Source organism: Pteronotus mesoamericanus, unplaced genomic scaffold (genome assembly GCF_021234165.1).
Source record: "Pteronotus mesoamericanus isolate MK-2021 breed Mesoamerican mustached bat unplaced genomic scaffold, CSHL_Meso_final contig_27, whole genome shotgun sequence".
NCBI classification, from domain to species: domain Eukaryota; kingdom Metazoa; phylum Chordata; class Mammalia; order Chiroptera; family Mormoopidae; genus Pteronotus; species Pteronotus mesoamericanus.
In genome coordinates this window covers 18885044-19169526 of record NW_026555115.1, presented here as the reverse complement: position 1 = coordinate 19169526, position 284483 = coordinate 18885044, and the positions used below count along the sequence as shown (strand labels likewise).

The 284483-nt window shown below is 44.5% G+C and overlaps 2 protein-coding genes and 2 pseudogenes across 2 annotated transcripts; 2 read left to right on the top strand and 2 right to left on the bottom strand.

The window, feature by feature from the left end:
- Positions 1 to 39212: 39212 nt before the first annotated feature.
- On the bottom strand, positions 39213 to 60811 carry HDAC11 (histone deacetylase 11). Its single transcript, XM_054575086.1, has 10 exons — positions 60698 to 60811; positions 60129 to 60277; positions 57508 to 57608; positions 47323 to 47439; positions 46316 to 46358; positions 44468 to 44544; positions 43349 to 43411; positions 42291 to 42387; positions 41198 to 41376; positions 39213 to 41017 (listed from the first exon to the last, which is right to left on the bottom strand). The coding sequence occupies exons 1-10, from the start codon at positions 60721 to 60723 to the stop codon at positions 40802 to 40804; spliced, it is 1068 nt and encodes a 355-aa protein (XP_054431061.1). The 5' UTR covers positions 60724 to 60811; the 3' UTR covers positions 39213 to 40801.
- A 75143-nt stretch (positions 60812 to 135954) lies between these two features.
- On the bottom strand, positions 135955 to 137994 carry LOC129071685 (calpastatin-like; annotated as a pseudogene).
- A 22606-nt stretch (positions 137995 to 160600) lies between these two features.
- On the top strand, positions 160601 to 283341 carry NUP210 (nucleoporin 210). Its single transcript, XM_054575085.1, has 40 exons — positions 160601 to 160799; positions 171795 to 171931; positions 173118 to 173249; positions 181476 to 181572; positions 187562 to 187712; positions 189497 to 189629; positions 194783 to 194941; positions 195498 to 195566; positions 197982 to 198088; positions 198761 to 198901; positions 199763 to 199900; positions 200898 to 201053; positions 202955 to 203153; positions 208003 to 208148; positions 220741 to 220962; positions 222675 to 222848; positions 229008 to 229200; positions 229705 to 229811; positions 231733 to 231837; positions 231924 to 232025; positions 239025 to 239153; positions 240241 to 240368; positions 240462 to 240597; positions 242033 to 242095; positions 242320 to 242499; positions 245050 to 245130; positions 246199 to 246330; positions 247621 to 247779; positions 250543 to 250634; positions 259480 to 259654; positions 261039 to 261214; positions 263490 to 263710; positions 264953 to 265089; positions 273401 to 273524; positions 274517 to 274663; positions 277481 to 277731; positions 278624 to 278840; positions 280545 to 280640; positions 280722 to 280805; positions 282053 to 283341. The coding sequence occupies exons 1-40, from the start codon at positions 160624 to 160626 to the stop codon at positions 282151 to 282153; spliced, it is 5673 nt and encodes a 1890-aa protein (XP_054431060.1). The 5' UTR covers positions 160601 to 160623; the 3' UTR covers positions 282154 to 283341.
- LOC129071770 (ubiquitin-conjugating enzyme E2 L3-like) lies at positions 275714 to 276204 on the top strand (annotated as a pseudogene).
- Positions 283342 to 284483: the final 1142 nt, after the last annotated feature.

The window sequence follows — 284483 nt, the reverse complement described above, 5'->3', positions numbered from 1 at the left end:
ACCCCCTTTGGCAGACTAGGAGCCTGTGCCTGATTAAGAGGACCTGTGGGGAGCAGAAAGTTGGCAAGGTACTACCTCCCAGGCACTTTCCCCTGACTAGGGACTCAAAACCCCACCCCCAAGCCCACACAAGCAAAATCAAGCACTGCCAGACCAGGGCAACATATTCTGTCACCATGGCTGCCCAGGTGAAAGGGGGACTGGCCCAAACCCACTGGGCCCTGCAGGACTGGACTCCGGCATGGGAACCCCAAGTCCCTTCCCCATCATCAGCTTAAAAGAATCCCAGAGGCCAGTCAGGTCCAAAGAGAGTCAGGATCCTGGAATTCTGCACTTCCATCTGTCTTTCTCTGTTTGCCATCTTCTGTCATTGTCTCTTTTTATTGTAGTGAAATTCACATAGCATAAAATTCAACATTTTCACCATCTTAATTACAATTCAGTGGCATATAGAATATTCATAATGTCTCTCTCCCTCCCCCTCTCCCTCAGTCCCTCTCTCTCTCTCTCTCTCTCTCTCTCTCTCTCTCTCGCTGTGTTTCTTAATGTTCCCCTACCCTATTTCTTTCTCTCTCTCTTTTTCAGTTTTTATGTTGACCTGTCTCTCCAACTTACCCTGTCCTTCTTGGTCTCTGCATCTGCTTGACTCTGTCTCTTGGTCTCTCAGTCCTGGGTCTACATTCTCTAAGACCGAAGGCCTAGAGTAGATCCTCAAGGAAATCAGGACCTCCAGAACCACCTCCAGGACCACCTGCCATCCCTGCAAGAAAACACATGGCCCAGTGGTTGCCACCTCATATCTGGGTAGCAGCCAGAAGCCTAGAGTGTATCTCACCCCAAGGACCTCACTGTAGCCCTAGACAGGGATGAGGCATCCAACAAAGGCAGAGAGAAGGGAAGCCACTTGCCCAGGATCACATGGCTAGGAAGAGGTGAAGCCAGGAAACGCCGAGGGGCTCAGACAGGGCTGGCCACGGAAGAGCCAGGAGGGGATGAGGAGCCAAAGTCTGGACTGGGAAACTGGGTCCAGCCAGCTCTGGCTTTCTGTCTAACCCTGGCCCTTTGCTCTCTGGGCCCTTTTCCCCACTGGAGCTTGTTTTCCCTCAAGACCTATGCACTTGCTGTGCCCTCTGCCTGGAATGCCCTTCCCCTAGAACCTCATGGATGGCTCATCCTTGCATTGAGGTACAGCTGGAAAGCAGCCACCCCAGAGAGCCCTCTCTGAGACCTCAGCAAAGGTAGCAACTGCTCTGCTCTCTCTACTCGTCACAGTATTTGTCACTGGCTGACTTTTTTATTCACTTGTAAATGACTCTGCCAGGCACCAGCTGTGTGACCTTGGGCAAGTTCCTTCTGGACCTTGATTTTCTCAGCTGTAAAATGAATATAATGACATCAGGGCCTATCTAATGGGCTTGTTGGGAAGATTAAATAAATTCAAATATATAAGTAATTTGAAGATGGATTGACCCAAGGGGAGTCAATATCTGATGAGTAAGTGACAGAGCAACTCCTTTCTCTTGTCATAAGGCAGGCAGGCTGCCACAATAGAAAGACACGTGCCTCACTCACCTGGACAACTCACTGGCCCTCTAATATGGCTCCCTTCCCTACTGCAGGTTCCTTGAGGCAGAAGGAGAGGCAGTAGGCGGAGATTTGGCCTCAGCTAACAGCCTGCTGAGCCCAAAGCCAAGTCAGCTTTCCAGGAGATAAAGTGGAGACACTTCGCCAGACTTCTGTTATCTGAGCAGAGATACAGCCAAGGAAGCCCTGCCAGGGCTGTTATCACAGACAGAGTGCATATCACCCCCAGGAATTGGGGGCCCAGATCTGGCTGAAACACAGTTGGAGGAAGTTCGAGACCAATAAGTCTCAGTCAGAATGCTCAGAGTGGGCAGCAAAGTCATTCACATCAGTGACAATCTCACCGGCTCCCTGGGCATTGTGGCGCCAGGCCTGGCAGGTATGAGGCTCACCTGCACCACCTGGCAGCCTGGGTGGGGAAGAGAAGGCTTCTTGGGTCTGCATCCTTGCTGGATAGCCTCGGGAGGTCACTGCACCACCCCTGGCATCTGAGAAATGACAGTAACAATGATAATAACCCCATACAACAATAACATGGGGTTTTGAAGCAGGAACTCTGTAGGCAGATGGCCTTGGCTTAAAGCTACATCCCTCCTGGGTGACAGTCAACAGGTGGCTTCAGTCCTTTGGCCTCAGTGGCCTTCTCTATAAAAAATAGTTTCTGCCTCATAGGATTGTTCTGAAGATGTTTAGAGCAGAGTCTGGCACATGATAAGACCTTGATTAAATATATGCTGTTGCTTATGTTAATTGCACACAGACTAAACCTAGGTGAACCAGCAAAAGGACCCAAAATCTCCCTGCACAGCTCGGTGCAGACAGCATGGGGGCTGTCCCGTTCTTGAATGGTGGTCCTGGACTCCCCACCAGAACTTCTCCTGCTGCTTTCTCTGAGGGCTGACGGGACATCCTTTCCTTCAAGAGTGGGCTCTGTGCTGGGGCCTGCTTCCTCATAGCCCTTGCCTCCCATTAAGCATCTGTTGCTGGTACAATGACTGGGCAGCATAGGGCAGCTGTCTGTGGAATCTAGAAAAGGAAGCCAGAAAAGTGAGCGTCTGAAACCAGCAAGACCGAGAATATTCCACAAATATGGAAAAGACATTCCAAGATGATGGACAGTGATTTTCAGGCAGAGACATGGCTCTACTTGCCATCCTGCTACTCAGCAAAGACCCAGGCCCAAACTTCAGAATGTGGCAGTCCTTTAGAGTCATCTAGGGCATTTTTCTGAAACACCAGCATCCACACTGTACTTCATAACAATTAAAGCTGAGTCTCCAGAGGGTGCATGTAGACATTAATATTTTTTTAAAGCCCCAGTTGACCGTAAGGTACTGCCAAGTTTGGAAAACACTTCAAGGTCTTCCCTCTGTCCTTCCAGCTGTGTCCCTCCCCAAGGAGTGAGGAATCTGTGAGACCAAGACCATGTGCCCACCTGGAGCTCAGGATATCTCATACAAGTCCCTGGAATTCCCTACTATGAAAGAAAAAAGACTTATAATAAATTTGGCAAGTTCTGTGAGGTTGAAAGCAACCTCACAAGGTAATCAGATCATAAATTCCCAGTTTTGCATGTCATGGTGGGTAGTCACACCCCAGGCACATAACTTCATTAGTAAAAGGCTTATCTTTGCCTTAAGTGAGTCTTGTCCATTGTTTCTATGGATCTATGGTAACACACACTTGAAAAGCCTCTTTTTCAGATCCCTCACAAAAATAACCACCCTCAAAAGAGCACACAGTCTCATTAACTGTCCTGTAATCCAGTCTCCACCTTGCTTTCTCTTACCTCCATGTAGTCTTAGTTACTTCCTAAATTCCGAATGCATAAAAGAAACTTCAAACTGTCCTTGTGAGAAGCATTTGAGATCTTGTTGCCCCGCATATGTCATCAGTTTAGCTCAAATAAACTCATAAAAATTTACAGGTTTGGACATTTCTTACATTTCTCACATTGACACCGTTCAAATTACCCTGAGCCCCAGGGTCTATGCAGACCTCTTCCTTCCTTTCTTTCTTTCATCCATCCCTTCAGGAGTGGGCTGTATCACCAGTGGACAAACCCCAGGCCTGAGGGATGGCCAAGGACAACTGCTTGCTAGTAGTGTGAATGGAGCTCAGCCATGCAGGCAGTGGGCACACAGTCCTTGGAACCCAGTTCCTCGGTCCTCCCTGGTCTGAACCCCACCCGCCTCTCCAGCCTCTTTATCCACACACATTCCTGTCCTTACCCCCCAGCATCCTACTCTCCAACCCAATGAGAAGCTGATTTTACAGCAGGAACTTCCCATCTCCCTGCTTTTGCACCCACCTTGAATGCAGTTCACCTAGGGCAGAAACTACTAGTCACCCCCACTCTTCATGTCAGAGGCATGACTAAAGAAACTTTACACAGGCCCGTAACTGCCTGGCTAAAGACTTCATCTCCAGTCTCCCTGGTAGCCAGGTAGGGCCGTGAAAGTTTAAGGCCATTGAATGGGAGCAGAAGTGATATACTCTGCCTTTCCCTTTACCCTTCCCCCTGGCTAAAGCAAGGACCTGGTGGTGGACACAGAGCTGGAGTAGCCAGCCACCTTGTATACACTTGGGTGGCATCATACCTCACCTGGACCTGCACATGAAAGAGAAATAAGCTTTCAAATATGCTAAGCCATCATCTTTTAGGGTTTCTTTGTTATAGCAGCTTAAACTACACCTAACTACTAACCACTATCTCACTTCAATAGCTAGCTCAAATGTTCTAAGAACCCATAGTACACTGTGTGCATCCCTCTGCACAGAAACTCATGGCTTGGAGCCCTTGAGAAGACTGGTGCAGTCTACACCTGTGGTTTCTATCTATCCCTGTCCCCTGCCACAGCTACCAGCCCCTGAGTCACCTCTGTTGAACCCTCTTCTCTCCATTCTGGGCCCATGTGGTTCCTTTGATGGAGCTTATCCTCCCTTCCTCCTGGGTAGGCACTTAGCCCAGTTGTGGCCTGCTAGAGTATTCCATCCAGGGAAGGGCTTATGACTTAAGGAAGGGGACATCGTTATTTAAGGACCACTCTTCCTACTGCGTTGCCCAGCTGTGGGTATGAGCCTGTGTCACGTAGGCCACCTCTTATGAAAACCTCCTGAGAATGAAGCCAACTCAAAACACACCTGGGTTGAGGAGAATGAGGAGGAGGAGAGATCAAGAGAGAGCTTTCTGATGACACAATATTTAAGCACCTGATTACAGCTTGGCTAGAAGCCACCCAACCCCTGTATTTTTCAGTTACAAGGGTCAATAAATTCCCTCTGGGGCTACAGCCAATTTGAGCTGATTTTTTAATTCACACCCAAGAGTCTTTGCTAATTTGTTTCATTGATGCAGCATTACCTACCAAGTCTGGAGCCTGCACTTTCCAGGTCCTCTTTGGACACTAAGGTTAGCTATCAGGGATTAGTATTTCATGATGCCCAGACTCTCCCCAAAAGCACATTGTCTTAGATAAATGGGACAATGATGGGGATGAAGAATAAACTCCTGTTTGTTAGCCATACACTGTGTGCCAAGCATTTTAATAGGCACCCTACATTGATTAATCCATTTAATTTTAAAAATAATCCTAGAAGGTGCTAGATATTATTACCCTATTTTACAGCCAAAGAAACTGAGGTTCAGTGGCATATATGTCTCCAGCCTAGAGCAGTGTGACTTTAGAGTCTGCACGCTTTTCCCTGCCCTTGCAGCCGGAGTGGAGCATACCATAGGAGGCAGTGGGTTCTCCATCCCCAGGGTTTGTAACAGAGACTGGAAGACCCCTTGACAGATGGTTGGAGGGGCTGAAGTACATTGAAAGGGGTGTATGGAAGAGAGGAGGTAGGGGAAAGCATTACAATTTTTTTTCACACTGGAGCTTTCTCAAGTTGTCTGCTTATTCTGGGAGAGCTTCCCAGCCTGATGCCTCCCATGTGGGAATGATTAGCTCCTACCTTCTATGGCCCAGCACATTCGTGACTCACCCCCAGCCCATCCCTTGCCTTGGTGTGATGAAATTTCTGGCAGTTCAGAAAAGTTCTGGTCACCCTGGATAAGACTTGGCCCAGCCTTGTTGCTCAATCCAGCTTTCCTGGCAGGGGGTAAAGCAAGGGGGCCAGGGGTGCTAAGCTGAGGGGCTGGAACCTCCCTAGTGGGCTGGAAAATTAGGCTGAAGTGTCTCAGAGCCCCTTCCCTACTGAACATCCCAGTGAGGGAAAGGATCTGCTTATGGCCACACACTGAAGTCCTAATGAGCTAAAAGAGGTTGCCAGGACAGCATAGGCAGCCCAGAAACAGGAGGCCTGGTCCCAGCAAACCTCTTGCCTACTCTGAGCCTTGGTTTTCCCATCTGTTGAATGGGAGAGTCAATCACTGCTTTTAATAAATAAGTTAGGAAATACAATAATAAAACACTCAACATCAGCAAATCTACCTTCACAACAGAATCTCTTACAACTTCTGTCCTATATGTATTTATGTATGCTCACAATCAAATTCTCATGAACATTTTTCTGCTACATTTTTATGAGATATATATTGGCCATTTTCTATATCAAAGCTTATATCTACATAATAACAGTCAATAGTTGTCCAGTATGTGACTGTCTGCTATAATAGCAGCTTATTTATCTGATCTTCCATTGATCATTTTCTAATTTCTTTGTTATAAAAAATGATTTGAAGAATATTTTTGAATCTATATTTTCAGGTACCTGTCTACTTTTAAGAAATTGCAAGGGCAAAGGTCAAGTACATTTTTAAATGATTTTTAGCAGGGCCCAAGAAAGTTGTACAAGTCACCTCCCATCAAGAATGAGTGAGAGGGCATGTTTCTCACACAGGGACCACACCACCAGGTACCATCAGCCTTCTTACTTTTAGTCAATCTGTTAGATGAAGATAGTGTCCATTATTTGAAGTTGGTTATCTTTTTAAGTGTCTCTTAGCCACATGGGTTTCTCCTGAGAACTCGCTGTATGTGGTCTTCATTCATTTTTACTATTTAGGTGTTCATCTTTCTTCTAATAATTTTAAAGAATTCTTTGTTTAGTAGGACTGTTGGCCTTTTGTCTAAGTACATGCTGCAGGTAACCCAAGGTAAAACAGATGCTTCCATTTTATGTATTGGTTACATATTCTTTTTCATAAAACTTACAAACTTTGATGTAGAAAAATTTACCAGTGTTTTTTCTTTGAGCTTAGACTTTCTCCATTCTAAGATAAACATAGTAAGCTACACACACATTTTCTTCCAGCTCTTTTTTCATTCATTCATTCATCCATCCTTCATTTATTTTTGCCCTTGAATTCAACCTCAAGACTTCTGGCTACCTCATCCCACACAGTTGGTGGCTGGGTCTTCAGCACATTGCCTTGTTATGGGACAGAAATTTACAGTAATTTCTAGAAGCTTCCTCTTCTAGGAATGTGGGAAGAGAAAACACATTCCTGTTTAAATAACAAGCTTTGGCCTCTGAGGCTCCAAATAACCTCTGGATACCTAGAAAGGCTACACCCAACCGGTCCTTGAGAATTGAGGATCTGAGGATAAGGATGATTATGGTGGCCTGAGAATATCACATCACTCAGATCTGCTCTGAGCAGCATGGGTGACTGTCCTCCCCTCTAGATCTGCCATCTTAGGCTCAGTCTCCTCCCCTCCACCCCCCACCCACCCAGAATCGAGTACAATGGCAGCTGTCGCCATAAGAAACCTTTTATGCAGAAAAATTTTATGAGTTTATTTGAGCCAAACGACATGCTGGGAAGCAAGACCTCAAATTCTCTGGAGAATAACAGTTTTGCAGCTTATTTTATGCATTTGGAATTAAGGAGGGACCATAAGAAAGATTGCATGAGGGCGGGAGAAAACAAGATAGGATTATAGGATAGTTAAGGTTATGTATTAAATATTTGTCTTACACACTTTAAAGGGTGTTATTAGAAGGAGGGGTCTGAAAGGGAGCATTTCAAAGATGTGTTAACCTAGATGCATAGGAACAATGGACAGGGCTTAGCTTAAGACAAAGATAAGCTTTTTGGTAAAAAAGTTATATGCTTGGGTCATGGCTACCCACCATGACCTGCCAAGTTAGGAATTTATGATCAGATCACCCTGTGAGGTTACTTTCCAGAGGACATCCCTCCCCTCGTCCCTCACCCTTCCACAATGCTAATGCTGTTACTACAGAGAGCTCCAGGATTCTTCAGCAGAAATGTGGCTGAGGGCCCTCTGTAGTCCTGGCTGAAGGTTTTTGGAATTGTGCCACATTCTAAGACTCTTCCCCCCCAATCCGTTTTCCTTCACCTTCTCCTGTCACAAGTGTAAGTCTGAGATATACTGGTCTGAGTTTCTCCCTGACTTTTCCTGTTCTCTTCCCAAATGATTTCTTTGCATACTTAATCTCATTTTGGCAAAATTAGTTTGGGCTTCTTGACAGACCCAAACTAATGCAATGATAAAGATATTAATTAAAGCCCTGTGGGATAGCTCAGTTGGTTAGAGTCATTCTGACATGCCAAGGTTGTAGGTTCAATCTCTGGTGAGGGCACATTCAAGAATCAACCAATGAATGCATGAATAAGTGGAACAACAAACTGAATCTCTTGCTCTCCTCTCTCTAGCTAAAAAAAAAAAAATCAATAAATAAAAAATATAAAAAGATAGTAACTAAAATAGTCACTATGCTATACAGTTTATAAAGCTATGGTACAAACATCTATTTCTGTTGCATCCCTATCTACCATAATGGAAGTTAAATACTGCATGTCTCACTTTACAGATGAGAAAACTGAGCTGAGCTTGAATCCAAATCCAGGCTCTCTCTGCTTCACCAGGCAGTTTGTGTAAGCTCTGTGCCTCATACCGTGCTCCACTTCCAACTCTTCAGCATAGGTCTCCCAGACCAAAGCATTTGCCCCTGGGCCACAGCTCAGTAGGCTGTGTTTTCTCATCAAACTCTGAGACCCTTGGGCCCTACTGGGCTATAGCAGTACGAGGGGACCAGAACCCCTTTCCCTGCATAAAAGGAGCCCAGGTCCCTCTGCCTGAGCTGAATCTAGAGGAAGGAACCAGAAACTCAGCTTTTGCGAGGGGCGCGGGGTTGGGGGGACGGGCGGGGGAGGGCAACACCTTCTTTTCCTGGGCCACTCTGTGTGTTGAAGGAAAAGTCTTCATACAGAGAGGTGTCTCTCTTCTTGGGTTCTGGCCCTGCCCTCTGATCCTCCAGACCATTCTGCTCCTCATCTGTCAGGGGCCCCAAAGTTGCTATTTTTCAGGCTGGCCCACCCCAGCTCCTCCAGGGCCCTGTAGCCAACTCAACCTGTCACTCTTCCAGGGCTTGGCCAGGACTGAGTGCATGACCTTGGGGTGGTCTGCATAGTCCAGAGAGAAGTTCCATCCTTCACATTCCAACCTTAACTTCAGGTAATGTGACACAAGCTGGAGTTAGTTCTTTGGGGTGGCTGTACTAAAGTGCCAACACACTCTGATTCTTGGGTCCCTCAGCTGTCCACTGAACAGGCAGAGCTGCTTCTCTGTGCTAACCCGCCTGGGTTTGGGAACCCATGGGCAGCCTGGCCCATCTGTCTTGGGCATCTGCGCTGAGTTGCCCTCTGATCCCTTTCTAGCCCATCCAGCTCTCCCTGGAGCCTGCCTCATCTCTTCTTCCTTCTAGCCTCCTCACCAAAGCCCTGCCAAGGGCAGCTGGTGGGAAACCCACACTCTCTGCAGCACACCAACGAGCTGGCTTCAGCCCCAGAAAGCAGAGACGTTCCCCAGTGAGGTGCGTCCTTATCCCGCATCACCATCTGTTCAGCCCCAGACTCCTGACATGCTCAGAATATGGGTTCAGTCTGGCTCCATACCTCTGAGCTCCACTAACCCTGACCCTTGTTGGAACATGAACTCCGTGCCTGTCCATGATCCGCTCATCCATGCAGGGATGATGTGGTGACAAGCATAGACTCTGGAACCAAGCTGCCTGGGTTTGCATGGTAGCTTTGCCACTTACTAGCCATGTGACCTGAGGGAAGACCCCTCTCTGTGTCTCAGTGTCTCAGTGACAGCTGTAAAATAACTGTCAACCTCAACGTGCAAGTGTGAGGGCTAAGAGAGCTAATGTATGGCAAGTACTTAGGGAGCTGCTTGTACAGGCTAAGTTCTCAATGAATTTTAGCTTATATTACTCACTCAACAAATATTTCCTGGGTACCAAAGCTGTGCCAGACACTGTTCATCTCACTGGGGTTCCAGCAGGAGGGCAGAGTCACCCCTGCCCACAGGGAGCCCACCCTCTAACCGGAGTCAGATATAAATTGAAAGTGAATGGTAAGAACCACCCTAGAGAGAAGGTACAGGAATGCAGTATGGTGCAATGGTTAGCCTGTGGAAGCTGGAGCCATAATGTCTGAGTTCTAGGCATTCTGATGACTTCAGGAGGCTCCTAACCTCTCTGGGCTTCATTTCCTCCTCTATAAATAGGGATGATAGTGCTTATCTCATTTGGGTTTCAGGAGGGATAAATGAATAACAGATGGGAAGGAATTTTGTAGGGTCTGACACCCAGTAAGTTCTCGAAAGTTAAATTAGTGATAAAGAAGCTTTGAAGGAAAATTTGAGGGAGGAAAGAACTTCGGAGTCCTGGGGGGCTGCAGGAAGAATTTGGTGTTTATTCTGAGAGCTAGAGGAGCTATTGTAGGATTTTAACAGAAGAGGCTGGTAGTTGAGTCCATGGGGGAGCTAATGGAGTTTTGACAAGAGTGGCTGAATGGGGAAGTGATAGAATTGGAGAGACTGAGTAGAGAAACTATGCAGACTGGTGTGATGTTGGGAGCCAGGGAGGGGGAAGGACAAGGATGACTCTCTGGTTTCTGGCTCAGGAGGTGTTACTGATGAGTTGGCAATGAGAGCTGGTCTGCACTTTCTGCTGCAAATCGCAGTAAACTTGGCTGAAAGAGGCTTAAGTCAAAAAAGGGAAATATTGAATTCCATAATGAGAGAGAGAGTAGAGAAGAGAGGTGGGCTACAAGGATAGCTGGATCTAGGTGCTCGAATGTCTCCAGGAACAAGTTTCTCTCCTGCTGTCCCTCAGCTCTCTTCTCCATTTTCCATCAAAAGCAACTCTTCTTGTAACCAAAATTCTCAGCAGCTCCAGCCCACAAACCCTTCAAGTCCAGGCAAATTGAAGCACTAGTCCACTAATCTTAAGGTTCTCTCCCACTGGAAGAGCTTAAGTCATTGCAGGTAGGGGAATGGGCTGGCTGTTTGTCTTAGTCCAGGTCATATGTTCCTCCAAAAGCCCAAGGAGGTGGGGTGAACCTCTGAGTTGAAACTAGGGGCTGTTGCCAGATGCTGGAGAGAAGTCTGTGGATGTCCCTAAAGGAGTAAGTTAGCAGCCCTGGGTTTGAAGTTGATTTCTTCTATACTAGATTGAGACGTTGCCAGATAATAGCACACATTTTAAAAACATGTTCTCTGTGAAATCCCCAACAGGCGCAAGGGGACTTCATCAACTTTGTCAGTGATTGGCTCTTAGCTGAAGAAGCCCCAGCCAGACCAGCCAATGAGAACCCAAAGGTTCCCAGATCTCACAAGGTCATTGACTCACAGAGGCCAGACACACGAACGTGGGTCTGCTGGGGAAGTTGTTGCCTGGGGTTGGTGACTAATAAAACAAGCAGGTTACACCCACTGCAAAAATGTTAAGCCAGAGGAGAGAATGTGACAGGAGCCCAGTGGTTGATTCTAGTTATGCGAAAATAGCAGAAAGTGAATCTGTGAAAGACAGAGGCTGCGAGATCTAGAAATCCACAGTTTCCTTAAAAGCATGACCACCTCCGCATGCAGCCCCAAACTGTTATTTAATTTGTGCTGTTTTTGAACTTGATATAAAGACATCCTCTAAACATCTCTATTGTATTGATGAGAGCACATATGTCAGTCCCTGTAGCTGCTCTTATCTCTCAAGCACTAACTGATTCAACACACTGATTGATTCTCCTGTCTATGGATATTTAGGTAGTTTTCTGGGGGTTTTTTTCCTATTACAAATAATGCTGCTATAATTATCCTTGTACCAATCTTCCAGTGACATTTGTACCAGCCCTCTAGGATGAGCATCCAGGAGTGGGAGTGCTGAGTCATGGGGTGTGCACACATTCAAGGTGACCAGTTCATGCCAAATTGTTAATTTCAGAGTGTTTGTACCAGTGTGCATTCTCTCCAGCTGCTGGTGAAGTCTGCACCTCCCTGCTAACCTTTGTTAAGGAACCTTGTAGATGTGAACTGGTGTGCTGGTGTTGTTTTAACTTACTTGTCCCTTGACACTAATGAGAATAAGCTAGACATATGTTTATCAGCCATCTACATTTTCTCTTTTGTGAAATTTCTGCTCATGTCTTTTTGCCCCTTGTTTTTTAATTTGCAATCACTGATTTCTTTTTTTTTAAAGACTTTGTTTATTTATTTTTAGAGAGAGGGGAAGGGAGGGACAAAGAGAGGGAGAGAGACATCGATGTGTGAGACAAACATCAATCAGATCTAACTAGGGACGTTCAGTTTGAGGAATGACGCACCACACCAGTCAGGGCACAATCACTGATTTCTAAAGAGCAGTCTAGGCATGTGACTCTTTGCCTTTAAGCCCTTTCCTGGCTCCCTGGGCACCTCAGAGCAAAGCCCACAACTGTTGGCCTGGCCAGCAAGGTCCTATAGTGTTTTGGCTGTAATCTATATGCCCATTCTCAATAGGAGCATTTCCTGATTCTTCTCATATTCTCCCCTCCTCTCAGCTCCTATAGGGCTTCCTCCACTTGCTTGCTCACATCTGCTCTGTGCAACCTTCAGCTCCTACTTATGCTGTGGCACCTGCCAGCAAAGCCCTCCTCTTCCTCATTGACCCTACATCCTGACTTCTTCCTTCTTTCTTTCTTTCCTTCCCTTCATTAATTTTATTTTTTTTGAATTTATTGGAGTGACATTGGTTAATAAAATTATGTTAAGTTTCAGGGTACGATTCCATAATACATCATCTGTATATTGTGGCTGCTTTTTCCTCAGCCTTCAGATCTCAGCTAAAATGTCACTTCCTCCAGGGAGACCTCCTGGCTTCCCCCCACCCAGGATGCAGAGCCACAGTGCCTGGGCACTCTGTCTCAGGGCATTCCTCCTGTGCCATAATTATCAGCAGGCTCTTCATGCTTTGGCTATTGGACAAAGTCCATGACTGTTTTGCTTGCACTTATTGTATATTCCTTGTAACTGGGAACATGGCTGCATGGTCATCTCTCCAAAACTCTCTATATAGGAAGGGTGGAAAGGATAGATAGATGGTCAGGGGCCATGTAAGGCTGTTAAAACACACAATGTGCTTTCTGGGATTAACTCCCAAATAAACTCTTTGACTAATACAGACCCTGGGAGAGACCCTGGGATCACTAGGAACTGACATTAGGGTGGAGGAAGAGGGAGCACTGCACTGAGAGTCAGGGAGCTCGGTTCTAGTCCTGCCTCCACTGGTGACAGACTAAGATCTCTGGACAAGTCTCTTGTCCTCTCTGCCTCACTTTCCCCCAACTAACAAAGGGGAGCCCTGGCAGATAGTACCCTGTAAGGTCGACCTGAAGTCTGACCACAATTCAGGCCCTGGGAGCAGGCAGACCCCTAATCAAACAAAGGGGCCTTGTTCCCAAGGATCTTTAATGGAAACTTCTGCAACAGCTTGGCTCCAGCTGAACAAAACAATATGCCAAAACATAGGAGGAGGGGATGGGTGGGCAGGCAGCATCCCTGTACTCCTCTCAATATCCAGGCTGCACCCAAATACCTGATGCCAGGGATTCACTCCAAGTCCCTGCTGCCCGTGCCGCCCCCCACCCTGCCCCCAGCTGCACCAGGCCTTTGTCTGAGTTTCTCACAAGGCTGAGGGAGCCAGTCAAAGCATGTTCCCTTCTTGCCTCATGCAAGGCTCATGTCACCCTCCACGCAAGCATTGCCACCAGGTCCATTTAACAGGTGAGAAATGTGAGAACCTTAGAGGTTACGGGCATGAGCCCTCAGACTCAGCCAGGAGAGCCAGAGGCTGGACCACACAAAGGCAGCCTGATTCCACTACTGCACTGCCCTGAGCCTCCCACCCTGGGACCATACCACAGCGCCTCTAGAGTTCTCAACAGTTGAGGGTAGAGTTCTTTTTTCACCAAACTTTACCCTGGTTTTTCCATGAATAAACAGGGCTCAGTGCAGCCTGCCTTCAGCAAATCAGAAAATGGACAGGGACAGATGTCATCACCTGGCCTGCTAGACAGCTTCAAGTGGAGGAGCAGGCCTCAATGCCACTCTACTTTGCATCTGGAAATCTGCTGAGCATATACTCATGGCTGTCCACCCATGCGTGCCAACAGCAGAAGATGTCCTGCAGAGAATCTGGCTTTGGTCCCACCCTGCTACCTGCAAGCTGTGTGCCATAGGGCAATCAACTCGCCTTTTGAAGCTGTGTGTGAACTGTGCATGAGGCCTATGGGTAGGATGGAAGAACACAGTGCAGGTGAACAACCTACATGCCCCCACTGGTGACTCAGTGAACACACCCTTCCCCTGCCTCAGCCACTCTGTGCTTTCTTCCATCACCTCCCAGAAAAACTCTTGGCACCCAAATTCTTGCCTTAGGTTGACTTTTGTGTCCCTACATGTCTAAACAAAAGGAAATGATTGGGGGCAGTGGGCAGGGGGGTTGTCATTATCTGGGAAATGAGAGGCCAAGAAACCAATTCCTGATCTAATCAGGACACTCCTTGCCCAAGACCACAGCAGCAGGGAACCCGGCTAGGGGCAGGAACTAAGCCGATGGGTCCAGATAGGGCCAAGGTGTCCCAGGTCAGGGCCCTCTGCAAAGGAGCCTCTCCATAGTAGTACCTCCCGAAAAATCACACCGGCCTAAAAATAAGCTGGTGGGGATGGAGGTCACATCAAGGACACTGCTGATATTGATGGCATGTCAATGCAGCCCAAGAGGCTACAGAGACTGATAGCAAGAGGACAGTAGAGTCATGGCTGGCCTCTTCCCTGCAACCTCCTGCCTCCCCATGCTGGAGGTAAAAGAGGCACAGAGAGCAGGGTAAGATGAGCTATAACCTCTCCTCCCAGGCCCTAGGCTATGGGCCAGATCCAATGCTGGGAGCAAAGGGGAGAGAATTCACAGTCCACAGTGGCCCCAGCACTTTGGGATTTAACAAGAGATGGCCATCAGGGAATAGCGGGGTCCACAGAGCCTGAAGGATAGCACCAATAGAAGGAGAAGAAAACTGTCTACCCTTTGTCCTCCCAGTAAGTCCAGGCTTCTCAGGTGGCACTTGAATTGGGAAGCTGTGCTGCGTAAAGGAAGAATGCAGTTTTATGGGGAAGGGCTCCCTGCCCCATCCACCACACCAGGGCCCCCATCCTCCATGCAGACTGAGGCTTCTTTACCTATGCCATGACTTCGCCAGCAGACGTCAATCTCCAAGTCTCCCCAGGCTGCACAGGTGGGCTGATACCCAGCCAAGGCCCAAGAAGCTCTTCCCTTAGCCCTGGTCCGCTCAGATGGTTGAGCTGGTAAGCAGAGCCAGGGTGCTTGTGGGGGTGGGGGGTCCTCAATGTTTTCCCTATGAAAAAGGAAAAACACAGACCAATCTCATCCAGAGACACAGATCAAATATCCTAAACAAAAATGAACAAACCAAACCCAGCCATCTCTAAAAGATGCTGTATCACATGTAAATAAGATTTATCCAGAAAGGTGTCTTTGGCTTAACCCTGGACGAGCAAGTAATTTGGTTCACCACATTAGCAAATGAAGGGAGAAAAACCATTCCATCATTTCAATAGGTATCAAAAAAAAAAAGTTTGATAAAGCCAAAAGTTTGATAAAAGTTTGAAAAGGTCATTTCAATACCAATTCCCTCTTTCAGACAAGTGTTCCTCATCACCTCCTGCGTCAGACTCACTGGGCACTGAGCTCACAGAATAGCAGAGTCCCTGCCCTCATGGAACAATGTGCCAAACCATCATCTTGTTGCAGAGGTAGCTTTCCCAGAGGTTGGAGAACAGGCAGGATCAGCCCTGGAGCGACCACACCAACCTCTACAGCCTACCTTTCCCCTCCCTACATGAACAGCTTTGCAACTTAAAAATTTTTTTTTTCAATTACAGTTGACATTCAATATTTTTTATCACTTTTTTATGCTTGTAAATTTTTTTTAATTTATTTTTTTTGTTCAAATACATTTGTCTCCGCCTTCTTGTAAGTGGAACCTAAACAACAAAACAAAGATGCAAGGAAAATATGACCAGCAACACTGAAAGAAAAAAGAAACCAACAGAGTCAAGAGGGAAGGAGGGAGGGGTGGGCGGGGAAAGGGAAGAGGAGGGTCAAGTCAAGGAAGTATATTGAGGACTCAGGGACAAAGTCAAAGTGGTGGTGGGAAGGCGGAGTCAATATTATTTTATAATAGTTTCAGGTGTGCAGCATAGTGGTTAGGCTTTTATACAATTTACAAAGTGATCCCCCTGATGAGTCTAATACCCACCAGGCACCATACATAGTTATTACTATATTCCCTGTGTTGAACTTTACATCCCTGTGACTATTCTGTAATGGCCAAGTATTGATTTTTCACTCAGTCCTCCAAAACCCTCTCCCACCTGGCAATCGTCACTTTGTTCCCTATATCTGTGAATCTGTTTCTTTCTTGTTTATTGGTTTATTTTGTTCATTAATTCCACATATAAGTGAAATCATACAATATGGTACTTGTCATTCTCTGTATGACATTTCACCTAGAAAAATGCCCTCTAGGTCCATCCATGTGGCATAAATAGTAAGATTTTATTCTTTTTTTATGGCTGAGTAATATTTTATTGCATACATGTACCACCTCTTCTTTATCCAATCATCTCTCAATGGACACAGATTGCTTTTGTAGCTTGGCTATTGTAAATAATGCTGTCATGAACATAATGGTGTATATATCTTTTTAAATTAATGGTTTGGATTTTTTTGGATATTCAGAAGTGGAACTGCTGGGACATATGGTAGTTGTATTTTTAATTTTTTGAGGAAATTCCATACTGTTTTCCATAGTGGCTGCACCACTTTACATTCCTACCAACAGTGAACAAAGGTTCCCTTTTCTCCACATCCAGGCCAACACTTGTTGTGTGGTGGTATCTCCCTGTGGTTTTAATTTACATTTCTCGGGATGATTAGTGACGCTGAGCATCTTTTCATGTGTCTATTTGTCATCTGTATGTCCTCTTTGAACAAATGTCTGTTCAGGTCCACTGCCCATTTTTTTAATTGGATTGTTTGTTTTTATGGCGTTCAGCTATACGGTGTTCAGATATGAGTTTCTAAAAAAAGATTTTATCTATTCATTTTTAGAGAGAGGGAACAGGAGAGACAAAGAGAGGGAGAAAAACATCGGTTGCCTCTCACATACCCGCAACTGGGAACCTGGCCTGTAACTCAGTCATGTGCCCTGAACGGGAATCAAACCGGCAACCTTTCAGTTCGCAGGCTGGCACTCAATCCACTGAGCCACTAAAGCCAGGGCCAAGATGGGAGTTCTTTATAAATTTTGGATATTAACCCCTTACAGGATGTATCATTGGTGAATATCTTCTTCTAATCAGTAGGTTGTCTTTTGGTTTTGTTGATAGTTTCTTTGGCTATGAGAAAAAATTTTACTTTGATGTAGTCCCATTTATTTATTCTTTTTTCTTTTGTTTCCCTTGCCTGAGAAGATATATCAGAGAAAATATTACTAAGAGCAATGTCAGAGAGTTTACAGCCTATGTTTTCTTCTAGGGGTTTTGTGGTTTCAGTTCTTATATATAAATCTTGAATCCATTTGAGTTTATTCTTGCATGTGGTGTAAGAAGGTAGTCTTATTTCTTCCTTCCTTTCTCCCTTCTTTCCTCTCTCCCTCTCTCCCTCCCTTTCTTTCTTTGCATATATTTGTCCAGTTTTCCCAACACCATTTATTGAATATACTGTCTTTACCTCACTATACATTCTTCCCTCTATGTCATAGATTAATTGGCCATATAGGTCTGAATTTATTTCTGAGCTCTCTATCTTCTTCCATTGATCTAAGTGTCTGCTTTTATGCCAGTACCATGCTGGTTGGATTTGTATGGCCTCACAGTATAGTTTGATATCAGGTAACATGATATATACAATTTTACTCTTCTGTCTCCAGACAGCAGTAACTATTTGGGTCTTTTGTGGTTCCATATACATTTTAGAATTATTTAATATAATTCTGTGAAAAATGTCTTTGGTATCCTGATAGGGATTGTGTTAAATTTATGGATTGTTTTAGGTAGTATGGACATTTTAATAATTAACAATGTTAATTCCTCCTATTCATGAGCACAGTATATGCTTCTGTTTATTTGCATTTTTTTCAATTTCCTTCTTCAATGTCTTAAAATTTTCCAAGCACAAAGCTTTTACATCCTTGGTTAAATTTATTTTAGGTATTTTATTTTTTTGATGCAATTGTAAATGGGATTGTTTTCTTAATTTCCTTCTCTGATAGTTCATTAGGTATGTAAAAATGCAACTGATTTCTGAATATTAATTTTGTATTCTGCTGCTTAACTGAATTAATTTATCAGTTCTAATTTTTTTTTTGGTGGATCTTTAGGATTCTCTATATGTAGTATCATGTCATCTGCAAGTAATAACAGTTTTACTTCTTCCTTTTTATTTTGGATGCCATTTATTTCAACTTTTCTGCTTGCTGAAACTAGGACTTTCAGTACAATGTTGAATAAGAGTGGTAAAAATGGACATCCTTGTCTTGTTCCTGATCTTGGGAAAAACACTTTTATATTTTCACTGGCAAAGAATAATGTTAGCTGTGAGTTTGTCATATCTGACCTTTATTATGTTGAGGTATGCTCCCTCTATCTCACTTTGCTAAGAGTTTTTATCATAAATTGATGCTGCACTTTCTCAAGTGCTTTTTCTTTATCTGTTGATATGATCATATTTTTTTTGTCCTTCATTTTGTTTATGTGATGTATCACTTTAATTGATTTGCAGACATTGTACCACCCTTGCATCTGAGGAACAAATACCACTTGATCATGGTATATGATCTTTTTAATGTTTTCCTGAATTCAGTTTGCTAGTATTTTGTTGATAATTTTTGCATCTATGTTCATTAGGAATGGCAGCCTATAATTTTTTTTAAAATGCCCTTGTGTGGTTTTGAATCAGGGTAGTGCTGAATCAAATGAGCTTCACAAATGAGCTTGGGAGCCTTCTCTCATCTTCAACTTGTTGGAATGGCTTGAGAAGAATAGGTGTTAATTTTTCTTTGAATGTTGGGTAACATGTACATGAAGAGCCATTTGGTTTAGGACTTTTATTTGTTGTGAATATTTGATTGCTGATTTGATTTCATTAGTGGTAACAGGTCTGTGTGGATTTTTATGGTTTTTTTCTTGATTCAGCCTTGAAAGATTGTATTTTTCTAGGCATTTATCCATTTCTTCTGGACTGTCCAATTTGTTGGCATGTAATTTTACAGAATTTCTGTGGTACCAGTTGTCAGTTCTCCTTCATTTCTCATTTCATTTATTTTGATTCTTTCTCTTTTTTTTCTTGATGAGTCTGGCTATAAGTTTATCAATTTTGTTTATCTTTTCAAAGAACCAGCTCTTAGATTTATTGATCTTTTGTGCAGTTTTTAAGGTCTCTATTTCATTTATTTCCACTCTGATCTTAATTATTCCCTTCTTTCTACTCACTTTGAGCTTTGCTTGTTCTATTTTTTTTTTCTAGATCCTTCAGGTCTAAGTTTAGATCATTTATTTGAAATTCTTCTTGTTTCTTTAGGTAGGTTCGTATTACTATGAATTTCCCTCTTAAGACTTTTTTTGCTGTGTCCTGTAGAGTTTGGATCATTGTGTTTTCATTTTCATTTGTGTCTAGGTATCTTTTGATTTCTTCCTCGATCTCATTGATAATGCAGTCATTGTTTAGTAGCATGTTATTTAGTTTCTATGTGTTTGTGTGTTTTCTGTTATCTTTTTGTAACTCATTTTTAGTTTCATATCATTGTGGGTTGTAGAAGATGTTTGATATGATTTTGATCTTCTTAAATTTGTTGAGACTTGTTTTGTGGCCTATCTTGAAAAATGTTTCATGTGTACTTGAGAAGAATGTACATTTTGCTGCTTTGGCATGAAATGCTCTAAAAATTAATTAAATCAATCTGGTCTAATGTGTTACTTAAGACTGCTGTTTCCTCATTCATTTTATGTCTGTTTCCTCTTTGATTTTTTGTCTACTGTTTCCTCATTGATTCTCTGTCCATTGATGTCAATGGTGTGCTAAAGTCCTCTACTATGACTGTATTACTGTCAATCTCTACCTTTATATCTGTCAGTATTTGCTGTATATATTGAGGTGCATAAATGTATCTATAGGTTATATCCTCTTGCTGGATTGATTCCTTCATCATTATGAAATGTCCCTCTTTGTCTCTCATTATAGCCTTTGTTTTGAAGTCTATTTTGTCTGATATAAATATTGCTACCCCAGCTTTTTTGTTTCCCCTTGCATAAACAATCTTTGTTTAAATCCCTTTACTTTTAGTTTGTGTGTGTCTTTTGATTTAATGTCAATTTATGGTCTTGTTTTGTTATCCATTCAGCTACCCTATGTCTTTTGCTTGGATTATTTAATCCATTTACATTTAATGTGATTCTTAATAGATACATAATTATTGCCATTTTATTATTTACACGTATGTTTTTTCCCCTTTCTTTGTAAAGAAGTCCCTTAACATTTCTCGACATACTGGTTTGCTGGTCATGAACTCTAGCTTTTTTCTCATCTGGAAAGCCCTTTATCTGTCCTTTAATCATAAATGATGACCTGCTGGGTAGAGCAATCTTGGTTGTTGTTCCTTGCTTTTCATCACTTTGAACATTTAGTGCCAATTCTTTTTGTTCTGAAAAGTTTCTGTTGAGAAATCAGTTGAAAGTCTTATGGGAGCTTACTTTTATATAACTAACTGCTTTTAAGATTCCCTCTTGTCTTTAACCTTTGGCATTTGTTTATAATATGTCTTGGTGTAAGCTTCTTTGGGTTTGTCTTGTCTGGGGCTCTCTGCACTTCCTGGACTTGTATGTTTATTTCCTTTGCCAGTTTAGGGAAGTTTTCAATCATTATGTCTTCAAATAAGTCCTCAATCCCTTGCGCTCTCTCTTTTCTTTCTGCTACCTCTATAATGCGAATGTTGTTATGCTTGTTGTTGTTTCAGAGGTCCCTTGAACTATCATAATTTTTTTAATTCTTTATTCTTTTTGCGGCTCCAGTGTGTGTTTTTTGCTACCTTGTCTTCCAGATCAATGATTTGATCCTCTGATCCATTGAATCTGCTGTTGATTCCTTGTACTATAGTCTTCATTTAAGTTGTGTTCTTCCTTTCTGACCAGTTTTTTTTTTTTATGGTTTCTATGCCCTTTTTTATGCTTAATATTTTTTTTGAAGTTCTCACTAAGCTCCTTGAGCATCCTTAAAGCCAATGTTTTAAACTTTGTATCTGAAAAACTGTTTGCTTGCATTTCATTTAGTTCCTTTTCTAGAGTTCTCTTCTTTCATTTAGGGAATGTTTCTTTGTCTCTTCATTTTGGTAGCCTCACTGTGTTTGTTCCTATGTATTAGGTAGAGCTGCTTCATCTCCAGTCTTGGTAGGATGGCCTTATATAGTAGGTGAATTGTAGGGCCCTGTGCCATAGCTTCCCTTGTCACCTGAGCTGAGCACTCCTGGAGTTTTCTTGTGTGGGTTTTATGTGCCTTCCTCTTGTAGTTGAGCCTTGATTGCTATTGGCATTTTCCTGGGTAGAGTTGACCCTCAGGCTGGCTGTCTGTAAGAGTTGTCTAGGACCACAGCATACAAGCTACTCTGCAGTGGCTGATCCCATGGAGCAGGATTCACCCCAGTGGACTCTGAGCCTGCTGGGATCTCCCTTTAGGTGTACCACTTGTGGAGCTAATTGGATGGTGCTCTGTTGTGGTATGAAGCTGGCCAAAAGATGTATTAGTTCTGGGGCCTCTTGGGGAGTGAGGGGCTTCCATGCAGGCCATGGTCAGCTGCTGCCTATGACTGACCTGGGGCTAACTGGTAAGAGCTATAAAGTGAGCTGTGGGTGTTAGCTGCCTGCTCTGGACCTGGTGGAATGTGGAAGAGGCCATGCTGCAAGTTAAGATTGACCGCCATGGGTAATGGGCTTAGGGCTGCTCAGTAGAAGGCATGGGGCACCCCAAAGCCTGCCACTGCCTGAGAGCTGCCCATAAGGCTCAGTCACTAAAAGAGCCTTGGTGCTATATGGGTCTGTTTGGGTGGGGTCTCAGAGAATCACCAGAGTAGGGCGAATAGTGTTCACCAGGTTTTTGCAGATTCAGATTTGTTGTCAGTTCCAAGCCTACGGTGACTCAGCAAAAGGCACAGGGCACACAGAGGCCAGCAGCCCATCTTCCTGGGGCCTTCAGACCTTTGAGAGCTTTTAAGAAAAACTGCATTGTGGGCCATGGCTGGCTGGCTGCCTGAAAGAGCCTCTGGAGGTGCTCAAATTTGGTGGGGCAGGGCCTCAGGGAATTGTCATGGCAGTATAAATGATGTTCACCAGGCTAATGCAGCTTCAGATTTAGCCATATGGGGTAAGGGCTCAGCCCAAGAAAGATGGCACCCACCTGTCAGCTATGTTGAAGGAAGGCTCAACCCAGGGACAGTGGCAGCTGCCCTTCCCCGCCCCCCCTTGCCTGGAATCCATCAATTCAGTTTCTTTTATATGTCTCGGGGGCCTCCAGAGCCATAGCCCAGTGTGAGAGCTTGCAAGTGAGAGTCTGTGAGTGGCCCTTAAAGAGAACACTTGGTTTTCTAGTGGTCCTCTCTCTCCCCTGGATGGATGAAATCCCCACTGATGTTATGTGAGCTCCTCTTCCCAGCAATGAAACTCTGGGCTGTAGAGCCCATTGCGGGACAGGGACCCCTTTATCATCAGGGAAGACTGTTACAGAATCCCAGCCCATGCAGTTCTGAAACAGATGTGTGGGCCCAATTGCCCGCTGCTAAGAAGTGTGACTCCTAATACCAGAGTTTGGTGAAAAGGAAAGGAATTGTTTATTTAAAAGTTATACAGATTTAGAATAATGGCAGAATTCTGCAATTAAGTCCAACTCGCTCTAAAACACCCACAAACACACACAAACTGTGTAGGTGCTTGTGTATGTGGGGGGCTGGATGTTTCAAGAGCAATGTGGTGACTCACTCAAACACTCCACTCCCAATCCCTGTGCTCTCAGGACCCCATCACTGTCTGTCCAGCTCCACATGTAGTCCTTTGCCAATGGAAGGACTGCAGCCCTTTTGTCTGTCTCTCCACTCTTTTATCCTGCTGCTTCTTCCCTCATTCACCTGCACCTGCCCCCATCTTATCCTGCCACTGCCAGGTGTCCCTGCAATCTGCCCAGACACTAAGTGCAGGAAGGCTTTCCTGGAAACATGCATCTGCTGGTGGTACCTAGAAGCTGTCCTCAGCCCCAGTGCCTTCAGGACGGGACCTAAATGTATCAACCTGGCCTTCAAGACCCCTATGAGCCAACTCAGCTGTTTCCCACCCCCTGCCTCACCTCCCACACAACTGCCCCTCCAGCCACACTGAGCTGATGGGCACATCACACCATTCACACTTCTGTGCTTTTGCAGGTATTGGTTCCTCTGCCTTGATGCCCTCCCCTCACTTTTTCTTCTAGTTCACCCTTACTCACCTTCCAGAACCTGGATCAGGCATCAGCCCCTGCCCCAGTGTTTCCACCATTACAGCTCTGATCACCATATATTCCTACTGTGCCTCTCCCATTAGACTGAGACCACGTCTGAGTCATGTTTGAGCCCCTACACCCAGCTTAGGGTCTGCCACAAAGCGAAACAAAAAAAATAAATAAATAAATGGATGGAGGAAAAGATGGAGAGGAGGCCCTGGCTGGTGTGGTACAGTGGATTGAGAGCCAGGCTGTGAAACAAAGGGTCACCAGTTTGATTCCTAGTCAGGGCACGTGCCTGGGTTGCAAGCCAGGTTCCCAATAGGGGGCACGTGAGAGGCAACCACACATTGATGGTTCTCTCTCTCTTTCTCCTTCCCTTCCCCTCTCTCTAAAAATAAATAAATGAAATCTTTTTTAAAAAAATGGAGAGGGGAATGGGTAGAAAGATGAAAGGTTGTATGGAGGGGGAGAGAGAGGAATGGGTGGACAGGGGAAAGATAGATGGAGGGGAGGGAAAGGCAGAGGGACAAAGAGATAGATACAAAGAGAGATAGAGAGATGGATGGAACAAGGGAAGGGTAGAGGTACCAGTGGAGAGAGGGATGGGATGTGATGGCTCTCCTTACCCCACTATGTGGGGAGGCCCTTGGGGAGGTGAGGAGGTCTTTATTTGCCCTATGGGTTCTCCACAGAGCCCAGAAAAAGGGTGAGTATATAGCAGGAACTCAGTAAACTAACAATGAGCCAAATATGGAATGTGTTGGAAGTGGTGTTTAGGGTGAGAGATGGGGCCACTGGGTGCAGTGGATGGGGTGAAAATGGCGCCAGGCCCAAGGCAGGGGTGAGGGCTGGGAGAAGTCAGATACTGGACAGCTGTGATGGAGGCAGAACTAGCTGGGCTCGATGGCCAGGGGCCTTATGGAGGAAAAGAGGGGTTTATGTCTGCAGTGGGAAACAGTGTTGACCAGGGCTGAATGTACTGAAAATGAGAATGGTCTATCGAGGAACTGTCCAGGGGGCAGGGATGGCCCTCAAGAGAGTCCTCTTGACTAGAGTTGGGTGGGGTTTCTAACAGAGACAAGCTACAGGAGCATGTGGGATTGCGAGAACTTTCCAGAAAATCTTGGTGAAAAAAGTGAGAGGATGGAAGCAGAGCTTTGGGGACATAAGAATGTAGCCAACCAGGAAGGAACCAGAGGATAGGGGTTGGAGGGAAGCCCCGGAGAAGCCCAGTCCATGGCGGGCAAGGAAGAGGACACACAATAGGCATTCAGTTAAGGTTTGTTCCCTGTCCTTAGGATCCTCTTTCATTCTCTCCAGCCTTTTGAGTCAGACAAATGCTTGCAGACAAAGATGAAGGAGATGGGTCTTGGGTAGAACAGTCATCATCTGAAGCACCAGAGCAGCAGAGATGTTCACCATGCAGAAGCAGCAGATGGTCATGTTAACAGAGATAAGACATGCAGGAAGCAGGAGTTTTAGACGGTTTTTTGGCAAACTCTTTCTGCCAGCACAGTTGCCCATGCTGTATCTGGGTACCACCTGGAGCTGGGCCACCGTCAGCCTTAGTTTGGGACCTCTGACCCTCCTCCACTTCACCTCTGCCTCAGCACTCCCCTTCCAATCCCAGCCTTGCTCTGCCAGACTGCTCTTCCTAATTCCGTACGCAGACAAGGCCAGCCTACCTCCCACGAAAGGCTTTTGTTCTGCTGCTGTTCACCCCTGGCTCCCCATCAGGAAGAAGGCCTTCTCCCACTCAGGGAGAAAGGAGGCTTTCTGTCCAGCATCTACCACTTCCAGGCCCTGTGCTGCCCACCTATGTCCTGTGGCTGGGGAAGATACTAGAAAGGTCAAGCATGGGCTTTATTGTCATGCCCAAGCGGGTTTGCTCCTAATGGCCACTTACCAGCTACACAAATCTGGGCTTGTTCCTGGGTCTCTCTGAATCCCACTCCGCAGACATACAGAGGTTCTGCTTTACAGAGCAGATCTGAAGGCAATGAATGGGCGTGTGTCCCTCTGTCCTTGCTGTGTCTCCAAACCAAAAGCCAATTCTGGACACCAGGCCCTGGTGCTCACAGAGCCCTCTCTCTGAGCCTTCTTCCCCTGCAAAGCTTGCCCCAATATCACCATGTCCCTGATTACTCTGAACAAATAGCAGCCTCCCTTACTCTTTGAATCCTTCCTCAGTGTGACACTCATTGGTATACTTTACCATTGGTCCTCAAATATTTTATTCTCAGGATCCTTTACTAGAAATGTCAGGTTTAGTTCATAAATAAAAATATAGAATAACCAGTTCAACTTGAATTTCAGACAAATGAGAAAGAATTTTTTTAGTATAAGTATGTTCCAAATATTGCATAGGACATACTTCTTCTATTTTATCTGGCAACCTTATCTTTTACCCTCTTAAAAATTGAGAACCTCGAAGAGTTTTAGTTTATGCAGATTATGAATAATGAAATTTATTGCATTGGAAACTGAAATGGAAAAATTAGTAAAATATTATGGCCAGTTGTCTTTCAAGAAAAAAGTGGAGTTCAATATAAAGGGGCTAGTTGAACAACAACCCACACATCACACATGTGCTTTTCCCTGCAACAACCATCAACTGTGGTTGTTGCATTTCACCACATACAACTTCCATTTCACCACATACAACATTAAAAAGATGTGTGCTCAAAGGCCAAGATCAATGCAGGTATTTTTAACATTTTTATTGAGCTATAACTCATTTACCATATAATTTAGCCATTCAAAGTATACAATTCAGTCATTTTTAATATATTTACAAAGTTATACAACCATGAAAATTAATTTTAAAATATTTTTATCACCTTGCAAAACAAAATCCCAGGCCCACTAACAGTCAATACCCATTTCCTCCCTCCCTCCAGCCCCTGACAACTGCTACTCTACTTTCTGTTGCTATAGATTTGCCTATTCTGGACATTTTGTGTAAATGGATGGAATCATACAATATGTGGTGTTTTCTGTGGCTTCTTTCACTGAGCATCATGTTTTCAATTTCATCCATGTAGTAGCATGTGTCAGTACTTCATTCCTTTTCATGGCTGAATAAAATTCCATTGTGTGGATAGACCACATTTCGTTTATCCATTCCTGCATGGACAGACATTTGAGCCATTTCCACTTTTTGGCACACATTTATTTGTACAAAACTGCAAACCATATTGCCATGTTCACCCCCATGTGAAAGCAGGTAAGTTCCTTACTATAGTCATATAAGTAAAGTAGCCCTGAGCTGAGTTCTTAAAGTGAGAGATTTCATGCCATAATGCACAAATAATTTTATTATTCTTTGCAATTTTTAAAAAGATTTCATTTATTTACTTTTAGAGAGAGGGGAAGGGAGAGAGAAAGACAGGGAGAGAAACATCAATGTGCAAGAGAAACATCGATTGGTTTGCCTCATGCACACCCCCAACTGGGGACCTAGCCCACAACCCAGGCATGTGCCCCAACAGCGAATTGAACCAGTGACCTTTCAGTTTGTGGGATGATACCTAACCCACTGAGCCACAACAGTCAGAGCATATTATTCCTTAAGATTTTTATGGTGACTTTTTATTACAGAAATTTTCCAGCAGAGCTAGGGAGCGTTGTATAATGCTCCCACCAGGTGCATACCATGAGGCTCCCACCCTGAGAGCTTTCTGCTCAGTATCCTGTGGGGTGGTCAGGAAGGGGTGCTGGCACTAGGCCCTGATGAGGGACCTGTCCAGCTGGTCTAACACCCAGATGTCCCTGGCCAGCTTTCAGCACCACCCCCAACCCCTTAAAGATTTTGGTTGAGATCAGGCAGCATTATCTCCAGACCGATACCTTCCCTGTGGGGATGTCTGGGTGGGAAGGAATGCTCTACAGGCGATGCCTCTCTGAGGTAAAACTGTCCCCACAGGGGCAGCTGGCCATACTTCCTCCCCCTCAGCCTTCCCTTCCCTGGTTCTGTAAGCCCCTCTATCTAGTAAGAAGTTCCAGGACCAGCCTGGAAAGAGCTAGAGCTGAGGAAATGGAGGCCCAGAGAAGTGGGGGACGCTGTTCACATCTCCACAAAGCTCAGGCTGCACAGGGGGAAGATGCCTCTCAGAGTATCTGCTGACTCCTGAGAGAGGCCAAAGAGGGAAGACCGGCCATCTCAACCCTGCTGCCTGGGATTGGGGGAGGGGTGGGTAGTGGAGGGAGGTGGGCAAATATGGGGCTGCAGGAGGAATGCAGCCTGAGCCAAAGCTTGCAGGTATTGAGGTTACGGTGGGAGTAGGGGGCCTGAAGTTCATCCCAGGGAGCTCCCTTGTCTCAGTCCCATAACTCTGACTCTTCATGTGTACTTTCCACTTGTCCTTAAGCTTTCAAAAGATTTTCTTTTTTAAAAAAAGATTTTATTCATTTTCAGAGATAGCAGAAGGGAGAGAGAAAGAGGGAGAGAAACATCAATGTGTGGTTGCCTGTCATGCACCCCCTACTGGGGACCTGGACTGCAACCCAGGCATGCACTGTAGACTGGGCATTGAACTGGCAATCTTTAGGTCCACAGGCTGATGCTCCAACCAACTGAGCCACACTGACCAGGGCTTCACAAGATTTTCTAAACAGTCCAACCCTAGGGCAGGAACCCCAGCATCCTGGGGCCAGGGTGTCAGAGAGAGAAAGGTCACCTGGTCCCCTGACCCCCCACCACAAGGCCTGAAGTCGCTGGTGAAGGGAAAAAGAGGACTTGGGGTCAAGGTCACTGGAGGCGCTGTGATCTAGCTTCCCCACCAAGGAGGCTGCACTTCCAGGACCAGCCTGGGGAAGAGAAGCACCACTCCTGAGGATGATTCAGAGCTGCCATGTCTAGTGACCTGGGTGTGGGGAGTCCGTGCCCCTCATCAAGCCTGAGTGTGCCAGCTGTGTCTAACAGGCTCCAAGGCATGCTGAGCTCCAGCCTTGACCTGTGAAGCCCTGGGTGAGGGCTTGCTGAGTTTGGCCAGCTCTCCTGGAGTTAGAGCTCTGGCCCCTGAAGCTTTGGCCCCAGGCACAGGCACTTGGCTTCAGCTTCCTGACTCAGCAGGTGCCACTTCCCTCCCGTGACCCAGCAGTCCAACCGTCTACTGCCACAGGGAGCTCCCTAAACTAGCCTCGCTCCAAGCATCCTTTGGGGAAATGTTTGCTCATTGCTTGCAGGCTTCCCTGGGCTTCCGTTTCCAGCCCTTAGTGGGGAACACCACTGTTTGCACTGGACCCTAGCAGCCAGCCCCTGGCACTGGACTCTGCAGGCCATTCCCACTCTCCATCTCAGGTCCAGGAGAACTTGGCAGTGCCCTAGCCAAGCCTCCACCCTGCCCTCTCTCCTCCTTTCATTCCTGGGATTAAACCTAATTTCCCACGAGCAGAAAACCTGTCCCTGGGCTGGCGTCATCTGAGAGAGGCAGCAGAGTCCTGGCCTGGAGGTTTCCAGGGACTTGGAAACCAGTGCCACAGTAAACACTGCCCATGCCTGCTTCCTCGGGGCCCCTGGTCAAAGAAAGGATGGTGGCATATTACAGAGGCACAGAGCATCAACTGCATATCATGCCATTGATGTACATAAGGCCGAATTTCACATGTTGGGGGCATTACTTTCCTGCTTTGTAGAAGAGGAAGTGGGGACTTGGAGAGAGGAAGTGCCTTGCCCAAGGTCACATAGCCAGGAAGTGGCACAGGCAGGATTTGAATCCAGGATCCAGTCTCCAATGCCCCCAAAGCTGACCTGAAGCCTGGAGCCTGGGCAGCAACAGCTTCCCTGTGGGATCCACGTATCCACACAGTTGACACGTCCCCCCGTGGTCATGTTCATCAGTCCCTATAACTGGTCTCCTGCATCAGTTTCCCTTGCTGCTGAGAAGACTGGGCCCTGTTGCTCCTCCTGGTTCCAGCGGAAAGTATTGAGGCCTCATCTGGGCCCCATGCCCTCTCCAGGATCTGCCTAGCCAAGGACAAGCTCCCGTGGCCAGTGTAATCAATCTCCCTCTCTTTCCCAAGGCTCCTGTCCCATTCTGGGGAATGTGGTCCATCCACTGCTCAGCAGCTGCTCCTGTCAGCATAGACTCCTTCTGGGTGGGTGGTAAGGGGTAGTGGTGAAGAGGTAGGGAGTCAGGGTCTTGGGAGAGACCCTCCCACCACTGAATGTACACACTCTCCTGGGCATCTTTTTCCCTGAAACGGAAAGGAATGCAAAGTCCTGAGTGGCTCCTGGTGCCCAGTGGGTGCTCATCCTGTGTTGGCCCCCTGCCCCATGCCCCCCACTGTTATGCCTCCTGTCTTCCTACTTGGAGGCATAGAGTCAGAAGGGCACTCAAAGACAGACAGCTGTTTCTCAGGTGGAGACAATGGATGGAGGCCATAGAACATCAGGGCGTACCCCAGGGGCTGTGGCAGGCCAAGGGGCCAGGGAAGCTGAGGGGTGGGTGGAACTATCAAGCTTAGGCAGATGGCTGCTTATCTTCCAAAGAATAGCAAGGGATGGCAGACAGATGGGTCAGGACAGCTTGTTCCCACATCTGGACCCAAGGGAACCTGGCTGACCATGACTCAGCTATGTTGGACCTGACATCTGCTCAGCAGCTGGCCTTGTCCCTGTTCAGTCATTAATTTTAATTCTGTGCAAAGCAGATGGGGCATAGCAATATCATGGGGCCCATCAGTCCACTGTCACTGTTTCTGTTTCCGATGGAGCCGGCAGGTCTTCCCGGAGATCAGGTGAAGGCCCCTGCCTCTAGGGGCAATTACCAGGCCTGAAGAAGAAAGAAGAGGGAGAGAGCAGTGTGGGAGGAGGAAGGGAATGTCTCCCTACTCAGAGCCTCCTGGCAGTCTGTCTCTGCTTCCATACACACAGGTGAACTGAGACTGGGAGAGGGGAAGTGACAGGCCTGCTTCATTGCAGCTGTGGCTTCAAAGTGAAATCTGGGATCCTAGCCTGGCAACTGATTTCTGGAGCATCCACTATGTGCCATGCATTATTCTAAGGGCTTTGCATGGGCTTACTTATTCATTCCTCAATGAAAAATATTTTTATGTATTTTATTGTTTTCAATTACAGCTTACATTCAGTACTATTCTATATTAGTTTCAGGTGTACAGCATAGAGGTAGGTACTGCTATTATCCCCATTTTACAGATGAAGAAATTGAGACCAGGAAGGCTAAGTCACTCACCTAAGGTTAAAGGAAAATGGACTGCAGCCAGCGCCATCTAGTTTACTCCAGGATTTCTCTTGCACCGCTGGCGTCTCACAAGTGCCCTGCAAGTAGGCTGCCAGCAGCTCCTTGGAAGCTTTAGGTGGAAAAACAATTGTAGTGTTGGCCCAGGACTGCTGGAGGGGCCAGGACCTCCCTTCTCCTGTCCTGCAGCCCTGACTGAGAGAAACAACCAGGAAGGGCCTGGCAGGGGTGGGGGATGGGAGGGTACTTGCTCAGGAGTGGGATTGGGCCTCCATGCATTCAGAGGGCAAGTGGGGACCCGCCCCTCCCAGAAGTGGGATGGAGGAAATGGTCTTCACCCTGGCCTGGTGAGGACTGTTCCTGGCCTGGTCTCCCAGAACCTGGAGGGCAGGACAGTCCCAACAGGCACTGGTCACTTTCCCTCGCAACTGGAACAATAATGGAGTATTTATGGAGCACTTACTGAGTGCCAACAGGCCCTGTTCTGGGGATAGTGTAGGGGGACCAGACCCGATCCCTGCTCCTTACTGTCTGGCAGGGAAAGCATACAATAAAATGAGCAGCAACAAGGAAAGCACCTACTTCTCAACACTCTGGGAAGAGGTGGAGTGACTTGTTGCAGACACTCAGTGAGGCTGTGATGAGATTCACAACCAGGGGAGCCTGAGCCTTTGTGACAGTGCTCTGACCCCAGCCAGCCACCACCCCTGGTGCCAGCCTCTGTGCATTGAGCACCTACTCTGCAATGGATCATTCCCACACCTACATGATCCTCCCAACGACCCCCTCAGGTGAGTGTCAGCATTCCCATTTACCAGGAGTGGCAAGGCTCCGAATGGAGGAGCACTTATCCAGGGTCATCTAGTTGGAAAAGGTAGCACCAAGACCCCTCACCAGATCAATGACATCAGAGCTCACAGCCTCCCTTAAACCTCTCTTGAAAACTAGTGGAGTTTGGAGTCTTGGGAGGGAGCTATCCTGAGCAGGGCAGAGTGGGGTCAGGGCTCCAGCTGGCAGCCAGGCTCCTCCTGCACTGGGGACAGCCATGGGGATGGACATCAGATGACACCATCCTTTCTTTTACAATGACACGTTATTTACTAGCTTCAGCCCCACCCTATGTGAACTCTCTTGGTAATCTTGGTCTATTCTTTTAAGCAATAACACAGTTATAATTTAATCATTTGAGAGGAAATGAAATCCACACAATATTTTCCTTGTGTTCCTAAAGAAAAACTATAATCGCTAACCATTTTCAGACCACAGTACAGTAGAGTAAGAATCTAGGTGCTTACTGAGATAAGAAAGGTTATTTGCACCTAAACAAATAGCCCAAACTGATATTTTGTTCTTGTTGTTCTCGTGTCAGTTATTAATGGTTGTTCTATCTTTTCTCTTATAGTCAGACTATTATTTCTAAAGGCACCTAGGGTTTGCTTTGGAAAGTGGCAAACAAGCTTGATGCCACTTAACAAAGGGACTTTACTGTGAGAATAAATTCCGCCAAGTACTGCTCGAGTTCAGGGAACTCTGGGGACTCCAGAACTGAACTCAGAGATTTGACAACAGCGTGGCTGTTAGCCTGTACAGCAATTTTGTGCCAAGCAGGAGAAAGGCTCCCCTTCCTCAAGACACTTGACTACCATCTGCTGGAAAACTGTCCTGATAAACACACAAATGTACTGAGTTTACTGTGTGAGTAGCACTCTTTAGAACTGTGTGTGGACAACATGTACAGCCATTCATGTCAGTCCTTGATGTTGCCAGAATTTCCTCTTTCTCCATCATTCTGTATCTTTTTTCTCTCCATTTTACTTGTTCATACCTTATTCAGGCTTTATCTTTGTGATCAAAATAGGACTCTAGAAATCATGAGACAAGGTCACTTCCCCTCTCACACCAAAATAAGAAAGTCTAGGTGACTTTGGCCAAACTTGAGTCACATTGCATCACTAAACCATCTGTGCTCAGGGGAAGAGGATGCATATTAGTCAAAATAGGCAAGATTATGCTGTGTGTCTATTGATGGTTGTTGGTGTCAATTCAATGCCAATCGGAATCCCCAAGTTGGGGCGCAGTGAAGAAAGAGACTTTATTGAGTGCAAATGGCACAATTGGGATATAGCAGGGCTATAGAACAGCACAGCCGTGGAACAGCTCAATAGTGTTACAACTCAATTATGACACAGCACCGCTGTTGAGCAGCAAGGCTGTAGGGGACTATGGGCATGAGGTGGCCCTGGCCCCAGTATTAACAGCTAAACAGCTCCCTTCTGTTCTTCTCTGCTCTGGTCCAACAAAACAGCTCTGCTCAACTCCACTGCTTAGCTCCTCTGTGTTACAGCTCCAGCCTGGGAAAGATAGTCTTTCATGGAAAGGGAAAGTGCACTTTCCAAGTCAAACGTGAGGTGACTCAAATAGAGAGAAACCCTTGTCCCTGGTCCCTGATTGGCCCATTCTCTTGCAAAAGAGGACTAGAAATCTTTGCTGTTTGATTGGTCCAAAAAGCACTGTCCTGATTGGTCAGAGTGGAGCTGCTCTGATTGGTCAGTGGAGATGCTAATAAGGATCTAGCTGTGCAGCTCCAGTTGGATGGGGAAAGTCTCAGTCCTATTGCCTGAAATAATATTCCAGGAACTCCTTTATAAAGGCTGGCTCAGCTGGCAAGAGCGAAGTTCAGGCAGGCAGTTCAGTGCAGACAGCAGGCAATTTTGTGCAGACTTCTCCCTGAATTGCAGCTTGCATGAGAGGCACCTGTTTAGCAATAGCTGCTAGGCTCTGCTTTTTCTTTTTCTGAAATTTTTGGGCCCAGTTAGCCATCAGGATCCCTCTTTGGGAGGTACTTTCTTTCTTGGGGTGGATATGTGCAAGAAGCCATCTGAAACCCCAGTAGCTTAGAAAACAAAGATTTCTTTATTCTTCACACTGAATGTCCACTCCAGTTTGACTGGGGACTCTACCCATCTTGGACTTACAGGGATCCAGATTAACAAAATGCTATGGGTTAAAATGTGCTCCTGACATTACTGTGGCAAAGGCAGGGGCACATGAAGAATCACTCACTGGCTTCAAAAGCATCCACCTGGGAAATACACAAGCTACTGAGCTCACAATTCATAAAGCAAGTCTGTGGCCACATCTAACTTCAGAGGGCAGATAGGTGCAACCCTGTTCTGGCCTGGAAAAAGGGTCTGGACTACATTGCTCTTGACCTTGAATCACATTCTACTCTTGGGGCAGGGGGATAAGCTGGGGGTGGGCAGGGGACCGAGACTGTTATATCTTGGGATTGAGGGGTAAGAATTCTTTAAGGAAGAGAGGAGGGTGTCAGCTGCCCCAAACAACTGTCAAGGCAAGTAGCCAGGAGTTAGCCATCCCAGGGTGGGAGGTGTGTGTGAGTAAGACAGCACAAGAGCGGCCACACCCAGCCTCTGGACAATGCAGTCAAAAGGAGCCCTGGAGGACCCACAGGGACCAGCACTCCAGAGAAGAAACACACACATATTCCAGCCCAGGGAATAATGCATGAGGGGCCCAGCCTGGACTCCACAGAGATGTTTTAGATGCGGAGCCTCTGTACATGTTTTACTTTCTGCTTCTTGTGTGGCTGTGGTTGGGCAGAGCTGCCATGTGAATAAGGAATGATTATCAACATCCCTTAGAGTTTTAGACCCGATTTTACAGGAGCTATTGGTACTTGGTTGGTTAAACAATTTTCACAAATTCATGGAGAATATCAGGGAAGCCTGCATTTACTAAGGACTTACTAACATGACAAGCTTGTGTTCACTTCTCAGGAATTCCTGTCTGTTATAGGAGCAAGGAAGCGCAAAGGTTGGGGGCACATTACAAAGCCCGGCAGGCCCAGCTCCAAAGCCTCAGCCTTCCCCCGGCACCCCCAGGAGTCCTGGGGGTCGTCTGGGGTGGGGGAGCCGAGGGGAAGGAGCGGTAGGCCTTTAAAAGGATGATGGTTCCAGCATGTGACCAAGAAACTTGGGGAACCACATGGATGTCTGCAGGACTGCATTTCAGGCACATTCTTGAGCTGTGAAAGGAGAAATAAAAGTGTTCCCTCGTCTGCGAGCTAGAGAGACAGCAATATTGTGGTATAACGAGGACCAGATGCGCTTCAGGAATTTCCAAAGCCCTTTTAATGTATTAGACAAAATAGCCTCCCAGCCACACACCATAACTTTGGCCTCCTGGGTATCAGTTACCGAGACGACTGGTGGGCTACACACTAGCTGGGACGTCCCAGAAAGGAGTGGGCCTCTGGCTGGGCCCCTGGCCACACCCCCTGCCCCAGTAGGAACCCTCCTCACTTGTGACACCTTCCCCAGAGTTCCAAGGTCACGGTACCCAGCAAGAATCTCACAGTCAGAGTCAGAAAGGGATAGGAAGTCCCAGAAGCTACCTGGCCAGGTTGCCCCCTGATGCACCAACCTCTTAGGGGGAGGTAACATCCATGAGCACCTTCCATGCGCTCCTGTCCTCACATGCAAACACAGTTGTATGAGAAAGAAGCCATATCATATTGCTGGTGCTTGAACTGTGCCTGAACCCAGAAGCACTGCGTTGTGTTAGTCGTCATTACGATGAGAATGCCATCTCATTCCCATCTCATACCAGTTGAGCCTTTGCCTATGCCAGGGCATCTTATGGGGGGAAAGACTGAGGCTCAGGGCTTCAATCAGGGCCTCACAGCAAATCCAAACTCTAACCACTGTGAGACACTGCCTCCGCATGAGCCCACCTCCTGCATGGAGCAATGCCCCCTGTCTGTCCAGGCCTCTGTTTCCCTGTCTGTGCAATAAGAGACTAGACAGCGAGCTATGAGGGTCCTTCCCACACTCACCCTTTGCACACTAATTCTGTCCTCAAATGACTCATAGACCACATGGCAGCCCCACTTCCATTGACACACACAGTACTCTGTAGAAGGAGCAGTAAGCCTCAGAGAAGGGATGCCATTTGCCCAGAGTCACTCCTCAGGCCAGTGACAAAGGCAGGTTTGAATGTAGGCTGGCCAACTCCAAAATCTGTGTCCTTTCTCCAGCCCCCTCCCACCCCCTAGCAGAGATCATGGCTCCTCCATGCAGACATGTCAACTGGGCCTTCACCCTAATAGCGACAAGGAAATTCAGAGACAATGCTCTGCCACTCAGTCTGATACAGACTTGGGTGAGTGCTGTGTGCTTCTCTGATTCTCATTTCCCAGTCTGTGAAATGAGGCTCCAGGTGTCTGCCCAGGGAGGCTGCTGTGAGGGTGAAGAAAAAGTGGGAGCATGAAGGGCAGTTTGACTGCTGATGGGGAGGGCTTGCTGAGGTCCTCTCACTGATGCCACGGCAGTACATGCCGCCGTGCTCCACACCTGTTCCACTGCCTCAGTAGGAAGGCTGCTAGGGGAGGAAACCAGGAGGCCAGGCTTGCCAGAGGTGCCAGTTTCCTTAACAGCCCTTCCTGGGTCTTACTTTCCCCATCTACGAACTGACAATGGTGACCGCTGGCACTGAGTCAGGACCCTAGCAGGACCTGTGAGAAAGACAGCCTTCTCTGTCCTCCACCCGAGCAAGCCCCATCCAACTGCAGTGCCAGGAGGCTGGGCCTCTGCATGCCGTCGGCCCGCAGCGCTGACTGTTCAGAGCCAATCCATAAAGCGCTTTTCAGCTGCCTGCTCTGTTTTATTGTCAAAAATTCACCCTGTGCTTGCAAAACTCAGGCTGCAAGTTGGATGGCCCTTCAGAAAGCCCAATGTGTCTTTCAGCTGAAGAGTGTTTCAAGGGCAGGACAAGGACACCGCCTGTCTCCGAAAGCTCCAGCTGGAGCTGACAGCCACTCACCCACTTAAAACTGCCACACTTCCCTCCACCTGGCCCTGCCACCACTGCTGAGGGACCAAAGATGGCTGCTTTTTGCCTCTGGGTCCCATCTTATCTAGACACTGGGTGCTGACACCCACCTCTCCCAGGATTGCTGGTAAAGGCATGCACAGGGGAGGGCCTGAGAGGGCCAGGTGGTATGTGAGATGTAATCTTCTCCAAGATACTCTCATTTCAAACCTTTGCAGAGAGCTTCTGATTGTGGGAAAAATGCACTTGTTTTGGAGTTGGGTGAATTTGGATCTATTCTCTGGCCCTTCCATTTCCTGTGTGATCTTGGGCAAGTCAATTATCTGAGTCTCTGTCTCCTCTCATGTAAGAAGTCGATGATTATGGTGGGTAACATGTATTGAGGGCTGGACACTGCTTTAAGTGCTTTACACATTAACTCGCTTCATTCTCATGAGAACCCTATGAGGTAGGTGTTATCACCCCCATTTTACAGATAAGTAAATTAAGACACAGAGTAGCCTACTAACAAGGGGAGGAAGTGGGACTCAAAATCAGGCTGGAAAGGGACTGCATCCCACAGCCTCACAAAAATCACAGAACAATATTGCTCACTGGGTGTCACTGAGCCTCCCCACATTGGCCATGGGCCTGGAGCAGGGTGTCACCAGCTGGGGTTGGCTGAGCTAATTGAAACCAACTCAAGGGCAGGCTGCCGTAGAGGAGTTCCTTGTCCTATACCCCAAGCATTTGGCTGAGGAGCCAGGGAAGCATCATAAAAGTCTCCTTTAAATCTGCCCAGGAGTCCTCTTGGCTGGAAGGGGGCCATGCTAGCAGCTGCCTTTGTTTCCACCCAAGGCAGCAGGCTGGGACTTTCATTCTTGCCTCTGCTGCCCACCAGGCTGTTAGCCTCTCCTCAGGCGTCGTCTCTGTGGGGCGGAGGGTGGGTGCTGTTTCCCATACTTGTCGGAGAATCCCTCCACTGGTAGCAATTGGAGAGCAGAACTGTGACTCCAGGAAAAGAAACCCCTGTCCCCAGGCCTCAGCCAGGCATGCGCTAGGGTCTGTGAGGAGGAGCGTGGAGGGTGGCTACTTTCATACAGCACCTACTTGGTACCAGACTCTGAGCTATCACCAGTGTCACATCCTGTACACCTGCTCCAGCCCCACAAGCTCAGGACTATGACCCCCTAGGGTGGCTGAGGAAGCAGGCTCTGAGAGGCTGTCATTTGGCCAAGGCTCCTCACCCAGGCCCAAGCAGAGCAGGATTCCCCACATGGTGGGCTTGGGCTCCAAAGTCTGCCCACTCCCCACTGCCTAGGAGGACTCCACCTCCCAGGTCAAACGTTCACGCTCTGGCAGGGGCCTCTGGCAGAAATCCCACCCCCACCAGGCATCAGGACCAACCCATGGTGAGCTCCTATTTGACAGTGTTTTCCCAAACTGGTCTGCCTCCAAATTCTCACCATAGTGTGTGTCTGACTCCAGACCTCCTCCAGCCTTTCCCTTCTCTCACTCTGGGCTGTAGTGCCCAACGCACCAGCCAGGACCAGTCCCTCAGCCACCCTACAAAAGTTAGCGTGTTCCCCTTGGGTTTTTATAACTTGGGGTACAATTTGCAAGCCGAAAAATGCACATATCTTAAGAACAGATGCCAACATTTCACCTCAACTGTCCTTGATTCTTCAACGAGACCTAGATGAGAATCATCATCATTGTTAACATTTACTAGATGCTAAGAAAATGCAACACGTCCTCCATGCATTCCATGCATTAAGGCATTTATCCCTGGAACCTCTCCTTAAAAGCTTCTCACAGATGAGGAAACAGCTTATAGATTCCAGAGCTGAAGCCTTGCTACAAATCCTGCTCCTCCACTTACTAGCTGTGGGCTTTGGGTAACTAACCAAGTTTATGATTCAGTGTCTGCATCTGTACAACAAAAATATTGTAGTTCTTACCTCACAGTGTGGTGAGGTTCAACAGGTAATTCCCACCAAGAACGTGGAACAAAGCCTGGCACCTGCCAACCTTCATCCTACCCCCTTGTAGCTAGCACAGGGCCACTCTGGACCCCTGCCTGCCACCTCCCCACCCCGGATGTCTTCATCTGATGTCCTTGTCCCCACAAGGGTCAGTGGGGCTACCCTGCTCCCCACCCAGGCTGTGCCACTAACCCTGGGGATTGGTCTGGCTACTCTGCCAGGCTGAGGACAAGGTCCTGCTCCCCACCTGTCTGGACCCCTCTGCCTGACTCAGACCATTCCCACAAGTGTTTCAACTGAAGCCCAGTGCTAGAAGAACCCCCCGCCTCCGATTCCCCACCTGCTGCCTCCCACACTGTGCAGAGCCACCATCACAGCCCAAGCCCAACCCTGCCTGCCTTCCCATCCCATACTTTCTCAGACTCTGGACTCTCCTCTGGAGAGCAATGAGCCCCTCCCCTTCACCCCTGCTATATTTGATGCAGCTGAGATACTTTGGAATCCACCAGAGCTAGGTTCAAACCTGGCTCTACACTCACTAGATGTGCATGTGGATTGGGTTTAATTGCTCGCTGAATCTCAGTTGTGCCATCTTAAAATGGCAATAATGGTCTACTTTATAGGACTTGGAGGATGAAATAAAATACAATCATTTCTTGGGTAGCTGCCTCATGAAAGGCCTTGTGCTATGTGCATTTTAAAGTTTTCTTCCCTTTAATTCATAGGAGGGAGGGATTCTTCATCTCAAGAACACACAGTGACACAGTGACTAGGTCCAATCAAGAAGAGCCTTTATGGTTCTCTACAAACAGAAGCTCAACAGTGATGAGCCACATCACCGCCTTTCCCCAGATGTCACAAGCTGCACTGGGATAATGGGATGTTAGGGATCTCAAGTCAGATAGAGAGAAACCAATGACAAGGTGTGGGGGGTGAGGGTCTAAGAGCATGGTTAATGTCTCAGGTCTTGTCCAGAAGGTCAGCCTTTTTGACAGTCTGAGATCTTTGAAATTTTACCCTACCTCATCCCTGCTCCAGCAGAGGGAGTGGCAAGGGAGTATGACGGAGAAAGGAGATTGCAGGAGCACCCCCAGATTGTAGTGAATACGAGTCCCATATGTGGAGTTGGTCTGGGACTGAGATACCTCTTTACTCTTTAGCCCCACCTTTGTCCACTAGGCACACACCCAGGCAAAGGAGAAGTAGATGCTTCCCCAGCCCAGCTTTCTGAGAATCCTAAGAGTCCCCTTCAGAGTAGAGCTGAAGACAAGGTTCGGGCCCATTCGGGACCCTGGACATAGACCGTGATCAGGGCCTCAAAGAATCTGGGTCAGACCAGTGGAGGCTGCAGCTCCACCCAGGACCCCACCCCAGCCCCCTTCCCTTGTGGCCTGTAGGCCAGGATGGAGACCCTCCAGAAACTCCAGCCTGGCCTCACCAGTGCCTCAGTCCCTACATGGGGCCTCAGTTCCCGAAGGACCTGGCTTGGCCAGGTGCCCTATCCAAAATTTCCCCGTCCGGGCCTCACCTTCTCTGCCCCCTCCCCACTGGGGTCAGTGGCCCCATTATGCCTCCATTGCTGAAGCCCTGGGCCAAGTGTTCTTCCCAAAAGTGCCCCTTCCCCCTGAATAGGTGAGACCACTACAGAAGCAGGGATTTGGGACTCCTCAGGCCTCCCCATCACTTTATCATCACTGAGGAACTCAGGGGGCAGGTCCAGTCCTTGTATTTTTGAAAGGGAATGGCAGGAGGGAAAATCCACCTGAACCTCCTTCCCTGCCACCCCTCACATATAGGACCAGGGCTCCTGCCTATTGGCCAGGAATTCAGGGCCCCTCCAAGAGGCCTGGCTTCTGTACCCAACTCTCAGTCCCACCCACATGTTGTCCCCAGTGCCTCATGCCCTGCCTGAGACAAGAAGGGGAGCAAATTGCATGACGTAAGAGGGAGAGGCCCAACCACAGTAGAGATGGAAGCTTCCTTGGTCTGACATGGGTCTGACATTTTTGAAAACCAGAGTACCCTGACCTCTGGGGGCTCTCCCTGCTGCACCCAGAGCCTCACGTGCCCTCCTCTCTTTTTGGGTGAACTACCTGCTTCCCCAGGGCCTGGTCAGACCCGTGATCCCATGCGCTGTCTTCCTGGGACTGCTTTCTGTTCCCACCCACAAAGAGGCCTGGAGATCCTCCAACATCCAGTGGGGAGAGCAGAGGAGCAGCCTGCCAGGCCCCTAAGGCAGGCCCCATCAGGGACAGGCCCTGGGCACCTAGCAGCTGCCCCCACCGCCCCATGCGGTTAGAAAAGAAGCAGCACTGAGCGGGGGCAGGGTGGGAGGCAGGCAGGGAGCCACTCAGAAGGGCAGTGCAGTCAGGGCACCTCCTGGAGTAGCAGAGGTGTGTCTGAGTTTTGTGCTGAGATGCTGGGTGACTCAGGTCCAATGAGCCCCAGGCCATACAAATTAAGGATGGAGTCAGCAATGATGCGGGCTGTGCGCTTCTGGTACCCGCCCGAGGTCACCATGAGGATGGGCACCTGGTGGCCACGGACCACCCGGAACACCAGTTCATCTCGCTTCACGATGCCCTGTGGGGAGATTGGGAAGGCTGGCTCAGGCACACCTCGATCTTTGTGGTATCGGGAGGTCATGCTATTTGCACCCAGCCCCTCTCTGATACCAGGAGAAACACCAATGTGGTCCCCCTGTCCTGCTGCTGCTCAGTCTGTAGAGCTGACCCTCCCCTGTCCCCCAGGGTCAGGACGTACCTGTGGGCTAATGGACAGTCCCCCAAGGCGGTCGCCCTCAAGGACGTCGGTGCCTGCGTTGTACACCACCACATCGGGAGGATGCTCCTGAAGGGCTTTCTCAAGGTTTCTCTCCACTTTATCCAGGTACTCATCATCCTCCGTACCCCACTCCAGCTCTACCTTCCGCCTGATGGCCTCTGAGAGGGATACAGGAATACCTCAATGTGCAGAGAAGAGAAACTGAGGCTTAAGAGGGCAAAGACAGCCTGGGTCCTTGTCAATGACCAAGGCAGGGCTAAAAAATGGCCTGACTCCAGCACTGCTCAGGCTCTCATTTCACGCCAAACTAAGCTAAAAAGAGCACCAATAGCTGTAAAGCAAGGACCCAAAGGAGAGAAGGGCAATTGCAGATAAGTTTACCCCATAGACTTAGAGACCCACCCGTGTCAGACATCTTGCTCTCATTGCCTTCATGAGGCCTTGCCCAGACACATAGATACCATGCTGTGCCCTCATGTCAAATCCAGCACATTAAAGATTCAGTTCAGAAACTGGTCCCTTGGGCCACACTGGCAGCTAACTACGCAGAGCAGACTCACTCACTAGCCCTTCCAGCAAAAATGTCCCCTACCCACAAAGTGAGCAGGTCCCTATGTTTTCACAGCTCATCTGAGCATCTCTGCCTTTAGATTGATAAGTTTAACCTGCCTGTATTCACTTTAACAATTATTATATTTGAACTAATTTCTGCCAACTTATTTGGAATATTCTATTTATCATATTTCCCCCTTTGTTTCTTTTTCATCATTTCCCATGTTCTACCAGACAGACGCATACCTAAGAGTCTATTTTTATCCTTCTGATGGTTACCCCTAATATAAGGACCCACACATATGTTTATTAAACAGGCTAATGGGACCTTAGGTGGGTCAAGTGACTTCTTTAGGTCTCAGTTTCCTCATCTGTACAGTGGGGATGATTCCCAACTTGCAGAGATGCTGAGAATAAATGAAGTGGCTTCTGCAGGCCCCAGCATATAGGAAACACTCAGGAGGGAATGCCCCATTCATGCAAGAGTATACTTAGGACTGAGGAGATGGGGGCAGCTTACGCTTGGCAAAGCGGTCCCCAGGGTAGATATGGCGATTGTAGACGTCCATGATGTAAACGCGCTTGTCACCCATGAAGTCCCGTTCATGTCCATTGCCCTGTGGGGAGAACATGGTACCCACTTGCAGGCAGGTGCCCTCAGTAAGGCCAGGGCCTGCTCCCCCACCCCATGCCTGAGCAATGTGGTTTGCCCTTAGAACAGAGGATCTCATGGCTGCTAAGTGACAAAGCTGGGATTTAACCTCAAAACCTGGCCCTATGACCTTCCAGCATGATCTCAAGCAAGCCCCAGCCCTCTCATTTTCCTCTCCAGGAAACAAGGCAGGAATCCTGGCTCCACTACCCTCTCAAGTCTGTAGTAGAATTGGCTGGCATCAGGGATGTGAAACATAAACTGTAAAAAGCTGTACTCATGAGACCTTAAAGCAGGGCCCTGGACCATCACAAAGCTACAGCAGCACAGATGTGGGAGGGGCCTTCAAGGGCCTATGGATACCCTGCCCTGTCTTTGACCAGAGGAGCCAGACCAGGGCTTCAAGTCCTGATGCTTTCCCCGCGGGCAGTGAGTTTTTAAGCAGTGGCCTTGAGGCCAAGCAACCCTGAACTGGTGTGCGTGAGCACTTTCCTCAGGGGTGGGTCTGTAGTGCTTCTCAGCTCTGTACAAAGTGACCACAGAAGCTACTGAGGGATTTAGAACACAATAGCACTGACAGACTGGGTTTAGGAAGAGCCATCAGCCTGGTTTGTGGGGGCAATTAGGAGAAGGGAGGGAGGACCCTCAGGTTTGATAGGAGCACTGAAGAGGACCAGCCACCCTGGCTGGGATGAGAGGGGCAGAGGGAGAAAGAAGGACCCCCTGCTTCCAGCCTTTCTTTCCAGACACAGGGAGAGGGATAGATCAGGATGAAGGTGGCAGAAGCCTGCCTTGGGGATCAGGGCTGTTCCCAGGGTTGGGGAAGTCCCACAGTATAGGGCTGCATGAAAGATATTCATGGGGAGCATGCAAAGGGGGCCTGAGGAGGGGGATCCATGAGACCCCAGCCACCACAGGGCACTCACCTGATGGGCATCGAGATCAACAATGGTGGCACTGGAGATGCCCTCCACTCGCTCAAACAGAAACTGCCCAGGGGAGGAGAGGGAAGATGTGAGGACCCACACAGGCTAGAAGACACAGCCCTTCAGGACTCCTAGTTGGTGAAGGGCCAGGGCAGGAGGCCATACATGCTGTGTATTATCAGAACCAGGCAAAACCATCACATGCCCAGGAGAGCTGTGCAGCTCCAGAAAAGCATGTGTACGTGGTCAGGAAGGCTCCTGGAGGAAGGGGTCTGTTCTGTGCCCTGAAGGGCTGGAAGTCAGGAGGTAGGTAAGCAGGGGAGTGAGGATGGCCCTCAATGACAGCCCAGGAATCCTGGGGAAATGTTTGAGGAGGTGTAGGAGAGGGGAACCTCCCCTGAAAACTGGGTCTGGAATTTTATTCTACAATCTTTGCCTTCCTACAACTCAATGTCCTTGTGCCTCCTTCCCCTCTCCCCACCCTCTAGGAAGGTCCACTGTGTGTCTCCCTCTCTGCTGACCTGCCCCAACGTCACTATTAGTCTGTGTGCCCTGTGAGAACAGGGACTATGACAGCCTGTTCCTGAAACCCAGCCTGAGGTCAGGCACAAGGTGGTCAGGAGGACCTCTGGGGTCCAACAGACAAGGAGGCCAAGGCCACCTCTGCACCTTCTGGCTGTGAGACCTCACTTCTCTGGGCCTCAGTCTCCTCATCTGTAATATGTGAGGATTAATTGAGGTAAGCCAGGGAAAACGGTGGCTGGCATAAGCTTGAGCCAATCGTTAATGCCATCAATATCATTGTGATCATTATTATTTCCATCTCCTCCTCAATATTCTGTAACAATTCCCTCCTTATGTTGTTGCTGCCGCCCCCTGCCCCACCCCTTCCCCTGCTGTTGCTGAAGGCTATAGTATCTCCCTTCTGTCACAGACAACACAGAAGAGTATCAGATTTGGGTTTGAGCCCGAGCCTGGCTGAGCAATGCAGGAGCTTCCTTCCCTTCTGAGGCTCAGTTGCCCTCTCTATAATGTGGGGTGAGAACACAAAACTGGGAGCAGCAGCGGGATTCCAGGAAGGTCTCTTGGAGGTGAGTTCCCAGGTGCTCTCCTGCACACCTTGATGGCGAGTGTGATGTCCGCATAGGCACAGAAACCCCCGCCCCGGTCGCTGGAGCAGTGATGGAAGCCGCCACCTACAGAAGGGCAGATGAGGTGTGGTCAGGGCCAGGCTCAAGAGCTAGACCCAGGCACACCCCCGCCCCCCGGGCCTCCCACTGGGCCCTTCCTGCTCAGCTCCCAGGAAGGCTCCTGGGACTCCAGGTTGGAGAGGTGAACTGAGTGCCTAGACATGTCACCATCTCCAGGTCAGGAGGCAGCTTTGCTATCACAGCCACCCCTGTCACAGAAAGAAACCCTTTAGATTGTCCCAACAAGTCGGCCCCAGTGCCCACTCACACCCCTCAGGGGACAATAGCTCAGCCTTCCCAAGGCAATGAGTCTCCACAGAGCTGGGCACTGCTTGCATGTAAGTTCTCCTGCCAAAAAACGGGTGGTGGGGCTATGGGGACAGGTTTATTTTGGGACCACGCAGATTCCGCAAGGCGGTAGAAGGGGATGAGCAGACAGGGCACAGTCTGCTGGTCATGGCTGCCCATGGAAATGTTGAGGGCCCTGAAGGCCAGGATCTAGCCCCCTTTACCCCTCAACCCCAAGACCACAGCCTCAGAGCCTCAGTGCCTATACAGCCCAGTCCCCTGCAACCCCTACAAGAACCTGAGCTGCAGAGCTTCTGAAGTGTGCCTCATCTGGCAGTGTGAAGCCAGGGCCCACAGATATGGGGACTTACCTCTTCCACCACTCAAGAGGCAGTCATTGGATCATAATGACCCAATAATAGCCAACAGTAAACTCCTAACCAGGCACTGAGCTCACTGAAGTCTTTGTATAGCCCTAGCAGGCAGCATTATCATCATCATCTCCATTCTACAAATTAAGAACCTGAGGCACAGAGAGGGTCAGCAACTTGCCTTGCGTCACACAGCTAGCTAATGGCAGAGCCAAGATTCAAACCAAGGCTAGATCAGGAAGATCAGGATCTGGGATCTTAACCTCTACCAGGCCATAACACCTTCTGCGAGGGAAGGGCCTTCCTGGGTCCTCTTGGGAACCCTGTAGAAACCCATGGCATGCATAACTTATTTGTTTGTTCAGCAGAGTATCAAAACATCATGGTTAAGCCAGACCTAATGATGGGTACCTGGACATACCAAGGCAGAAGAGATCTAGCCCTTGGCCTTGCAGTGCTCAAAGTCCAAGGTAGGGGTCAGGGGAGAAGCACTGGGGCCCTGAGCAAGTCACCAGGCCTCTCTCAAGGTCCATGTTCTTATCAGTAAAATTGGACTGAACAATAACACCCAGGTCAGATGAGAGGCTGGACAGAACAGGGCTTCATAAATTGTGAAATGCCAAGCCTCTGTGAGGGACACTGGCAAGGATGAAGATGACCATGGGTGCAGCTCTTCCATGAGCCAATCTCATGGGAGAGGCCAGGGGCCGGGGCAATGATGGCCCTCGAGGCCCGTGAGAACAAAGTGATATTGATCCTGGGCCTGTCCATCCACCACAACATGACCAAGCCTCTGCAGACTGTCCTGGGCCCCAGAGGTTGATGGAGTCTTTTAGGGGAGCCTCTGAAACTCTGCAGAGTTTCCATCCCATGCAGAGCTGTCCAGGGATGGCCCAGGCTTTCTGTGAACAAGTTCCCCATCACTGGAAGTATGTAAAGGCAGGACTGGGGAGCAACCTGGAGAAGTCTTTTAGACAAGGATTCCATCCCAGATGGAGGCATTGGTTGGTCCCTCCTAAGCACCAGAGCCTCTGAGCTAATAGCTCTTCCTCCAGTCCCTCCTGACCCTCCCAGCCCCCAGGCCCTGAGAGGCCAGCTCCCCCAGGTGGGGCACTCACCCACATTGATGGCCCAGCCTCGCTCCACTGCCAGCTTCCCCGCCTGGGAGACAAGCACAGGGTGAAGGGCAGGGAAGCCCTCTCCTTCATTCACTCCTCACTCATTCACTGATTCACTCATTCATCCCATAAACAGTGCTTCTAGCCAGTTCTGAGGTGGGGATAACCTCTGAGGTGGGGCTACAGGAGGCACCCACCCACCAGCAAACCCAGTCCCAGTAGCAAGTACTAGATGGGTTGGCATATGTGATGCGCAGTGCATAAACCCCCTTGCAATTTTGTGAGGAAACTGGAAGAAACGTAAGCTGACAATGACTTTGATGTGGCTTTCAAAGGGAAAATAGACAAGTTTTTGCTCATGGAAATATAGCAGACTGAATACTGAAATCCCATAGGAAATCAAAGTTTTGGGGTGGGAAGTAATACTCTAATAAACTAAAAATCATATGAACTTGCAAGTTAAAAAGAAAACTATAGGGATCAATAGGCATCAATCCAGGTCTGAATTAGATCATTGAACATTGAAATCTGAAATGTTTCTGTGGCTAATTTTAAAGAAAAGTACACAAAAGATAGGAAACCTAATTTTGCTGGCAGCATTCATTGCCACGCCCATGATGGGGAGAGAGGGAGCTCCATCCATCGTTGAAGTCATGGGGGGTTGCTTTTCCATCTTAAATTTGACTCACTGGAGCAATCGTTTTAGGATATATCTCTGGGGGATAGGGATATACCTTACATACCAGCAAATACAGTAACTCACCTGGAAGTTCCCAGAGGAAAAGGAAAAAAAACCAATGAATTCCAATGTCCTGGGATAGGGGAGGCTTTGAGAAAGAGTCATTGCTGCTGGGCCTTGAGGAGTACTTAAGATTTTGTTCAACTACTACGTGGGAGGAGGGCATTCCAGATGGAGAGCCCAGGATGGGCAAAGGCCCAGAGGTGAGAACGAACCAGGTGTGGGGGTCCCCAGCCCAGCCCTGCATCCCACTTGCCTCCTCACCTACCATTATCGTCCCTCCTGTCTGGGTCCGAAGGGGCTTCAGCACCTTCCTCTGCACAAGGAAGTTGGGAAGAAAGATGACAGGGGGGATTTCTGTGATGGTAGCGACAGCAAAGGACCACTGTGGAAAGAGACGCAGGCCACTGGCTTCCCACTGCCATGGCCAGAGCTGAGAAGCAGCAGCTGGGAAATCAGATTTCTTCTAGCCAATTTCAAAGTGTCTTGGGTGAACTCTGGGTCAAGTGCAGTTACTTGGTAAGACAAGAGGCCCCCCCTCCCACTTCCACCCCCGCACCACCACCATCATCATCACCACCACCAAGTCTGGCTCTCACCAAACTTTGGGCTCAGTAAAGAACAGTTTACACAGTATGTTTTCTTAAAGCTTAGTCGGCCCGCATTCCTCAGTACTCCAAAGCCCTTGTCTGCCCTCTTGTGCCCAAAACAAGAGCTGAGGAAAACTCTTGACTTAAGAGGCGTGGGGCCCAGAACAAGCCCATCCCACTCATTGTACAGAAAGAGGACAGAGAGGATCTTCCTTGCCAAGGTCACATTGTGAGTCACTGACAGAGCCCAGGTGTCCTGCTCCCCCAGCACAGCATGGCCTCTTTATCCACTGAGAACTGGACCTCCTTTCAAAAGAGGCATCCTGCCTCCTCTCCAGTTACTGAGGCAGGAGAAGCTGGGGCACCTAAAAGGCATATGCACCAAAATAAGGACAGAGCTTTTCCTGTGACCTCGCAGGTCCCTGGCAAATGTCGATGTACCCAGTTCCTGAACCATCTCCTGCCTGGCTGAGAATGCACCTAGACCCAGGCTCCCTGCTTCCACTGACTGCAGGTGGAGACCAAGAGGGCCCAGGTCTCTGCCAGGTGCCAGGCCCCGAGGTGGGGGCTAGTCCAGTTCTCCTGTCAGGATGCTTATTGTACTCTACTGGAGAAGCACTAATATGCAATGTGACACGCCTTGCAATGGAGACCACGCTCTGAGTGGAGGGGCGGTGGCAGACAGGCTTTCTAGAGGTGGTGAAGGTGAACAAGAGTTATCCAGTTGTAGGCGTCAAGGTGAAAAAGCTATTGCTGGCAGAAGAGAAGTGAGTTCCCATGTTTACTGGAAGTTGGGTATAAGTGGAACACGTAGGGTGGTCTGCTAGCAAAGGTTTTCAGGTATGTCAGAGCAGTGGGGAGCCTCAGACAGTGTTTCCCACGCTGCTGTAGGTGTAAGAGGGAAACGAGCTGGGGGGAACAAGAATAGCAGCAGCAGCCCCAGGGAGGAAGTGAGAGATAATGAGGGTTTGGGGGAAGGTGAAATGGGGATGGTTAACAGACAGCAGATGAATGGAGATGTCCACATGCACGGTTAGAACCCCAGCACGCCAACATTGAAGGGCAAAATCCAGGTTGGAGATCACTGGGATGAAAAAGGACTGTCTGGGGACCAGAGGGGTGATGGGGAATGGGTGGGTGGGGGATGGGCAGTGCTCAGGAGGCCAGCTAGAGAAAGTTTTAGGAAGGAGTGATCAAAATCAGGTGTTGAAGCTGCCAAGGCATCCAATGAGAGAGAACTAGGGGGGAGTGTGGCCACCGTGATCACCAACCAGGAGAGAATTAGAGATTTAGGCCTGGAGAAGCCTGCAGAAAAAGTGTGTGCTTAGAAAGGCCAGGAACACGTGGTGGGAGTCAGGGAGGGCACTTAGGAGAGGCTGGGGCAGGAGGGCAGGACAAATGAGCCCACAAATGAGCTACTGTGGCTTAGGCCCCCAGCCGACAGGGGAGACATTTTGTCAGGTTGCCTGCACTGCCACTGAACACCTGTGTGGCCACCCCCTTCCAGGCTGGCAAGGCTGAGGATATCTGAAGCCTGGGTAAGCTTGCTCTGCTCCCTCATTCAAACGAGCCAGGCCTTCAGGACCTGGATCACTTGTCTTAAAGGAGATGGGTCCATCCAGCCTTCCTCAAGCCTTGGCCCTCTGGCTGTAACATGGAGGCACTAAGGGCCTGGAGGTGGGGGGTGGTAGAGCTAGGACAGACTGGAGAGCTGCAAGACCCACTCTGTGTATGCATATTGTGTATTGATATTTGCAAAGCTGCAGTGGTATGGGACAAGACTTAGAAACCTCTAAGCTAGAGGTTGAATTTTACATGGGCCAAACTTAAAGTCACCAGAAGCACATATGGGATTCATCCAATGGGGACCAGCTCCCACAGGACAAGGTACCTATCTGTCAGTATTTCCTGACCTCTGGCCATGAAAGACGGGGCTAGGCCTTTGTCTCAGCCCAGCTGTAGTTTCTGTGCAAGGTAGTACTGTGGTTTACTGATGCTCTAGACCTGTGCTAGGAAGTCCAGGAACTGCCAGCCACACATAGCTACTTGCATATAATTTTTAGTTAATTACAATTTTTTAAAAAGTTTTTTAAATTAAAATTTTGTTCTTCGGTCACACTAGCAATATTTTAAGTGCTTAAAGGCCACATGTGGCTACTGGACTGGACAGAGCCCTTCTAGGACATTTCCATCACTGCAGAAGCAGAAAGTTATGTTGGCTATAGCTGCTCTAGAAAAACCCATCAGTGGCCAGGGTGAAAAATAAATGGAGGGAGTGGGGCACACTGGGAGACGATACATGCTCCGGTGCCGGTTCCAGGAACACTTTATCTGAGAGGTGCAGTAGCCTGGAATGGGCCTGCCCAGATCTGCCCTCGGGTCAGGCAGCCCAGCCCCAGGCAAAGGCATTGAGGGAGAGGCTGGATCAGAGCAGGATAGGGACAGGGCTCATATATCTTCCTTAGAGTCACACTGGTCCAACTTTGGGCTGTGCCAGTGCTGTATGAAATTGGGCATGGCCCTCTACTTACCTTCAGTCTCTTCATCCGTGAAACAGGAACTCCTCCCCACTAGGCCTGGAATGAAGACTTCAGAGCTACTGGAGAGGTCTTTACTCGCTGCCCAATATAAAGTACCCCCACCTGAGCTCCCTTGACCCCTGCCTTTGCTTCATCTTTGTGCACAGCACTTGTCTTTACCTGACACTAACAATATGTCTATGTCATCTCTCCCAGCAGGACGCCAGCTCTGGGAGGGCAGGCACGTGTTCGTTCCTACTGCACAGTGCTGAGAACGATGCCTGGCACAAAGTAGGTGCTTGTTGCACATGCTGTCAATCCTCCCCCAGATCTGTACCTGCGCCCTCCCCTGAGAAAACCACCTTAACTGTTCTATCCCAGGAGAGCCTGTAAGAGCCTGGCCTTCTGCTACTAAGACAGATGCTGCATTCATGGGATCAGGCTGAGGCCACAATTCTGGCGAACACACACGTAGACCCAGCTTCTTCCCCTGCCTTCTTTGCCTCCCACTCTCTCTTATAGGTTTCACTGAGAACCTTGTCCCAGCTAAATCCCTACTGCAGGCTCTGCTTCTAGGGCCAATCTTCCCCTAGTGTGGTTCCTCGACCAGCAGCAACAGTGGCCCCTGAGAGCTTGTTAGAAATGCATGTTTCCAGGCCCCACCCCAGACCTCCTGAATCAGCAACTCTAGGGGTGGGGCCCAGCAATCTGTGTTGTAACAAGCTCTCCAGAGAATTTGATGCTTCAGGGAACTTGACCTCAGACAGTGTTGAACCAATGAATGAATGAGCTACGGTGAATCTGTGAGGTTCATCCCAGCCTGATGCCCACTGCCCACCAAAGGGCATGGCCCAGGAGCTTCCCCATCCCAGGGCATGGTCAGATGTTAGGGTCTCCAGGCCTAGGCAGCCTTTTGGGAACCCCCCAGCTCTGTACTGCTCTCCCACTGCCTGTTTTCCTCAGGCGCACCCCCACCATCAGAGGTCTAAACCAACAACAGCTCTCAGGGAAGAGATTGGCTGCAACCCCGCTCAGAATCCCAATGGCTTGGTTTGGGTCAGGACTTTCAGCAGTGGAAGTGGGAGCAAAAGGAGAGAAGGGAAAAAAAATCCCACAAAATCATTTCAGTTGATGGAAAAAAACCCCAAACCATCTGATGAAATCCAACACCCTTTCATAAAATCAATCAACAAGTTAGGAATAGAAGGGAACATTCTCCACATGACAAAGGGCATTTGTCTCACACACACATATAATCCTATAGCTGACATCATCCTCAGTAGTAAAAGACTTTTCACCTCCCACCTAAGATCAGAAACAAGGCAAGGACAACTGCTTTTGCCACTTTTGCCACTTCTATTCAACTGGAAGTTCCAATCAGAACAATTAGGAAATAGAAGAAATAAAATGTCTCTAAATTGGAAAGGAAGAAGTAGAATTTATCTCTATTTTACAGGTGGCATGATGTTATATATAGGAGATCCTGAAGAACAAACACAAACACACACACCCCAGTTAAACCTAAGAAATAAATTCAGCAAAGTTGCAGGACATAAGATCAGCACACAAAAATCAGCTATATTTCTATACACTAACAACAAACAATCCAAAAAAATTATGAAAGTAATTCCATTTACAACAACATCAAAAATTAAAATACTTGGGAATAAATTTAACTAAGAAGATGCAAAACCTATACACACTGAAAACTATAAAACATTGCTGAAGAAAAAACTTAAATAAATCTACATAAATAGAAAAAATATCCTATGTTCATGGGTTGACCTAATTAATATTGTAAAGATGGCAATACTCTCCAAATTCATCTGAAGATATAACACAATCCTTATCAAAACCCCAATGCCCCGCCTACCTTTTTTATTTTATTTATTTAGTTATTTATTTATTTATTTATTTATTTATTTATTTATTTATTTTTGGCAGAAACAGAGAAGCTGATCCTGTAATTCATATGGAATCTGAAGGGACAATCTTGAAAAACAATCTTGAAAAAGAACTAAGTTGGAGGACTCATATTTTTCAGTTTCAAAGCTTACTACAAAGTTTCAGTAATCAGAAAAGTATGGTATTGGCACAGGATAGATGCAGATCAATTGAATAGAATTAAGAGTCCAGAAATAAATCCACATTTCTATGGCCAATTGATTAGCTAAAAGAGTACTAAAACCAGTCAATGGAGAAAGAGCAGTCTCTTCAACCCATTGGTGCTGGGAGAACTGCATATCCACATGCAAAAGAAGGAAGTTGGATGCTTACCTCAAGACCATATACAACAATTAACTCAAAATGGATCAAAAGACCTAAATATAAGCTAAAACTATAAAACTCTTAGAAGAAAACACAGGGGTAAAAATCGTCGTGATCTTGGGTTTGGCAATGAATTCTTAGATATGACACTGAAAGCACAACCAATATAAGAAAAAAATTGATACAATGAACTTTAGCAAAATTTTAAAATTTTGTGTAAGAAAGGACATTATAAAAAGAGTGAAAAGACAACCCACAGAATGAGTGAAAATATTATTTGCAAATCATATAATATCCACAGCATATAAAGAACTACAACTCAACAACAAAGACAAACATCCCAATTTTAAAAATGGACCAATGAATTAAATAGGCATTTCTTCAAAGAAGATATTTAAATGGCTAACAAGCACATGAAGATAAGCTTAATGTTATTAACTATTATGGAAATGCAAATTATAATCATAATAATATACCACTTCACACCCACTAAATTAGCCACAAAAAAAAGAAAAAGAAAGTTAAGTGTTGGTGAGAATATAGAGGAACTGGAACCTTTGTGTAGTTGTTAGAAGTATAAAATGTGCAGCTGCTATGGGAATCATTTTGGTGATTCCTCAAAAAGTTAAACAGAATTACCATATGATTCAGCAATTCCACTGCTAGGTATATAACCAAAATAACTGAAAACAGGTATGCAAACAAATCCTTGTATCTGAATGTTCACAGTAACACTGCATAAAGGCCAAAAGCATAAACAACTCAAATGTCCATTAGCTGATAAGTGGATAAACAAAATGTAGCCTATCCACACAATGGAATATTATTCAGCCTTAATAAGGAATAGAATACTGATACATATTACAAGATAGATGATTCTGGAAAACACTATGCTCAGTGAAAGAAGCCAGACACAGATCACGTATTGTATGATTCCAGGTACACTATATAAAACATTCAGAAACGGCAAAACCAGATGGCTGGTCCCTCCAGTAGGGGGTACAAAGGAATGGAGAGAAACTGCCTAGTGGGTACAGGGTTTCTTTTTGGGGTGATGAACATGTTTTGGAACTAGACAGAGGTGAAGGTTGCAGCACATTGTACATATACTAAATGCCACTAAAATTTACACTTTGAAATGGTTAATGATTAATTTTATGTTATGTGAATTTTACCACAATAAAAGAAAGGAGAAAGGGGCCCCGTCAGGGAGGAAAAGTAAGGCTGGGAGAGAATCAGAGACATGAGGGATCCCATTTCCCCACAGACTCTCCTGGGACATCTGCCTTCTGGTACCAGGCTTCCCTTTCTCCCACAGGCCTGGGAGCACCATAAGGGCAGTGACTAGACCCAATTTGTGCCCAGGCTTCCTGGGGCTGAAGTCAAAATTTCTGAGGTGTCCTTATATTCCTTCTGGCATGCCCCATACTCAGTCTGAACAACAGAAAATCCTGTTTTTCAGCTGCTGCTTCCAGCCTAGTCTGAGAATCCAGGATCTCTCATAATGGTTACTGCAACAACCTCCTTCCTCACTGGTCTCCCTGCATTTGTCTGACAGCCTATTCTCATCACAGCTGCCAAGCAATTCAGTTAAAACCTAGGTCAGATCATGTCCCTCTCCTTAAAACAATCCTTGGCTCTCTACTCCCTCAGAGCAAAGCCACAGCAGCACGCAAAGCCCTATGTGGTCTGGCCCTGATCCCTTTCTGACGCCATCTCTTACCAGTCTTCTTCCCCTTCCCTCCAATCCAGCCACATTGGCTTCCCCAGTGTTGCTGGAGGCACCACTGCCTTGTGGCCTTTGCACTTGCCATTCCTTCTGCTTAGAATGCCTTCCTGGATGCCCACATAGTCTACCACCTCACTGTCTTCAGTTCATGACCACATGTCAGTAAGATCCTCCATGACTCCCTATTTCAAACTACAGTCCTCCCCAACCCCATTTCCTGTAGTACTCTCCTCCGAGCACTGAGCACTTTCTAAGGTACTATATCATTGACTTGATTTTGATGTCATTAGCTGACTCCTTACCTAAACGCCAGTTCTGTGGGAGAGGGGCTTGGTCTCTTTTGTTCCATTCCATCTCCCCACACCCAGAACAGAGCATGGTGCTTACTAAATGCTGGCTAAGCATGTCCTGAACACTGCCCGGCTCAGGACACACAAGGACAAGATGTCAAATCTGCATGACACACCCTATGGAAAACTGTCACTGGGGTCAGCAAGGGGCAAGAGCCCTGTGCTGGCCCGATCTAACCACTACCTTTAGTGGGGCCACCTCTGGGCCTTGTACACAGTAGGTGCTCAGTAGACATTTGCTTCTCTGAATGAATATCATCTGTCAAACATCAGGTTATAGGATCTCCTTCAATGCCCTGTTTATTAAGCATCGAAGGCCACACCAGTGCAGGGCCAGGCATGAAGCTTGGAACAAAGGAAGGGGAGCACAGCAGGGGTGGGACAGGGGAGAGGGGGGATGTTCCACAGCACACACAGAACGGCCAATGAAAAGCAGCCCTAGGAGACCTGCAGGCACTCTCCAGGGCACTGCTCCAGCTGTCTGCAGCACAGAAAGGAAAAAAGAAATATTGCATATGTCTGTGGGCTGAATGGGATGTCTCTCCGCTGCAACACCTAGATATCAGATAATGCCCTAAGTGGGTCTCACCTGAGCATCAAGGACACATTGCACCATATCACTATCCCACAGAATCCAAACTCCTCCCACAGCCTGCAAAACCCTGTGTAGCCTGGTGCTGCTGGCCTCCCTGAGCACATCATGTGCCTTCAGCCTAGCTACTCAAGAAGCATCCTTCTCCCTTTCAGGAAGCAAAGTCCCTTCCCACCCAAGCCTGAAACTCTGGTGCATTCTTTTTTCAAACCTCTACCTGTGTTACCTACTCATTTAATCTCTGTTCAACCCTTACCTCCTCTGTGAGGCTTTCTCTGACCACTCAGTTTAAATGAGCTTACCTCCATCCAGTTACCCTCCATTTTTTCTTCCTTCACAGCCCTTGGTGCTCTCTGAAATGCCTTTGTGTGGTTATTTATTTTCAGTCTTCCATAATGAAAATGCAAATCCACGCCACCAGGGAACTTTGTTTACTCTTTTTTTTGGTACCTAGTACACAGCCAGTATTCAATATTGATGCTGAATGACAATACTTCTTCACCTTAGTAGGTACTATGGAATTCATTATGTTTCTCCTTTTGCTTTGGCTCCCAGGGAGCTCCAAGTCAAACATGGAATTCAATTGTACCATCTCGATTAATTCTTCCAGTTAGGTAGCTGAATTCTCCCCCTGCCCTCGACCTCAATTTTCTACTTGGGACTCTACCTGCTAATATTTTAATTATTACTTATCACATAGTAAGCTACCCTCAGGCTTTTGGGAGTACAGCACCAGGCATCCAGTAGGCCCCACACAGTTACACTATAAGGGTCCCTCAAATGGGTAGGGCCCTGAAGTGCTAGCCTTATCCTATCATGCTAACCTACCCAGATCCTCCTCTGTTCTGGTCTCTTCCTGCCTCAACTCAATGCCCCCTGTCCCTGCACCCAGTCCTCACTCCCTGGACTCTGGCAGGCATGTCCTCCCGGCCCAGCCCCTGGGCTATGGACTCTGATCATGCATGTCCAGGCCCCAGGAAACCAGGGCAGCCAAGTGCTGGGCTTCCTGCCACGGCCTTGCACGGCTCTCTCTCCCAGGAGCCAGGTTTCAACTTCTTCCTGTACTCTTTCATGAGTTAACACTGTCACGACTCCATCTAGAATTCTCACAGCTAGGCCAGAGTCTGGGAGAAGGGGGAGCAGCAGCTGTGACTAGGAACCAGAAAGACAGGACTGGATGCCTTACCTGGGGTCTCCCCCAGGCCTGCCTGACTTCCAGGGTGACCTTGAGCAGCTGTGGCCTCTTTCTGGGCCTAGGCTTCACACGTATGGAGGGAAGAGGGCTGATCACCTCTGGCATCTACTATGGCTCTGGGTCTAAAATAAGTCCATCTTGGAAGCCTCGGGGGTCAGGGGTCCCACATACTTTTTTTAAAAAAATGTCATTATATTTACTGAGGTGACATTGTAATAAAATTATATAGTTTCAGGTGTATAGGGCTCCCATCTCTTGGGGGCAGAGAACATACTCCATTCCTATCCCACCAAGGCAAGCTAACAGCACCAAGTTCTCATGCAACTTCCTGTCCAGCTTCCCCTCTGCTCCCACAAAGAGGACTGACAGAATGTCTCCACCCTCAGAACCTCAGCTACTGACGACAGCTACAGGGTCCTCTAGAAAGAGTTCATGAGCATGGCCCAGTATGGTCTGCAGGTGGGATTTTAAAATCCTAAATGAACTGCCACAATAAGATATCAGGAATGTCACTTAAGAATCTGGGTTTCTGGCCTTTTTTAAAGCCAGGCATTCTTGCCATGCTGGGCCTGCAGTGGAGCTGAGTAGCAGCCACCCACTTGGGAAGGGCAGCAGCTTTCCAGTTCACCCACATATCACCGTCACCTGCCTGACCTTTTCTTTATGTCCCATGCTAGGCCCTGGGAGGGTGGGGGGTAGGTTCAAACTCATTTTTAGCCCAGGGGTTTTCAACAAGCCTTTAGCAGAAGGTCTTAAAACAAAACCGTAAACTTCAGCCCAATAAAAAATAGGTCAAAATAGAACAGCTTTGATTGGATGGGGATAGGAGCTGGGGTACCCCTGACCATCATTCTAGCAGGAGTCTTTGAGGACTGTTCATAGAACACAGATTGAAAGTCACTAATGTAGAGTCTCCAATCCTTGTAAAGTTTTGCTCTCCACCAAGTGGACATCCCTTCTTTCATACTCCAAGATGAAGTATGCCAGGGAGTACCCTGATGCAGTCTAGCCCATTCCTGGTGTCTGCCTTTTTATGACACCTTGCTCCTTCTCTTGTGGACCACAGACTCACATGCTTCTCCTGCACTATGAACAGGAACTGAGTCCCACTGAGCTGTGCTTCTCCAGGCTAGCTGCCTCTCCCCTGGCCACTCCTCCTGGCTGGCAGCCCTTCTGGCCTGTGGCAGCCCCCAGGCCCTTGGCTGTGTACCTTCAGCTCGTTGAGATAGCGTCTCGTGTGCACCACCAGCAGGTCCTCATCTGAGGCTTCCCGGGCCTCTACCAGCATGCCGTCTGACAGAAGCTTCTCTTCTGAAACCATAAAATGGGAGCCATGCTTCCCTGCTGGGAGGGCCAGGCCCAGCCCCAGACCCTCCCACAGGCTGCAGACTTGGCCTCTGTCAGCCCTGCCCCAGGAGAAGGAGGGCGCTGCTTCTCCTGGATTCTGGGCATTCTGAGAAGGGGCCACCTCCCAGGCCAGTGTGAACAATGGCCAGGCCCTTAGGCCAGGGGACTTTGGACACTGGTCACACAGTGATCCTTCCCAAGCCACTGATAGTCATGAGGTAAGCTCAGGTGTGTCTGGAGAACTTTCAGAGGCAGATGACACCGGGTCCATAATGTTGACTCTCAAGGTGAGAAAAGCTCTTTGATCAATTAATTCTCTCTCCACCTTCTGATGGCACCATGGGAGGCTCAGTGTGGTGTGGCTGTTCTTTAACATCTGCCTGACCCATAATCATCTCCTTTTTTAACCCCCCCAAAATCAGTCTCATAGCCTGCAGCAATAGTAATCATCCTGATTGAGTTATATTCTTGTTTTCAATGCATTTATATTTTACCATGACTTTCTATTTATGGCAAGTAAAACAGGGTTTTCCCATTTAGATGACATGTTGCCTTAAAAAAAAAAGATTTCATTTATTTATTTTTAGGGAGAGAGGAAGCAAGGAAGAAAGAGAGGGAGAGAAACATTGATGTGTGAGAGATACATCAATTGATTGCCACTTGCATGCCCCTAACTGGGGACCCTGCCCGCAACCCAAGGCATGTGACTGGGAATTGAACTAGTGACCTTTCAGTTTGCAGGCTGGCACTCAATCCACTGAGCCACACCAGTCAGGTTTAAACTTGTTTCCTTTGAAAACAAGTTTATTTAAGTTTTTAAAAACAAAGACTAAGTCAATAAAAAATATGAAGTAAATAATGGAACAGATGATATGAAGGTCCCAAGTGTGATTTGCAAATGACCAATGTTTAGAAACACTGCATTATTTCATCACCCCTCACATATATCAGAAAAGATTTGCTCCATTTGGAAAAAAAAAGAAAGAAAAAGAAAAAGAAAAAAAGAAAAGAGAAAAAAAGAAACTGAGGTCAAGACCACGAAGTGCTCTAGAGCAGTGAGAGGAGGCCCGTGATGCTCTGGGTTTTAGGGAAATCAAAGGGATGAACAAGGTCAGAATCTAGGGACCTGTTTTAAAGTATTAACCTTAGAAACCAACCCGCACAGAAACCAACTTATTACATACATTTCCCACATATAGTTCTACATACAGCTGGTACTCCCCCTAACTCCACCCCAGAACATCCATTCCATGGCTCCCCAATGCTTTCAGGCAAAGGGCCAGCTCTTTTCTTGGAGGTACCCAAGGCCCTTCACATGTCGCTCCCGTTTCCTTTCCTCCTATATCCTCATAGGAGAAAGGAGGGAATTCAGAAGGACTGTTGCCTCCAGATGAGGCAGACAAGGAGCCATTCTGTAGTGCTACTAGGTGACAAAGGAGCCCAAGAAAGGGAAATGGGGAGAGTGACTCAGACTGGAAATAGCATGAAGGACCATATTCAGCGAAGGCAAGAAAACTGCTCACTTCACCAGATGTGCGAACTATACATGACTTGTATTCTTTTCTACTTAATATTTTTCTGTGAATACTCACTCTAGTCACTGCTGCAAACAGAAAATTAGTATCACTTGCCATAAATAGAAGTTAACCAGAAACAAAAAACAAGTACAATAGAAACAGTGTTATTAATCTGTAACTTGATTCTATTTTCTGTGAGGCACAGAGCCTCTGGCTTGCTCCAAATTTGTTCAAAAGGGAGATGGGGCTTAGTGTTAAAAATGGGCTAGCCCCAAAGTAAGACTTTCTCCAAGGTGTGATTAGAAGGATAATTCATCTTACACCATGTAACAATTAAGGTTTAACATTTCCTACTTCTCTCAGTTAGACTCTTGACAGAGGGAAAAAGGAGAACATCCTCACACTAGCCTGCTGCAATGCCTGAATTTCCCACACTGCAGTTGAAAGTGCAAGCATCACCTTGCTCTGTGGGATAAGCCAGGAAGGGTGGGAGCCTGGAGCTCTTGAGTTTCAGACCGCTCCCCGCTTCCCGCCTCCCCCACCTGCCATTTAGTAACAATGTGACTGTGGGCATGTTTCCTAACTTTTCTGGGACCCATTTCCTCCATTGGTAATCAATGGTGTTGAAGCAAAAGTTCTCTTACTCTTGGATTCTCTGAACTTCTCAGGGATGGACACTGGATTCCTCCAAACTTCACCTTCCTGTGTCCATTAATTAGCTCCCTTTCTACTGGGCTTCCAGGGGAAGACACAGGAGTTAGGTCCACAATGATGGGGACCCAGGGAAGGTATGAGACAGGGACCTGTCACGCTTAGAAGTCTGTTGGAATGATCCTTTTAACAGTATGGGTGGAAGGCAGTCTGAGGTTGAGACTGTTGGTAGGAGAGTCTGAAGCTTGTTTTAGGGAAAAGCAGTAGGGGAGGGTAAAGGAAGCAGATGCAGGCTCCAAGGTGGGGCCTTCCATACCTTTTAGGAAGCTGATCACCTTGCCCCATTTTCCTGCATCAAAGGGGTGCAGCTTCTCCAGGCCCATGAAAGTTATGTTGTAGCGGGGCGAGTACACGATGGGCCACCGAGTCTCCGGAACATGCTGGTACAGCTGGCTTGTATGTGGCCTTCCGAGTGCATAGGGTCAGAATACACAGATAGGGATGGGCTCAGTGTGGGAAGCAGCCTCCCCTTCTGCACCAGTCAGCTTTGATTTACCAAATAGCTCTGACCTGGTACCACTAGCTCCTGCAGCAGCAGAAAATGGGCCACTTAGCAACAGCAACAATAATAGCGGATCCTTGCTGAGCATTGGCTCTTTCCCTCAACTGTCCAACCCAATCCTCATAGCAGTCCTGGGAAGTAGGCACCACCATCTCATCAAAAGGCTTGGAGAGGGAACCAAGGTCTCACAGCGGGTCTGTGGAGCAGCGGATATACACCCAGGTGTGTCTGACTGCAAGACCTTGGCACTTCATTTCCACGTTATAGCAATTACACGGAACAGCTGAGTGGCCCTAGGCCTCAGTTTCCTAAAAAACATGTACCTGTTGCGAGGATCAAGATTATGCATCTAAACAGCTGAGCAAAGAAGGCGTCCTGGTCAGGAGAGCTGGGGTCCCAGAAACAGCCGGTAGGGGCTCCCGCAGACCGTGGCCCAACCCGGAGCTAGGGATGCTGGTCACCTCCGGCCCACCGCGCATCTTACCCGCCTCCCCACTCCATCAACCCTCCGCAGCTGCCGCACAGGGGCGGCTCCAGCTGCTGCCACTGCAGGGGCCTCCGCAAGGCTGGTGGGGCCCGAGAGGAGACGTAATACCCGTGTAGGTCGCGGGCCCCCGCCTGGGTCGCGGCCTCGCGACGGGCTCCCGTCCCTTCGGCAGCAAAGAAATGGCACGGGGTGACCAGGAGCACTGGGTTGGCCTGGGCGAACCGGACCCGAACGACCCCTCTCCTGCCAAACCTGGGCCCGCACCTGGCGGGCCCGTCCGGCCGCCCGCACACTGTGCTGCCGCCAAGGGGGACCCTTGGGAACGCCGGGGACTTAGGCGCCCCACCCCCTGCCCCGACCCCTGCCAAACTCACATCCCGAGGCCGGGTAATCCCAGCGCTGGCCACCGCTCCACTACCGGGCGGCACGGGGCACAGCCCCGCCCAGGACACGCCCCCAGGCTCGGCTGCCTCCGCTGGGGGCGGAGCTCCCGCAGGCTCAGCTCCGCCCGGCCTGCGCTAGCGTCACAGGAGGTTGGAGTCTCACAGTGAGGGTTACGACTTGAAGGAGGCCACGCCCTTAGCGCCTATCAAGCGCTAAGTCCCGCCTTCCTCAAGCAAATACCCAGTGGACTCGCGCCTGGTTCGGAAAACCACGCCCTTTCGGGGGCGGACAGCCCCCGCGAGTTTTTTTCGCCGTGCGTCACTTCGTTGAAACCTCCTTGCGGCATCGCCCCGCCCCAGGGGAGGGGCCATCCTAAACCTGGTCCTTGGCCGCTCCCCATTTCTGCAATCTCGCAAGGCAACCAGAGCCTAGGAATTCGGCTCGCTTGGCTTCCTGGCCGACACTGAGATAGAGTCGCTGTGTGACCTTGGGCAAACGTCTGGGCTCTGGGCACTCTGTTTCTGCGAGTAAAATGGGAATGTGGGGCTGTGTGCTCTGGCGCAAGAGGATCCGTCACCTCTCTGACTTGAGGTCTCATGCTCCCCCTACTGGAATAAAGCCCCTAGCCCCATCTTTGATCACTCTGACTTGACATAAGCATTGCCCACACAAGTCACATCGGCTCTCTGAGCCTCTGTTTCTTCATCAACAGAACCGGGTTGATGATTCAGCCCTGAAGGACAGTCACCTCTTGTCCCCTCTCCTCCCTCCCCACTGTCGGAAGCCAAGACTTCCCCCAGTGGCAGCTGATAATTCCTTGGGGCTGGACCCTGGCCGGAGGCCCCAACAATAGAGCCCTAGAGGACAGACTCAATAGACCTCTCTGTGAGCTCATCTGCCCCTGCCAACCAAATAAGCAGCTGACCCTAGGGCTGCCAGGAGCAGGGCAGCTGGGATCCCTGGTGGCTGCATGAGGATATCGGGGTGACAGGATGGGCACCATAAAGGGGAAGTGCACGGACATTTGAATAGTGCCCTCCATGTGCTGGTCACTTGATTGTGTGATGGCATTGGATTCTCATAACGTAATTCCATAAAGGGGTGCCATCACACCCCAATTTTATCATGAGGAAACTGAGGTTCAGGTGTGGGTTAAATCCCCATTCCCCCACCTACCAGCCCAGTGGCCTTGGTCAACTCGTTTTAGCTATCTGGTCCTTCATTTCTGCATCTGTAAATGAGATGATGCCTGCCCATCTATGTCATGAGGAAGTTGACAGAATCAAAATAGATGGTAATGTTGATGATTGTTTAAAGAGCACATAGCATGTGTTAGGTACAATTCTAAATGCTTTATGCTCATTCAATCCTTAGAGCAATGTTAGGAAGCAAACTATGATTACTCTTATTTTACAGATGAAGAAACTGAGGCACAGAAGTAATTTGCCCAAAGGTCAGGGATATGGCCAGATGTAAACTATAGCCACAGAAAGGAAAACAGTAATACTTAATAACAATCATAAAAAAGAAATTGCCTACATTGGCCCTGTGTTATTCTGAGAGGTCAACGTTATCTCAGGGAACTTGCCCTGTAGTTTGGGAAGGCACACAAATGAGCCTCTTGTTGGGGGAAACAGAGTCTGGGGCAGGTTGGATCAGGGAGCTGAGTCCAAAGAGAGTAGGAGTGCTCTGGGTAAAAGCTATTCTAAGCTGTGTCTGGTGTGGCTGAGGAGGAAGGTGTTTTAGAGAGCCCTAGGGACTTGGGAACACCTTCAAACCATGATGACAACTTGGACTCCCCACACTGTTGCCGAACAACCAGTAGGGTCCTACCCACACAGGAACACATACTGCTGCCGAACAACCAGGAGGGTCCTACTGCTCATTGCCAACACACAAAAATTCTGGAGGCAGAGTTCAGTGGAAAGGAAAAGAATCTTCTATTCAGAGTCTATACAGTTTGAAATAATGTCAGGTTTCTGCCTCAAAGCCCATCTCCTTTAAGACACTCAGTGAGAATCACTTTGCCACCCTCTGCCAGCTCAGTTCAAGTTTGCACCAGGAACCTCTTCTTCCACCCAGAAGTATCATCCTTTAAGAAATGTTGGTGGCTTAGCTGGTTTATAGTCACTGTATGGCTTCAGGCATCTTTTGGAGTTGTGCAGCCAGGTGTCCTGTTTGTGGCGTGCTATCCTCTAGCTCTGGCTGGTGCCCTCCAGGGTGTCCCACATAGCACAGTTCCAGATGCCGCTGTGGCTTCCTGTGCCGGGGAAGGGGTGTGGGGCTTGTCATCCAGCTGTGCCACACTCAACATCCATTGACCTGGGCCTCCTCTCCTTTAATACTTCTCTTCTTGCTGTACCATCTTCAGTACTGGCACTGCCCAGTCCACTAAGCCTGCCCAGACTGGAGCAGGTAGAGCAGCAGCAGTGGCGGAAAATTGCCACTGACAGGCCTGCACTGGAGTGGGGAGGTGGCAGGTGGGCAGCTGCCACTGAGGCTTCTCATGCAGGGGAGGGGTGTAGGACTTGCTGCCCGGCCACGCTCCCTGGGCCCACCTGCCTGAGCCTCCTCCCCTCTCCGCTTACCGGCCTAATTCCCATTGTGCTTCAGGCAGGCCCTAAAGTGCTTAGGGAGGGGCCCTGAGAATGTTCTTGGACTGTGCAGGCCTGTGGCCCAGGAACTCAAGCCCCCGGGGGCCTGCTAGGAAAAAGGGGAGATCCAAAGAGGGCTGCATTTCTTCACACCCTTCTGTTTAAAGGCTTCCCTCAGAGTCCGCTGTTGTTGCCCTGGTTTCCAGGGTGACATATGCTGGTTAGGCAGCCACAGTGGGCCTGCTGCTCATGCACCATTTTTTGGTGCTCCCCATCCCCTCCCCCATATCTAGGGTGGTGGGGGGCATCCCCCGTTACAACACTATCATCTTGGTAGAAATAAACCATGTTATTCAGGCTGTATGTTTGGGGATCTCTTTGTTACAGAATTCTAACGTGTCTGCTCACTGACTACACTGAGACATAGCAGTGAACTCAACAGGCAAGATCCAAAATTCTTTGTCAAACTCACAGTTTAGTGGGAGAGACAAACATTAAACTAGGAAACAATCATAGTTACGTAATGTGGTAAGTGCTGTGATAGGCACAAGGTGAGATGGTGAGAGAGCATGATAGGACCCCCTGATTTAGACAGTGATCAGGAAGGCCCTTTGAAGAGATGATTGGTTTTTGTTTTTTAACTATGTATATCTTACTTAATTAAATTTAATTTATTTTAAAATTCATGCATACAAGGCCTGTCTGGAAAAAGTTCAGCCATTGTTAATATAACAAGAATGGTTTGTGTGACAGCGATGTAACCTGGCAGCCAAGGAGAGTGGACTGGAATGCACATGCTCATGCGTGAGCAATGATGACATCACTGTACTAATCAGTGGGGGGCGGTAGACACCATAGAGTGAACATGTGTACTGTGTGGCCAGCACATTCAAAAAGACTGAGCAAGAGGAGCAATGAATCTGCATCCAGTTTTGCATTAAGCTTGAACATTCTTCTGCAGAAACTATTCAGATGACTCAGAAGGCTGCCGCTATGGGCAACTGATGATTAGCAGCTTCATCACGGCAACGTGACCGCTCATGCATCACGCCTCATGCAGAGTTCTTTAGCCAAACATGGAATCACCCAGGTGACTCAGCTCCTCTGTGGCCTAGCTTTGGCACCCTTCAACTTCTGGGTTTCCCCAAAACTAAAATTTCCTTTGAAAGGGAAGAGATTTTAGACCATCGATGAGCTCCAAGGAAATATGATGGGGCAGCTGATGGCAATTGGGAGAACTCTATGATGTCCCAAGGTGCCGACTTTAAAGGGGACTGAGGCGTCATTGTCTTATGCACAATGTCTCTTGTATGTTGTATCTTCTTTAATAAATGTCTTTACTTTTCACCTTACATAGCTGGATACCTTCTAGACACACCTCGCATGTTATTTTAAAATGTCACTATGACAAAACAAGATAGTGTATAGTTATTATTACCCTCTTTTATGCAATCTTAGGACATATTTCAACTTAAAATGAATAAGAAACCCCCCAAACCATAACTCTTCTGAAAAATACAGGCATACAAAGTACATTAACTGTAGAAATGCACCAAAGATGAATAATAATTGGCACAGATGTAGTATTTCAATATTAGTTAAACTGACACAGTATCAAAACCATGCTCTTTAACTTCAAGTAAAAACCTATTTCCACCCTGGTACCTACAGATTTTATACATATTTAACACAACACAACAATAACAACATTAACTAGTATGTGTTAAACACATAGTGAGTGACAAACACTGCTAAATATGTAAAATGTATTTTGTTATTTGTTTTATTGATGAATAAATGACTTTTAAATAAGCAGAGGAAACTGCAAGCACAAAGGTCTTAAGGTCAGAAGGAGCTTGTGATCAAGAAGCAGAAAAAGGAGGTGTGTGTTTTCTTCTTACCCCTTGGGAAATATGTACCAGGTTCTAGCAGGAGAGAGGACCCACTCAGTAAGATTTATTGAACACAGCTAAATGAAGGGGCAATTTACCTGAGGTCTGTGTGCAGATTAAGAGAATCAACAGGGAATGGTGCACTACCTGGGCTGGCAGTAGTGGGAGACTTCACCCACAAAACCTGAAGGGAGGAGGGGAGGCGTGACTTCTTGGAAGCAGAGAGAGCTACAGCTATCAGCCAGGGGCCTTTTAGAAGAGCAGTGGCTACAGAGAAACACAGCCACTGCCAAACTGGGGGTAGGTGGGGAAAATACCCCAACTTTCTCTTTCCATGTGCCTTCTGATGCCCACTGGCAGCTCCCATAGGCTGAAGCCAGCCAGGAGGCAATGCCAAGGAAGCCCAGGTGATGGTGTCCACAGAGATCAGCTTTATTAGGAGACACAGAGCAGGGTGGAAAAACTGTGGCAAGTGGATCTGGGGAGTGGAGAGTAAATAGAGAATAAACCCTAGTGTTTTTGGTGCCCTTGGATATTTCAACAGCCCTTTCTGAGCCAACTCTAAAAAAGTGAATTGGGATTGAAAACTGACCCTGTAGCCAGTACTACCTACAAACATCTTATTGACACAGACCATTCACAGGGCCTGTCACCAAGGAAACCTGATACTCAGGCTTGGCCACTTCTGCCTACCATTCTTACCTTACCCAAAATTGAAAAGCTGATCTAGTCTGTGACCAGGTGGTGCCCAAAGGATGAGAAATTGTTACATCTGTTAGAGCCCCTGGTCTCAGCCTTAGAAGAGATTGGCAGTACCTCTCAAGTCCAGCGGGGGGTGTTTGGATGCCCTGGGTTGGATGAAATCATCACTCCCATCTCTGGGCTCTTAGCAGTTTGCTCTACAAGGGAGGACTGGCCCTGAGGGAATTCCACAGCTAATGAATTCCTTGCTAGCCTACAACACTGCTTGGCCTCTGCCATTGAAGGCCAACAGCATACATGCACTTGAATTTTCCCTCAGCTGCATCCATGGAGAGAGACAAAACTAACCCACAGCCACAGGCACACACCCACTGCATCACACCTAAGTACACACACAAGTGCAAGACAGGTACAGGTGCACAGAGATACTCACAAATGATCATGCACCCACAACATTTTCTACCATGTCCATCCAGGTCTGACCACCCCTGCCAATTCTTCAATTCTTCCAGTATTTGTTTCCCTGATTGTCCCAGGTTCAACGTCAGATGCCCCACAATATGCTTTTATGGATCCCTGAACCTCTCTGGAATGGAGGGTCTTCGTCATTATTGTGCCTCTTTCCCAGAAAGGGAAGTTCCTGAAACACAGATATTGAAGGAAGAAAGGAAGGAGGAAGGAAAGGAAGGGAGAGAAGGAGAGAAAGGAGAGAGGTGGACAAACATGGACATGATAAACATGTGACAGCATGATATGAATATGTCAGGAGCAGGTTTGGCCTGATGTTTATTCAATGGGGAGGAGGACTGTTTTTCAAAATCAGATTCAAACTTCAATAAATACAAATTGAAGGCAGAGCCTTGGAAGGGGAATATGTGAGGTCCCTGGAGCTTAACAGTAAAACCGCTTTTCACAGGCATAAAACACAGACCTGCAAATTCACAAACACATGTAGAAGCACAGACACAGGTGCCCCCAGTTAACTCCCAGACACACATGTATATGTGGCTCCAGGACTCAGTTGGTATTAGGGGCTGGGTCCACCTGGCACCAGCCTTCAAGACCCCCGCAGCCCTCACTTAGAAAGCAGGTTTCAGCCAGCTGCTTCCACACCCACAAAGCATCCTGTGGGACAATTCCTCGGTATGTGCACTTAGCTATTTCTGAGGAGTGGACCCCATTCCTGTCTCCTCACCCAGACCCTCAAACCCCACTCCCTGCCCAATATGAGCTAGATTTACACCAGATTAGCAGGACAAGGAAGAGTGGAGGAGGTGCGAGCTGCCTCTAGAGAAACATTCAGGCAAACATTCAGTAAGATGTAGGCCTCTGGCTTTTAAAGCCAGCAAACACCCCACCCCATCCTACTGCTTTTTCGTAAGGATGAGAAACCCAGGGCCAAAGAGGGAGGGTATGGGCTCTATCTACGTGGGTACTCTTAGGGAACCATAGTTGAACACACACACACACACACACACACACACACACACACGCATGCACACACGCACACAATTATCTCACTCTTCTAGAATCCAGAAGATTTTAAAAGGTTTCCTTTTTCAATATAGAGAAGCATAAAGAAAATGAAAATGGTTCGTAATGCTAACACACTACAAACCCCAGCGTCATTTTAAAAAGAAAGTTAATGTATACACACATTTAGAAAATTCAAATAGTTCCAAAAGATAAAATAAAAACTAAAACCTTCTTTTCTTTGGCAGTCCCTTTCACAGTGGAGAACCACTCTTTCCATTACATTCCAGAACACTGATATACCAGCATTTTTAATGATAAAAAGAGAATCACACTCTGCCCACTATTTTGTACCTTGCAAATTTTTCCATCTAAAACACATCTCTACATATCTTTCTGTGTCAACAGAGTCTAACCTACCACCTTCTTTTTAATGGTTGTGTTTCATTCCATTGCATGATTGCATTTTCTGTCAATGTTTTTATGTCCAGTTTCTTTTTTACAAACTATTTATTTATTTAAAAATTATTTAAATCCTTACCCAATGGCATTTTTTCATTGTTTCTAGAGAGAGGGAACTATTGATTTGAGAGAGCATCAGCTGGTTGCCTCTGAAGCTGCCTGGACTGGAGATTACATGTGCTCTGACCAGGGATCAAACCTGAGACCTAGGTTGTGTGCCCTGACAGGGAATCAAATCCACAAAGTTTGGTTATGGGAGACACTGCAGCCAACTGAACCACGCCAACAAAGCTAGGTCCAGTTTCTTTGTTCTTATAATGCTCCAGCAGGCAACTTAGTGAACTATTGAGTATTCCCATAGACCAGCAGTTTTCAACTGCTATGCACATTGGTGTGCCAAAAGAATTTTAAAAACATGCAATACTATTTAGTTAGGAGCACTGACCTCTTTTCCCTTAGATTGTCAAGTAAAAAAATGACAACAGCAATACAACATCAACTGTCTGGTGTGAATGAATCAAAATTATACCTGTTTTTTGTCAGATTGGCAAAAAATATATTTTTTAGTGTGCTGCAGAATTTTAGTAATTAGTTTATGTGTGCCATGAGATGAAAAAGGTTAAAAATTGCTGCCATAGACTCAGAAATGGAAGCAAAGATCAAAGGGTATATGCTTTTTAAATTCTGATAGAGATTGCCAAAATGCTCTTCAAAAAAAGATGGTACTGATTTACAATATATGAGAGACACTGTCTCTCTACGCTCTTATTAATTTTGCCAATCTGAGTAATAAAAAGTCATATCTCAGTGATTTCTTAACAGCTTTATTGAAATATAATTTACATGCTATTAATCACTCACTTGAAGTAGGTAAGTTAATAGTTTTTAATATATTTAGAGTTGTGCAACCATACCACCATTTTAGAACTTTCACCCTTTCATCACCACTGGCCCCAAAGAAATCCTATACCCATTAACAGTCTCTGTCCCATTTTCTTTCTCCCACCAGCCCTTGGAAACCTTTAAAAAGACATTTACTTTTCAATTGCAGTTGGCATACAATGTGTTACAATATTTTCAGGTATACAACATATAGACTCGCCATGTCTATATGTTAAGTGATCTCCCTGATTAGTCTGTTATCCATCTGACACCATACTTAGTTGTTTCAATATTATTGACTATATTTTTTATGCTATACTTTAAATCTCCATGACTATTTTTGTAACTGGAAATTTGTACTTCTTCATTCCTTTCACCATTTTCACCCATCCCTTCAACATACCTCCCATCTGACAACCATCAGTCTATTCTCTCTGAGTCTCTTTCTGTTTTGTCTGTTCATTAAGTTTTTTAGATTCCCCATATAAGTGAAATCATATGAAATTTGTCCTTTGCTGTCTATTTTACTTAGCATAATACCCTCTAAGTCCATCCATGTTGTAGCAAATGGCAAGACTTCATTCTTTTTTGTGATTGAGTAACATTCCATTGTTTTTATGTACCACATACTCCTTATCCATTCTCTATCATTGGATCCAGATTGCTTCCATAGTTTGGCTAATGTAAATAATGCTGCAATGAACATAGAAGTGCATACATCTCTTTAAATTAATGTTTTATATTTCTTCAGATAAATACCCAGAAGTGAAATAGCTGCATCAATTTTTAGTTTTTTGAGGACCTTCCATATTGTTTTCCACAGTGGCTACACCAGTCTGCATTCTCACAAACAGTGCATGAGTGTTCCCTGTTCTCCACATCCTATCCAACACTTGATGTTTGTTGATTTATTGATGATAGCCAGTCTGACAGGTGTGAAGTGATATCTCATTGTGGTTTTAATTTTATTTTCCATGATGATTAGTGATGGTGAACATCCTTTCATATACCTATTGGCTATCTGTATGTCCCCTTTGGATAAATGTCTATTGAGGTCCTCTGCCTGTTTTTTAATTGCATTTTTTGAGATTTTTTTAAAATGTTGAGTTTTATAAATTCTGTATACATTTTGGATACTAATCCCTTGCTGGATATATCATTTGCAAATATTTTCCCCCATTCAGCAGGTTGTTGTTTTGTTTTCTTGAGTTTTCTTTGCAGTACAAAAGGTTTTTAGTTTGATGTAGTACCAGTTGTTTATTTTTGCTTCTGTTGTCTTTGTCATAGAAGATATATCAAAAAAATATTGCTAAGACCAATGGTAAAGAGTTTGTTGCCTATTTTTCTACTAAACATTTTGTGGTTTTAAGTCTGTCTGTATTCCATTTTGAATTAATTTTTGTATGTAGTGAAAAATAGTGATCTAAATCCATTTTTTGGGTATTTGTCCAGTTTTTTCCAACACCATTTATGGAATAGATTGTCCTTACCTCATTGTATATTCTTGCCTCCTTTGTTATAGATTAATTGACTATATAAGCATGAATTTACTACAGGGCTCTCTATTCTGTTCTAGTGATCTAAATGTCTGTTTTTATGCTGGTACCATGCTGTTTTGATTACTATGGCCTTGTAGTATAGTTTGATATCAGGAAGTGTGATGCCACCAATTTAGTCTTTGCCAAGATTGCTCTGGCTATTCAGGGTCTTTCATAGTTCCATATAAATTTTAGGAGTATTTGTTTTAGTTCTGTGAAAAATGCCATTGATATTCTGATAGGCATTGCATTGACTGTTTTGATTGTTTTGGGTAGTATGGACATTTTAACAATGTTACTTCTTTGTTTTAATCTTCACCCAAGGATATATTTATTGGTTTTTAGAGAGAGGAAGGGACGGAGAGAAAGAGAGGGAGGGAGGGAGTGAGAGGGAGAGGGGGAGATAGAGAAGCATCAGTGTGAGAGAGAAACATTGATCAGCTGCCTCCCATATGCACTCTGACCAGGGATCAGACCTGCAACCTAGGAATGTGCCCTGACCAGGGATCGAACCCACAACCAAGTGAGCACAACCAACTGACCCAGTCAGCCAGGGCAACAAATGTTACTTCTTTCTATGGATGAGCATGTTTATCCTTCCACTTATTTGTGTCTTTTTAAATTTCATTCTTCAATAATTTTCTTTTAACTCCCTGGTTAAATTTATTCCTAGGTATTTAATTCTTTTTATGTAATTGTAAATGGGTTCGTTTTCTTAATTTCTCTTTCTGATAGTTTGTTATTGTTGTATAAAATGCAACTGACTTCTGAACATTAGTTTTGTGTCTTACTACTTTACTGAATTCATTTTTTAGTTCTAATAATTTTTTGGTAGAATCTTTACAGTTCTTTCTATATAATATCAATTCATCTGTAAATAATGTCAGTTTTACATCTTCCTTTCCAATTTGGATGCCTTTTATTTCTTTTTCTGTCTGATTGCCATAGCTGGAGAGCTTATTTCACTTATCATTAAGTTCATCAGTTCCATTCACACTGTCGTGAAGAGTAGTTCATCCTTCTTTCATTCTTCTGTGTAGTATTCCATTGTGTAAATGTACCCCAGCTTTTTGATCCACTCATTTACTGATGGGAACTTGGGTTGTTTCCAGCACTTGGCTATTGTAAATTGTTCTGCTATGAACATGGGGGTGCATAGGTTCTTTTGAATTGGTGTTTGGGGATTCTTTGGGTATAATCCCAGCAGTGGAATCACTTGGTCAAACAACAGTTCCATTTTTAGTTTTTTTGAGAAAATTCCAAACTGTTTTCCACAGTGGCTGCATCAGTCTGCATTCCCACCAACAGTGTACTAGGGTTCCCTTTTCTCCACAACCTCGCCAGCACCTGTTGCTTCTTGATTTGTTTATGATGGTCATTCTGACTGGTGTGAAGTGATATCTCATTGTGGTTTTAATTTGCATTTCTCTGATGGCTAGTGATGCTAAGCATCCTTTCATATGTGTCTGGGCCCTGTGTATGTCCTCCTTGGAGAAGTGCCTGTTCAGGTCCTTGCCCATTTTTGAATTGTATTGTTTGTTTTCCTGGAGTGGAGTCATGTGAGTTCTTTATATATTTTGGAGATCAAACCCTTATCTGAAGTATCATTGACAAATACACTTTCCCATACAGTTGGTTCCTTTTTCATTTTGCTGATGTTTTCTTTAGCCATGCGGAAGCTTTTTATTTTGATGAAGCCCCAATTATTTATTTTTCCTTTATGTCCCTTGTTCTAGGGGACATATCAGTGAAAATACTGCTGCGTTGGATATCTGAGACTTTCCTACTTATGTTGTCCTCTAGGACTTTTATGGTGCCACGACTTACATTTAAGTCATTTATCCATCTTGAGTTTGTTTTTGTGTATGGTGTAAGTTGGTAGTAGAATTTCATTTTTTTGCATGTAGCTGTCCAGTTCTCCCAACACCATTTGTTGAAAAGGCTACTTTTATTCCATTTTAGGCCTCTTTTGTCGAGTATTAATTGACCAGAGAGACATGGGTTTATTTCTGGGCTCTCTATTCTGTTCCATTGATCTATGTATCCGTTCTTATGCCAGTACAGGGCTCTTCTGATTACACTGGCCCTGTAATAAAGTTTGATGTCAGGTATTGTGATCCTTCCTACTTTGTTCTTCTTTTTCAAAATTGCTGCAGCTATTTGGGGTCATTTATGGTTCCATGTACATTTTTTAAATATTTGTTCTCTATCTGTGAAAAATATCATTGGTATTTTAATAGGGATTGTGTGGAATCTATAAATTGCTTTGAGTAGTATGGACATTTTGATGATGTTAAATCTTCCAATCTATGGACACTGTATATGATTCCCTTTTTTTGTGTCTTCCTCAATTTCATTCTTCAATATTGTGTAGTTTCCTGAGTACAGGTCTTTTACCTCCTTGGATATGTTTATTTCTAGGTACTTTGTTTTTCTTGTTTTTATAGCAAAGGGGATTTTTCACCTGATTTCTGCTTCTGATATTTCATTGTTGGTGTACAAAAATGCATTTGATTTCTAAATACTGACTTTGTATCCTGTTGTTTTGCCAAATTCACTTATTAGGTCGAGTAGTTTTTTGGTGGAATCTATAGGGTTTTCTATGTACACTATAATGTCATCTGCAAACAATGATAGTTTTACTTCCTCCTCTCCAATTTGGATGCCTTTTATTTCTTTTTCTTATCTGATTGCTGTGGCTGAGTCTCCCAATACTATGCTGAATAGGAGTGGTGAACGAGGACATCCTTGTCGTGTTCCCGATCTTAGTGGGAAAGCTTTTAGTTTTGCCCATTGAGTATGATGTTGGCTGTACGTTTTTCATATATGGCCTTTATTATGATGAGGTATGTCCTCTTTATTCCCACTTTGCTGAATGCTTTTTATCATAAATCGGTGCTGTACCGTATCAAGTTCTTTTTGCACATCTATTGATATGATCATGTGATTTTTGTCTTTCCTTTTGTTTATGTGATGTATCACATTTATTGATTTGTGAATATGGAACCATCCTTTCATCCCTGGGATGAATCCCATTTGATCATGGAAGATGACCTTTTTAATGTATTGCTGTATGTGGTTTGCCAATATTTTGTTGAGGATTTTAGCGTCTATGTTCATCAGCGATATTGACCTGTAGTTTTCTTCCTTGGTTGTGTCTTTATCTGGTTTTGAGATTAGGATGCTGGCGTCATAAAATGAGTTTGGGAGTCTTCCCTCTACTTGGATTTTTTGCAAGAGTCTGAGAAGGACAGCAGTTAGCTCCTCCTTAAATGTTTTATAAAATTCTCCTGTGAATCCATCCGGTCAAACGCTTTTGTGTGCTGGGATTTTTTTGATTACTTCTTCAATTTCACCTACTGTTACCGATCTGTTCAGGCTTTCTGCTTCTTCTTCATTCAGTGTTGGCAGCTTATATTTTTCCAGAAATTTGTCCATTTCTCCCAGGTTTTCAAATTTCTTGGTATATAATTGTTCATAGTAATTTCTTACAATCCTTTGTATTTCTGTGTTATCAGTTGTTATTTCTCCTCTTTCATTTCTTATTTTATTTATTTGAATCTTCTCCCTTCTCTTCTTGATGAGTCTGCTTAAAGGCTTGTTGATTTTGTTTATCTTTTCAAAGAACAAGATCCTGGATTGGTTGATCCTTTGAATTGTTCTTTTCATCTCTATGTCATTCACTTCTGCTCTGATCTTGATAATTTCCTTCCTTCTAATGGCTCTGGGCTTTGTTTGTTGTTGTTGTTTCTCCAGTTCTTGAAGCTGGAGGGTTAGGTGGTTTATTTGAAATGTTTCTATTTTTTTTATATGCCTGTATTTTTTTTTTTTAGTAGGCCTGTACTGCAATGAACTTCCCTTTTGGTACTGCCTTCTCTGTGTCCCATAGGTTTTGGATTGCTGTGTGTTTCTTTCCATGTGGTTCCGGAAACGTTTTGATTTCTTCTTTGATCTCATTATTGACCCATTCATTGTTTAATAGCGTGCTATTCAGTGTCCATGAGTTTGAATGTTTTTGAGTTTTTTCTTTTCTTTTGAGCAAAGGCAGGCTGTTCCTGTGGAAGAGCCTCTGGAGGAGACTCAAATCTGGCAAGAGCATTGGGTGGGGCAAGCCTCAGGGACTCACCAGGACAGGGCTATTATTGTTATCCAGGTTAATGGAGAGAACGAATTTGGCCCCTGCCTGCTTGAGGCCAGCGTGGCGGGTGTAGCATTCAGAAAAGGAACAAGTGTACCACCCAGAGAAAGCTGCCCTGCTTCCTGCTCCTCCAGCCTTCATCCTGAATCTATTCAATTCATTCCTCTCCATACGTCCCTGGCTGTTTTTGAGCTACTGCCCCCACTCTGGAGCTCCAAGCAAGTGAATGTGTGTATGGGCCCTCTAAGACCTACGGTGCCCAGGTCTCCAAGAGCACCCCACCACATTCAGATGAAATCCCTGTTGTTTTTCACAGCCACATGTTATAGAAACTTCTTTTCCTTGCACTTGAGCCCCAAGCTGTGTGTGGCTGGGTCATTTCATTCCTCAGGGGAGACTTCTGCAGCCAAGATATTCCTCTCATTTCTTAATCATCACAACATGGTCATGGGAACCGTTCATTCTGTGTCTCTGCTCTTCCTACCAGTCTGGACATGGCCTCTTCTTTATATCCTTTGTTGTAAAAATTCTGTTAAGCTAGTCTTCAGGTGGTTATCAATAATAGTCACTCCATAATTTAGTTGTAATTTTGAAGTGTTCTTGGGAGGAGGTGATATCAGTTTATCTACTCTGCTATCTCAGCCCCCCATCTCCTGGCAACCATTAATATACTTTCTGCATATATATTTGCCTATCCTGGACATTTTATATAAATGAAATCATATGTGGCCTTCTGTGTCTGGCTTACTTCACTTAGCATAATGTTTTCAAGGTTCATCCATGTAGTAGCATATGTCAGTACTTCATTCCTTTTTATGGCAGAATAATATTCCATTGCATCTATAGATCTCCTTTTGTTTATCCATTTATCTGATAATGAACATTTGGTTCATGTGAATAATGCTGCTATAAACGTGTGTACAAATTCTTGTATGCATGTATGATTTCATTTCTCTTGGTTATATTCTTAGACTCAGTGTTGCTTTAATAGGCATTTATTTTATTTTATATTATTTTTATTATTTATGCTATTAAAGATATCTCTATTTCCCTCTCCTCCCTGGCTAACCACCACCCAGCCCTTGCTTCCCCTTCCCTCAGGCCACCATCACACTATTGTCTGTGTCTATGGGTTATGCATATATGTTCTTTGGCTAACCCCTTCACATTCTTTCATCCAGTTCCCCACCCCACTCAGTCTGACAGCTGTCAGTTTGTTCCATGTACCCATGCCTCTGTTTCTAATTTTTCATCAGTTTATTTTGCTCATTAGATTCTACATCTAAGTGAAATTATATGCCATATGTCTTCAGCGGACTGATTATTTCACTTAGCATAATAATCTCCAGGTCCATCCATGTGTTTGTAAAAGGTATGAGTTTCTTCATTTTACAACTATCTAGTATTCCATTGTGTAAATGTACCACAGCTTTTTAATCCACTCATCTACTGATGGGCACTTAGGCTATTCCCAGACCTTGGCTATTGTAAATAATGGTGTTGAATATAGGGGTGCATGTATATCCTTTCTAATTGGTATTTTGGGATTCTTAAAATATATTCCCAGAAGTGGGATCGCTGGGTCAAAAGACAGATCCATTTTTAGTAGGCAGTTCTTTTAATTTTGAATGAGGTTGAGTATCTTCATGAGTTGCCTGTTCAAATCCATTGCCTTTTGTACTATTAGGTTGTTTGCACCTTTCATGTTTTTTACATATAATATGAAATATTTTTTGTTCTTCACTTCATTCATAGCACAATTTTTAAAGCCCTCAGAATTTCCTAAATGATGAAAGCCTTAAAGTTATCTTTTGTTATGTTAATGAGGATCCTTTTGGAGTGCACCTAAGCATGGGGATTGGTTGCCATGGAGCCAACGAGGTAATTAGAAGGTTGGCTCCCACCCGGACTTCTCCAGGGAGGGGAGGGGGCTAGAAATTGAGTTCAATCACCAATGGACAATGATTTAATCAATTGTGCCTATGTAATGAAGCCTCCATAAAACCCAAAGAAGGGGTTCAGAGAGCTTCTGGGTTTGGGAACATGTGGAGAATGGTGTACTTACAAGGTCATTGGAAGTTCATGCCATTCCCCTTATGCATCTCTTTCATCTGGCTGTTCCTGAAATATATCCTTTCATAACAAACTGGTAATCTAGTGTATAAACTGCTTTCCTGAGACCTGTGTGACACTCCAGCAAATTAATAAAACCCAAGGAAGGGGTCCTGGGAACCTCTGATTTATAGCCAGCCTGTCAGAAACACAGGTGGCAACCAGGACCTGTGACTGTCATTTGAAATAAGGACAGTGTTTTGGGACTGAGTTCTTATTCTGTGGAATCTGATGCTACATCTGTGTAGATAGTGTCGGAATTGGGTTTAATTAGAGAATCAAGATGGCAGAGAAGTGAGTGGGAGTCACACTGACCTCTTCCCAGGACCAACCTAGAATTACAACTAAATTGTGGAGATATCACCTGGAACAAACAACTGAACAGTAGCAAGAGAGGAGCCTTATAACCTCCGAGACAGAAAACTCAGCTTTAGCAGAACCTAACTGGTAAGGAGAGTGGTAGAGATTCGAGAAGATGGGAGGGGTGCCCACAGGTGGCAGCACCAGAAGGATATTGAAAGGGCTAGTTGGATCCCCCTGAGAAGAGAGGGAACTAAACCAGAAGCAGGGATCTCCAGCCTACAGTATAAGAGCCCAAAAAGTACACAGATAACAGCCAGCTGTGAAAAGCGGCAAGGTTGCTCTCTGCCAGAGACAGGTGGCTGGAGATGCAAAGGGCTGTTTAAAGGGCCAATGCATACATTTTTTACTGGAAGCCCCTTACCCTAGTCTGTGGTAAAGGCAGGGGCCCAGTGAGCTAGAGATGCCTGAGGAGAGACTGGGAACGGAGGCTTTGGAGAAAGAACTGAGAGAGGAGCCGGTGAGATCCCAGTGCTGATTCATCCACCATACGGCACCAGCCATCTGGCTCAGGCAGACCACTCCCATGAGCAGCAGCAGCTTGAAAGGACACAATGACGCCGACCACAGATGGGACCTGGCCCCACACTCTGATGCCTAAGACTAACTACTGAGAGCAGAGTGACTAGATTAACAGCTGAAGGAGACAGCCACAGACAGAAGATTCCTGGAAGTCTCGAACAGTCTGCTTAAGGTCAGACAGAGACAACATCTGACATCAACAGAGGCAGATCCAGAAGGTAAAAACAGTGATCTCCAACCATAGAAGTTCACACCACAAAGTCAGGAAATCAAGACAGATCAATTTAAGAAGCAGAAGCAAAAAAGAAGAGCCTCACAAGTAATGGGAAGACAAAGAAATACCCCCCTCCCCCAATCAAAGGGAAAGGACCAATCCCCATAAAGAGAACTAAATGAAATAGAGGCAAGTAAACTATCAGATACTGAGTTCCAAACAACAGTTATAAGGAAGCTCAATGAGCTCAGTGACTTCAGAGAGAATTACAAAAAACTACAGGGAAACTACAAGGAACGTACTGCAAACTATATCAGTGTGAAAAAGGACTTAGAAACTATCAATAAGAGACAAGAGGGAATGAAGAATACAATTTCTGAATTGAAGAATACAGTAGAAGGAATCAAAAGCAGGCTAGAGGAAGAAGAGGATCAAATCGGTGAGCTGGAGGACAAGGTAGAAAAAAGCTCCCAGAAAGAGCAAGAAAAGGAAAAAAGGCTCAAAAAGAATGAAGAGGAGTTTAGGGAAATGCAGCACAACCTGAAATGTAACAATATCCATCCAATAGGGATGCCAGAAGGAGAAGAAGAGGAACAAAGGATAGGAAAACTGTTGGAAAAAGTAATGATGGAAAACCTCCCTAATTTGAGGAGAGAAAAAGTCACACAAATCCAGGAAGCACAGAGAGCCTCATTCAAGAGGAACCCAATGAGGCCCACTCCAAGACATCATCATTAAAATGGCAGCTATCAAAGACAAATAAGAATCCTAAGGGCAGCAAGGGAGAAACAGGTAGTAACATTCAAGGGAGCCCGGATATGGCTAGCTGCTGACTTCTCAACAGAAACGCTACCAGCAAGAAGGGAATGGCAAGAAATAGTCCAAGCACTGCAAAGCAAAGGCCTGCAACCAAGACTGCTCTACCCAGCAAGGCTCTCCATTAAAAGGGAAGGCAAAATAAGGAGTTTCCCAGACAAAAGAAGGCTAAAAGAATACACCTCCACCAAACCAGCACTGCAAGATATGCTAAAGGGGCTGCTTTAAGAAGATGAAGAAAAAGAGTCTATGAATACCCAGTTCCTTTCACAGTCACCAATACTTGATATTGCCAATACTTTTTAGATACTTATTTATCTGATTGTGGCAATGATGTTATTTTAATTGTTCCTTCATTATTTTTTGAAACTAAACCTGTTTTGTATATATCTTACCTATTTCTATTATTTTAAAGAAAAGATTTAAATGACTTTTTTGTATTCTTTATCCATTTATAGATTAAAGGTTTGTAGAAAATGTTTAATATAGTCACATTGTCAATATTTCACTTTATAGCTTTTGGGTTTGAATATTTTACTTCAAGGTAAGAAAAATATTAGTTTGTATTTTCTCCTAAAACTCCTTAGATTCTACATATTGATTTTTAGCTCACCTGAATATTTCTTGTATAATGTGTGAAATAGGGCTCTATATTTGTTTTTCTTGAAGTAATTATGGTCCACACACCTTATTTGTTGAATATGTGTTATTTTCCACCATTGATTTGAAATATCAATTTAATTATATCATTACATTGTTAAACAGATATATATGTTTGTTTATAGAATGGTCACTATATTTCATTGATCTACTTGATTATTTCTGTGCTGGTGTCATGTTGTTTTAATTGTTGAGACTTTATAATGGTTTTGTACTTTTTATAATTTATAATTGACATGACATTTAAAAGAATAGAATCAATCTGCATTTAAAAAAGGAAGAAAGAAAGGAAGAAGGAAAGAAAGAAAGAAAGAAAGAAAGAAAGAAAGAAAGAAAGAAAGAAAGAAAGAAAGAAAGAAAAAGAAAGATGGAATTCTACCTTTTGCGACAACAGGGATGGAATTGAAGAATATTACGTTAAGGGAAACAAGCCAGTTGGTGAAAGACAAATACCATATAATCTTACCTATAAGTGGAATCTATTCAACAAAATAAACTAACAAACAAAATAAACCACAGGCAAGGAAACATGAAGCAGAGTGCAAGTGATCAGGGTGGTTGGGGGAAGAGGACTGTCGTGAAAAGAAGGGGAAGGGACTAGACAAAGAACATGTATGATTGACCTATGGACATGGACAACAGACTGGGAATTGACTGTGGAAGTGGGTAATGGGGGTGTGATGGGTGGAGGGGGGTAAAGAGGGAAAAATAAAGACAACTGTAATACAATAAACATGATTTAAAAATTGAAAAAAAAGAATTCGGTTGATATCTAGGACACCCAGCTGGTGTTACAGAATTCCTTGGTGGTATGGGAAAAACCCATATACATTGTAATTGGTGAGCAGAATTATAATTGGTGTTAGGATCATATTATAGATTTGAGCTCTTTGTTACTCAATGAAATGTAGCTCATTGTCTGGACATGTGTTGTAAATGCAGTTTTTTTCAGTTTGTCATATGTCCTTTGACTTCATTTATTATATTTTGTTATGTTCAGAAATCAATCTTTTAATGTTTTCAAAGTTATTAACCTTTACTCCATCTTATAACCATCGTAGTGAGGTCTTTTCCACCATGATTATAAATTTATCCATAATTTCTTCTAGAAACTTCATGGTTTATCCTTTTCCTCCCTCTTCTTTTGAAATATATAAGAATTTGATCCACTTAGGTTTATCCTGGTGCCAGGTATAAAGATCCAGTGTTCTTTATTTAGTCAAATAATTATCTCAACATCTTTATCTGAAGAACCCTTCTTGTTGCCACCAATGTGATATGCCACTTTACCATAAATTACATGTTCTTTTGTATTCAAACCTACTAAAGGATTCTCCAACACAGTGGTTTTCAATCCTAGCTACACATCAAATCATCTCAGGCATTTAAGAAAACACCTATCCCCCACCATTGGATCAGAATCTCTGGAGGTAGCACCCAAGTATGGCTTCATTATATTTTTTTTCTAGAAGCACTTTAGGTGCTTCTAATGTGAAGACAAGAACTACTATGCTATAGCACTCCATTGACTTGGCCAGTTATTTCTTCTTGTTTTTGTTTTTGTTTATTGTTCAAACACATTTGTCTCCATTTTCCTACCACCACTTTCCCCACCCCACCCACCCCCACCTCTCATCCTCAATCCTTCCCCACTTTGGCTTTGTCCATGGGGATCCTTTATACATGTTCCTTGACTTGACCCTTCTCCTTCTTTCCCCTGTTACCCTCCTCCCTCTTCCCCTCTTGTTATTGTCAGTTTGTTTTCTCTTTCAATGTTGCTGGTTATATTTTTCTTGCTTGTTTGTTTTGTTGATTAGGTTCCATTTATAGGTGAGATTATATGGTATTTGTCTTTCACTGCCTGGCTTATTTCCCTTAGCATAATGCCCCTCAGATCCATCCATGCTGTCAGGAAGGGTAGTAGCTCTTCCTTCCTTCCTTCCTTCCTTCCTTCCTTCCTTCCTTCCTTCCTTCCTTCCTTCCTTCCTTCCTTCCTTCTTCCTTCCTCCCTCCCTCCCTCCCTTCTTTCTTTCTTTCTTTCTTTCTTTCTTTCTTTCTTTCTTTCTTTCTTTCTTTCTTTCTTTCTTTCTTTCTTTCTTTCTTTCTTTCTCTCTCTCTTTCTTTCTTTCTTTCTCTCTTTCTTTCTTTCTCTCTTCTTTCTTTCATTCTTCTCTTTCTTTATCTGCTGTGTAGAATTCCATTGTGTAAATGTACCATAGTTTTTTGATCCACTCATTTATTGATGGGCACTTAGGTTGCTTCCAACACTTGGCTATTGTAAATTGTGCTGCTTTGAACATTGGGGTGCATAGGTTCTTTTGAAATGGTGTGTTGGGATTCTTAGGGTATAACCACAGCAGTGGAGTCGCTGGGTCAAATGGAAGTTCCATTTTTAGCTTTTTGAGATAATTCCAAAATGTTTTCAACAGTGGCTGTACCAGTCTGTGTTCCCACCAACAGTGTACTAGGGTTCCCTTTTCTCCACAACCTCGCCAGAACCCATTGTTTGTTGATTTGTTTATGATGGCCATTCTGAACGGTGTGAAGTGATATCTCATTGTGGTTTTAATTTGCATTTCTCTGATGGCTAATGATTCTGAGGATCCTTTCATATGTGTCTGGGCCCTGCGTATGCCTCTCTTGGAGAATTGCCTGTTCAGGTCCTTTGCCAATTTTTTAATTGGATTGTTTCTCTTCCTGGGAGTGGAGTTGTGTGAGTTCATATATTTTGGAGATCAAACCCTTGTCCAGGGTATCATTGACAAATATATTTTCCCATACAGTAGGTTCCCTTTTCATTTTGCTGATGTTTTCTTTAGCCATGCAGAAGCTTCTTATTTTGATGAACATGACACCAGCACAGAAATAATCAAGTAGATGAATGAAATAATATCAGCATTCTAGAAACAAATGTATATATCTAACAATGTAATAATGTGATTAAATTGATATTTCAAATCAATGGTGGAAAATACGTCTTATTTAACAATTAAAGTGTATGGACCACTATTACATGAAATAAAAAAGAATAGAGAGCCCTATTTCCTTCAATATACAAAAAACATTTAGGTGAGTCAAAAATCAATGTGTAAAATCTAAGGTGTTTTAGGAGAAAATACAAACTAATATTTTTCCTACCCTGAAGTAAAATATTCAAACCCAAAAGCTATAAAGTAAAATATTGACAATGTGACTATATCAAACATTTAAGACTATATAGTAATATACATATAAAAAAAGTCAAAGGACAAGTAATAGAATAGGAAAGTATTTGCAACACATGTAAAAAAGGGTTAAGAGTTGTTCTTTAGGGAAAAAATAAAATGGATAAAAAATGGCAAAGAGTCATTTAAAGCTTTTTTAAAAATAATAGAAATGAGCAAGGAATATACAAAAACAGGTTTATTTTCAACAGATAATAAAGGAATAATGAAAATAGCATACCATTCTCACAATCAGATAAATAAGTATCTAAAAAGTATTGGCAATATCAAGTATTGGTGACTGTGAAAGGAACTGGGTATTCATAGACTCTTTTTCTTCATCTTCTTAAAGCAGCCCCTTTAGCATATCTTGCAGTGCTGGTTTGGTGGAGGTGTATTCTTTTAGCCTTCTTTTGTCTGGGAAACTCCTTATTTTGCCTTCCCTTTTAATGGAGAGCCTTGCTGGGTAGAGCAGTCTTGGTTGCAGGCCTTTGCTTTGCAGTGCTTGGACTATTTCTTGCCATTCCCTTCTTGCTGGTAGCGTTTCTGTTGAGAAGTCAGCAGCTAGCCATATCCGGGCTCCCTTGAATGTTACTACCTGTTTCTCCCTTGCTGCCCTTAGGATTCTTATTTGTCTTTGATAGCTGCCATTTTAATGATGATGTCTTGGAGTGGGCCTCATTGGGTTCCTCTTGAATGAGGCTCTCTGTGCTTCCTGGATTTGTGTGACTTTTTCTCTCCTCAAATTAGGGAGGTTTTCCATCATTACTTTTTCCAACAGTTTTCCTATCCTTTGTTCCTCTTCTTCTCCTTCTGGCATCCCTATTGGATGGATATTGTTACATTTCAGGTTGTGCTGCATTTCCCTAAACTCCTCTTCATTCTTTTTGAGCCTTTTTTCCTTTTCTTGCTCTTTCTGGGAGCTTTTTTCTACCTTGTCCTCCAGCTCACCGATTTGATCCTCTTCTTCCTCTAGCCTGCTTTTGATTCCTTCTACTGTATTCTTCAATTCAGAAATTGTATTCTTCATTCCCTCTTGTCTCTTATTGATAGTTTCTAAGTCCTTTTTCACACTGATATAGTTTGCAGTACGTTCCTTGTAGTTTCCCTGTAGTTTTTTGTAATTCTCTCTGAAGTCACTGAGCTCATTGAGCTTCCTTATAACTGTTGTTTGGAACTCAGTATCTGATAGTTTACTTGCCTCTATTTCATTTAGTTCTCTTTATGGGGATTGGTCCTTTCCCTTTGATTGGGGGAGGGGGTATTTCTTTGTCTTCCCATTACTTGTGAGGCTCTTCTTTTTTGCTTCTGCTTCTTAAATTGATCTGTCTTGATTTCCTGACTTTGTGGTGTGAACTTCTATGGTTGGAGATCACTGTTTTTACCTTCTGGATCTGCCTCTGTTGATATCAGATGTTGTCTCTGTCTGACCTTAAGCAGACTGTTCGAGACTTCCAGGAATCTTCTGTCTGTGGCTGTCTCCTTCAGCTGTTAATCTAGTCACTCTGCTCTCAGTAGTTAGTCTTAGGCATCAGAGTGTGGGGCCAGGTCCCATCTGTGGTCGGCGTCATTGTGTCCTTTCAAGCTGCTGCTGCTCATGGGAGTGGTCTGCCTGAGCCAGATGGCTGGTGCCGTATGGTGGATGAATCAGCACTGGGATCTCACCGGCTCCTCTCTCAGTTCTTTCTCCAAAGCCTCCGTTCCCAGTCTCTCCTCAGGCATCTCTAGCTCACTGGGCCCCTACCTTTGCCAGAAACCAAGGTAAGTGTCTGTTAGGTTATGCTAAAGCCTATTCCTCTGTTTATCGGAGGTTATAAGGCTCCTCTCTCGCTACTGTTCCGTTTTTTAGTCCAGGTGATTCCTCCACAACTTAGCTGTAATTCCAGATTGGTCCTGGGAGGAAGTCTATGTGACTTCCATTCATTCCTCCACCATCTTGAAGGCTCTATTTAGTCTTTTCTATCAAACCATGTTTTGTTAGGATTGGTCCTTGTCATTAATCTTCTTATTCAGATTTACCTTGGCCATTCTTCACATATGTATTTTTCCAGAACTTTACTATTTTTCTTTATTCAGAAAAAAATCCCTTTAAAAAATTTAGGGCTCACTAATTTTATTTTCAGCCAACAAATATTTATTGAGCATCTACTATGTGCCAGCACTGTTCTAGACAGTGGGGATTTAGGAGTGAACAAAAACACATAAGAGTTCACCCTTTCCAAGATCTTACCTTCCATTGGAAGAGACAGACTTCTCTGACGCGGTCAAAATTGAGCTGAGGCTGCAAGATCATTCTGGTACTATGAAGCAGCTTTGCCATGTCCCTTGTTCACAGCACCTTACCTTTGTTCAGGGCAGGAATGTGTCCTGCCTAGGTGGTGCTCTTGTCTTCCCAGCATCCACTGCACACAGTCGTGGTCAAGGGGGCCTAAGCTGAAGTCTTTGTAGTCTGTGGAAAATTACTTGGAAAACAGATTTGCTGACTTAAGCCAGCAACCACCCACCTCTAATTGCCTGAAAAGAATAAATCCTTGTTTTTAAGCCATCAGTAATGGGCTTTTGTTACATCCACCTAAAGGTCATTCTTAACTGACACAACGTATACTAGAGGCTTTGTGAAAGAACCCATCTATGTTCTTTTTTTATTATTAAATCTTTTTGTTGTTGTATTCTATTGCAGTTGTCCCAACTTTCCCCCTTTTGCCTCTTCTGACCATTCCCCACCCCCCATCCTGCTCCCACAGTCAATTCCTACACTGCTGCCCATGTCTGTGAGCCATTCATACATGTTCTTTGTCTAGTCCCTTCCCCTTCTTTTTTCACCATTATCCCCCTCTCCTTCTCTCTGGCCATTTCCAGTCTGTTCCATGTCCCTATGTCTGTGGTTCTATTTTGTTCATTAGTTTATTTTGTTAGATTTCTCTTATAGATGAGATCATATGGCATTTGTCTCACTGATTGGCTTATTGCACTAGCATACTACTCTCCAGTTCTATCCATGCTGTTGCAAAAGGTAGGAGTTCCTTCTTCCTGTCTGCTGTGCAGAATTGCATTTTGTAAATGTACCACAGCTTTTTCATCCACTCATTTACTGATGGGCACTTATTGTAAATAGCACTGCTATGAGCATTGGGGTGCAAAAGTTCTTTTGAATTGGTGATTCATTATTCTTTTTTTTCTTTCTTTCTTTCTTTCTTCATTTTTAAATACATTTGTCTCTGCCTCCCCCCCACCACTTTCCCTTGCCCCCTCCTTCCTTCCCTCCCTCAGCTCTTCCCCTTTGGTTTTGTCCATGAGTTCTTGCTATATGTTCCTTGACTTTCCCCTTCCCTTCCCTTTCCCTTTCCCTGCCCGCCCCTCCCTCCTTCCGTCTTGTCTCTGCTGATTTCTTTTCCTTTCAGTGTTGCTGGTCATATTTTCCTTGCATCTTTGTATTGTTGGTTAGGTTCCGCTTATAGGTGAGATCATATGGTATTTGTCTTTTGCCCCCTGGCTTATTTCGCTTAGCATAATGCTCTCCAGTTCCATCCATGCTGTCGCGAAGTTTAGTAGTTCTTTTTTCCTTTCTGCTGCGTAGTATTCCATTGTGTATATGTACCATACCTTTTTGATCCAATCATCTACTGATGGACACTTAAGTTGCTTCCAACACTTGGCTATTGTAAATTGTGCTGCTATGAACATTGGGGTGCATACGTTCTTTTGTATTCGCGTTTTGGTGTTCTTAGGGTATAGTCCCAGTAGGGGAATCACTGGATCAAAAGGCAGTTCCATTTTCAGCTTTTTGAGGAAATTTCACACCACCTTCCACAGTGGCTGTACCAGTCTGCATTCCCACCAACAGTGGACTAGGGTTCCCTTTTGTCCACAGCCTCGCCAGCACCTGTTGTTTGTGGATCTGTTTATGATGGCCACTCTGACCAGTGTGAGGTGGTACTTCATGGTGGTTTTGATCTGCATTTCTCTGATGGCTAGTGATGCTGAGCATCCTTTCAAATGTCTCTGGGCCCTCTGTATCTCCTCCTTGGAAAAGGGTCTGCCCAGGTCCTTTGCCCATTTTTTGATTGGATCGTTTGTCTTCTTGGAGTGGAGTCGAGTGAGTTCTTTATATATCTTGGATATCAAACCTCTATCTGATGTATCATTAGCGAATATATTTTCCCATACGGTTGGCTCCCTTTTCATTTTACTGATGTTTTCTTTTGCCGTGCAGAAGCTTCTTATTTTTATGAGGTCCCACTTGTTTATTCTTTCCTTTATGTCCCTTGTTTTAGGAGACATATCAGTGAAAAAACTGCTGCGTGGGATATCTGAGAGTTTCCTGCCAATGTTCTCCTCCAGGACTTTGATGGTGTTATGACTTCTATTTAAGTCTTTTATCCATCTTGAGTTTATTTTGGTGTATGGTGTCAGCTGATGATCGAATTTCAATTTTTTGCATGTAGCCGTCCAGCTCTCCCAACACCATTTGTTGAAGAGGCTATTATGGCTCCATTTTATGCTTCTGCCCCCTTTGTCAAATATTAGATATCCATAGAGACCTGGGCTTATTTCTGGGCTTTCTATTCTGTTCCACTGGTCTATGGGTCTGTTCTTGTGCCAGTACAAAATCGTTTTGAGTATAGTGGCTTTGTAGTAGAGTTTGATGTCTGGTATTGTGATCCCTCCTACTTTGTGTTTCTCTCTCAAAATTGCTGTGGCTATTCGGGGTTGTTTATGGTTCCATATAAATTTTTGAAATGTCTGTTCTATTTCTGTGACATATGTCATTGGTATCTTAATAGGGATTGTGTTGAATATGTAAATTGCTTTGGGTAGGATGGACATTTTCATGATATTAATTCTTCCAATCCATGAGCACGGTATATGCTTCCATTTATTTGCGTCTTCCTTAATTTCTTTTTTCAATATTATATAGTTTCCTGCATACAGGTCTTTTATGTCTTTGGTTAAATTTATGCCTAGGTATTTTATTTTTCTTCTTGCTATATCGAATGGTATTTTTCCTCTGATTTCTTCTTCTTCTATTTCATTGCTGGTGTACAAAAATGCCTTTGATTTCTGAATGTTGACTTTGTATCCTGCTGTTTTGCCAAATTCACTTATTAGGTTGAGGAGTTTTTTGGTAGAGTCTACAGGGTTCTCTATGCACACTATCATGTCATCTGCAAACAATAATAGCTTTCCTTCCTCCTTTCCTATTTGGATACCTTTTATCTCTTTCTCTTGTCTGACCGCTGTGGTTAGGACTTCCAATACGATGTTGAAAAGAAGCGGTGAGAGTGGACATCCTTGGCGTGTTCCCGATCTTAGTGGGAAAGCTTTCAGTTTTTGCCCTTTGAGTATGATATTGGCTGTAGGTTTTTCATATATGGCCTTTATTATGTTGAGGAATGCCCCATTTATTCCCATTTTGCTGAGTATTTTGATCATAAATGGGTGCTGTACCTTATCAAATGCTTTTTCTGCATCTATCGAGATGATCATGTGGTTTTTGTCTTGTCTTTTATTTATGTGATGTATCACGTTTACTGACTTGCGTATATTGAACCATCCCTGCATCCCTGGGATGAATCCCACTTGATCGTGGTGGATAATCTTTTTAATGTATTGCTGGATACGGTTTGCCAATATTTTGTTGAGGATTTTAGCATCTATATTCATCAGTGAAATTGGCCTGTAATTTTCCTTCTTTGTAGGGTCTTTATCTGGTTTTGGGATCAGGGTGATGCTGGCCTCATAGAAAGAGTCTGGGAGTCTTCCCTCCTCCTGGATTTTTTGGAACAGTCTGAGAAGGACACGGGTTAGCTCTTCCTTAAATGTTTTGTAAAATTCTCCTGGGAAACCATCCGGCCCTGGGCTTTTGTGTGCCGGGAGTTTCTTGATGACTGCTTCAATTTCCCCAGCTGTTATCGGTCTGTTCAAGCTTTCTGTTTCTTCCTCCTTCAGTGTTGGAAGATTATACTTTTCTAAAAATGTGTCCATTTCATCAAGATTTTCAAATTTCTTGGCATATAATTGTTCATAATAGTTTCTGACGATCCTTTGTATTTCTGTGGTATCAGTCGTTATTGCTCCTCTTTCGTTTCTGATATTATTAATTTGGGTCCTCCCCCTTTTTTTCTTGAGGAGTCTGCTTAAAGGCTTGTCAATTTTATTTATCTTTTCAAAGAACCAGCTTCTGGATTGGTTGATCCTCTGAATTGTTCTTTTTGTCTCTATGTCATTCAGTTCTGCTCTAATCTTGACTATTTCCTTCCTTCTACTTGCTCTGGGATTTATTTGTTGTTGTTTCTCCAGTTCTTGAAGTTGTAGTGTTAGGTCTTTTATTTGAAATGATTCTATCTTTTTTAGGTAAGCCTGTATTGCTATGAACTTCCCTCTCAGGACTGCCTTTGCTGTGTCCCACAGGTTTTGGACTGTTGCATGTTCATTTTCATTTGTTTCCAGAAATTTTTTGATTTCTTCTCTTATCTCATTATTGACCCATTCATTGTTTAATAGCATGCTATTCAGTCTCCATGAGTTTGCAAGTTTTTGAAGTTTCTCTTTGAGGTTGATTTCCAGTTTCAAGGCCTTGTGATCTGAGAAAACACTTGGTATTATTTCAATTTTCCTGAATTTGCTGAGGCTTGCTTTGTGTCCTATTATGTGGTCTATCTTTGAAAAACTGCCATGAGCATTTGAAAAGAATGTGTATTTTTCTTCTTTGGGATGTAAGGTTCTATATATGTCAGTTAAGTCTTTGATTCAGTGTGTCATTCAGCGCCACAGTATGTTTATTAATGTTTTGTTTGGAAGATCTGTCCATTTGTGACAGTGGGGTGTTGAAATCCCCTACTATCAGTGTGTTGCTGTCTATATCTTTTGAAGTCACCCAACAATTTCCTTATAAACTTGGGGGCTCCTCTATTGGGAGCATATAAGTTTACAATGTTGATGTCTTCTTGAGAGATTCTTCCTTTAAGTATTATAAAGTGCCCCTCTGGGTCTCTCTTTATGGCCTTTGTTTTGAAATCTACTTTGTCTGATACAAGTATGGCAACCCCAGCCTTTTTCTCTTGCCCGTGTGCTTGGAATATTTTCTTCCATCCCTTTCCTTTCAATCTGGGTAGGTCTCTTGCTCTGAGGTGGGTCTCTTGTAGGCAGCATATGTGTGGGTCATGTTTTCTTATCCATTCAGCTACCCTGTGTCTTTTGATTGGGGCATTTAGTCCATTCACATGGAGAGATATTACTGATAGAAACTTACTCATCTTTTCTCTTTGTACCTGTGTTCCTCTCTCTCTCATTATTTTCCTTCATCTGCTTAAACCAGTCCCCTTAGCATATCTTGGAGTGCTGGTTTGGTAGAGAAGTATTCTTTTAGTCTTCTCTTGTCTGGAAAACTCCGTATTTCCCCTTCTATTTCAATGGAGAGCCTAGCTGGGTAGAGCAGCCTTGACTGTAGGCCCTTGCTTTTCATGACTTGGAATATTTGTTGCCATTCCCTTCTGGCTTGTAGTGTTTCTGTTGAGAAGTCAGCTCCTAGGCGTATCGGGGCCCCCTTGTATGTTACTTTCTCCTTCTCCCTTGCTGCCTTGAGAATTCTCTCTTTGTCTTTGACATTTGCCATTTTAATGATGATGTGTCTTGGAGTGGACCTCTTTGAGTCCGTCTTGAGTGGGGTCCTCTGTGCCTCCTGGATCCATGAGAGCCTTTCTCTCCTCAAATTAGGGAAATTTTCCATCATTACTTTTTCGAGGAGGTTCTCTATCCCTTGCTCCTCTTCTTCTCCTTCTGGGATCCCTATTATACAGATATTATTGCGTTTCAGGTTGTCCTGCATTTCCCTAAATGCCTCTTGATTCTTTTTGAGTCTTTTTTGCATTTCTTGTTCTTTCTGGGAGCTTCTTTCTACCTTGTCCTCCATCTCACTGATTCGATCCTCAGCTTCATCCAGCCTGCTTTGGATTCCTTCTACTGAGTTCTTCAATTCAGAAATGGTATTCTTCATATCCTCTTGTGTCTTCTTGATAGTTTCTATGTCCTTTTCCAGGCTGATATAGTTTGCTGTAAGATCCTGATAGTTTCTCTGCCGTTTCTCATAGTTATCTTTGAGCTGGCTGAGCTCATTGAGCTTCCTTAGAACCATTGTTTTGAATTCAATATCTGATAGTTCCCTTGCCTCTATTTCATTTAGCTCTGTCTGTGGGGAGTCCCCTTTTGCACTCATTTGGGGGGAACTTCTTTTTCTTCCCATTTTTGGGAGAGTCTGTTAAGTATTTTTGTCCTTTACTTTTCTTTCTGGGCCTGCCTCTGATGATGTCAGTTGTTGACCCTATAGGATCTTGGGTTGTTTGTTTGAGCCTTCCAGGAGTCTATTGTCTGTGTCTGACTCCTGCTTGGGGCATCTCTGTGACCCCTTCGGTCAAGGCTGGGCTATATTTTGGGATCTCTCTGCACTCTCATGCAGGCTCCTTGAGCGCGCTCCCAGGACGGCAGGATCCCCCGCCTGCCTGGGCTCTCCTGTTCTTGCCCCAGACCAGGGGGCTTATGCGGGACCTCGCGTACTCATCTGGCCCCCTGGCTGGCGAGCTCCGCGGCACTGGTCAGTTTAGGGTCTTCTATTGTGTATTTTCCCCGCTTTTGGCTCTTTGGGTGCGTTGCTTGCCCTCGTGGAATGGGGACTAGGGAAATGGGAGGAAGTCAGCTCCAGGACTCTCCGGTTAATCCTGTCTCTGGTCTCTCCTCCAGGGACTCTGGGCAGCTCTACTAATTTTGTGGGCTGCTCCACAATCACGGGCGGGCGGGTCAATTTACGCCAGCCCTTGCCGCTCTGTGCTCTCCCTCGCAGGCTGTATGGGTGCCAATCTGTGGGAGGCCTTGCCAGCCGGTGCAAGCATTCGCCAGCCTGTGCGGGTTACACACACACTTGCCAACCCTCGCCAGTCACTTGGCGCAAGTGTGCGCACCTGCACTGGGTGTTTTGGGGGTGTCTACGTGTGCTTTTCGGCTTTTGGCTCTTTGGGGGTGTGGCCTCTTCTCGCGCAATGGAGACTACGGCAAGGAGAAGAAGTCGGGACTCTCCGGTTCCTCCTCCCGTTCTTTCCCCAACGCCTCCGTCTCCAGTCTCTCCTCAAGGCTCTCCCAGCCAGTCTGCACTCAGCTCTGCAGCTCACACGCATACAAGCTGTGTGCAGAGTGCACAAAAGGCAGGTTAATTGATTCCCTTATGCCCTTATGGTAGCTGCAGAGTGGGAGGTGTGCCATCACCGGGGCTCCACCGGCTGCAGTGTCAGTTGTCTTCACAAAGTTTTCCTCACCAGTCTTTTCCCAGGCACCAGCCCACCCTGCTGCCACCTCTACCCAGAATTCAAGGAGGGTGGCTGCCACTGCAACTTTTGCGTTTGCCCTTTAAATGTCTCTTTGCATCCCCAGCCACCTGTCTCTGTTGGAGAGTGCCCCTAAGCTTTTTGGGGTTGTGTTTTGTCTCTATTTTCTTGGTTTAGCTGCTGTAGTTTAGGGGTTCCTGTCTATGATTCAGACCCTGTTCTTCTCGGGGGAAGCTAACTGTCCCTTTCAATGTCCCTCTGGTGCCAGTGCCCGTGGGCACCCAGCCCAGCCTCTCAAGCCTCCACCACACTTCTCACCCGTTGGGATGTGTGAGAGTAGAATCCGCTGTCCGCGGCACCAAGGCTCCTCTCCCACTATCGCTCCACTGCTTGCCAGGTGATTACTCCCTTATTTAGTTGCAATTCCAGTTTGGTTTTGGGAGGATGTCAGTGTGACTCCCATTCACTCCTCTGCCATCTTCTCTCTCTGATTCATTATTCTTAGAGTACATTTCCAGCAGCAGAATCACTGGGTCAAAAAGCAGTTCCATTTTTAGTTTTTTTAAGGGAATTCCATACTGTTTTCCACAGTGGCTGCACCAGTCTGCATTCCCAACAACTGTGTACTAGGGTTCTCTTTCCTCCACATCCTTGCCAGCACTTGTTGTTTGTTTTTTTATTGATGATAGCCATTCTGACAGGTATGAGATGATAGTTCAATGTGGTTTTAATTTGCATTTCTTGATGACTGGTGATGTTGGGTATCTTTTCACATGTCTATGGGTCATCCCTATGGCCTCCTTGGAGAAGTGTTTATTCAAATCCTTTGCCCATTTTTTAATTGGATTGTTTGTCTTCTTGGTTTTCAGTTGTATGAGTTCTTTATATGTTTTGGAGATTAAACCCTTGTCTGAGATATCTTTGGCAAATATGGTCTTCCATATAGTTTGTTCCCTTCACATTTTGATGATGGTTGCTTTAGCCGTGCAGAAGTTTTTAGTTTGATGTAGCCCCATTTGTTCATTTTTTCCTTTATTTTCTTTGCCCTAGGAGATATATCAGCAAAAATATTGCTACATGGGATATCTGCAGTTTTCCTGCCTATGTTTTCCTCTAGGAGTTTTATGGCGTCATAAAAAGAGGCTTATATTTAAGTCTTTTATCCATTTTTAGTCTATTCTGGTGTCTGGTGTAAGTTGATGGTCTAGTTTCTTTCTTTCTTTTCTTTTCTTTTTCTTTTTTTGCATGTACCAGTCCATCTCTCCCAACACCATCTATTGAAGAGGCTATCTTTACTCCACTGTATGCTCATGCCCCGTTTGTCAAATATTAATTGACTCTAGAGAGTTAGATTTATTTCTGGGTTCTTTATTCTGTTCCATTAATCTATGTCTCTGTCCTTAGGCCAGTACCAAACTGTTTTGATTACAGTGGTTTGCAGTATAGTTCGATAACAGGTATTGTGATCCTTCCTACTTTGTTCTTCTCTCTGAAGTTTGATGAGGCTATTCAGAGTCTTTTTGGTTCTATATAAATTTTTGAAATATTTTTTCTAGATCTGTGAAATATGCCATTGATATTTTAGTAGGAATTGTGGTCCTGGCTGGTGTGGCACAGTGGCTTGAGTGCTGGCCTGTGAACCATAAGTTTGCTGGTTTGATTCCCAGTCAGGACACATGCTTGGGTTGTGGACCAGGTCTCCAAGTGGGAGGTGTGTGAGAGGCAACAAACCAATAGAGCTCTCATGCACTGATGTTTCTCTCCCTTTCTCCCTCCCTTTCTCTCCTTCTAAAAGTAAATAAATAAAATCTTTTAAAAAATAGGAATTGCATTGAATCTATAGATTGCTTTGGGCAGTATGGACATTCAATGATGTCAATTCTTCCAATCAATTAACATGGCATGTGGTTCTATTTATTTGTATCTTCTTTAATTTCTTTCTTCAGTGTTCTATAGTTTTCCATATATGGGTCTTTTACCTCCTTGGTTAAATTTATTCCTAGGTACTTTATTTTTCCTGTCGCTATAGTAAATAGGATTATTTCCTAGTTTCTCTTTAGGATATTTTATTGCTGATATACAAAAATGCCATAGATTTATGAATATTGACTTCATATCCCACTCTTTTGCCAAATTCACTTATTAGGTTGAGTAGTTTTTTGATGGAGGCTATAGGGTTTTCTATGTACACTATCATGTCATCTGCAAATAATGAGTTTTCCTTCCTCCTTTCCAGTTTGGATGCCTTTTATTTCTTTTTCTTGTCTGATCACTGTGGCTAGAACTTCCAGTGCTATGTTGAATAAGAGTGGTGAATGTGGACACCCTTGTCTTGTTCCTGTTCTTAGTGGGAAAGCTTTTGATTTTTGCCTGTTGAGTAAGACGTTGGCTGTAGGTTTCTCATATATGGCTTTTATTATATTGAGGTATGTACTCTCTATTCCCACTTTGCTGAGTGTTTTTATCATAAATGGGTGCTGAATGTTATCCAATGCTTTCAGCATCTATTGATATGATCATGTTGTATCTGTCCCTCATTTTGTTTATGTAGTGTATTGCATTTATTGATTTGCAAATATTATACCATCATTGCATCTTGGGTGAATCCCACTTGATCATGATGTATGGTCTTTTTAATGTATTTCTGAATCCAGATTGTCAGTATTTTGTTGAGGAGTTTAGCATCTATGTTTATCAGAGATATTGGCCTGTAGTGTTCTTTCTTTGTTACGTCTTTATCTGGTTTTGGAACTAGGATGATATTGGCTTAGTAAAGGAGTGTGGAAGTCTTCCTTCTTCTTGAGTTTTTTGGAATAGTTTGAGAAGGAAAGGAGTTATTTCTTCCTTAAATGTTTGGTAATATTGACTCATCAAGCCATCTGGTCCAGGGTTTTTGTGTGCTGGGAGTTTGTTTTTTGTTTTTTTTTTTAATAGTGCTTCAGTTTCACTAGTTGTTATCAGTCTATTCAGACTTTCTGCTTCTTCATTCAGTTTTGGCGGCTTTTATGTTTCTAGAAATTTCTCCATTTCACCCAGCTTGTACAATTTCTTGGCATATAGTTGTTCATAGTAATTTCTTACACTCCATGTATTTCTGTGGTATTGGTTGTAACTTCTCTCTCATTTTCGATTTTATTTATTTGAGTTGTCCCTCTCTATTTCTCCCCCCATCCTTTGATGAGTCTGGTTAAAGGCTTGTCAATTTTTTTTTTCTTCTCAAAGAACCAGTTCCTGGATTTATTGATCTTTTTAATTGTTCTTTTAGTCTCTGCGTCATTTAATTCTACTCTGATCTTGATTATTTCCTTCTACTGGCTCTGGCATTGTTTGTTGTTTTTCCTCCAGTTCTTTTAGATGTAGGGTTAGTTTGTTTATTTGAGATTTTTTTTATTTTCTTTAGCTAGGCCTGTATTGCTATGAACTTCCTCCTCAGTACTACCTTCACTGTGTTCCATAGGTTTTGGATTATTGTGTGTTCATTTTCATCTGTTTCGGATACTTTTTTATTTCTTCCTTGATCCCATTGTTTACCCAATCATTATTCAATTACATGTTACTCAGTCTCCATGAGTTTGAATGTTTTTGAGTTTTTTCCTTGAGGTTGATTTCTAGTTTCAATCCATTGTGGTCTGAGCAGATGCTTGATATGATCAAGTTTCTTGCATTTGTTTGTGCTTGTTTTGTGTCCTACCATGTGGTCTCTCTCTGTAAATATTCCATGTGGATTTAAAAAGAATGTATATTTTGCTTCTTTGGGGTGAAAAGTTCTGTATATATCAATTAAGTCCATTTGATCTAGAGTGTCATTCAGTGCCACAATATCCGTGTTGATTCTTTGGAAGATCTATCCATTGTTGACAGTGGGGTGTTAAAATACTCTGCAATGACTGTGTTGTTGTCAATATCTTTCTTGAAGTCTGCCAAGATTTTCTTTATATATTTAGGTGCTCCTATATTTGGTGCATATATGTTTACAAGGGTTATACCCTCCTGTTGGAATATTCCTTTAAGTATTATGTAGTGAACTTCTTTGTTCCTTTTTATGGCTTTTGTTTGTTAAAGTCTATTTTGTCTGACATAAGTATTGCTACCCCCACTTTCTTTTCATGTCTGAATGCTTGGAAATATTTTTTCCATCCCTCCCCTTTCAACCTGTGTAGATTGCTTATTCTGAGGTGGGTCTCTTGTAGACTGAATATATGCGGGTCATGTTTTCTTATCCATTCAGCTACCATATGTCTTTTGACTGGAGCATTTATTCCATTTACTTAAGGTTATTATTCCTAGGCACTTATTCCTGCCATTTTTCTGTACTTGTGTTTGCCACCTGCTCCCCTTCTCCATTTTATAGCAGTTCCTTTAGCACCTCTTGCGGTGCTGGCTTGGAGGGAATGTACTCTTTTACCCTTCTTTTGCCTGGGAAGCTCTTTATTTTGCCTTCCATTTTAAATAAGAGCCTTTCTGGATAGAGTAATCTTGATTGTAGGCTCTTGCTTTTCATTACCTTGAATATTTCATGCCAGTTCCTTCTGGTGTGTAGCGTTTCTGTTGAGAAATCAGCTGATAGCCTTATTGGAGTTCCCTTCTATGTTACTAGCTGTATCTCCCTTGCTGTCTTTAAGATTCTCCCTTTGTCTTTAAAATTTGCGATTTTAATTATGATGTTTCTTGGGGGTAGGCTTCTTTGTGTCCATCCTGATGGGACCCTCTGTGCTTCCTGAACGTGCATGACTTTTTCCCTCACCAAGTTAGGGAAGTTTTCTGTCATTATTTTTTCAAACAGGTTTTCTATCCCTTGCTCCTTTTCTTCTTCTTCTGATATTCCTACGATGTGAATGTTGTTACATTTCATGTTGTCTTGAAGCTCCCTTACCCTATCCTCATTCTTTTTGAGTCTTTTTTTCATTTTGTTCCTCTGACTGGGTGTTTCTTTCTATCTTGTTTTCCAGCTCACTGATTCAATACTCTGCTTCATCTAGCCTGCTGTTAATTCCTTCTAGTGTATTTTTCATATCAGATATTTCATTCTTCACTTCTTCCTGGTTCTTATTCATAGTTTCTATATCCTTTTCCATGCTGCTGTAGTTCCCACTAAGTTCTTTAAAGGTCTCACAAAGTTCCTGCAGTTCTCACTGAGTTCCTTGAGCATCCTTATAACCATTATTTTGAATTCTATGTCTGATAGATTGCTTGCCTCAGTTTCATTTAGCTCTTTTTTGGGGGATTCCTCCTTTCCTTTTTATTGGGTTTCCTTTTTGTCTCCCCATTTTAGGTTACTCTTTTTGTTTGTTTTTGCATCTGAGGTTGCTCTGTTTTGCCTGCCTGTCTTCATGGGTGGAGTTCTGTGGTAGGAGTTCTATGGGATTCAGTGGTGCAAGCTTTTTGATCTCCTCATCTGGATGCTCTAGGGTTGCCCTTTATTCAGTTTATGCTGGCTTTATTCTTCTACTTGTACTTTGATTAGTGGTGGCTTATTCATTGGTAGTTGGCTGACTGGGAGTCAAACCCCTACCACATCTTGTATGCTGTTGTACAGGTGTTGGTTAACAGAGAAATACTACCCAGAAAACCAAACCCATGCTAGCTAAAATAGCCCCCTATGACATCAGCAATATCAACTGCAACTGAGCAAAGATTAATAAAGATGAAGAGAGATTAAGAATATTATAAGATAAGAAAAAGGGAATATAAGATGACTAAAGGAGAGAAAAATGATTTTGAGTGGGAAAAGGGAGGAGAAATAATAAGAGTAGGGAATAGAAACAAGGCAGAGAAAGGGAGAAAATAAAATTTAAACATAAGTAAAACAGGGAAGGGCAATGGCAAAATGGAGTAAGAACAGAGAAGAGTATACTATGGTGTTTGAAATAAAATCAAAAAGGTAGTGAACCAAAGGGAATAAAATTGCAGAAAAACCACAACAGGATCAATACCAATGACACCTAAGCAAAGATTAATAAAGGTGGAAAGGAAATAAGAACATTATAAGAAGGAGGAAAATAGTTGCACTGACTAAAGGAAAGAAGAATACTTTTGAGAGAATAGAGGGAGGAGAAATAGTAAAAGTAATAAGAACAAGGCATAACATGGGGGAAAATACAAGTTACAATAAAAATAAGAAAGAACAGGAAGAAAGCAAAATGAAATAAGATAAGAGGAGGGTACAATGTGAGATTTGAAATAACAATAAAATAATATAAAATATAAATAAAAGAATAAAAGATAAAAGACAAATAATAGTAAATAGTTGGAATACAATGGAAGCAAAAGAATAAATGTTAAAAAGCTATCAAAAGGAAGAGAAAAAGAAAAAACCCCACAAATTCTGAAGAAGAATGAGATGAAATTCACCTCAGCAGTTGGTGTTCACCTTCTGACTTCTCTTTCTGGATCCACCTCTGGCTTTTTATCAGCTGAATATCCCAGGGTAAGTTGTCCAACTTTGGCAGCACCACCTGTATCACATTCACCTGCCTCTAGAAGGGGCTTCTTTTGTAATCGGGAGGGTGGGACCCCTGGTTCTCTCCTGGAAGACACTGTTCAGTCTTCTGAGAAAATTGTGGGTGTGTGCTTGTCTCTGCACTACCCATCTTGGTCTGTCCCAGCTTATTTCCAATATTGTATAATTTCTGGTGAATTAGCTGTCCATTTCAAGGGAGGAGCCAGTCTGTGTAAGAGGGTCAGCCCTTTTCTGCTTGGTGTTGATGGCAGCTCTGTGTGCAAGCCAAGGCTGGGCAGGACCCTGATTCCCCCTTGCCGTACTGATTTCTGATCTCCCTGATTTGCTGGCCTCAGTGAAATAGAGCCCTAGGAACTAGTGTATTTTGTCTCCCTGAGAGAAGTTCAAACCAGACCCTTTAGGCATTCTTCTTTCTGTCTTTCTCTGTGGAATGCACCCTGGAGGTGGTTCTTAAGCCTGACCTAACTGTTTTTCAGACCTTCCCTGATGGAGGTGTTTTCAATCCTGCAGGAGGTGGGGGCTGGGTGCGACATTCCCTTCCCAGACGTACAGTCTCCGCCAGGAAAGAGGGCTCTGTCTGGCTGTAAGTAATCTCAGGTGCTCACCTCCTGCCCTTCCAGTTCCCAGCCTACTGCCCTTGCATCAGATAGAGTCCCAGACTCTCCACTCTGCACCGCCTCTGGACTGCCTACTCTGCTGGGTTGAGTCTGAAAAATATCCTGACTGTGCACCTTCCTGCCCTTTCTGCCCAGGTATACTGAGTGGGAGCAATCCATGCCCTCAGTCCTTTCCCTTTGCTGGTAGGGCAGCTGTGCAGAGTCCCTACATGGCATGTCTCAGCTCCCTTTTTGGCAGCGAGAGGGGATTTTCCTCTGTAGCTTCAGCTCCCTCTTCTCCTTTTGTGGTCTTAGCTCCTACCAGGAAGGTTCCTCCCATGGTTCTAGCTTCTGCCAGACAACCCCAGTTCTTGGGTAACACAAACACTGATGCTTCTCTTTGTCCAGAGGAATGTTAGTGGCTTCCTCCTGGTCTAATAAATGGGTTACCACACTGTCCCCTTTTTTATTTCCCTGCTCCTCCATAACCTGAATAACCAGTCTCTGTTCAGTCATTTCTCAGTACTTGTCAGCTTCAGAACTTGTCAAACCCTGTACTCATTGCATTTTGATGAGAAAAAAAGTTTCAGCACTCGGCACTTGCTCGGGACTTATTGCACTTGCTATAACTTGTATGAGTAATGACACGGCCCCACAAGAGAAATTGCTGCATTGTTTGGAACTCATTGGTTTCGGCACTTGTCACGAGTTCTGGAATGAATTAACGACAAAAACTGAGGTACCACTGTATTAAATTCCATGTGAGTAGATTGTGTTTTCCTGGCTGTAACCAGGCCAATACCTATATTGATGGATAAAATAAGGAGTTTTTAGGGAAGGAGAGAGTAATGGAGAAAAATGGGGACAATTGTAATTGAACAACAATAAAAAAATAAGTTTTTTTCAGATCATAAAAATGATATGTGCTCATTGTGCAAAATATGGAAAACCCAGGAACATATAAAAATGAAATAAAAATCAGCCATATTATTCTTCCACCTAAATTCAACAACTGTTACCATTCTGATTTTTTAAAAATATGCAAGATTGTATCCAAGATAATTTTATAATGTACTTTTTCAGCTAACAGCACATTTTCCCATGTTGTTTATTAATTCCTTTTAAAACTTGATTTAAATGGCCATACAAAAAATACAATCAACTGGATGTACAATATTGCTGTACATTTAAATGCTTTATTTATTTATTTTTTGCTAGTATAAATAACACTATAACTAAACTCTTGATGTTTTTTTCCTCCTGTATGTCACATTACTTCCTTAGCTTAATTGAACCAAGGGTGTAAACAATTTAAAAGTCCTTGGTATATATTATCAAATTACATTCTACAAATACTGCACCTATTTACACTCCCAGTACCTTCTGAGAGGACCTTAATCATCAGTACATGGTGGGACCTCCTGTGCCTCAGATTATAAAGTTTAACTGATAGGTGATCTGCTCCTATGCTTGACATAAAATGTCAATAATCAAGGTGGGTCTAGGAAAAAAGGCTCATTCTGGGTGGCTCAGAATTACAGGAAAAACCCACGTATCAGTTATCTATCACTGCATAATAAATAACCCCCCAAATTAAAAGGCTTAAGACAACAAACATTTATTATTTTTTATGTGTCTCTAGGTTAGTTAGGTGGTTCTGCTATTCTGGGTGGAGCTTTGCTAATCTTGGGGATCAGCTAGGATGCCTTGGCTGGATTGACTCAGCCTTCTGAGTTAGTCCACTGTTAACTTTCTAAATGTATTTATTTCTTTCATCACCAAGCTTTGAATTGCCATACTAGAGGAATGGGATCTGGAGAAAGAAATTAAGTTGGGATATGAAAAATCAAGAAAGACACAATTCTTGTTTTGTTGGGGGTGGTATAATTCTTGCACACCTGAGTGTAGTGCCTGGAATTTGAGTCTACCACAGATGAGAGAATAATTGGCCTTAGGTGAAATGGAGAGAGGGCAATAAAACATCAGAATGCTGTGAAAAAATGTTCAATGTTCAATGGAAGGAATCCTCTAACTCCTTTTGAAAAGCCCATTTTTGGTCCAGCAGGTTCTTTAAATAACAACCAACAAAATCCCCTCATTTCATATCCTAGAAAATAGAAGCCCAAGGAGGTTAAACACCTTGTTTGAGTTCTCACAGTGAGCTGGTGTAGGAGGCAAGAACTGATGCCTGTGGTTCTCTCTGTTGTCTTGGGCTGCTTGGGGTTTGTTGCAAACACTCAAATTGCTTCTTGATTGGAGTTCCCTGCTTCATTAGCTGCATCATGAGCAGCCTGTGCTCCCTGCATGAAAGTCTCAATTAACACCATCTTCTCTAAAATGGTGGAAACTTGCTCTTCTCATCTCCTCTGCACTGAGATTTGTCTCATGGTTTTGCCCAGTAGGACAGCTTGGGGAGAGGCTGGGGGCTTGCAGGCAGCCTTTGGAAAAAGAGCACTGCTGCTCTCACCACCACCTCCTGCTCTAAGGATTTCAGAGCACTTCATTGGATTCAATCCTGAGGTTGCCCTAACTCCCGGTGTGATCTTGGGGGAGACACTAAAAGTCTCCCCCAAATTAAGATTACCAGGTTTAGCAAATAAAAATACAAGGTGTTCATTGACATTTAAATTTTAGTAAATAACAAATAATTTTTTCATATGGTGTGTGCATGCAATATGGGACATGTGTATAATAAAATTTTTTGTTGTTGCTTATCTGAGATTCAAATTTAACTGATCATCTTGTATTTTATCTGACATCTCTGTCCCAGGTGGAAAATCCTATCCCATTCTGCTCTATAGAGGAAGACTGATGCAGCACTCAGGACAGAGGTGGGGGGTGGGGGTTGGGGAAGACAGGCCTGGGTGTGAATCCCAGGATGCACTCACTCTTGTGTAGCCTTAGGCAAATCACATCATCTCTCTGAGCCTCGGTTTCATGACTTACAAAATGGACATGTTAATTCCTGATTGCTTATCTCTCAGGACTGATGTGAGCACAAATGAACAGACATAATTAAAATCCCTTTATAGACTACAAAGTCTGCTACAACCTCAGACATTTATTAAGGACCTACAGACGTGACTGGTGTGGTTCAGTGGGTTGGGTGTTGTCCCACAAAGCAAAAAGTCGTCGGTTCGATTCCTGGTCAGGGCATATGCCTGGGTTGCAGGTTTGGTCCTCTGTCAAGGTGCATATGAGAGGCAACTGGTTGATGGTTCTCTCTCACATCGATGTTTCTCTTCTCTTCTCTTTCTCCCTCCCTTTCCTTTTTCTAAAAATAAATAAAATATTTAAGAAAAGCCTGCTGTATGTGACACATTCTACCAAATGTTATGAGAAATAGAAATAACAGTGCAAGTGGGAAGGCATTTGTTAAGAAAACAAAACCCCAATGAGCATGGAAGCCAGTACTATGGCCCTGGTTTTTGAGAAAAGAAAGGAGCTTTATCTGTGTTGATTGAAAGTAGATGAGATGCAAGGCTCAGAGCTGTCTTTCTTGATCTAGGATATGGGGTGGCGTTTTAAGGGACAGTAGCTAAGGGTTCACAAGTGTTACTCATAAGTGGTATACCCCAGGTTTAGACTTTGGTTCTGGGTCTTGTTAGAAACAGGATAGGACCAGGTTCTGCAGTATAAAACTTTTTTTTTTTTTTTTTACAGAATCCTTATGTAAAGTAAAATTTCATTAGGAATTTGAGTTAGGACTGCTTGAGCTGAAAAAGAATTAGATACTTTAGGGGGGAAAAAATCTGTGCAATCCTGGAAAAGAGTCATGCCTGATTTTTTGGACAAGCTGGGCTTTGAGATTCCAATTTGGGAGAGAACCCAATTAATCTAGGACAATCAAATCCATCAATTTGAGTAGAATCTTTCCTATATTTCCTCTGGGCCCTGGATATGCCTCTGCTGTCGGGGAAGAGCACATTTCATTTGATTCTCACCTTCCAAAATCCTAGACCAATAGACCAGTGGAATCACCTGCCCAGCACCCCGTCTTGTTAGAAGGACCAGTCTCATCCACCTAAAGAATAGGAGAAAATATTTGCAAGTCATATATTGATAAGGGATTTATATCTAGCAAATCTAAAGAACTCCTACAACTCAACAACAACAAATCAAACCAATTTGAAGATGGGCAAAGGACTTGCATAGATATTTCTTCAAAGAAGATATACAGATAGCCAAGGAGTATGTGAAAGATGTTTGACATCACTAGACCTTAGGGAAATGCAAATCAAAACCACAATGAGCTACCACTTCACATCCATTAGGATGGGCATAATTAAAAAAAGAAAAGGAAAACAGTATGATAAGTACTGATGAGGATGTGGAGAAACTGGAATACTCGTACACTGATGGTGGGAATGTAAAATGATGCGTCTACTGTAGAAAATAGTATGGAGGTTTCTCAAAAAAGTAAACAGAATTATCATATGATCAAGCAATTTATCTTCTGAGTAGATACCTGAAAGAATTAAAATTAGGGTCTCAAAGAGATATTTGCACACCCATATTCATAGCAGTATTAGCCTCAATAGCTAAAAGGTGACAGTAATCCATACCTACTAATGAATCAGTAAACAAAGTGTGGCCAATCCATACAGCGGAATATTATTCAGCCTTAAAAAGGAAGGAAATTCTGACTCATGCTACAACACAGATGAACCCTGAAAACATTGTACTAAGGAAAATAAACCAGACACAAAATGACAAATATTGTATGATCCCACCTATATGAGCTACTTAGAATAGTCAAATGTATAAAGAAAGAATGGTGGTTGCCAGGGGTTGTAGGAGAAGTGAGATATGGGGAGTTCATGTATAATAGGGTCAGACTTTCAGGTGAGATGATGAACAATTCTGGCCATAGTGGTGATGATTGTAAAACAGTATAAATATGCTTAATGACACTGAATAGTACACTTAAAAATGGTTATAATGATAAATTTTGTTATGTGTTTTTTACCACAGTAAAGATGAGAGTAAAGATGGGTCTAAGCAGATTAATAAAAAGAAAAAGACCCATCTGTCCTCACTGGGGAGCCAGCCCTCCTGCTTACCAGTCCATGAGGTTCTCCAAGGGTCAAATTTAGTTCACACATACCTGTGACTGGTCAGGAACATGCATGTGATTTGAATCAAGGAAAATCCTTCTTGAGACTGTTGCTGTAGCTCTTGGAAAAGGCAGCTTTTCCACTACAAGGATAAGGAATCTATGTCAAGAGCTGCTGGTGATTGCTTTGCTGTCAAGTCAGAAGAACCCAGATGAGAATGAGGCCAGCTCATTGGAAAGCAAAGGGGGGAGACTGAGAGAGCCAAGGTCCTGGTATTGTCTGGGCCAAGTCTGAAATCAGTTCAGTGCCTACACAGTTTCCTCCATCTGGAAGCCCACTTTGTGCCAGCTTGAGCTGGATTTTCTGTTACCTGCCAACTATGGGCCCACTGTTCTGGTCTGCTAAGATACATAGAAATTAGGGCTTCAGATAAAGACAAAGCTTCTCAGTGGCTAAGTTTGTGTTTCTGATGGCTTCACACTCAATTCCTATACATGGAACTCCTGTTCCCTTGATGCCTCTAACAGTCAGGCCTCAAGACAGGCAATTGCCACCTGTGTTTGCAATCCAGTGTCCACACTTTGTGGGCAACCTGAGCAAGACTTTAGGTAGGTGGGCTGTTTCCCATGCCCACCCTTCCGCCAAGCTCACCCTTCATAGTGGCATTCAAGTTGCACCCTAATTTGGCACCCCCTAGCTTTGTAGCCCAGAACACCCCCACGCACTTGACACTGAGCCACACTCTCTAATCCTCAGGATACAGGCTCTGCTTCCCAGCCTTCATACCTCTCTTCTGCCTGACAGCCCTTCTGCTCTGTTAATTTCCCATATTTCACTAAACAAAACGTATTGCCACTCCTTAGACACATGTCACTGGTTCTTATCCTCTTAATTGACACAACCCACTCTAACAGTCTCCAAGAGACCTTGTCCTGAATCAAGAGCATTAGGTGATGTCTCAGGTGTCAGGGCCCCAGCCTGAGCCTACACTGAGCTTGCCCTGGGTTCAGAGTGGTCTAGGCTCAAGGCTATGTGTGAAGCTACATATGGGCCCTCTCTGAGCTTCAGTTTTCATGTCTATATGGGTGGATGGGATATAATAATACTTACTTCATACAGTAATTGTGAGACTAAATGACATAACATATCCATGACTACTATATATCCCACATTACCATTTAATGGGAGAAATAGCTCTTATCAACATCTTATCGCTTCCCTACTTCCTACCCCATTACAATTCGACCTTGGTCTTCACCGTCCTAAAGAAATCAAGGCCATAGTAAAACTGGAGAGAGAAAAATAGTTAGCCATTAGCTTTTGAGCTTTCAAGGGCCTTAAATTCTGTTAATTTAAAGAACTTGCAAAGGTAATTTGACAATAACGCATTTCGAATCTTATATGCAGGCTTCAGAACCTAACCTCCATGGAAGGCAGAAGTCACTTTATATCTTTCTTGAGCCTCCTCCTCCCAACCACTTATCTAGGGCCCTGGGCGCTGACTTAGTCCAAAGACCTCAATCCTGGTGGCTAACACCAGGCAAAGAGAGGACCAACTGGAAAAATCCCTTTTTAGCCTTTTTGCTTTAGTTGCTGCCATACGTGTCACTGTGGAACACCAGCACTACAAAGTCCCATGGAACCTTGTTTTCTGCCTGGGTGATTCTCTCCTGGCCCAGATGCTGGAATAGCTCTGTAAAGTACATCTGCACGTGATGGCCAAAGATGTCATTTGTTGGTTGTGATGGGATACTGTGATAATGGGTGATCATTTACTTGGTGTGGCAGTTGCTCACTTATAGTGACTTAGGCTTCTGATTTTGTTTTAGAGCAATAGAAGTTGGTTTTCTGAAGTTATATGTTACTTCCTAGCCCAGATGAATTTAAAAAGTCACTTCAGAACAAATTTGTATTTTGAGAAGAATTATGAAGTACCTCCTCTTTGTTAGTTTACCTAAATAAATTACTAAGTTAATTTACCTAAAAGGCAAGTGTGGAGGGTCACCCATTGCCTTAAGAGGAGATTATAATGGGACCTACTAGCTAATCAAAGTTAGTGAAGGGGACAAAGTCAGGAAATTTTACTTCATGATCAAATTACCTCTTGGGTATAAAGTAATCAAGATCTCAGCCCACTTTCTTTAAAGATTCCACTATAATAAAACTGTCTGACATATTGGGGTGTTCCTGGCTAAGACCTCTTGCAAGGATGGACATGTAGAGCCACCAATGGAGAAATCACTATTGGAACATAATGACTTCTGCTCAATGCCAGGTCTATGTTGTATGGGTGGAGGGGACCCATATATAGGGCCCAAACTAGGAGCCCTGGAATGGTACATGGGATTTTAGGACAATGGTTTAACATTAAACCAAAGCCTTAAACAGTGTGGGACAGTGTGGTCATTCGAAGGATCTAGACCATTGAATACCTCAGCCTTGGACAAGGTTGCACAAGGCTAATATTCAACAAGAAATACTATGTGGCAGGGACAGGGTAATCCCAACCAAAATCTGGGCCCTGCTCAATACTTGGTCCAGTTCTCTTTTCAAGAATACCTTTGAATTGCTGAACTAAGTAATTTTCTCAGGAAGAGAAACTACTAATCTAGTATGTGCAGACTCAAGCATGCTTTAATTCAAAAAAATCAGAGGTAAACTCGATTTGTAACCCCAAGATACTAAAGCACAACACAAATTATCCTTAATTTAGATATTAAATTCTTTTCAAGTCCCCCAGCCCTTAGTTACAGCCCCTTCCTGAGGTTTCTCTTTTCATTTTCTTGTTTGCTCCTAGATCTGTAGCTGTGACTGAAAAATCCTGGACCTGATTATTGGGATAAGGGTTAATTACCTCTCACTTAAAATGGGAAGGATAAAGCAGGCAGGCCAAGCACACATCTGAGATAACTCATTCTCATTTTGTCCCAGCCTCCACATCCTGCCAGGGCCTTATCACTTTGTCAGTGCTTCTGGACTCCTTCTAATCAAGGAAGCCCAGCTTGTGCTGGAACTTTCTGCAGGGTTAAGGACACTTGAGATACAGAGCTGGCAGAGAGGTGATGGCTTACAGAGGGCTTAAAGGACCAGGTTGTATTGCTGCATGTGTTGGAATCCTCCACTTTATTTACTGTCCTTTCAATAGCTAGTGTTCCTTTCATAGAATCCTCTGTGTTGATTAGGGTAAAAACTTGCAGCTTTAACAGAGACACCAGAAATAACAGCAAGCTTAAATTAGCTAAAATTTTATTTCTTTCTCTCATAAAAGACAGTGTGGGTGATCCAGGAAAGGCTCTGGAATAGTTCAGGCCCTAAGCATTGCTCCACCATCATGTGCATGGCTCTTTGGGTCTAAAAAAATAGCTCCCTCATCCACCAGCATAGTGTGCCTTCTGCTTTTGTGGAAACGAGAAAAGGAGAAGGGCAAGGCAAACTCCTTCCTTCTAAGGGCACAGCCCAGAAGCTGTGCTCTGCATGGCTGGGAGTGGCTCACATGACTCTGCTAACATCCTATTGGCCAGAACTTAATCTCATGTCTGTGGCTGCAAGAGAGTCTGGGAGATGTGGCTCAGCAAAAATGCCTTGGGTCTGTTCAGAAGGCAGGAAGAGCTGCATGATAAGGAGCCAACAGGAGGAGAGGCCAGTCTCTGAAGATGCTCTGTGAGGTCTGGTTCTGGTTCTTCAATTTCTTTTGCCTTTTATTAGAGACCTGCTTCCTCCTTACCTGTGCCTGGGGTGCAAATCACTTCCTGACTAAAAACTCATCTCCTGACACTGAGGTAACCCTTTGGCTCCATGGGTTTCAAAAAGTAGAAGCAAGGCGTGCTCTGATGACATGGGGCAAATCTCACTACCGAAGGGGATCATAACTTACTACTCACTCTTGTAGAATCTGAAGGACAGAGCTGAAAGTTTGATTGCCCTGAGTGAGGGCAGTGTAGATGCCAGCTTACCAATGGTGTCAGGAGGACTTGCCCTTCCTGAGCTTGGTAAGGTAGAGTATGTTCCCCATGGACCAGGTGTGGCTCCTCTGGCAGGGCCATGCCATGCACTGTTGTTGGAAAGACCGTTCCCAGAGGAGTTTCTTTACAAAAGTGCAATGGCCTCAGCAGAAAGGGCTTCAGGTGTATGTGATTATCAGGCCGGGCATAGTTTGGGATTTAACCAGAAAGTGACCCCAAAACTTTGGAAAGTGAGAACTCTCCAACGGATGGGAGAACAAGTCCTCAGAGCAGGTTGGAAAGGGACAGTTGGGAAAAAGAATAAAGTTGTTTCCTGCTTATTTATATCCTACTTACTGAGTCACACAATGGTGTTCAAAACCTAGTCAAAGCCCATCTTGGAAATGCCCTGGAATGGGTAGGCTTTTGGGTTGTAAAAGCCAAATCCTGACTTGACTGACTTCAACTGAAAGGATGGTTGGGAGCCTGAAGGAACAGGCTTGCAAAATGGGCTGGAACCCAGGGTGCTGGTGGTAGGCATTGGGATCTTTAGCAGAGGTCCTGCTGCAGGAATGGGTCACTCTGCATGTGTCCATTCCATTACAATCAGTATAGCCTTCAACTGTACCTGACTGTCACTCTCTACTGAAGGATCCAGTCCTGGGTGCTACCATTAGGTTGGCCAAACCTATATCATGTTTCTTTTTATGCCCCACTGGCTGAGCTGGTGGGAAAAACAGGAGGATATATGCAATGGATGCTGTAGGTCCATGCTCAAAAGGCCCCTCTCATGCTCAGGTGCTCTTTTCCTAGCTGAGTCCCTTGAAGCACTGCCCTGGGCAGAGGAGAGCTGCTTCACCCGATATTGTACCTCCATTCCTGGCGACAGCCCACATCCAATGTACCAGTGAATGGAGAAGTGTTTACAAAGGCCATTGCCCTCCATCACTCTTCAGTTTGGCTCATGTCTGAAAGACCATCCCAGTTCCAGAGACCCCTCCACCACCTTCTTCCCAACCCTGGAATCCCTTGAAGCCTTTTAACTATGTGACAGTTAAGTTTTTTCCAGTATCCAGTCCTGCTTCCTTAATCTTCAGAGTCCTCCTTGGTGTTGCTCCCAGGGAATTCCTGAATAAACCTGCACACAAATCTCTCTCAGAGACGATTTCCTTGGGAAACGAACCTGCAATAGAAAGTGTGACACTTTGTCTTCTTCAGTGGGCAGTTCCATGTACACCCACCAAAAATCCACTCCACTTAGGGGGCTTAACAGCTCCTCCTTCTCCTGGACCTGTCCCCAGAGAACATAAGCAGCTTAGCAGGTATAACACAGCAGTGGCAAACAGGGCATGTTACTGTTTGATGCTTAGCCTGCTCTTGCATGGTGCTGAGTGAACACACCTTTCACATGCATCTGATTTAAGGGAACTGATTTATTAGTTATGTATCCCCTCCCTTTAGAGAACTAAGTCAAAATGTTCCCACATGGTAGTTATGAAATATGGTATTGAGTGGCCTGCCTTTCAGCACAGATGCTTCATTTACCTGTTGTGTCATTCTAGGATATTAGTTAGCCTGAAACTCCATTTTTTCATTTTTAAAATGAAGATGTATATCTCTATCACAGAATTTCAAGGATTAAATCCCTTCATTTACCAAATACTTTGTGAGCATATTCTATCTACTGGGGGTACAGAAATGAACAAAAAACAATGGGCTGCTTCTTGCTCTCAGGTAATTTATGTTCTAGGTGGGACAGACACACACGGAAGACACTAAGCAAATATGTAAATATGCCACACTGCTGTGGAAAAGATGAAATAAGACGGTTGAGGTATGAGTAGGTAGAGGGTGCACTTTTCTGAATGATCAGGGAAGGAGGTGATGGTGAGCTGGGACCTGAATGATGAAAGAAGGTAGACAAGATGAGGGCTGTGAAAAGAATTCTCAAAATGAGGGGTGCAAACTTCCTTTGTAAACTGCAAGAGGTGGCCTCCACTGTCCATAGTTGTCTTTCTAAGGCAGGTAAAATACCACATTACTGAGAGGAAGGACAAGGCCAAGGATCTACTTCTGGGGCAAGGTTTTATAAAGCCATTTCCTGCTCTCCTCTGGAGTGAGGCTATGCCAATTGCAAGCTTGGACCTAAAGAGGCCCTTTACACTCCATCCCTCATTGGAACCTTCACAGCTGCTATGTGAACAAATCCAGGCTGGTGTGCTGGATGATAGGAGAGAGGAGGCCCAGTCACCTGTCAGACATGATCCTACATCTGTCAGCCCAGCTGAGCTGCCAGTTGACTGTAGCTAGGACTAACCAAGACTGGCCCACATCAGAACTGCCCAGATGACCCATGGAGTTGTGCACAACAGTGAATTGTTGTGTTTTAAGCCAGTAAATTTAGGGATGATTGTTATGAAGTAGCAGCTCCTACTCCAGGGTTTTGTTCCCCACATTCCATAGATTCTCTTCACGTAGGACAGAGCAGGTGAAACTCTCCTCTGATTCCTGGAAGAAGCAGACCAACTCTTTACCTGGCCTGTAGGACACAGAGGTGGAAGGACTCTCCTGGAATCCCAGTGTTAATTGCTGCTGTTAATGAGATGCCTTTGGTTCAATCCTCATGTGGGCCTGGAGACCCTCTGATACCCATCACGCACCAATCTTCACTTTCTTTCCAGTAGGTGGGTGGAAATTAACCAAATATCACTGAGATCCATACCAACCTCTGTGTTCCCCTCTTCCAAAAGATGAATGAAAATGAGGAAAGGGAACTCCACATCTGGCACAATCCCCTTGGAGACTTCTTTTTCTGGTGTTGTGGGACTCCTCACTGAGGCTCTTTATGTTCTCTCCAACCTGGCTGCCCATCTCTGCCCCTCCTACCAGTCTGTATTAATGTTTCTTCTTTAGCTTCTTGGCTGTTGGACTTCCATTTAGTTTGATTTCCTGACATCTAATTATTTTTTATTTTTCAAATTTGTTATTGTCCTTCTTTTGGCTGTGAGAGATGGCAAAGTATATTTACCTATGCCTCCATCTTGGCTGTAAGTCTCTCTGGTTTTTTTTCCTTTGTGTGTCTTTGTCTGGTTGTGGGATTAGGACAATGCTGGCCACATGGTAGTTATGAAATATGGTATTGAGTGGCCTGCCTTTCAGCACAGGCCACTCAAACTCCCAAAAAGAGTTTGGGAGTCTTCCCTCTTCTTGAATTTTTTGGAATAGTCTGAGATGGACAGGGGTTAGCTATTCCTTAAGTGTTTTGTAAAATTCTGTGACACCATCTGATCCAGGGCTTTTGTGTGCCAGGAGTGTTTTGATTACTGTTTCAATTTCCCCAGCTGTTATTGGTCTGTTCAGGCTTTCTGCTCTTCTTGGTTCAGTTTTGGAAGATTATACTTTTCTAGAAATTTGTCTTTTTCATCAAGGTTTTCAAATTTCTTGGCATATAATTGTTTATAGTAATTTCTTACAATCCTTTGTATTTCTGTGGCATCAGTTGTTATTTCTCCTCTTTCATTTCTTATTTTATTTATTTGGATCCTCTCCCTTTTTTTCTTGATGAGTCTGCTTAAAGCCTTGTTGATTTTGTTTATCTTTTCAAAGAACCAGCTCCTGGATTTATTGATCCTTTGAATTGTTCTTTTAGTTTCTACATTAATCAATTCTGCTCTGATCTTGATTAATTCTTTCCTTCTACTCACTCTGGGCTTTCTTTGTTGTTTTCCAGTTCTTATAAATATATGGTTAAGCTGTTTATTTGAAATGTTTCTCCTTTTTTTTTTTTTTTAAGGTAGGCCTGTATTGCTATAAACTTCCCTCTCAGGACTGATTTTGCTGTGTCCCATAGGTTTTGGACTGTTGTGTGTTCATTTTCATGTGTTTCCTGAATCTTTTTGATTTCTTCTTTGATCTCATTATTGACCCATTCATTGTTTAATAGCATGCTATTCAGTCTCCATGAGTTTGAATGTTTTTGAGTTTTTTCCTTGAGGTTGGTTTCTAGTTTCAAGCCCCTGTGGTTCAAGAAAATGCTTGCTATGATTTCAATGTTCTTGAATTTGTTGAGGCTTGTTTTGTGTCCTATCGTATGGTCTATCTTTGAAAATGATCTGTGCGTATTTGAAAACAATGTGCATTTTGCTTCTTTGGCATGAAAAGTTTCGTGTGTGTGTGTGTGTGGCGTGTGTGTGTGTGTGTGTGTGTGTGTGTGTGTGTGTGTGTGTATTCAGTTAAGTCCATTTGATCTAATGGGTTGTCCAGTTCCACAATATCCTTGCTGATATTTTTTTTGCAAGATCTATCCATTGTTGACAGAGGGGTGTTAAAATCCCCTACTATCAGTGTGTTGCTGTCTATATCTTTCTTGAAGTCCTCCAAGATTTTCCTTCTATATTTGGGTGCTCCTATGTTGGATGCATATAGGTTTACAATGCTTATGTCTTCTTAATGGATTCTTTCTTTGAGTATTATGAAGTGTCCTTTTGGGTCTCTTTTTATGGCCTTTGTTTTGAAATTTATTTCATCTAATATAAGTATTGCTACCCCTGCATTTTTTTCCCTTGTCCATGTGCTTAGGATATTTTTTTTCCATCCCTTTGCACCCAGTCTATGTAGGTCTTTTGTTCTCAGGTGGGTCTCTTGTAGGCAGTATATATACAGGTCATGTTTTCTTATCCAGTGAACTACCCTATGTCTTTTGATTGGAGCATTCAATCCATTTACATTTAAAGTTATTACTGATAGGTAGTTATTCACTTTTTCCCTTTGTACTCATGTTCCTGTCTCTCTCACTCTTTTTCTTCATATTCTTAAAGCAGTTCCTTTAGTATATCTTGCAGTGCAGGTTTGATGGAGGTATATTCTTTCAGCCTACTTTTGTCTGGGAACCTCCTTATTTCACCTTTTTTAATTGAGAGCTTTGCTGGTTAGAGTACTCTTGGTTGCAGGCCTTTGCTTTTCATTACTTGGAATATTTCTTGCCATTCCCTCTGGTTTGTAGTGTTTCTGTTGAGAAGTCAGCTGCTAGCCATATCCAGGCCCCCTTGTATGTAACTACTTGTTTCTCCCTTGCTGCCTTTAAGATTCTCTCTTTGTCTTAATTTTGCCATTTTAATGATAATGTGTCTTGGAGTGACCTCTTTGAGTCCCTCTTGATTGGCTGTGCTTCCTGGACTTTCAAGACTTTTTCTCTCCTCAAATTAGGGAAGTTTTCCATCATTACTTTTTCAAATAGGTTCTCTATCCCTTGTTCCTCTTCTTCTCTTTCTGGAATCCCTATTATACAGATATTACTACGTTTCAGGTTGTCCTGCATTTCCCTCAATGCCTCTTCATTCTTTTTGAGTCTCTTTTCATTTTCTTGCTCTTTCTAGGAGCTTTTTTCTACCTTATCCTCCAGCTTGCTGATTTGGTTCTTAGCTTCATCGAGCCTGCTTTTGATTTCTTCTACTGTGTTCTTCAGTTCAGAAATGGTATTCTTCATTTCCTCTTGTCTCTTATGGATAGTTTCTATGTCCTTCTTCATGCTGATATAGTTTGCAGTAAGTCTTCATAGATTCCCTGTAGTTTTGGTAATTCTCTCTGAGCTCACTGAGCTCATTGAGCTTCCTTAGAACCATTGTTTGGAACTCAATATCTGATAGTTTACTTGCCTCTATTTCATTTATTTCTCTTTCTGGGGATTGCTCCTTTCCCTTCAAGTGGGGCATATTTCTTTGTCTTCCCATTATTCGTGAGACTCTTCTCTTTTGCTTCTAACTCTTAAGTTGATCTGTCTTGATCTCATGACTTTGTGGTATGAACTTTTATGTTAGGAGACCTGTGAGATTCAGTGGTTCTGTCTCCTTGATCTCCTGAACTTGATGCTCTTGGCATGTTTTTATACCATTTATGTTGTCTCTCTGGAAGTAGTTGGGCTTTGATTGTTGTTTGGTCATACTTTGGTGACTTTTTCTCTCCAGCTGGTTGACTGAATGTCACTCTGCCCTCCACATCTTGTGTATTGTTGTGGAGGTGCTACCAGAGCAAAACCACAAATCCCAGGAAAAAACCCCCACATCCCTCAATATATCTCCCCCTTCCCTGCAATCCCACTATCAACAGCAAATGAACCAGTATTACTAAGGCTGTAAAGAGATTAAAACTATTATAAGAAAGGAGAGAAATAAACTGTAGTATAAAATCTAAGGACATTATGCACAAACTTGATTGACAAGAAATGAATGTTAAAAAGTTATGTAGTAAAGAATATATTGCAAATCATGGAGAAGACCACAGTAGATTTTATCTCAGTAGCCTCAAGTATTTCCAGATGTTTTTTTTCTTTCCGGATCTGCCTCTGGTGCTGTCAGACGTTGACACTGTCTGACCTTTGGCAGTCTGTTGGAGACTTCCAGGAATCTACTCTCTGTGGCTCTCTCCTTCAGTTGTTAATCTAGTCACTCTGCACTCAGCAGTCAGGCTTAACCACCATAGGGTGGAGCAGAATCCCTCCTGGGTTTGGGGCTATTGTTTCCCCTCAGGCTGCTGCTGCTGCTCAGAGGGGAGTGGTCTCCATGAGCACAAGGACTCCTGCTGTGTGAGTATGACTCAGCACTGAGATCGCAGTGGCTACTCTCTGTTTTCTTCGCAAAGCCTCTGTCCCCAGTCTCTTCTCAGGCATCTCTAGCCCACTCTACTTTTTCCTTTGCCGGAGCCCAGGGTAAGTGGCTGCAAGTGAAAATTTATGTGTTGGCCCTTTAAATAGTTATTTGCATCTCCAGCTGTTTATCTCTGGCAGGGAGCAATCCTGCCACTTTTCACAGCTGGCTGTTATCTGTGTACTTTTTGGGCTCTGGTGCTGTAGGCTGGGGATCCCTGCTCATGGTTTAGACCCCATTCTTCTCAGGGGGATCTAACTGGCTGCTTAAATATCCCTCTGGTGCTACTGCCTGTGGGTGCCCAGCCTGCTTTCTCAAGTCTCCACTGCATTCCTTTCCAGTCAGGTGGTGCTGAAGCTGATTCTTCTGTCTGTCCAAGCCTCTTTCAGTGCCTTTGCCCATTTCAGTATGGGAATTTATGAGTGCACCTGCCCACATGCTCTGAGTGTTCAGCAGTTTTGACTTCCATGCCCCATCCTCCCTACTCACCTGATCTTGTCCTAAGCAACTTTTTTTGTTGTTTCCCTGGATGAAAAAGTCCTCAAAGGGAAATGTTTTTCTGACATGGGAGAGGAGAAACAAAAATGGCAGGAGCACTAAAAGACATCAAATCGATGAGTTCAAAAACTGATTTGAGCAGTGGAAAAATCTTAGATATATTGCATCAAATATATCTAACAAAAAGAGAGTACTTTGAAGGTGACTGAAGTTTAAATGTTTAAGAATACATACACTTTTTTAAATAAATAAATTCCGGGTTTTTTGGTTCCCCATCGTCTGCATGTACTCATTCACCAAATCAAGATACAGAACCTCTCCATTACAGAACTGCATTCACCTTTTCCAATTAATTTCCCTCCCCACTAGAGGTCACCACTGCACTGATTTCTAACAAGATAGATTTTTAAAAAATTGAGGTAAAATTGACATAACATATTAGTTTCAGATGTACAATATAATGATTTGATATTTGTATATATTGCAGAATTATTACCACATTAAATGTAGTTAACATTCATCACCATACATGGTAACAAAATATTTTTTTCTTGTGATGAGAAGTTTTAAGAAGGATAAATTCATTTTACTGTTGTTGAACTTCAAGTTAAGTGGAATCATACAGTATCCATTCATTCATTTTGTGTCTGGCTTCTTTTATTAATCATTATACTTAGGGGATTGTTTCTGTCTTCATATGTATCAGTGGTTTGTGCATTTTTATTGCTGACTGATGTTCCATTTTATAAATATGCCATAATCAGCTCTTGCTGGTGTGGCTCAAAAGATTGTGCTCCTGTCTGTGAACCAATAGGTCTCCTGTTTGATTCCTGGTCAGGGCACATGCCTGGGTTGTGGGCCAGGTCCTGGGTTGTGGGTGTGGAAAAGTCAAGCAATCGCTGTATCTCTTGCATATTGATGTTTCTTTTTTCCTCTCTTTCCTTCTCTTTCTTCCTCTCTTTCCCTCTCTAAAAATAAACAAAATCTTTATTAATAAACAAAATACAACACAATTTATTTATGCCTCCTTTCGATCACAGACATTTGGGTTACCTCCAGTTTGAAACTATTATGGATAAGTCTCCTATGGACATTGTGTACAAGTTTTTTTCATGTGTGTACATTTCATTTTATTGGGGTAAATACTAGCAGTGGAATTGCTGGGTCATAGAGTTCAATTTTATGAGAAACTGTCAAACAGTTCAAAACAGCTGTGCCATTTCATTTCCCACCAGCAATACATGAGGGTTCCAGTGGTTCCACAGTCTTGGAAACATTTGGGATTGTCACTCTTGTTTGAGCTGTTCTAGTGCATGGGAAATGGTTTCTCATGTTATTATTTTGCATTTCTCTGATGACTAATGATTGTGGACACTTTTTCATGTACTAACTGGCTATTTGTATATCTTTAATGAAGTGTATATTAATTTTTACCCACTTTTTTTTTAATCCAACTGTCGGTCTCTTCAGTATTAATTTGTTGGAGTTTTTTCCAAAATATATATTCTGGAAGCAATTCCACTGTTAGACATAAGTATTGTGAAAATTTTCTCCTTGTTTATGTCTTGTTTATTTATTTTTTCACTTTTTAAAATTGCTTTGGGATATAATTGACATACAATAAACTGCAAATATTTAAAATGTGTAATCAGATAAGTTTTTACATATATGCATATGCACCATGAAAGGTAACAACACAATTAAGATACTAAACATATCCATCACCCCCAAAAGTTTTCTGGTGCCTCTTTGTGACTCATCCCTCCTACACCCTTCTATCTCCTGTCCCCCATTCTCAGGCTGTCACTGATTTGCTTTTTGTTCCTACAGATGAGTTTGCATTGTCTCGATTTTCATTTAAATGGAATCACATAGTATTACTCTTTTTATGCCTAGCTTCTCTCACTCAGCATAATTATTCTGAATTCATCCATGTTATAGTACATATGAATACCACATTCATTTTATTGCTGATGTGAATTCCATTATATGGATATTCCACAGTTTGTCCACTGATGGACATTTGTTTTCAGTTTTTGACTCTATTGACTGAAATCACTATGAACATTTGTATACAAGTCTTTTTTGGGCATATGTTTTCATTTATCTGGGTAAATAAATACCTAAGAGTGAGATTGCTGGATCATATAGTAGGTATATGTTTAACTTAAAAAAAAAAAAAAACCCTGCAAAACTGATTTCCAAAGCAGTTGTATCAATTTTACATTTCTGCTAACAGTGTATGAGGATTTCAATTCCACCACATTGGCATTAACATTTGGTATTGTTGGTCTTTTTCATTCTACCCATTCCAACAGGTATATCATTGTAGTTTTAATTTGCATTTCTTTAATGACTAATGATGTTGAATATCTCTTTATGTACTTATTTGCCACCCACATGTCTTTGGTGCAGTGTCTGGTCAAATCTGTTGTGTTTTTTTTTATTGGATCCTTTGTTTTTGCATTGAGTTCTGAAAGTCTCTGTATTCTCAATAAAAGTCCTTTCTCAGGTATATGATTTGTGAACATCTTCTTCTAGTTTGTGGCTTGTCTTTTCATTCTCTTACCAGCTTTCAAAGAGCAGAAATTTAAAATTTTGATGAAGTACAGTTTATCCATTTTTTCTCATATAGTTTTGTTACTTAGAAATCCCTGTCCCAAGGTCACAAAGAAATTCTCTTATTTTTTTCTTCTGGAAGATTTATGGTTCTGGCTAGGATATATCTTAAATTATTATTATGTATAGATTTGATATCCACTGGTTATAGCAGCACTTATTGAAAAGGTTCCATTTTCCAACAGATTACCTTATTCTATCAAAAATCAATTGACTATATACGTGAGTGTCTATTTCTGGACTCTATTTTGTTTCATAAATTTATTTGTCTGTTCTTATGTAAATACCATAAAAGCTTGATTACTATAGATTTATATGAAATTTAAAAGTATAAGTCCTCTGAATTTGTCCTTCTTCAGAATTGTTTTGACTATTCTAGACCCTTTGCATTTTCATATAAATTTTAGGATCAGCTTGTCAATTTCTACTAAACAGCCTGATGAATTTTTTCTTATTTGTGTTGAAATTATAGGTAAGTTTTGGGAAATGGACATCATAAAAATGTTTCACTCCTCTAATCCATGAATTTAGTGTGTCTGGCTATTGAGGTAAATCTTTAATTTCCCTTAGTACTTTGTAGTTGTCAGTGTAGAGATCGTGAACTTATTTGATTAAATTTATTTCTAAATATTTGCTATTTTGACATCATTATTAATGGTGTCCTTTTAAATTATTTTCCAAGTGCTTGTTCCTATTATATATAAACACCAGTTTTATATATTGACTTTGTATCCTGCAACCTTGCTAAGTTCACTTATTAGTTTTTGTAGGCTTTTTGTTTTTGTTTTTTAAGATTCTTTGGATTTTCTGTATATAGGATCAAGTTGCCTTAAAATAGAAAGAGCTTCATTTCTTCTTTCCCATATGTATTCTTTTGTTTTGTCTGTTACCTTGCTGCACTGGCTAAATTTGCCCATACAATGTTGAATAGAAGTGGTGAGATTAGATAACCCTGCCTTGTTGCTTTCATAAAGAATGCTCACACTCCCCATGTTTCACTATTAAGCATGTTATTGACTATATGTATTTTATATATGCACTTTATTAGATTGAAGATCCCTTCTCTTCCTACTTTCCTGAAAGTTTTTACCATGAATGGGTGTTGAATGTTCTCAAATGCTTTTTCTGCCTTAATAATATGGTCCAATGATTTTTTCCCCTTCTTTATCTTGTTAATAGTGATGATATATATTGGGTTTTAAATGTTAAACCAATCTTGTGTTCCTGTGATAAACCACTGGCTTCTGTTTCCTAATATTTTGTTAAGGATTTTTGTGTTTATACTTAAGAAGGATATTGGTCTGTAAGTTTCTTTTTTTGTAATGTCTTTGTCAAAGTTTAGCAAAATGAGTAGGGAAGAATTTCCACCTCCCCTATGAGCTAAAGAAATAGTGTAAATTAGTATTATTTTTCCCATAAATGTTTGATAGGATTTCCCCAGAGAAAAAAGCAGTGCTTAGAGGAAATCAGTAGCTCTTTTTAAAAAATTTATATTATATTTTATTGTTTATGCTATTATAGTTGTCTCAGTATTTCTCCCATTGTCCACCTCCACCTAGCCCCCACCCACTCCCTCAGGCAAACCCACACTGTTTTTCATGTCCATGGGTCATGCATATATGTCCTTTGCCTAGTCCCTTCACCTTCTTTCAACCACTCCCTACCTCCTCCCTCCCTTCTGACAGCTGTCAGTCCATTCCATGTTTCTACGCCTTTGATTCTTCTATTTTGATTGTTAGTTTATTCTGTCCATTAGATTCCACATACAAGTGAGATCATATGGTATTTTTTTTTCCCACTGACTTGCTTATTTCACTTAGCATAATAGTTTCCAAGTCCACCCATGTGGATGCAAAAAGTAAGATTTCTTTTTGTTTTATGATGGCTTAGAAGTATTCCATGCGTAATCGTACCACAGCTTTTTTATTCACTCATCTGCTTCTGGGCACTTAGGCTATTTCCAGATCTTGGCCATTGTAAATAATGCTGCCATGAACATAGGGGTGTATATCTTTTGAGTTGGTGTTTCACAATTCTTAGGATATATTTCCAGAAGTGGTATTACTGGGTCAAAAGGCAGTTCCATTTTTAATTTTTTGAGGTAACTTGATACTACTTTCCACAGTGGTTGTACCAATCTGCATTCCCACCAACAGTGCATTGAGGGTTCCCTTTTCTCTACATCCTTACCAGTAATTGTTGTTTATTGATTTATTGATGATAGCCATTCTGACATATGTGAGGTGATATCTCATTGTGGTTTTAATTCACATCTCTCTGATGATTAGTGATGTTGAACATTTTTTCACATGTCTGTGGGCCATCTCCATGTTCTCCTTGGAGGAGTGTCTATTCAGGTCCTTTGCCCATTTTTCAATTGGATTGTTTGTTTACCTGGTGCTGAGTCATAGAAGTTCTTTTCATATTTTGGAAATAAAATCCATATCAGATGTATTATTGATAAATAGGTTCACCTACCGATTAGATTCCCTTTTTATTTTGATGATGGTTTCTTTAGCTGTGCAGAAGCTTTTTAATTTGATGTAGTCCCATTTGTTTATCTTTTCATTTGTTTCCCTTGCCCTAGGAGATATATCAGCAAACATATTGCTATGTGAGATACCTAAAATTTTACTGCCTATGTTTTTCTCTAGGATTTTTATGGTGTCATGACTTTTATTTAAGGCTTTTATCCATTCTGAGTTTATTCAAGCATCTGGTGTAAGTTGGTGGCCTAGTTTCATTTTTTTGCATGTAGCAGTCCAGTTCTCCCAAGACCATTTATTGAAAAGACTGTCTTTACTCCATTTTATGCTCCAATTATGGTCAAATATTATTGATCATAAACTCTGGGTTTCCAGGCTCTCTGTTCTGTTTCATTGATCTATAAGCCTGTTTTATGCCAGTACCAGACTGTTTTGGTTATAGTGGCCTTGTAGTATAGTTTGATATCAAGTAGCTTGATTACTTTAATATTGTTCTTTCTGAAGATTGCTGTATCTATTCAAGGTCTTTTTTTAATTCTACATAAATTTTTGAAATACGTGTTCTAGATCTGTGAAATATGCCATTGGTATTTTAATAGAAATTGCATTGAATCTGTAGATTGCTTTGGGTAGTATGGGTTTCAATGATGTTAATTTTTCTAATCCACAAACATGGGGTATGCTTCCATTTATCTACCTTTCTCAATTTATTTTAATTTAATTATTTATTTATTAATTTATTTTATTTTTCCAAATGCATTTGTCTCTACCTTCCCCCCACCACTTCCTCTCCCTCCTCCCCCCTCTCCCTCCCTCAATCCTTCCCCACTTTGGTTTTGTCCATGAGTCCTTTCTATGTGTTCCTTGACTTTCCCCTTCCCTTCCTTTTCCCCCGCCCACCCCTCCCTCCTTCGCTCTTGTCTCTGTTGGTTTCTTTTCCTTTCAGTGTTGCTGGTCTTATTTTCCTTGCATCTTTGTTTTCTTGGTTAGGTTCCACTTATAGGTGAGATCATATGGTATTTGTCTTTTGCACCCTGGCTTATTTCGCTTAACATAATGCTCTCTAGTTCCATCCATGCTGTCGCGAAGTGTAGTAGTTCTTTTTGTCTTTCTGCTCGGTAATATTCCATTGTGTAAATGTACCATAATTTTTTGATCCAGTCATCTACTGATGGGCATTTAGGTTGCTTCCAACACTTGGCTATTGTAAATTGTGCTGCTAGGAACATTGGGGTGCATAGGTTCTTTTGTATTGGCGTTTTGGTGTTCTCAGGGTATAGTCCCAGCAGGGGAATCACTGGATCAAAAGGCAGTTCCATTTTCAGCTTTCTGAGGAAATTCCACACTGCTTTCCATAGTGGCTGCACCAGTCTGCATTCCCACCAACAGTGGACTAGGGTTCCCTTTTCTCCACAGCCTCGCCAGCACCTGTTGTTTGTGGATCTGTTTATGATGGCCATTCTGACCGGTGTGAGATGGTACCTCATTGTGGTTTTGATCTACATTTCTCTGATGGCTAGTGATGCAGAGCATCCTCTCAAATGTCTCGGAGCCCTCTGTATCTCTTCCTTGGAAAAGCGTCAGCCCATTTTTTATTGGATCATCTGTCTTCTTGGAGTGGAGTCCAGTGAGTTCTTTATATATTTTGGAGATCAAACCTCTATCTGATGTATCATTAGCGAATATATTTTCCCATGAGGATGGCTCCCTTTTCATTTTGCTGATGTTTTCTTTAGCTGTGCAGAAGCTCCTTATTTTGATGAGGTGCTACTTGTTTATTCTTTCCTTTATGTCCCTTGCTTTAGGAGACATATCAGTGAAAAAAAATTGCTGTGTGGGATATCTGAGAGTTTCCTGCCAATGTTCTCCTCTAGGACTTTTATGGTGTTGTGACTTATATTTAAGTCTTTTATCCATCCTGAGTTTATTTTTGTGTATGGTGTTAGCTGATGATCGAATTTCAATTTTTTGCATGTAGCCATCCAGCTCTCCCAACACCATTTGTTGAAGAGGCTATTATGCTTCTGCCCCCTTTGTCAAATATTAGTTGTCCATAGAGACCTGGGCTTATTTCTGGGCTTTCTATTCTGTTCCACTGGTCTATGGGTCTGTTCTTGTGCCAGTACCAGATTGTTTTGAGTATAGTGGCTTTGTAATATAGTTTGATGTCCAGTATTGTGATCCCTCCTACTTTGTTTTTCTTTCTCAAAATTTCTGCAGCTATTCGGGGTCGTTTATGGTTCCATATAAATTTTTGAAATGTCTGTTCTATTTCTGTGAAATACATCAAAGTATCTTAAACAGATTGTGTTGAATCTGTAAATTGCTTTGGGTAGTATGGACATTTTGATGATGTTAATTATTCCAATCCATTAGCACTGTATATGCTTCCATTTATTTGTGTCTTCCTTAATTTCTTTCTTCAATGTTGTATAGTTTTCTGCGTACAGGTGTTTTACCCCCTTGGTAAAATTTATTCCTAGGTACTTTATTTTTCTTGTGGCTATTTTGAATGGTATTTTTTTCTGATTTCTTCTTCTTCTATTTCATTGCTGGTACACAAAAATGCCTTTGATTGCTGAATATTGATTTTGTATCCTGCTGTTTTGCCAAATTCACTTATTAGATTGAGTAGCTTTTTGGTGACGTCTACAGGGTTTTCTTTGTGCATTATCATGTCATCTGCAAACAATGGCAGCTTTACTTCCTCCTTTCCAATTTGGATGCCTTTCATTTCTTTTTCTTGTCTTACTGCTGTGGCTAGGACTTCCAATACAATGTTGAAAAGAAGTGGTGAAAGCGGACATCCTTGTCGTGTTCCCAATCTTAGTGGGAAAGCTTTTAGTTTTGCCCATTGAGTATGATGTTGGCTGTAGGTTTTTCATGTGTGGCCTTTATTACGTTGAGGAATGCCCCATTTATTCCCATTTTGCTGAGTGTTTTGATCATAAATGGGTGCTGTATCTTATCGAATGCTTTTTCTGCATCTATCGAGATGATCATGTGGTTTTTGTCTTGTCTTTTATTTATGTGATGTATCACGTTTACTGACTTGCGTATATTGAACCATCCCTGCATCCCTGGGATGAATCCCACTTGATCATGGTGGATAATCTTTTTAATGTATTGCTGGATGCAGTTTGCCAATATTTTGTTGAGGATTTTAGCATCTACGTTCATCAGCAAAATTGGCCTGTAGTTTTCTTTCTTTGTAGGGTCTTTATCTGGTTTTGGGATCAGGGTGATGCTGGCCTCATAGAAAGAGTCTGGGAGTCTTCCCTCCTCTTGGATTTTTTGGAATAGTCTGAGAAGGACAGGGGTTAGCTCTTCCTTAAATGTTTTGTAAAATTCTCCTGTGAAACCGTCCGTCCCTGGGCTTTTGTGTGCCGGGAGTTTCTTGATGACTGCTTCAATTTCCCCAGCTGTTATCGGTCTGTTCAAGCTTTCTGTTTCTTCCTCCTTCAGTGTTGGAAGATTATACTTTTCTAGAAATGTGTCCATTTCATCAAGATTTTCAAATTTCTTGGCATATAATTGTTCATAGTAGTTTCTGACGATCCTTTGTATTTCTGTGGTATCAGTTGTTATTTCTCCTCTTTCACTTCTGATTTTATTTATTGGGGTCCTCTCCCTTTTTTTCTTGATGAGTCTGCTTAAAGGCTTGTCGATTCTATTTATCTTTTCAAAGAATCAGCTCCTGGATTGGTTGACCCTTTGAATAGTTCTTTTTGTCTCTATGTCATTCAGTTCTGCTCTAATCTTGATAATTTACTTCCGTCTACTTGCTCTGGGATTTATTTGTTGCTGTTTCTTCAGTTCTTGAAGTTGTAGTGTTAGGTCTTTTATTTGAAATGTTTCTATCTTTTTTAGGTAAGCCTGTATTGCTATGAACTTCCCTCTCAGGACTGCCTTTGCTGTGTCCCACAGGTTTTGGACTGTTGCATGTTCATTTTCATTTGTTTCCAGAAATTTTTTGATTTCTTCTCTTATCTCATTATTGACCCATTCATTGTTTAATAGCATGCTATTCAGTCTCCATGAGTTTGCAAGTTTTTGAAGTTTCTCTTTGAGGTTGATTTCCAGCTTCAAGCCTTGTGGTCTGAGAAAACACTTGGTATTATTTCAATTTTCCTGAATTTGCTGAGGCTTGCTTTGTGTCCTATCATGTGGTCTATCTTTGAAAAGGTTCCATGCACATTTGAAAAGTATGTGTATTTTTCTTCTTTGGGATGAAAGGTTCCATATATGTCAGTTAAGTCTATTTGATTCAGTGTGCCAATCAACTCCACAATATCCTTTTGATGTTTTTTTTGGAAGATCTGTCCATTTTTTGACAGTGGGGTGTTAAAATTCCCTACTATCAGTGTTTTTCTGTCTATATCTTTTTTGAAGTCATCCAAGATTTTCCTTATAAATTTTGGTGCTCCTTTGTTGGGTATATATAGGTTTACAATGTTTATGTCTTCTTTATAGATTCTTCCTTTAAGTATTATAAAGTGCCCCTCTGGGTCTCTTTTTATGGCCTTTGTTTTGAAATCTCTTTTGTCTGATATAAGTATTGCTACCCCTGCTTTCTTCTCTTGCCCATTTGCTTGAAACATTTTTTTCCATCCCTTTACTTTGAATCTGTGTAGGTCTTTTGCTCTGAGGTGGGTCTCTTGTAGGCAGCATATGTGTGGGTCATGTTTTCTTATCCATTCAGCTATCCTGTGTCTTTTGATAGGAGCATTTATTCCATTTACACTGTGAGTTACTGCTGATAGAAACCTATTCATTTCTTCTCTTTGTACTTGTGTTTTTCTTCTTCTCACTCTTCATCTTCCTAAACCAATCTCTTTAGCATATCTTTAGTGCTGGTTTGGTGGAGATGTATTCTTTTAGCTTTCCTTTGTCTGGGAAACTCCTTTATTCCCCCTTCTATTTTAATTGAGAGCCTTGCTGGATAGAGCAGCCTTGGTTGTAGGCCCTTGCTTTTCATTACTTGGAATATTTGTTGCCATATCCTTCTGGCTTGTAGTGTTTCTGTTGAGAAGTCAGCTCCTAGCCCTATCAGGGCTCCCTTCTATGTTACTCCCTGTTTCTCCCTTGTAGCCTTTAGTATTCTCTTTGTCTTTGATATTTGCCATTTTAATGATGATGTGTCTTGGAGCGGGCTTCCTTGGGTCCCTCTTAAGTGGGACCCTCTGTGCATCCTGGATCCATGAGACCTTTTCTCTCCTCAAATTGGGGAAATTATCCATCATTACTTTTTCAAAGAGGTTCTCTATCCCTTGCTTCTCTTCTTCTCCTTCTGGTATCCCTATTATATGGATATTATTGCGTTTCAGGTTGTCCTGCATTTCCCTAAATGCCTCTTCATTCTTTTTGAGTCTTTTTTCCATTTCTTGTTCTTTCTGGGAGCTTCTTTCTACCTTGTCCTCCATCTCACTGATTCGATCCTCGGCTTCATCTAGCCTGCTTTTGATTCCTCCTACTGTGTTCCTCAATTCAGAAATGGTATTCTTCATATCCTCTTTTGTCTTCTTGATAGTTTCTATGTCCTTTTCCAGGCTGATGTAGTTTGCTGTAAGATCCTGATAGTTTCCCTGCAGTTTCTCATAGTTATCTTTGAGCTGGCTGAGTTCACTGAGCTTCCTTAGAGCCATTGTTTTGAATTCAATATCTGATAGTTCCATTGCCTCTATTTCATTTAGCTTTCTCTGTGGGCATTCCTCCTGTCCTCTCATTTGGGGGGAACTTCTTTTTCTTCACATTTTTGTGAGAGTCCATTAATTAATTAATCTATTTATTTATTTATTTGTTTGTTTGTTTTTGTTTCTGCTTCAATTGATCCATCTAGATTTCCTGTCTTTGTGGATTAAATTTCTATGTTAGTAGACGGGTCTTTTTATTCATTCATTCATTCATTCATTCATTCATTTTTCTTTGATTTTCTTTCTGGGTCTGCCTCTGATGATGTCAGTTGACCCTGTCTGACCTTGGGTCATTTGTTTGAGCCTCCAGGAATCTACTGTCTATGTCTGACTCCTGCTTTGGGCAGCTCTGGGACCCTTTCAGCCAGGGATCCACTATTTCTGTCGATTGCTCACACTCTCACTCCAGTTCTTTGAGCTCGCTTGCCCCGGCCCTGCGACCAGTGAACTCTCCCGACCTCACACTCACCTGGCACCCAGTGTGCGCCGGCACTGGTCAGTTTAGGGTTCTATTGTGTGCTTTCCTGGCTTTTGGCTCTTTGGGCGCATGGCCTGCCCATGCAAAATGGAGACTACGGCAATGGGAAGAAGTCAGCTCCATGACTCTCTGGTTAATCCAGTCTCTCCCCAAGGGTCTCTGGGCAGCTTTGTGACCCCTTCAGCTAGGTAAGGATCCACTATTCTGCAGATGGTAATTGTGCACCTTCTGGCTCCCGAGCCTGCTTCTGCCTCTTTGGGGGTATGGCCTGCCTGCCCGAATGGGGACTATGGAATGTGGAGGGACTCTGCTCCAGGGATCTCAGATAATCCTCCAGTTCGTTCCCCCACCCCTTCGTCTCCAGTCTCTCTTCAAGGGTCTCTATGCAGCTGTGTGTCCCCTTTGGCCAGGGATCCTCTATTTCTTCCAGCCAGCCTGCACTCAGCCCCTAGGCCACATGTGCACAAGCTGTATGCGGAGCATGCAAAAGGCAGGTTAATTCATTCTCTTATGCCTGGGAGAGGTGGTAGCTGAATGGGAGGTGAGTTATGACCAGGGCTCCGCTAGCTACCATCTCTGTTCTCTTCACAAAGTTTTCCTTGCCAGTCTCCTCAGGCACCAGCCCACTCTCCTGCCGCCTCTACCCAGAGATCAATGAAGGCAACGGCCACTGCAAATTTTTGCGTTGGCCCTTTAAATGTCTCTTTGCATCTCCAGCCACCTGTCTCTTGCAGAGAGCACCCCTAAGCTTTTTGGGGTTGCATTTTGTGCATTTTCCTGGTTTCAGCTGCTGTAGTCTAGGGGTCCCTGTTTATGGTTTAGACCCTGTTCTTCTCAGGGGGATCCAACTGGTCATTTCAATGTCCCTCTGGTGCTGGTGCCCGTGGGCACCCAGCCCACACTCTGGAGCCTCCCTTGCACTTCTCACCCGTTAGGATGTGTGAAAGTTGATTCCACTGTCTGTCCGCAGGTCCAAGGCTCCTCTCCCTCTATTGTTCCATTGTTTTCCAGGTGATTTCTCCACTATTTAGTCGCAATTCAAGTTTGGTCTTGGGAGGAGGTCAGCGTGACTCCCATTCACTCCTCTGCCATCTTCTTCTTTCCTAATTTTTTATTTTTTAAAAAATTTTAAATCATGTTTATTTTATACAGTTGTTTCCATTTTTGCCCTGTGCCCCCCTCCACCCATCCCACCCCTACCCCCTGTTCCCACAGTCAATTCTCACTCTATTGTCCATGGGTCATTGATACATGTTCTTTGTCTAGTCCCTTCTCGTTCTTTCCACCATTGTCCTCTTTCCCCATCCCCTCTGGTCACTCTTAGTCTGCTCCATATTTCCATGCCTGTGGTTTATTTTGTTCATTAGTTTATTTCGATAAATACATTCCACTTACAGGTGAGGTTATATGGTATTTGTCTTTCACCAACTGGCTTAGTTCCCTTAGTATAATATTCTCCAGTTCCATCCATGTTGTCACAAAAAGTAAGAGTTCTTTCTTTCTCTCTTTCTTTCTTTCTTTTTTCTTTCTTTCTTTCAATGCAGATTGACTTTATTTTTTAAATGTCAAAATCCATTATAAAATATTAAAAAATTGAAATCCATTATAAACTCTCAGCAATTAAAACAACATGACATCAGCACAGAAATAATCAAGTAGATCCATGAAATATAATGAGCATTCTAGAAACAAATGTGTATATCTTTCTAACAATGTAATATATAATTAAATTTATATTTCAAATCAATGGGGAAAATAAGGCTTATTCAACAAATAAGGTACATGGACCACTATTACTTTAAATAAAACAAATATAGAGCCCTATATCATTCATTATATGAAAAATATTCTGGTGAGTGAAAAACCAATATGTATTTAATCATGGTCTGTTCTGGAAGTGTCACAATGTTAGTCACCCTTGGCCCCCTTCTACTTGTGGTGCCCATTTTCATTATGATGATTGTATAAAGAGCTTTGAGACCTTTCTCTGGTTAGTTTCACCTCTATCTTGGATTAGTTTGGCTATGCCTGGTTTTTGTTATCTACTTTCCTGACTATGATGGTTTAAACCATCTGCTCTTAAATATCTTTGGTTTAGGAAGTATAAATCCTTGTCATTTATCAGCTGGCTGTTAATTGCTCAGCTGTTCCGGCCATTTGTGCAACCATTTGTTTTAGTTTCCTCATTCCACTTGCCAGGGAATTTTCCTAGTTTCTTACTAACCTGCCCCAGAATAGGACTAAGCCATGATTAGAAACTTGGAGCTCTTGGCTTCAACCCTTATCCTCTGGAAAGGGGAGATGATCTGGAGATTGAGTTAATGAACAGTGTTTGCATGATGAAGCCTGCATAAAAATCCCAAAAATACAGTTCAGAGAGCTCCCGTGTTGGCGAACACATCCATATACCAGGAGGATGGCACATCCCAATTGCACAAAGAGGGAGCTCCTATGCTTGGAGTCCTGCTAAGCCTCAGACTGTGTATCACTTGATCTGACTCTATCTGTATCCTTTATAATAAACTAGTGAATGTAAGTAATTATTTCTCTGAGTTCAGTGAACCAGTCTAACAAATTATTTACCCCAAGAAAGCGGCCTTGAGAACCTCAGTTTAGACTTGGGCAGTCAGAAGTACATATTGTAACTGCAGAATCAACTCAAAATGGTCCTAACAAGATAGTTAGTAGATTTTCAAAGACCACAGACCAAAAACACAAGACACGCAGCTAAAGCATATGCAAAGGAGAAAACTTGGACCTCCAGCCACACCTGGAACCAAAGTCTTACCCTCTTCCCCAACGGAACCAAAGAACCTGGACATAACAGGAACTTAAACATGAGAATCCCTTCAGAAGCAAAGGATCTGTTTCCAGGAAGATCAGTTTTGATGTCCCTAACCATAAACTGCCAAGTTCCAAGGTCTTCCAGTTAAAACTTACCCCCCACCCCTGAACACCTGAATCCTGGATTGAGCAGTACTTATAGTCTATTGTGAGCTGACTCAGTATTAAATAAATCACTCCTTTTCTTAAAAGCCCATGTCATAGTATTGGCTTCAATACATCATGGACAGGAAACCTTTGCTCAGTAACAAGGTGACATCCTGGATTTGTGACTGGCATCTGAAATGAGGACAGTATGATGGGACTGAGCTTTTAGCTTGTGGGCTCTGACACTATCTTCAAATCAATAGTGTCAGAACTGAATTGAATTGTAGGACACCCAATTTCTGGTGTTGATTAATAGCTTGATGTGTGGAAAACCCACACATTTGTTATCAGTACTGAAGTGAAGACTGGCAGCAGTGTGAGACTAAAGACACAAACAGGAGTGTTTTTCCTATTGTTATTGGATAAAAGGGGCCCATTTGTCTGCACTCATTAAAGCCCAACAGGACACAAACAGAAATTTGCAGCAAAAAACGTAAGGGTTTATTTTCAGGAAGTGGCCCACACAAAGAAACACAAGTGAGCTCATACTCAAAGACCTGGCTCCCTGATGGCTTCCAGTGGATATGTATGGGTTATATACGGGAAAACTCCTTAACCATGGTGAATAAGGGAGTTAGGGTTGTGGGCAGGGTCATGGTCTCTACTGACTGGTCAGTGCCAGAGTAGGAGGTCATTGATCAGTGTATCTGGCCCTGAGGCTGCCATGGCATCACTTCATCAGTTTTTGCTGCTTTCTAGACCTGTAGCTGAAACACAACTGAGGCCTATATATTATCTCTACCTTGACTGAAACTTTGTCTCTGTGGTCAATGGACCTGATGCTTTGTTTTCTAAAATTATTTGATGCGGAACAGAATCTCATTGTCCTGAAGGCTTAATGATTAAGGAAGTGGTGGTGCAAGGGAGAAGGAGGCAGGTGAGTTAGGGTGCTAGATGAGGCCAGTTTGAATCAAAGGAAAAAAAGGATAAAAGATCATATTAAAGAAATGAAGTGTCTGCATGGTTATACTATACACCTACCTAGCTGTGAGGAAGAAAGAAGTTATATTAGAAAAAAAACAATTATAATCCCAAAAAATTCTTCACCTGGTAGAAAAGTTTCACACTTCTTTAGCAGCATACTTTGGGACATTGTCAATGAAAGAAACATCCAAACCTGAGGAGAATTTGTATGAGTTTATTTGAGTCAAACTGATGACAATTGCCAGGAAACAAAATCTCAAGACACAGAAAATGTTCCAGAGAATGGCAGTTTTGCAGCTTATTTTATACACTGGAATGACAGGAGAAGATGTAAGGAGATGTACATTGATGGTAGATTAGGAAGGTGGGAAAAAAGCAAACAGGGATCTCTCTGGGATTTGTTAAAGAGTAAAATGGAGAGACACATACTCCTTTTACATTGGAGGACATAAGATAATTAACAATTAACATTTACAGCACACAGAAATGGTATCTGGGGAAGAAGCAATGAGGGGTTCCATGGTCTCCTGTTCTCATGGAAGATTGTGCCCTGAGGAGTATGGAAAAGATTACTCTGACATTTCACCAGTATGTTTTCTTAGGTGCAAACAAACAAACAAAGCAATAGACAGGCTCATTTAAGGTAAAATTAACCTTTGTCGAAGAAGTTACAGGCCTAGGATGTGACTACCCACCATGATTAGCTTTTAGTTATAATTTTTTATGTTCAGATCATGCTATGTGGTAACTTTTGGTCTCTGAGTTTGTAAGGTCACCATGAAGGCCTCCCCTGAGCTTGTCATGTTTGGTATGTGGCCTAATTTTTGTCCAATCTTATCCCATCCCACTTGACACTGAACATTCTGTGCTTTCCACTATACTACAATAGCTTGTACTCTATTACTTTAAACTTTTTGTTGTCATTTACAGTAATTAGACATATTCTTCTAAAAACCCAAACATTACAAAAATGTATAGGCAAAAACAAAAGCTCCCCTTCTGTTCCATATCCCAGATGTGACCTTGTTTGGTTGTCAGTATTACCCACTAGACTGTTAAAAGTACTGGTTACAAGTTCAGAAGGTGGATAGAAAATATATGTTACCCACATACCACCAAGCAATTCTAAGATACCCACTGGGTGTTCTAAAATTCAATACAATTCTGGTACTGTCTTCCTGGACATATCATCAGATTCCACAGGTAAAGGGTTCAGTCCCACAAGACTGCCCCCACTTCAGACACCAATCCCAAGGCCAGATTATTACCTGTGCTTTTCACTAAATGGCTATACATCAGAGGTTCCCACAATGCCCTCCTTGGGTTTGATTAATTTGCTATTGGTTTCCCTGGCAAACAGCCCCCATTATTATGTGCTTTCCAAAAGTCACCTCATTAGCATAAACTCAGCTTCACAGAAGGGGGCTTGTTATATGTGACGAGATACCCATTTTCCCTATATGGCTCTAAAATGCTTTCAGTAACTCAGGACAAGACAAAATATGATTACAAAAATTCTCCCACAGACCTTTTTTAAACATATTTTATTGTTTATGCTATTATAGTTCTCTCAGTTTTTTTTCCCCTGTATAACCCACTACCCAGCTCTCCAACCCACTCCCTCAGGCAATCTCCACACTGTTGTCCATGTCCATGGTAATGCATATGTTGTCTTTGGCTACTCTATTCCCTATGCTGTACTTTACATCCTCATGACTATTCTGTAACTTTCAATTTGTACTTCTTAATCCCTTCACCTTTTTCACCCATCCCTCTGACCTCCCTCCCATATGGCAAACATCAAAATGTTCTCTGTATCTAAGATTCTGTTTCTGTTCTGCTTGTTTGCTTATTTTGTTTTTTTAGATTCAATAGTTGATAGATAGGTATTTATGGCCATTATATTGTTCATATTGTTGATCTTCTTTTTCTTAAAAAAGATGCTTTAACATTTCATATAATGCTGGTTTGGTAGTGATGAACTCCTATAGCTTTTCTTGTCTGGAAGGCTCTTTAACTGTCATTCAATTCTGAATGATGGCTCTGTTGGGTAATCTTGGTTGTAGGTCCTTGCTTTTCATCACTTTGAATATTTGCCAATCTATGCTAGTTGGCAAAGTTTCTTTTGAGAAATCAGCTGACAGTTTTATGGGAGTTCCCTTGTAGGTAACTGCTTTCTCTTGCTGCTTTTAAGATTATCTCTTTATCTTTAACCTTTGGCATTTTAATTATAATGTATTTTGGTGTGGGCCTCTTTGGGTTCATCTTGTTTGAGACTTACTGTGCTTCCTGGATTTGTCAGTCTATTTCCTTCACCAAGTTAGGGAAGTTTTTTGTCATTATTTTTTCAAATAGGCTTCTTATTTCTTGCTTTCTCTCTTCTCCTTCTGACCCCAACCCCCATGCTGAGAATGTTGATACACATGAAGTTGTCCCAGAGGCTCTTTACATTACCCTCATTTTCTGGCTTTCTTTTTCTTCTTGCTGTTTTGATTGGGTGTTTTTGCTTCCTTATATTCCAAATCACTGATTTGATTCTTGGCCTCATCCATTTTACAGTTGATTCCCTGTAAATTGTTCTTTATTTCAATTAGTATATCCTTCATTTCTGACTGGATTTTTTTTATACTGTTGAGGGCCTCACTAAGTTACTTGAGCATCCTTATAATCAGTGTTTTCAACTGTGCATCTAGTAGATTGCTTGTCTCCATTTCGTTTAGTTCTTTTTCTGGAGATCTGTTCTTTCATTTAGGCCATGTTTCTTTGTTTCCTCATTTTAGCAGCCTCACTTTGTTTATTTTTATATATTAGACAGAGCTGCTATGTCTCCCAGGCTTGGTAGAGTGGCCTAATGTAGTAGGCGTCCTGTAGAGTCCAGTAGCACAAATTCCCTTATTACCCAAGCTGGGCACTCAAGGTGTACCCACTGTGTAGGCTGTGTGCAGCCTCCTGTTGTAGTTGAGCCTTGATTACTGTTGGAAGGTCCAAGGTCAGCTACCGCCTGTGTTTTGCCCAGGGTCACACAGCATAAGCTACAAAGCGATCTGCAGATGGCTGCTAATTGTGCTGGGCTTGGAGATGCCCAGAAGAGGCCAAACTGTTAACCCAGACAATCTGCTGCTAGTGTCAGGCTTGGGACAACTTATCAAGAGTTATGGGGCTCACTGAAACTAGATGCTGCTTGTTTCAGATAATTTAGGAAAATTTGAAGCATGGGCCAACACAACCCATTTGTATGGAAAAGCCCCTGAAAACAGCTTGGATGGGCCCAAAAGTTGGGTGAGGCGGGGCCTCAGGGAATTACCAGAGTGGGGCAAAAAGCATGAGCCAGGTTACTGGGAGCAATACAGTGCTCACCTGCCAGTTCTGTGGCTCTGCTGGGGGGGAGCTCAGAAAACAAACAAACAAACAGTGGCCTCTGCCAGCACTTCTTTCTGGGAGAAAGCTCCCCTCAGCTCATGCCCTGATGTTGGACCATTTATTCCCTCCCTGTATATCTCTGATGCTTTCAATCTGTTGCCCCCATGCTGAAGCTCAGAGGGAGTGAGTTTTTCATTAATCTGTTTTTCTGCTTCTCTGGACTTGCTTATTCTGGATATTTCACCTAAATAAAATCATACAATATGTGGTCTTTTGTGACTGCCTTCTTTCACTGACCTTAATGCTTTCAAAGTTCATCTATGTTGCAACATAATTCAGTACGTCCTTTTTTATCGTCCAATGATATTCAATTGTATGGATATACCACTATTTGTTTATGTATTTATCACTTGATAAAGAGTTGGAATTTTTCCTACATTTTGGCTATTGAATAATGAGCATGAATAATGAGTATGAATAATATTATAAACATTACTGTACAAGTTTTGTATGGTGGTGTGTTTTCTTTCTCTTGGGTATACACCTAGGAGTGAAATTGCTGGATCATATAATAACTCTATGTTTAACTTTTTAAAAATCCCCTCTGAGTACATTTTTTCATTGCTTTTAGAGGGAGAAAAGGAGAGAGAAAAAGAGGGAGATAAACATCGATGTGAGAGAGGAACATTGATCAGTTGATCCCTGTATGCATGCAGATGGGATGGAACCTGCAACCTAGTTATGCACTCCTACCAGGAATTGAAACAGCAACATTTCAGTGTATGGGACAGTGCTCCAATGAACTGAGCCACCTGGCCAGGGCTATCACACTTACTAGTTTCTCTAGAAACCCATTTGTTCTTTCCATAGAAGCTTTTACCCCATTCCTCTCCCCTATCAATGAAGTTTATAAAGCTTATCTTAGATGTTTGGAGAATCACATTTCTCTGTGAACTACATGTAGATATGTGAGTAAAAATCTGTATTTTCTCTTGCTAATCTGCCCTTTGTCAGTTTAATTCACAGGACTCAAACACTAAACTTAAGAGGGTAGAGGAAAAGTTTTCCCCCCAAAGTTTCAATTTCCCCATATCCTTGTCAACACTTACTATTGACTATCTTTTTAATTATAGCTATTCAAGTAGATGTGAAGTGGTATGTTATTGTTGTTTTGATTTGCCTTCCCTGATGGCTAATGATGTTGAACAGTTTTCCATGTGTTCATTGGCCATTTGTATGTCTTCTTCAGAAAAATGCCTATTCAGGCTCTTTGCATTTTTTTTTCTAAGAAGTAGAATTTATTATTCCTGGAACTTGCTATGCAGTAACATGCAGTTTGTATCTTGCTCTTCTGACTTTATTCAAGTCTCAGTATGTTTTGTGCTGGCTATAAGGTGCAGAAATCCTAACCTCTGGCAAAGGAGAGTTTAACCTGAAAAGGGGTATGGTGCTTCCTGGTCTGTCCAGGTTACCTATTAGTTTATTATTAGCATCCCAAGAGATGCTAATATACATGGAGATATGTATCCATGTACAATTTTTTATATCAGACTTATAAACATTAACCCAAAGAAACATCAAATACAGTTCAAAATACCAAGAGAAAAGGGGTAATGAGAACATTGAAGAATGTTTAAATCATTGTTTTCTAAATTCTAACAACAGCAACAAAAAATTAAGTGCAAACCAAAAATACTATTGCGATTTACAGGCACTGTGTATAGAATGTGCAAAAGTTTGCAAAGGTTTTTCCTTTTGGGGGGTGTGTGTTGCTTTAAGAAACTATCAAATATATCTCTTAGAAATATAAAGTTCCTTTCTTTCCCAAATGAAGGCAATTTTTAAAAATTCAAAGTTTATGAATACTCCATACAATAGCACATGTGGACCAGACATTCAATTTCTTCCTGAGAAAAGAATAAGTAACAGATACTTAGGATGTAAAAAAAAAAAAAAAAAAAAAAAAAGTTCAACAAATACCACTGTCTAGAAGCCACCCAGAAAAAAATTCGTTGTCAAAGCCTTTTGTTCTTCAGAAGTCACCACTCAGCAGCTGAAGAGTTTATATGTAGATACTAAGTACTGTGAACTCTAACTTGAATTTTTTTCATCAGCTTTTGGCTTGGAGGTTTCCTCCTTTGCCTTTGCAGAATTCTTTGCTTTCCCCTTATTCTTGGGTGCTTTGGAGATGGAAGCAGTCTTCTTGGCTTTGTCCTTTGCTGGGTCCTCTGAGGTTTCTGTAGTTGGAGGACAGCAGTCCAAATCTGAGAGGGCAACAATGGGGTCTCGATCATCTGCAGGTTTCTTTGATTCCTTGGGTTTCTCTGTAGGGGGGCCATTGGTTTGGTCTTACCATTATCCAAGAGATGCCTGTATTCGGACAGGATAGTGTCATCTCTCTCCCAGCTTGTCTCTATGTTCAGCTTTAACTTTTTCCTTGACTTTATCCTTTATTGGTTTGTCCTCATTTGAATCAGGCTGCCTGTGCCCTAGATGGTCAGAAATTTGATCAAGGGCATTGTCGAGTTCTTTGTTGTCACTCGAGTCATCAGAGGGTAGTCCTGCAGAATGGGTGGTTGGAGCCGGGGTTTGGGAAACCAGTCCGGAGATGGCAGCTGAAAGTTTAGAATGTTCAAATGGAAGTGATACAGTGTTTGGGGGTCCGGTGAAGTCCTTAGACAAGGCATCAAGAAAGAAGTCTTAACTCAAAGGTAGAAGTAATTCCTTGGACTCTTTTGGCAGGAGTGGTTTTCCTTGACTTCTTCTAATCTATAGTCAGGAGGAATTGTTTCTTCTTTTTCAGCAAGCTTTTCATGAGCCTCTTCTTTGGCTTTCTCCTTGACTTTGTCTTCCACAGGCTTTCCCTCTTCCGCATCTGCTTCCCATTTCCCCAGGCTACCAGCCAAGGCTTCCACAGCATCATCCGGCACCATGGCTGAGGGAGCCAGCTTGGGTGGTGCCGACTGTATACTGCACATGGAGGCCTGAGACACCGCCTTTCCCACGGGAGCCAGGGTGGCTGCCTGAGAGTCTTCCATTTTTTCAGTTGGCTTAGATTGTTTTTCTTTACACTTGGCCTGGTCAAAATCTTCTGAAAGCTCACCAATGAGTTTGGATTCACTCAGGGGCTTCAATTTTTCTTCAGGCTCTGGCAATAGTGGCTTTCCACCTTTATCCATGCCTGGTTTTAATCTGTACTCTGATGGGATTGTTTCATCCTCTTCACCACACTTCTTTCATTTCCCTTCTTTGGCTTTTGCCTCATTGATTTCCTTAATGGAGCTGAGGTCAAGCTTAGGTTTGGACTTCCTGCAGCCCGGCAAACCTGAGAGAGCCCCCAGTGCTTGGTCACTCATTGTGTCCTCCTCCACCTTTCTTTTCTTCTCATGGGGTGGAACATCACTTTTGATTACCCTGGCTGACTGAGCTTTTAATACTTCTCCCGAAGATTTTTCCTTCTCAGTTTTCTTTCCATTGCGGGTAGGAGAACTGCAGGTGAAGTCATATGACAAGGCATCAATGGCTTCATCAGGCCCCATGGATCTCAAAGAGTCTGGAGAAGGCCCTGTGACCTCTTCTTTTTTATGGAAAAGTTCCCTATATTTTGGAGGAATTGTGACTTCTCTTTTACCCAATTCCTCTATGTAGGTAGAACTCACGGGACCTGAAACTTCAGGTCCAGTATATGTTGTATTGTCTTGTTCAGTTTCTTCTGGTTCTCCTAAAGTGTCTATTAAGTCATCCAAAGCAGGTCCATGCCTGACTTTCCAGATGGTTTTTCTGGTTCGGAGTCAATTGGTACAACTGATATTAACGACTTACTGTCTTTTTTCTGCATTGGTTTTGTTGAGTTCTCTGATGTTGGCTGTTCACTTGATCTGGAAACTCCTTTTTCTGTATGAGCTTCCTGTATCTCATGCATGTTTGGGTAGGCTTTATGGCTCTGTGTGTTCCTTTGGCTTTACTTCTTGGACTTGTTTCTCATGAACCACAGGTGGCTTAGTTGATTGTAACTTCTCAGGTTGTTTTCACAGCCTGTTTTTTTGTGCCTTTTCCTGTTATGAGGATGCAGTCCTTTCATCTCTTTGCTCATTGGAATGGCCTTGGTTTCCATGGGATTCATACTGGAAGACTTGCTGGTTGATGCAGAGGAAGTAGACACCTTGCCAGCCGGGGCTGTTCTTCCAGCACGGGTTCTGGAGTGTTGACTGCTCCCATGGCTTGTTGCTTTGTTCTCTTCTCCTTTCTTTTTTCCTGACCTGGAAGGAGATCCACTGTTTTTTCCATGGGCACGTGTCTTGTATTACCAATTTGCGAATGCCATGGTGATAACCAGTTTGCTCTGAACAGTGCTGCACAGGAACTGGCAAGGAATCAAGGTAAGGTGCTGAAGGTGCAGGGCTCACACTCCACCTGCCCTGGACTTGGCTGGCAATGAGTTATGGCATTTTCTATTTTTATTTTTCAATTACAATTGATGTTAAATATTATATTAGTTTCATGTGTACAACATAGTGGTTAGATAATTATATAACTCACAAAGGGATTACCTTGACAAGCCTAGTACCTACCTAACACCATACATAGCTATTACAATATTATTGACTATGTTCCCTATGCTGTACTTTACATCCCTGTGACAACCTAGAAACTGTCAATTTGTACTTATTAATCCCTTCACCTTTTTCCACCTGCTCCCCATTCTCCATCTCAGCTAGCAACCTTCTGTTTGTCTCTATGAGTCTGTCTCTGTTTTGTTTATTTTGTTTCTTAGATCCCACTTATAAGTGAAATCATATGGTGTTTGTCTTAGTCTGATTTACTTCACTTAGCATAATACCTGGAGTCCATCCATGTTGTTGCAAATAGTAAGATTTCATTCTTTCTTATGGACAAGTAATATTCCATTTTAAATATGTACCACATTTTTAAATGCAGTCATCTTTATGCAATCATCTGTTGATGAACACTTATTTGCTTCTTTATGTTGCTATTGCAAATAATACTGCAATGAACATAGGGATGTATATATCTTTTCAAATTAATGTTTTGGATTTCTTTGGATAAATACCCAGAAGTGGAATTACTAGGTCATATGGAAGTTTTATTAAGTTTTTTGAAACCTCTATACTGTTTAACACAGTGGCCACACTAATTTACAACCCCATACATAGTGCATGAGGGTTCCCTTTTGTCCACATCCTCACCAGTATTTGTTGTTTGTTGATTTATGATGATAGCCATTCTGACAGGTGTGAAGTATTAGCTCCTTGTAGTTTTAATTTGCATTTCTCTGATGATTGGTGATGTTGAGCATTTTTTCATGTCTGTTGGTCATCTGTATGTTCTCTTTGGAGAAATATCCATGGAGGTCCACTGATGACTTTTTCTTAGTATATTTTATTCATTATGCTATTACAGCCATTTCTTTTCCTCCCATTTATCCCTCTCCACCTGGCACCACCCTCCCCTCAGCATTACCCACCTTAGTTCATGTCCATGGGTCGTACATATAAGATCTTTGGCTTCTCCATTTCCTATACTATCCTTAACTGACCCCTGTCTATTTTGTACATACCATTTATGCTTCTTATGCCCTGTATCTTTCCCCAGATTCTCCCCTCTCCCCTTCCCTGCTGATAACCCTCCATGAAATCTCTGTTTCTGTGATTCTGTTCCAGTTCTAGTTGTTTGCTTAGTTTTTATTTTGTTTTTTGTTTTTTTGTTGTTGTTGGGTTTCTTTAGGTTCAGTTGTTCATAGTTGTGATAGTTGTGAGTCTATTGTCATTTTACTGTTCATAGTTTTTGATCTTCTTCTTTTTCTTAAATAAGTCCCTTTAACATTTCGTATAATAAGGGCTTGGTGATGATGAACTCCATTAAATTTACCTTATTTGGGAAGCACTTTATCTGCCCTACCATTCTAAATGATAGCTTTTCTGAAAAGAGTAATCTTGGATATAAGTCCTTCTCCTTCATGATTTTGAATATTTCTTTCCAGCTCCTTCTTGCCTGTAAGGTTTCTTTTGAGAAATCAGCTGATAGTCTCATGGGAATTTATTGTAGGTAACTCTCTCCTTTACTCTTGCTGCTTTTAAGATTTTCTCCTTATCTCTAATATTGGGTACTGAAATTATGATGTGTCTTGTGTGTGCTTTCTTGGGTCCAACTTCTTTGGTACTCTCTGAGCTTCCTGGACTTGCATATCTATTTCCTTTAGCAGATTGGGGAAGTTTTCCTTCATTAGTTTTTCAAATAAGTTTTGAACTTCTTGCTCATCCTCCTCTCCTTCTGGCACCCCTATGATCCAGATATTGGAACACTTAGTTGTCCCAGAGGTTCCTAATCATCTCCTCATTTTTTTGAATTCTTGTTTATTCATTCTGTTCCAGTTGAATGTTAATTTCTTCCTTCTGTTCCAAATCATTGATCTGAGTCCCAGCTTCCTTCTCTTCACTGTTGGTTCCCTGTATAGTTTGCTTTATTTCACTTTGCATAGCCTTCACTTCTTTATTTTGCAGCTGTACTCAATCATTTCTGTGAGCACCCTGATTACCAGTGTTTTGAACTTTGCTTCTAATAGGTTGGCTATATCCTTGCTGCTTAGTTCTTTTTCTGGAGTTTTGATCTGTTCTTTCATTTGGGCCATATTTCTTTGTTTCACCACACCAGTTATGTAGTAAGGGGTAGAGCCATAAGTATTCATCAGAGAGGGATAACCCACTTTGCTGCATATGTGGAAGAGGGGTCAGAGAGGGAACAATGCCACTTGCTTGGTTCTTGCCTTGATTTCAGTCACTTCCCCCATTATTCACAAGTGAATTGCACCCTTCAGGTGCTGATTCCTGGGTGGGTGGGCTTGTGTATGTTCTGGGACCCTGTGAGCCCCTCCAACAGAGTCTCCTGTGAGACTGGCAGTTTCTCCTGCCACTGCAACCCCTACAGGTTTTTACAGTCAGAGGTTTTGAGGCTTTGATGCTTTATTTTTCCATACTAGAACCCTGTGTTGCATGGCTTGTTTTGCTCCCCAGTTGTTCCTCCCAGCTTATTAGCACGTGAATGTGGGACCACCTTGTCCACTAGCTGCTGCCTCGCTGCCCAGACCACTAGCTGTGGCCTTGCCACAGATCTTCTCCACTCCAGCTGCCAGTCTCTGTCCCTTCTACCAGTCTGGATGAATGTTTCTTCTTTAGCTCCTTGGTTGTCAGACTTACATACAGTTCTATTTTCTGGCAGTTCTAGTTATTTTTTATTTTTAAATTGGTTGTGTGAGGAAGCAAAGTATATCTACCTTCGCCTCCATCTTAATGACTTTGGATTTTGTGATGAGAGGCTGCCAAACCTCCATTTTTGTTTGGTTATATGGATGCAAACTTTTATCTATGCCTTGTATACTCTGTTGGTGACATGTAATCACTCACTCTGAAGGAAAAAACTACACTCAAAATGTAATGAGTTGAATATTCTAATCCCATCTTAATCAGAACAATAATATACACATCAAGTATTCTTTGTTGTTAACAAATGCTGTTACATTAAGCACATCCTTTGATATTTTTATTTATCCCTGTGAAGTGAAAATTGTTGGTCCCGTTTGTCAGTCTGGAAAAGTCAGGCTCTTAGAGAAGTGATTTTTATTTCATTCAACCAAGTGGCAGAGCTGGGGAATAGGCATGGGGATAAGTCGTAGATGGCTCCTGGACATTCAAAGACCTACTGATCTGAATAATAATTGAAACTGGCAGGTAACTGGAGCTGCCTGGGAGTTAACAATATGGAGTGGTGGGGACTGGCAAATTGAAGAGGTCACAAATCCTTCTTTTCAAGGTAGCTGCCACTGATCTCTAGTATATTATTTCCATGTGGGAATATGAGCCTGGTGTTGCTAGAGCTTCTGATTTTGCAAGAAAAAAATATAAATCCTGATTTTATATAAAATATTCTGATTTTTAAATATTGGCAAATGATTCAATTATATCTAAATAGATGTTTTTGTCTGATGAAAGGTAGGAGTAGTGAATACTTGAAGGCATACTGTTCTAAGCAATGTCTTATATGCATTGTTAATCAAATCCTTGTCCCAACTCTGTGAGTTTCATACTATATGCTAATCACCATGTTTTATATGAAAATATAACTGAGTAACTTTCTCAGAGCCACACAGCCTAAAAGTGGAAGAGCCTGGATCTCATCAGTATGTGCAATGGCAAATAAAAAGTATCCAAGGGTGGATGGTGGGAGCAGTGTGTTCTAGGTGCAGGTAGTAAGAGCACATTGTTGAAAGAGAATTTTAAAACAGTAATAAAATAAACAGAAGGTTGTCCAATTTTTATTATCACTGTGCAAGGCAATACTGCACAGTGTATTTTTCACTCATCAAGTGATAAAATATACAAATTTCTGAAAAAAAGACTTCTGTGGTTCCAAGTTCTACAAAATTGCTGTAGTTACTGTTAAGTTTTTGAAATTTCTTTTTTACTGTGGGAAAATGAACATAATATTTACTATCTTAACCATTTTTAAGTGTACGGTTCAATGGTTTAAGTATATTCTCATTTTCCAACCAATCTTCAGACTTTTCATCTTCATGCAGAATTGAAACTCTATACCCATTAAACAATAACTTCCACTCATTCTTCCTCCTCACAGCTTCTGGCAACCACCATTCTACAGTCTATCTCTATGAATTTGACTACTCTAGAGACCTCAGATAAGTACAATAATAATGTATGTGTCCTTTTGTCACTGGCTTGTTTCACTTAGCATAATGTCCTCAAGGTTCATCTATGTTGTAATGTGAGTTAGAACTTCCTTCTCTAAGACTGAATAGTATTCCATCATGTTTATTTTATACCACATTTTGTTTGTCCATTCATCCATGGATAGATATTTAGGTTGCTTCTACATTTTGGCTACTGTGAACAGTGCTGCTATTATCATGGGTGTGCAAATATATATTTAAGAGTTTGCTTTCAATTGTTTTGGATATCTACCCAGAAGTAGAACTGCTGGGTGTATGGTAATTCTATTTTTAACTGTTTGGAGAATGTCATATTGTTTTCCACAGTGGCTGTGCCATTTTAACATTCTCACTGCTGGTAGAACAGTGAATAAGGGTTTTGATTTCTCCATATCATCATTAACAACTTATTTTCTGGTTATGTTGCTTGTTTGCTTGTTTTTTGATAGTAGCCACCCTGATGGGTGTGAGGTGATGTAGTTCTTCATTTCCATTTCCCTAATATTAATGATGTTGGACATACTTTCATACACTTGTTTGCTATTTGTCTATCTTTGTAGAAATGTCATTTCAAGTCCTTTGTCCATTTTTAATCAGATTTTTAAAAATTACACGAGTGCTTTTTATATGCTGAATAGCAAACCTTTATCAGATATATGATTTGCAAATATTTTCTCCCATTCTATAGGTTGCCTTTTCTTTTTATTATTATTATTTTTCATTTTATTTTTATTTTTTAAATTTTATTTTTAAATCATGTTTATTCTATTACAGCTGTCTCAAATTTTCCCTCTTTGCCCTCCTCCACCTATACCAAACCCCCACCCTGGCTCCCACAGTCAATTCCCACTCTGTTGTCCATGTCCATGGGTCATTCATACATGTTCTTACAGGTTGCCTTTTCAAGCTGAAGATTTCATGCTTTGGTGCACATAAGTTTTTAAGTTTCGATGTAGTAGTCCAATTTTTCTATTTTTACTTTTGTTGACTGTGCACTATTAAATTTTAATAACACATAAGCTTGAAAATAACACATTTTAAAAACTTATGCTTTAATAAACAATATATTATACATGGATGTTAATTTAGACAACTCCCTATTACATGGTCTGCCACCTAACCACATGGATTTAACTCATGTGTTCGTTCCCAGAGCACATGTAACTTTTAGAGTTATTTGAATTAGCTTCACGGACAATTCTCATCTTCACCCCTATGGTGTGCCTGCATGCCTGTGTTAAACCATAGACTCAAAATAGATAATGATAGCAAAGTGATTATAAAGACAAAGAAAAACAGGAGCCATGTATGCCACAGCATGAGGTTTACTACCAGGAGGCCACCCTGAAACATGGCCTGTGTGTGGTCTGACCTCAGAAAGAGCCATTAGGGCACCAGTGCCACAGCGGAGAGTGCCCACAAGTGCTCTTGGGTACCACTAAGATAGCAGCAATTATTTCTGGAACCTCTGAGCAACTTTGTGCTAAATGAGAAACAGAAACTCCTAGAGTAATCAATGTTGTTGAACCATGCTCTCAAAATATGATATATAATCTTGAGAAAAGACATGTACCAAGCATGTCAAGAGGCTGAAGAATTTTTGCACCTGAGACAGCTTGTGGAGTCGAAACATGAGTGTCTCAAAGTGTCTGTAACCAAAAGGATATGGGAGTGATGTCACCAAGATAGTGACACAGGTAGTTCCTGATTTAGCTCCTCCTGTGAGAACAACTTACATGAACAAGACACAATTGAGAGATTCCTAGAACACAGTGGTGAGGCTGAAGCACTCCCGTGTGCCACAGAGACCAAGATAGACAGCATTAGAAGGATAAAAACAATACAGTGCATGGAAGCTGAAGGTTAAAATTGACATGAGGACTCAGTGAGATTACCTACATAACTCACAAAGCATGAGTGGTGCAGTAGGGCCCAGGCTGTCTATTTATCACAAAATTTCTCCCTAGTTGACTCAAAGATGTCTCATATTTATATATCAGAGGTGATAACTCTGTTAGCATCCTGTCTATTTGGATCATTTTAACATTACCAAATATGTTAATGTCTCTATGATCAGAGAACATCCAGATAAATTTAATGTTATGAACACAGACTTTGTGTTCATTATTCTGCCTCATTCTTAACTTAGTGAATCCTTAAAATCATACCCTTTTATAAAAAAGACAAAAAAACACTTGACTTATTGTGATTCAGCCTTTTTTATGTAACCACTTATAGTTATTATTTGATGTAAATTTTGAAACAATGAAAGAGTGCAAATTACAAGGGTGGTATTTTGATTTTAAGTGCAAATCTTACCTTCTATATGAATTACTTTACTGATTTGCAAATTAAGTTAAACATGGAAATTTCTTCTTTTGTATTGGTATTCTTATCTATTAAATGGTTCAGCACCCCCTAATGTTATTCATTACTGCAATAGGCCAATATATAAGTTTTTAAAAAACATTAATGCAGAACTTCTGGCCAAGATGGCAGCATAGGTAAACATAGCACTGTACCCTTCCCACAACCACATCAAAATTACAACTAAAATACAGAACAACCATCATTCATAATTGCCTCAAATTTGGCTGAATGGAAGTCCTACAACTAGGGAATTAAAGAAAGCTACACCAAGTCTGGTAGGAGGGGTGGATATGCAGAATGCACTGGTCCAAAAACCATATGTGGTAGGTGAATTGGAAGGGATATATCAGCTGTGTAGGTCCCCTGAGGAATGAGGGGTACCAGACCCATACTAGGGTTCCAGTGCCAGAAAGAGAAGTCCCCATAACTTGTGGCTGTAAAAACCAGCCTGGAACAAAGCTGAGGTAGCCAGCATTATTCTGGAGTCTCAGACAGTTCCTCTTAAAGGGCTGGTACAGGGATTTACTCAGATTCATACTCTCTGAGCTTGTGCATTGGGGCAGCATCTTGAATGGCACCAGAGACAGATGGGGAGAAACTGAATTGTCCAGCATCAGGGTAGGAGCTGGAAGGGCAGCTTTCTCCTGGAGAGAAGTGTTGGTGGAAGCCCTAGTTCCTTTCATGAGCCCTCCTCCCATAGAGCTGGCAGGCAGGCATAATATCTGAGTCTCCATCAACATGGCTAACACTGTTTATACCACCCTGGTGATTCCCTGAGATCCAGACCCAGCCAACTTCCAGGCCCACCCCAAGCTATTTCCATATGAGTGGACTGTTTTGGCTCATGATTCAGACTTTCCTAAAATCTCTCAAACAAGCAGCATCTATCCTCAGTGATCCCCATACCTCTCCATAAGTGGCCCCAGCAAGTGCTCACAAGTGCTTTAGTGGTCCCAGGCCTGGCACTAAAAGCAACTGGCCTTGGTTCACAGTTTGGCTCTATCTGGGCACCTCCAAGCCCCAACACAAGTAGAAGTCATCTCAGATTGCTTTATAGCTCATGTTGGGTGGCCCTAGACAGAACACAGGTGGTGGCTGACCTTAACCTGCATTTTCCAGGAGGTCCCAGAGCCAGAGAACCTGGTGCACAGCATTATACCACATCAAATTATGACCACCCAACCATCTCCACAAGCAACATACTCAAGAGACGAACTCTGCAGGCACCAGGATCCTACCAACATAAGTCCTGATCTGTGGGGTGGGTTCCTGTGCAGCTGATCCTCAGCGCTTGATGGGCAGAGGTAAGATGAAGCAGAGGATAAAATCAGTGATTTAGGAAACAAGGTAGAAAAAAAAACACTCAAACAGAGATGCAAAGGGAAAAATAAGTTTAAAAAATGAGAATAGTTTAAGAGGACTTTGGGACAATATAAAGCTTAAAAACATCTGCATCATAGGGGAACAAGAAGCACAGAGAATGCAAGGGATCAATAACCTATTTGAAGAAATAATAATCAAAAACTTCCCTAACCTGGTGAAGAAAATGATACACAAATCCAGGAAGCTCAGAGTCCCAAAAGAGATGGGCAGAAAGAGGCCCGAGCCTAGTCACATCATAATTAAAATGGCAAAGCTTAAAGACGAGGAGGGAATCTTTAAAGCTGCAAGATAAAGGCAGTTAGTTACCTTTAAGGGAGCTCCCATGAAACTGTAATCTGATTTCTCAACAGAAACATTTCAGACCAGAAGGGATTGGCATGAAATATTCAAAGTGATGAAAAGCAAGGAATTATAACCAAGGCTACTTTACCAGAAAAGCTACATTTTATTTATTTTTTAATTATAATTGTTACTTATGGTATTACAGTTGTCCTAAATTTTCCCCGTGTTCCCCTATACCCAGCCCCTCCCACTCCTCAGGCAATCTGCACACTGTTTTCCATGTCCATGAGTCATACATATGTTGTATTTGGCTACTCTATTCCCTATGATTTATATCCTATGATTACTCTGTAACTATCAATCTGCACTTCTTAATCCCTTCACCTTTTTCACCCATCACCCAGACCACCCTCCCATATGGCAATCATCAAAACTTTTTCTGTATCTATGATTTTGTTTCTGTTCTGCTTGTTTGTTTATTTTGGGTTTTTTTAGATTCAATTGTTGATAGGTATGTACTTATTGCTATTTTATTGTTCATATTTTTGATCTTTTTCTTAAGGAAGACCCTTTAACATTTCACATAATGCTGGTTTGGTGATGATGAACTCTTTTAGTTTGTTCTTGTCTGGGAAGTTCTTTATCTGTTCTTTGATTCTAAGTGATAGCTTTGCTGGGCAGAGTAATTGTGGTTGTAGGTCCTTGCTTTTCATCATTTTGAATATTTCTTGCCAATCCCTTCTGTCCTGCAAAGGTACTTTTAAGAAATCAGCTGACAGTCTTATGGGGGCTCCGTTGTAGGTAACTAACTTCTTTTCTCTTGCTGCTTTTAAGATTCTCTGCCTTTCACCTTTGGCATTTTAATTATGATGTGTCTTAGAGTGGGACTCTTTGAGTCGATCTTGTTTTGGACTCTCTGTGCTTGCTGGACTTGTATGTTTATTTCCTTCTCCAAGTTAAGGAAGTTTCCTTTCATTATTTTTTCAAATAGGTTTCCAGATGCTTGCTCTTGTTCTTCTCCTCCCAGCACTCCATGATGCAAATATTGATACATGTGAAGTTGTCCCACAGGCTCCTTACGCCATCCACACTTTATTTTGGATTTTCTTCTTGCTGTTCTGATTGGTTATTTTTTGTTTCCTTATGCTCCAAATTGAGATTTGATTTTCAGCTTCATCCATTCTAGTGTGGATTCCCTGTAAATTGTTCCTTATTTAAATTAGTGTGTCCTTCATTTCTGACTGGATCTGTTTTATGCTGTTGAGATCCTCACTAAGTTCCCTGAGCATCCTTATAATAAGCAGTGTTTTGAACTCTGAATCTGATAGATTGCTTATCTCCATTCTGTTTAGTTCTTTTTCTGGAGTTTTGTTCTGTTCTTTCATTTGAGCCATGTTCCTTTGTCTCTTCATTTTGGCAACCCTCCCGTGTTTGTTTTCATGTACTAGGTAGACTTATTACATCTCCCAGGCTTGGTAGAGTGGCCTGATGTAGTAGGTGTCTTGTACAGTTCAGTGACACAGCCTCCCCTATTACCCAAGCTGTGCATTCAAAGTGTACCCACTGTGTGGGCTGTGTATACCCTCCTTTTTTAGTTGAGCCTTAATTGCCATCGGCATATCCAAGGTCAGCCACAGCCTGTGTTCTGTCCGGTGTCACACAACATTGGCTACAAATGACCTGCAGATGGCTATTACTTGTGCTGAGTTAGAGTTGTTCTGAAGAGGCCAATCTGTAAACCAAGGGCCGTTGCTGTTAGTTTTGGACCTGGGGCAACTTAGTGAGAGGTACAAGGTTCACTGAAGCCAGAGTGCTTGTTTGAGAGAATTTAGAAAAATCTGAAGCATGGGGCAAGACTAGATGTCCATATGGAAGAGCCACTGGAAACAGCTTCAGTAGGCCCAAAAGTTGGGTGGAGCAGGGCTCTGTGAATCACCAGCATGGGGCAAACAGTATGACCTAGGTTGATGGAGTCCTACATATGGTGCCTGCTGGCTCTGTGAGGGGAGGGCTCAGAAAGGAACAATGGTTTCTGCCAGTACTTCTGTCTGGGAGAATGGTTCCTCCCAGCTCTTGCCTTGAGTTGGAAAATTCAGTTTTTCCTCATAGTCTCTGATGCCTTTCAATCCGCTGCCCTGGCAGTGGAGCTCAGAGGGAGTGAGTCTGGGTAAGTCTGGGCATGGACCCTATCAAAGGATCTGCCAGGGATTTCAGCAGTTTGTCTTCCACAGCCTCAATCCCAGCTGGTTTTAACAGCCAGAAGTTAAAGATATGCATCTTCTTGGCACTGGAACCCTGAGATGGGGGGCCTAGTGTGGGGCTGGGACCCTTCACTCCTTTGATGTCCCTCCCAATTTTTATCCACCACACATGGGTGGGGGACCAGCCTGATTCTCATCTCTGTCCCTCCTACCAGGTTGATGTTTTTCTTCATTAATTCTGTAATTTTAAGACTTCCATTCAGCTCAATTTATTGCAGTTTTGAGTGATGGTTGTTCTATAGTTTAGTTGTCATTTTTATGTGGTTGTGTGAGGAAGCAAGCCATGTTTACCTATGCCACCACATTGACCAGAAGTCCACAAAGCTATATTATAAATTGAAGGAGAAATAAAGAGCTTCAGAGACAAGAAGAAGCTAAAGGAGTTTGTTACCACCAAACCAGTATTACAACAAATGTTAAAGGGCTCGCTTGAATAAAAATAAAAGAATAAAAATAAGAATAAAAGAATACGAGGAACATAGTCAAAAAATAAAATGGCAATAAATATGTATCTATCAATCACTTTAAATGTAAATGGCTCTGGGGTGTCCAACCTTTTGGTATATCTTCACCACACTGGAAGAAGAAGAGTTGTCTTGGGTCACACATCAAATACACAAATAGAACTGAAAACTGACGAACAGAAAAAAATGTTTTAAGTAAATTTATGATTTTGTATTGGGCCACATTCAGAACTATCCTGGGCCACATGTGGCCTGCTGGCAGCAGGTTGGACACTCCTGAATGATCCAGTCAGAAGACATAGCACAGTTGAAGGGATAAAAACTAAACAAAACAAAACAAGAATGATATACATGCTCTCTTAAAGATACCCACCTCAGAAAGAAGGATACACACAGACTAAAAGTAAAGGGATGGGAAAACATATTTCATGCAAATGGAGAGAAAAATAAATCTTGGGTAACAATACTTATACCTGACAAAACAGACTTTAAAACAAAGGTTATAGTAAGAGACAAAGAAGGACACTACATCATAATAAAGAGAATAATCCAGCAAGAGGCTATAATCTTAGTAAACATTTATGAACCTAATATAGGAGTACCTAAATATGTATAGCAAATCTTGATGAACATAAATGGAGAGACTGACAGAAATACAGTCGTAGAGGGAATGTTAACACTGCATTGATTTCAAGGCATAAATCTTGAAGACATAAAATCAACAATAAGGTGATGACCTTAAATGACACACTAAGTCAAATTAATTTAAGTGATATCTTCAGAGCATTTCATCCCAAAGCAGAAGAATATATTCTTTTTAAGTGCACACAGAATGTTTTCTAGGATAGACCGCATATGAAGAAACAATATAAGTCTCAGTAAATTTAAGAGGATTGAAATTATATGACATATCTTCTCTGACCATAAACATATGAAACTAGAAATCAATGACAAAAGGAAAACTGAAATAGATACAAAGACATAGAAGCTGAATTAACATGTTTCCAAACAATGAATGAGTTAACAATGAGATCAAGGAAGAAATAAAAAATTACCTGGGAACAAATGAAAATGAGAACAAACAACCCTTAATCTGCGGGACACAGGATAAGTAATCCTAAGAGGGAAATTTATAGCCACAGGCCTATCTCAATACAAGAAAAAAGCTCAAATAAACTATTTAACTTCACACCTAAAGGAACTTGAAAAAAGAACAACTGAGCCCAAAGTGAGTAGAAGGAAGGAAATAATAAATATCACAGCAGAGATAAACAAAATAGAGTCTAAAAAATACAAAAAATAAATACATCCAAGATCTGATACTTCAAATGGATAAACAAGATTGACAAACCTTTAGCCATTCTCATAAAGAAAAAAAGAAAAATGACCCATATAAATAAAATGAGACATGAAAGAGGAGAAATAACAACTGACACCTAGAAATACAAAGTATTGTAATAAAATATTGACAAACCACTATATGCCAAAAAATTGGACAGTCTGGATTAAATGGATAAATTCCTAGAAACATACAATCTTCCAAAAATGAATCAGGAAGAAACAGACATTCTGAATAGACAGATTACACATAGTGAAATTGAATCAGTAATAAAATAAAATTTTTAAAAAAACCTCCCAACAAACAAAAGCCCTGGTTTGAATGGCTTCACAGGGGAATTTAACCAAACACTCTGAGATATAACACCTGTCCTTCTCAAACTATTCCAAAAAAGTCTAGAGAAGGGGAGAATCCCAAGCTAATTTTTTGAGTCCAGCATTATCCTGATTCTGAAACCAGATAAAGACACTGCAGAGCAAGAATATTATAGGCCAATATCCTGTTGAACATAAATGCTAAAACCTCAATAAAATATTAGCAAACCTAATAGAGCAATACATTAAAAGGATCATACACCATGATCAAGTGGGATTTATCCCAGGGATGCAAGGTTGGCACAATATTCACAAATCAATACATATGATACACCACATATACGAAGTGAAGGATAAAACTAACATGATCATATCAATACAGGCATACAAAGCAGTGGATAAAATCCAGCACCCATTTATAGTAAAACCCCCAGTAAAGAGGAAATAGAGGGAACATACCTCACAAATCCACAGCCAACATCATAGTCAATGGGTAAAAACTACAAGCATTCCCCTTAAGATAAGGAATGTCCTTTCACCTCTCTTATTCAACATAGTAATGGATGTCCTAGTCATAGCAAACAGACAAGAAGAAAAAAATAAAAGGCATCCAAATTGAAAAAGAAGTAAAACTATATTTGCAGATGACATAATACTGTACATAGACAACCCTCAAGATTCCACCAAAAAACCACTAGAACTGATAAATGAATTCAGTAAAATAGCAGAATACAAAATTAATATCCAGAAATCAGTTGCATTTTTATACACCAATAACAAATAATCAGATAAGGAACTTAGGACAACTTGCTTCAAAAAGAATAAAATACCAAGGAAGAAGTTTAACCAAGAATGTAAGAGACCTGTACTCAGAAAATTATAAGTCCCTGAAGAATACATTGAAGAATATAGAAATAAGTGTAAGCATGCACCGCATTCATGGGTAGGAAGAAGCAACATCATTAAAATATCCATATGACCCAAAGTAATCTACAGTTTCAACACAATACTTATTAAAATACCAATGGTGCATTCCACAGATTTAGAACAAATATTCCAAAAATTTATGTGGAATCACAAAAGGCCCTAAATAGCAACAGCAATCTGGAGAGAAAAAGAACAAAGTTGGAGGAATCTCGCTACCTGCTATCAAATTATACCATAAAGCCATAGTAATCACAACAGCAATGTACTGGCACACAAACAGATGCATAGATCAATGGAACAGATAGAGAGCCCAGGTACAAACCCTTTACAGTCAATTAGCGTTTGACAAAGGAGGCAAAAGCATACAATGGGCTAAAGATAGTTTATTCAATAAATGGCGTTGGGAAAATTGAACAGATATGTGCCAAAAAAATGAAAGTAGACCACCTTCTTCTTATGCCACACACAAGAATAAACTCAAAATGGATTAAGGACTTAAATGTTACACTTGAAATTATAAAAATCCCAAGAAAACATATGCAGTAAAATCTCAGACATTTCTCAAGCAACTTTTTTTTGTTGTTGATATATCTCTTTGGGCAAGGGAATCAAAAGGAAAAATAAACAAATGGGACTACATCAAACTAAAAATTTTTTGCACAGCAAGGAAACCATCGACAAAAGGAAAAGACAACATACTGAATGGGAGACTGTATTTTCCAGTACATCTGATAAGGGGTTAATATCCAAAATTTATAAAGAAATTACAACACTCAACACCAAAAAAACAGACAACCCAATTAAAAAATGGGCTAAGGACCTGAATAGACACTTCTCCAAGGAGGATATTCAGATGGCCAATAGACATATGAAAAGATGCTTGATGTCGCTAATCATCAGAGAAATGCAAATTAAAACCACAATGAGATATCACCTCACACCTGTTAGAATGGCTATCATCAATAAATCATCAAACAATAAGTGTTGGTGTGGATGTGGTGCTTTCTCCACACGCACTGTTGGTTGGAATGCAGATCGGTGCAGCCACTATGCATGGAGTTACCTCAAAAAAATTAAAAATAGAACTGCATTATAACCCAGTGTTCCCACTTCTGGGAATTTATCTGAAGAAACCTGAAACACTAGTTCAAAAGAATATATGAACCTGTATGTTCATTGTAGCATTCTTTACAATAGTCAAGATATGGAAGCCACCCAAGTGTCCATCGGTAGATGAGTTGGATAAAATAGCCATAGTATATTTACATAGTTAAATATTACTTGGCCATAAAAATAAAAGTTTTATCCTTTGTGACAGCATGGATGGATCTGGAGAACATTATGCTAAGCAAAATAAGTCAGTCTGGGAAACACAATTGCCATATGATTTTACTCATATGTGGGATCTAATGAACAAAGCAAAACTAACAAGCAAAATAGAGACATATCATAGATAGAGATAGACTGACAGCTCTCGGGGGCTTGTGGGAGTGGAGGGATTGAGCAAAATGGAAGAAAAAAGAGAAGAACTCATGGACAGGGACAACAATGTGGTGATTGCACAGGGGAGGGAGGTAGCTGGAGGTGGAAGAGGATTTAGGGAAATAAATCATAATGGAAAAAAAATAAAAATAATGTAAAAAAAAGAAAACCTATTTGAAAAAATAATTATAGATAACTTCCCTTTCTTGATGAAGGAAATAGACAAGTCCAGGAAGAACAGAGAATCCCGAACAAGATGAACTTCAAGAGGCCCACAGCAAGACACATCATATTTAAAATACAAAATGTTAAAGACAAAGAGGGAATCTTAAAAGCAGCAGGAGAAAGTCAGTTGGTTACCTACATGGGAGCTCCCATAAGACTGTCAGCTGATTTCTTAATAAAAACTTTGCAGGCCAGAATGTAACAGAACTCCTGGATTCTATTATTCTGGGTTCTTTTTGCTTGTTGCCAATAAGAATTGTGGCTCTCAATGCCAGAATTTGGTAAAAAGGAAAGGAACTATTTATTCAAAAGTTATGCAGGTTTAGAATAATGGCAGAATTCTGCCGTTCAATCTCACTCCCTGTAGAAACAAATAAACATCCAAAAAACACACAGTCCTGCCGACCCTCGCCAAACCAGGCCAGTCAGAGGTATCATCTCTCAGGAAGAGAAATAGAAGTCTGTAGCTTAACTGGGCAGATTTCCATCTGTATCCTGGCTTCCTCCAGTGTCCGTGCTCAGCTAGCTAGGCTCCTGCTTTCAATCTGAAACTGAATCCTCATGGTGGGCCAGGGGATCCTTCTGCATCTTTTCAAACCACATGGCCAAGACCCCACACTGCTGCTACATGGTCAAGAGGCTTCTCCTTCCCCAACCCCATGGTCTAGTGAGAGAGAAGTAACAGCCTCTCAATGGCTCTCTTATTTCTCCTTCCCATATCGTCCAGAGCTCTAGCATGGCAGAGAGAGAGAGCAGCTAAGGGAGAGAGAGGGAGAGCTCTGTCTCTGCCCCCAAACCTCATGGTTAAGCCCCAGCATGGCTGCCAAGCCTGAGTTTAAATCCTGGCACAGAACTTCCTCTGTAACTCCATTTCCGACTCCTTCCACACTGGGTTATACCTGCCAGTGGTCTGGTTTCTTCTGCCTTTATTGACTGCCATTATTAGTCCCAGCAAGCATGGCCCTGTGTGTGTGCAGAGCTAACCACCTTCCTTCTCTCCTGTAGGTGCAGGAAGCCCCTGTCAGAGTCATGCCCATCTCCCTGCTTCTGAGCAGGCACAACCTTTAACATTACTAAAACACTGGCCAAGTTCTTCAGATATGCAAAGTAACTCTCAATGGCCCTGCTCCACTTTCCCCATCCTGGAAGTGGTAGCTATGGGGGGAGGGTATTTTCCATTTTGGGGGACCTCTATCTCTGCACTCCGTTACAAGGAGGGATTGGCAATGAAGATTACTCTACCCAGCAAAGCCATCATTTAGAATTAAAGGACAGATAAAGAGCTTCTCAGACAATAAATGCTATAGCAATTTGCCACCTCCAAACCAGTATTACATGAAATGTTAAGGGGCCTTCTTTAAGGAGAAAAAAAAAGATTAAAAATACATGAACAATAAAACAAAATAAATGAACAAGCAGAACAGAGATAGGCTCAGAGATACAGAAAACATTTGAACAGTTGCCAAATGGGAGAGGGGTTGGAGGAATGGGTGAAAAAGGTGAAGGGATTAAGGACTACAAATTGTTGTTACAGCACAGTCATGGGGATGTAATGTATAGCATAGGACACTTCGTCAATAATATCTAATAACTATGTATGCTGTCAGGTGGGTATGAGATTTATGGGGATGATCACTTAGTAAGTTATATAATCACTGGGTTGTACACCTGAAATTAATATAATAATGTATGTCAACTGTAACTGAAAAATAACAAAGGACTTAAAAATGGAAAAATAAATAACATTGATATAAGCATAAATTATTAATCTGTTATCTTTTTGGTTATAGTATTTTTTATTAAAAACTTGTTTTTGTTGGCTTGCTTATATATACAAAGCTCAATCCAACAATAAAGTTATTTTTTCTGAGCCATTGTTATATTGTAGTTAATGTTTATTACTGAAAGTAATTTTATCCTATAATGGAGGAGTGTTAATAAAATGATCCTCACTAGGGTGTCAGATACATTAGGTGTGCTACTGTAGGTATGAAGTATCCACATGTGTTCAGAGGGTATGAGAGGCAGAAGTAACAAGTGATGCTATGTCTTAAGCAGGGACACCTTGGAAGGCCTAAGGATCATGGGAAAGAGTTTGGAGTCTCTGCAAAGGTAGAAGGCTCCAGAGGGCCAGTCAAGTGATAGGTGTGCTATGATGTGTGTTGACCACTCTGGCCTCAGTGTGGAGCTGCCTGGTAGGCTGGGACAGTTTTGGGAAACTGGGAACAGGACCTGCCCTCCTCCATTTTTGGTGGTCTGAGATGCCCGAGGACTCCCTTGTGTGTCTGGCCAGGGTTGCCAGTGTCAGGCTTAGCCAGCTGGGATAACACACATGTGCCTGAGCTTCTGAGAGGGCCTGACAGTGTGAAGTTACAATGAGTTTATTCTGCAGTCATTGTCCCATAGAAATCTGGCTGAGGATGAAGGGGTTCAGTGGAACCAAGGGAAACTAATAGAAGCCGTTACTGGTCCTGAAAGAGGATGAATATGGGAAGCGTGAGAAAACTGACCCTAGATTAAGCACACAAACAGAAACTGGATTTTAAAAGCAGGCAACATGTCTGGGCATTGATAAAAACCAGCAATTTCTGTAATTAAATGACACCACTATTTTACACATGATGAAGTTCTGGAAAATATTTTGCAAAATATGAAGCCATTCCAATGCTCCCAGTCTTCTCCTCATTTTTTATTATCTCAAACATGGACGTTTCCAGCTCAGAGATGGTGCTGAAGGTTCATGGTTGGTCCCTCTTTCTAAAGTTCCTGGGACCATGACCAAAACCAAGCTGCAGATTTGTGCACCAGGATAACCATTGCTGCCATGGCAGTGCCCACAAGTGTGTGACACAGGGAGACAGGACTTGGCTTGAGTGTGCTCTAAAATATGTTTACCAAAAAAATGAAGGGACAACACAGAAATTGCAAGGGGAGAGAGTTGGAGGGGGGAACCTATAGTTTAAAAGCTCATTTCAACCAGTTGCAATGAACTTAGCTTAGATCCTGATTCTTAAAATACAAGCCGTGAAAAATGTATGACATTTATATAACAGTTGGAAATTTAAACTTCAATTATGACTGAGGAATTATTGTTAATTTTTTAGATGTAATATTAGTATTGTGGTTACAATATCCTTATCCTTTTTAGAGGGCCCTTTAAAAGCATCTGTATTTTTTAGAGATGCATAACACTGAAATGAAAGGTTGTCTTGGATTTGTTTCAAAATGACACCTGCTAGGGTTGGCTGCAAAAAGAGCAGGACTGGCTATGGATTGTGGTCATGGGACTGGGTGGTCATGGAGCTTCATTATATTAATCTACCCTTGTGGATGTTTGAGGTTCTCCTTTGCAAAATTAAAAATTTGTTACAAAGAGATGGTGGATAAGTCCTAATGTGACAACATCCACTAAGAAAAACTTACTTGCCTTTAATTTCTCTCTCAACCCTCGTATGTTCAAGGAGAAGAGCCCAGGCTGGGGTAGTTATGTCTTGATATTGTCTGGTGCTTGGTTCTCTCCCAGTTGAACAGTGAGAGCAGGCCTTGGGCTCCCAGCCTTTGGCAGGAAACAGTGTCTACTCATAACCTGGTGCATTCCTTTGTTTCATTGTATTTTTTTATAGTTCTATTTTGGCAACTAAAACTATGTCTATTTACAGAAGTGACAACATTTTCTTTTTAAATAAATATATGTAAAGAGTTTGATTTAAAGATACATAGGAAATGAGAGTATAGCTGGTACTCAGATACTGTAAGATGTTTTAGGGTGGTAGGGAATTATAAAAATTTGGGAGGCACTGACACAAATCACAGGAAACATTTTCCTATCTCAGTTTATCAGGTAGACAACCATCTCACACAAATCTGGGGTCTTTTCTATCCCTGAGGGTCTCCCTGTACCTGCGGCAGATGGTCTGCCCAGGCCACTGCCTACTGTCTCACTGAATCTCAGCTAAAATATCTGACACCCAGAGAAGAAGGTCAATGCCTGGGACTGGAAACAGACCAGATGGAGAAGGGGGGGTAACCCCTGCTATGCCCCAGACACCATCCCTTATCAGTTCATGGGCAACTAAAATGGGGGTAAGGGAACATATTTAGGGACAACATAAAGGGGAAAATGTCAAAAGGGAAAATGTGCATCATTTTGTTGTTTTTTGCTGGGTAAATTTCTTGACTGCCTTCAATTACCCATACAGGTAGTCAGCAAGCTGTGTCCACCCAGGTTATTTTGTTAGGCCTGTTTGTACATTTTTGTTTGTGTGATTAAAGTTTATTTTTTGAGATAACTGTAGATTCACATACAGTTGTAAGAAATAATACAGAAGAATCCCATGCATCTTTTATCCGGGTTCCCCCAATGGTAACATCTTGCAAAACCCATAGGACAACATTGCAACCAGGACACTGACATCAATACTGTCAAGGTACAGAGCATTTTCACCACCACAAGGATTTCTCATGGTGTCCATTTATAGACCCATGATCCCCCATCTCCACACGCCTGGTCCTCCCTCCCTCAATCTCTCATCTGCTCTCCATTTCTAAAATTTTGCCATTGCAAGAATATTATTTGAATGGAATTGTACAGTACATAACTTTTTGAGGCTGGCTTTTTTTTTTCTTTTCATTCAGCATACTTCCCTGAAGATTCACCTGAGTTGCTGTGTATATCACTAGATCCTTCCTTCACCGTTGAGAAATGTTCCAAGGTATTTAATTATAACCCACTGAAGGGCTTTTGTGCTGTTTCCATCTTTGGGTTATAACTAAAGCTTCCATGAACTTTTTATATACACATTTTTTTGTGAACATGGGTTTTCATTTGTATGTTTGTTTCTAATAAATTAATCTCATTCATTTATAATATGGATAATTCACTTGCAAATCCATTTTCCTGATTTTTTCCTCAATAATTAGAAGATCTGGGAAGATGGGGTCACAGGGACTCATGTTCCTAATGGACTTGAGTGCTTCAGTCCCCTAATGCTCTGCTTAGTCCCTTTTGTTCATTTATTTACCTGCCTGGTGAGGCTCTTGGTTTGCCAATTTAAGTGGGCAGAACTGGAACATAATGAGTTATATCTTGATTTTTAAATGTACATATGTTTGTACATGCATAAACTTTTCTCTGGAAGTGTACTCAAGAAGAAAACACTGCTCCCCAGAAGGTACTGGGTGGTCGGACTGCCGGGGGGAATCACTTTCACTCTGAACTCTTTTGAGCTTTTTTAATTTAAGCCATCTGACTGTAAAATGAATCAATAAAATGTACAAAGAACACAAAGATTTCCTCACAGGTCCATACCCCTCTGGCCACTTTTCCATACAACTCTGGTTTTTTCAGAGAAGATAACACATTGGAAATCCCCCTCCCAGAGTACCTGGTTCCACCCAGGGAAGATCTCCCAGCTCTGGGGTATCTAGAGGTTCCCCTAACACACATCTTCCCTGGACTGGGGCCTTCAGGCTTTGAGGGTGACCCCAACAAACCCCTCATCACCATCCAAAAGCCCAATGACTCTGGAGGGTCAGGCTCAGACCCATCTGGGCTTCTCTGAAGCCCAGTAAGGTGTCTATGCCCAGCTCAGAGGCCACTCCTTGAAGAAGCCTTCCAGAGCATAGTTGAAATCCAGCTTCTCCTGCCTTGTGAGGCAGTGGCATTGTTGTGTGCCTTCCTGGTTACAATTCAGTGCACACTTCCTGGACGCTTTACACAAGTTGGGCCTGTGCATGCTCACCCTGCCTCCTTCCTGACCACTCACTAGGCTGAACCCTCCCTGCAACATACTAACATTTTAGAGACACTGGTACGCCTGGTGCCTTCTGAACCCACCCTGATGCAATTCATTACAAAAACAACTACAAACCACAGAGCACAAAAAGGATATTGAATTTAAGATATAGGATTTCTGCGTGCATATGAATTCAGTGATGTTGAACTCTCTCTGGTGCCTCCCCCACCCCCACCCCGTCCCTGCCCCACCTCGGTGGGGTGAGGGTAAGAGTGAGCTCTGGGAGTGCTGATGCCCTTAATCTGCCGTTTGGGTAACCTCCCTAAGGCTTCGGGAAGACAGTGGGTGCAACGCATAAAACAAGGGCTTTAGGATCAGCGTCCCAGTGCCGGCCTTGTCGCGTGGGTGATCTTCGGACCACTCAACCTCCGTTTCCTCCTGAAGAAATAGGGAATATAAGGACTTGCTGGCAAGACTGTGAAGGGAAGGAAGCACACATAGGATCCTCAGTGCTCTAGCAGATCCTCCCCTTACAGAACCCAGAGTCTCTCTTCTGGAAAGCAGGGACCTGGATGTATCACACACTGGCACTCCGCAGCCCATATTTCCTGGGTGTCTGTCCCTTTTCCTGTTTACTGAGCACTGTCGGGGGAGACTGGCGGCCTCCTCTGTGCTTCCCCGAGGCCAAGAGGCGCTGGACAGAGCCCCTGAACAACTGCGGGGATGGCTGAAAGGCTCCACATTGACGTGCAGTACCACCACAGAGAGTGAAACCACAAGGTGTGAACTTGTAAGCCAGAAAACTGCTCAAGGCTTTCGGCGTCGTCCAGGGTCTCCTGCAGGCGCGCGCGCGCGCGTTCAGGCTCTTCCCACGCGGGCGTGTGCCCCAAAGTTTCTACTCTCTACGGTATCTGAAGCACGCGCCGCGTCCCGCCACCGTATCCCGGGGAGCGCGCATCATCTCACATCCCCACTACATGGCCCGAGGCAAGCAACCCGGTCCCTACCTCAGCCCGGCATTACCGCGAGTGGCGTAGCCAGGAGCTCAGCTCCCTCAATTCCCGCGCTCGGGCCCCGCCAACGCCCAGGAAGTGGCCTAAGGCCGCGGCCCTAGCTCCGCCCCTTTCGCTCCCGCGCTTATCACCTGCTGGCCGAGCTCGTGGGCGGGGACGCAGGACGCGAGGGGGAGCAAGCGGGCTGCCGGGTCGCCAGAGGTGAAGCGAGGCGAGGATGGCGGCGCTGGCGCAGGCGCTGCCGCAGCTGCTGCTTGTGTTCTCAGTGCTGCTGACGCTGGGCCCCACCGCCGCAGCGGCGGCCAAGCTCAATATCCCCAAAGTGCTGCTGCCCTTCACGCGGGCCACGCGCGTAAACTTCACGCTGGAGGCCTCGGGGGGCTGCTACCGCTGGTGAGGCGCGGCCGTGGCCCGCGGCGGGGAGGCTGATGGGCGCACTGCAGGTGCGCCGTGCAGGGGAGGAGGTGCGGGCTGGTCCGGCGTGGTCTGCGAGCGCTCGGCCTTTGGGCGGGGGCGTGTGCCGGCGGGATGGGGCGCTGGTGGTGCGTTCCGGCGCTCTCCAGCCGGGCCGCGCGCTGCAGGTGCGGTAGCCGGGCCGCCGGGCCGCCGGGCCGCCGGGCAGCAGCGCCGGGTCGAACGTGACCTGGCAGCGTGCTCGCGGGTCGCCGCCACTGCGCATGGCGCCGCCGGGCCTCCAAGCCGCCTCTCGGGAATCGAGCTTCCTGGGCCTGGTCGGTCGTGAGCCGCGTGTTTGTGGCTTGTTTGGTAGGAGAGGGTCTCACCTACCTTACCCAGGCGGCCTGAATGTGGGACAAGGGTTCTCGTGACTTATCCCGCAGGGAATGGAATGTACCGGAGCCGCTGGGCCCGGAACTGGCGACCCGTAGTCTTCTCCCTTTTCTGGACTCCAGGGAGCAGGTGGACAAGGCCTTGCCAAGCTCTATACAGGAGAAAAGGGTTTCTTGAGATTGCTTTGTGACGGTGGACTCATCCCTGGAGCCACACTGGTGTGGGAATTGGGTTTGTGGAGAAGTGTGTAAGGCGTGTGTGGGAGTTAAATCATATTCCTGCAGCATCTTTGAGAAGAACATAAACCGGTGATGAAAGGTCTTTAGGAGAAAACACTAGGGATCTGTTTGACAGACGAAAAGTGAGACACTAGGGAGTGGTTGGTGAGTCACCAGGTTTCCCAGAGTGGATTTAGCCCGTAAGCCTCAAACTCAATCCTCTTTCTCTATGCCTCCCCTCCTGGCTTCCCAGGGGAACTCAGCAATTCTACGCTCATCTTAGGGGGTGTCATTCGAGAAACACCAGATACTAATGATACTATAGGCCTCTGGTCCCCCTCCCCACATCAGGGAGACCTGGCTAGGCTCCTGGCTAGGCAGGGTGATGTGGTCCAGCCCTTTCATCTTGCAGTTGAAGAAGAATGCAGCTTCTACTAGCAGGGCGGAGACAGCTCTTGGTGTGACTGAGGTCCTCACTCACACTTCACAGGTGGAGCATACTAGAAATGAAAAGGAGGCAGCAGTTCTCTCCCAGACAACCCCCATGATACACCTTTGCTCCTCCCTCTCCCAGTCTAAAAGCGGGGTCAGAGTTGAGGCTTAAGAAAGTGGGGATCCCATTACAGAGAAGTGTGTGTGTGTGTTTTATGTTTGTTTGAATATTCATCTGTGCAAGTATGTTGCTCAGAGCAGCCTTCTTCCTTACTTGCTCCTTTTTATTTTCTGAACGTTGACTCCTAAAATAAGGACCTACTACGTAAGTCAGCCATTTGCATTTTGGGTTTAGCGTCTTCTGTGCCTGCAGGGTCTCGTTTCTGACTTGCTATCAGAGGCTCATCTGTGGCTTTTAAGTTTTCTGTATCCCTCTCTAGAGCCTTGTCTTGTGTGGGAAGATACGCTGTTAGTCCATCCTTTGCAGGAGATACATGCTCACTCTCTGGTTGAAGTTGTCAGTTCTCTTAATATATGGGCAAGAAAGAGGAAGCTGGTTATTAAGAACAGCTGGCTTCAAATGACTACATTCCTTTAGATGTATTTGTATGCTCCTTCCTTTGAGATGCTACATCTGTACTTCTTTTCCCCCTAAAGTGACAATCCTTTTTTTTTTTTTTTTTTTTGTAACTGCCTTTTCTTCTGAAAGGAGCTGATGGACTAGGAGATTTTAATTTACTTATATAGCTTCTAATGAGGAAGGGAAAAAAAATGGCCTTAGTCTTTGATGCATCAGAGAAGTGTTAAGTGCATTATCTTAAATAACTTGTTTTGCATCTGATTTATAGTTTTTATTGCAAATGTGCGACTGCTCATCTTATGTGTCTCCTCAGAGATGTTTGGTGGTTGTGATTTTCCTCTTAACTTCACAGTGAAATCTTCCATCAATTAAGTACTGAAAATGTTTTCTTTATTTTTAGTAATGCTGTTCCTAGTTTCATCATCTATCATTTAGTTCAGCAGTTTATAACCTTTTTTAATCTCATGGCATACATAAACAAATTACTAAAATCGTGTGGCACACCAAAGATTATAATTTTTCAGTGGTCGGACCAAAAAAAGAATAGGTATGTTTTGATTCATTCATATTGGGCGGCTCTTGTTCTGTTGGCTGTTGTGATTTTTTTCAAATTTGACAATCTAAGGGAAAAAAGGTCAGTGCCCTGACTAAGGAGTCAGGTATTGCATGTTTTAAAAATTCTTGCAGCACAGTGATGATAAATTGCTAGTTTAGGTGGCATGCAGACAAGCTGTATGTCTTTAGTAATCTAAACCTGGGGAGAAAATATCCTCTGCATCCAAGGAATTCATTGTTAAGTCCCTGTGATGAAACATAAAGAAAGTGTCAATGCTCCTGAACTTTGGGATTATTTTTGCTCATTCTTTGAATTTGTGGCCAAGCTCCAAGTTTACAGAAATCACCACACACCTGAGCCAAGAAAGTTTACTTTTCCTATTTCTTGATTTTTATAGCATCAAATAATTGGACCGTTTTAGGGCTATAGAGGTCATCTAGTCTAAACTACCTTTGTTTCAGTCTAAGCCTTATGGAGGGACATGCTGTATGTGATGTGCTATAACCAGTGATGGTCTGTGAATTGAGGAAGAGCCCACCCCATTCAAAAGCTTACAGCCCCTGGATACTTTGCCAGACTAATTGAATCCCTCCAGTTGTACCCAGCATTACTTGTTATGTAACAAGTTCCTGATTCTTTTTTTGATATTTTGTGTTATTGAAAGTGCTCCATAAAGTGTATTTCATTAGGTCCTTTTTAAGGTATCCTTTGTGTAAAAAAAATGACATTATATAGAAAATTGGGGAAATAGAGAAAAAGAGAAATAGATAAAAATTCTTTAACTGTAATACAATCAGTCACCATTTCAGTTTCCTTTTAGTAACTTATTTTTTTTCCTCAAAGCACAAACCTGGTATTTAGGCTATTTGGTAACCTCTTTCTCTTCCAACCACCAGCTAAAATGAAAGCCCAAGTATTTTTCTGTGTTGTTTCAAAATCTTCCTAAGCGTTCATTGTCTGAGCACCATTTTATTGGGTAGATGTTGCATTATCTGCTTATTGTTTTCCCTGCTATTGAAGTCCCAGGGTTTCTGGATTCTTCAGTGGGCTGCCTTATCTTGGAGAAAGTGGGTGTTTTAGGTTGACTTCCCTCCTAAAGTGAGTTAAGCTCAGCAGAAGTAGAGCTTAGTGTACATGGTTTATTAAGAAGATGATGCTCTGCTGAGAAGTGGGAAGGGAAGGGAAGATGAGTGAGGATGTGGTCTCAGAGAAAGTCTAGCCTTGGGCTGATCCATGTGACGCCCCTAGAATTGAATTGCACTGCAGGCTGCCCCCCCTTGGTGTTGGGGGTGGCTAGGGGAAGGAAGGTGAGGCGGAGGGTGGTTGGAAGGGGAAGACCAAGTTTTTGAGCTTTTTTACCCATTGGCTGCTTTTGGGAGAAGTGGGTGTATGCAGCCTCCCAGGCCTCTGAGTGAAGCACTCCTATGACCAATGGCGTTTGACTAGACAAGGTTACAGTTGTAAGCTGTGAGCACGAGCACTCCCCTATCTGCCTGGTATAGAGCATCAGGTAGGACATACACAATGTGCATTGAACACAAAACCAAGCTGTGCCCAGACTTCTCCTCCTCCTCTCCCATGCCAGAAACTCTCCCCAGGGCAACTTGGAGGTGTTTGATGTGTTTGCCAGGCTTGGTCCTGACCCAGGTTGCATCCTCTCACCACGGCCTTGGTACATCTCAGTCACAAGTGTAAGGATTTTGGGGGAGGCAAGTGGGAGCCCTTTCTGCTGCATGGGCCCCATACAGTCGAGCTTGTCCTTGGAGTATTCTGTGACCCTTTGAGAATCAGTGGGCATGAAAGACCCCATATTCCCTTTGTTCTTGCCTTCCCACGACTGTGGGTAAAGAGAGTCCAGCACTTCCCTGAGCTTTGCACTTACGAGTGTCCCTCTGCCTACCCCCAGCAGGAGGAAGCAGCAGCTTGTCACAGTGCAGTACTTTGCGGGGTGAAGTTGGGGGACAGAGGGTGAGGTGAATGAAGGTTTCCTTAGGCTCCTCCCAAGGCCCCTCTACATATTGAGCCAAATTGGAACATCATCCAGCCCCCATGCCTTCTGCTGGGTTCATGGACTCAGCCTGCAGGACAGAGGCAGTTCATGTGTTGGAAGCTGGGCAGGTGAGGCGACACTGGATAATTAGGCTCTGATATTAAAATGAAAAAAATTTACAATGTGGAAGCTTAATGCAAAAAACAGGTTTAATTCAACCAGTTTGCAACTTCTGTACCTGTTCATTGGGCCTTCTTTGGCCCATAACTGTACTTTTGTTCCCCTGGTTTGGATTGTTTTTCTGTTGACATTCCACTTGTAGGCACAATTCATCCTTACACACCTAGACCAATCTCTCTTCTCCTTGCTTCTTCAGGAGTCTTGAAATGGTAGACTTTGGTTCTGTGCTCTTACCTGTGGGTCGTGTTTGGAGTTATTTCTGGCAAAGATGCCAAAGCAGCTGCAGTGCTCAGAACTGTGCTCACTGTGAAGAACGATCCTGCCCAAATGCGCTAGGGGCAAGCATGATGACAACCTATTTCACAGATGAGGGCTGGGCATTCATTTAACACATAGACGATGAATATTTGTGGCTGTTACTATGAGCCAGGTACCATTCCACATCCTGGGCATGTGACAGTGAGCAACCAGATGAGACCCTGCTTTCCTGGAGCAAAGAGTTGGTTGTAGGAGTTAGATAATAAACTAAGATGATATACATGGCTACATTTCTTAGCCTAATACATCTGGGAGGACATAACAGTGTGCTATGATAGATAAGGGCTGTGGGAGACCAGTGCAGGAGAGCGTGGTCAGGAGACGCCTCTTTGGAGCTGAACTGGGACCTGAGGGGACACCAGCTGGAAGGAACAACAAGTGCAGAGGCCCTGGATAGGGGCTGAGCTTGTTGAAAGAGCACTATCAAGGCAGGTTTGGTGAGGAAAAGGGTGTTAGGAGGTGAGGTTAGAGAGGTTGGGAGGGGCCGGGTGTGTGGGACCTTGTGGTCTATGGTTAGGAGACAGGAAGGGGTTGCCAGGGTCAGGAGTTGGGTGGGGTTAGCCTGGGACTGGTTTTCTGAGCCTTGCTCTCCCCTCTGCATCAGGCCCCATGAGCTGCTTGCGGCTTTGGTTCCGCAGGACTGGTGGGGCCTTGCTCAACTTCCTTGATGAGACTCACAGAGGGAGGTGCCTTGAAATGTGTGTTGCCTTCAGTGGACCTGGTGCCTGGGTTGTTTACTTCCTGCTTCCTTTCTCGGTTCCCCACTCTGCCCTTCTTCCAGCCTGCAGGCCCTAACTCTGCTCAGGAGGGCCTGGACCCTGTAGGTGGATTGAGGGGGGCTCTCACTTCTACTGCCCCATCGACCCCCATTCTTTGCACAGCCCTCGCTTTTTTAAATGTCATTTTCTGGCCGGAGTCTCACATGTGCTAGTGCTCCCATGCCCTCTGCTTAGCTCCTGCTCCTGTATTGTGAAGAGTGGGGAGCTGGTGCCCCCCAGAGCACCAGACATATTCTGTGTGCCAGTGGGCCTTATGTGATGTTAAAACTTTACCCTTTCAATATTCAATGTCAGTCCTTTAGAGTTCTTCAAGATAAAAGTATTTCTGGTTCCAGTATGTTGTTTATATTTTTTCTTTAAAAATTGTGCTGAAATATACATATCATAAACTTTACCTTCTGAAGCATTTTTAAGTGATTGGCTCAGTGGCATTAAGTACATTTGTGCAGCCATCACCACCACCATTCATCCATCCCCAGAACTCTTTTATTAATCCCTAATTGAAACTCTGTACTCATCAAATGCTAACACCTCATCCCTCTCCTTCCAGCCCCTGCAACCACCATTCTACTTTCCTTAACACCTTTTAATATTTGCTTGTCTTTAGAGAGAGCAGGCAGATGGCTTAGAACTCCTTCTCAGAATCTAGTAACATTGTTTTGATTGACTTTGTTTTTTTTTGTTGTTTTTTATGGTTACTGCAGATATGGCAAATGATACAACTTTCTATTTGCAGTAGTGATGTTAGGTTTCCTTTAAGGTGCTGTTTCCATAAAGAAGAATCAACTCAAAGGAAAAAATAAGAACAGGTTATAAGGATTACCTGGATGTGACTTGATCCAGGAAGGCAGCATACAGAGAGAGGCCCGAAGGTGGGAAAGGGCTGGCGGAGGGGGCAGGTGTCTAGGCAGCTGCCACTGGAGCAGAGGCATGTGTCCAGAGGCAGAGGCTTTGAATATTGTAGGGGCTTTGTGGCAGAGGGAACCAAAATAACAGAACCAGTTTTTCTGCTAATTCCTTTGCATATTATTCCCCACTTAATTCTAAAAACAAAGCTTACTACCACTACATAGATGGGGACCAGGAACCTCATAGACAGTGGTAGAACCACATTAAAAACCAGGGCACTGGCTCTAGAGGCAGCTCAGACCCGGGAGGCAAGAGGAAGTGAGCCAGCACTTCTCAGCTAATGGTTGGTTTACCTAGTTCCTTCAAGAGGGTTTTAGAAAAATTAAAAGCATGTATGGTAGCAGGGTGTTTGAGGAGCAGGTTGAGGCCATCTTCTACCCAGATCTGGGAGCCCAGCCCCTCCCTGTGAGCAGCCCAGATAGGGGTGGGAAGCTTTGGTTTTTGTTTTTAACAAACTGTGTGCCAGGGGTCTAGAGCCAGACTGGACTGAGTCATTTTTCTAGGAGTATGAACGTGGGCAGGTTCCTCAGCATCCATGCAGAGGTTTCCAGATGTAACAAAAGGGAGTTTTAATAGAATTGTTGGAATGCAAATGAAATATCTGTGCCTGACACATAATAAATGAACTTTTATTTATTTATTTTATTTTTTTAATCATGTTTATTCTGTTACAGTTGTCTCAGTTTTTCCCCCTTTGCCCTGCTCTACCCATCCCACCCTGCCCCCTGCTCCCAAAGTCAATTCCCACTCTGTTGTCCATGTCCATGGGTCATTCATACGTGTTCTTTGTTTAGTTCCTTCTCCTTCTTTCCACCATTGTCCTTTTTCCCCATCCCCTCTGGTCACTTTCAGTCTGCTCCATGTTTCCATGCCTGTGGTTTATTTTATTTGTTGTTTATTTTGTTGAATAGATTCCACTTATAGGTGAGATCATATGGTATTTGTCTTTCACCACTTGGCTTATTTCACTTAGTGTAATATTCTCCAGTTCCATCCACGTTGCTGCAAAAGGTAGGCGTTCCTCCATTTTTTTTTAAAATGCAGATTGATTTTATTTATTTGTCTTTTTAAATGTCAGAATCCATTATAAAATATTTAAAAATTGAAATCCATTGTAAAGTCTCAGCAATTAAAACATGACACCAGCACAGAAATAATCAAGGCGATCCATGAAATAAAATGAGCATTCTAGAAACAACTATATATATCTAATAATGGTATATATGATTAAGTTGATATTTCAAATCAGTGGGGGAAATAAGGCTTATTCAACAAATAAGGTGCATGGACCACTATTACTTGAAATAAAACAAATATAGAGCCTTATGTCACACATTATACAAAAAATATTCAAGTGAGTTAAAAATCAATATGTATAATCTAAGGAGTTTTAGGAGAAAATACAAAATAATACTTTTCTAGCATTGAAGTAAGATATTCACACCAAGAAGATATAAAGTAAAATATTGACAATATGACTATATTAAACATTTAAGATTATACAGTAATATACATATAAAAAAGTGAAAGGACAAGTAATAGAATAGGAAAGCATTTGCAGGGTTAATAGTTTGGGTTTTTTTTTTAGGGAAAAAAATTCTACAAACATTTAATCAAAAAATGCATAAAGAATACCAAAAAGTCATTTAAAGCTAAGAGTCTCACAAATAATGGGAAGACAAAGAAACACCTTCCAGTTGAAGGAAAAGGAGGAATCCCCAACAAGAGAACTAAATGAAATAGAGACCAGTAAACTATCAGATATTGAGTTCCAAAGAACGGTTCTAAGGAAGCTCAATGAGCTCAGTGAGCTCAAAGAGAATTACAAAAACTACAGGGAAACTATGAGGGACTTACTACAAACTATATCAGCATGAAAAATGACATAGAAACTATCAGTAAGAGGCAAGAGGAAATGAAGAATACAATTTCTGAATTGAAGAACACAGTAGAAAGAATCAAAGCAGGCTAGAGGAAACAGGAATGAATCAGCAAACTGAAGGATATGGTAGAAAAAAGCTCCCAGAAAGAGCAAGAAAAAGAAAAAAGAATGAAGAGGTGTTTAGGGAAATTCAGGACAACCTGAAATGTAATAATATCCACCTAATAGGGATACCAGAAGGAGAAGGAAGAGGAGCAAGGGATAGAAAACCTGTTTGAAAAAGTAATGATGGAAAACTTCCCTAATTGGGGGAGAAAAAATGTCACACAAATCCAGGAAGCACAGAGGGTCCCATTCAAGAGGAACCCAATGAGGCCCACTCCAAGACACATCATCATTAAAATGGCAAATATCAAAGACAGAAAGAGAATCCTAAAGGCAGCAAGGGAGAAAGAGGTAGTAACATATAAGGGAGCCCTGATAGGCTAGCAGGTGACTTCTCAACAGGAACACTGCAAGCCAGAAGGGAATGGCAAGGAATATTCCAAGTCATGAAAAGCAAAGGCCCGCAACCAAGACTGCTCTACCCAGCAAGGCTCTCCATTAAAATGGAAGGCGAAATAAGGAGTTTCTCAGACAAAGGTATCTAAAAGAATACACCTCCACCAAACCAGCACTGCAAAATATGCTAAAGGGACTGCCTTAAGAAGATGAAGAGAAAGAGTCTATGAGTACCCAGTTCATTTCACAGTCACCAATACTTGATGTTACCAATATTTGTAATACTTATTTGTCTGATTGTGACAATGATGTGTTATTTTAATTGTTCCTTTATTATTTGTTGAAACTAAACCTGTTTTTGTATATTCTTGCCTATTTCTATTATTTTTAAAAAGTGTTGTGTTTTTCCTTTTTAAAAAACATAGTGCCAATAGTTCAAATGAAATAAGGCAAGAAACCTTAAAAGAATTCAGTCAAGGGGGCTATTTGTGCAAATTCTTCTAACTTTATATGACAGGAAACTCAAACCACAATAGCTTAGTAAAACAATGAAGTTTTTCTGGCTCATCACCCTGACAGCCAAGTAGAATTTTTGTTTCAGCTTCTTTGTCACAGGGCCTCATCTTCAGGAATTGGTTTCTTAGTCCTTAGGCCTTGACTTTGGCCAGGTAACTCTCCTTGGGTAGCAAGTTAATGGTGCCATCCGTACGGTTCCCAGAGTCAAGTCTAGTGCTTCAAGCTGGAGGGCTTGGAGATGTCTGTTTGGGTGTATTTCACATCATTGCTTTTTAACATGAGGCAGTTTTTACAAGTTTCCTTCCAACTGCTCCAGAACATTGACATTTCAGTGAATTTAGTTAAGCAAAGAGTGGGGGAGGAAGCAAAGACATGATGTGCCTGCTCTGCTGGGTGCTGTGCTGAGTACAGCCCTAGGAATGAGCCTTGGATGCTCTGTACAGTGGGTACCCCTTCCCTGGGTCCTCAGTCACACTGTAAGCTTACTGAAGGCAGCACCTTGTTGGATTAGAAAGTTCACCTGCTTAAGATCCCCAGTGACTTATCACTGCCCTTTGAATAAAGCTAAGCTCCTTACTGTGGCCTTCAGTGCCTCCCCAGCCTCATCACCTCATGTGTCCTTGACTTCTGCACCTCCCATCTCCTTGACCTCAAAACCTAGTTCCTTGACTTCAGCCCCTCCTATCTCCTTGACCTGAGACCCTGCCTATCTCCTTTGACTTCAAAGCCTCCTCTCCCCTTGACCTCAGCCCCTGACCTCAGCAGCTGCCCATCTCCTTGTGTTCAGCATCTCATCTCCTGGAGCTCTAGGGCTCAGACTGCACTGGCCTTTTTGTTCTTGGAGCACACCTCTTTGCTTTCTACCTCTGGGCCTTCACTGACTGGTCCATGCCTGGTACACCAGTGTTTGCACCATGTCACTGAGATACTACCTCAGAGAGGCTGCCCTGAGCCCTCTGTCTACAGACAGCTATAAGGGCAGTGCTCATCCTGTGCTCTGTCTGCTGTGTCCACTCTGCTCATACCTACTCACTCCCATCTCACCTCAACTCGGAACAGTTGTTACCACATGTCATAGGTGAGAAACCATGATACTAACCCTGGATGCCTCCCAGAGTCATGCTGTCCTTTCATCCTCTTATTCTAGAAGCCCCTCTCTCCATGGGAAGCCATCTCACAGATTTTGCTGATTCATTTGTGAATTATCTGCCTTTCTTACCATGTCACCATGATGTCAGCTCCATCATATGGGGACTTTATGTCATTGTAGTTATTACAGTTGGTCATCTCCAGGTTTGGTAGGACCTATTTGGTGATGGAACCTAATGTTGGAGCCAGCTATGTGCCAGGCCCAGCATAGAGGTCAACAGAGGTACACCAGGTACCATAGTCAGCTTTCCTCCTGGTGTAGAATTATTTCCAGTTCCAGAGAATAGTCTTATAAGGTGATATATCTACTGAACATTGAGGTGCCTCCCAAGTCTTTAGTCTGCTCATTGATTATTTCAGTGGGGGAATGTGTGCAGAGGTCCATGTATTCAAGTTGTCACCCTCTATCAGAGGGGTGTTGGCTGGACCCCATTTCTCTTCCCGGTTTGAAGCTAGTGGAGACTGCCCTCCTCTATCCTTTGTTTGAGCCTTGGATGGAGCCTGGATGGGGAGCCATGGCTTCGCTTCTGGTTCCAGATATGCTTTTTGGGGTGACTACAGGGAGTAAATTCTTGTCTTCTTACCACAGGTCATCGAGTCGGCCAGAGGTGGCCAGCATAGAGCCACTGGGTCTGGACGAGCAGCAGTGTTCCCAGAAGGCAGTGGTGCAGGCCCGTCTGTCCCAGCCCGCCCGCCTGACAAGTATCATCTTTGCAGAGGACATCAGTAAGGGTTTGAGTGCCTGTGTAGTCCCTGGTGGGATGATATGAAAACACCCCATTGAGACCTCCAGCCAGAGATGCCACCAGAGCCCGTGGTGGCCGTGCTGTTTTTCTTGTGGGGTCAGAGGACACCCAGGGAGTACAGGGATGCTGAGCAAGCAACACCCATCCTGGTTCCTTCTGCCAGCACTTTGTACTGTTTTCCCTTTCATGAAGGGTAACTTTCATTTCTCAATATTTATTATGCAAATAACTCCTAATGGGTGTTGAGTCAAAATGAAGAAAGCTTTTGTAATCCTTTCATTTCCCCCTATTTAATTTACTATATTATGGTTGAAAATGTTTAGAAAAAATTACTATAATTTTCTGTCATGCTTTTCTTTTATCTAACATATGAAAAATTTTCTCATTATAGAATTGTTTTTAATGACTGAGTAATATTCTTAACAGGAGGTTGTCCTATCGGCATTCCTTACATTGGACATTTATATTGTTTTCAGATGTTTTTTTCAGTGTTATATAGAAAAATAAAAATTCTTATTCAGAGGACAATTTTGGATTCTTTTAGGCCATTTCCAGCTAACAATAGATTCCCAGTTTTACTGGGTAACGCAGCATATGAATATTTTTAAGATTTTTGATAAATGGGGCGGTATTGCTTTCTAACCAAGTACCATTAACAGTGCATAAAAAGTGTTGTATGTTGCTTGGAGAATGATCAGGATGATTTTGTGTCACATGATGTTTTTCTTTACACTAGAGAGTTCTTCAGGTAATGCCATTTATGTGTCTTATTTGTGGAGCAAATAAAAAAAATCTACATGCATGCAAACATACCCTTTTTCTTCCATGGTATAGTTGATAGTCTTATGTAAAAATGCCAGTGTAGATAAGTAAATATCACCAAGTAGCATTTCTAAAATCAGTGTAGGGACAAGCATCAGAACAGTACTATCTTTTTGGATGCTCACTCACACTGGAGCCCTTGTCATTTAACTTAATGGTTGTACCTGAACAAGCTGCTTCACTTCTGAGGCTTAGTTTGGTCCTTCCAGCCCTATTTTGTGGTGCTTGGTTTGTTGGTTGCTCTAGTCTTTGCCGAAGTGTAAGAACACCTGACTTGCAGGGCCCTGGAGGTGGGGTGGCAGTCATGGCACTGACCTTCTGACCCCTCAGTTCTGTGTCTTCAGCCACGGGCCAGGTCCTACGCTGTGATGCCATCGTTGACCTCATCCATGGCATTCAGATCGTCTCCACAACTCGTGAACTCTACCTGGAGGACTCGCCCCTGGAGCTAAAGATCCAGGCCCTGGACTCTGAAGGTGAGCGCACCCACCTGGCAGTCTCCGTTTCTCTCTTCCTTTGTATGGGCCCTACTGATCCCCACAGAAGGCTACTCTAGCCAGGAAGGTGAAATTGGTGCCAGGGGTGGCACCAGAGGGGGCTTGAAGAGGTCTGGACCACCCTTGAGGTGGGCCCTAGGCCCTCATTGGCAGGGGACCATGGCCACTTCTGGTGTACACTGGTCTTTATAGTGGGGCCAGTAAGTTGAGAGCTTTTGCAACTCCTGGAGGCCGACTCCATGCCTGTGCACAGGGATCGCATTTAGTAAAGGCACCTCTTTGGGAAGTGACATTTAGGTGATGGGAAGCTGGAAGAGGCTCTTGGGTCACCATGCTGAGAACAACGGAAGGTGTTCAGTGATGGTATTGGTTCCTGGCCCAGACTGCAGAGTGTGTTTTTGTGTGTGCATGTGTGTATTCGTGTGTGTGTGAGTGTAAACTTGTGTGAGTGTGTGTGCAAGCATGGCTGGGACATGGCTATCCTGCTGGCTCCATGCCCCATCCTTGTCTTCACTGCACCAGAGTTGAATACCAACTTGCTGTGTGGTCTCAGTCTCTTCTTAGGGTATCTGTTCTAAGTAGGCAGCTTGTCCTGGTTGTAGCCTGACCTAGTGGTAAAGGAATGGAGGGAAATTTTGTAGATTAAAATTCTTTTTCTTCTCTTTTTAAATTACATTTAATTAATTTATTTTTAAAATTTATTTCTCAATTGCATTTGACATATAATACTATATTAGTTTCAGGTGGAGGAGATTGGGGGTTAGGTAAAAAAGATGAGGGGATTAAGAAGTACAAACTGGAAGTTACAAAATAGTCACAGGATATAAAGTATGCACAGGGAATATAGTCAGTAATATTGCAGTAACTATGTATGGTGCCAGTTAGGCACTGGAAATATCAAGGAGAAAACTTTGTAAAGTATATGAATGCCTAAGTACTGTGCTGTACACCTGAAACTAATACAAAATAATATTGAATATAAACTTTAATTTAAAAATAAAATAAAAAATACTAGTTTTAGATGTACAACATAGTGATGGGAAATTTATATATCTTACAAAGTGATTGAAGGGAAGCAACTCTGTCCTACAGAGCCGCTCCGAGTCGCCACAGATGGGGAAATGAAATAAGCCGTTCCAGACACTTTTAGGTCTGCCAGGGAAAGGGGGGTGGCGATTCCCTCTAGTGGAGAATGCCCCCAGCCCCTGTGCTCAGTGGCTTTCATTGAAAGGCTTATCCTTGGGGGCCAGGTAGTAGGAATGTACAGGTAATCTCATTACATCACTGTGTTAAATTTACAGAATGTAGGTGATGTTTGAAGAGGACAAAGGGCAGGAACACACCGATTTGCATGTGCATGGGTCTGAGATGAGTAAATAGAACGCTAAATGGTTTAGGGTCAGGGTCCATGAATAATGTAAATTTCCTTCCCAGTGTGAGCCAGTTATCACAGCCCCCAATCCCCTCCACCTGAAAAGCAGAGCATGCTTCAAGGACTGTAATTTACTTCTAGGCCTGATTTCCCTCCAGGAACCACCCGATCCAGTTTAGGGCTGTCTCTAGTATTGTTTCAAGCCTGAGCCAGGCAGGCAGAGCAGAGCAGCCAAGAGGTAAGGAGACTTCCTTCAGATAGAATGAGGACTCTGGCTATGACAAAGCCGAGGGGTGAGTGTCTTTTGCCCCTTCTCCGTGCCCTCTGAGTCCTTCCCTGATCACCCCTATGTGACAGTGTCTGTCATAGGTTGCCCCTGCCATCAAGGGGTCTTACCCATCATTGACTAACCAGCCATCTTCAGGGGCCAAGCAGGGTGATAAGAGGGGGGAGGCAGAGGCTATGCCCCTGCCAGGGAGACAGGTTTTGTTTCCTTAGTGGCCTATTTTTCCAAGGCCCTCTTGCTCAGCTCCAGCCTTGGGACCCTCTTGCCTATCGGCGAAGCTATAGTTCCTGAAACCAGGCGGGACAGTTCCCAACAAGTGAACACCTCGATAAATCAAGTATTTAGGTTAAGATTCTTGTTGAAGAAAGTAAGTCAGGCAAAAGATACCTTTAAGTTGGGGGATCTTCTAACACTTCAAATTCAAACCAAGTCTCTCACCTTGTTTTGAAGTCTTTCCTGACCACTTTAGCCCCACCAAACCCCAACTTTAAAAAAATAACTTTCTGGATCAGGGTTTCTCAGCCTAGGTAGTATTCACCTTTTGGGGGATGACAATTCTTTGTGGTGAAAGGCATCATAAGATGTTAATAGCATCCCTGGCCTCTGCCCACTAGATGCTAGCAGAACTAACTCCCCAAGTTGTGACAATCAAACATATCTCTAGCCAGTGCCAGATGTCCCTTGGAGGGAGCAAAATGATTGTTCTGGGGCATCTGTACAATCTTCCCTTCCTCTGAATGTTCATCCATCAGATAAGCTGCCTAACTTCTCTGTTTTCTGGTCTGTGAAAGTGAGATAGTGATGCTCACCTGGGGACTGGAAGGACTTGGTAAGAAGCATGTAAAGGGTTTAGTGCTGCATGGTGCATAGTGGGTGCTCAGTAAGGCAGGTAGTGTTTGATCTCCTTCTACCTACTGGGCATTCTGCCAGGCCCTGGGGGTGCTGCCAGGGAAGGAAGGGCCTGGCCTCTGCTGCCAGAATCTCCAGCTTTGGGAGAGGTCCTTGTGTAAATAAATGCCCACATGTATCTCAGTAGGTACTATTTAGAGACACATTAAATGCCAGGTGCGAATAGATCACAGGGTTGGGGGGAGCCCACCCCTGGGAAGGTTGGAAGTGGGGTGTGTAGGACAGAGGTCAGGACAGTTTCTTAGAAGACAAGATGGTTGACTGAGCCTTGAGGATGTAGAGTTTGCCAAGGAGGGAAGGCCATTTTATTCTTGAAGAGACTGAAGTTCAGGGAGAGGTGAAATGCAGAATGTAAAGGATCCTGAGTACCAGATTTGGGATTTGGAAGCTGAGAAGGGGTTTGTGCAGTGAAGTAATAGAAGTTCATCTGCAGGACTTGGAGGGAGTGGTTATGCATTCTTCTCAGGAACAAAAGACCAAAGTTTGAGCCCACACAGGTGCCAGGCACCCCTCTGTACACTTCACATTTTCCAACTCATTTCTTGTCCAGATGATGAGACTGGCTCAGAGAGTAAACACAAACATGCATGCAAGCACGTAGATATGTAGTTAGTATTTAGCAAAGCCAGAGTCTGAGCTCCAGCCCACTCCCAGAGTTCACTCCATTTGCCAGGAGTTAGCAAACTTTGTGAAGGGTCAGGTAGTAAATGTTTTAGGCTTTGCTGTCCATACAGTCTGCTGCAGTTCCTCAGCTCTGCCATTGTTGCTCTAAAGCAGTCTTAGATGATGTGTAAATGAATGGGCGTGCCTATGCTGTAATAAAACTTTATTTAGGAAAACTGGCAGGGAGGCCAGATTTGTCCCAGGGGCCATAGTTTAGTTTACCCATCCATGCTCTTGACCGCTCTGTTCTATTTCCCATCTTAATTCATGTTTTTTAAAGTAACAGGTTTTAAAAAGATTTTATTTTTATCGATATTTTATATCATGAAATTCACCTGTTTAAAATGTGTAAGTTGGTGGCTTTTTAATATATTCCAAAAATCATACAACCATTACCACTAATTGTAGAATGTTTTCATCACTATGAAAAAGAAACTATCTCCATTAGTAGTAATTTCTCATTCTTTCCTTTGTCCAGCCCCTGGCAACCCCTGATCTACTTTTTGTGTATATAGATTTGCCTTGTAGACATTTTGTTACCAGAGAAACCCAGGTTCTTGCCAACACAGTAAAGAATTACAGATCAAAAAGCCTACTAGTGTGCAAAATTTATTAGTACTAAGTTCTAATGGCAGAACGAAAGCAGGAGGGGCTATAGCAAGGATGGTCAGGCCCTCCCAGCCCCACCATGTGGCAAGAGGGCCAAGAAAGCAAGTCCTTTGTTCTGAGGATTTACATAGTTGGTGGGATAGGGGTGAAGAAGTTACTTATTGGTTAACGGGTAAAGATGGTGCCAGCTTCACCCAGGGAGATGTAACTACCCAAACATAAGTATGGGTGGGGTTCTGTTAGCCTGAATCCTTACCTTGCTCCAGACTTTATTTGTTCACTTTGCATACAGTTAACCAAAGTTGTTTTATGGGCCTCCCTGTGGATGCCCATCTCCTTCCCACCACCAGACCTTGGGATGAATACACAGTCTCAAGGTTTTCCTTTTCCCAGGTAGTGGAGATGATACACACAGACTTTCAAGGGCTCCCCCCTTTCTGCACTATCATAGTTTACTTCTGTTGTTCGGAATGCCTGGCAGTCTTACTGAGCCAGGCTCAGGATCACTGGGTCAACAGGTAAGATATGTTCTTTTGCTTTTAGCCTCCTGTATTAAGTTCTTTATTAGATTGCAATGGTGAGGGCCCTGCCTTTATTTCCTCTCTGGCTTGCTTATTCTTTGCTACTACCTAAGTGCTAAAAGGTATTGCCTGGCAACCAGGATACTCTAGCTGTTGGCTAGCAACAGCACCACAGTCTCAGAGCTCTTCCTGCGCTATCTCCTGCAACAATTTCCTATGGATAAAATCAGACAATTTGTTACCTTTTGTGACTGGCTTTTACTGAGCATATGTCAGTACTTCATTTTTTTCATGGCTGAATAATATTCCATTATGGGGGCAGACCACAGTTTATTCATTCATCCATCCATCTGTTCATGGACAGATTAGGTTGTTTCATGTTTTTGGATACTGTGAATAGTGCTGCTGTGAACATTCATGTGCAAGTCTTTGTGTGACATATGTTTGAGATATACCTAAGAAATGCCTCTTGGGTATAGACCTAGGGGTAGAATTGCTAGGCCATCGAGTAACCTCTATGTTTAATTTTTTTGAGGAACCACCAGACTTTTTCCCACAGCAGATGTACTATTTTACATTCTCACCAGCAATGTATGAAGCTTCTAGTGTTTCCATATCCTCACCAACACTTGTTATTGTTCATCTTTTTTGTTATAGTTAAGTCATTTTTTAAGTCACTTTTATTTTTCTCCTGGTGGTGAATACTTTTTTCCTCAGGCTGTTGGAGGCAATGTCAAGAGCGGGAAGGTGGTTGCTCCTGGCCAACCCATGCGGGACAGATGCCCAGTGGCCTTTAACAGTCACCTTTCCCACTCCTAATGTTTCAGTGGCACATGAGGTCAATTCCAGCATAGGATGTTTAGGTTCACCAGCTGGCTTACAAACACTAGATCGTTCATAAACCTTCCAAATCAAGACCCCACCTTTGCAGTAAGTAGGTGGTTTACTCCCTTCCTCATTATTCCCTGTGAGGGTATCTCACTTTTTAATTGGTAATTCTTGCCTAGAAATCCTTGGGTTAGAACCTGCATTATCTCTTCTTTGTTTTCCCTGAACCGGTGTCCTTTTTACTGGGCAATCTTCGTTGTGAAGATGAACTTGATCCTTGTAATCTTTGAGGACCTAGCAGTCTCAGAAGGGATACATCTTATCTAGATTGGTGGGTGTTTGTCAAAAAAGACTCTGCTTCTTGGTCAAGAGGCATTGTTAGGTGCCCTGTGTGTACCATGCACTGTGCCAGGCCCTTTACCAGTGCGGTCATTTACTCCCAATGGATAATGTTGGTTGCATAGTCAAGAAAGCTGAGTCCCAGAGAGATTAAGTAACTTGCCCAAGGTCACACAGCGCATGGATGGCAGAGTAGGGGTTGGAACTCAGGATATCCAACTTTGTTGCTTGAGCTCTTGTCCCTGAAGGCACAGTGCCTGTTTCCCACTGCAGTATTTTTCCTGGCCATGGCATCGCTGTACAGTGCTGGGGTCCCTCTTTTTGGCCTGAGGCTGTCTGCAGAGTGCCTGTGTTGAGTTGACATTTTTCACAGTATTTTCTAGCCCACACACACCTCACATACAACAGAGACGCCGCACTCCTTTTCCCTTCCCCTTTCCTTACACTGTATGTTCTTTTCAGACTGCCTTCTACCATTCCTTGCTGTTTCTGCTTTCAGAAGCCCTGGTTTCTCTGGGCATTTCCTTTCAGACATTCTGTCGCCAGGGACCTCTCCCTGACTTCCAAGGAGAAATCTGTCCCTCCATTTTTTACTCTGTGTTGTCAAGTACAGACAATGCTTGGAGAGCAGAGCAACAACCTCATTCTTCTGGAATTTACTGTTTGACACTGGACTTTGGGCCCAGCAGGCATTTGACAGGTATTTGTTAAATTGAATTGCTTAATATTTTTCTGCTGTCCCCCTGGACCAGGATAGGGGAGGTACAGCCTATGGAGACTGGCCCCTGGGTTTTCCTCCTAAATACTAACTTGGCTCTGAGGCTGCAAGGTCACTGGCTCTGTCTGCCCCACATAGTAGGTGTTAATAGCTACTTTTTAAATGGAAAAAGCAAAATTTTAGGCAGAAGTTTCTTGACACTCCCCTTTCCGTACCAACCCTGCAAATTCCTGCTAAACATGTCAGTCTGAGAGGTGCCTTCCTCACTCACTGTCCACTCTAGGAAGTCATAATGAGTGAGCTGATGGCTTTATTTTGTCACCTAGATGTCAGTGCCTCCTTCCTGCCCATAAGGCCAGCTTACACAGGGCCTCGTGTTCAGGAAGGCCCAAGCTTGGTGTAACACTTGGCTGCGACCATCTTGAAATTCTTAATAAATTTGTCTTTGAACTGTGTTCTGTGAACTGGATCTGATGGGACTATGGAATGTGCATCAGAGACTCAGAGCCTTGGTAAATTGAAGTTCAGCTTCCTTCCCATCTCCCTGCCTCCTGGGATGGGTTCTCAGCTACCTCCTTCCTATCCCCTTGTGTCCTGAGTCTTGCCAGCCTCTCCTCCCCAGTCCTTGCCATGTGACTACTGTCACCAGACACTGAACCTGGTGGGGGGACTGGGTGGGGAGGGTTAGATGCGTGTGCCCTAGAGTATGTCAGTGTAGAGCATGGCAGTAGCCATCCCTGTCCTGGATTGTCAGCACTAGTGCAGGTGTAATCCAGAGGCTGCATCTCGGCCAGAAGAGCCTCTCACCTATTGTAATCGAGGTACCTAGTGCATCCAGGAAGACAGGTTACTTCAGTCCAAATGCTTTGAGCTTTAAGAAATAATAGAAATTTTGTTTGCTCAAAATCATTTATTGAGTACCTGCTGTGTGTGTCAGACCCTGCCAAGGCTCCACAGAGACAAGTGGGGCAGTCCTGTCCTCCCCAATTCCCGGTGAGTGACAGCACTCAGGCCGCTGAGGATGCTGTGTGCAGTGGGAGGGCTGTGCATGGGCACTGAGAGCATGGCCCTCCTGCCCGCTGGGCCAGGATGCAGTTTTGTGGGGAGGAGGATACAAGGTCCCTGCGGATACCTCCCTCAGTTTCTGCCCTGTCCCATTACCTCTTGTACCCTATATGTTACTCATTGTCCACCCAGGAGGTAACTGGCTGAAGTTTTGCAACAACTGGGTATTTTGGGTCCTCCCTTGGAGCTCTGAGAAGAAAACCTCTTCAAGCTTGTGTCCGCAGTGCATGGAGTTTTTCTTTTGCTTCCTCTGATCATTTGCCCTAGTTGATGGAAAGACATCTAGGGAATTGTAAGGAATGGCCTCTCTTCATAACAGACGCCTTGAAATACAATGACAGTGACAATTTCCTGGAGCTTTTGCTAAGCGCTATTTAATTTGACTTCTGAGATCTCACAGATTGGGGCGTGCTCCAGGATCCCAGTTCTGTCTTACTCTAAATGCCTTGCCCTGTGTGCTGTACAAGGAGCTTTTCTAGGCCCCAGATGTTCTGCTTTGGGGGCTTGTCAGACAGGGAAGATAGATGATGGGGGTGTAGTGGGTGTAGGATGGCAGGGTATGGGGGGGAATGTGGCAAACCTGAGATCATGCCCCCTAAACTGCAAAGTGCTTACAGATGCCAGGGGTGATAGTGTTACACACTACACTGAACCTGTTGTGAGCAAAGACAGGTGCGGTAGAAGGACATGAGCATTCATCTGAGACAAGCTTGCATTCACATTCCAGCTCAGCCCCTCGCAGTCATGTGGCCCTGAGCCTTTAAGCCTCAATTACCCCCTCCCAAAATGGAGGGACAACGCCTCCTTTGTAGGGGTGCCAAGTGCTTTCCCTCCCCTTGGCCCTAGGGACTTAACTCATGCACTTTTGCCTTTTTTCCCCCATCTGCTCTCACAGGGAACACATTTAGCACCCTGGCTGGACTGGTCTTTGACTGGACAATCATGAAGGACACAGAAGCCAGTCGGTTCTCAGACTCCCATAATGCGTTGCGGTAAGAGATGCCTCTCTTGTGATGGGAAAGGGATGTCACTGGGCTCTGAGTAGGCCTGGGTCTTTCAGCATGGTCATCATCACTTAGCAAGGGGTGGGTCCCAGGACGATTTCCAGTGCGCTGGCCAGCAGTCCCCTGACTGGGTTAGGAAAAATACGCTTTAGCCCACACAGTTGTGCAGGAATTTTTGTGCTTTTGCTGCTCACTGGGTGTGTTCTGTGGGAAATTGTCAAGGAGGCTGGGATGTCCCGCTGCAGGAGAGAAAACTTGTCCGAGGTAATGGGGTGCAGGGAAAGGGTTCTGTGTGGCCCCAGAGGGCAGCCCTCCTATCAAGGGGTCAGTTAATGGGGAGACAGGTTTTGGCTAAGAGGACCTTCCAGCAGTGACAGCCCTTCACAGGTGCAGGGAGCTGCACTCCTACCGTGCGGGATACAGATGGACTCCAGACTCCTTTTGACTTAGTCACTCCTCCCAACAGCCATACAGTCTTAGTTTTAAGCCATTTGTCTCAGATCTATAAACGGTGGAGCTAGGTTTGAACCCAGATCTGTATAAATCTTCACGATGCAGCATGGTAGCCACCACCCGCTCCTGGCTATTTGCCTTTAAATTAGGTAGAATAAGGAGCTGAGTTCCTGAGATGCACTAGCTGCATTTGCAGTGCTCATTCACTGTGTGGTAGTGGTTTTCGCTCGTAGACAGAGCCGGCAAGGAGCACATCCACCCATCACTGCCGCAAGTTCTGTGGGCCAGTGTTGACACAGACCTAAGCCTGGGCTTTACCGCTGTTATACTGCATTGCCTCATGCTTTATCAAATAAGCTTTTAAAGAGTATAGTCCCTTTGGGGGAGGGACACGTAATTTAAAAAAATTTTGCAGCCATTTTGCAAGTACAGCACACAGTGGGTTCCCTAAACCATTTGAAAGCAGGTTGCCAGCTTGTCACCCTGTCACCCTGATGACTTTAATGTGCATTTATGACCACGAAGGGCATTTTCCTGCATCTCCACAGGATAGTCATCAAAATCCTTTGTGGCAAAACCCCAGCCCAGAGTCCTGTCACTTACAGTCCATCAGCCTGGAACAGTTTTGTGGTATTTGACACTTGTGAAAATTGCTGGCCAGTTATTTTTGTAGAAGTTCTCTCATTTTGGGTTTACCTAATTAGATTCAGAGCTTTGCATCTTTGTGAGGAATACAACAAGGTGAGGATCCCTATTCTAATTACATCTTATTATGAGTTTGTTCATCCATCACTGTCATCACCTGGGTAGGGTGCCTGCTAGGGAGCCCCTTTTTAAAGTTACTTTCTTACCTCCATGCAATTAGTAAGTATTTTGTGGGGAGTTAAGACTGGTATTTATTTACACTTTTAAAAGTCTAGCTTAAGGCTCTAAGAAACATCCAGGCTTGGCTCACAACATCTCCATGGCAGACATCTTCACATCCTGACACTGCGCACACTGAGGACCCTCTTTGGTCAGAGCTCTTCATCGGCTGGGACTTCTCATCTGTGTTTCTTGGAAGAGCTCTGGAATTGCTAGTGTCTCATAAAGCCAGGAGCGTGGGCTTTGTAGTCAAAGAGATCTGGATTCTGGTCCAGGCCTTCTCACTTCCTGCTTGTGTAACCCATCTGAACATCAGCTTTCTCTTCTGTCACACAGAGGTAATTGTTGTGTTTCCTCAGGGAGGCTGTGTGGTCAGCACATTGACTATGTTCAGAGCCCTTTCTGGGCCTCGCACACACTAGACATTCAGAGGATGCTGATTCCCTGCCCCTTTCTGCACCACCAGGTCTGCTTCCCGCCATGTCAAGCCCCTCAGCTTCCAGTCACTCTGACTCTGAGCCAGCTGTTAACAAATCCCAGATGCACTGGATTTTCATTAAACTCAGCATATGACGACTAGTAAGATAGGACAAGTAGATAAATCATGGTGTAATAGAGCACCCAGCAGACCTTGGGGAGAATGAAAGCATGTCTAGTGATGGTTCTTATGATTTGTAAATCAGAGACCGCAAGTAAGAAACTGTTTCAAAAGGGTCCCTCAAGCCAGCTGTGCTTGCCAACACACATTCTTGGGAGGACCCACACTCTTGACGTCTGTCCCCACCTGGGGCTTCGCCCCATAGCCTATCCCCAGGAAGAATAAGATGTGAAGCGATTCCCTAATCCAGATGCTTGGGGGTTGGCCATTGAGACTCATTCCCCAGAGGCAGGAGCTAGCCCAGGGGTGGGCTGGAATGTGGCCCTGGGGAGCCTGATGGACATTTTTGACACCATCCCAGCTGAGTCTGTAGTCTGGGGCCTGTTTTTTAGGTTCGATGGGCCTCATCTTTCACATCTGTGAGACTGAAGAATTTCTAAGTGGGTGACTCTGAAATTTCAGTGTTTATCATAATCACATGTAGGTTTTGATAAAGTGCACACTGCCAGGCTTCATGCAGATAAAGGCCTAGACCAAGGGCCAAGAATCTGCACTTTCACAAGGATGTTGGCAGTTCTGATGTAGGAAGTTTCAGGGAAACATTTCTTCTTTTTTCTTTTTTTCTCTTTTTTAAATTTATAAATCATGTTTATTCTATTACAGTTGTCTCAGTTTTTATTCCGTTACCTCCCTCCACCCATCCCACCCGCACCCCACACTCCCACAGTCAATTCCCACTCTGTTGTCCATGTCCATGGGTCATTCATACCTGTTCTTTGTCTAGTCCCTTCCCCTTCTTTCCACCATTGTCCTCTTTCCCCAACCCCCTCTGGTCACTTTCAGTCTGCTCCATGTTTCCATGCCTGTGATTTATTTTGTTCATTAGTTGATTTTGTTGAATAGAGTCCACTTATAGGTGAGATCGTATGGTATTTGTCTTTTACAGACTGGCTTATTTCACTTAGCCTAATATTCTCCAGTTCCTTCCATGTTGTTGTAAAAGGTAGGAGTTCCATCTCTCTCTCTCTCTCTCTCTCTCTCTCTCTTTCTTAAATGCAGATTGATTTTATTTTTTTAAATGTCAAAGTTAATTATAAAATACTAAAAAAATTTAAAACCATTATAAAGTCTCAGCAATTAAACCAGCATGACATCAGCACAGAAATGATCAAGTAGATCACGGAAATATAATGAGCATTCTAGAGACAAGCGTATATATCTATCTAACAATGTAATATATGATTAAGTTGATATTTCAAGTCAATCGTAAAATAAGGCTTATTCAACAAATAATGTACATGGACCCTTATTACTTGAAATAAAACCAATATAGAGCCCTATTTAACACATTATACAATAAATATTCAGGTGAGTTAAAAATCAATATGTAGAATCTATGGAGTATTAGAAGAAAATAGAAATAATGTTTTTCATGACCTGAAGTAAAATATTCAACTCCAGAAGCTATTAAAGTAAATATGGACAATATGACTATATTAAACATTTAACTATATAGTAATATACATATTAAAAAAGTTAAAGGACAAGGAATAGAAAAGTATTTGCAACACATCTAAAACATGGTTAATAGGTTTTGTTGGGGTTTTTTTTTGTTTGTTCTTTTAGGGAAAAAAGTTCTACAAACCTTTAATCAATAAATGGTTAAAGAATTCCAAAAAGTCATTTAAAGCTTTTTTTTTTTTTAAATAATAGAAATAGGCAAGAAATATACTAAAGCAGGTTTAATTTCAACAAATAATAAAGGAACAATTAAGATAACATCATTGTCACAATCAGATTAATGAGTATTAAAAATATTGGTAATATCAAGTATTGGTAACTCTGAAAGGAGCTGGGTATTCATAGAAACTTTTTGTTCATCTTAAAGCAGCCCCTTTAGCATATTTTGCCGTGCTGGTTTGGTGGAGGTGTATTCTTTTAGACATCTTTTGTCTGGGAAACTCCTTATTTCGCCTTCCATTTTGATGGAGAGCCTTGCTGGGTAGAGCAGTCCTGGTTGCAGGCCTTTGCTTTTCATGACTTGGAATATTCCTTGCCATTCCCTTCTGGCTTACAGGGCTTCTGTTGAAAAGTCAGCTGCTAGGCATATCGGGGCTCCCTTATGTTACTACCTCTTTCTCCCTTGCTTGCTTTAGGATTCTCTGTCTTTGAGATTTGCCATTTTAATGATGATGTGTCTTGGAGTGGGCCTCATTGGGTTCCTCTTGAATGGGACCGTCTGTGCTTCCTGGACTTGTGTGACTTTTTCTCTCCTCCAATTAGGGAAGTTTTTCATCATGATTTTCTCAAACAGGTTCTCTATCCCTTCCTCATCCTCTTCTCCTTCAGGTATCCCTATTATACAAATATTATTACGTTTCAGGTTGTCCTGCCTTTCCCTCAATGCCCCTTCATTCTTCTTGAGTCTTTTTTCATTTTCTTGCTCTTTCTGGGAGCTTTTTTCCTACCTTATCCTCCAGCTTGCTGATTCGGTTCTCAGCTTCATCAAGCCTGCTTTTGATTCCTTCTACGGTGTTCTTCAGTTCAGAAATGGTATTCTGCATTTTCTCTTGCCTCTTGTTGATAGCTTCTATGTCCTTTTTCATGCTGATATAGTTTGCAGTAAGTTCCTCATAGTTTCCCTGTAATTTTTGGTAATTTTCTCTAAGCTCACTGATCTCATTGAGCTTCCTTAGAACCGTTGTTTGGAACTCAATATCTGATAGTTAACTTGCCTCTATTTCATTTAGTTCTCTTTGTGGGGATTGCTCCTTTCCTTTCAAGTGGGGCGTATTTCTTAGTCTTCCCATTATTTGTGAGACTCTTTTCTTTTGCTTCTGATTCTTAAGTTGATCTGTCTTGATTTCCTACCTTCGTGGTGTGAACTTCTATGGTTGGAGACTGTGGTTTTTACTTTCCGGATCTGCCTCTGATGATGTCAGATGTTGACCCTGTCTGACCTTAGGCAGTCTGTTCGAGACTTCCAGTAATGTACTGTTTGGAGCTGTCTCCTGCAGCTGTTAATCTATCACTCTACACTCAGCAGGCTGCCTTAGACAGCTCAGGGCAGGGCAAGTCCCTCCTCGTGGCGGGTTTATTGGGTCCACTCATGCTGCTGCCGTAAGGGGGAGGAGTCTCCACTGGGATCCTGTGGACTACTCTCTGCATTCTCTCCCCAAAGCCTCCTTCTGCAGTCTCTCCTCAAGTGTCGCCAGTCGTCTCTACGTCCCCTTTAGCCAGATCTACTGTCTGTGGCTGCCACTCTGCGCTCAGCAGGCAGCTTAGACAGCACAGTGTGGTGTTGAATCCCACGTAAAGGCAGGGCTATTTGGTCCTTTGAGGCTGGTGCTGCTCAGGGGGAGTGGTTTCTGCCTGAGCAAGATGGCTGCTGCCACAAGGGGGATGAGTCAGAACCGAGATCCCACCGGCTACTCTCTCAGGTCTCTCCCCAAAGCCTTCTTCCCCAGTCTCTCCTCAGGTATCTCTAACCCACTCTGCTCTCATTTTTGTCAGAGCCCAGGGTAAGTGGCTGCAAATACAAATTTATACGTTGGCCCTTTAAATGGCTCTTTGCGTCTCCAGCTCCCTGTCTCTGGCAGAGAGCAACTCTGCTGCTTTTTGCAGCTGGCTGTTTTCTGTGTACCTCTTGGGCTCTGGTGCTGCGGGCTAGAGAACCCCACTTTTGGTTTAGATCCTGCTCTTCTCTGGGGGATCCAGGCTGGCCGTTTCCATATCCTTCCGGTGCTGCCATCCGTGGGCACCCCTCCCGCCTTCGCGGGTCTGTACCGCACTCCTTACCAGCTAGATTTCACTAAAGCCAATTCTTCTGTCTCCGAGGTTACAAGGCTCCTCTTTTGTTATTGTTCAATTTTTTGTTCCAGGTGATTTCTCCACAATTTAGTTGTAATTCCAGGTTGGTCAGGCACACATCTCTAAGCAACACCAACTGGGGCAATACCAATTATTTCAGCACCTGGCACCTACCAGGAGGTCCTGATAGGCAATGAATGTGCTAGGTTCCTTGGTCCCACATATCAGGTCTGATGATACGTGCTTTTCCAGAATCCTCCCATTCTCAGAGTCTACGTACATACCTCCTTCATACATATCAGAGATGGAGAAGGTGGCCAAGCAGGGGGACACCATCCTGGTGTCGGGGATGAAGACTGGTAGCTCCAAGCTCAAGGCACGCATCCAGGAGGCCGTGTACAAGGTAGGCCCTGGGTACTGGAGGACGCCGAGCTTCCTGGGTGGAACCATGCACATATTAAGTTGTGGAAATGAGCTGCCCTATCTCAAAAGTTTCACTCTTCATTGAAAGCAGAACTTCAGGGTGTGATTCCATGTTTTTGTTTGTTTGGTTTCATTTTGGGGGGGCCACAGCTTAGCACAGCGGTTGGGGCACCTGAGTGTACCATCTGGAGTCACAAAGCATTTGTTCCATTCTCAGTTTTTGAGGGAGGTTCAGGAGCAGTGGGATTTTCATTAGCTTTTTTTCAACAAGTACTCCCCTGTCCCAGGACAGGGGCATATCCACACATGTGGGGCTCAGTGAACAATCTTGAGGTGTCCCCCATGGTATCTCTTCCTGTTCCCAGCATTGGCCCTGAGGGTTCCATTTGTAGAGGGCTGTTGCTCCTTACCCTCCCTCCACCTGCAGCATTGACCCGGCCTCGCCAGCATCTGCTTCTTTATCAATGCCCTGTTTTGAGAGAATTACAACAGAGGGAAATAGTGGGTTTAGTCACAGTCCTCGTTCTTTTCTGGTTGTTGTGGGCATATGTCCACCTTTTAAACTGCAAACCTGAGCTCTTCCTTTTGTTTGCCTGTTTCCTGCAACGCAGGTGGGAAGATCGTGGTATTTTGTGTGCCATTTGATTTGTAAACTGTCAGATGAGAGAAATCTAATTCAGTCTCTTTGGTGGATTAGTCAGTAGCTTGGGAATCCCATAGAGTTTTGGAAACATGGGAGGTGCCATGTCACAGGGCTGACCCTACAGCACTCTGCATTTAGTATTCAGAGACAGTTTGCCTCTTAGGATTCTGGTCCCCTGAGTGGTGTGCTGGGCTGGGCAGGAGTGAACCAGCTGCTGAGTAGGCCCTCTTGTCCTGCTCGTGTTGGTAAGTGCTTCCCTGCCTGCCTTGCTGGAAGGTACCCACCACAGAGCCAGGCCCAAGGTAGGGGCTCTGTATGTTTTTTTTCTTTTTTAATGAGCCAAAGATAATATCTGACTTACTGTTAAGCCAGGAAACCTGTAAGATGTTACAGCCAGGTCAAAGGAAAACCCAAATAACTTATGAATAGATGCAGAGCTGGTCAGTAGCCACTGGGTGGTAATCAGCCACACCTGCACCGGAGAAAATGGGTTTGTACATATGTTGATGGGGATCATTTGCTTTGTCAGTTTTCTCCAGCAGAGTAGTGGAGCAGTGTGATGGCAATAAAAGGTGCAGGCCCTACAGAACCTGGTGATGAAGGTATACTGTAATCTATACAAGCAGCCTTTCCCTCACTTCAAAGTCACTGATGAGGGGGTCTCAGTGTAAGGGCAAGCAGGCGGGGATGAGAGGTGGCCAGGGAGGGGCCAAGAAGCAGAGGCTGGTGCTCTCAGGGACATATACCTCTCCCTTTTCAGGTTTGCCTGAGGTTTCCCAACCTTGCTGGCCTTTGGGGCTTCTGTGGGGAGACCCCCTGAGCCCCTGGTGACCACATTATTCATGGATATCACTTCTGGCTCCTCACTTTTATTTCTGTTTAATTATTCTTGTCACCTGACCTATAACACTTAAAGTGACCAGTGAATGCATGCCTGCCATCATGCACGGTTACCCTCAGGCTTTGGGAACTGAAGGTGTTGCCTTGTTTTTTCACCCTTAACTTTCCTGACCCCACATGAACACAGTAAAAAGTTCTAAAGATTCCCTTTCTCTTGCCCACACCCCTATTCCTCTTCTCTAACCCCATCTTACTCTTTCTCTGTTCTTCTTTATGTCAAGAATGTCAGCCCTGCAGAGGTCAGACTGCTGATTTTGGAGAACATCCTTCTGAACCCAGCTTACGATGTTTACCTGATGGTGGGGACCTCCATTCGCTACAAGGTCCAGAAGATCAGGCAAGGAAAGATTACAGGTGAGTCACTGACTCAGGTAAAATATACATAATATGACATTTACCACTTAATCATTTTGAAAGTGTATAGTCCAGTGATATCAAGTACATTCACATTGTTGTGCGGCCATCACCACCGTCCATCTTCAGAACCCTTCTCATTTTGTAAAACTAAAACTGTGTCCTTATTAAACTGCAACTCCCCATCTCCCTCCCCCAGCCCCTGCAACCACCTTTCCACTTTCTTTCCCTATGAACTTGACCTTCTCTAAGTACCTCAAATAACTGCAGTTATACAGTGATTGCTGTTTTGTGACGGGCTTATATCATGTAGCATAATGTCCTCCACATAGTGCCTCCACATGGTACCATGTGGAGGATTTTTTTTTAAGGCTGAATAATACCCTATTTTATGGACAGACCACATTTTGTTTATCTGTTCATCTGTGGATGGATGCCTGGGTTGTCTCTACCTCTTACCTATTGCAAATAATGCTGTTGTGAACATGGATGTGCAAATATCAACCTGAGACCTTGCTTTCAATCCTTTTAGGTATATATTCCATTGTTTTAAGAATGCCAGGAGCCATGAGCTTCATATTGGACTGGGTTTTACCCTGATTAGCCACTGACTGCTAGGCAGTCTTTGCGAGCCATGCTCCCCTTTTGGAGCTCAGTTTCTCCATCAGAGCTTTTGAGGCCTTTCTGCCTGTGCTGGGAGGACAAATTGAGTTAATGGATGTGGATTTGTTCTGGAAATTCTAAAGTGCTGTCTGTGTACATGTGATGCATTTCATATGGCGAGTGTTCTTAATGCAGCACTAATTCTACTAGGAATTATCATTTTGCTTAAAGTTTACATGTTTCATGGTCAGAGCACAGGGTGTCAAGGATCTCTGGAACAAGAGTGTTGCACTCGGGGCCCATCAGTCTGAGGGCCAGGTTGAAAGGGCTGCATGCCTGTGGTGCAAAGTATTGTTTAAGAGGCAGTAGATCCCTCAGCTTTCAACCAACTTGGTTGAAATGACACCACCTTCTCTGAGAGGGGTAGAGCGGCCAGTTGTTACTTTGTGGAAGAGCTCTTTGCCCCTCAGAAGGCCATAGGAGACAAAAGCAGGCCCTCCTGCATCTGGGCCCAGTTCTCGCCAAAACGAGAGGCACTGGTTGGAGGCCCTCAGGCTGGTGGTTCCTGAGTGTCCGCATATGCTGGGCAGGCAGCATCCAGCTCTTCTGCCACATGTTAAAGTGAGACTGTGTTAAAGTGGGATGTACAGGAAGTTAGGCTGGCAGTCCTGGCCAGAGCCCATATTTACCCCAGACTTTAGGGAAGCAGATTCTAAAAGCACAGGGACAGTCCTGGCCCTGGCTTTTGGAGACTTTAAAAGAGAAGGCAAGTCAGAGATGGAGTTCCCGAGGGCACCAACAGGGACTCCTCAGAAATGGAAATAAAAATTTATACTTGAATGCTGATGAGGAGTGGCAGTGCAACATGAAAGAAGACAGTATGGAAAGCCCAGTCACTACCAACGACTTCTGACTATGACTGAGCATTTTCTAAGTGCTCTGCCTTTCATGTTATAGCCCACTAACTCTGTGAGGTGGATTTTATTAATACCTCATTTTATAGATGAGAAAACTTGAGGCATAGAACCTCTGTGAAGATCGCAAGGCTTCTGACTCCTTGGCCTTAATTACTCCTTCAGGATCAAGCGGCCCTGTCCTCCAAAAGGAAAATGAGAACAACTGCTAAGCATAACACATAGGGCTTTACAGTTCTCCCAGGGGCAATTTGGGGATGGTCCCACTGTGTGAGCTGGATGAGGGCTAAGACCTGTGTCCCAGCTGGAGAGGGCAGAGCCAACATGGTTAAGTGGGGGTGATTTAATGAAGACTTTTATGAGCTAACCCTAAATTAATCTGGGGTTTTAATTCATGTATCGTGGCCCAGAGGAAAAACACATCCCAAGATATCCAAAAAGGTGTGGGTTTGGTCACTGACCTAACACAGAAGTCAAAGAATTGGAGCACATGAAAGATCCCTGACAGCAGATAGGCAGGTTGCCTCCCTTTCATCAGCAGGGTAACGAGATGGAAAATTCCTCCAAAAACAAACACACCTGTGTCATTGATGTACTGGTCGGCATGGTGCTTGAGTGCATTCCAGAAGGATGCTTTGGGAAAACTGAGCTGGCAAATACCCACATGAGTAAGATATACAAATGGAAACTGACTGTCTAGCTTTTTTAAAGATGGATTGGGTTTCTTTAAAATTGAGATGCAATTTACATCCCTGTCATTTTTAACATGCTTACTAGCCAGGGAAGGCAGGGGAATGATATCGCTACAGGGGACATGAACTTCAGCAAAGCCCTGTCTTACACAGCATCCTGCAGAAGAAAATTACACGGTAAAGGACAGTTACATGGATGTGTTAACATGCAGATAATTAGAATTGCACATTAATTCTTTATGATTTCTTTTATTTCAGTTTTCTTTCTTTGAAAATGTAATTTTTCTTTTTTCCTGCATATTATTCTTCCTTTATGTGACTGCTTGCTTTACTGAGCACCTGGTTTGCTCCGCTGAGGCTGAGTGTGCAGTGGCCAGCAGAGCTGCCCAGGTCCTTGTTCTCCTGGCAGGCACAGCCCAGTGGGGGAGGAAGATGGCCAATCTAAAGAGGACCCTACAAACATCTCCACCAGTAGGGACCCACAGTGAGGGAGGAGAGGGGTTCTTGGAGCTTACAGAGGGTTACCTGTGTTGCTTACAGAGCAATGTTTCTGATGGGGGCCACAGGTCTCTCTCTTCAGTTTTCATTCCTGTTGGCATTTGGATGACATGCAGACATGATGGGCACAGTAACCAAATTATTAGAAAGAACAGAGCGGGGAGGACATGCTAGCTGATGGAATTGGTATCTGAAAAGAACTTGTGTGACTGGAATGGTGGAAATTACTGACATAAAATGTGCTGAGATTTGGAAAACCAACTGCATGGGTAGAGGTGGGCTGGTTTTCCTGTGTCATACCCAAGTGTGGAAGGGATTTAGAACCCAGTATATCTTTGAACCATGGCTACTCAGAACTAAAACATGCTGGCCTGCGTGAGTAGGGGCTGCAGCAGAGTGGACTCCCTGCCATCTCGGACTCAGGCCCATAGCCCCAGGAGCTCTGTGATCATCCCTGGGCTCTACATGGGGTGGGGGTCAGGAGATTCTGACGGAAGCACATCTTGGGGAGTCAGCCAGGGTTGGGAGGGGTCAGAAATCAAGCCTCCTAGAAGAGCATGAGGACAGCCTTGGGAGGGGATGGTCATCTACTCTCTGGAGAGGCTGACCTGGGACCCCAGGAGCAGCCTTCCCCTGTTTGTGGGCAGTGACCCTTAACATCTGCAAAGCCTCCCATATTCAGTGCCTTTGAAAAGTAGCGAGTTATGCATTATAAGAAGTACTTGAGGAGCCAAAGAAGCTCTTCATTTTCATTGTTTTAGTGTTTTATATACACAGGGTAGGTTTACAATTGTTAGTATGGAAATAGTACAATAATTAATAAATAATATGAGAATAAACTGTTTCACATACTCATAGCTGTAAACCTACTTTTGCCCCACCTGTATGGTTACATTTGAGTTGTGTGAGATCCTTCAAGAGTCAGTATATTCATTTCTTGAAAGGGCCTTATTCGTTTGGAGAACTTTAAACAAGGGAGGAGGCTAGTTCTTCATAAAGCATCATGAAGTAATGCTGTTTTACTGAGCAATGGCATTATTTTATTATGACATGTATCCTTGGTTCACAGCTGCCATACTTTGAACACTGGGTACATAATCTACAAGAATCACAGCCCATCTTGGCTGGACTCACCCCGGTTAGAGACAAGGAAATGATTCTCAGTCCTAACATGCATCGGAATCACCTGGAAGGCCTGTTCCTATACAGTGCTGGGCCTACTCCCTGAGTTCAGCCAATCTGGGGTAGGGCCAATTATGTGCCGTTCAGGTGATGCTACTGGTCCAGAGACCACACACTGAGAGCACTCTGCTCCAGGGCAGAATCTTGGGGACTAAATAGAACACAGAAAAGGTGCCCCAGGACAGGAAATGGGTATGTTGCCTCCCTTTCAGAATTCTCAGAATTCCTGGGAATTCTGAAGGCTGCTCCAGCTTAAACTCCTCCCCCTGTTGAGCAGGGAAGTTGTTGGTGGTTCTTGCTAGAGGGCTGGAACCACACCTGTGGGCTTGGTTGAATGGGTTACTTGACAGGAAACACTGGCTGGGCAGAGGGCATGTCAGTAGTCAGGCTCTCTTTGGTTTGAGTCCCAGCTCTGCTATTCACCCACTATGGGGCCACTCACAAGCTTCTTACCCTCATTTCCACAGTTCTCTCATCTCTAAGATGTGGGCATCAGGAGTACCTGTTCCCACATCTTGATGTCCAGTGTTGCTGGGGGACAAAATGGAGTAATGTGCACATAGAACATTAGCACAGTCCAGCCACATCTTGGTTTGCTGGTCAGCAGCAGCCACTTATATTTAAAATGCTTGCAGTCTCTACCTACAGGGTGCGGGAGATTGATGGAGGGGGTAAGTTCTGTCAGCCTGTTATTTCTCATCCTGGTCCCAGTTGAGCGAGCTCTCTTTCACAATGTGAAAGAGCAGGGAAGCGTTGATGGACACTCAGGATAGCAATAGAGAAGATTCTTTGCGTATTCTAGACTCAGCTCACAAAACCATGTGGGATACCATGGACCAGCACATTTTTTGGAAACTCCTAGAGGGTACACAGACCCAGAGACCACCATCCTGGGCCCCTCAGTGTGGAAGCAGAGTGTATTTCTGCCATGAGCACAAAAGGGCCCAATGTTGATACAGAATGTATTCTACAAGCAGGCAGCAATTTGAGACCAGGGCTGTACTTAATTTTAAAAAGCACAATGTGCAACGTTGTGGCAGTCACAAAAATACTGGTTGCCTCTGAAGATTCATGGAGAGTGTCAGCTTTATCCACAGGCATGGAAAATAATATTAAAATTTAAAGTGTTGAAAAAAATTAAGTGCAAAAAAATCACATAGCTGTACTGGTAGCAGAGATTTGAGTGTGGTTGACACACTGGCTCCTAATGTTTCCATCTTCTTGCTTTCTTTCCTTCCTGACTCTCTGGGTTTTGGGTGGCCAGAACTCTCAATGCCTTCAGATCAGTATGAATTGCAGCTTCAGAACAACATCCAGGGCCATGCTGGAGACCCGGGCCGGCCTGTAGCTGTCTTGGCTCAGGACACATCGACGGTCACTGCTGTGCAACTGGGACAGAGCAACCTGGTCCTCGGCCACAGGAATATCCTTTTCTCAGGCCAGCATACACCCCCATGTGCATGTTCTGTGTGCAGATTTGCTGTTTGGAAGTCAAATCATTTTTCTCCCGGAAAGCTGCGCTAGGCTAAAAATAGCCGTTTCCGCGCAAAGTCTGAAAATCCAAAAGATTGTTCATCTCTGTGGGTGACCTGCTGGAGAGGCTGCCGGGATGGGAGGTAGTGGTGGGCAGGCAGCCTTACTCCCACCTCCGGAACCTCTGGCACTTGTGGCCTCATCTGGGGACTTGGCTGAGGCTGTTTCCACACTGGCGTGTGGGGACTCTTGTCTCAGATGTGTTGGTGTGCCCTGCATGGCTTCCAGTGTCCTTTGCAGAGTCCCCCCTCCCTTTGCTAGTGTAGGAGACACAGGGTGGCTCTGATTCTGGAGACACCTCTGTTCCACTTGACAGCAGTCAGGGATTCTTCCTCCCCTCCTCTCTATCCATGTGATGTCTTGATGATACACTGTCCTCGCTGTGCAGAAACCTGACAGCTGGTTTATTTACTATCTTGTGTTTTGTTCCTTAATGAAGAATTCAGGTATCCTTATGCAGGGTGCTTCCAGGTTACCTAATAGCACTATTTACGTGGTAGAACCCAGATACCTAGGTGAGTGTGGGCATCCTGGGTCCTGTATGCTGCTCTTTTTTGATTACCTGAGTTAGAAAAATAAAATACAAGCAACAGCTCCCCCCAGAAAATGAGGCCAGCTCTACCAGCTGGGAGGCCCAGGGCAATGAACATTCACATGCCCTTGCCAGAGCTGCTCCCCATTCCTTCCCCTGTCGGAACCCAGAAACAATCAGAAACAAACAGGATCAGATGGCAGGTGGCTGGGGAGAGAAATGGGTAGAGTGGGAAAGGGCTTTGTTTCCTGCTGGTTTTTGTGGTGGCACTTTGTCCAGATCTGAACACAGCCATGGGTATTTGGTGGTTGGGGGCCTGCTCAGTTAGAGGGGCCCCTCAGGTGACATGACAGTTGGTAGATGTTTCCTCAAGGAGGAAGGGGAGGCATTTGTCTGAGAGAGGAGGGGAAGAACCCACAGCCATGCAGAACCTAGAGGGGCACAGCCAGTGCCTGGGAGCTGCAATAACAGATGACCACTTAATAGATGTCTGTGACACACCCCGGGTCACCGATGCCACACTTCTTTTGGTCTGAGCTTACTCACCTGTTGAGTGCACTGATGTGGTTCAGGGAAGAGAGCGTTTGATATGAAGCAAAACCCAAGGTCCTCCCGTGTGCTGCTGTGTCAGATTGCTGTTTGGTGCGGACCTAAGTGGACAACATGGTGACATCAGGCAGGATGGCCCTGGGTGTCTTAGGAGCTCCATTTACTCAGAAATGTATCCTTGGTACCGTCTATTTGTTTGGACTGTGCTGAGCATTGGAGTTCCAGGAGAAGGAAGACAGGGTCCTTGGTGCTTGGTTTTGTGAGGAGAGACCAGCACAGCAGGCGGTGACAGGATAGTGGGAAGGGTCAATTAATGTGAATGCAGAGAAAGGCTTCAGGTAGATTATAATTTAGGCAGGCCTTTTGTAGGAAGCTGCTCTTTTGCTGGTGGGTTATTATGGTACAGAGAATAGCTTAGGCAATGGTGTGGAAGTGAGAAAGAACATAATATCACAGGGGTCAGCAAGCCGTGGGTGTAGCAACTCCCATGAAAACAGCAAAAGGTCTCGAAGTAATGCAGGCTCACACAGGGAGAGTGCTTAGTGCCAGGCCTCACATGTAAACCTACTGTGCATCCAGAATGTAGACATAGTGTGGGTTCAGAGCATAGCTTCACTGTGGATTCAGAGTGTAGACTTTCTGTGGATTAAGGCATGGATTCACTGTGGATTTAGAATGTACACTTACTGTGTATTCAGAGTATGGACCTACTGTGGATTAGAGCATAGACCCACAGTGGATTAAGAGTGCAGACGTACTGTGGATTCAGAGCGTAGCCCCACTGTGCACTGGTGCTTAGACTTACGGTGGATTCAGAGAGTAGATCTTCTGTGGATTAGAGTGTAGACTTACTATGGATTGAGAGCGTAACCCTATGTGCATTCAGCAGAACCTCATGGTGGATTCAGAGTATAGATCTGTGGAATCCGAGGGTATTCTCACTGTAGATTCAGAACATATAGCTACTGTGGATTCAGAGCATAGACTTATTAAATATTCAGAGCATAGAGTCATTGTGATTTATAGATAGGGTAGACCCTCTCCAGATTCAGAGCTTAGACTTACTGTGGAATCACAGTTATAGACTCCCTGTGGATTCAGAGTTTAGTCTTTCTCTGTGTTAATAGATTCTTTGTGATTATTAGTGTAGACCCTCTGGATTCAGGGCATAGACCTACTATGGATTCAGAGAGTAGATTCACTGTGGATTTAGAACATTGACCTACCCTGGATTAAAAGCATAGACCCACTTTGGAATCAGAGTGTAGACTCACATGGATTCAGAGTAGGCCTACTATGTATTCAGAGTATACACCAGTATGGATTTTGAGCGCAGACCTACTGTAGACAGGATCAAGTTTGAATGAGTCTTGACTACTCAGTGTGGGATTGTTAATGTTTAGTTCTGGGGAATCTTAGAGATCAGTTTAGGTTTTTAGGGCTCAGTGCTGATGGCCAGCATTAGATCTCATAGTCATTAATAGCTAGACTTTTTCCATGGAGGAATGCAGGTGAGCAGTTGTGGACTATCTAGGTGAAGAATTATGAGGCCCTCCTTGTGCGCAGTTATAGATCTTTCTAGTTTAGTGGTCTGAGCCCTTCTAGGTAGGTGGTTTTGGGGTGCTCCAGGTGACAGTGGGTCTTTAGGTGAGTGGTTATAGGTATCTTTAAGGTGAGCAGTTGTATGTCTCTTCAGGTAAGTGGTCTGAGCCCTTCCAGGTAGGTGGTTGTGGGAACCTCCAGGTAAGCAGTGTGGAGCTCTCATAAAGGTACTTGGTCCCATCCTCTTCCTCAACTGTATCCCCCTGTGGCCTGAGTTGTCAGGCGGTGCCACTTGTCTGTTTTATAGGGTTCACAGTCCAACCTGGTGACAGGTGGGTGCTTGAGACTGAACGCCTATATGAAATTACCATTGAAGTGCTTGACAAGTCTGGCAACAAGGTCTACCCATCAGATGTGAGTGCCTAGGGTCCAGGTGGGGTGGTGAGGTGGGATGTGTCTCCTGGAATAGCTGCTCAGCGAGCTGCCCCCAAAGGGACAGGGGTCCCCATGCAGGCAGGCTGAGTTCAGGAACTTCGTAGTGGTACTGTGGGTTCATAGGAAGCACTGTTGTGGGATCCCTTGGACATGTCAAGACCCAGTAAACCTGTGCATCTACACAGCACAGGCCCACTCCCTACAGGGCTAGGGCAGGGAGAGGAAGCTGCAGGCAGCAGAGTTTAAGGACACGATGATGGTGAAGTGGTGTCTGCCAGCTGGAATTAGTTGTAAGGGATTTTGATGTCCTTTATTGTATTTGGTGGTTTCCCTTTTGGGACCTCAGGGCCTAAGAAAGCTGACTGTAATTTCTGAGCTCCCATGAGCCCCACACGGATAACTACAACAGGAGCACAGGGCCATTGGGTCATGCAGGGAGGGGAGCCTGGGAGGAGTCAAAGGCCAGAGTGGTCAGAGCTCAGTTTCAGAGCTTTATCCAGCTTATCTGCTGGCTTTTGGAGGCCTGCAAGCCTCAGAGAGACCCTGGCCTGACCTGACAGCTGCTTTCTGGTCACACTGCTTCTGTCCTGCATACTCACTTTCCTGGGTTTTCTTAGAAGTACCTCTCACCCATCTTGCCTCACCTTTCAGAACATCCGCATTGAAACCGTGCTTCCATCTGAGTTCTTTGAGGTGCTCTCTTCTTCCCAGAATGGGTCATCCCATCACGTCAGGGCACTAAAAAGAGGCCAAACAGCTATTGAGGCAGTCCTCACTTCCGTGGTGGACCAGGCAAGTTGACACCTCCCTCATCTACCCCCTGGGCTCTCCATAGATAGAGTGTCAACCAGGCTGGATGTGAGCCCTGGGGAGCCAGGGTCCCAACCTCGGCCTGTGTGTTGCTGTCACAGGTGCTATGAGGGTCCCTCCTTCTCTGGGCTTACAGAGGATGCCTTAGGGGTAGGGGGGCTTTGGGCTGTTTCTGTCACCTGTCCCCACATAAGCCAGAGCCCCTCTTCCTCTGCCAACCCCTGTAAAGGTGAGCCTACACCTTCTGGAATGAGGGCTGGAACTCCTGCTGGGGAGCAGTGTTGGGCACCGTGTCCAGCTGTAAACGAGCCAAGAGCCACCAGCATCCCTTTGACTATTTTGGCTGTGGGTCCTTCAAAGTCTTTTCATTTTGTCCTGTACTAAAAGGCCCATCAGTTTTAGGTGGGAGTAGTTCTTAACTGATTAGAACATTGGCATGGGTGTTCTCATCTGCCTGCCCTGCACTGACCTACAAGAGGCAGCAGGAAGCAATCGCCTGTGGACCCACACTGCAATTCCTACCAAAGTCTGCACTTCAGCTCTGGAGGCTTTGGACGAGTTCCCTTAGCATACCGCACCTCAGTTCCCTCATCATAAAGTGGGGATACCCACACCCATCCTGTCAGGGGGTCCCTGAGGATGGAATCAAGCATGTTTACTTGGAAAGCCATCTCAATGGAGACAGAAGCTGCAGGTTATCTGTCATCTTCCTTTCCACTCCCTACAATCACAAAATCTACCTTTGTGACTGATCCCCGGGGAGGGGCAGGGGTCTGCTTGAGTGGGAAAACTGCTGACAACCTGGTCATCATGGTGATGTGGGGCCTCCTCACCCCCTTGTAGGATGGAGGTGTCCACATGTTACGGGTGCCTGTGTGGAACCAACAGGAGGTGGAAATTCACATCCCCATCACCCTCTATCCCAGCATCCTGACGTTTCCGTGGCAACCAAAGACAGGTGCCTATCAGTACATGATCAAGGTAAGTGGGGGTCCCCACATCTGGCTGCACTCCTTCAGGTATTTCCATGGGATTGGGACTCTTTGGCCATTCTCTTCTAATATTACCTTCTGGGACTGGAGAGAATTAAAAATCAGAGAGTCTTTCTGCTTTCTATATTTTCTGAGGTTTCTATCATAGCAGTGTATTTTAATCAGAAAAAAGACTGAAAACAGAAAATGAAGCAAGATAAAGAAAACCTGGAATACAGATGTAACTTCCATATATATCTGTTTTAGTAAAAAAAAGTGTTTTCCTGAGGTAGTATAAACAACCTTGGAGGAAAATTTGAAATTCAAGGGAAAATGTCTCCAACCCTGTCTTATGCTACAGGTCTTAGTCTTTGTGTTCTTGGTCTTTGATATTCATGTGCCCACCTGGCATTTGTCAGCATGGACTGACTCCTTTGTGGCTCAAGCCCTTGTGGCCCACACAGTCCTCATTAGTTCCTGCTTCCCTGGCAGTGGTGACAGGTATCCTGTCAGCACTGGTCCCCACTACCAGCTGTGTCACCTTTCTGGCTCTCTTGGGCTCTAGGGTGATGGTCCCTGTTCTCAGAAGCTTCTGGGCTGTCCTTTACTTCAGGGCAAATGACTAGGAGTGGGCAGGAGTGTGTGCTGAAAGGGAGTGTTGTGTGGTCAGGGAAGCAGCATCCTGTACCTGGCTCCTTGGCCAAGGGGTCTTTCTATTGAGTCTGAGCTCTGGGAGGTCCCCTAGGTTCTGGGCCACTGTCATGAACTTGTGTGTACATGTACCACATCAGCCGCAAGGCCCCTAGAATATGAGGCCAGAAACAAGGCAGGGTGGAGAGAGCAAGGGGTGGAGGCAGCCTCCAGTCAGGTGTTGGCTTGATGCGGACCTGTGTGTGAGACAAAATGAGTGTGAGTAGGTGTGAGAGTAAGGGTGAATGTGAGTGTGTGTATGTGTGTGACACAGAGAGCAGGGAGGTGGGCTGATTAGATGATAATTTTTTCCCTAGGCCCACGGTGGGAGTGGGAACTTCAGTTGGTCTTCGTCAAGCTACATGGTTGCGACAGTCACCGTCAAAGGTGTGATGACCACAGGCAGTGACATAGGACTCAGTGTGATCCAGGCGCATGATGTTCAGAACCCACTACATTTTGGGGAGATGAAGGTGAGACCTCAGGGGCCAGAACAGCCCGGGGGTGGTGTCTAGGTACCCCCTCTTAGCCAGCCCTCCAGCTTAATTCAGAACTACGCTTTAGCCCTTGGTCTCGAGGGGCTCACAGCCATATGAGGGTGATGGAAATGACATTCCACACTGGGCAGGGGATGGAACCAGAAGGGCCAGGATCAACATAGCTGGGGTTTCTGGAATGGATCCCAGAGAACACAGAACATATGAGATAGCCTAAAAAGTTGTTCTAGAAAATTCGCCAAACCTCAAAAATGTGATTTTCCAAATTGAAAGGGTCAATGAATGTTGGGTTGTAAATTCACAGTGAACGGAAGGCCCAAGACTCTAAGGCACCCAGCTCCAATTCCTTTCCTCTGACTCTTGTTCAGATACAGTGAGGACTTCCCTGAACTAGGGCTTGACACCTGGCTTTTGACCGCAAGTGATGTGGGATCAACTCACTGAGCAAAGGCCACATATGAGAATGGACACCTGCAGCTGAGCCTCGTGACTTCCTGATCCCACCTGTTTTCTTACTGCCTGACCCTGACCACAGTCCCTTTTATTAGTTCATTTAAGGCAGAAATTGAAGGTCCATACGTGGCATGTCTAATCCTGATTTTCTCTTATATGATTTGGGATATTGATGATAGGTTTTCTTAAATTGTATTTTTTCCATTACTATTTATCTCCCCATACCCTTTTCTATCTCCACCCACCCTCTCCCCACCCCAACCACCACAATCACCACACTGTTGTCTGTGTCCATGAATTCTTTCTTTTTCCTTTTTTGCTTGATCCCTCCACCACCACACTCAGAGCTGTCAGCCTGCTCTGTATCTATGAGTCTGTCTCTATTTTGCTTATTCAGTTTGTTCATTAGATTCCACCTATGAGTGAAATCATATGGTAATTGTCTTTTTCTGACTGACTTATTTCACTTAGCATAGTGTTCTCCAGGTCCATCCATGCTGTCACAAAGGGTAAAATTTTCCTCTTTTTTACATTAAGTAGTAGTCCACTGTGTAAATATATCGCAGCTGTTTTATCGACTCATCTAGACAATAGGTAATTTTGTCTCTTTATTGACATACAACAGGCATGCACACCTATCTTAAAATTCATCTAAGTTTCATGTGAAGAGGGTCGTAATGGAGACCCTTCAGCTACAACATATTGTCCAATATTAGTATAAATTATAACCATCTTGCCCCTTGCCCGTCTTCTCCCAAGCTTTTTCATCTCAGTAAACGTGCTACCTTTTACCTGGTTGCTCCGCTAAAAGCTGGAGGACAATTCCCTGATAGGCAGTGTGTGTGATGACTAGAACCTGGCTTCCAGGGCTGGGCTGCGTGGGCCAGACTCCACCATGCTCCAGCTCAGATCTCCCGTGCCAGTTTCTTCATCAAGTATTGAGGTTAGTAATAGAGCCTTCTTAACGAGGAGACTGAGAGGATTCAGTGAATTAGCAGTGTTCTTAGAACAGAACCTGTAAGTCTGGTAAATTTTGTCTTAGTACAAATATTTTTTGTTGTTGATGAGGCCTCTCTCTGTTCCTGTATACTACCTTCTTTGTATTTCTCCAGTGTGCTGAGCTGGTACATGGCTCAGGATCTTTGCACAGATTGTCTCTTCTTCCCAGAAAGTCTTTCATCTGGTTGCCTCTGATATGACACTCAGTTCTAAGCTCCTACATTACTTCTCAGAGGGGGCCTTCCCTGACAGCTCATCCCTGGACATCACCTCAGTCCCCAGCACATGCCTGCATGTCCCTCAAGCTTAGTCTTCTCACTGACATATATTCAGTGCCCAGCACATAGTACTTTTTGTAAATCCGAGCAGCAGGCACTTCCTCTTGCATGCAGCCTGATGACCCTAGTCCATGCCTTCTCTTCCAGGTGTATGTGATCGAGCCCACAGGCATGGAATTTGCCCCATGCCAGGTGGAGGCACGAGTGGGCCAGACCCTGGAGCTGCCCCTAAGAATCAACGGCCTAATGCCCGGTGGGGCCAATGAAGTGGTCACCCTTAGCGACTGCTCCCACTTCTACTTGGAGGTTGAGGTGGAGAACCAGGGTGTGTTTCAGCTGCTTCCAGGTAAACTAACACTGATGAGCAGGCACCAGATAGCAGTGGAATTGAGGCAGGCTGCCTGGATGTTCAACATGGGCCGCCTCAAAATCCTGAATAGAGGGTTCTAGGCAATGAGGGGGTCACAGCATGAGAAATGGCATTTGTCCCCTTGTCCTGTGTCTACAGTTGTCTGCTTTGGATCTTACCGGGCAGGTGACCCACCATGTCACTGCTTGCTGAGCCTCAGTTTTCACTTCTCTAAAACAGGTGTCATTCTAAACAGAATTGCACGTCACAGTGCCCATTGCAGTGCCTGCAGTGCAGTAGGTGCTCAGAATACGCTGTTGATGCAGGATTTGGTTAGTGACAGAATTGCAACACCTTTGTGACATGCACATCCATCCTCCAGAGCCATCAAAGCCATGCACATTGATCTTTTTCTCTTTACCATCGCTTGCAGGGTTTTCGTGGTGATATAGGTGGTGATGGTGGAAGTTAGTTAGTTTATGGAGTGTCAGCCCTGCCAGGTGCGGGATAAGTAAGCACCTTGTATGTGTGATCTCATTAGACTTCGCAGCCACCATGGGAGGAGGAGCTGTGGTTGGGCCACACGTCAGATAGAGACTGAGTCTGTGTAGCCATCCAAACTCACACAAGAACACAGAGCGAGGGAGACACATCAAATTATGTCTGGCCTACTGTTCTGGAGCCCGAGTCCTCTGAAAAATGGGGCCTCCCAGGGAAGTAGGCTCAAGGGCAGCAGAGGAATTCCTCTCTGAATTCCACATGAAGAAAAGCAAGAACTGTTGAGCCAGTGAGGTGTGGGTAGGGGTAGAAGTAACAGGGAAACAGAACGGTAGTTGGTGGGGTTCTGGAGCCAGGGCCCTGAGGTGGGCATGTCTGGGGATGGGGACATACACAGTGGACCTGGAATAGTTGGAATGTGTTGGATCCTGAGTCATGGTGGAGTGTTGGAGGGTTTGGGAGCCCTTCAGGCAGTGGGAGCTACAGACAGTTTGTGAGCAGAGGAGTAATGACTTGATGGAGGTGGGTTTAGGAAGCCTAATTGGCAGAGGTATTCGTAGGATGGCCTGAGGTGCCAGGCGGCTCTATATGCCACTGCTGTATTTGTGGTTACCAGTGGAGCTATTTCAATGTGAAACTGTGCAGAGGAAGGAGGCAGTGTCTCTGAGACATCACTAAGCAAACCATATTTGTATCATCCTGTGGAGGGCGTTGCTGTGTCCTCTCTGACCATCCAAGAGAAATTGAGCTTTATGATGTCTTAAGTGTCCTCAGTGAGACAATGATTTAGGATCAAGGAAAACATTAGCACGTGGAAGAGGGTCCCACTGATGGCAGGAGAGGAGCCTGCTTCCCCAGCACTGCCCCCCCCACATGTATCCTGGAGAGGAGTTGCAGGCTTCAGCCCAGGCACTAGGTCTACATCCAGGAGATCCCAGGAATGAAAACCAGAGTTTGGAATTCCATTCTCCTGAGTCTGAGCTCCCTTCTTCAACATATCTGCTGTCTGTTGCCAGGCAAGTTGTGTAATCTTTCTAAGCCTCAGATTCTTCAAGTATGAAGTGGGGATACTGGCCCCTTGCCTGCTTGTGAGGGCATGAATGAGTGTCCCTAAGCCTAGTTCCAGGGTTTGATTTTGAAGACAGCACCTGACACAGAATCCTGCGGCATTGAAATTCCCTTAGCAAGCTCCTTAAGTGTCCCCCAATGAAGAGTATATGTGGCTTTGTGAAGGCTTGTGATAGGGCCCAGGTTATATGAGAAGTCTAGTCAGGGTAGAGAGACACTGGCATCATGGAAATCCATGGTACTTAAGACCAGATGGGGTCAGCGGCTTGATTGGCACCTGCCCTAGGGCACAGGAAGCACATGGAATAGAAACATGAGGGTAGATGTGATCCCAGGTTAGGTTAATGGGTTCCTTCTCTTTCTCCATCTTCCCGTAAAGTTCATGACCTTGATCTTGACCAAGTGAAGAGCATACATGAGACTCAGGTCATGGTTCTTGGAAATGAACTATATTGGGTTCCCTTGGCAACTGCAGTCCCAGGCATCACTCCTGCCAGCACATTTGGGTTATTTTGGGGCCTCATCCTCTTCCTACTGAACTTGGCTCCTGGGATCCTATTTCTGCCTTGTCCTCATTGTTGAAGCACACTTAAAAGCCTCTTGGCTTGTGGTCGTTACTGTGAACTTCTCCATGGAGTTGCTGGGCTTGACCAGGCTCATCCTCTGGGGATGGCAGTACAACAGCTCTTGCTCTACCCTGGCCCTTTTTCTGTTATAAGCCTTGGCTGGTTTTCAGCCCCCGGTTCACTCAGCAGCACTTAAGTGCTATGCTCTGAGGGTCCCCGGTAAACATGAGAGATGTAGTCTCACATTCGTGGCCCTTACAGTCCAGCAAGACAGATGGTGCAACAGGCAGGTATGGTACTGGGACAGAGTGCGCCAGTAGGGTGGCATGAATCCTGTGAGTTCTTTTTCACTTTTGGGCCTGTACTCCCTTGAAATGCCCAGACATGTTCCCCAGGAGAAATGTGCTGAAGACGGGTGTCTAAGCTTGTTTGGGGATGCATGGGAAGGCTGTTTAGAGGAAGTAATAACTGAAACCTGAAGGATGGGACTAGGAGAAAATAAGGGAAGAGTATTCTGAGGAACAGGAAGAGTGTGTTGTAAGCCTAAAGACAAGAAGGGGTGTAGCACACTTCAGCTTCTGGGCAGGTCAGAGCAGGGGGCCTCCCATTCCCAGGTCAGGGCCATGGAGCTTGAGTGTGTCCCTCAGCGCTTAGTTCCCCAGCATCTCTTCTCCGCTCTACAAAGGGCCTACCTCTCTTCTCATAATTCAGGGCCATGTCCAGATAAGCATTTGGGCAGACTCCCTGTACCAGACTGGAAGACAGCAGGGTGCATACTCAGACCTATCATGTCTCCATTTTTTTTTGTTTGTGTAACTGTGGACCCAATTTCAGTTTTCAGAAGCTCCTGGGCTCTGCCTGTGGACTCTGGCCTATCCTTCTTTGCAGCATAAGGACTTCTACCTGGGGCATGGCAGTGGCCATTGGCAAAAATAACATGCATTGAAACGTGTCCTGGGAGTGTGGAGATTGTCCTCAAATGTCCACAGCAGCTCTTTTACTAATCACCCTGAACTAGAAGCAACCAGCATGCCCATCAACTGGTGAATGAATAAGCAAGATACGGAACATCCTGACAATGGACTAATTCTCAGAATTCCAAAGGAAGCAACTATTGATCACAGCAGCAGGGCTGAGTTTCAAAATTATGCTGCGTGAGATGAGCCAGACACGAAGAGCACAGTTAATTGATGAGTAGTGTGAGGCAAACCAACCTATGCTGAGACTGAATGTAGAGCAATATCTGCCAAGGACCAGAGGATGGGAGAAGAAAGGAGGTGGATCATGGGTACAGGTTTTCTTTCTGGGGGATAAAATGTTCTAAAATTAGTGGCAATAGTTGCACAACTCTGTGAATATGTTAAAAACCACCAAATTGCATGTTTACTTCAAATGGGAGATTCTGCAGTATATGAATTATGTATTTTAGTAAAATTACTATTAAGAAAGAAAACTAAACTATGGTGGAAAAAATCAGAATGGCATAGTGATGACCTCCAGGGGAGGAGTGTCTGGGAAAAAGTGTAAGGGATCTGGGGTGGGGGGGCGGTGGTTGGGGGACAGTGTTCTGCATTGTGGTGGGTTGGGGTTTTACAGTAGCCACATGGTCTGTGCATTTCACTCTGTGTAAATTGGACCTTAAAAAATAAAAAGAACCATAAAGAAATACTGGGATAATAACGTATTTGTTAAAATATTTAGAATGAAGTGTACTGACACCTGTAACTCAGTTTTGAATGCATAAAAATACAAGATCAATTGATGGATGCATAGGGGATGGATAGATAATGCAGTAAGAGAACTAGAACAAAATGATAATTGTAGAATTTAAGGGGCGGGAATATGGGGCTTCACAGTATAATTTTTTCTAAATGTTTGGAAAGAAAACAAACTCCCACTAGAATGGCTTTTTTTAAAAAAAAGAGTGGAAAATACTATGTATTGGCAGGGATGTAGCATAGCCATTAGAAGTATTGTAACTTGATACAACCATTTTGGGAAAGTTATTTGGCAGTAATGATGAAAGATGAACACACGCATGCTCCTAGCAATAGGGATTAGGTGTGCGGATACAGCACTCTTAGGGACACACATAAAAGAAAGGCCAAAACCTGTCTACCTCAAGGAAAGTGCACCAAAAGACATGTTCTCAGCAGCACTGTGTATCATTGCCTTGCATTGGGAACAGCCCTGGTGTTTGCAGTGTCATGGAGAAATCGATTACAGACTCTTTATGAAACAGAATAATATATGCAAATGTGGATACAAGATATACAATGTACAAAATATAAGAGAGATCTCGCCATTAATACTGAACTGAAGAGGACAGACACAAAGGAGTTTATGCTCGGTGGTTCCTTTTATGTAAAATACAGAAGCCAGCAAAATTACACTGCAGTTAGAGGGCACCTCACATTGGTTTTCCTTTGGGGAGGAGCTAGTTAGTGACTGGAGGATCCATAGGAGATTCCAGGGTATAGGTTAAATTGTTTCTTGATTCCAGTCCTGGGTACAGCTTATACTCAGTTTGTGAAGGAAAACAATCATTGTGAACTGCGTGTTTCTGACAAATATACTTTTTGGTATGGGAATTAAAATTTTATGTTAAAAAATTAGGTTGTGTATGAAGCCCTGGATGAGAGGACTGTCAGCCTGTCATGTCTTTCCAGGAAAGCCAAATTCCCAGTGACCATTTGGCTCTCCTCTTCTTGCAGGGAGGCTACAGCCAGGATCTGAGCACTGCAGTGGTGTCAGGGTGAGAGCCGAGGCCCAGGGGTACACTGCGCTCCTCGTGAGCTACAAACACGGCCACATCCACCTGAGTGCCCAGATCACCATCGCTGCCTACCTGCCCCTCAAGGTGAGCCTGCGGCCCCTGCCCTCCAACTGAATTATTCATTTGTTCTGTTGAATTTGTATTAAAACCCTGATTATTCAAAATAGCTTTTAGAACAGCGATCTCTTCCTTTGGTTTTCAAGCTGAAATTAGGAAGTATGTAGAAGGAGCAGAGCCTCCCTGATGATAGTCAATGATTCCTGATATCTGTGTGGATGAAATGGTACCCTTTAGGGGCCTAAAAGGGATTATGACAGACAGTCAATTTTGGTGAATCCTGGAATGGGGATAGTGGCCCTGCCCTGAGGGTACACATTCTGGGGCCTTGGGAACTTGGGACCTGGGAACCTGAGGCCTTGGATTCTCTTCCTGCCTGATGTCAGGTAACCATGAAGTGTCTGAGTCCCCATTTGCCCATCTGTGGGTGGGAAGCAATTATATACTTGAGATCACAGCTTTGACACTAACCCCTAAGTATGAATCTAAGTATGAATCGAGGTCTAACACCAACTCTGTGACTTTGACTAATGTAATTTCTCTGGGCCTGTTTGCCTGGCTGTAAAATGGGGCTTATATTGTTCCTAATTCATAGGGTTATAAGAATTAGCTGAGCTTTGAGCAAAATTGGCTTAAAACACTACCTAGGAGGTAGTAAGTACTCACTGAGGGTTAATTATTAAAATACTAATAAAACAACTGAATCTTCTCTGAAGGGTAGTTGTGAAGACTTTACACAATAGCTATCATGCAGCAGGATGGTGAATGTAATTGTTTCTTACTTTGGACTGTGCTTCTCACACAGGAGGCCCAGAGATGGGTAAGTTGGCTCCTTGCTTAGGGGAGGCTTAAAGTCTTGGCCTGGGGAAGGCTCTTCCTCAGCCTCCCAGGCTGGGCCAGTCAGCACTTCATTTCCCTAACACCCAAGCATCTGCCTTTGGGATAGCTCTGGTCTCCGTGCTCTGTGACTATCTATTAAAGCAAGCTCAGAATTTTTTATCTCTGAATCCCTAGTCCTGGGCATGGTGCCTGATAGATAGCAGACAGCAACCAAGGGGTTTTTTGTTTTTGTTTTTTTAATTGAGGTATAATTGACATATAACATATTAGCTTCAGGTGTACAATGTAATGATTCAACATTGTATATGTGGAGAAATGACTACAATAGGCCTAGTTAACATCTGTAACCACCAGTAGTTACAAATTTTTTTCTATGATGATAATATTTAAGCGCTACTCTCTTAGCAACTTAAAAATATGCAAGATAGCATTGTTATCTATTGTCACTACGCTGTACATTACATCCCCAGAACTTAATTATTTTATACTGGAAGTTTGTACCTTTAGATCACCTTTCCCCATTCCTCCCCTAACTTCTTCCCTCCCTGCAATCACCAATCTGTACACTGTATTCATGAGCTTTTTATTTGTTTGTTTTTTAGATTCCACATATAAGTGAGATCATATACTATATGTCTTTGTCTGTATGACTTATTTCACAACATAATGCCTTCGAGGTCCATCCATGTTGTTGTAAATGGGAGGATTTTCTTTTTTATGCCTGAATTGTATATATGCTGAATTGTATATGTGTTTTTTATGCTTTCATTGTATGTATGTACCGTATTTTCTTTATCCATTCACTAATCAATGGACACTTAGGTTGTTTTTATTTCTTGGCTATTGTAAATAATGCTACAATGAGCATGGGATGCAGAAATCTTTTCAAGTTAGTGTTTTTGTTTCCTTCATTTTCTTTCATATCCAGAAGTGGAATTGCTGGGTCATATGATAGTTCTGTTTTAATTATTTGAAAAATGTTGTTTTATTTAAAATGAATAGTAGGGGCCCTGGCTGGTGTGGCTCAGTGGACTGAGCACGAGCCTATGAAATGAAAGGTCGCTGGTTTGATTCCCAGTCAGAGCACATGCCTGGGTTGCGAGGCCAGGTCCCTGGCTGGGGGCATGTGGGAGGTAACTGATTGATGTTTCTCTTGCACATCCATGTTTCCCTCCCTCTCTTTCTCCCTCCCTTCCCCTTTCTCTAAAAATAAATAAATAAAATCTTTAAAAAATTGAAATTAATAAGTAGGGGAAATGTGTTTAGAGTTAACCAACCAAGATTGAAACCAAGGTCTCCTGACCCCTAGATCTAAAATTGCAGATACATCTAGATATTCACTAGGGAGAAATGGCCCAGCCATGCTCCTCTTACTCCATTCATCTATTTATTTAACAAATATATGAATACTTACTCTGTACCAGTCCCTGCTCTTAACGAGAAGGATACGATGTTGCAAAAAAACACCACCACCACCACCACAAATCCTGGTCCTCATGAATTGACATTACAGCAGAGACAGAGGTAGAGACAGACAATAAGTGATCAAGTAAGTGATGACTTTTTCCATGGCATGCATATACAAAAATACAAGTGTGAAAGGATGGTAGAGAGCATGGCGGAAGGGAGGGTGGCAGCTTAAGTATAGGAGGTCAGACTCTCCTCACTGATCATGGCACTGGAGGAGGCGAGAGGGCTCAGAGAACAGTGCTGAAGAGAACTGAAATCCCTAAGATGGCAGTGGTCATTCTGGAGGAAGCCCTGCCACAGCCTTCCACGTGATGGGGTTTTTAGCCAGGACCCTTTGAAGAGGTTATGTAGGGCATTTCATGAGTGCTTCTTCAGGTGACTGGACAGTCTGATTATCAGGGTATTTGTCTGGAACATCAGAGGCCAGCAACAGAGCTCACTGTCCCAATGTGGGACTAAGGGTAAAGATATGGTGCCCTATCAAGGTGGCTTCCTGACTAGTCAATATAGAAGAATATAGGTCTCTTTTATTTTTCTTATTCCTTCATATCAGGTAACAAAACCCAAATAACATGGCTTAACCAATAGAAAATTTATTTCTCTTTCACACAAGAGCTCTCATACAGAGCTACTGTGGCAGTTCCATGGTCATCAGGGACCCCAGGTTTCTCTCTTTCCACTTCATCATCCTAGTATGTGGCTTTCATCTTCAAGGTTTGCCTCATGGTCTAAAATGGCTACTGAAGCTCCAGCCATCATATCTGCATTCCACATAGCCAGAAGGGAAAAGAGCTCACTTGTCAGTGTATTTTCCTATAGTAGTCTTGTCAGAAGTTTAAAACAGCAGTTTCCACCTGTATCTCACTGGCCAGAGCTTAATCTGTTGGTCACACCCAGGGAACTATTGTAGCTGGGCTATTTACAACTCTAATAAAATTGGGATTCCTTCTCTAAGGAAGAGAGGAGTGTGGAAACTGGGAAGGCGGCAAATAGTCATTGCTACAACCTGTGCTTGCTGGTCTCTCCATCAGTTTATTTTGCAGGCAGTTGCAGGGGACTTTGTTGGTACAGGCCCAGGCTAGGGAGACAGAGATCTAGGGAAAAATCACACACTCTGTGCTGGGGGAGAAAGACACTCAGATAATTGCAGCCAGCATAGTAGAGATAACAAAGGTTCCTGGGGAGGACAGGTCACCAATGAACACAAAAATAGGAGGAGGACAGGGAGACTGGAAGTGTGGCTAGTGGGAGCACTAGAGGCAGTATCGTATATTTTGGGGTGACATATGAGGCTGTGGTGGGTCAGAACAAAGAGGTTTTTGAAATCTGGTTAGGAACTGGATATTCTCATCTTGCAGCTAGTAAAGGTCTGAGAATGGGTGTGTTCTGGAAACACAATGTAAGGACTCTTCCCCTCCACAGAAGAAAGCTCCTGTCTGTATCTCGTGGGTACCGCTCAGCCCTTTCCTCCTCCCCCCAGCTTATGTGTTATCCTCTCTCTCTGCTTGGATCATGGTGGGGCTTGTGCTTGCCAGGGACCCAGTTCCCTCCATAGTTAACGTCCCAATTATTCTTCAGCCCTTGTCTGCTGCAGGATATTAGAGTGCCTTTTCCCACCTGCAAGTTACTCTCTGAAAGCTCCTAAGTGCCTGGATCTGGAGAGGCCACCTGGCTCCTTCATTTTGGCAATGTCAGCATAGACTGAATGCATTGACCCTAACGTCTCTGGGCCAACCAGGTATGCTGGAGCCTTAACCTGCCCTGCTCCATGCCTCCTGTCTCTTGATTCTAGACAGAGTATGAGTATTCCTGCAAAGAGGTGCAATTCCATCTCCTAGAAATGTGTACTGCCAGTGCTAAGGGACTCTTGATGACCAAACCCATCCCCCTGTTTTGCAAACCAGGAAATGGATGCCCAGCAAGGAGACCTTGTCTGAGCCAAACAGGCACTCTCTTCTCTTGCTTTGCCTGTTTGAATAGTTGCAGTCTAATGCCCACTGAGGAGCCTGTACAATTTATGAGTGTCTCTCATTAGTGGTATTGATTATTGACCTATCTCCTTGGCATAGAGTTCTGTGACACTGTAGTGCCCGAATGAGAAGGGAATAACACGTGCAGGTGATGATTCCTAGTTCTCTAGTTAATTATAGGACATGTGATGACTTTGCACAACCTTTCCCTTTGGGGTGAATGAAAAACATCCTGCTATACCTACAACAAACTTTTGCTGGTTGTGGCATTGAGACATGGGCAGGAACAGGGCATCTGGAGTCAGAATAGACCTGTACCCACCAGCTGGGTAAACTTGGATCAGTTGTTTCTTTTTGTTGGGATTCCTATTTTTCATCTGTAAAATGAGGATGAGAGTGGATAATAATGACAGTACTGGGTACGCATTCAAGACTTTCATTCCTGCTCCCTTGACTCTATTCCTTATATCCATTTTATGAGATGGGAGACTGAGCAACTGGCAGCTTCACTCTAGTTGTAGTAACACAGAAGCAAATGGACAAATGAGCATATAGAAAATGATGGAAGGTACGTTAAGGGCTTGAGCTGGGGAAGGAAGTAACAGGTATTGGGAGGTCCTGCTCAAGTTAGAGTCAGAAAAAGCCTCTCTGAGGAGGTGACATTTGAACAGAGGCCTGGGTGAAGCACGAGAACTTCCTGTATGACTGTCTTGAGGGGAAGTGCAGGGAGGGAAAGCCAAATGCCCTGAGCATGCTTAACAATTCATGTGCAGGAAAAGGGCCCTTTTTTATTAATTCCTCACTTGAGGACATGTCCATTGACTTTAAGAGAGGGAGGAAAGCTAGAAACATAATCTTCCAACACTGAATCAAGAAGAAGCAGAAAACTTGAACACACCAATAATAGCTAGTGAAATTGAAGGAGTAATCAAAAAGCTCCAAAGACAAAAGCCATGGACTGAGCAGTTTGACAGGAGAATTTTACAAAACATTTAAGGAAGAGCTAACCCCTATCCTTCTGAAACTATTCCATAAAGTTCAAGAAGAGGGAAGACTCCCAAACTCTTTTTGTGAGGCCAGCATCATCCTAATCCCAAAACCAGATAAAGACACAACAAAGAAAGAAAACTACAGGCCAATATCGCTGATGAACATAGACACTAAAATCCTCCACAAATTATTGGCAAACCGCATACAGCAATACATTAAAAAGATCATCCACCATGATCAAATGGGATTCATCCCAGTGATGCAAGGATGGTACAATATTAGCAAATCAAAAAATGTAATACATCACATAGACAAAAGGAAAGGCAAATCACATGATCATATCAGTAGATGTGGAAAAAGCGTTTGATAAGATATAACACCCATTTATGATAAAAAAAAAATCAGCAAAGTAGGAGTACAGCGAGCATACCTCAACATAATATAGGCCATATATGAGAAACCTATAGCCAACATCATACTCAATGGGCAAAAACTAAAAGCTTTCCCATTAAGATCAGGAACAAGACAAGGATGTCCGCTTTCACCACTTCTGTTCAACACATACTGGAAGTTCTAGTCACAACAATCAGACAAGAAAAATAAATAAAAGGCATCCAAATTGAAAAGCAGGAAGTAAAACTGTCATTGCTTGCAGATAATGATAATGTCCACAGAAAACCCTATAGACTCCACCAAAAAACTACTCGACTTAATAAGTGAATTTAGCAAAGAAGCGGAATACAAAGTCAATATCCAGAAGTTGAAGGCATTTTTGTATACCAGCAACAAAATATCAGAAGCAGAAATCAGGGGAAAAAAATCACATTTGCTATAGCAACAGGAAAAATAAAGTACCTAGGAATAAATCTAACCAAAAAGATAAAAGACCTGTACTCAGAACACTACATAACACTGAAGAAAGAAATTGAGGAAGACACAAATAAATGGAAGCATATACCTTGTTCATGGGTTGGAAGAATTCATATCATCAAAATGTCCATTCTGCCCAAAGCAACTTATAGATTCAATGCAATCCTTATTAAAATACCAATGACATATTTCACAGATATAGAACATTTCAAGAAATTTTTTTCTCTTCCTTCGTTCTTTTTTTCTTAAATGCAGATTGATTTTATTTATTTTTAGATGTCAAAGTTAATTATAAAATATTAAAAAAATGTAAAACCATTATAACGTCTCAGCAATTAAATCAATATGACACCAGCACAGAAATAATCAAATCAGGTCAGTGAAATATAGTGAGCATTCTAGAGACAAATGTATATATCTGTCTAACAATATAATGTATAATTAAGTTGATATTTCAAGTCAATGGGGAAAATTAGGCTTATTCAACAAAATACGGTGCATAAACTATTACTTGAATTAAAACCAATGTAGAGGCCTATTTCACACATTATACAGGAAATATTCAGGTGAGTTAAAAATCAATATGTAGAATCTATGGAGTATTAGAAGAAAATAGAAATAATGTTTTTCATGACCTGAAGTAAAATATTCAACTCCAGAAGCTATTAAAGTAAATATGGACAATATGACTATATTAAACATTTAACTATATAGTAATATACATATTAAAAAAGTTAAAGGACAAGGAATAGAAAAGTATTTGCAACACATCTAAAACATGGTTAATAGGTTTTGTTGGGGTTTTTTTTTGTTTGTTCTTTTAGGGAAAAAAGTTCTACAAACCTTTAATCAATAAGTGGTTAAAGAATTCCAAAAAGTCATTTAAAGCTTTTTTTTTTTTTAAATAATAGAAATAGGCAAGAAATATACTAAAGCAGGTTTAATTTCAACAAATAATAAAGGAACAATTAAGATAACATCATTGTCACAATCAGATTAATGAGTATTAAAAATATTGGTAATATCAAGTATTGGTAACTCTGAAAGGAGCTGGGTATTCATAGAAACTTTTTGTTCATCTTAAAGCAGCCCCTTTAGCATATTTTGCCGTGCTGGTTTGGTGGAGGTGTATTCTTTTAGACATCTTTTGTCTGGGAAACTCCTTATTTCGCCTTCCATTTTGATGGAGAGCCTTGCTGGGTAGAGCAGTCCTGGTTGCAGGCCTTTGCTTTTCATGACTTGGAATATTCCTTGCCATTCCCTTCTGGCTTACAGGGCTTCTGTTGAAAAGTCAGCTGCTAGGCATATCGGGGCTCCCTTATGTTACTACCTCTTTCTCCCTTGCTTGCTTTAGGATTCTCTGTCTTTGAGATTTGCCATTTTAATGATGATGTGTCTTGGAGTGGGCCTCATTGGGTTCCTCTTGAATGGGACCGTCTGTGCTTCCTGGACTTGTGTGACTTTTTCTCTCCTCCAATTAGGGAAGTTTTTCATCATGATTTTCTCAAACAGGTTCTCTATCCCTTCCTCATCCTCTTCTCCTTCAGGTATCCCTATTATACAAATATTATTACGTTTCAGGTTGTCCTGCCTTTCCCTCAATGCCCCTTCATTCTTCTTGAGTCTTTTTTCATTTTCTTGCTCTTTCTGGGAGCTTTTTTCCTACCTTATCCTCCAGCTTGCTGATTCGGTTCTCAGCTTCATCAAGCCTGCTTTTGATTCCTTCTACGGTGTTCTTCAGTTCAGAAATGGTATTCTGCATTTTCTCTTGCCTCTTGTTGATAGCTTCTATGTCCTTTTTCATGCTGATATAGTTTGCAGTAAGTTCCTCATAGTTTCCCTGTAATTTTTGGTAATTTTCTCTAAGCTCACTGATCTCATTGAGCTTCCTTAGAACCGTTGTTTGGAACTCAATATCTGATAGTTAACTTGCCTCTATTTCATTTAGTTCTCTTTGTGGGGATTGCTCCTTTCCTTTCAAGTGGGGCGTATTTCTTAGTCTTCCCATTATTTGTGAGACTCTTTTCTTTTGCTTCTGATTCTTAAGTTGATCTGTCTTGATTTCCTACCTTCGTGGTGTGAACTTCTATGGTTGGAGACTGCGGTTTTTACTTTCCGGATCTGCCTCTGATGATGTCAGATGTTGACCCTGTCTGACCTTAGGCAGTCTGTTCGAGACTTCCAAAAATTTATGTGGAACAATAAACAACCCCAAATAACCACCGCAGCTTTGAGAAAGAAGAACAAAGTAAAAGGCATCACAATGCCTGATTTCAAACCATATTAGAAAGCCACTGTGATCAAAACAGTCTGGTACTGGCATAAGAACAGACACTTTGATCAATGGAATGGAATAGAGAGCCCAGAAGTCAACCAGGTCTCTGGTTAGTTAATATTCGACAAAAGGAGCAGGAACATAAAATGGAGTAAAAATATCCTCTTTAACAAATGGTATTGGGAGACCTGGAGAGCTACATGCAAGAAACTGAAATTCAACCACCAGCTTACACCATACACAAAAGTAAACTCAAGGTGGATAAAAGACTTAAATATAAGTTGTGACACCATAAGAGTCCTAGAGTAGAACATAGGCAGGAAAATTTCAGGTATTGCACAGCTCAATATTTTCACCAATCTGTGCCCTAGAGCAAGGGATATAGAGGAAAGAATAAACAAATGGGACTTCATCAAATTATAAAACTTTTGTACGACTAAAGAAGACATCAGCAAAATGAAAAGGGAACCAACCGTATGGGAGAATGTATTTGCCAGTGATACCTTAGACAAGGATTTGATCTCCAAAATATATAAAGAACTCACTGGACTCCACACCAGGAAGAGAAACAATCCAATTAAAAAATGGGCAAAGGACCTGAACAGACACTTCTCCAAGGAGGATATACACAGGGCCCAGAGATATATGAAAGGATGCTCAGCATCACTAGCCATCAGAGAGGTGCAAATTAAAACCACAATGGGATACCGCTTCACACTGGTCAGAACAGTCATCATAAACAAATCAACAAACAATAAGTGCTTAAGAGGCTGTGGAGAAAAGGAAACCCTAGTGCACTGTTGGTAGGAATGCAGAGTGGTGCAACCACTCTGGAAAACAATATGCTATTTCCCAAAAAAAGCAAAAATGGAACTGCCTTTTGACCTGGCAACTCCACTGCTGGGATTATACCCTAAGAATCCTGAAACACCAATTCGAAAGAACCTATGCACCCCTGTGTTCATAGCAATTCAGTTTATAATAGCCAAGTGCTGGAAACAGCCTAAGTGCCCATCAGTAAATTAGTGGATCACTAAACTATGGTACGTTTACACAATGGAATACTGTGCAGCAGAAAGAAGGAACTCCTCCTACTGTTCATGACAACGTGGATGGAACTGGAGAGCATTATGCTAAGTGAAATAAGCCAGGTGGTAAAAGACAAATATCATATCATCTCACCTATAAGTGGAACCTAATCAACAAAACAAACAAGTGAGCAAAATATAACCAGAGACATGGAAATATAAGAACAAACTGATAGTGACCAGAGGGGAGGAGAGAGGGAGATAACAGGGGACATAGGGGAAGAGTGAAATCAAGGAACGTGCTTAAAGGAGCATGGACAAAGATAAAGGGAAGGAGGATTGATTATGGGAGGTGGGGGTGGGGGTGGGTGGAGCAGGGGAGAGTAATGGGGGAAAAATGGGGACAACTGTAATTGAAAAACAATTTTAAAACAGGATTTTTTAGAAGAAGAGGGAGGAAAGGAGAGAGAGAGAAACCTCAATGTGGGAGAGAAACATTGATTGGTTGCCTCCCATACACATCCTGACCAGGGATTAAAACCACAGCCTAGGTATGTGCCATGACTGGAAATCAAACCCTTAACCCCTTGATGTATAGCACAATACTCCAACTGACTCAGCTGGCCAGGGCAAAAAGGGCCCATTTGAAGCTTTCAAAACCTGGATGTGCCGCAAGGTAGAGTCTGGGGGGTAGGTGTCAGTGAGGACACTCCAGGCTTCTTGAACTGTATGTGAGTGTATACATCTGTACATGTGTGCAAGAAGGGGTGCATGGAGAGTTGATGGCTGATAACAAATTCAGAAATTTAGCATATTGCAAAAAGTAAGTCAAAAGGACAGAATTCTCCTTGAAAAGTAATGTCCTTTTTGTGCTAAGGGTTTAGTGTATGTACCCAAGCAAGAGAATCTATGCCCATAGGCCTCAGTGGATCATTACCTTAGCCCCCTGACCCACCCTACCCTTGGTGTGTGCATCTAAAGCTGTCACTCAGGTGAGAGTTCATTTCCACGTTGAAGTGACATCTGGTTGGGGCACTGCTCTGGGTCCAGAACTGTGGGTGGCAGCTGAGTGATTATCACCTCATACCTGCAAGGACTTCAGGCTGTTGGCAGATGTGGATACTTTCCCCATAGATATGAGAGCATGGATGGAGCTGAGAGAAATCAGAGTCTCTGTGTGGGTCGGCATACACCTGAGACCTATTGGGTAATGCAGAGACAGGCTGACACTCTATAGTAGAAGACATGTGTGTTGGGCCAAAATGAATTAATTTTCAAAAAGAGCACGTCTTTATGTACAGATCCACCAGCAAATTTTTGGATTTTTCCTAATCAGATGGCTGAGAAATAATGTCACAGTGTAGTTGTAAGTTCTTGTCTGTTTTTAATATTTTAATTTTTTCTATACAGCAGCGGTCCCCAGCCTTTTTGGCACCAGGGACTGGTTTCAGTGGGGGATGAGGGAGCTAAACTGGAGGCAGAGCTCAGGTGGGAGAGTGAAGCTTCACTTGAGTACCCACTGCTCACATCCTGCTTTGTGGCCTGGTTCCTAACAGGCCATGGATTGATAACTGCTCTGGGGGTTGGGGACCCCTGCTCTATGGTGTTTCATTTCATGTGGTTGAGATCATGCTGTGCATACAGCAGGAAAAGATACACCCTCCCTGCCCTTAACGAGCCTACATCCTGATCAGGAGACAGATACCCAAACATCTAATTTCCCCCCAATGTGATTGAGCCACAATCTGCCTGGCAGGTTGGGGGTCACCTAGTGAGAGAGGAAGTGAGGGCTTGGAGGAAGGAGTGATCAGGGGGCCAGGACAACCTGGGGACAAACTAGTCCGAAGATAGGACTAGTGAGAGATTAGGCCAGAGCCAGACTATGGGAGCCTGAATCCCAGGATAAAATGCTAACTCACCCTTTCTTCCCAGGGTAGCTGGCACTGTGGAATCTTTTAATGCAGTGGGGATATTGTCTATGTTTTAGGAAGGGACACCTGGCAACTCTTGGGGAGTAGAGTGGAGTGACAAACAGGAAAGCAGGTTCGCAAGTCTCGCAGGACTTAGTGGTAACCCTCTGTGGGACCCTCTGGAGTGAGAGAGAGATCTGTGCAGCCCTGGAAGGGAGTCAGGGAGCAGGGCCTTCAGGACACTCCATTCTTCCTTGCACCCAGCTGTGTCTGTAAAGGGAAGTGCTCTCAGATGGAGCAAACCATGTCTTCCTGCAGGTGCTGTCCCTCCCCCGCTGCGGGATGGGAATGATGTCCTTCTTCACAGACCCTAAGCACTGCCATTTCCATGCGGGAACCCCTGGGACCCTCAGTACATTGGTCACCGTAGGCTGGGAGACTTTTTGTAAAAAAGTCTTTAATTCATCCTTTGTTTATTGTGTATTTTCAGTGCTTAATATTCACTCTTTTACTTAATAAGTTAAGATTGAGCACCTCCTCTTTGCCAGACACTGTTCTAAATGCTGGGAACAAAACGAGTAAAGAGGCTTGTTCCCCAAAGTTTATGTATACATTGTAGAAAATGGGGGTAAAGCAGTGGTATAAAAAGGGAAACAAACCACTAGTAATGATTCCATCAAGGACATGCAGTCTGTCTCCCTTGATCATCAGGAGTATTTCTTTTTAGGCCTGTTTATACTTTTTAAAAGAACATGGTTAGGATCAAATTGTTTGGTCAGTTGTGTATGCAGCTCTTTGTAAATACTGCCTTAGAGACCCACACAGGTCTCATCTTGGATGCACCCTGTACTTACGCAGCCCCATGCTGGGGCATGTAGACTGTAGCTGGTGATCGGCTGTAGTAAATGACAGTGTGCGGAACATCTCTGTATGTGAACTTGTTTCTTTCCTTCCTGTTCTGTCCTTAGGTTAGATGCCAGATGTGGAGTTTCTGTTTCAGGGGCTGTGGTATTTTCAAGGCTTTTCCTGGATTGTTTTACAAAAGAAGCAGATCAATTTATGCCTCCCTCCCCTCAGCAGTATATCAGAGAGGAGGACAGAATTCTCCCCAGGGCATTTTTTGCACCCATACCCCTGGGAGCATTGCTAATGAGCCCCAGGAGTGGCAGCTTGTGTGACCTCTGCAGGTGGCAGGCCCAGGCCTCTAGCATGTGGCATGTGTCTCCCAGACAAAAGTGCTGACTCTTCTCCTTTTTGTCCCCACAGGCTGTGGACCCCTCCTCTGTTGCCTTAGTGACCCTAGGCTCCTCAAAAGAAATGCTGTTTGAAGGAGGTCCCAGACCCTGGGTCCTCGAGCCATCCAAGTTCTTTCGAAATGTCACCTCTGAGGACACACAAAGCATCAGTCTGGCTCTCTTTGGGCCCCCTGCCTCCCGTAATTATCAGCAACACTGGATCCTTGTGACCTGCCAGGCCTTGGGCGAGCAGGTGAGAGGGCAGCCACTCCCAGACCCATCTCACCCAGAAGGAGGGGTGGAAAGTCGCATCCCTTGAGTACCCTGCAATACTCCCAGCATCATTATTTTTAAACTTCAAAGTAACCCTGAGAAATAGCTGCTGCTGTTATACTCATTTTGTAGACAGACGAGCTGAGGATCAGTGAGGTGGAGAGACTTAGTGAACACAACAGTCAAGCAGGGTATGGCAGTTGGGACACACCCCTGCCCCACCCCACCCTGTATAGGCTGGCTTTGATAGAACTAGTTAGTCCTGGCTCCCTTTCAACAACCTGGTGACCTCTTCCCTCACCAGGCTTCAGTACTCCCCACCACCAAATCAGGTGTGAGCCAAGGTCAGGGGCACATAGTCAGATGCCTCCACAGCAGACAGGTCTTGTGAAGAGTAAAGTCTCAGGACCAGGTTTGGCAGATTTTTTAGTGTTTCAGGATAAGCTGAGAATGCCAATATATTTTTCCTTTAAAATCTCTTTAGTTTTTATTTTTTCAATCCTGAAAACCAAGAAATTAGAAGACCGGGTAGACTGAACAAAACATGTCTGTGATCTGAACACCCTCAAGGCTGGAATTGCCTGGATTGAGGGGCAGCTTGCAGTTTAGGCCCCCTGTGCCTAGACGTCCCTAGTGCCAGGGCCCTGTACTCAGTTGGCTCACAGTATGGCAGTACCCCTGCATTCTCAGGGTACCCTAAAGCTGGAAAACGTAAAGCAAGGTGGGAGGCCAGCGTGAATCAAGAGAGGAGAGAGCTGATGTCTTTGGAGAAGTGAAGAATATCCTTGCATGATTAATAGTGTAAAGAATGGCAGTTGATGTTAAAACACATATAAACACATGCCACCCAAGGTGGCCTTGTGAAGTCAGCCACACTGAGACTGCCTGGATGTGAGCAGAAAACATGCACAGTGAAGGGTATTTCCCACTGGCTTTGTTTTTAAAAAAAAAAAAAAAAAAAAGGAATAAGAAAAATAAATAATACCACGATAAGAATGAATATAGTCAAGAACTACGTTAGAGAACCTTCTTATCCCCAGTTTGGTCATCTGCCCACCCTCCACCCCCTGGCTGTCAGAGTTGGACCCTCAAGTCCTGCTCCCACTTCATTGGTCTGTGTATTACTTCCTTAGGTTGTCAGGCTGGAGGCAGAAACCCTGCAGGTCAGTGTGGAAACGGCCCATTGTCCTGCCTCGAGGTCAGGGTGAGGGGCCTCTAGACCAGACCCTTCCTTCCTGGAGAAAGTACGGGTCATTGAAGGGCCAGGGCCACTTCCTTTTCTGGCCCATCCCGCAGGTCTCAGTCCATTAGCAGACATTCTTTCATACCTGCACGTCACTGTGATGAATGTTTTCAAGTCAGTGTAGACCCTTCATTTAAAAACCCACAAATTTAGGAATTTGCTCATACAACCATGGGATTTTCATAGGGTGCTGAGAAGCCACATGTCACTACTGATCCACCTCCTCCCTGGGCTAAGGAGCAAGCAGTGGTTCTGGCTGATGTCTGTAGAGGGCACTAGGGGCTCCAATCTCCCATGCATGTGTCACTGGACCATTATAACCCCTATGAGATGTAGATATTGTCATCATTTCCATTCTGCAGAAAAGCAGACTGTGTCCCATGGAACTGGGTGGTGAGGCAAGGCGCACAGCAGAGCACTGCTTCTCACTGCTCCTTTTGCCTTGCCAGGTCATTGCCCTCTCGGTGGGGAACAGGCCCAGCATCACCAACCCCTTCCCTGCACTGGAACCTGCTGTGGTGAAATTTGTGTGTGCCCCGCCCTCCAGGATCACGCTGATGCCTGTCTATGCCAGCCCCCAGCTGGGCCTGTCGTGCCCACTGCTGCAGCAGAACAAACAAGTGGTGAGTGAGCACTGCTCGATGATCGTGATGGCTCACTGTGTGCCACCTTGGTCCCTACACTCAGTCAGTGCTGCAGGGTGGGGTGCTTTTGTCTTAGTTTTACATATGGGTGATCCCAAGACCAGAGAGATAAGACTCAGCAGTCCCAGCTGCTAGTGGAAGTGCCAGGTGAAAGTAGAGCCTCTGACCCCAGATTCAGCTGCCTCTCTCTGCATGGCACTTGGCAATTTGTAAAAATCTTTTTTCACTGCTTCTCGAGGATGTTAAAGTTGAGGGGGTTGTTGGTGGTGAACAGTGTGTGTGTGCTCACAGTGGGAGCTGCCAAACACAGGTGACTAGCTGTAGTATTCTCCCCGGGTCTGAGAGACATAGGGACTGTGCTCCAAACATAAATGTAGAGACAGAGAAGAAAGTCACTTGAGGGTTACCCTGACAGCAAGGATGTAAGGTGAACTGCACAAGCCTGATCCTCTTGGGGTTGCAGCCAACCAACCCTCTTCCTCTAAGACACTCAGAAACCAGGTGACTGAACATAGAAGATTTGGAAGTCTTCCTGTTCAGGTTCAGGTGCATGAGCATGCTGCAGCTGGCCCCAGCCCCTTCTCAGAGATGGAGAGTAGGCTCCTTTTCAGTCATTCCTTTGACATTTATTAGTTTCTTGAGCACTCTTCTGTGCCAGGCACAGTTGTAGGTTTTGGAATACAGACTAATCAGGACAGGCGAGGCACCTGCCTCACAGAGGTGACAGGAGACAAGATGTATCACCAGTGTGGAAAGTACTGTGGAGGGAGTGAAGTAGAGTGCAGGAGAGCTACTGGCAGAAGCCACTTCAGACGGAGCTGGAAAAGGTCTTGGAGAAGAGAGCACCTACTACTTCGGGCCCCTTGGCTGAGAAGAGTTGAGATAAGGGTGCCCTGGGCAGGTAGAACAGCACTTGCAAAGACCCAGAGGCCATACCAGGTTCTGTGTGTCCCTGTGCCCACACAGTAATCAGAAAAGTCATTTGTGCCAAGAACTTTGACCTCTGTCCCTCATTGCCCATCCCCAGGACCATCTATGAGACCAGGGTCCTTTCAACCCTTCCCAGGTTTGCCCACGAGGCTCAGAGATGGACAGAGTCCCAAAGGTAGAACAGATCCTCCCAGCTCCTAGCTTATTGCCTCCTCGGTGGCCTCTGAAGCTGCTTCTCTTCTCCCAGACCTGTGACCAGCTGCACTCTGCCTTGGTGGCATCAGGATGGGACTATCCTGGCTTTCCGCAGTTCTCCAGAAAACACTCAGTGTGTATCATCTTCATGCTTAAGGGAACCTCTCTGAAGCTCTGTATCAGCAGCCTCTCCTTGCACTGTCAGCCTTCAGGATTTGGGAGTTGGCTTGATACTGGGTGATGGTCAGGGTGGCTTTGTAGTTGGTCAAAGTGAATCTCCTCAAAGCTCCAGGGAAGGCACCAGCTTCCCTTGCCTGGGACTTGTGAACAATTCTGCCATCTGACATGTGATCCTCATCCTACATGTTTCCTGCACATTTAGTTCAACTTTTCCTCCCACCGCTCTGGCAGTCGATGGGTGGGCGTCTGCCTTCTCTTGTGCTTTACTGCTCACTCAGCTCTGAGACACATGAGCATGTAAGCTCCTCCACTGTTCCCAACACTGGTCCCATAATTGTTGGTGGCATCAGTTAAAAGTGGGAACTTTTTGTGCTCAGTCTCAGAGTACTCTCCAGTCTACTCCTGCAGAGACCGGACAAGGAATACCCACTTTTCATGCCCTCTTAATAAGCAAGAATGGGGCTCAGAACCATGAGAATCCAGCATCGACCTTTACGTCAGGCCAGGGTGTTTGTGGCATGGAGTGGATGACCATCTTTCCTAAACTGAAATTGTGTATGTTCAGGAAAAGACATTCTTATTTCCGTGACTTGAGGGACTGTTGAGATGAATGTCCTGAAAGTTTTACTTTTAAATCACTTTTATGTATTTAGCAAATTATCCTTTGACAAAAAGAGAAAATTACATTAATTCTAGACTGTGGGAAAACCTGGCTTGCTGGTTCCACTGTGTGAGGCTGGGCATGTCCATAGTCTGAGTGTTAGGGGCCGAGCCCTGCCCCGCATGCGGGCTGATCTCCTTTGAATGATCATGGGTGACAGTGGCTTCCCATAGTTGCTGTAGGAGAAAAATATAACTGGACATAAGGTGTTCAGAGTGGTAACTGTTACGCTTTTTATATTGTTCTCTGTTTCAGCCCTGCCCATAATATTCCACTCCCTCAGAGAAAAAGCCCCATCTCCTTATGTGACGTGCAGGCCTGAGTCCTCCCCATCACTCTTTCTCTATCACCCACTTCATCCGTGCATGGAAGCCCTGTCCCCCATGGGCATGCTGGAATGGGCCCTGCTTGGGTCACTGACTAGCCATTCCCTTTGGCTTGAATTCTCTCCTCTCCCATCCTCATGCCTTCCTCTTTTGCTTCCTTCAATCCTTTATTCAGATGTGACCTCCTCAGCAGGACTTTCCCTGTCCTTCAGACCTTATCTAAAGTTTCACCCTTCCTTCCATCAACATTTCTTATTGTAACCGGGCAACCTGGGGTCTGGCCGCTTGTCATCATGTACACGCATAACACGAGGATTTGTGGGGAGGGAAACAGTTTTTTATTAAAAGGGTACCCATTTTGAGAGGGCTGGGAGCATTCCTTCTCTGAGCTGGCCTCATCCACAGAGCACAGAAAACCAGACACCACCAGGAAAATTAAATTCCAAATCCATGCCCAGAAGTTCCCCTGTTGCTTTTCTGTAGCCCAACGTTGTTACTCGATCTCTCTGGTGCCAAAGTTGCCATCACCTTGAATCAGCTTCCTGGTCACCTCGCAGCAGCTTTCTGGTCACAGTCTGCTCCAGCTGTCCTTGGAGTCCGTGGATTCTGATCCTCCCTTTAAAGGTGCTGGAGTGGTTGGTGACAGACAGTTGGGAGCCCCTCACCACTGCCCCCTCCCTCCCAACTCCCCCTGCATAGAAGTGACACTCCTCTTCATTGGTTCTAGATCTGTCCTCTGCCTCCCAGGCCCATAGAGCCCAGGCTAGCAGCAGCAGCATCTCCACTGACAGCCAGCAGTGGAGGAGCTCCGGTGGGCTACTGGGCTGTGGCAGGAGGCGGCTTCCTGTGCAGGGGCCAGGGTGTGGGGCTTGCCTCCCAGTTGTGGCACCCAGGGTCCACCTGCTCAGGTCTTCTCTCCTTCTTTGTTCCCGCTGCCCTGAGAGGCCCTAGAGTGCTGGGGTAGGGGTGCTAGGAACCCAAGTCTCTGCTGGCCAACAAGACCAGTGAGGGAAGGGGCCTACAAAGAGTGTGTTGGTGTTTCTGCGCTCTCCTTTTTAAGTCTGCCCCCAGAATCCCCTCCCTGGCATGTATGTGTTGCCCCAGTTGCCAGGGCAACATACGCTGGTTCGGCTGCCACAGTGCAGCTGCCACTCATGTGCCATCCTTGGCATTTCCCTACCACTCACCCATTTCTGTTGAGGGGAGGGAATGAGACCCTGTTACAATATTCTGGTTCTCTTATCCCAAGCACTGAACGTTACTGAGCATTGTAAAATGTGCACATTTCCTTTCTTCTTTGTGAGTCTCTGTGAGAAAGCCCAGCTCAGATAAGGGCTCAGTGAATGCGATGTGTGAATAAGCGTGGAGAAGAACTCACTGTGCTTGTGTCCCTATTGTCTTCTGCCCATGACTCTTGATAACGTAGATGCTGGAGAAGCCAAGTGGAGACACTGCTGAGGAAAGGGGCAGCGGAGATGGTGCCAACCTAGAGAGCAGGCACCCTTCAGAAGACAGCCTGTCTCACTCAGCTCCAGCCCATTCGCTCCTAGACTGGCCAAACCTCATTTTCAAAACAAAAACCAATCAGATTAAGTGCAGCTTCCCTGCTCTTAAACGTTGGCTTCTTGCCTAGGGAGCGGAGTCTCACTGTCCCTAGTCTGCACCCACTGGGTCATCCAAGGGTTGTCTCTCTTGACTGAAAGATGCGGGCCAGACAGCTGAGCACAGCTCTGCATTGGGTTGCATGTGTTGTAGACCTTGCTCACAAGGAAATAATGAACCTTGAACATGAACTTGCCATGTGATCATCAGTCCTGGGGTTCTGGAACCAAGAGCCAATTAGGTGTGGCCCCTGTGACTAACGGTGTTATTAGGCGATCTTGAGAAAGTTATAACCCTGCCATGCATCCTGGGTACAGTATCAATTTAATTGTTTTACACCTCTCCAAAACCTGAGGCTGCCCAAGACACATTTGCAGAGTAAATCAATGGCAAGGCCAGATGCTAGAATGGAGCTGACGAAAAATGGTTGAAGTGACAGAGTGGAACCACACTCTGGCCTGACCCTGGTACTTTGAGCAGATCATCCCATGTTCAGGTGACTGCAGTTGAGCGCAAGTTGCATGCCAGTAGACTAATTAGCCATTCAAGCCTGACTCTTGCACCAGGGAAAGGCTGCATATTGTCAGGTGTGGCCTGTGGGTTTTAAAATCAGACCAGCAGAGTTCTGCCACTAAGCCTGTGTGACCTTGGACCAGTTACTAATGTCTCTGAGCCTCAGCCTCCCCCTCTGTGAATTAGGGATTATATTGTTGCCTAAAATGGCCATTGGGAGTATCCAGTAAGCTTGTGAGCATGGTTGACACACAATAGTACCAGTGGCCTCACAAAGCACAGGTTTACTTATGCTCACACTGCTTTGCATCCAGGTGGGCTGGGGGACCCTGCTGTGTGTCATTGCGAACTTCCCTCTAAGACCTAAATGTGAGCATCGTCAAGTTGAACATGCCAGGTGGCACTGTGCTGACAAGGAGAGCATAGCAGATCCTGTTCTGGCTATTAAAGCTCTGCCTCCTGGAATTGTCTCAAGTCACTTGTCACATTTCACTAACCTAAGTAAGTGACATGGTCACTCCTAACTACAAGGGCCAGAGAAATACAGTCTTTCTTTCTGAACCTGTGCCTGAGAGAGAACTGGACACATTTGTGACCATTGCTGAGGACTGCCATGTTTCCCTACTTACAGTGAGCTGGGCTCATTAAAGTGATCTCACATGATCCTTTTAGAACACAATCCTAGGAGGTGGGTTTCATTGTGATTCCTACCTCACAGATGTTGAAACCAAGGCTCTGGGAAGTCTGCAGCTTGCCTGGGTAGAAAAAGGTGGAACTGGGGTTCAGCTCCAGGCTGTGGGACCCAGATGTCTCAGTGCTTTGGGTTCCTGCTTCACTGCTTACCCCACCTGCCCCCATGCTATTTGGGCAGGGAAGGAAGGGGATGAACCAGCATCTGGGGGGCGGGGGCAGTGAGGCTAACTCAGCAAGAGTTCGAAATATGCAGGTTTGCTCAAGGAGTGAGACATGAGGGTTGGCGGGAGAATTCAGGGTTTGGAAATGAATCCTGTAAGTGTGCCACTCAGCTGCTGAGTTGCCTTTGATTATTCTTTCCCTTCCTTGGGACTCCACTTCCTCACCCTTAATACATGGATGACAGCTCCTAACATCACTGGGCTATTTGAGAAGCAAGGAGATTTGCAAGAGCCTTGCAAACCGAGTGGCTCTGAGACACTTTGGGGGTTGGAATCGGCATTCCTTTTAAACCACTAAGAGATGTTTGCTGGAGGGGTGGAGGTGTGTGTCAGGCAGAGAGGAGATGACAGGGATTTGGAAAGATAGGCGTTGAGAGGAAGGGCAACAGCCTAACTGGGGTGGGGAAGTTTAGGGCAGAGTCTCCCAACTTGGGCATTATTGACATTTTGGATCAGATTCTTCCTTCTCGTGGGGCTGTAGGGTATTCAGCAGCCCCCTTGACCTCCACCCACTAAAAAATGCGTTTAGACATTATAAAAGCCCTTATGCCCCCATTGAGGACAGTGAGCTAGAGTAAGAGGCCAGATTGGACAGGGCTATGGGCACCCTGATTGCCAGGCAGTAGTGAGGGTTGGTTAGTGGCTCACCCCAAATTGCACACCAATACCCTCATGAGCCCATAAGACCGCCAGCCAGGTTCAGGGTACATCATGTGGTCAGAAGTAGCTAGCCAGTATGGTCCTCAGTGTTCACTCTGAACATTGTACCCACTGTGGTCTGGGCATGGCCACAGCACCAGAGCTTGGTTTCTTGCAGGTTCCAGTCTCTAGCCACCGCAACCCTCTCCTGGACCTGGCTGTCTATGACCAGCAGGGCCGCAGATTCAACAACTTCAGCTCTCTGAGCATCCAGTGGGAGTCCACAAGGCCATTGCTGGCCAGCATAGATCTTGATCTGCCCATGCAGCTGGTGTATCAGGATGATGGGAGCGGCCAGAAGAAGTTGCACGGTAAGCCGGGGTGGTGAGCCCACTGGCCTAGGACAGGAGACAGAGCAGTGAAACCCTAGAGACAAGATGTGTCCTGAGGAGTGCTGGAGGCTGTTGGGAGCTGTTGTTTGAGACTCCCTTTATCTAGGACAAAAGCTTAGGGAGCATGAAAACTCACTAGTCTTCTTTAATCCTGTGACATTCTCTTTCAGAGATGGGGAAACAGGCTTAGGGTACAACACAGGTGACCCTCAAGTCCCAGGTTGTGCTACACATCAGCCTGTCTCTAGGGCTGTGCTATCCCATGCTACCTTCACAAACCCAACAGCCAAAAGTTAAGTCTATCTTCTCCAGCTTGTCTAAGTTGCTTTGTGGAACCTTGCTCAGGGCCTGTTAACCCTTATGGTACATAGAGTTTCAATAAACTCAGCTATTTTTAGGATTGAAATCAGAGGAGGGAGGGGCTGTTTCAGAGGCAGCAGTGGGGCAAAAAAAAGACATGGGTTTCCCTCTTCCTGGACTCAGGTTTGCAGGCCATTTCGGTTCACAAGGCATCCGGAACCACAGCCATCTCTGCTACCGTGACTGGCTACCAGCAGTCCCACCTCCGTGCAGCTAGTGTGAAGCAGCCGGTATCTCTCAGGGCACACTGGTGGTGGGGGATTGTCCTGCTCTGCCCACATTCTCCCTGTGTCCTAGTGTCCTGAGCTACCTCATTGAGTTGCACCCCTCAGATCACTGCTGTCATCCTTGAACTGGGTGTGGTGGGCTCACCTGAATTGGTGAGCCTCCTTGCTGGCCTCCTGCTTCCAGCCTCCCCCACCTTACATGCCCTGCACTCAGGTGACTTGAAGGGATCCAGTCCCACCTTTCGGCTCCAGCACACAGCTTTGGGAGCCCTCAGACCTTCAGGCTGAAGCTGTCTTAATTCTGAGGCAGAGCTTGCCTACCCAGTCTCTTGTCCTTGACGGTCCTGACTTACCCCACCCAGCATGCCTAGGTGGTTCAGGCTCTCATGTCTGTGAACCTGCAATCCCCACTGCTTGGAATGCCATTTCCTCCCTCCTTTTACTCTTCTCTAGCAGGTGGCCTCCTGTTCTTTTAGTTCCATCCAGAGTATCAGCCCCTGTGTAGAAAGATCCCTGAACTCAGGGCACAGAGCACCTGCTTTTGTCCCAGGTCTCAGAGGTCCTCATACTCCTTGCTCTTGTGGTGCAGACCCTCCCCTGACCCCAAGTATGCACTGTTGCCACCATCTACATACACATGTGGCCTACCTACTGTACCACACCCCTCCAAAGCAGCATCTCATGGGGCCCAGGCAGAGGTGCTGCTAGTGGGTGGCAGACGGGTTCCCCCAGAATGGTGCTGCCTGGATAACACCTACCCCTTCATAGGAGAGGGGTGGCAGTCAACTTAGATTTTGAGCAGGGTGGAGGCAGCAGATGATGACTACAAAGGGAATGTGGGGTCTGACTCCAAGAAACTCTAAATGCCAGGATGAGGAACTTGAATTGTCTCCTGAGTAGTGGGGAGCAGGGGACATTTTTGAAGTGGGTGTGACTGTAGTGGGAGCAGCTCTAGGAGTCTGGCCTGAGGGAGGTAGCCCTAAGGAACACACCAGTACCTGTCCCTAATGGCTTCGGTCCTCAGTCATCCCACTAGCACCAAGGATCCCTCGGCTGGTGGTGGCTTCATGTACCTCCTTGCTGGGGTGCAAACATCTAAGCAGGTACCCCCGTCAGGGCCTTTGCTCTTGTACGCTTGCTCTGTGGGCTTTTTGCAATTTATTGACATTACTCACACCTTCACTTCCTGAGTCTCTGCTCACTTGAGAGGCATACCTGAGAATCCTTCTCCCTCTAGTGTGTGTATCATGGCCTCTTCAGCCTCCATCATGCTCGCATCTTTCTGTCACTCCTTTACTTTTCCTCTTTAGTCTTTGCATTAAAATCCATCACCCTGAGGACAGCTGCTATCCCTCTAGTGCCTAACACAGTGCCTACCTAGCACATGGCAGGTGCTCAAATGTGTGAGCATATGGGTGGGATGGAGCTGATTCTGGTCCAGCCGTCTCCCTGGAATGACATGTGGCAGGAAACAAAGATACTTAAGTATGCACATGGTCCAAGGGGTGAGGGTTGAGCCTGCTCTCTCATGAGCATGCCTTGAAGATATCTGCACAGAACTCCCCATGCTTAGGCTGGTCAGGGCTCTGCTGTTTGAGCACGTGTCCCTGGCACATGGGACTGCAGCTGGCCATTCGCGCTGTGCTCTCTGCTTTCCAGGTGTGTGTGAATTGCCCCCCATGTGGAGCCTGGCAGACAGGATGGGGGCACTTGTATGACATGCCTCAAAGTAACGTGGCCTCTCAGCTGGGCTTGTATATGGGTTCACTGGGCTTATGTCCCAGACATAACAAGTGCCCTGTGGTGACACCAGGACCTGGGGCCTCTGTCCTGCTCTTCCTAGGGGGGTGGGAGGTAGGTCTGTGGGCTGCACAGGGTTGATCTGTTTTCCCCTGGATCTGATGGTTCTGGCCTTGCCCTTCAGCACGACCCTCTTGTGCCTGTGTCAGCCTCCATAGAACTCATCCTGGTAGAGGATGTGAGAGTGAGTCCGGAAGAGATGACCATTTACAACTACCCTGGAGTACAGGTACAGCCCTTTCTCTACCACCTTGCTGCCCGAATGTGGCCCATTGGTTTGGCAGTTCTGGCCGCCTAGCCTGACCCTCCTTGCAGGCAGAGCTGCACATCAGAGAAGGTTCTGGCTACTTCTTCCTCAACACCAGCACCGCAGACGTTGTCAAGGTGGCCTACCAGGAGGCCAGAAGTAGTGCTATGGTGAGTGTGGGCCCTCGTCTCCACAATCTGGGCAGTTGTGTGTTCATGATTGATTTAAAACCTGGTACTTTATCTGCTACAGTTTGTCAGTTCTTTAAATTCTCTGATTCCTTGGTAAGAAATGTCAGTCATTTGCCTACCATTGTGATTTTTATTTCATCTCCACAAATTACCTGCACTATTAGTTAACTAATGGTTTCCTTTCAATCAATCTTTATTAAGATTAGAATACCCTCATATAAGTTCCACTGTAACAACCATAAAGTTGCTTTTAAAAGGTATGTCAGCTTTTTCTATTTTTTCCACGTTCCTTTCTTAAATCTATTCTTGCAAGTTTGATATCTTTGTCCACCACATGGAAGAATTGAGCATTCTACGTTTTTGATTATTCTAAGTTTTTTTCCCCTTGTTGCTGTGTAGGCTGGCTGGTTATTTCTGTGCAACCATGTGTTCTCAGCCATTTTATCCTTGGGGATCATTTGTATAGTTTAAATGTTTTTTGAGGTTTTTTTTTCCAATAACTCTATAGTTATAGCAAGGAGTGAAAACAAACACCAATGAAAACTGAACTTTCTTTAAAAGGAAACTAAAACCACTACCATGAGAAATAAATGCGGTAGCCAAAAACAAAAACATAGCAATGACATTGAATTAAATTGCAGTCATTAAATTGCAACTCTGCCCTTGTCTCTGGACTGCTCTGAGCCTCAGACCTGCACTGTTAAGCAATGATTGCCAAGTATATGAGGGCTGCTGCAGTTGTCGCAGCACCAAACGAGGCTTTTTCCTGTACTCGAAAGGGGCCAGGTTGATTCAGTGTTTGGCATGTGGTGGGTATAGTGGAGATAGCGCAGCAAGGAGGAACAGGTTTGGGTCCCACCTGGCTGTGAGTCACTTGCAGTCCTGTGTCCACATTTGCTGTTAGCATTGTCCTGGTCCCGCAGGGGAGCCCTGGCAAGCTAGCAGCAGGATAAAACAAACTTCCTAATTCCCGGGAAGGCTAATATCAGAATTACCATTCAGCCCTAGCTGGTGTGGCTCAGTGGATTGAGGACCAGCCTGCAAACCAAAGGGTCGCTGGTTCGATTCCCACTGTAGGGCACATGCCTGGGTTGCAGGCCAGGTCCCCGGTAGGGGGCGTGCAAGAGACAACCACACATTGATGTTTCTCTCCCTTCCTTTCTTCCTCCCTTCCCTTCTCTAAAAATAAATAAATAAAATCTTTAAAAAAAAAAAAAAGAATTACCCTTCATGGAGACCTACTCCCCAGTCTCCTTGCAGAAATACAGCGAGGCTACCTTGCCCACAGTTATACAGGAAATTTGTGGCCTAGTCAGAAATCAATCATATGTCACTTCAACCTCTGCAGGGTATTTCCAACCATAAATCTCTGCAGGTACATTTATTTATTTGCATCCACTGACTGTCTTGACACCTGAGTGACAAAATCAGTTGCCTTTAATGTGAGACAAGTATAAAGTAAATGAGAAAAATCAGCAGGGTGTGAGGAACATGTTTGGGGAATGCTATGCCTAATGTCACCTGATGCTTAGCTTCAGTGTTGGGGAGTAATAGGCAGTGGGGGGACTGTGACAAACTGGAAAGCATGGATTATGTCTAAGGAAGAACCACTGTGCATCTTCTGTTGGTATAACAGCTTTATTGAGATATAATCCAGATACCATACAATTCACCCATTTAAAGTGTGCAGCTCAGTGGTTGTTAGTGTATTCAGACATATGTGCAACAATCACCACAGTCAGTTTTAGAGTATTTTCGTCGCTTCAGAAAGAAACCCCACACACTTTATCTATCATCTCTATTTGTGCACTCACACACACATAGACACGAAAGGGTATTGCATTGTGTCAGATGCTTTTTTGTATCTCTTGAGATGATCATGTGTTTTTTTTCTTCTGTTGATATGATGTCTTACATTAATTGACTTTCAGGTGTTAAATCAACCTTGCAGTCCTAGGAAAACAGATACTTGATTATGATACAGAATTCTTTTTACATGTAACTGGGTTCAGTTTGCTAGTGTTTTGTTGAGGAGTCCATGCTCCCATTCATGACTATTGATTTGTAGGGTTTTTGTTTGTTGTTTTTTTTCTGCGACGTCTTTGTCTGGTTTGGGTATAAGGGTAATACCGGCTTCGTGGGTTGACTTAGAAGTGTTCTCTCTTCTAAATTTTGGAAGAGCTTGTGTAGAATGGGTAACAGTTACTCTTAAATATTTGGTAGAGTTAACCAGTGAAGCCACCTGGACACGGGCTTTTCTTTGTGGGTAATTTTTTGATAACCAGTTTAGTCTTTTCACCTGTTATAGGTCCGTTCAGATTGTCTGTTTCTTTTCACCAGTTTTGCTAGCATGTGTCTTAGAACAATTCAGATCTTTTTGTTGTTTGGGTTTTTTAAAAAAAACATTTTTTTACATTCCTCCAGTGGTCAACCTTGGTGTTTAGCTGTCGTGTGGAGAGGATGCTTTCTCACAGTGCAGTCTCTCGGTGAAGGGTGAGGAAGCGTGTCTTAATATTCCTGTTCTTCTCAGAGGAAGACTCACAGTTGACAGGATCTTTGATTTATTGCTGTAAATCAGAGCAAGAAAAGCTGTCGCTCAGCATCTGGGCACAAATATGTGTTTTTAGAGGAAGTTTGAGGGTTGCTAGAAGCCTGAGAGTATATCTGAAGCTTTCCCCTAGCATTTGTATTCCCTTTATAAAAGAAAGAGTAATTCTTCAGACCATTTCTCCTGCCACGTAAATGAGTGTTCACTGTCACATCCTTTACATTAAAAAGAAAACCTCAAATTGTAAATAATTCCAGCTGCTTGAAATATGTCTCTTTTGCTTTACTTCTGGAGATTAAAAGGAGCTCTTCTGTTTTCAAGAAAAGGAAGTTCCAGGTTGGGAAAAATGTGTACAGTGCCAACTATACTTGGGAACACTTTTACTCACATTTACCTCCCACCTTACATTTTGCATAAGCCCTGAGGTGAACCTGTGGCCAGAGAGAGGCCTTTCCTCCAAGAACAAGAGCATCTAAGAGTCCGTGACAGACCAGGTTGCCTCTGTAGATAATGAACATAGGCCTCTGGAGGTATTTGAACAGAAACTGGGACACTTGTCTGAAAGACACAACATAGGATTCCAGCATCAGAGTGAAATTTCAACAGAAGACCTGTGAACCCCTGTTCAATTCTTCAATGCTGCAATTCTAGGATTACCCTACGCAATGCCTCTCAACAACAGATTCTAGGACTCTCTTAGTCATGGAGGTATTTATGTTCCTGTTTTGCCGATGGTTTCAATAGAGCTCAAGCAGTTCTCTCTCCAGGTTGTGGATTGGCCTCTGCTCATGGTCTCATCTCTTTCAGGGCTCTCTCGAGTGGGACAGAGTGCTCATTGCAGGCAGGACTCCCAGGACAAATCTAGCACTGTTGGAGTACCAGCAGCACCCCATGTGCAGGGCCTACAAGGATTACTTTGGTCCAAGAAGGGGACACTTTGACCACAAGGGTCTCTGCTCCCCCTCATCTTGGACCTGTGCAGAGCCCAGTGCAACTCTTAAGTACAGATCAGGTTTTTCTGTAACCGGCAGGGGAATTTTTCATGGAGTGTTGACATCCTGTGGTAGGTCCTAGCAGTTGTTCTCAAATGCTATTTCTGAAGGACATTTTGCATATCTTTGGCATTTTCCAGCTGATAATTAGTAGCATTCTCATTTCCCTTAATCACAGAGACAAGAAAGTCCACAATAGTTCTTCAGTTAGTCATAGAAAATGTTTCTTTCCTTCCCTGTTGACATACATTTGGGATGCAAAAGTGGCTTCTGGGTCTGTTTGGCTTCTGAGTGTCCATGGCAGGAGCTGTGGAAATCACAGCAGTGCCATTGTGAAAGCTACTATGCTCACACAGTGCTTCAGGGGCCATGCTAGACGGGGCTCCATTTTGCTCCCACAGCCCCCGAAACTCTGCAAGCGGCCTTTATTTCATTTTTGCCTGGCTTGCACATTGGAGTGATTACCTGATTTAAGCTTAGGTTTTCTTCTCAACAATTCTTTATATTCCAAAATAAGGCCTCTGAGTAGAACCCATGGATTATAAGAATAAGAGAAGCATCCTACTGTGGGCTGAGCACTTTAGACCTTTATTAGTGCAGCCATTCAGCAACTTTCAGCATCTGTCATGTGCCAGGCTCTGGTCCCAGCACTGAGGACTCAGTGAGAACATGTCAGATGGAGGCACAGCTCTCGAGAGCTGCAGTGGTTTCCTCATCTCCTTAGTCCTGTGACACATAGCCCATCACAGTGACATTGTAAATCCAAGGAGGGTACTTGAGATGAAGTTGGCAGTAGATGGCAGCTGCAGGGCTTGGACTTGGGTATGTCCTGCTTTTCTTCTGAGAATGACCTGTAGACAGAAGTGCATGTCCTCAGCCCTGACCCTATGAGAAGTTCAGAGCTGGCCAGAGTCCCTGGATGAAGTCTCATCTAGTGTGTAAGCTAGGACCTTCTCAGTGCCTGTGATATTCAAGTGATCCTGGTCATCCCCACAAGCCTTGAGGGCATCTAGTCAGGAGCACAGACCCCAACACTCTTGCCTGGCACTGTCTGGCCTAACACATGGTATTGATGGGCATGCTGTAGGAAATAAGAGCTGTTAGCCCTAGTGATATTCAGAAATTTGTAGGATCCTTACTCTTCTGCAAGTGCCTGGCAAAGGAGAAGTCTAAAGCATGATGGGGCCAAGGGAAACATTGGAGCTGATAATGGTGTGAACAGGACCTCAGGGCTTGGTGGGCAAAAGTGGACATCACAGCTTCGACCCACTCATGAACAAAGCTGCCTGTGGGTCTACTAACAGCATCTTAATGAGGAATAATGCATTCACTGTGTCTGAGGAAATGACAGGACTTTCCCCTTGGCTTAGTATTGGCTGAAATTCTCAACATTTAGAAATTAGAATTCATTCCAGGCATGGATTTCCCCCACCTCTTCTCCTTCACATACCTCCTTTCTGTCAATCAAGAATCAAGGGGGTCTGAAACACCTGGAGAAGCAGGGTGCTTTAACAGATGTGCACAATCTAGAGTTAGGAGTGGGGGCAAGTCCCCACGTTGCCACCAGCTGGCTGGCAACTCCTCTCACTTCCCCAAGAGTAGTTTCTTTAAAGCATTGTCATGTGGGCATGAAGTAAGCTGAGATGTTCAAGCAGACAACAGGATACCACACAGCCTCTCCATGGATGACAACATGACACTGTCCTCCACTCATGTCATCTGAAAGGTGGCTTGACATCCCACCTCTAGGAAATCAAGTGGAAGAAGAATGGATTTCCACACCACTATTTTGTCTTTGTTTAAAATGTGCAAAGTGGTCCTTTTGAAAGAGAGGGAAAAAATTAAAAAGAAAAAGCAGTCATCAGCAGTTGGTACAATGTGTAATTTCTTCACATTGTGAAGTATGCCAGCTACTCATGGCAGTAACTTTTTCAGGAGGGTCACATCAGATCCTTGCATTATATCCTCAAAGAAAGCTTTTGTTTCTCCCATTTTTAAATGAGTTCTCTTTGGGGAAATACAGTAAACCAAGATGAATTGTCCTTTGTGAAACTGGAGACCTGTTGCTTCCAGACCCCTTCCTCAGCCTGGTGATGGCTCGGGTTATGTACCCTACTCCTTGCCCTGCTGCACAGTTCCATTCTAGTTCCTGAAGGCATCATCTCGGGAAGTGGAAGAGTGTGGTAGAAGGAGCCCTACACTGGATGCCCAAGCACCTAGGTTCCATCCCCAGTGCTGTCCCTTCAGGCTGTGCTCTCAGCCTGTGTGAGCCTCAATTTCCTCATATGTACATTGAACGAGTTGTACCAGAAACAGTCATTCCCTAATAGATGATGGTACGTTGGATTTGCAGACTTTTTCTCCAGAATTTCCAAGTCTTAACAAAGCTAAAAGTAAAGCTAAGTAAGCAGGCTAAAGCACCAGGTTTCTTTATGTTAACTGAATGACTCAACTCTGCCCCTGGCTATTGATCTAATCAAGACAAGTTTGTTGGGGATAGTCTGCACTGCATGTTAAGCTCAGCCCTGAGGCTACAGTAGGGGAGAAGACAGCCCCCAGTGAATATAAGACCTCAAAGCCAGAGCCAGATAGAGATGGGAGGCACCCCATTGGGTTCACCCACTAGCTCCAAGACTCTGCTTATCCAGCCTCCAGACTACATGGTTGAGATGCACACCTAAGCAATATGACAACTTGTTCAAAAATCCACCTGCAGCATGAGAGAGTGATTGGATGTAGGTTGAGGAGAGGTTCTTTTGAGATGGGATCCATGAAAGTGGGTAGAGAGAGGTTTAACAAGGGGGCTCTTTCGCAATGAAAGGCTGGAAAACAGTAGCTCAGATGTGTTCACTCAGAACATTTAGGACATTAATGTTTATTCAGAACATTAGGAGGTCTATGCTTCACATGGAGCTGTGCTAGAAATGAATGTAGAGATGAGTGAGATGCAAAGAGCTTACACTTAAGACCACAGAGACCTCCACAGTCCATTCCCAGGTTCTGTGATTCTGTGATTCTTTGAGTTCAGGTGAGACTTCTGAATGAGAAGCAGCTGCCTCATGCCCTCCAGCCCCTGACTTGCCAGATGCTTTTCTATTATTGGAGCTGCCGTGGCAAGTTGCCTGGACAGAAGATACATGCCCCAAAGCCACTGATTGCCCCACTTTGAGCAGCTTCTCTTTTCTTCTGGGTAAAATGCACAAAGGAAACAAATGCTCTCTGAGATCCATGCCAGCACTAATATTTTACATTACAAGCTTATCCCCTGGCTGGCAGTGGGGGCTCATGATGAGGGGTGGGCAGGGCAACATTTGGGTTAGGATTTTCCTTGTTCACAAATTTTGACCCCTGCCCGAGAGGTCTCTGGGAGATGGCATTCCGTGGTTGATAGGTTGCTGATGTGAGCAGCTGTAACTGAGCCCACCTTCAACCCTGCAGGTACACCCTTTGCTTCCAGGCACATCAACCATCATGATCCACGACTTGTGCCTCACCTTCCCAGCCCCAGCGAAGGCTGTCGTTTATGTCTCAGACATTCAGGAGCTGTACGTTCGAGTGGTAGACAAGGTCAGTGTCAACTTCCTGATATGGCCATTTCTCTGCTGATTCACAAAAACCAAGAAAATGCTGTGGGTGTGGGAGATATTTTTCTCATGTTCTTTGCTTTTTACCCCTTGGTTTCTGCAATCCCCTGCCCGCCTTCCTGTGTTGCCACAAGCTTGCAATGCCATCTCTCATCTCTGCTGTTCATGTACATGATACAGAATAACCTTGGAGATTGTATTTCTTTAGCCCAGCTGACATCAATACAGTTTGGTTGTAAATAAAACTGTATCACTGGAGTTGAGTTAATTACATATCAACCCTGACTTGGGAATTTCTCTCCTCTAGCTCACATAGGTTACTAACCAGCCAGGTGCATATGTTGCTGAACATGATTTTTTCTCCCCACTATTTAGGTTATGGATTCTCAGGAATTTTAGAAGCAAACAAATGAAGCTCATTAATGCCAAGCCTTTTGCAAAGTAAATACATAATCTAGGCTTTTTAAAAATATAAATAGGAAATGTTTATACTTCAAATACTAAAGTAACTATAGCTAGGCTTATAGAGGATTACTGTCACTTCCTATTTTCCAGAGTGGAAAGATGGTTAGTAATTAAAAAGGGAGTGTCTGCGCAGCTTAGACGACTTAAAAAGCCAATATTCTCTTACAGTCTCATATTCCTCCTATGGTCTCACTTCCACCGGTAATTCACTGACCAGACTTATTTCTTCACTAAGCATTCCTGGCTCCCATTTCCTAAACTTCTTACTGTATGTATTATATGCTGCCAGGTGTGAGATTTTCAGTCATTAGTGCACTTATTGAACCCCTACTGTGTACCTGCTGCCATTCTAAGTTGTGCCTTATCAGTCTAACTAGATTGTTAGTTTTTTGAGTACGGAGTATAATTTATGCATCTGAGTACCTCCAAGGTCCCTTGTATACAGCAAGTACTCATTTGATTTTTATTTGTTGGTTGGCTAATAGTCTGGAGGTCAACCCAGGTGGCCTGTCCCTAACTTCCAAGAGTTTCTCGGAAAGTTGAAGGTTAGGGGGTGGAATTGGCCATTCAGAGGCACCCCTGAGTATCTGTCCCCTGTGACGTAGGTGGAGATTGGGAAGACAGTCAAGGCATATGTACGTGTGCTGGACTCTCACAAGAAGCCTTTCCTGGCCAAATACTTTGCCTTCATGGACCTGAAGCTCCAAGCAGCCTCCCAGATTGTGACATTGGTGTGAGTCCCCCAGGGGTCAAAACAGGGCATCTCGGGGCCAGCGCTGACAGGTCTGTCTGCGGGGAGAAGTGCCAGCCCTTCCTTCTGTTCCAGCTCCTTTGATGAGGCCCTTGACAACTACACTGCCACGTTCCACGTTCATGGTGTGGCCATTGGCCAGACGAGTCTCACTGCAGTTGTGACTGATAAAGCTGGACAGAGAATCAACTCGGCCCCACAACAGATTGAGGTAAAAGCTGCTTCTCTTCATGCCACGTGGGATGAGCCCAGCCACTGTGGGACACATGGGTGGAGAGGGGACTGTGTCTTTTTGTGATGGCATGGAAATTTCAAGGAAAGTTCAAGAAGCCACTGTGAAGAGGCAGTCTGAGAGTATTTGCCCTGCGGTGTGCTCTGACTGCCAGTCTCAGGGATCTTGCTCACTCAGAGAGTGAGGCTGAGTTACTTTAATCTCCCTCTGAGACATGGGCACTGATGTGGCTCAGAGAAGGGAAGTGACTTATCAGTTGGCAGGGGAGTGGCAGGACGTTCTTTAAACTGTTGAAGTTCCAGAAAGCAATGGATGAGCAGGAGCTGCAGTTGTGGGCCCATGTGTAGAAGCTCTTCATGGCAGTCAGTCTGAACTTTGGAACACAGGCCCCTAGAAGGAGTGAGCTTTCGGAATGGGAGCACCTGGAGCAAGCAAGTCCTGGAAATGGGAGCTCTGAAGGCCCCCAGCATCATCTCAGCAAGTGACTTGGCACTTTCTCATGGTGTTAGGTTTGACCAGAGCCCTACAGTCACAAGGGGCCAAGAAGTCCTATCCAGCTTCCTCCTTCAGCAGCAGCACTAAGCTGTCTGGCTCCTGCCGGCACCTTCCAAGGGTCTCAGCCACACATGGGCTGGCAGGCTTTATATTAATTAATCTGCGTTTAAAGCTGGTAGATGTGGATTCTATCTCTGCATGGAAGTGCACCTTTCTCCTGGTGAAACAGAATTCATTTCTGCCTATAAACAGCACAGCCCTAAGAGACTAATCCTTATGCACAAAGCAGCCCCTTGGCCGACTGGCACTTTGCCTCACCCATAAGCTCTCCTTATGCCCTTGCTAGGTGGGGATTAGAGTGTGCAAGAGGAGGACATGGGGCTTCATCCTGCTGCAGAGACTGGGGATTTTCATCTCTACCCTGGAACCCATTTTCTGAAAAGTTTTCAGGGCATTGGGATAGAGAACGTCTAAGGCAATTTGTCAGGAGAAATTTAGTGAAAGAGGCAACCTTCCAAAACTCAGTTGGGGAGATAGCAAAGGCAGTGGATTGGAAACTGACAAGCATCAGAATCTCCTGGAGGTCTCAAAACCCAAACCACAGGACCCCACCTGATTCTGCAGGTCTGGGCTGGAAAAAGTGCATCTGAAATGGTTCCCAGGAGACATTCACAAACAGCAGAACATGTCCCCCCAGCCACAGATTCTTGGGCCCATGGGTGAGAAGACATCCTGTGGGGGCAACTCAGGACCCTTCAGAGTTGGCACAGGACCCAGTCTCTCCCTGGTACCTCTTCAAGAGGAGTGATGTCCATGCACTATGTTCCCATCTCCCTGAAAATGTCAAGTGTCTATTATGCCCAGCATCATGACCTTGGAATGCAGCAGTCCCCTCTCTGTCTTTTGTCTCCACACCCAGGTCTTCCCGCCATTTAGGCTGATACCCAGAAAGGTGACTCTGATTATTGGGGCCATGATGCAGGTAGGAACCAAAGGCTACATCCTTGCTCCACTCCTACCCATGACCAGACACCTGCAAAACAGTAGCCACCCACCCTGCCCTGGCTTCAGGCATGTCCACCTTCTTTGGACATCAGGCTAAAATGGAATGCGCTGGGGTGCTGGTGCCCTCGCCCTCAGAGGACCAGGCTTGGACTGGCCAGAAGGATAGGGGCTGATGGGCACTGCTGTTTCTCCCCACTCCAGATCACCTCTGAGGGAGGCCCCCAGCCTCAGTCCAACATCCTCTTCTCCATCAGCAATGAGAGCGTGGCAGTGGTGAACTGTGCTGGGCTGGTTCAGGGCCTTGCCGTTGGCAACAGCACTGTGTCGGGGGTTGTCCAGGCTGTGGATGCTGAGACTGGCAAGCTCGTCATCGTGTCTCAGGTAACAGAGACAGGTGCCTTCTGAATCCTCTCTGTCGTGATGGGGCATACCGCTACCCCCCAGCAGCTGCCAGGGTGGTCAGCTGTGAAGGGGAGGAAGCCCTGTTTACTGGGTTTGGGCTCTGCTCCTGAGGACCATCCCTCTCTGAGGGTCTTGCTTCTGCCCTTTGAGTCTACAGTTCGTGCCTGTCACTGGGACCAGCCCTACCAACTGGGGAGCACCTGGACTCTTCTAGACCAAGTCTCTGCAGCTGCTTTTTAAAGGACAATGTCTCTAGCCTCCTGTCCTGGGGACATTCTAGTGCCTGGCGTTGGCAGCAGCTGTGATGGCGGACACTGCCCAGAGCACTTTATATTCCTCCTTTAGCCCTCAGCACCTGAGTGTTTTGTCATTCTCCCTGTTTGCTGGTGAGGGGCCTCAGAAGCTGTTAGTGGCCCCAGTTCCTACAAAGCAGTTCTAGGGCCTGGCCTGGGACGATCAACATGAGAGTTCTTGGTCCTTTTGTTCATTCGCTCGAAGCATGGCTAGAGATGTTCTGAGAAAAGGAGTGGGTGCTATTGGCCCTGTCACACTTTGTGGATTACAGTGTGAGTTTTCAGAGGTGTGCGCTGGCTCAGCTCTTTTAAGCATAAATAATTGGACACCAGTAGACCTAGGTTTATATCGCCAGGAGAAATGGAAAACCTGAGTCATCCACTAATATCTTTGGCTTTACTAGAGGTTATCTCCCAAGCCTCTCTGCCGGAGTGGGGGACATTTCCCAATTGCCCTTCTGGGTCAACATGATGCTGGAAGGCTGAGTTAGGAAAGTCCTCTCCCTTAGGAGAGACCCCTGCTCCGTGTCGGTGGGGCTGACTCCAGGCACATAGAAGTTGGTGTCCCTAAATCTGATAATTTCACTTCTACCCAGAGGGTGGGTGTCCCTTAGGGCCTCTGGAAAGGAGATGGGAGGTTGTTTTTAGCCCCTGAGAAGGGCTCGGGATGCTTGGACTCTTCCTGACACCCTGGCCTGCAGTGACCTGCAGAAGCCTCTCAGGGAAGGCTGCTAAACAGTTACAACTATGCTGGAAATACGGGCTTCAGAAGAGCATTTTGTTTTGTGTAATGTGACTGAACAGGGACTTTTCAGAACCCAGTCATTCTGTTCCTTGTCCAGAATTGGGACCCTGGAAGAACACGGAGTACCCCAGGGAGCAAGCTGATAATGTGCCACCTGGGAAGGAGGCTTATCTTGAGGCTGATCTTGAGCTGTCATTGAGTTCATTGATTTACTCCTTACCCCAGTAGTTTCAGTGTCTCTCCAAGTATCCCAGTTAAACTGCACATTCCTTTTGAATCATGGAGATGACACTCTGATTCTGCCTATCAATTTTCTAAAGCCAAGAAAGCAGTGGGAATGTAAAAGTCTATGCTGTGGCATACAGGAGGGTTCAGATTGATGTCCTTGAGAATAAAATTGAGAACCAAGGAGGCTCTGCCCTTTTTTCGCTCTCTAAAGAAGATATTGTGGCCTCAGGAACTGGCTTATTATTCCCCTCTTGGGGATTCCCCAGGTGGCGGAAAATGGCAGTTGCCTGGAAATTTGGCCAAAGGGACACACAGCCCTGCCTTTCCCTCCTAGCCATCGCTATTCTTTGTAGTCAGACCCTGCTGGACTACTGTCTCTTGGTGTCTCCCTTCTGGCAGGTTGTGGGAGGTGCTAGGAGAAGGCACTGATGCCCCTTGGCAGATGGAGAGGCTGTATGATCAGCTGCATATGAAGGGTATATGATTCTGGTCAGAAGCTTCCACTTCTATCTGTCCAAGAATCAGCAGCCAAGGTCAAGAGGTGGACCAGAACTGGCAGTAGGAGACCGAGCAGTGAGAAGGATAAAGGGAAGGAAGGGAATAAATGCTTATTGAGGACCTACTATGTGCCAAGCAGTAGCGCAGGTCACAAGACACAGGAGATGGGCTCAGCATGAGGCTATGTAAGAAGGGTTTAAGAGTCTTGTTAGCCTATGTTCCCCATAAGTCAACAGGACCGTGAAGAAGCCATTCAGGGTAGTCTTTGGCCAGGTTTAAAGAAGTATAGAGTTCAGAATGGAGGAAAGTATGAGGCCTGCCCTAATGAGTCTCTGCCTGGCTCCTTTTGTCCATTTACTTTGTTCAGTCAGAGATCAACAGGCTGGATTTGAGGTTGAAAGGGTCTGGAGACCTGTCCTTTGAGGGCTTCCCAGCCTAGAGAAGAACAGTCCCCACTCACTGCCCCCAGGTCTCTGCAGTGCTACCTGGAGCACCTGGATCAGACAGGTCTGTAGGCTCAGAGGGCTAGGGTTGGACCTACCCTCGCTTCCCCTGCCTCCACCCTGGGGAATGGAGAGACAGCCACAAGCTAGGCTGCCTCTGGAAGAGAAGCATTGAACAACAGCCTCTGGGTGCTTTCTAGCCATAGCACTGAGCAGGCCTTGGCAGAAGCCTTCTTTCTTGGAGGGGTCCCATCTTGAAGCTCCTGTTGCTAGCATGTTCCCATACCCTCAGCCAGTCTGAGCTCCAAAGCCCTTTTTCTAGGATCTCGTGGAGGTGGAAGTGCTGCTTCTCCAGGCGGTGAGGATCCGAGCCCCCATCACTCGGATGAGGACAGGGACCCAGGTGAGGTGGGCCCCTCTCCAGCTGCTCCTGTCTGTGCTGTCTGAGAAGCCTCTAAGCAGGCTCTGGTTCAAGATGAGGTTAGGGGAGTCACTGCTGGGATACTCTACTGTCTGCTAGAGCACTTCCTCACTCCCCCATCATCTGCATAACTCTCTTTCCCTGCAGGGTTCAGCTCTCCTTCCTAAAGGGAGCTTTCCCTGAATTGCCTGTGCCATACCACACCTCCATACCACACAAGCACTCCCTGCTACTCTCTCTCACAGCGCAAAGCTCCTTTTGCGCACAGCATTTATCCCTTTCCATTCCTGTGTGGTGCACTTACTGTGGTAATGCCTAACCTTTCCACCTCTAGGAACAAGTGTATGGTGTGTACTCTACTAACTGCTTTCTGTGTATTAATTCATTTGGTGTTTTTAACAACGCTGTTAGGTAGCCAGCAGTGTCATGTCCATGTTATAGACCAATAAGTGAACATGTGGAAGCTGAAAGCTCTACCCAAAGTCACACAGCTAGTAAATGATGGAGCTCGGAACCAATTCAACTCAGAGTCTGGCTCAGAGTCTGGTCATACCTTATGCTGCATGGTGCCCACATGTACCCTCCAGTAGACACTCAGTAAACATAGGCTGGAGAAGACTGTGATCCCGCCTGTGCCCATCCATGTGAGCAGGGCCCCTGTTAGATTGAGAAAGAGGTACCCAGGCAGGAACTGTAGGCAGAATGTAGCGTGCTGTGCTGTTGGGGACTGCAGTTGTCCTAGAGCCCAAGGGGGTCATTTCAGGAATGGAGCCTCTCAGCCAAGATAAAATACAGCCAACAGCCCAAGAAAGATGGGTGGGAAGGAGCTAGTTCTGTCTTTGGCTCCATTATTTGATTTTTTATTACATCTTCACAAACCTGTACCATGCCCATCTCTGGTGAGGGCAGAGTGGACGCAGCTCATGTTGCACAAAGGAGACACAAAAGTCCCAGGCAGTGGAGGGGGAGCTGGGGCAGTGCCCCAGGGCTTCCAGGGACACTCCTGTCAGTTGGAATCTGCTGGTCAGGAGCCTCGCTTTTCTCCCACAGATGCCTGTTTACATCACCGGAATCACCAACAACCAGAACCCTTTCTCCTTTGGTAATGCTGTGCCAGGTTTGACCTTCCACTGGTCGGTCACCAAGCGGGATATCCTGGACATCCAGGGGCGGCACCATGAGGTAATCACATGCCCAGAGCCTCCCACCCTCCATCCTAGGCCAGAGTCCGGGGTGGGGAGGGTTCTCCCAACTCTCTGCACACGGGGTCTGCATCTTCATGTTAGGCCAGTCCTAACTTCTTTCTTCTTTCTTTTGAGGCTCATCAGGACTCCTCCCAAACACTGCCATCACTCCCTATCCCCCTGTGTCCTTCCTCAACTCTCAGTCCTTGTGTCTGGGAATACGATCTCCCAGCATCGTTTTCACAGTGCTAAAAGACTGTCCACAGTCCTTTTTGTCTTAAGCACATTCTTGCTAACCACTACAGAGAAGGTTATAGATAACCTACCAACAGAAAGTGGCAAAAATGACAACTTCGTGGAGAAGTCACAGAAGTTACAGAGGGTCCCTAACCTGTTACTTCTACTCCCTTTCTGAGACGATGCCTGGCAAACCTGAAGCTTCCTCCTGGTTTATTACAGAGGCCAAACTCCCCTTTTTTAGCCCTCCGTTGGGTGGACCATTGCCCTTCCTCAGATCTCAGAGCTGGAAAGTGTTGGAAATATCTTACTTAAACCTTTCTTTGTGTTAACTGGAGCTTATACATGGGAACGGACTCCTCAGGGTTGCCCCGCGAGCCAGTAGGGAGAAGGGACTGGGTACTAGGCCTGGTGACTCCAGGCTGCCACTGCAAGCAGGCCTAGGGCACACAGGACCTGAGTGGGAGGTGGTTCTGGGATATGCTTTCTTGCCTTATGCATGGATAGTGAGGGGAGAGTGGTTGTGAAGGGCCAGACACAAAGATGGAGTTTCCTAGAGGCTGCTCAAATCTCATCTGTTACAGGGTGAATGCTTTCCCTAGCCGACCCAGTGGGGCCAGGGTTCTGTCCCCAGTGTCAGGGGGCTGCCTCAGACTTTTTGTAATACATGGGCAGAGTGACTTATTCACCAATATCCATAGCAGAGGGGCTCTGCAGGGAAGCACTGCTAAGCCTATCATCCCTCTTGGTGATTCATAACCACTTCTACACACTAAAGGCTCTGAGAAGTTTTGCTGTAAAAATGTTGGCTGTAGTGGGTCGATCCAGCCTTTTCTGCATTCACTTGTAAGCATGGTGAAACTCAGCATGGGGTGTGCTGTGCTCATTCTGGGGTGATGCAGTCTGCACACTCTGGGATTAGCAGGCCCTGACCAGAGCAGGAAGGCAGCAGCCTTTGAGAACAGTCTGGGGCTTCTGTCTGGCTCTGCCCTTTTGGGGGTGCTGGGGGCCCCAGGACTCTCCCTGACAACACATTTGGTGTCTGTCCCAGGCGTCTCTTCGGCTCCCGTCACAATACAACTTTGCCATGACCGTGCACGGTCGGGTGAAAGGCCGGACTGGGCTGAGAGTGGTGGTCAAGGCTCTGGACCCCAAAGCTGGGCAGCTGCAAGACCTTGCTGAAGAACTCTCTGATGAGATCCAAATCCAGGTAAAGGACAGGTGGGCCAAAACCACATGTGAGAGGGAGAGTAAGTGCCAGCCCAGCACCCTTCTCTTCTCAGGGGCTGTGCTGGTGCACATCAGTATTTCCACTGCCACAGGGCAGGACCCTGCCCCTGAGGAGTTCTTGGTCTGCAGGGTCTGGAGTTGGGGGTGTGTAAGATGCTGTGGGAGCCCCAAGATGCACTGACTGAGAGCTTTGCAGAGGAGTGACATTTCAGGATGGGAGGAATTGGCTGGAGACCAGATGCAAAAGCCTAAAGGTCTGAAATAGCTTGATGTGTATCCAAAATAGAAAAAAATTCTGAGCTTGGAGTATGGGTGTTTGCATGGGAGGAAGAGGCTGGAAAATGGTCTGAGCTGGGCATTAATGTAATTGTGTGAATTTATTTTGCAAACACTAATAGAGGACCTAACACGTATACATGCTTTCCCCATTTCCCAGTGCCCCCGTGAGGCTTGAGGAGCAGGAGCTGCAGGTGCTGCTGCTTAACAATGAGCCTGTGGCCCCGCAGGAAGGTGTAGAGGGGAAGCAGCCCCTCCAGGTCCCAGTAGGTGGGTGATGGGCCCTGTGGGTAGCCTGAGAGATGGTGTGTCCCATCAATTCCCAGATGAAAACAAAGCTTCAGAGAGAAAGGTGGCCTGCTCACAGCCCCTCAAGGGCACACTACCGATTCAGGACCCAGAGCCCAGCAGTCCACCGCCCACCCCCAGCTCAGCTTCCTGTATTTCTCCAGTTTGCCCTCCTTCCTCCTCTGTCTCTCTCAGCCCCTCTGTCAAACTGGGGAGTTGACAAGTTGCTCTGAAGTGCATTTTTAGCTTCAGGGACCCTGTTTGGCTGATCCTCAGACTCAGTAACTCTAGGACCCTCATAAATTAGGAAGGAAAACTCAGAGCATCTCCTAACTATCAGGGGAAAAGAAATGGGTTCAAGCCCCTCTTCAAAAAGAAATAAATCATTTCTAACCCCATACCCCAATAGGCCTGCCCCCCTCCCCTCACTATGCATGCATAAGGCAAGAAAGCATATCCCAGAACCACCTCCCACTCAGGTCCTGTGTGCCCTAGGAACATACCCCAACAGGGGTAAAGAAGCAGATTTTCAAAGAAGGAAGTGCCTATTCACCAGCACCCCTCAACACTGCATTGTACAGTGTTGTACACAGACACCAACACACAGCTATGTGCACACAGACAGACATAGACACACAGATGTATGTGTTTATGTGCACATAAACACAGATAGATAAACACACAAATGCATGTTCTTTCTAGTTAAAAATTAAGTTCTAGCACTTCTCATGGAATTGCAGACAGGGTATTGCTGCTTACAAATTCTATAACCTCAATTGGGTCACTTAATGTCTTTATGCCTGGGTTTCCCTAATTGATGGCATATAGAGTTTTGAGAACATCAGAAACTTAGAGAAGCTGGATCCACAGATGTGTTTTATTTAGCTCATTTAATGCTTTCAGGATGAAACAGTTTTTCTTTGTCACCAACATTTAAAAATAGGAAGATTTCGTATAAAAATCCAACATGCAAGTTGTCCATAAGACATTTATGTGCCACATGGCACAACTGGCCAGAGATGAGCAGCCGCCTCCCCTTCAATAGAGCCATGCTGTCCAGTTTGCCACAGGCCTCCCCACTCCCTGCTCTCTCCCTGGCAGTCCAAGTGTCAGTGGCCATTTACCATGGTGCTTGCATGATTAACAGGAAAGTGAGATTCTTGTACCTTCATCTCCATCTAAAGGGGAATAACAAAGTATACATGGTTAAGAAAAAGAGAGGGAAACATATTTGTGTGTGTGTGTGTTCTGTACAGGATGTGTGTCTGAGTTGAAGTCAGCGAGGCTGCTTCACTGGATGCCATCTGCCTTGCAGAAGGACTCACCTGACATCAGATTCCCCATGCAACTGTCAAAGGTTGTTTGTTCTCCCCATTTAGGAAGCGCTGCCACTCACAGTATATCAAGTGGATCCCAAAACTCTTTGAGGCAGGCATGGCAAGAACTATTTTAAACTTATTTTACAGACAAAAAATACCTAGGCTTGAGGATTATATGGTCAGAACATAGTGGCGCTGCAAGGGAGTTGGGTTGGTTTCCTCTAGGAGACTCTATAGCCATCGAGGGCCTCTGGGCCCCTGGAGAGTGCCAGGATTAGATTGAATCCAGCATTATCAGGTTTATTATCCTCTGCTGGCCTGAGGTCACCGACATGCCCCCATACCTACTCCCACTCTGTGGGTCCAGAGAAAGCCTGGCAGGATAGGGAGAAACATAAGGACCCAAGGGGTGAGATGGGTTGTTTTGAGATGGTCATGGTGAGAGAAGGAAGAATTTAGATGGTGCTTTCTCCAAGCTCAGTTCTGGCAAACTTACAGTTGAGCAATATTCTAGGCCCTATAATTCTGTATGCCGCATTTTGTGCATACATCCTGGCAAACAGTTCACCTCCCCCCACCTGCAGCCCTGGCCTAGGAACTGAGGCACAGGCCCATCCTGCCTTGCTCTGGGAAGCAGCTGCCATCAGGGCACACAGCGTGCACCTGCCTGTTTCTCCACATCACACCCCTGGCCTCTCAAAGTTTAGCTCTTAACCAGCACATCATCAGCTCCCTGACAGGTGCTTGCTTACAACTGTTACTCATCTGTGAGTCCCTCTTGGCTCTCCCTGCTGAGAGAGAACAGATATCTGAACATGATTCCAGTGTATCATATGAAATAAAATGTGCCCTTGTTCCAGGTGTTTGAAAAGCTGCTGCTGCTGAACCCTGAAATAGAAGCAGAACAAATATTAATGTCACCCAACTCATTTATAAAGCTTCAGACGAACAGGTATGTGACTCAGTTTTTAGCAAGGTCATGAATCTGCACTCACATCTAGCAGTTCATTTGTCAAGGTCATTAGCAGCTGCCCAGGCTGGTGTGGCACAGATTATTTGAATGTCGTCCTGTAAACTGAAAGATCGCAGGTTTGATTCCTGGTCAGGGCACATGCCCAGGTTGTGGGTTCGATCCCTGTTGGGGCACATACAAGAAGGTAACCAACCAGTTGATGTTTCTCACATCAATGTTTCTCTCGCTATCACTCTCTCTCTTCTTTCCCTCTAAAAGCCATGAAAATATGCCCTCAGGTGAAGATAAAAAATAATAACATTTAAAAAAAAGTTGTCAGCAACTGTGGCTGCTTTAGGTGAACTGAACATCTTTCTTGATGTTGCCTTTAAAATGAGTGTGGTCTTTGAATTCCTCATCTTGGAGTGGATGTCTCTGCTCTTCTTCATCACTTAGGCCTGTAGAGAGCCGCCTTCTCCTTCCTGTAGCCTAGAAACTGTTTAATGTCTGCTGCTAAAATCCAGTACTTCAAAAAGGAAAAAAACCCGAACTTGGAGGTGCTAAATTTTCCAAATGCTTGTGTGTCTGAGACTTGCCACTCAAAGTGCATGAGCATCGCATGGGAGCATGTGAAAATGCCAATCTTGGGCCCCATCCCAGACCTGCACTTTAACAGGATCCCCTGGTAGTGGGAATGCACATTCATCTTTGAGAAACACAGTTTTAAAGCATATCTGCAAACATAATTCCTACCTTGCATTCCAGGGAATGACTTCCACTTGAACTGAAGTTGCAAAATGGGGGCTGTAAAGACCATAGGAGCACTTATATGTTCCATGAAACATATATATGGTATTCATTAAACCAAATTGTCTAAATGCTGGGCTGCGTACCACCCCCAGCTTCAGGAAAAGAGATGGATAACAGGTCATACCCCTAAGGAATCTGGCGGGGGAAAAGGGGAAGATAGCATGATAAGAGTTATAATGAAATGAAATGTAATGTTCAAGCCATAGCCCAAAGAAGGGCCTTTTTTTTTCTTTTTCTTCTTTCTTTTATTTTATTTTTTCAAATACATTTGTCTCTGCCTACCCCCCAACACTTTCCCTTGCCCCCTCCCTCCTTCCCTCCCTCAGCTCTTCCCCTTTGGTTTTGTCTATGAGTCCTTGCTATATGTTCCTTGACTTTCCCCTTCCCTTCCTTTTCCCCACCCCGCTTCCCTCTTGTCTCTGTTGATTTCTTTTCCTTTCAGTGTTGCTGGTCTTATTTTCCTTGCATCTTTGTATTGTTGGTTAGGTTCCGCTTATAGGTGAGATCATATGGTATTGGTCTTTCGCCCCCTGGCTTATTTCGCTTAGCATAATGCTCTCCAGTTCCATCCATGCTGTTGCGAAGTTTAGTAGTTCTTTTTGTCTTTCTGCTGCGTAGTATTCCATTGTGTATATGTATCATAATTTTTTGATCCGATCATCTACTGATGGGCATTTAGGTTGCTTCCAACACTTGGCTACTGTAAATTGTGCTGCTATGAACATTAGGGTGCATAGGTTCTTTTGTATTGGCGTTGTGGGATTCTTAGGGTATAGTCCCAGCAGGGGAATCACTGGATCAAAAGGCAGTTCCATTTTCAGCTTTTTGAGGAAATTCCACACTGCTTTCCACAGTGGCCGCACCAGTCTGCATTCCCACCAACAGTGGACTAGTGTTCCCTTTTCTCCACAGCCTCGCCAGCACTGTTGTTTGTTGACCTGTTTATGATGGCCATTCTGACCGGTGGGAGGTGGTACCTCATGGTAGTTTTGATCTGCATTTCTGATGGCTAGTGATGCTGAGCATCCTTTCAAATGCCTCTGGGCCCTCTGTATCTCCTCCTTGGAAAAGCGTCTGCCCAGGTCCTTTGCCCATTTTTTGATTGGATCGTTTCTCTTCTTGGAGTGGAGTCGAGTGAGTTCTTTATATATCTTGGAGATCAAACCTCTATCTGATGTATCATTAGCGAATATATTTTCCCATACCGTTGGCTCCCTTTTCATTTTGCTGATGTTTTCTTTAGCCGTGCAGAAGCTTCTTATTTTGATGAGGTCCCACTTGTTTATTCTTTCCTTTCTGTCCCTTGCTTTAAGAGACATATCACTGAAAAAATTGCTGTGTGGGATATCTGAGAGTTTCCTGCCAATGTTCTCCTCGAGGACTTTGATGGTGTTGCGATTTATATTGAAGTCTTTTATCCATCTTGAGTTTATTTTTGTGTATGGTGTCAGCTGATGATCCAACTTCAATTTTTTGCATGTAGCCATCCAGCTCTCCCAACACCATTTGTTGAAGAGGCTATTATTGCTCCATTTTATGATTCTGCCCCCTTTGTCAAATATTAGATGCCCATATAGACCTGGGCTTATTTCTGGGCTTTCTCTTCTGTTCCACTGGTCTATGGGTCTGTTCTTGTGCCAGTACCAGATTGTTTTGAGTATAGTGTCTTTGTAGTAGAGTTTGATGTCCGGTGTTGTGATCCCTCCTACTTTGTTTTTCTTTCTCAAAATTGCTGAGGCTGTTCGGGGTCGTTTATGGTTCCATATAAATTTTTGAAATGTCTGTTCTATTTCTGTGAAATACATCACGGTATCTTAAACGGATTGCGTTGAATCTGTAAATTGCTTTGGATATTATGGACATTTTGATGATATTAATTCTTCCATTCCATGAGCACAGTGTATGCTTCCATTTATTTGTGTCTTCCTTAATTTCTTTTTTCAATGTTGTATAGTTTTCTGCGTACAGGTCTTTTACGTCTTTGATTAAATTTATGCCTAGGTACTTTATTTTTCTTCTTGCTATATCGAATGGTATTTTTTTTTTCTGATTTCTTCTTCTATTGCATTGCTGATGTATCAAAAATGCCTTTGATTTCTGAATGTTGACTTTGTATCCTGCTGTTTTGCCAAATTCACTTATTAGGTTGAGGAGCTTTTTTGTAGAGTCTACAGGGTTCACTATGTACACTATCATGTCTTCGGTAAACAATGATAGCTTTCCTTCCTCCTTTCTTATTTGGATGCCTTTTATCTCTTTCTCTTGTCTGACCACTGTGGCTAGGACTTCCAATACGATGTTGAAACGAAGCGGTGACAGCAGACATCCTTGGCGTGTTCCCGATCTTAGTGGGAAAGCTTTCAGTTTTTGCCCGTTGACTGTGATATTGGCTGGAGGTTTTTCATATATGGCCTTTATTACGTTGAGGAATGCCCCATTTATTCCCATTTTGCTGAGTGTTTTGATCATAAATGGGTGCTGTACCTTATCGAATGCTTTTTCTGCATCTATCGAGATGATCATGTGGTTTTTGTCTTGTCTTTTATTTATGTGATGTATCACGTTTACTGATTTGCGTATATTGAACCATCCCTGTATGCCTGGGATGAATCCCACTTGATTGTGGTGGATAATCTTTTGAATGTATTGCTGGATGCAGTTTGCCAATATTTTGTTGAGGATTTTAGCATCTATGTTCATCAGCGAAATTGGCCTGTAGTTTTCTTTCTTTGTAGGGTCTTTATCTGGTTTTGGGATCAGGGTGATGCTGGCCTCATAGAAAGAGTCTGGGAGTCGTCCCTCCTCTTGGATTTTTTGGAAGAGTCTGAGAAGGACAGGGGTTAGCTCTTCCTTAAATGTTTTGTAAAATTCTCCTGTGAAACCGTTCGGCCCTGGGCTTTTGTGTGCCGGGAGTTTCTTGATGACTGCTTCAATTTCCCCAGCTGTTATCGGTCTGTTCAAGCTTTCTGTTTCTTCCTCCTTCAATGTTGGAAGATTATACTTTTCTAGAAATGTGTCCATTTCATCAAGATTTTCAAATTTCTTGGCATACAATTGTTCATAGTAGTTTCTGACGATCCTTTGTATTTCTGTGGTATCCGTTGTTATTTCTCCTCTTTCGTTTCTGATATTATTAATTTGCGTCCTCTTCCTTTTATTCTTGATGAGTCTGCTTAAAGGCTTGTCAATTTTATTTATCTTTTCAAAGAACCAGCTTCTGGATTGGTTGATCCTCTGAACTGTTCTTTTCATCTCTATGTCATTCAGTTCTGCTCTAATCTTGACTATTTCCTTCCTTCTACTTGCTCTGGGATTTTTTTGTTGTTGCTTCTCCAGTTCTTGAAGTTGTAGTGTTAGGTCTTTTATTTGAAATGTTTCTATCTTTTTTAGGTAAGCCTGTATTGCTATGAACTCCCCTCTCAGGACCGCCTTTGCTGTGTCCCATAGGTTTTGGACTGTTGTCTGTTCATTTTCATTTGTTTGCAGAAATTTTTTGATTTCTTCTCTTATCTCATTATTAACCCATTCATTGTTTAATAGTCTACTGTTGAGTCTCCATGAGTTTGCAAGTTTTTGAAGTTTCTCTTTGAGGTTGATTTCCAGTTTCAAGCCCTTGTGGTCTGAGAAAAAGTTTGGTCTTATTTCAGTTTTCCTGAATTTGCTGAGATTTGCTTTGTGTCCTATCATGTGGTCTACCTTTGAAAAACTGCCATGAGCATTTGAAAAGAATGTGTATTTTTCTTCTTTGGGATGTAAGGTTCTATATATGTCAGTTAAGTCTCTTTGATTCAGTGTGTCATTCAGCGCCACAGTATGTTTATTAATGTTTTGTTTGGAAGATCTGTCCATTTGTGACAGTGGGGTGTTGAAATCCCCTATCAGTGTGTTGCTGTCTGTATCTTTTTTGAAGTCGTCCAACAATTTCCTTATAAACTTGGGGGCTCCTCTATTGGGAGCATATAAGTTTACAATGTTGATGTCTTCTTGAGAGATTCTTCCTTTAAGTATTATAAAGTGCCCCTCTGGGTCTCTCTTTATGGCCTTTGTTTTGAAATCTACTTTGTCTGATACAAGTATGGCAACCCCAGCCTTTTTCTCTTGCCCATGTGCTTGGAATATTTTCTTCCATCCCTTTCCTTTCAATCTGGGTAGGTCTCTTGCTCTGAGGTGGGTCTCTTGTAGGCAGCATATGTGTGGGTCATGTTTTCTTATCCATTCAGCTACCCCGTGTCTTTTGATTGGGGCATTTAGTCCATTCACATTGAGAGAAGTTACTGATAGAAACTTACTCATCTTTTCTCCTTGTACCTGTGTTCCTCTCTCTCTCATTCTTTTTTCCTTCATCTGCTTAAACCAGTCCCCTTAGCATATCTTGGAGTGCTGGTTTGGTAGAGATGTATTCTTTTAGCCTTCTCTTGTCTGGGAATCTCCGTATTTCCCCTTCTATTTCAATGGAGAGCCTAGCTGGGTAGAGCAGCCTTGGCTGTAGGCCCTTGCTTTTCATGACTTGGAATATTTGTTGCCATTTCCCTTCTGGCTTGTATTATGTGTTGAGAAGTCAGCTCCTAGGCGTATCGGGGCCCCCTTGTATGTTACTTTCTCCTTCTCCCTTGCTGCCTTGAGGATTCTCTCTTTGTCTTTGATAGTTGCCATTTTAATGATGATGTGTCTTGGAGTGGGCCTCTCTGAGTCCCTCTTGAGGGGGGTCCTCTGTGCCTCCTGGAACCATGAGAGCCTTTCTCTCCTCAAATTAGGGAAATTTTCCATCATTACTTTTTTGAGGAGGTTCTCTATCCCTTGCTCCTCTTCTTCTCCTTCTGGTATCCCTATTATACAGATATTATTGCATTTCAGGTTGTCCTGCATTTCCCTAAATGCCTCTTGATTCTTTTTGAGTCTTTTTTGCATTTCTTGTTCTTTCAGGGAGCTTCTTTCTACCTTATCCTCCATCTCACTGATTCGATCCTCAGCTTCATCCAGCCTGCTTTGGATTCCTTTTCCTGTGTTTTTCAATTCAGAAATGGTATTCTTCATATCCTCTTGTGTCTTCTTGATAGTTTCTATGTCCTTTTCCAGGCTGATATAGTTTGCTGTAAGATCCTGATAGTTTCTCTGCCTCATAGTTATCTTTGAGCTGGATGAGCTCATTGAGCTTCCTTAGAACCATTGTTTTGAATTCAATATCTGATAGTTCCCTTGCCTCTATTTCATTTAGCTCTGTCTGTGGGGAGTCCCCTTTTGCACTCATTTGGGGAGAACTTCTTTTTCTTCCCATTTTTGTGAGAGTCTCTTAAGTATTTTTGTCCTTTACTTTTCTTTCTGGGCCTGCCTCTGATGATGTCAGTTGTTGACCCTATATGACCTTGGGTTGTTTGTTTGAGCCTTCCAGGAGTCTACTGTCTGTGTCTGACTCCTGCTTGGGGCAGCTCTGTGACCGCTTCGGTCAGGGCTGGGCTATTTTTTGGGATCCCTCTGCACTCTCACGCCACCTCCTTGAGCGCGCTCCTGGCACGGCAGGATCCCCCGCCTGCCTGGACTTGCATTTGCTTGCCCCAGACCAGGGGGCTTATTTGCAACCTCGCCTACTCATCTGGCCCTCCTGGCCGGCTAGCTCCCTGGCACTGGTCAGTTTAGGGTCTTTTATTGTATATTTTCCCCGCTTTTGGCTCTTTGGGTGCGTTGCTTGCCCTTGCCAAATGGGGACTACGGAAATGGGAGGAAGTCAGCTCCAGGAGTCTCCGGTTAATTCTGTCTCCGGTCTCTCCTCCAGGGACTCTGGGCAGCTCTGTGACCCCTTCGTCCGGAGAGCTACTAATTTTGTGGGCCGCTCTGCAGTCATGGGCGGACGGGTCAATTTATGCCTGCCCTTGCCGCTCTGTGCACTCCCTCGCAGGCCGTATAGGTGCAAATCTGTGTGAGGCCTTGCCGGCCGGTGCAACCATTCTCCAGCCCGCGCGGGTCACACACAAGCTTGCCAATCCTCGCCGGTGACTCGGCGCAAGTGTGCGCGCCTGCACTGGGTGTTTTTGGGGTGTCTATGTGTGCTTTTCTGCTTTTGGCTCTTTGGGGGTGTGGCCTCTTCCCACGCAATGGAGACTACGGCAAGGAGAAGGAGTCGGGACTCCCCAGTTCCTCCTCCCGTTCTTTCCCCAACGCCTCCGTTTCTAGTCTCTCCTCAGGGGTCTCTGGGCAGTTCTGTGAACCCTTTGACCAAGGATCCACCACCTGTGTGGCCTGCGTTTCAATCGCAGGCCGTCTGGATCATGCACGCCCCGCTTCTGCCTCTTTGGGGTCGCGCCGTTCCAGCCCACAATGGAGACTACAGAACGGGGAGGGAGTCGGGACTCTGCAGTTCCTCCTCCCCCTCTTTCCCCAAACGCCTCCGTCTCCAGTTTCTCCTCAAGGCTCTCCTAGCCAGTCTGCACTCAGTCCCCCAGCTCACGTGCCGTAGCTGTATGCGGAGCGCACAAAAGGCAGGTTAATTGATTCCCTTATGCCTGAGCGAGATGGTAGCTGCAGAGTGGGAGGTGCGTTATCACCCGGGCTCCAACGGCTGCCATGTCAGTTCTCTTCACAAAGTTTTCCTCACCAGTCTTTTCCCAGGCACCAGCCCACTCTCCTGCCTCTGCTACCCAGAGATCAAGGAGGGTGGCTGCCACTGCAATTTTTGCGTTGACCCTTTAAATGTCTCTTTGCATCCCCAGCCACCTGTCTCTGGCAGAGAGCGCCCCTAAGCTTTTTGGGGTTGCATTTTGTCTGTATTTTCTTGGTTTTAGCTGCTGTAGTTTAGGGGTCCCTGTTTATGATTCAGACCCCGTTCTTCTCGGGGGAAGCTAACTGGCCGTTTCAATGTCCCTCTGGTACTAGTGCTCGTGGGCACCCAGCCCACCCTCTGGAACCTCCGCCGCACCTCTCATCCATTGGGATGTGTGAGAGTCGAATCCACTGTCCGCGGCTCCAAGGCTCCTCTCCCACTATCGTTCCATTGTTTTCCAGGTGATTGCTCCACTATTTAGTCGCAATTCCAGTTTTGTCTTGGGAAGAGGTCAGCGTGACTCCCATTTACTCCTCCGCCATCTTCTCTTCTCCTGTCACTAAGCTCCTAGCTGAACCATAAACATCCTGGATCAACAACTGCAATCTGTGGACTATACTCTCTCTTTATCACTGCAACCGGACCATCTCTATCCCTCTCCTCGAAAGGAGCCAGTCCGTTTCTCCAGCCAGCATCGTTTAATTACCAGAAGGGCCTTTTATGTGAGGAGTTAGGGAAGGCATGTCACAGATAGAGATGCTTGAGCTGGTTCTTGAAGGATGCATAGGCATTCTTTAGAGTAAGAGGAAAAGTTGATGATGGGGTTGAATGTTGAGGCAGAGAAAATAAGATTTGTTTAAAGTTCTCTAAGGTGTGGTCTGTAGGGCTGGGGTACAAAGCCTTTCTGTTTCTTTATGATATTAATGAATAAGTAAGAGACATAAAATACTGCACAATTTGTCTTCAACCCAGTGCATAACATCAGTAGTTTTACAGACCACTTTCTGAGCAAGTAGCTCATTTTTACCCTGTTACCAGCCCTTGGAATAGGGCATTGCTCCCCATCCACAACTGGGGGAACTGAGAGGGGATATGATGTGCCTCAAGGCACACGGCTATTTGCAGGGTGTTGGGACTGCCTTTGGGTTCTGTCTGACTCAAAGACCCATCTTCTTCCCACTACACCAGGCTGCCCAATTTCAGTAAATTGAAAACAGTTTGCCTCAGGAATAATATTTTTCAGCAAAAGGCCCCATGCAGCTGATGAAAGAAAAATCAGCCCTCATGGTCTTTCCCTCCCCACTGACCAGCCATGTTAGGTGCTATTCTAGGATGAGTGAGAAGGAATGCTTTCCTTGGAACTTTTGGTTTCCCCTATTATGTTTCCTGTGGGTGACTGAAGGGGTAGGCTGCCCACACGTGCCCAGTGGAGCTAATAGTGGTCCTTCCCCCCAGGCTCCCATTACTGTGTGAAAAACTGCTCTGCTTTGTTTTCCAAAGGGATGGCGCAGCATCTCTGAGCTACCGCGTCCTGAATGGGCCCGAGAAGGTTCCCATAGTGAACATTAATGAGAAAGGCTTCCTGGTATCAGGGTCCACAGTCGGGACTGCTACAGTTGAAGTGACTGCCCAAGAACCTTTTGGGGCCAACCAGACTATCATCATTGCAGTAAAGGTAGGATCATAGTTTTCTCCTTTTTAGAGTAATAAAGGCAGTAGTGCTAAGGCCATATTTTCCCATTGCAGGTGTAAAAGTGAATATATTTACCTTTCAGCTGTAAGAATTGATAACCAGGGGCAAAGATCCTAGATAAAAAGCTACAACATCTTTTGGCTGTCAGAGCCAAAGATCTTTGGAAATTATAGATTACAATGACCTTTTTCATAGTTGGCGAAACAGAGGTCCAGCAAGTCCATGATTTGCTGGAACTGGCATCCCAGGATCCTGACCGGCCAGCTGGTACCTGGAATGTGATAGGCACCACTGAATGCATGTGCTAGATACCTGACCTGCAAATCATCACACTACACCCACAGCAGTCTGAAGGAGTAGCTGACCCATTTTATAGGCAAAGAAACCAAGATTCAGAGTGGAAGTGAGTGGAAGGTCACAGTAATTGAGAGAATCTAGGTGCTAACCTGCTTTGGCCTGGTTCAAGTTTATATCCTCTGGTCACATCACAGTACTTCCCATGTTCCTTCTTAGTGAGGGGAACTTTCTCCTTGGATATCCCTGGGTTGGGTGCTGGGGTTTATCCTAAACATGAGATATTCCATATCTCATCCCAGCCACCTTCTGAATCCTAGATGACAGAGAGAATACATGACCGCTTTCATTTTCATATTTTCCCTGGGTGTCAGGCCTATTTCCTTAAGTAATGTCTTTTTATTTATTAAGTAATGTCTTTTTATAAGGAAGTGCCTGGCAGGAAACTTCTACCCTAGTTTGTGAGTGAGTGAAAGTGACTGCTGCTCATCCGACATCAGCAAATACATCCTCAGTACCAGTTGTGTACCAGCCACTGCACCACTGAACTTTGTTAAAGAAAGTAGAGATTTGGGGGGTTAGCTTTTTGTTCAGGATAGATTTTACCTGGAGTTAGAGAACCAAGGCTGATCTTTATGGAATTTGGGTCCTTGGGCTCGAGATGGGGAACACCCATCATTCTCTCCTTTTCCCATCTGCCCTTTCCCTGGAGCAGTTCATGCTGCCTCTACATTCCAAGCAGGCAGCATATCTACTTCAAATGCCTGGAGAGCCTTTGAAGACTCTGAACAGTGAAAGCACAGGGATATTTTTGCAATGTGAATAATGATATTTTTCAAAATCACGGATTTTAACTTGTGTGGGTTGGGTTGGCTCACTGTGTAGGGAGGTGGGAATCTTGACACTAGGTTGGAACACTCTGGGGAGCGAGGTCTTTGCTCTTTATTAGTCCACTCCCAGTCCTTCCTGAGATGGTGACCAGCTAGGAGAAGCATCTCCTCCTTGGGAGGTGGGTTTTTGGGGCAGCAATTTCCCATCACCATCATCGCCATATCTGCTCATTGTCCTTCAGGTATCTCCTGTGTCTTACCTGAGGATTTCCATGAGCCCCACCCTGCACACCCAGAACAAGGAGGCTCTGATGGCCCTCCCTTTGGGAATGACTGCGACCTTCACGGTCCACTTCCATGACAACTCTGGAGACGTCTTCCATGCTCACAATTCGATCCTCAACTTTGCAACTAATAGGTAGGATGTGGGTAATGTACATTTGTCTCATGAAGGTATATCTTGATTGTACCCAGATTTAATTTCTGGAGGACTGATGACAACACAGAGAAGCTAGTGCCACTGAAAGAAGAGTTTTTGTTACTTCAAGTTTCTAGGAGGAAGGACATGCCACACTCGCAGGGCCACCAGGGGAAGCACCAGGCTTGGTCCGGAGACAGGAGGAGTGACGTGAAAGTGTGGCTGGGAGCCTGTGTTTGCTGTATGGCAGGATAGTGTTTGGTGGGGACATACCCTGAGGGTCAGATAGCAAAACATAGATGTTGGAGAATTTGTAATAAGACTTTAGAGTACCTTTGAAAGCTGGATGGCAGGGGAGATATAAACAACCCTGGCCATTGTCCTCACCCTGTAATCTGTAGGTTCAAATCATCAATTACTAACTCTATAGGAATTGGTCATAGAAAGGCACACACCTTCTAGTGCTCAGGTGTTCACTGGTACTGTGTGCAGGCCCTTCCACATGACATCTCACTCTCCACTGTAGCCCATATGTTGAGTCACATGTCCAGGGCCACGTAGCCAGGAAGTGGGGTTTTAATACCAGGTCCCACCCAGCTCTGAGTGCATTTCTTTCCGGATGACTCTTCTGAAATACAGCTGCAGCCTCAGGCCTAACGTGAGGTGAGAGACGGTGGTCTCCAGAGCAAGGAAGAGAGCCATAGTGTCAGTCTGGGCCTCTCGAAAGTTTGAATCTGCTGGAGAGGTGGTTCCCAAACTGTGCTCTCCAGACCAGCATCATCAACATCACTGGGGACCTCTTAGAAGTGCACATTCACAGGGCCTGACATATTAATAAGGCTTCCATATTACCCTAGGGTTGAGAACCACTGCCCTAGGGGGATGCAGTCCAAGCTCAGAGGAGGAGAGAGAATCATCAGACCAGGAGGAAGGAGTAGGACTTTGGGAGTTGGCTAGGCAGCACTGGGATAGGAGCACAGAATATTATATCCAGGTGCTGATGACCATTATAACCTGGCCTTCCTAGGGTCCCTGCAACAGGTGTGGCCCCTCTTGCTGAAACAGTCAAGCCAGGTGCTGGGGGCATGGCATGATAGAAGGACCTTGGTTTGGAGTGAGACCTAGTTCAAGCCCAGCTCTGCTCTCTCTAGGGTCTGTGAACTCGAGCAAGTCAGGTGGCCTCGCCAGATCTCTGTTTTCACATCTGTCACATGGAGAACATGGCCTAATCCCCAGAGTCATCAACTGAGGCTGTGGTTGTCAGGGCCTCTGGCCACCTGTGGAGCTCTATGCACACAGTACTGGCTGTCTATCAGTCAGGGATGTAGGCTGTCCTGGAGGAAATGGAGCCGGGTTGTTGCAGCCCATCAGCTACTCTGTAGAAGTCATGCTGGCCCTTTTGTGGTAGGAATCTCTCCCTAAGAGACGATTGCAGGCTCAGGAGTCAGAAGACGTGGTGGAGGGAAGTGATGAAGCTGGGGCCCAAACCTTCAGCCTGCCTAGACTAAGACTTTTCACTGGATAGCACTAGCTGATGTGGATTGACCTGTTCCTGCGGGCCAGGTACTAGTCTAAGAACTTACAGCTACTGATCTGGTTCACTGCTATATCAAGTCTGTGGCAAGGGTTCATTCTTTTTCCTTTTTTTAAAATTTTATTTATTTACTTTTTTTAGAGAGAGGGGAAGGGAGGAAAAAAGAAAGGGAGGGAAACATCGATGTGTGAAAGAAACATTGGTCAGTTGCCTCTTGCACACCCCCAACTAGGGACCTGGCCCAGAACCCAGGCACATGCCCAGACTGGCAGCCTTCCAGTTTGCAGCCTTCCACTCGGTGCACAGCAGGCAGGGCAACAAAGCGTTCATTCTAATACTCATCTTACAGATGAGGAAGTGTACAGAGGCTACTTTACTTGTTCAGGTTATACCCCAAAGGGCAGTCTGTACTTCCCCAGGACACATTTGTTCCCTGTTTGAAAACACTCTGTAGGTCACTTTTCTCTCTGGGCCTCAACTTCCCCATCTGCAGTATGGAGGTGGCAGTGTGGGTTGGCATTCTTGGCTGAGGGCCATGGGTTTCTCTGGAAGATGAGGTGAGGGCAGGCTTATTCAGCTTGTGGCGCTTTCTTATCTGGAGCATCTATGGGGTGGCCATGAGTTGGAGTGATATCTGGGGCTGCATTGCCCAGCAGAGGACTCATGCTGCATTCCTCCCTCTGGAGTTGGGTGCCCTTTCCGGATGCTTAATGAGAGCCCTCATATCTCTCCTGTGCCTAGAGATGAGTTTGTGCAAATTGGGAAGGGCACAACCAACAACACCTGCGTCATCCGCACCATCAGCGTGGGCCTGACACTGCTCAGCGTATGGGACACAGAACATGTGGGCCTTTTTGACTTCGTCCCATTGCCCGTCCTACACACCATCTCTCCGGAGATGTCTGGTGCAGTGGTGGTGGGGGACATCCTCTGTCTGGCCACTGTTCTGGTCAGCCTGGAAGGTAAGAGAGACACTGGCCGAAGGAACGCTCCCTTGTGAGATATGGGCCCTCAAAAAAATGAGTGGGCTCCCAGGGGAGGTGCTCAGTGTCCTGTTGTGGAGGATGTACAAATAGAATCTGGATGATGTTCTAGAACAGGAGTCAGAAGACTACCACCCTGGGCCACATCCAGCCTGCTGCCTCTTTTTTGCAAATAAAATTTTACTAGAACTCAGCTACACTTATTCATTTACTTGTCAGTGGCTGTTTTCATCCAACTGCCAGGTTTAATGGTGGCATCAGAGACCTTGGGGCACCCACAGCCAACCCCTGATCTGAAATAGCACTGTCTAGTAGAATGTTCTGCCATCACATAAATGTCCTGTAGCTACATTGTCCAACACAGTAGCCACTAGCAATTGAATACTGGAAATGTGACCAATGCAACCAAGTAATTGAATGTTTCACTTTAATTAATTTTGTGCCTGGCAATTATCATGCTTGCCAGCATGCCCCTAGAAGGAACCCTAAGCAAAGAACAGCTAGTTTAGTGACTTCCAAATTTCAGTCTTTCCCATGCCACTTGTTGTACATCCATGAGCTACATGTATAATATAATTATTTACTTCCTTTTTTTTCAAATTGGATACCTATCTTTTTTATCTAATTACATTCCTTCTAAAAGGAAGGTATATGTTACCTTTAAAGCAAAGCAAATATAAGTTGCCATAAATAGAATGTCATTGCTGAGTTCTTTTATTGTATTTATTATGTAATATGATTGGCTTTTAATTAACAAATGCTGTCTAGCAGCAGCTCTGAACCTAACACTTGTTTTATTTGGTAGAAAAGTATTGACAACTAATGTAGGAGCAGTAGATGGGGAGAGCATGAAGAGGGTGGGGCCTGGAGAGACAGCACCCAGGTCATCTCAGGACAGAGAATGACTGAGAGACAACAAGCAGGGAGGTGTTGGGGATAGGAGTGGACAAAGGTTCATTCTTCCCAGGGCTGCAGCTCTGCAGTAAGCAGGTATGGTAGAACTGCATGTGGTTCCCGGGGGCTGCAGCCAGGAACATGAGGAGAGTGGGCCAACTAGGCTGCAGAAGCAAGCAGAGCATAAATTCTCTCCTGAGAGAGATGAGTGAGCTTCCTTGGGCAGCCATGCGGAGTGTGGGGATGGACAGTCACCAGGTGAGATGGAGTTTGGCAGATGTGTTAGATGTGGGAAAGATGAGTGACTTTTGAGGCTTTCTCTCCCAGGTCTCTCTGGAACCTGGAGCTCCTCAGCCAACAGCATCCTTGAGGTGGACCCCAAGACGGGAGTGGCTGTGGCCCGGGATACAGGATCTGTGACAGTTTACTATGAGGTCACTGGGCATCTGAGGACCTACAAGGAGGTGAGCTTGAGGACACACATGGTTCAGTGGCTTGAGAGGCATGGCTGAACTTCTTGCTGTGAAACTTTTCAGTTTTTGATACTGAATGACTCATTTTAAGAAATAAGTGTCAATGCCTTGGGAGACAGTCAGGATCTGGGAGTCATGATCTGGGGTCTGCCACCCAATTACCTCTAGGATTGGGACAAGTGCCTTTTTATTTCCAGCCTCCATCTCCCCGTGTTCAAATGGTGTGATGGTGAGAGGCAACCTCCTAGGGTTGATTTCGGCTCCCAGTCAATTCAGGCTGTGACTGGAAGGTCAGGAAAGTCCTGCATGGGCATTCCTTGGGAGTTGTGGTTGTAGGTAGGCCAGCACAGTGATACGACATCACCGGAAAAGTTAAAACTCCTCCAGCAAGTCAGCTTTTGAGTCTTTCTGGAGGCAGACAAAACTCTCTATTCTGTTTATCTGCTGCTGAGAATGAATCATTGAGCAAGTCTGGCTGCAGCCTGCTGTTAGTGAATCCAGCAGTATCAGCCAGGAGCTTTCATGTTTAGTGCTGCAGCAATGCAGTTTACACCAACCTGTTGCAGAGAGAAGCACCTTGTGACTAATAAAGCTGTGCTCTCCTGGAATGAGCTACTTAGAATGGTCAGGGGTAGGGACCTGGGGGCGATGCTGACAGAGGGAGCATGGCATGGGCCAAGGTGTGCAGGGTTCAAGAGCCCAGTCCTGATGGCTGGAATGGAGGCTTCCTTTGTGATCAGATCATGAAATGCATTGATTTCCAAGTAGTTAGTTCCATGGAGTGGTTAAGAATGTAGGCTCTGGGGCCGGGCTGCCTGAGTTTAAATCCCAGCTTGACCACCCAGCTGAGAGGCTGTGTGACCTTCGGTAGTTATTTAACCTCCCTGTGCCTCAGTTTTCTTACCTATAAAATGGAGATGGTGGCCCAGTGTTGTGCAGGCACAGGTACTGAGTACAGAGGGGCAGTCACAGATAGTAGATCCCTGGCTAAAGGGGAAGTGGAATGGTCTAGAGACGCTTGAGGAAAGCCTGGAGATGGAGGCTTTGGGGAGAGACCTAAGGAGTAACCGGGGGAATCCCAGCAGTTACTCCGCACACGACAGCAGCCATCTCACTCAGGCAGACTACTCCCCTGAGTGGCAGCAGCCTGAAAGAACCCAGTAGCCCTGCCACCAGGAGGGACCCTGCCCCACCCTGAATGCTGAGGGCAGAGTGACTAGATTAACAACTGGAGAAGAGAGACACAGATAGTAGATTCCTGGAAGTCTCTTAAAGTCTCCCTAAGCTCAGACGGGGTCAACAGCTGATATCATAAGAGGCAGATCCAGGAAGGAAGGAAGGAAGGGAGGGAGGGAGGGAAGAAGGGAGGGAGGAAGGGGTCTCCTACCGTGAAAGTACACAACAAAAAGTCAGGAAGTGAAGACAGATCAATTTAAGAAGCAGAAGCAAAAAAGAGTCCTACAAATAATGGGAAGAAAAAGAAACACCCCTCGATCGAAGGAAAAAGAGAAATCCTCACAAAGAGAACTAAATGAAGTAGAGGCAAGCAAACTATCATATATTGAGTTCAAAACAACAGTTCTAAGAAAGGTCAGTGAGCTCAAAGAGGATTACTAAAAACTGCAGGGAAGCTACAAGGAACTTACTACAAATTATAGCAGCATGAAAAAATACATAGAAACTATCAATAAGAGGCAAGAGGAAATGAAGAATACAATTTCTGAATTGAAGAACCACAGTAGAAGGAATCAAAAGAAGGCTCAGTGAAGCAGAGGGTGGAATCAGCGAGCTGGAGGATGAGGTTGGAAAAAAATCTCCCAGAAAGAGCAAGAAAATGAAAAAAGACTCAAAAAGAATGAAGAGGCATTCAGGGAAATGCAGGACAACCTGAAATGTAATAATATGCGTATAATAGGGATACCAAAAGGAGAAGAGGAACAAGGGATAGAGAACCTGTTTGAAAAAGTAACGATGGAAAACTTCCCGAATTGGAGGAGAGAAAAAGTCACACAAGTCCAGGAAAAACAGAGGGTCCAATTCAAGAGGACCCAGTGAGGCCCACTCCAAGATACATCATCATTAAAATGGCAAATATCAAAAACAAACAGAGAATCCTAAAGGGAGCAAAGGGGAAACAGGTAGTAACATACAAAGGAGCCCCAATATGGCTAGCAGCTGACTTCTCAACAGAAATACTACAAGCCAGAAGGGAATGGCAAGAAATATTCGAAGTCATGAGAAGCAAATGCCTGCAACCAAGACTGCTCTACCCAGCAAGGCTCTCGATTAAAGTGGAAGGTGAAGTAAGGAGTTTCCCAGACAAAATATGTCTAAAAGAATACACCTCCACCAAACCAGCACTGCAAGAGATGCTAAAGGGACTGCTTTAAGAAGACGAAGAAAAAGAATGAGAAGGAAAGGAACACGGGTACAAAGGGAAAAAAATGAATAAGTACCTATCTCTAATAACTTTAAATGTAAATGGATTAAATGCCCCAATCAAAAGACATAGGATAGCTGAATGGATAAGAAAACATGGCCCACACATATGCTGCCTACAGGAGACCCACCTCAGAACACAGGACCTACACAGACTTGAAAGTAAAGGGATGGAAAAAAATATCCCAAGCAAATGGACAGAAGAAAAAAGCATGGGTAGCAATACTTATATCACACAAAATATATTTCAGAACAAAGGCCATGAAAGAGACCCAGAAGGACACTTTATAATACTCAAAGGAAGAATCCATCAACAGGATATAAACATTGTAAACCTATATGCACTCAACATAGGAGCACCCAAACATACAAGGAAAATCTTGGAGGACTTCAAGAAAGATATAGAGAGTAGTACACTGATAGTAGAGGATTTTAACACCCCACTGTCATCAATGGGTAGATCTTCCAAGCAAAATGTCAACAAGGATATTTTGGAACTGTTGATGCATTAGATCAAATGGACTTAACTGACATCTATAGAACCTTTCATCCCAAAGAAGCAAAATACACATTCTTTTCAAATGCACATGGAACATCTTCAAAAATAGACCACATGATAGGGCACAAAACAAACCTTAACAAATTCAAGAAAATTGAAATCATAACAAGCATTTTCTTAGACCACAAAGGCTTGAAACTAGAAACCAACATTAAGGAAAAACTCAAAAACGCTCAAACTTGTAGAGACTGAATAGCATGCTATTTAACAGTGAATGGGTCAATATTGAAAACAAAGAAGAAATCACAAAGGTTCTGGAAACAAATGAAAATGAACACACAACATTCCAAAATCTATGGGACACAGCAAAGGCAGTTCTGAGAGGGAAGTTCATAGCAATGCAGGCCTACCTAAAAAACATAGAAACATTTCAAATAAACAGCCTAACCCTACATATTCAAGAACTGAAGAAACAACAACAAACAAAGTCCAGAGCGAATTGAAGGAAGGAAATAATCACGATTAGATCAGAATTGAATGACATAGACACTAAATGAACAATTCAAAGGATCAATAAATCCAGAAGCTGGTCTTTGAAAAGATAAACAAAATTGACAAGGCTTTAAGCAGACTCATCAAGAAATAAAGGGAGAGGATCCAAATAAATAAAATAAATGAAAGAGGAGAAATAACAACTGATGCCACAGAAATACAAAGGATTGTAAGAAATTACTATGAACAGTTATATGCCAAGAAATATGAAAACCTGGGTGAAATGGATAAATTTCTAGAAAAATATAATCTTTCAACACTGAATCAAGAAGAAGCAGAAAGCCTGAACACACCAATAACAGCAGGTGAAATCAAAGCAGTAATCACAAAAGTCCTGGCACACAAAAGCCGTGGACTGGACGATTTCACAGGAGAACTTTACAGAACATTTAAGGAAGAGCTTAGATTTTTTTTGTCAGACTATTCCAAAAAAATCTAAGAGGGAAGACTCCCAAACTCTTTTTATGAGGCCAGCCTTATCCTATTCCCAAAACCAGATAAAAAACAGAGAAAGAAAACTACAGGCCAATATCTCTGATGAACATAGACACTAAAATCCTCAACAGAATATTGGAAAACTGCTTCCAGCAACACATTACATAATAATGCAGTACAATACATAAAGATCATTCATTATGATCAACTGGGATTCATCCCAGGGATGCAAGGATGGTTCAATATTTCCAAATCAATAAACGTGATAAATCACATAAACAAAAGGAAAGACAAAAACCAAATGATTGTATCAATAGATGCTGAAAAAGCATTTGATAAGGTTCAGCACTCATTTATGATAAAAACTCAGCAAAGTGGGAATAAAGGGGGCATACCTCAACATAATAATGGCCACATATGAAAAATGTACAGCCAACCTCATACTCAATTGGGCAAACACTAAAAACTTTCCTACCAAGATTGGGAACAAGACAAGAATGTCCACTTTTACCACTTCTATTCAACATAGTATTGGAAGTCCTAGCCACAGCAATCAGACAAGAAAAAGAAATAAATGGCATCCTAATTGGAAAGGAGGAAGTAAAACTATCATTGTTTGCAGATGACATGATAGTGTACATAGAAAACCCCACAGACTCCACCAAAAAACTGCTCAACCTAATAAGTGAATTTGGCAAAACAGAAGGTTACAAAGTCAATATTCAGAAATTGAAGGCATTTTTGTACACCAACAATGAAATATCAGAATCAAAAATCAGGAAGAAAATCCCCTTTGCTGTAGCAACAAGAAAAACAAAGTACCTAGGAATAAACTTAACCAAGGAGGTAAAAGATGTTTATGCAGAAAACTATACAATACTGAAGAAAGAAATTAAGGAGGACACAAATAAATGGAAGCATATACTGTGTTCATGGATTGGAAGAATTAACATCATCAAAATGTCGATACTACCCAAAGGAATTTAGAGAGTCAACGCAATCCCTGTTAAAATACCAATGACGTATCTCACATAGAAATGATGTTCTATGTGAACAACATTTAACAAGTTTATATGGAACCATAAATGACCCCAAATAGCCACAGCAATTTTGGGAAAGAAAAACAGAGTAGGAGGGATCACAATACCTGACATGAAACTATATTACAAGGCCACTGTAATCAAAACAGTCTGGTACTGACATTAGAACAAACATATAGATCAATGGAACAGAATAGAGAGCCCAGAAATAAACCCATGTCTCTATGGTCAATTATTATTTGACAAAGTGAAGAAGCATGAAATGGAGTCAAAATAGCCTCTTAAACAAATGGTGTTCGGAGAGCTGGACAGCTACATGCAAAAAATTGAAATTCGACCACCAACTGACAGCATGCACAAAAATAAACTCAAGATGGATAAAAGACTTACATATAAGTCTTGACCCCATAAGAGTCCTAGAGGAGAACACAAGCAGGAAACTCTCAGATATTCCATGCAGCAATATTTTCACTGATATGTCCCCTAAAGCAAGGGACATAAAGGAAAGAATAAACAAATGAGACTTCATCAAAATAAGAAGCCTCTGCATGGCTAAAGAAAACATCAGCAAAATGGAAAGGGAGCCAACAGTATGGGGAAATATGTTTGCCAGTGATACCACAGACAGGGGTTTGATCTGCAAAATACATAATGAACTCACACGTCTCCACTCCAGGAAGACAAACAATCCAATTAAAAAATGGGCGAAGGATATAAACAGACACTTCTCCAAGGAGGACATACACAGGGCCCAGAGACATATGAAAGGATGCTCAGCTTCCCTAGCTACCAGAAAAATGCAAATTAGAACCACAATGAGATACCACTTCACACTGGTCAGGATGGCCATCATAAATAAATCAAAAAACAACAAGCACTGGCGAGGTTGTGGAGAAAGGGAACTCTAGTACACTGTTGGTGGGAATGCACACTGGTGCAGCCACTGTGGAAAACAGTTTGGAATTTCCTCAAAAAGCTAAAACTGGTACTGCCTTTTGACCCAGTGATTCCACTGCTGGGATTATACCCTAAGAATCTTGAAACACCAATTCAAAAGAACCTGTACACCCCAATGTTCATAGCAACACAATTTACAATAACCAAGTGCTGGAAGCAACCTAAGTGCCCAACAGTAAATGAGTGCATCAAAAAACTATGGTACATTTACACAATGGAATACTATGCAGCAGAGAGAAAGAATGACAGCATGGATGGAACTGGAAAGCATTATGATAAGTGAAATAAGCCAAGGGGTGAAAGACAAATGCCATATGATCTCACTTATAAGTGGAACCAAATCAGCAAAGCAAACAGGCAAGGAAAATATGACTAGCAACACTGAAAGAAAGAAGTAACTGACAGGGGCGGGAGGGAGGAAGGAAGGGAGGGAGGGGGTAGTGGGGAAGGTGAAGGTAATGGTCAGATCAAGGAACCAGATGTGAAGGACACAAGGATGAAGCCAAGGTAGGGAAGGATTGAAGGGGCAAGGTGGGGGTGGGTGGGGCAGGGGAGAGTGGTGACAAGTAAAAGGACACAAATGTTTTGGAACAATGAAAAATAAATAAATAATTTTGCAGAGAATTTCCAAAAATAGGAAGAGCTATGACTTCAATAAATGTTGAGTATATTTGACTTTTAAATAAATCTACATGGAAGAAAAAATTTCAAATTGCTAAATTTTAAATAGCAAGTAAGTCTAACTGTACCTTTATAGCACCACTTTTACTAAAATAAAATTGTAGTAAAGGAAAAAACAATGGAGATGATAGTGCTCTGCAGAATAATGGCTCAACATGTGTGAAGCACTTAGAATGGTACTCAGCACATAGCAAATGCTCAGTAAGTATTAACTGTATTGTTACTACTCCAGGGTAAAGGGGTAGAAGCTTATGCTAGATGCAGTAGGGGTTCATCCGGGATTTTTTAAAATCAAACAATGATATGGATCAGAGGTATGTTTTGGAACAATCACCTGATGTCCAGAAGAGTCTAAAAGCCCAAGAGAGGAGGAGTAGCTGCAGAGTAAGCAGCCAGGAGACCAAGGGTGGGCCCTCGCCTGGCACTGTTAGGTGGGAAGAGAGTAAGGATGACTTTGGAAGAGATTCAGGAGGGAAAGTCATCAAAGCTTGATGACCATTAAGAAGTAGGGGGTGAAGGAGAAGGAGGCCTTGGGGAGGACTCCGCATGTTCTGACTTGGGTGACGAGGTAGATGTTGGTCTTTTGCTGTGAGAGGAAAGCACAGAAGGGGGTGCCAGTCTGAGGGGAAGATGAAGAGTGACTTTGGGACATGGTGAGTTTGAGCTCCTCCAGGTGAGGGCTGGTGGCAGTGTAGCTAGGCAGGTGTATCTGGAGTTCCAGGGCAAAAAGCTGGAGAGGGGATGGGGGTTTACAGCACACAGGTGGATCTTAAAGACCTGGGTTCTAGGGCACCCCAGAGCAAGGGTGGAGTGGGGTCAAGGCCCTGGCCTTCTCTCCGAAGTGTAGAGGAGGAGGTTGGAAGCAGGGAGAGGACTGCTACAGGGCAGTCAGGAGAAGAGAAGACCGGACAAGGTGGGAGGTACCAGCACAGGGGCATGGGTGACCTCTAGGGAGCCTGGGCCCTGCCTACAGCTCTGACAGCTCTGATCACCACAGTCGTAGGAGCTGTACACACTTCTGGGAGAGTGAGACTATATTCTCCTCCTCGAGGAGATCAAGTTCTGGTAAAAATCACATCTGGAGGAGGCAGGAAGTGCTCAGAGCCTGCACAGAGCTGGGCAGGCCGCCTTCCAGCTGGAGAAGGCTGCTCTGGACCCGGGCCTGCAGTAGCAGACAGGGTTAGGCTTTGCAGAGGAGGTGAAGGCATGCATCTGGGGTTGCAAGACAGGCAAAGGGCATGAGCAGGAGAAATCTGGGAAGACTGGAGTCTGGGGGCCTTCACTGCCAGGGCTGTGTGAGTATGCATTTTGGCCAGGTTGACTAACTGAATAAATGACAGTAAAGTAAAATATATTCTTTTCTCTCTGCTGAAAGGTTAATTAACCAAATTGATAAACAGAGAAGTGATGGTAAGTATCACAGGAGCCAAATTCACAGCCCACCCCAGACCAATGAATGAATTCAGGCCTGCTTATTCAGCTCTTGTTTAGTGGGAGAGCTTTGGGCAATGGAGTCTGACCAGCCAGGGGTCTAACCCTTACTCTGCCATGTCACAAGCACATCATTTAGGCTTTGAGCCTCAGTTTTATCCACTGTGAAATGGTCAGTCCCTGTGTCCCATGCCACAAGGTAAGATGAAAAATGCACAGGCTATCACACAGTCAGCACTCAATAAAGTTCCCTTTGGCTTCCTTCCAGATAGTGATTGGCATCCCGCAGAGGATCATAGCTCATCACATCCGCCCTCTCCAAACCAACTTCCAGGAGGTCACAACTTCCACAGTGATGATCACCGTGGGAGACAGAAGCTCTAACCTGAGAGGTAGAGAGTGAGCGAGACTTGAGTGGTCCAGGCTGGGGCCCTGCCAGACTCAGGGAGGTGGGGTATGGAGGGGCGGGGTGCTTCTTATGCCTTCTAATGGGGTTTTGTGTGCTCTTCTTACTCAAACTCATGCCAACTCTGGAGAGAACATGTAACCCCACCTGGCCTGCTCCTTACAGCTTTTTAGAAATTTGAGTCATGTACAAGCAGAAGCCATAAAAGGAATCTTCCTAAAAGAGCCTGGCACCCAGAAACTGTCTGTTTCTGGGCTGTAAATGCGACTTCAGCTCTACGGCAGCAGAGTAAAGAAAGCCAACAGAACACTGTTAATCCCAGAAAGTAATGACTCAACAGGCCTCACTGCCAATGTTGGGTTTGTAATTACCTCTCCTAGGTCATGCCTGTTACAGCCCTGGACAGCAGCTGCCAGAAATAAATATATCAATTCACGCTTTTTTTTTTTTTTAATTCAAAAACTACTTAATTGATAGAATTAAATACTGCTATTTTTGTTCTGAGTAATGAGGCAGCTTTATTTCATCATGGTAACCTCTGTTTGCCTACCTCAGTGCATGTGAACAATACTGTGCTGCTGCAGACAAAATATTCAGTGCATTATTGCAGAACTGTTGCCGTCCTGATGTCCAGAAATAAATTGCCCATTTTCGCCTGCTGACAGGAACAGATAGCATGCTTTATGGGCCTGACTGACCCATCTGCCATGCCCCTGGACACAAGCTCTAGAACAGATGCTGGAAATCTGATCTGAAATTGCCTGGGATTCAGAATGACTCCCTCCTCTATAAAGTTTGTCCTTGGCTTTTATAAACCATGACACCATTATTAGGCTTTTAACAACCCCAGGGGCCCCACATGGAAGGAATTTGGGGTGCTGGTGCCTCCATGTGGCCTGTCCCTGCTCCTTAGTCTTGGAGCTCTTCGGGCAGGTGTAGAGGCCTTGACAGGCCTTCTCTACCTCTCCCCATCTCTAGGTGAGTGCTCCCTGGCCCAGATGGAAGTCATCAAGACGCTGCATCCAGAATCCCTCATCAGCTGCCAGGTCCAGTTCAAGCAAGATGTCTTCGATTTCCCAGCACGTGATGTGTTCAGTGCAGAACCAGCATTTGACTCTGCACTGGGTAAGCCTGCAGGGGTTTGAAAGTGGAAACTGACTTGCGTGGAGGGTTTGCCTTCAGTGCATGTGACTCACAGTGGCTGTCTATTCAGAGGGGCAGTCTATCAGGAGCCAAGCCTGGGGTTTGATTCTTTCACTCTGGCTCTCTGGTTCATTGTGTCCTCCAGGTGAAGTGGGCAGTCCTGTGATGGGGCTTGGCCATTTTCAGCAACCACCTACCCCAGCAGAAAGGATGTGATTCAGAGATGGAAACCCTGGGCTTAATTACTCTTTTGCTCTTTCCAGCTCAGAGCCTGTAGGGACTGAGACTATATCCCTCAATGAAATGGGGTGGGTGATACCTTGCTCTACCTGCAGGTCTGGGCTCTGAGAAGAGCAAGTCAGACAGGGGTGGAAGGTCCTTCCTTATTAAATAATCAAGGACCACACAATGTGGTATTAACTAGAGCTTCAGAACTGAAAGCCAGCATGGTGGACGAAAGGATGGTGGGGCACTTGGCTGGCATGGGCATCAAAGGAACCCTAACCAGGCATCCAGTTTTAGATTTAGGGAGCTTTCCAAGGCATCACTCAACAGTGTTTGTTCAGCTCATTTGTCTACTCTGGGTCAGACATGGTGGACATGAAACACCAAAATAGTCCAGAATTGTTAAATGCCTTTCCAGAACTTCTTACTGCATCTGGGGCCATAGGCTATACCCTGAGTCAGCTACAGCCTAACTTGCAACCCAGCGTTGGGTCATGGAATCTGCTATTCCTCATTTTCTCTGCCATGTTCTAGGCAGGCTGGCTGGGCCCTGACTGCAGAGCTGGACCCACGTTCCTGCCCCAGAGAGCATCAGTCCAACAGGGATCTGGTGAATAGAACATCCTGAGACAGTGAGGGAGACTGCTGGTCATAAATAGGGTATTTAATGGTCTGGAGACACAGACAAAGAACTTCCCAGGAGGCCCCTGGAGGAGGTGACATCTCCCCTGGGCTCTGAAGAATGAGTAGGAGTTCTCCAATGGAACAGCTAGGAGAGACTGGGAAACCAGCAGTGGCAGATCCAAGATGGCAGCCAGCAGGTGGCTGACAAAGGAGTTTGAAGAAGTCTGCAAATGTGAAATTAAAAACTTCAAAATATCCAGACTGATACAAACTTATTGACTTGGCAAGGGCTTACTGTCCCTGACCACCATATGATAAAGGGGACTTCAGAATCTAAATCAACTTCCTAGCTGAGTGCCCATCCAAACTGCTGAAGATCACATTTAAAATGAAGATCTACCATCCCAACATCGGTGAAAAGGTTTCATCGATATGTCTGCCAGTAATTAGCACTGAAAACTGGAAACCAGCAACCAAAACCAACCAAGGGATCTAGGCCCTCATAGCTCTGGTGAACAACCCCCAGCTTGAGCACCCCCTTCAGGCAGACCTAGCTAAAGAATACTCTAAGGACCATAAGAAATTCTGTAAGAACACTAAAGCATTTACAAAGAAATACGGAGAAAAGCAACCTGTGGACTAAACTCTGCCACGATTAATTCCAGCAAATGTGAGCAAAGACGACAGCAGTGCACTGGCACCTGCAAGGCAGGACTCTGGAAAAGTGACACGTACCACCATTAATTAGTGGCAGTTCCTAACTTTCTATAGTTTTCTTAATCAAAACTGGCCTAGGTAACTGAACAGGGAGGGGCCTTCTCCTGCAGAGCCACTCTGGGTTCCCACGGATGGGGAAATAAACTATACCAGACACAACTTGCCTGTCAGGAGAAGGGGTTGGCGATTCCCTCTAGTAGAGAATGCCCTGAGCCCTTCCCTAGAAGTGTTTTTTATTGAGAACGGTATGTGTGGGGGTATACAGCATGCATACAAAGCCTATCAATCTACATTAAAAGACTATAGATAATAAATTGAAGAAATACAGAGGTTTGTCTTAAATCAAGGTGCGTCAGACAAGTTGGCACCTGATGCTCATTAAGGCACAGTTTTCAGGGCTCAGAAATTACCTCCTTGCTGTGAAGTGAAGCACCTGGTGTTTCCTTATCAGGGCAGTGGGAAGCAGAGCAAGCTTCAGTGGTTACACTGTGTTCTTTTGCAGGCTACAGTTCCCAGTACTTCACAAAGTGGTCCCCAATATCAGTACTCATTAACTCCAGGGCATTCTTAGCGAAGTAACTTAGCGAAGTAACTTAGAGAAGTTTCATAGGATTTAATGCATTCCTTTTCCAGGCCTAATTGTCCCCGGGAGCCACCCAGTCCAGTTTAGGGCTGTACCTGCCTGTATATTGTTTTACTGACTAGTCAGGCAGCCAAGCAGAGCAGCCAAGAGATAAGGAGGCTTCTTTCAGATAGAATGAGGACTCCAGCCATGACAAAGCCAAGGGGTGAGGATCTTTTGCCCCTTTTCCGTATCCCCCAAGTCCTTCCCTGATGGCCCCCATGTGACTGTGCCTGTCTTAGGCTGCCCCTGCCATTGAGGGGTCTTACCTGTCATTGACTAACCAGCCATCCTCCGGGGCCAAGCAGGGTGATGTGAGGGAGGCAGGGGCTGCACCCCTGCCAGTGGGACAGGTTTTGCCTCCTCAGTGGCCTATTTTCCCAAGGCCTCCTAGCTCAGCTCCAGCCTTGGGGCCCTCTTGCCTGTTGGCGAGGCTACAGTCCCTGAAACCAGGAGGGATGGTTCCCAACAGGTAACCTAGAAAGAAAGGATTAAAAATTTTAAAGGATTAAAGATTTCTTAAAAAAAAAAAAAAAAAAAAGCAAGGAGAAGGAATAGCATGAGGGCATGGGTGGGAAAGAGGACAAAGTAGAACACCCTTGTCTCCATAGGTCAGTATCTCTGCTCAGTCGTGATGCACAGACTTACAGACAAACAGCTGAAGCACCTCAGCATGAAGAAGACAGCGCTGCTCGTCACTGCCTCCCTCCTAGACAGCCACTTCTCTGGAGAACAGGTTGGGGCCGAGGTGCCCTTCAGCCCAGGACTGTATACCGACCAGGCTGAAGTTCTTCTGAGCAACCATTACACAAGCTCCGAGGTCAAGGTCTTTGGTGCCATGGAGATTCTAGAGAACCTGGAGGTAAGGGGCATTGGCATACCAGCCTAGGGCATGAGAAAGGACAAGGGAGCAGAGAAGGCTAGATGGAACATGGAAATCCTATATCACCTCTTTTTAAAATTAAAAACAAAATACATTTTCTTCCCCCATAGCACTATTATGATTTCTGCTGGTCTTCCTCAAGTAGAAGTATGCGAGAGCAGCACTTAGCACAACCTCTCTAACACAGAGTCGGTGCTCAGTGAGCATTTAGTATATTGAATGAATGGGTTTAGTGCAGAAACACTGCTGACATGGGACAGGAAGAAAAGCCCTAATCCGTAACCTGTCACTGACTCACGAACAACTGGGGACAAGTCCCCTCTTTCTGGGCCTCAGTTTCCCCATCTGCTGAATGGTGGGTGAATACTGTCCCATAGTCCAGCAGACTGGTAAGAGACCAGAGGTATGGGTGGAAGGGCTGTTGACTTCTCTGCCAGCTCCTTCCTTGGTTTCACTGCAGCAGATGTGGCTGAGCTGAGCTGAAAGGGATGAGTGGGTTCTTGTTAATGGAGACCCTGGGATGGGGCAGCTGGTGATCCACCATTAACAGAGCTCCAGGCTGCCTCCCTTGTAACTTAGTGTTTGGTGATAGTTCATGTCAGTTTAGCCTTCTTAGAAGAGCACTTGATTAGAATTCAGTGACACTGACTTGACCTTTCCTTAAAAACAGCTCTAGTCTAGACAGTGTGCTCCTTCCCTGATACTGCAGGTGGCATGCTGTCAGTTAGAAGTACGCAGACATCTTTACCTGTCCAGCATGTGGGAGGGACCTGGGAGGGGTCCTGGCCTCTGGCTTCCAGGCATGGGAGGGAAGCACAGCATGTCCAGCAGCGGTGGGGGCCTTTCCCTCCAGCCCTGATGTCTCTCCCAGGTGAAATCAGGATCCCCAGCTGTGCTGGTCTTTGAGAAGGAGAAGTCTTTGGGGCTGCCCAGCTTTGTCACATACACAGTCAGCATCTCAGACCCTGCAGCTGGCAGCCAGGGGCCTCTGTCTACCGTTCTGACTTTCGCCAGCCCTACAACTAACCAAGCCATCACCATCCCAGTAACTGTGGCCTTTGTGATGGATCGCCGAGGGCCTGGTCCTTGTAAGTCATGGGCTGGGACACAAGGTGGGATGAACCTGGGTGTGGAAAGATGGACGGGAGTAGCCTTGGGTGTAATGGAAACCTGGGAGCATGAGAACTGGAAGAGTCAAAAATGTGGAATGTACCACCAAGTAAAAATCGCCCATTTAGGCCATCATGTACATTTTGCTTCCCCGAGTTCATTCTCAACTCGGCAGCCATAGGGAGCCTGTTAAAATATGACTAGATTGCACCTCTCCTATGCTTAGCATTCTGCCATGGCTCCCATCTCCCTTGGGAGATAAAGCTGAAGTCCCTCCAGGGTCCCAAAAGGCCCCCACGTGGTCTGCCCTCCTGACCAATTTATGACTTGTTTCCCCCGTGTGCACCCAGCTCCAACCAGATGGGCTTTCTTCCTGTTTTTGAAACATGCGCAGCCCCCAACTAGAGCTCTTAGTAGCCCCTTGCCCAAAACCCCCATCTCCTTTAAAGCGACCTTCGAATGTTACCTTCCCCTCAAATCTGAAAATGCAAGCCTCACTTCAAACACTCTTACCCTTGCGTTTCTTCTAGAGCACTGATGCCAATTACCAGCCTATGCAATAATTAATATTAAGTTGTCTGTAGAATTTGTGATTTCTGCTGGTCTTCCCCAACTAGAAGTTAAGTATATGAGGACAGCACTTAGCACAGGGTCCCTCTAACATACAGTTAGGGTGCTCAGTAAGGAATGCATGTTTTTTCTTTTTGTCATCATGGATCAGGACTTGCTGTGTGCCAGACCTTGTGCTGGGCGGACGCCTGAGAAGCGCTCCTCACAGGCTCCCCCAGTAATCCCCAATGGAGAGGCAGCGATTCACTGCCACAGAAAGAAAGGAATGATTCTAGAGATGTGGTTCAGATGGGGGCAGCACACAGAGGGGTAGTTTCATCTCTGCTGGGAGGGGCTGCAGTTCCGATGGGCTGCTTCATCTAGGTCTGGAAGGATGAGTCAGGGTGGAGGGTGTGTGGGTAGTGCAGTCAGAAAGCCCCTGGGGTGATGTGCAGGGTGAGGGGCTGGGCCAGGAGGAACTACAAGGAACCTGAAATGCCAGCCCAGGGGCTTGGGTTTTTGTCTGAAGGCAGGGAAATGACCTGGTCAGGCCTGGTTGGGAATGGACTGAAGGGGTGGGACCAGTGGCAGGGACACTTGAGGAGGCCACTGCCTTCTCTTTGCTTAGCGTAGGACAGCCCAGTGAGGTAGAGGGAGAGATCCTTGATAAGGGTTGGAGATGAGGCCTGGGCCATTCTGAAGACGGCCTCAGAGGAGGAGGGGCTTTGGAGCAGAAAATGCTGCGCCCCCTTGACACACACCCAGCCTCACCTCAGAGCAGTGGGGTCCCTGAACAACGCTTTGCCCCTGACCTCCATTTTTGTGGTTCTAACTCATGACTTCGCTTTTTCAACACTGCTTTTGGGGCAGTATGGCTGACTCCCAAGCAGCCCACATCCTCTAGCCTCCTCCAGATAGGCCTGTTCTACCCTTGAGCTGAACTGTAAGGAAACCAAAACTTCCTGCTGAGCAGTGTCGAACCTTTCCACGAGGGACAGAGCAATGGGTGGCAGCCTCACAGGACCAGACACAGTCCCTGGCCTCTAGCAGGCCACCTTACACTCTGACCATGCACACCGACACGAGAGGACTCCATGCGGCAGTTTAGTAAGTCATCTTTCCATTGATCACAGATGGAGCCAGCCTCTTCCAGCACTTCCTGGATTCCTACCAAGTCATGTTCTTCACACTTTTTGCCCTGCTGGCTGGGACTGCTGTCATGATCATAGGTGAGGTAGGCTACATTGTGTCCCTTGGATTGCTCCCCTGCCCCAGCCCTGTTCTTACCAGCCATATATTTGGTCTTGCAGCTTACCACATGGTCTGTGCCCCCCGAGAGCTCAACACACCGTCTGCTCTGTCCCACCAAGCCAGTCCTCAGCACAGCCCCCACTGTGAGTAGCCACCCTGAGCACAGCCAGGCAGAACTGGGAGGAAGAGTGGGAGCCTGGGGAAAAAGTGGCGGTTGAGTGCGATCAATTCCCTAAACCGAGGGCAGAGCTAGGAGCTGGTGGGAGGGAACCCTGCAGCCCCAAGGCTGGTCCTGGCCCTGGGACAAGAGAGCTCTCCCAGACAGACCTCTGCAGGGTAGAGGGGCAGTAGCAGGGAGCTCTGTGCCTGCAGGCGTGCACACTGGACCAGGCTCCTGTCTGCTGGGTGACTGCAATGGGCTCTAAGCTGACTCAGACACAAGGGTTCTGGGCAGTCCTGATAAAAAATTTAGAATGCCATGGCCCATCCTTCTTAACAGTTCATTGTCTCTGGTGGCACCAAGGCCCCGGGAACTCTGCACAATTTCAGAGGGCACCTCTCTCTGTAAATGGTGTTCCCTAAAATAGTGCCCAATATGCACAGCTGTACACAGCAGCCCTTTGTCTTCTTATTCCCATTCAAGTGTTCTCTTCCCACACAAGAAATCCTTAAGCTGGTGTCTACTGACTCGGCAGGGGGTGGGGAAGGGTGCATGTCTAGGCTTCAAGGAGCCCATGAACTTTTTGAAGGAGGATACAGTTTTGTATAGATGCCTTTTGCAGAGCAAGAAGTTCCTACATGCAACCTGGACCCCTAGAGTCATAGTCTTTTACCAGGTGCCTCATAGGCCTGTGAGCGCACAGCGGGTGAAAGGCATGCAATGTTCGACAGCTCGCTTGCTTTGTAACTCAAGTATGTTAACCAGCTGTCCTCCCAGAGACCCTCCCCCCAACCACATCTCCACTATTCACCCTTCCCTGTGTTCGTTGGATTCACACCAGGGCCTTTGCACCATCTCCCCAGTACTCTAGACTCTTCCGCACACCTTAGAGTTTTTGTTCATGCAGCTTTCTCTGACCAAGAAGCTGTTCCTGCCTAGTTGGACAGTCCCTCCCCGCGTGCACCATGGACTGGATGCTTTCTATCATCCTGAGACTCTGTATTTGAGTTGGGGACGGTCAGGAGTTACACACCCGAACTCTGCATGTCCAGCTGTTGCTCCTTCCCTCTTGGGGCCAGCTCAGCAAGCCCCCAGTGGATTCAGGTGTGGCCCAGAGATGCCTGGGGGCATGCTTAGGAAAGTGCCTGGTAAACTTTGTTCAGAGTAGTCTCTGAGGAATGCCCCTCCCCGTTATGCTCGGTTGCTTACTTGTCTCTCTTTTCACCCTAGATTTTGCTGCCTCATCACTGATGCCTTGCAATGCACTGCCGCCTGGTCGCAGAGCTAGTCCTCCCTCAGGGCTGTGGAGCCCTGCCTACACCTCCCACTAGTCCTCATCCCCCACGAAGGCCCTAACACTCCTGTGGCTACATGGATGGGCAGCTCACAGCTTCCAGCCTGGAACTAGCACCTGAGGCCTGAGCCTGACAGGCCCACTCTCACTGAAGCCTCTGTTCTCATACGTATTTAGTTGGGCTGTGCTCATGAGCTTATTCTTATCTATCGCAATTTGTTTTACTTCAGTGTTACAGAGGCTAAGACTTTCTGACTCATTCCTTTATGCCTGGCTATCGAGGGTTTCTGGGTGATGCTTTAGTTTTCTTAGACTCTACAATCACTCCTTTCTCAAGACTGAGCAGCAGAGCTCTGTTTAGAAGTTGACTGTAGAAGATACTACTGCATTGGTCTCAGGGAAAAGACTTTTTAATTACTTTTTTATTTTTGTGGGGTGTCTTCCCTGTGGAAACTACTTTTCCTTTAATCTGGCTCCTGCTAGGAAATGAGTGTGAATGGCATGTGTCCAGTGCCTGCCCTGTCACTGCACAAGAAGCCTCAGGACTGCACTGAGTGGGCCCCTGAGCCAGCTCAGCCTCATGGGAGATGCTGAGACACTTGCGTGAACTACCAGCCAGGCTGCTTTTTGCCCCACTTTGGACCACTGTGAATAGACTGCTGGCCTTTGGATTTCTTTGTTTCCCAACCTGTGGAAACATCTCCTGGATTCAGCCTCAACCCTGTGGGGATGTCCCAGCTCTATGAGCACAGGAACAGTGGAATCATCATTAGGAAAATGTCTTTGGTGTCAGGAAATCTTTCTGTTCCTTTGGAAAAGCCTCTGTGTTCCATCCAATCACAAAGACCCAGTGTTATTTGCTCTCCTTTTGTACAACAGTTGCACCTCAGCAGATCTGAGCCTCCCTTTTGCAGCAAATGGAAGATGCCTCCCTGCCCTCCAGGCAGCAGAGCCCAGCAGGGCCAGTGAAGAGGCTCAGGAGAAGATAAGTGGGAAAAGCCCTCCCTCCTTCCCAGCTCTTACTTCATCAGCAACTGAGGCCTCTAACGGTCTGCCCTGTGCCCTGGGGCCAGGCCTAGAGACATACCCCAGGGCCAGTCACACGTGGAATCTGTGTGTGAGGTCTGGTCTGACTCTGAGCTGCAATGTGAATTCGCCTCAGTCCTTTGGGGCTGGTCTGTGTGATTTACTTTTGTAAAGCTGAAGACAGGAAGAATTGTGCCTTGCATATTACTTGAGCTCCAACTGACGTATTTCTACTTGGTTTATTTAATAAAGCTCAATATAATTTCTTAAGACGAGCATGATCATTGCCGGAATTGCATGAGTTTTGCCTAAAAGTTGCCCAGGCCCTGGTGACTTTGCTTCTGGTTATGTAGATTTGGGGAGTTCTGTTTTGTTGCCCTTGAGACTTCTGTACTACCCCTCCCTCATCTGATGGCCACCAAGGCCTTCCTCCCACCTCAAAAAGACAAGCTAGTAGCCAGGGCATGTGGCCATGATGTCCTCTCAAAGCTGGCCACCACATTACTGACATTACTGAATGTCAGCTCAGCCTTCCCTCTCTGCGCTCTTTCCCTCTGCCAGCCATTCCTTCCTCCCTGCCACTCTGGCTTCCACCCCGACTCTCCTCAAAGGCTGATCTTCCCAGGGTCACCAGAACCTCTGCTCAGCCAGTCTTCTCACTGACCACCACAGTCTGGACACTTCCCCGTTAACTCTTGTGGGCAGCTCCTCATCTGCTGTCCCACCTCGCCTCCCCAGACCCTCACTTTCAGCCTGTTGAATTGTTCATGCTGCTCAAGACTGGTCCTCTGCCAGCCCTTCCCTGCCCACCTCCCCACCCCGACTCAGACCCCAGTGCCCCCTTCTGCCCTCACAGAGCACTCACACAGGCTTCTGAGAGCCCCATGAGGCAGGTCACAGGCATGGGATCAGATGCTAAGAGAAATGAGGTAGCTGCCCAAGGTCACAGGCCACCCACGGATGCCTCTGGTGGAGACCAGTTGTCCCCGATGTCACTTCGTCATCTTCCTTAGGATCCAAACCCCTGACAGAGCAGGGCAGAGAGTAGCCAGAGTTTGCAGAAGCCAACATACCACTGTGTTTTGGGCACAGAAAGTAAGCAGCAGTGTCCTGCGCAGCTCAGGAAATGCTCCTGACAGGAGGCGGTCCTCTCCTCACCTCATTGTCCCTTCCGCTGGCTGCGCAGTCCAGGCAAGGTTTCCATGTAGCAAGGCCAGCAGGGCCAGTGGAGTCACTGAGCCCTCATGACCATGGTGCCTGCATCCCAACACTGGATGGCCTCCCTTGGCACTCATTGGCTTCATGATCAAGTCGGTCTTCATTCACAACCAAACTTCATTC

Bases quoted from the DNA above. Each gene is read 5' to 3' on its own strand.
- HDAC11 (XM_054575086.1), bottom strand. From the start codon at position 60,723: ATGCATAATCTTGATCCTCGCAACAG. The intron at 46,359-47,322 runs GTAGGTGAGGAG...CTTGTCTCCCAG, and splicing joins AGACAGGAGGGACGATAATG to GCGGGGAAGCTGGCAGTGGA. The intron at 44,545-46,315 runs GTGAGTGCCCCA...GCCCTTCTGTAG, and splicing joins AGGCTGGGCCATCAATGTGG to GTGGCGGCTTCCATCACTGC.
- NUP210 (XM_054575085.1), top strand. From the start codon at position 160,624: ATGGCGGCGCTGGCGCAGGCGCTGCCGCAGCTGCTGCTTGTGTTCTCA. The intron at 229,812-231,732 runs GTATCTCTCAGG...CTTGCCCTTCAG, and splicing joins CAGCTAGTGTGAAGCAGCCG to CACGACCCTCTTGTGCCTGT. The intron at 273,525-274,516 runs GTAGAGAGTGAG...CCCCATCTCTAG, and splicing joins CAGAAGCTCTAACCTGAGAG to GTGAGTGCTCCCTGGCCCAG.